This window comes from Oreochromis aureus, linkage group 20 (genome assembly GCF_013358895.1).
Source record: "Oreochromis aureus strain Israel breed Guangdong linkage group 20, ZZ_aureus, whole genome shotgun sequence".
Taxonomy (NCBI): domain Eukaryota; kingdom Metazoa; phylum Chordata; class Actinopteri; order Cichliformes; family Cichlidae; genus Oreochromis; species Oreochromis aureus.
In genome coordinates, this window is record NC_052961.1 from 37,566,729 (window position 1) to 37,800,777 (window position 234,049).

Genomic DNA, 234,049 nt, shown 5'->3' on the forward strand with positions numbered 1-234,049 from the left:
TTTGGCATCTAACTCCTTCAAAACTGCTCAACTTAGAAAAACCATTCAAACACCGTTAGATTCCTCTTCTTTTGGACATGACTGCTTCTACTTTTCTCATTTTTAACATTTATATTTTTAAAATTATTCAACTTTTTCAACAAAAATTTCCCATGTATTTCAATGGGAGACCCTTCAAATTCTCCTTCAACTTACTCCTCTTTAAACTGTATCTACTTCCACATACATTGACGTAGAGCCACCATTCAAACTTTAAAACGAAGCCAAGACATTCAAGTATTCAACTTGTATTTATCTTTTCAATATCTATTATACTTTTTCTTCAGTTCCAGTTTAAGTTTCATGATGTTTTTTCAGCCGTTTCAGAGTTTATAATGGGTGTGTATGGGACGGAATGTTGGGGCTAGAGTGAGACAGCTCAACTGCTAGAGTGAGAGGAGCAAAAAAATTAATCTGAAAATCTTTTTTAAAACTGCTGCTGTGTCCGCAGCATTTGCTCTACAGGTATGATTTTACCCTCAAAACGTAGCCATCGCTGTCCTCTTTCATCCAATGTGTTTATTATTGTACTAGGTGTTATGGTTCTTTCATAAATGTCACCAATGTGCAGCCTCCTCCGTCCAACTCCTCCATAGACTCTAATGTTAAATTGGCTCAGAAAGTTCCTTTGAGAATAAGAAGAGCATGCTGTCTTTACACTGTCACCATGTCCATATAATAAACTCCACAGACATGAAAACTGAGAATTTGGTAGACTGGACATTGCTGCCGCTCACGGTGAAAGAATTTTGTCAATAGGACCTATACTTTTCATTTGGGAAGGATTTGTTTCGGCCTAACTTTTCAGTTCATTTTAAGCAGCTAAAGTGAGGTGCATGTCTGTGTGCGTGTGTATGGAGCCATTGGGTGCAGTCACTATAGCAACCAGGCTCACACCTGCCTGCCTAACGAGCTCTGTCTCTCACTGTGCCAAGATTTATCTTAAACACTTCTCTTTCAACTGCTGCTGTGTCCACAGTGTTTGCTCTACAGCCATCATTTTACCCTCAAAACGTTGCCATCGTTCTTCTCTTTCCAAAACTGTGTGTTTCAAAGCTCAGAGATGTAAACTTTTTAAACTGTGTGGATCCAAGTGGAGGGATCACATTTTAGTCATTCAGTGATTCAAAGAATATGAACTTTTAATATTCATTCAGATGTTTTCTGACTCTAAATTTTCTTTTCTCATTACTTAGGTTTTTCTAATTTACATTTAAAACATTTTCAGCTATTTTCCAACTTCTTCTCTGTGCTTGTCAGCTTTTAGCAGTTCAGCACTTTTGTTTTCAGGTTAAAAATTCTGTATTTTTCATCTCATTCAACATTTTTAAATTAAATTCAGCAATTAATTCATTTCAGTGCATACATTCAAATTCAAGCATTCACACTGCAGTTTCTTCAGAAAATGCACTTTCTAGTTATTAGTGTGAATGCTTGTAAAAGCATTCACAGTATTGTTCTTCTAATCTTTATTATTGTATTTTATTCTTCCGTACGTTTTTTGTACTGTATCTCCTTCAAAACCGTTCAACTTAGAAAAACCATTCAAACACCATTAGATTCCTCTTCTTTTGGACATGACTGCTTGTATTTTTCTCATTTTTAACATTTATATTTTTAATTTTATTTAACTTTTTCAACAAAAATTCCCATGTATTTCAATGGGGAGACCCTTCAAATCCTCATTCAACTTACTCATTTTTAAACTGTATCTACTTCCACATACGTTGACATAGAGCCACCATTCAAACTTTAAAACGAAGACAAAACATTCAACTATTCAATTTGTATTTATCTTTTCAATATCTATTATACTTTTCTTCAGTTCCAGTTTAAGTTTCATGATGTTTTTCACCCATTTCAGAGTTTATAATGGGTGTGTATGGGACGGAATGTTGGGGCTAGAGTGAGACAGCTCAACTGCTAGAGTGAGAGGAGCAAAAAATTAATCTTAAAATCTTTTTAAAACTGCTGCTGTGTCCGCAGCGTTTGCTCTACAGGTATGATTTTACCCTCAAAACGTAGCCATCGCTGTCCTCTTTCATCCAATGTGTTTACTATTGTCCTAGGTGTTATGGTTCTGTCATAAATGTCACCAAAGCACAGCCTCCTCCCTCCAACTCTTCCATAGACTCTAATGTTAAAATGGCTCAGAAGGTTCGTTTGAAAATCAGAAGAACATGGTGTCTTTCCACTGTCACCACGTCCATATAATAAACTCCACAGGCATGAAAACTGAGAATTAGGTAGACTAGACATTGTTGCCGCTCACGGTGAAAGAATTTTGTCAATACGACCTATACTTTTCGTTTGGGAACGATTTGTTTCGGCCTGACTTTTCTGTTCATTTTAAGCAGCAAAAGTGAGGTGCATGTCTGTGAGCGTGTGTATGGAGCCATTGGGTGCAGTCACTATAGCAACCAGGCTCACACCTGCCTGCCTAACGAGTTCTGTCTCTCACTGTGCCAAGATTAATCTTAAACACTTCTCTTTCAACTGCTGCTGTGTCCACAGTGTTTGCTCTACAGCCATCATTTTACCCTCAAAACGTTGCCATCGTTGTTCTCTTTCCAGCACCGTGTCTTTCCAAGCTCAGAGATGTAAACCTTTCAAACTGTGTGGATCCAAGTGGAGGGATCACATTTTAGTCATTCAGTGATTCAAAGAATATGAACTTTTAATATTCATTCAAATGTTTTCTGGCTCTAAATAGACTTTTCTCATTTCTTAGGTTTTTCAAATTTACATTTAAAACATTTTCAGCTCTTTTCCAACTTCTTCTATGTAGTTGTAAGCTTTTAGCAGTTCAGCACTTTTGTTTTCAGGTGCAAATTTCTGTATTTTTCATCTCATTCAACATTTTTAACTTAAAATTCAGCAATTAATTCATTTCAGTGCATACATTCAGATTCAAGCATTCACACTGCAGTTTCTTCAGAAAATGCACTTTCTAGTTAGTGTGAATGCTTGTAAAAGCATTCACAGTATTGTTCTTCTAATCTTTATTCTATTTTATTATTATAGATTCCGTACGTTTTTTGTACTCTATCTCCTTCAAAACCGCTCAACTTAGAAAAACCATTCAAACACCGTTAGATTCCTCTTCTTTTGGACATGACTGCTTGTATTTTTCTCATTTATAACATTTATATTTTTAAAATTATTCAACTTTTTTCAACAAAAATTTCCCATGTATTTCAATGGGGAGACCCTTCAAATTTTCCTTCAACTTACTCCTCTTTAAACTGTATCTACTTCCACATACGTTGACATAGAGCCACCATTCAAACTTTAAAACGAAGACAAGACATTCAAGTATTCAACTTGTATTTATCTTTTCAATATCTATTATACTTTTCTTCAGTTCCAGTTTAAGTTTCATGATGATTTTCAGCCGTTTCAGAGTTTATAATGGGTGTGTATGGGACTGAATGTTGGGGCTAGAGTGAGACAGCTCAACTGCCAGAGTGAGAGGAGCGAAAAAATTAATCTTAAAATATTTTTTAAAACTGCTGCTGTGTCCGCAGCGTTTGCTCTACAGGTCTGATTTTACCCTCAAAACGTAGCCATCGCTGTCCTCTTTCATCCAATGTGTTTACTATTGTACTAGGTGTTATGGTTCTGTCATAAATGTCACCAAAGCACAGCCTCCTCCCTCCAACTCCTCCATAGACTCTAATGTTAAAATGGCTCAGAAGGTTCGTTTGAAAATCAGAAGAGCATGGTGTCTTTACACTGTCACCACGTCCATATAATAAACTCCACAGGCATGAAAACTGAGAATTAGGTAGACTGGACATTGCTGCCGCTCACGGTGAAAGAATTTCGTCAATAGGACCTGTACTTTTCATTTGGGAGCGATTTGTTTCGACCTGACTTTTCTGTTCATTTTAAGCAGCAAAAGTGAGGTGCATGTCTGTGTGCGTGTGTATGGAGCCCTTGGGTGCAGTCACTATAGCAACCAGGCTCACACCTGCCTGCCTAACGAGCTCTGTCTCTCACTGTGCCAAGATTCTTCTTAAACACTTCTCTTTCAACTTCTGCTGTGTCCACAGTGTTTGCTCTACAGCCATCATTTTACCCTCAAAACGTAGCCATTGTTCTTCTCTTTCCAACACCGTGTCTTTCAAAGCTCAGACATTTAAACTTTTTAAACTGTGTGGATCCAAGTGGAGGGATCACATTTTAGTCATTCAGTGATTCAAAGAATATGAACTTTTAATATTCATTCAGATGTTTTCTGACTCTAAATTTTCTTTTCTCATTTCTTAGGTTTTTCTAATTTACATTTAAAACTTTTTCAGCTATTTTCCAACTTCTTCTGTGTGGATGTCAGCTTTTAGCAGTTCAGCACTTTTTTCTTCAGGCGAAAACTTCTGTATTTTTCATTTCATTCAAAATTTTTTAACTTAAATTCAGCAATTAATTCATTTCAGTGCATACATTCAGATTCAAGCATTCACACTGCAGTTTCTTCAGAAAATGCACTTTCTAGTTAGTGTGAATGCTTGTAAAAGCATTCACAGTATTGTTCTTCTAATCTTTATTATTATTATATTTTATTATAGATTCCGACGCGTTTTTTTGTACTGTATCTCCTTCAAAACCGTTCAACTTAGAAAAACCATTCAAACACCGTTAGATTCCTCTTCTTTTGGACATGACTGCTTCTATTTTTCTCATTTTTAACATTTATATTTTTAATTTTATTCAACTTTTTTCAACAAAAATTTCCCATGTATTTCAATGGGGAGACCCTTCAAATCCTCATTCAACTTACTCCTCTTTAAACTGTATCTACTTCCACATACATTGACAAAGAGCCACCATTCAAACTTTAAAACGAAGACAAGACATTCAACTATTCAACTTGTATTTATCTTTTCAATATCTATTATACTTTTTCTTCAGTTCCAGTTTAAGTTTCATGATGTTTTTTCACTCGTTTCAGAGTTTATAATGGGTGTGTATGGGACCGAATGTTGGGGCTAGAGTGAGACAGCTCAACTGCTAGAGTGAGAGGAGCAAAAAAATAAATCTTAAAATATTTTTTAAAACTGCTGCTGTGTCCACGGTGTTTGGTCTACAGGTATGATTTTACCCTCAAAACGTAGCCATCGCTGTCCTCTTTCATCCAATGTGTTTACTATTGTCCTAGGTGTTATGGTTCTTTCATAAATGTCACCAATGCACAGCCTCCTCCCTCCAACTCTTCCATAGACTCTAATGTTAAAATGGCTCAGAAGGTTCGTTTGAAAATCAGAAGAGCATGATGTCTTTCCACTGTCACCACGTCCATATAATAAACTCCACAGGCATGAAAACTGAGAATTAGGTAGACTGGACATTGCTGGCGCTCACGGTGAAAGAATTTCGTCAATTGGACGTGTACTTTTCATTTGGGAACGATTTGTTTCGGCCTAACTTTTCTGTTCATTTTAAGCAGCTAAAGTGAGGTGCATGTCTGTGTCCGTGTGTATGGAGCCATTGGGTGCAGTCACTATAGCAACCTGGCTCACACCTGCCTGCCTAACGAGCTCTGTCTCTCACTGTGCCAAGATTCTTCTTAAACACTTCTCTTTCAACTGCTGCTGTGTCCACAGTGTTTGGTCTACAGCCATCATTTTACCCTCAAAATGTCACCATCGTTCTTCTCTTTCCAGCACCATGTCTTTCAAATCTCAGAGATGTAAACTTTTAAAATTGTGTGGATCCAAGTGGAGGGATCACATTTTAGTCATTCAGTGATTAAAGGAATATGAACTTTTAATATTCATTCATATGTTTTCTGACTCTAAATTTCCTTTTCTCATTTCTTAGGTTTTTCTAATTTACATTTAAAACATTTTCAGCTCTTTTCCAACTTCTGTGTGGATGTCAGCTTTTAGCAGTTCAGCTTTTTTGTTTTCAAGTGCAAATTTCTGTATTTTTCATCTCATTCAACATTTTTAACTTAAAATTCAGCAATTAATTCATTTCAGTGCATACATTCAGATTCAAGCATTCACACTGCAGTTTCTTCAGAAAATGCACTTTCTAGTTATTATTGTTATTATTTGGGGATATGTGTTTTTCTGCACTATGCTGTGTTATTCTGTGTTCCACTCATTATATGTATAGGCAGGGTGTGGGTGTGTACATGTGTGTCTGCCGGTGTGGCTGGAGGACAGCCACATGCAGGCCTGATGGGTGTGGCCCTGCAGGAGGACTCGCCACACCTGAAGTTCCTGCCACACACCTGTTGGTGATCAGGGCTCGTCGGGGGAGCTACTTAGGAGAGTGTTGGAGCTCCCACCAGCACGGGATCATTGAGTTATCATCCCAAGTTAGTGTGTGTGTGTGCGTGCGTGCGTGCGTGCGTGCGTGCGTGCGTGCGTGCGTGCGTGCGTGCGTGCGCATGCGCACGCGTCAGTTCGTGCATGCCGCGGGGGGTCAGTGTTGACGGCTGTCTCTGTGGTTTTCCTGCAGGAGGAGAAGTGGACCAGAAAGGCAGCACGCACGGGGTGTGCGGAAACACGACAGCGGGGAGCACGAGCACAGACGTCGGAGGGGAGCACACGCATGGGAGTCAAGGGAGCGACGGGGAGTTATTGTGTTTACAGCCTTCACTGTAAATAAAGTGCACTGTTTGCATCGCAGAACCATGCGTTTTGGGTCCTCATTCCCCCATATCCCCACGGTCTGCCTGCCGGACCGTGACAGCGATAGATCTTTCAGCCCAATTCTACTTTTTCTGCATAATCCATCATACAAAATGTAATCAAATGGAAAAGTCTCTTTTTAAAACTTGTTTTATTAGTTTTAATCTTTTAACTTTATGCATCAAGCAAAAATTAAAGTATATGCAACATTCTCTGACTGGAAGAAATTTGTTTAACATTTAAACCTATTTTCTGCACATTCCAGCACATAAAATAAAATATGTTTTTGTGTTTACACTCACTCTTTCAAATAGATGCAAGTAAAACACAGCAGAAAATAAATAAAATCAAAGACTAGCGGTCCTGTTGCTCTATTTTCACCTATAAAGCCGGAGTGGGTTAGGCGGAGGTTTACCCTGGTGCAGGTGTGCCGCAGCGGTCAGTGGAAGAATCCGCGAGTTTCTCTGTGAATTTCACATTACGTTGTAGCGCACTCGCTGCTTGCCTGGAAGTTTAGGGGTTTAAAAAGAAGTTTTCTTCCCACGCAGTGAACAGTGGACACTAATGTTTTTGTCACTTTTTATGGAATCAAACTCAAAGTAAGGTCAGTACTTCCACGCTTTAAACGCTGCACGCTCATACTCTCTCCCGCACTCGATATATTATCCATTGTTGATCTGCAGTCAGCTGTTGTCATGAACGTCACACTCGCTTACGTCACTGTCATGAGACATTCTCGCAAAAAAAAAATCACGGTTTTAGTAACGCAGCGTTCCTACGTGAAAGTAACGGTAATCTAATTACCGTTTTTGCAATAGTAATCCCTTACATTACTCGTTACTTGAAAAAAGTAATCAGATTACAGTAACGCGTTACACGTTACTGCCCATCTCTGGTGGCCTTTCTGTAAGCAACCAAAGCATAAACCTTTACTCTTAAGGAATGTCACCTTTTCTTTGTTGGCTTTTAGTTTGAATGAGTCACATTCGTCCAAAAAATGATTTTGGTTACAAAATAAGCACTGAGTGTGATCTAACCCTTTATCTTCATGGCTTATTTGAATCCATTCCAGTTTGTGTTTGTCATTGTTCTGTTCTGAAACTACAGCAACAGAAGTAGCAAAGCTACTGCTTTTAGTTTTAAATGGTGTCTTTGATGGTTTTGAAGCCATCTTTTCTTTTGTGTTTTGACTCTCTCCAAAAACAGGATCTAATGCCGCTCTTGTTTGCTTTTCCAGAAAATCAAGAAGATCTTTAAATCTTGCTCTGCGATTGCACTTTTCTGTTATATCAACAACTATTATTCGCCATTTATCGCGAAGTCTAAAAGGCGACTTTGAAACAAGAATCCTCATATTGTTTGAATTTTCCAGCTCATCAAGAAACCCGGCTTCATCCATTGTGTTGAAGCAGCTTCTTTAAAAGAATGTGTAAGCTTGTAATGCTGAAGCATCATCAGACTTTAAAACTGATCAGTTAAGAGCCTTGTCTATAAATGCAGATGTTATCTTTGCTCTGTTACCAAAGTTCCACTCAAGCTGCTTTTTTGCCTCAACATAAGCTGTCTGTGGACTCATGTGCATGCAACTTCTCACTAAAATTCTGGGCTGTCCTGTAGTAAACTGTTCTAAATAAAATAGCCTATCCTGCATGTTTTCAGTCTCCTTGCTCAAACGCCTTAAGAAAGGATCTAAAATGCAAAGGATCACCACCAAAAACAGGAATTTCTATAGCTGGAAGCAGTGACAACCTCTGTTGTTTTATAAGCATCTCAGTAATCTCATTTTGCTTTCTCATGATCTCTGTTAGGGCACTGCTGTGGACATCAACCTGAGAAGAGATTGGCCTTGGGCTTTCCCCTTCTGGTTTAACCTTAGCAGGTGCATGTGTCTCTAGGGGCATTGGCAAAGGTGAATGAACTAAAGGGGCTTTCTTTGTTCTTGGAGCCTTTTGAGCTGTAGCAGCAGGTATGAACTCAGTAGATGTTCCAGAAGGAGCTGTAATCCTGCCTTCTGATTCAACCTCAGCCCTGGAATCAAGGCTCTGCTGATCCTGAGCAGAGGTGAAAATTTGCATTTTTGCATCTGCCACAAACAACTTAGTTCTTAGAGCCAATGCTTCTTTTCTTGCTTTTAATTGAACTTCTTCCAGTTCGAGCACATGTTTTTCTTACAGTGCATCCACCTCCGCTTTCAAAGCGGCTCTTTCCAACTCAGCTTCCATCAGTGCCATTGAAGCCGCACGCGAGCTTTTACTCCTTAAACTTAAGGCTGCAGTAACATTACTGGGCGCTTTACTAGAGCCCTTGCTGACAGGTTTAGCAACTAGTTCAGAAATCATGTCGCTTGTTTCTTGCGCTACTTGTGAGACACTACCATGCGGCGCAATGTCACTGTCATAAGATGCTACTTTTGATTCAGCGTTAGAGGCTGCAACTTCATCCTTTTGTGGATCAGGGTCTGCATTTATCCAAGTGTCGATTTCATGCAGAAATTCTTTAAAACCGATCAGCTTAGGTTCATACCAATCGCTGTGATCTGTTTCCTTTTCATCATCGTTCAGCAATTTTTGAACTGAAGTCTGTAAGTCCATAAACTCTCCCAAATAATCATTAAATGTTTTCATGTGTTCATCTATGGAGGCTTTTGATTCTCCAGCATCAATGAGAGCATTAATGTCATTTCGGGTTTTTTGTCAGAACACCAAGTTTCGCTCTGCGTTTTTTAATCAAATTAAAAAGCTCTCTTTCTTGTTCCTCCATTTTAACCACAAAATTCATTTCACAAGGTCCAAAGATAATTGTTTAATACTAATGTTTCATGTTGCAGCTCAGCATCTCGGCTCATCCAAACAAAGTTTTGCGTTTACTCATGAACTTTGTGTCATTTTTTCAGTCCATTCTGCGAAGATCCAATCTTCCAAGTCCAATCTTGCAAGTTTTCCCAGCTTCCAAGTTGACATCCAAGCGAATCAAATGATTTTTTGATTTAAATGTCACGGCCTTTTATGTTCCAAACACCCAAAAAGTCCAAGAAAAGGCCATGGGTGGAGGTTTGTTTTAGAACGCACTTCTGACTCCATTGTTTAAAAATTATATGGCGTTTATTTCGTGGAAAATTATAAACAAAAATCAACCAAATAACTTCTTACAACTTAAAATTAAATGAAAGTTAACTTAATTTGCTTTAACAACTTCAAAAGTGGTCAAAAAAATCATTTTTAAACCCTCCCGTCCTCCCATCTGACATTTGGCAAACAAAAAAAAAAACATCTTTATCACACCCCTCCAGGGTGCTCTTAATCCCTTGATTAATGGGAGGGTCCATAAGCTAATAAACCTTCCAAAAACTTTTCCAAAAATAAAATTAATTACGAATTTCCATAACAAAACTAGGTCAGCATATTCTTACAACTTTAAAGAAAAAACAAAAATGAATACAAATTGCGATTTATAAACCTTCAACAAAAATGGCCACAACAAGTAGGTCCTCTTGACCCTGTCGATATGCCTAAATGCATTGAGTTACTGATTAGCAATGCATGTATATGAGCCTTTGGTATGCATAATGAACTGCCTACTGAGTGTATATGCACAGTGCAGCAGTGAGGAGCATCTTTCACAAAAAGCTGTCTACATATATTTCTGAGGTATATGTACAGTATTCTGAAGTACTCTAATACAACACCCTTGCACTGAGTATCTGTTACACGTTTAATGACTTACCATGGTCCAAAATTAAATCTTAGTGTCCTAATTGTCTTGGTTCCGATGTGTATTCATTGGGCCCGAGTTATCTGCTATTTGCAGACATATTTTAAGGCTCCAGCCTTTACTTTTTAATAACTGAAACCGTATTGAATTAATTGTAAAAGATTATTAATTCACCCTGAATTAAAGATTATTCTGTTCATATGAGCTCCATCACTACATGCGATCTTAACTCTGAAAATATCAGATAGTTTGCATGCAAAATGTGGTTAATTGCAGGATATGAAAGCGGAGGGCAGGGCTTGTTTTGTTGCATTCCTGCGGACGGTTTGACCTTTGACCTGGTTGTTGCATTCCAGAGAGGCTTGTCCTGCAGCAGCACAGTCATCCCTTTCGTCCACACGGCTTATACGCTAGAAAGACGATGTATGTCGAGCTAATTAAGACAGAGTAGCGATTCTGAGAGACTCGCAGACACCGCAGCGTTGAGCCGAGCTAAAAGGAAGCTCTTGACTGGCATCTGCACAGTTATCTAATAGCGTAGTTAGCATCTTTGCTAAACAACTAAACCGCCATCGTATTTTGAGGTTGCTTTGTAGACACACAGCGACTAGCCGCAAACACCAGCGCAGAGGAAATGAAGGACAAACAAAAGAGAAAGAAGGAGCGGACCTGGGCTGAGGCTGCTCGCATGGTAATCTATTTTTTTAATGTATTCAGCTACATGCGAAATATGTGTGGTTTAATGTGAATTGATGGGTCTAGATGTGTTGGTTTCGTTATTCTGCTCACGACTACAGCCTGGTTTCTGCTGTAGTAGCTAGCTATCGGCACTGTGGCGTTACCCTAACCTAACAACCTAAATACAGCCAGAAGTGTTGCATTTAATATATATGGAAGAACGTAGCTACATTTTCCATCTTTTCCCGTTTCTTTCTGCTATTGACACAAAAAGCTACGTGACGCAGTATGCTAACGCTGGCTAGCATGCTAACATGCACGTCTCCTGTTTTGAGCTCTTTGTTTGCTAGGGAGCTAGCTTGCTAGCTTTACGCTTATTACCATTCCAGCAACTTGAGTAAAAACTAAAATAAAATCAAATAAAGAAGAAGAAGAAAAGTTATGTAAACTCTAATGCAGGTTTACTGCCCGATGTACCTCCATATCACTGAATCTGTTAAACCCAAATGTGCACTTTAATGTAGTGCACATTTTGTTCAATGCCGTGAATGTTGTTGACGATAATGCACGCTAACGTTAGCAAAGCTAACAGCTAAGGTTATTCACTAACTCAGCTTTAATGGCAATCGGCGTTAGTGCTGAATGGTGTCTTGTGTAAAGACAAGCCGTCCGGTACAGCAGGCTAAACGCTACAACGCGCACCAACAACGTCGGGCAGAAATCAAATATTAGTCCCATTATATCACTACAAATGACACGTTAGGCACTAGCGGGATCGGGGTTGGGTTGGTTATGGTAGATGTAATAAGTGCACATGAAACCATGGAAATGCACAGCTGTGAAACTGGTCGCATGGCAGATAAGGCAGATTCATGACTGTAAATTTGGGGTGAAGCTCAGACCGGCTAAGGTAAATGGCTTCGCTAGCTGTGTTTTGGCAAACTAGGCCCTCTTCTTTACTCCTCAAAGCCGGAACATAACATGTGGTGGGCAAAACATCAGAAACAGCGCCCTCAATACTCATGTCCATTTCACCACTACTGGAAACTGAAATGTCAGGAACAGAACACTGTTAAAGGTGTGCCAACCTAAAGCAGTCTTTTTCAGAAGTTTAGATTGTGGGACTCAATCTAGCTGCATTAAAGTAGTTGGAAGTGTATGCAAAAACCTCACACTGTTGACTACATGTTTAAACATATTTTCTCAGGGAAAAGTATGAGAAATGTTCACAATCTTCATCAGGAAATAATCCTTTTCAGATAAGAAAACTGTGAAAATGGGCAGTTTGATCTTCCTCTGGGATATTTGCCTCTGTGCAGCAGCAAGCAAGTTGTTTAGTCTAGTATGCTAATCCTGAAGCCTTTGTTACTTAGTGTTTATAGCGTTTGGCATTTTAGTGTGTCTTTGTAGATATGCTGTCATACTGTACACTTTTACGGACATCTCAGTTGATGTTGGATCATTCAAAACCATTGCAGTGTTTTCTTGGCCATCATGCTTTAGTTATACTGCAGTTTGTGGAGAAACAATGTTGCATGAACTCTGATTCGTTCTTGGTTCACATAACTGCTGCTGAGGTGTTTCTAAACAACAGATCACTAGGCGCTCAGAAATGTGTTTTTTGTTTTGATGGTCTCTTATCTTTTTCATCTGTCCTTCAGGGTTCTTTGTCCAGACTAGTTGAGGAAACTTGAAGCTGTGCGGTGTGGCAGTGATTGACATGTGCACATTTTATGGATAGCTGGATTTCATTGGCTTCGTTTTCTTTCGGGGGGTACACGTTTTCATTGCTTGTCTCGCTTGTGTCTGATGAAGATCACACCCTGTGTTGCGCCACACAACCTTTGTGGCATGTCAGTTGGTCGTGCACCTCTTGATTTTTGTAACCTGGCGTGTTGCGCACGGCCATCGCTACTGGGTTGAAGACACGTGTACGATTGTGCCGCCATTTTAATGATAAACCTGCATAGAGGCTCAGCGACATGCTGACACACAGTGAGATGTTGCAGTTGTATGAAAACTTGAGTTTGTGCAAAGAATATTTCAAAAAAACAAAACACTTGACAAAGTCTTGGCGAGAGAAGTGACACCTATCATTTAGGAGACTACTGCAGTGGCTTCTTGTGCTTTAACAGCAAGTATAAATGACTGCACCTGTGTTTAGACGGCATGGCGTAGAGTGAAGCGACCACTGCGGAGGGCATATTGGCACCTCTAGAAGGCCATCACAGCTGTTTCTGTAACCTGCCGACTTTTGAACACCTGCAACAAGCGTTCAATAAAATGTGTGATTTTAAAATGTGACATTTGCACAAAATTTCTGTGAGTTCTCTTACTTTTTAAGCTTTTACCCATTATTTTTTTCGTTCGTTTCCCCGAGCCCTGTGATAACAATGAGGACCTATAAGCAGCTGATTGAGGATCTGAAACAAAGATTATACTGTTTTTTTTAGAAAAAACTTCAAAGTATTTCTAACTGTGGATTTCCAGTATCTGATATTTAGGACTTGCAAACTTCTGGCAAGTTTATCAGCCAAGTCAAGTTCTGGACAGCAAGAAGACTTTGAGATTAGAGACCAGTCGTGGTAGTGCCCCAAACTCAGCTTATTCACCTCCCCAAAGCAGTCAGCAGGAGAGGCAGTGTAGAATCATCGGAGCGATTCTCACTATCACTGTTAGCTTTGAAAGATAAAGATCCACCATTAAGTACTTACAGAACACTGAAGCCTGGCCTGAACATTGGTGAGGATCTGCCAGACAATCACAGATATTCTGCACACTCAGAATATCAGAATGGGATTTGCAGAAAATCTGCAATTTAAGAAACACTCTAAACAGATACTAAGTGTGTGTCAGCCGTTCCATTTCAATTCATCAGATTTACAAAGGGGAAAAATAAAGCTCTGAACTGACCATTGTATTATTAGAGGTTTGATGGGAAACATCTTTTTATTAGTCGAAATTATACAACTTTTTAGGGAACTTTAGTTTTCCAAAAAATATATATTTTTAGAGTGTCGTTTCATTTCCACTTCCTGGAAGCTGGAAACATGTTTTTAGTTCATGTAATAGACAGAAGCAAAACGTTCTGGGTACAGAAAGCCAAAAAAAACAAGGCTCAATTGTCACTATTTTGATTAATTACTCAACACATTAATCTTATGATTTCATTTTTGTTTTTTCCCTTTCTAAGAACCCAAAGACAGTGCAGCTGTCTAGTTGTGTCAGTGCATTTAAATTTAAAACCTTTATAAAAATTACATGTTACTGTTCTCTGTGATAATCTTTTTCATGTACAAAATGTTCACTACGTGCGTCATCTTGGTCAAATTTCTGAATTGATCACATTTTCAGAGTCAAATGAGGATTTGTCTAAGTTTCTGGAGGGCACAGGTGCTGTGTGTGGAGGCAGTCTAGACTTTTAAGTGATCGTTTGGAGCTCATCATCTATTCCCTTTTTCATGAATTTTTTTTCTCGCAAGCCTCACGGTTGGCTGCGATTTAATTGGTCTACTTAAATCTTTAGTTTTGAATAATTTTGAACGAATAACTACAAATTGACCAACATCCTAGCAACACGAAGGCTACATGACAGAATTGCATGCTCAATATAGGAAATCTCTTTCTCTAGTACAACATGACCACTTTCGTGTGCTATACTCCTTTAACACTAAAACATCTAGGAGTGTCCATTTTGTCAGAATCCACGCTGCTCCGCCTCAGTCTGCAGCTTCATCTACTCAGCTCTGCTGCTTAGACCTAAAAGTATTTGACTCTGGATTTCCTTCTTTATTTGCTTGAATTAGTTGTCCACACCCTGGACTCTTTCTCCTCAGTTCAGCTACGTTTAACCCATTATGTCAAAGCTAATTGCCTTACTTCTTAGGCAGTTGCTCTTGACTTCACTTAAATTAAAACTTGTGTAAACAGCTTTAGGTTCCTTGGCATCAGTATGGCAAAAAACCCTCAGTAGTCTTTTTGTACATTTGTACCCTGATCATTGAAAAGCTCAGAAATGAGCATACTTGATATAAAAAAACTTTAGGATGCTTTTCTTAACTTTACATACGTGTGTGTCTGTGTAATAAATAGTATTTATATGTAATGTAAATTGTGTCTGTGAAGGTTCTCAGTCATCCAGGTCATCGTAGTCAAAGGAATTTGCAAAGAAAAGCGTCTGGACTTCTTTGAGTTGCTTGAAGACGTTTCACCTCTCATCCGAGAAGGTGAAACGTGATCCTGGTGATCCTCTAATCACAGGATCACCAGGGGGTCCTTTGTCCCTCTTTGGGGGGATACTCCCACTGGGTTTAAATCTGGGACTCTCGGCCATTTGACCTTAGAACTGAAGAAGCTTCTCGGATGAGAGGTGAAACGTCTTCAAGCAACTCAAAGAAGTCCAGACGCTTTTCTTTGCAAATTCCTTTGACTGTAATGTAAATTGCACCCAAAATATCTTTTTGTGTTATTTTACCTGTTTTGTTTTGCAGCATGACGGAATAAATCTGAATTTCATTTTCTGGTGTTTAATGCACAAAATTATACAACATAAAATAATTTTATTTATATAATGGCAAATCACAACAACAGTCACCTCAAGACCTTTTATATTGTAAGCTGAAGTCCATATAATAATGCTAACCTTGTATTTAGGTATTTTATTAGTGGAGTGTTTGACAGTTTCATCCATCCATTCATCTTCATCTGCTTTATCCGAGGCCGGGTCGCGGGGGCAGCAGCCTAAGCAGAGAAGCCCAGACCTCCCTCTCCCCAGCCACCTCCTCCAGCTTATCCGGGGGAACACCAAGGCGTTCCCAGGCCAGCCGAGAGATATAATCTCTCCAGCGTGTCCTGGGTCTGCCCCGGGGCCTCCTCCCAGTGGGACATGCCTGGAACACCTCACCCAGGAGGCATCCTTGTCAGATGCCCGAACCACCTCAACTGGCTCCTTTCAATGTGGAGGAGCAGCGGCTCTACTCTGAGCCCTCCCGGATGGCCGAACTTCTCACCCTATCTCTAAGGGGAGGCCAGCCACCCTTCGGAGGAAGCTCATTTCTGCCGCTTGTATCCGCGATCTCGTTCTTTCGGTCACTACCCACAGCTCATGGCCATAGGTGAGGGTAGGGGCGTGAGATCGACCGGTAAATTGAGCTTCGCTTTTACACTCAGCTCCCTCTTCACCACGACGGACCGGTGCAGCGTCCGCATCGCTGCAGCCGCAGCACCAATCCGTCTGTCGATCTCCGGCTCCCTTCTCCCATCACTCGCGAATAAGACCCCGAGAAACTTGAACTCCTCCACTTAGGGCAGGAACTCATCCCCGACCCGGAGTGGGCACTCCACCCTTTTCCAGCTGAGAACCATGGCCTCAGATTTGGAGGTGCTGATCCTCATTCCCGCTGCTTCACACTCGGCTGCGAACCATTCCAGTGCGAGCTGGAGGCCCTCACCCGATGAAGCCAACAGAACCACATCATCCGCAAAAAGCAGAGATGAGATTCTGAGGCCACCGAAGTGAAAGCCCTCCGCCACTTGGCTGCGCCAAGAAATCCTGTCCATAAAAATTATGAACAGAACCGGTGACAAAGGGCAGCCCTGGCGGAGCCCATCACCCACCGGGAACGAGTCCGACTTATTGCCGGCAATGCGAACCAAACTCTTGCAACGGTTGTATAGGGATCAAATGGCCCGTAGCAATGGGCCAGACACCCCATACTCCCGCAACACCTCCCACAGGACACCCCGAGGGACACGGTCGAATGCCTTCTCCAAGTCCACAAAACACATGTAGACTGGTTGGGCAAACTCCCATGCACCCTCAAGTATCCTTGAGAGGATAAAGAGCTGGTCCAGTGTTCTGCGATCAGGACGAAAACCACATTGTTCCTCCTGTATCCAAGGTTCGACTAGCGGACGAACTCTCCTTTCCAGCACCCTGGCATAGACTTTCCCAGGGAGGCTGAGGAGTGTGATCCCCCTGTAGTTGAAACACACCCTCCGGTCTCCCTTCTTAAAGATGGGGACCACTACCCCGGTCTGCCAGTCCAGGGGTACTGCCCCTGATCTCCACGCAACATTGTAGAGGCGTGTCAACCAGGACAGCCCTACAACGTCCAGAGCCTTCAGGAACTCAGGGCCTATCTCATCAACACCAGGGGCTCTGCCACCAAGGAGTTGTTTAACTGCCTCAGTGACCTCGCCCCCGGAAATTGGCGGGTCATTCCCCTCATCCCCAGACTTTGCTTCCTCCTCGGAAGACGTGTCAGTGGGATTAAGGAGGTCCTCGAAGTATTCCTTCCACCGCCTGACAATTTTCTCAGTCAACGTCAGCAGCGCTCCGCCAGCACTATACACAGTGCAGGTAGAGCACCGCTTTCCCCTCCTGAGACGCCTGACGGTTTGCCAGAATCTCTTCGAGGCAGTCCGAAAGTCTTTTTCCATGGCCTCTCCGAACTCCTACCACACCCGAGTTTTTGCTTCAGCCACTGCCCGAGCCGCATTCCGCTTGGCCTGTCGATACCTGTCGGCTGCCTCTGGAGTCCCACAGGCTAACCAAGCCCGATAGGACTCCTTCTTCAGCCTGGTGGCTCCCTTCACCTCTGGTGTCCACCATTTGGTTCAGGGATTACCACCACGGCAGGCACCAACCACCTTGCAGCCGCAGCTCAATGCAGCAGCTTCGGCGATGGAGACGCTGAACATGGTCCATTCGGGCTCAATGTCCCCAGTCTCCCTCGGAATTCTGTTGAAGCTCTGCCGGAGGTGTGCGTTGAAGATCTCGCGGACTGGGCTCTCTGCTAGACGTTCCCAGCACACCCTCACTACGCATTTAGGTGCACCGGGTCTGTCCAGCGTCCTCCCCTGCCACCTGATCCAACTCACCACCAGGTGGAGATCAGTTGACAGCTCAGCCCCTCTCTTTACCCGAGTGTCCAGAACGTATGGTCGCAGGTCTGGTGATACGATTACAAAATCGATCATCGACCTGCAGCCTAGAGCGTCCTGGTGCCACGTGCACTTATGGACACTCTTATGTTCGAACAAGGTGTTCGTTATGGCCAAACTATGATTTGCACAGAAGTCCAATAACAAAACACCGCTCGGATTCAGATCAGGGAGGCCATTCCTCCCAATCACGCCCCTCCCGGTCTCGCTGTCGTTACCCACGTGAGCATTGAAGTCTCCCAGCAGGAGAACAGAGTCTCCAGGTGGGGCACCTTCCAGCACCCCCTCCCCAGGGACTCTAAGAAGGCTGGGTACTCTGAACTCCCACTCGGCGCATAAGCGCAGATGATAGTCAGGACCCGTTCCCCGACCCTGAGGCGCAGGGAACAAACCCTCTCATCCACCGGGAAAAACCCCAACGTACCGGCAGCAAGCCGAGGGGATATTAGAATACCCACCCCAGCCCGCCGCCTCTCACCAGGGGCAACTCCAGACTGAGACAGAGTCCAGCCCCTCTCCAGAAGACTGGTTCCAGAGCCCAAGCCATGCGTAGAGGTGAGCCCGACTATATCTAGCCGGTACCTCTCAACCTGACGCACTAACTCAGGCTCCTTCCCCACCAGAGAGGTGACATTCCATGTCCCTATTGCCAGTCTTGGCAGCCGGGGATCAGTCCGCCAGGGCCTCCGCTCCCGGCACACAATGCACCCGACCCCTATGGCGCCTCCTGTGGGTGGTGGGCCTGCGGGAGGATGGGCCCATGTCTCCTCTTCGGGCTGTGCCCACCAGACGCTCGCCCTCGGGCACCCTCCCCGGGCCTGGCTCCAGGGCGGGGCCCCGGTAACCTGATCCCGGGCAGGGTAAACTGTTCCCTCGATGTTCTCTTCATAAGGGTCTTCTGAATTGCTCTTTGTCTGGTCTCTCACCCAGGACCAATTTGCCATGGGAGACCCTACCAGGGGGAAAAAGCCCCCAGACAACATAGCCCCTGGGATACACAAACCCCTCCACCACGATAAGGTAGCGATTCACGGAGAGGTGTTTGACAGTTTGTTTTCTTAAAATCTTTTACAGGTTTTAGAGAACTTTTCAGATGCACCCATGACTCCCAAACAAATTCTGCATGTCATCCAGACCAAGGGACTGAAGGAGATGAGGTCAGAAACACGCACACTCATGCACGCACACAAGAATTTGCAAGCTGATAATAATAATAATAACAGGCTGCAAATAACAGATGAGGATCGATGATAAAGTGCATTGAGAGTGACAGTGACAACTATTTGTCCATTACTTATCCTGATTGAAAAAGCCATATTTATAAGTAGTAGTGTAATCTTAGATGAAGTACTGATTGATTGATGACGAACTATATGTGGTGCTGAAATTGTAGTAGTAGTTTTTTCTGAAACATTGTGGTTTACAAATTCACAGAATTTTAACTTTTTAGTTGGATGATGCATTTATATATTTTTATTTCTCTTATTCTGTTTTTAGCAGGAAATGAACTGATCACATATTAGCTGACGTGTCACTGTGTTTATAACTTAGTTTTTTTTCCCCCTCTTTACATGGACGATTTGGCCTGCTGCTGATCTAAACAGAAGGTATGTTGCTCAGTACATATTATTGTATATGTTACAGCAAATGGTCACAAATATTTGAGAATTCTAAAACCCTTTTTTTGTTTGGTACCAACATAATGTTCATGAACATCTTTTACACTTTGGACTACAGTTTCCAGACGGTTTATGTCAGGAACCTCAAGTTTGTCCAGGAAAGCTTTAAGGACAACTCCTTAACGCTTAACCGGTCACATTGCATACTGAGTTTTTGTCAGAGCGTGTGACCCTGGGAGCATTTCAATGTTTCGCCACGGAACACAAAATTGCTAAAACTCAATAAAATCTAGTACAGTTTCTCCCAAACTTCACAGGCATTGATGACAGTCATGTTCTGAACATGTTGATATGCCCATTTTTACAATTGGGTTTTTGTGAAACGGCTTGGTCATGGTGACACACCAAGTTTCGATCAATCGCCATGAAATATGAAGCTGCTGTAACTCGAAGACATCCAGATTAATCATTCCCAAACTTCTCCATCACCACCTAGCGGGCATAGTTGGCTCGACCATGTCACGGTTGAAGGCCCACCAGGGTGAAAGGGCACTCGCTTATGCTGTTTGGAGCTTTAATTATTAATATTAGTATTGTTATTATTATTAATATTACTCTTGTTATTATTATTTCTTCCACATTGACTGTATTAATTTTATTAATATATTTATAACAATATAGCCCCATTTTAAAACAATAGTTATCTAGTTAAAACCCTCCACTTATTTCCTGAGCAGAAACACCTGGCAACATAGTAACAAGTTCCAGGTGTTTAATAGCCGCATCAATGAACATGACTGTAAAGAAAAATACTAAGGGAGTAGATGCACCCAACTGTGGAATTCGTGTATAAAATGTTGGAGTGACATATCTAGCCACAGGAGCTATAAGTGTGTGTGTGTGTGTGTGTGTGTGTACGTGTACGTATGTGTACAGTGGTACAGCTCCTTTGGCCTGCCTGGTCACCATGCTGCATTCCCAAGTGAGAGGCGATCGAGTCAAGAACAGTATCTTCTTCAAGCTACCTGGACGAATGAGTCTTTTTACTCTCAAGGTACTGAATCAAAAATTCCCAAAATAACATTCTCCCAAATTCTGCTGCAACTCTCAGTTTGTGTTGGTTATATTCACAGTGTGGTGAGTCTTTGCTACAAAAGTACTTGGTCACTGACTTATTACTAAGTATTTGTACCAGTAGCTCCTGAAGAGCTCCACTTTTTTTCCTAAACAGTGACGTGATGTTTTGATTTTTTTAAAATCTTCTTTGCACTGTTGGATTTGACAGTGTACATTATGCCTGCAGACAATACTGTTTTTAAGAAGGGCATCGCCTACTCTGTACTCTTTTGCTCTGTAGAAAAACGCTCTCCAGTGGACAAAGGCAACCTCGGAGTCAGAGACACCATCAGAGCAGGCTGGGGGTACGACACCCCCAGCTTCCAGCAACAGCACCCCGGCAGCAGGCTCAGCCGTGGCCCCGGTTGGTCCCACTGAGGCCGCTGAACAGGAGAGCTGCGACTCCACTGAGACTACTGCTGCTGCCAGTGTGGACAATGATGGTAACATTAAGCCTTGTGCTGGTCACCTCTTAGTGTGCATACCACATCCCTTTGTCTTTTCCTTCATGATGCTATGCAGTCATTCTGTTAGTCTAGTTGTTTGCAGCTCCATCTCAGCAGTGGTGTTTTGCTAGTCGGAGAGCTAACACAGAAGGTAAACAGTAAATGATGGCAGGATAGTGTCCTGTGTACTAAACTGCATATCAGTAAGATGTACCAATTTTAGCACATTTATATTCTCGGATGTGTTCGTTACATTGAATTAATTAGGACGTCCGAGTCTGATGTGGCCTTGCAGATAAAGAGTGTCTGTCACTCCAGACCATGTAAATCGAGAAGATGACTTGATTCCTTGGCCCCTGTTATGCAGCTGTTGACAGAACTGTACAAAGAGGCTTTTACGTACTTTATTTATTTATTTTAAAGTAACAAATTTGCTAGACTGAAGGCAATAATGGTGTCATTAATACAGATTAAGGTCAAATTTGTAAATATTTGGTAGAAGCCACAAATAAGCTTGAGTTTGGGTAGAAGCCATTTCATGGTCTTGGTTAAGACATAAAAAATGTAAGTTCTTTGCTACTTGTGGCTGCATGCCCACCTTGTAAATGTCAAGTCTATCTCTGCTGTTTAGAAACATGTGGAATAGTGATTTTTTTTTTCTCTCTGGCTTGAAGCTTCGGTTGATGAGAGTTCATCCAGTGCCTCCTGCTCTGTGGAGCTACAGGCTCCCAGCAGCCAGCCTCAGACTCGCCTCAGCAGGTCAGCAGGACAGCAGGGTCGCACTGACACACAGCAGACCCAGCACGCACAGACCAGACTGAGCCGCTCAAGACAGGTAGAGCCCTGCATGACACTATTTGTGGCTCCATGTCTACAAGGAAATGTGATGTGTTTAGTAGTCAGACATTTTAAGCAGTCTGCAATGTCATGCTGTATGGTACTTATACTGTGCTGCTGCCTAATTGTGTGTAACATAGATATGCAACACTTAATTCATTCATTTCAGAATCATTTTTGATATAGCAGAATCAAAAGAAATGTATATAATTTAGCTCAAAAGGTAGACCAGTTGATCTGCTAATCAAAAGGCTGGTGGTTTGATTCCAGTCTGCATACCAAATCCCTTGAGCAACATACTAACCCCAAGGTACTATCAAGAGTGTAAATGTTGGCTAGAAAAAAATGTTGGTGTGAATGAAGCATGTTGTGTTAAGAGCGCTCAGCTAGAATAGAAAAGTTCTATATAGGAAATGCTCCATTTACTGTTTGGCTTATTTTGCTAAAAATGAAAAACATTTAAAACTGTTGAGCATAATTTTTCTGTATTAGTTGAGGTTAGTTTTATTTCTATAGTTCTAGTTCACAACAACATTTTTGTCAGCTCTTTTGGGGTGATGCAGTACTATGAGGGCTATGATCAAACCTGATCATTTAGTTTTTTGAGATGACAGATTATATTTATATCATCAGAGTTTGTATTTAATTCTGCATTTAGCAGGGAGCCGATAGAACTGATGTCATGTGCCAGAGCTAAAGTCCGCCTCACTGCTGCGACTGAATCTCTTGAAGGCTTTTCACTCAGCTTTTAGAACAGTCTGTCCTACATCAACGATTAACTATAAAATGACACATTTCAAGAATTCTCCATTTAGACGAGGAAACATACCAGTCAAAAGTTTGAACACATGTTCTCATTTAATGGTTTTTCTTTATTTTTACTTCACTTCTCCCGTCTACATTGAAGATGCATACTGATCATATCAAATACATGAAGCAAGATATATGGAGTTATTTAGCAAAGGTTCCTCAAAGTAGCCGCCCTTTGCTTTGTTGACAGCGCCGCAAACCCTCGGTCTTCTCTCAGTGAGCTTCATGATGTAGTCACCTGACATGGTTTCACTTCACAGGTGTGCCATGTCAGGGTTCATTTGTGGAATTTCTTGCACTCTTAATGGGGCTGGGACCATCAGTTGTGTTGTGCAAAAGTCAGGTTGGTACACAGCTGACAGCTCTATTTGACAACTGTTAGAATTCATGTTATGGCAAGAACCAATCAGCTAAGTAAAGAGAAAAGTCAGTCCATCATTACTTTAAGAACTGAAGGTCAGTCAGTCCAGAAAATTGCTAAGACCTTGAATGTGTCTCCAAGTGCAGTCGCAAAAACCATCAAGCATTATGATGAAACTTCATCCAAGTCACCAGCCTCAGAAATCACAAGTTAACAGCAGCTCAGATTAGAGCCCAGATAGATGCCCCACATAGTTCCAGTAGCAGATTGGAACGTCTTTTTTTGTTTACTACATAATTCCATATGTGTTCATTCATAGTTTTGATGCCTTCAGTGATAACATGCAGTGCGATGTGTAAAATTCTTACAACCGACAATTGTCAGTCCAGTAACTGAGGATAGGCGACATATTCACGCAGGTGACTTTTTGATGGGCAGAGCAATTAATTTTTTATCTGTTTGGTCGAGTGTATAAGACAGATAAGTACTGGAATGGCCTGTAAACATGGTTATAGTAAAAAAAAAAAAGAAGCCAGTTTCTTTTTCCCCCCCTCTCCACCATTGTGTGGGGTGTTTTTGTTTGTTTTGTTTTTTATTTAAATAAAATGTTTTTTGTTGTTGTTGTTGTCTCCCCGCTACTGCCTTTCTGTCTTTCTGTCTGTTATGAGTTTGAGTATTATTATTTATTTTTTCCGTTAACTGCTTTTCTTGGCTTCCACCAACATTATTAGCCAACTTACTCATGGGCAAATAAATAAACTGCATTTATTTATAAGTAGTCAGGTACAAGCGAACAGTTACATTATTCCCCTAGTAACAGCACTTCTGCATATGTCTGCCATTTGTTTTCTACAGTCAGGAAGGCAGAGGAAGAAAGCTGTTATGATGCCTCGCGTCGTCCTCACCCCTCTTAAGGTGAATGGAGAGCATGTCCCTTCAGGTAAGAGCCTCTCTTGAATTCTCTCACATAGAATCAAGAAGAACACCTGTTGCAAAAAAAATTGGAATACAGACTAGTGGCCATCCTGATCCAAGAGATATCAGTATTATTGAAATTCATACTCATTGTCAACAGAATCATGGAAAACATACTGAAAAAAAATCAAAGTTTGATTCACCAGCCATCATATGCTGGATTGTACCAGTGTACAGGTCATAAATTTATGCATGAAGAGTCACATTTTTAAACTTGTTGATTTGTTGTCATGCACCAGGGCTGGTACCTGGACACTCTTCTAGAAGCTCGTGCTCTGAACAGTGCATGACTTTGTTGCTTTGCAGCTGAACTACAGCATCTGTCTACATCATCTTGAGTTAAAGGTTTTCTCGGGGGTTTGTCATGAATAGGTCCCATGAAGCGGAGTCGGGGAGGGGTGGATGTAGACTTTGAAACGCCAGGCTCCATCCTAGTCAACACCAACATCAGAGCTCTCATCAATACGCGGACATTCTTAGCTTTCCCGGTACACTCACAACAGCAGTTGCTGCAGCTGCTGCCTGAGGTGGACCGACAAGTAAGCGGTCTTTCTATTCTTTATTCCAGTTTATGTTTACTGTAATATTGTATGTGCCAATATCTAGCACAGGGCAAACGAGAAACCAATAAAACTGATATTTTTAACACTTACTGCTGGGAGGAAGAAGAAAAAGAGAATTTTGAGCTTGTAGATATTTCTGTACAGCAGGAATTTCAGTAGTGCACAACAGTGTGCCGGCTCTGCTACGGACTTTTTGTATTCTTGGAATAATTCAATTTTAAATTCCTTATACAATAATTTTGGATGTGTACTAAAAAAAGGTTTTTAGTGTAGTGCTTAAAGCATCAAACACTCAACTGTGTACTCATCAATTGACTTGTTGTCTTATGTCACCTTGTCTCTGGTTGTAGATTGGACCTGATGGCATGGCCAGACTGAGCAGTTCAGCTCTTAACAATGAATTTTTTACCCACGCCTCCCAGAGCTGGAAAGAGAGGCTGGGTGATGGTAAGTTTCTGGTCAGTCATAGACAGACTGCCATGCTTTACTGAGACTTCATCACTGTTCCTCAGTAGGGTTTGACATAACCAATGGCCCAATGCCTCAGAGCCAGTAAAACAAGATTGTTAGGCAAGTTGTTTGGCCATCTCCTGTTTGCTCCAGTGGCCGTGTCCCACCTATTGCAATTCCACAACTTCCTGTCTAAAAGGAATCCTCACCCACAGTTAGTTTCTTCTTGTATTCAGTATGAAAGAAATAGAGATTTCTTAGTGACTGTGAAAACAGGATAAAAGATCTTCAATGAATTTATTTCAATATAGTTTTCGGACTGTAAAAATGTATTTAGGAAGGCATGCAAGACGTTTTTAACCCAATTAGCATCTATTTTTCTGAATGAAAAAAGTTGATAACAGAATAGCACTGAAGATGATGTTATCATAGTTGCAATTTATGGTGCAGCATCTCTTCTGACACAGCAAGCACAAAAACAACAGATCATGAACTTAGGTGGAATGAAAGAAGCATTTTTCTTTTTCAGTGGTGTTTAATACTGTAATTACAGTCATAATCGTACTTGTCAAAGCCAGCACAAGTCTTCTATCAAACCGCCTGAGCACATGTTCACTCTTCTAAATTTATTTGAAAGCTTTATTGACTGAATTTGTAAGTTTGCTCTCCTACAAAGGAATGAAAAGTTCTTAATGTATATAGTAGTTTCAATGTAATCGAGAGAGACACAATATGAACCAAAATCCAGAAAGAGAACATTATATATAAGTTAGAAATTGATTTGCATGTCACTGATTGAAAGAAGTATTTGACTACAATTTAACCTACAACCCAGCCAGAATTCTGGTTCACACAGATTGGGGGTGTGCTCAATTACAGATACTTCTGATCACAACTCATTATGTATATAAAACACATATGTCAACATAATACATTTCCTCCATTCCAAACTTCTCCACCACCATGGCCAAGACTAAAGAGCTATCAAAGGATGTCATGGACAAGATTGCAAACATTCACATGGCTGGAATGGACTATAAGATCATCAGCAGGCTTGGTGAGAAGGTGGCAACTGTTGCTGAGATTATTTGGAAATGGAAAAAGTATAAAATGGTCATCAGTTGCCCTAGGATGAGAATTGTACATGGATTGACTCTTTATATAATGCTTTTTTTTTTTTTTATTATACCGGAGCACTGAAATTGCTTTATACAACATACCTCATTCACCTGTTTATAAAACACTTTTTCTGTGCCTGAGCATTTTGGATCTTACATTCACACACTTACTTATTTAATCACTGAAGACATGCAAATCAATGTGGATTTGGTTCATATTCTGTCTCTCTCCATTGAAATGAAACTACCATAAAAATTAGAGAATTAGAAAGTTTAGATTTTCTGAAGCATTTCTATGACTACTAACACCTTTTTGACTAAAAATGCTAAATCCTTTACATGTGTTTGATCTGGTTAGGTGAGTTCACCCATGAGATGCAAGTGCGTTTCAGACAGGAAATGGAGAAAGAAAAGAAGGTAGAGGTGTGGAAGGAGAAGTTTTTTGAAGAGTATCATGGGCAAAAGTAAGAGCCAAATCATTTAATCTAAATTTAATGTATTGTTCACGTTTCAGTATTATTGCTAGACTTGTATGTATAAGATGAATCCTTTTAACTGAAAATGTTTATATTTCTGTCCATACTGTTACATGTATTTGAGACATCAGCCTACAATAGCCTACATGTCATGTTCACTCTGGTATTCACTGTGTGCTAAATTGTGTTGCTGTGTACTTGTAGGTCTGGGCTAACACAAGAAGAGTCACTAAAGCTTACCATGAGTGATGCCAGCGAAGTTGCAGCTAGTGTGCTAGACAGTGATGTGACTGTGGTGGCAACCGGTGCCCCCAAAAGACGCAGCGTAGGTCGGCGGAGGCGAGATGGTAGGATGAGGAGACGCACACGGGCTGACCTGCGCCGGAGGGCTCGCAGAACCATCTGCAAGACCACTCCATCCCTGCCGTCTGCAGAAGCAGCTGAGGCCAATGCAACTATGGATATTTCAGCGGTTTCTGTTGGCTCTCCCATGTCCGAAAACACAGTTGTTCAGGGAGAGGTAGTGCTGCAGACTGATTGTGGGGTGGAGCTCCCAGATGAGAGTGGTTTTACAGAACCAAAGCCTTCTCCCATTCCAGAGCCAGTCACATTGCCAGCCCCCACACCTGCTCCAACTCCCAGCCCCAGCCCAGCCTCAACCAGCGCAAATGAAGAGCATGAAGTCGCTGCTCGTTTGCTCCCCGAAGAGAGTGCACCTGTGTTGGCTTCCACCACTTCTCCATCCTCGTCCTCCTCCTCCTCCTCTTCATCTGCCTCTTCACCTGTTTCTTCACCATCTTCACCTTCTGATAGACAGGAGACATTTGTTGGAGTCCTGGACTCTTCTTCATCCTCCTCAGCCTCCTCGAGTGCTGCAGTTGCTGCAGATCCCCTGGATGATACAGCTTCTGTGATCACCTCCATCACAGGAGGAACTGCCACCAGCAGCCGTGAGAGCAGCCCATCTGTTAGTCCAGCTGCCACCCCTCTGCCCAGCACCCAGCTGAAAGAACAGAAGAGAAGGCCAGATGAGACTGAAGCCTTTTCTAGCTTCCCCGAAAAGAGGCCACGGCTTGACGACCGTCAGTCCTTTCGTACCACAATTGACAGTGTCTGTTCAGAAAAGCCGCAGCCGACAACAGAAGAACCCAAGGTGCCACCTATCCGGGTAAGTGTTAGTGAAATAATCCAGAAAGCTCCAGGATTACTTTCTGTTACACAAAGTTCTTGGTGCACAAAGACAAGTAATCTAAATAGATGAATGGATAGCTGCTTGTTATCAGATAAATTTTGACTTGCTGTCCCTGTGTTTGTTTCTTAGATTCAACTGTCCAGAATCAAACCTCCCTGGGTCAAAGGGCACCCCACCTACCAGATCTGTCCCCGGATCGTGCCGCCCGGCGAAGGCTCGCGCCGGTCGGGGACAGGGGGTGCGCGCACCTTGGCGGACATCAAAGCCCGTGCACAACAAGCCCGTGCCCAGCGCGAGGCCGCTGCTGCTGTTGCAGCCTCTGCCGACGGGACAAGCCCGGCCAGGGTCAGGCTGCGGCCTGGTGCTGGGCTACCGGATAGCAGCAATGGAAGACGATCGCGAGAGCATCCAGGACCTATCGAGCCCGGAGGAGGAGGAGGTGGAGAAGAAGAAAGTGAAAATGGAAATGAAACAAGGGGAAGTAGTGGGGTGGAACAGCAGGGATCGTCTTCAGGCACTAATTCGTCTGGAACACAACTACAGCTTCTTAATGTAGAGCCTACATCTGAGCCTTCCCCTTCATTGTCCACTACCTCAACCTCCATGTCCTTGGAGCCCCCACAGACGCCAAGTCCTCAGCAAGAGGAAGCAGTTGGGGGGACAGATGGAGAGTTAATTGAAGCAACCACAGCTAGTATCCAGAGCTCCTCCAACGGACTCACAGATGGGGCTGCCTCACTTTCTTCAGATCCTGATGTGTCTGAGTCACCAGCCATGCAGTCTGCCAGAGAAAGCCAGGTAGTTGAAACTGGTGCCAGTGCCCCCACAGAGAGCCCAACCGTTGGTTGTGAAAAACCTTCATTGGCACAAACCTCTATCCCAGATTCTCTTCCGAGGTTTGGGGCTCAGGGTGTAGATGTTATTCAGACGCTGGCCAGTTCTTGTCATGCCAAGGACCAGGAGCAAGGAAAGGAGGCTGGATTGGGTAGTGTTATCCAGCATGGTTCTCACCATGTTGACCCCCAGGAGGCATTCTCCCATACAGCCACTGAGAGACAGCGATCAGATGGATCTTCACCCCAACATGTGGATTCCTCTAGTGCTGAGAAAGATGAGGCTGGCACATATAGCGACTCAACAGATACCGCTTCAGACTGTGAGAATGAAAGCCAGGAGGAAGAGCAGCAGCAGCCTGGCCACGAATGGTGTCCTCAATTGAACACTCAGAGAAATGGCCAACTGGTGATTTGTAGCCCTCCTCAGAACCAACAACCGGTCATCCAGACCCACATGACTAGCCGCCACGGCCAGACGGTCATTCAGCCTTGCTTCCCCAGCAGCATGACTCAGCCACAACACAGCCGTATCCATTCACAAGACTCCAATGCTCTGTCTGCACCCCTGCCACAAGGGCTAAGGGACACAACTGTTGTTAAAACTGAATCTGGAGATGACTGTAGAGCCACCAGACTGAGCTCTGAAGAGGAGTGTCGTGGAGCTTTAAAGTCTTCTGTCACTCACTCAAATGCTGCAACTGCCTCCAAAAGACTGGCCAGTTCAGTCAGACTTGTGTCCAGTGTGGAGGCCAACAACCCTTTGGTCACACAGTTACTTCAGGGCAGCCTGCCTCTTGAAAAAGTTCTACCCTTACACTCTGCCAACAGACTGGAGATTAGCCGATTACCAGGAACCCTACCCAGGCCACCAGCAGCAAGAATCCCAGGGACTCGTAACAGGCCTGAGGTCTCAGCAAAATCTTCAAGCCCAGAGCTGAATACTCCAGTCCAGATCCATAAGTCTCCAACATCCCGCCCAATTTCCTGTCTGATCGAAGCCCCAGCTGTACCACAGTATCAGTCCCCCCAGGCCCCTGGAGCTGTTCCAGTCATCACCCCTCTGCCACCCTCCTCCACCGGTTCCTTGTCCTCCAGAAGTAAGCAAGACCTCATGTCTGGGTCTGCTGTGGAATCTGCAGTTATCAAAGAGTCTCATGGTCAGCAGCCTTCCCAGGGAGCCATTCCCGACAGACCTCAGTCAGCCCATAGGACCATGTGCAATGGACCCTCTCCTCCTCACGCAGACACCTGCCCAACAGAGGTGATACCTTCTATTAAGATTAACTGGCGTCCCCCACAATCTCAGCTTCCCCAGTCTCAGCAACAACCCCCGTCTCCTGCACCCACTGTAAAGAATGAAGTTGGTGCACGACCCTCTTGTCAAGCTATTGCCAAATCCTCACTCAGTGTACCCTTAAGTGTTACCAAAAAGGAACCTGGGAACTCTGTCGATGGCTATCTAAGCGGTGGGGCGATAGAGGGACTCATCAACATGGAGTTTACTTTGGCCAGGATGGCAAAGAAAGATCACAGCAAAGCTCCCTACTCCTCTGCGTCTCCCTCTTCCTCCTGTTCTCCCTCACCCTCCGCTCCCTCCCTTCCCTTCCATCTTTATGGGAAGCTCCCCAAGCAAGGTGGAGGTGTTGGAGGGGTAAGCTACACAGCCAATGTCTCAGTGATGGACAACAGCAGTTTTTCCCGGAGCATGGCAGACAGTGTGCTGCAGCTGCACCCCCGCTTGGGTCCCAGCCAGACTACCCTCAGCATTCAGGCCTTTACTGACAGTACAGCAGAGGAAGTGGCACTCAAGTGCTCGTGCCGCCTCAAGGCCATGATCATGTGCCAAGGCTGTGGTGCCTTCTGCCATGATGATTGCATTGGGCCCTCCAAACTCTGTGTGTCATGTCTGGTGGTCAGATAGTATGCTGAAGTTTCAGTGGACTGTAGAACTGCTGTTTGTATAGTGTGAGCAGCAGGGCCACAGCTTTCAAAGTGTTGCCAGAAACTTAAGTATGGTAGAGAACACAGGAGAAGCCTGATGGTCAACATTTGCCTTGTAAAATATGACTGGTCTGTATTGTTGCAGATTTCCTGTTTTTGTTTGAGCTGTACTGATGATTATTATTGTTGTTGTTGTTGTTGTTGTTGTTGTTATTATTAATTATTATTATTATTATTATTATTATCATTGTGCATTGGGGCATGATTGATTGTAAATTGTGCCTTTTTTTTTCTCCTCAAAAACATTTACCTCATCTTATCTTGCTCCACCTGTTATCATTTGGTGGCCATCATTTTTTTGATCCCGTTTGTCAGTCAATGGGGAATTACTGTTGTCTCTGCGCAAAGAAGTATTTTTTTAACCATTAAAATGAGTAAATGACATTGTATTACCAGTTTGTTTTTTTTGACTCATTTTATGATTCCGTTGAGCTCTAGTTTGTAGTTACAGGAATTAACAAAGTGAACATTATGTGCTGTTAAAATTTGATTCCTTGATAACTTTCAGAGTTTTTACCAGCAATGGGGATTGTGTTAAAATTCTGCACCTGCCACGTGGCAGGAGCAGCACAGGACTGGCTGGAAGAACACAATGATTTCAGGGTATCCACGGGATGTGCCGGAACAAGGCAGAGACCGGATGCGCCACCTCTTAACCAACTGCACCCTAAGGATCTGCTGCCAGCATGAAATGGGACCCTGTGTCCTGAAGTGTCAGAGCTGAATGGTGATATGAGACAGAATTTGTATTTATTTTTGTATTGTGGTTTTTTTTGTTTGTTTGTTTGTTTGTTTTTTCACATAAAAACATTGTAGGCACAGAAACTGATAAATGTCAGTCAGGCTGTACCAGTATAAATAGCTATACACACATTTCAGTAGCTAAAGGATAACCAAGGAGTCTGCTTCATACTCCAGAGTTGGTGATGGATTTCTACACCGTTCTGTGCTGGGATCTGTATAATGTACTTTCTACACTGTACATGGCCCCTAAGGTAGTGTTATTAGAAATGTTATGAGAGAACAGTGCATATGTTTTCTTTGCTCTGCACATTATCCACACTATTCAGGACACATGTTCAAGGCATGTTTCAAAGTCAAAGACCTGGAATCATTATGTCTAATGAAACAGACTATAGTATGTAGTTAAGGCTGCAACAGGTGACCTTGAATCCTCCTGTAGTTGTGCTGTGGCTGCTGGGGTTTCCCATCATGCACTGAGTGTTTTTTCTTCACTCACCATGTCTTTGTACACCACTCTGTATTGAATTATTAGTTATTATTAATCTCTGGTTCTCTTTCACTGTGTGTCTTTGTCCTGTCTTCGGTCCTGCACTCCCAACCAGTCACAGCAAAAGGTTGCCCCTCCCTGAGCCACATTCTCTAAAAGGTTTTTTTTCCTGTTTAAAGGGGAGTTTTTTTTCATCGCACTGTTGACAAGTGCTTTCTTACAGGGGGCCGTTTGATTGTTGTCTTCTCTAGTATTGTTATTGTAGGGTCTTTATCTTACAATATAAAGCACCGCGAGGCAACTGTTGTTGTGATTTGGTGCTATATAAAAAAAATTTATATGAGATGGATCTGTATGTTTGATTTGGATTTTATTCCAGATAGTGTTCCTGACGCAATTTACCTGAGGATTGGGACCAATAGGACACTAGCTTGTGATCCCATGGGGTCGGGTTTTTGTATCTAGAATAAAATTTAAAATTCTTCTTTTGTAGGATATGATGACACCTGATATCCTAAAGACCTTTTAGTACTGTATCACCCCAACAGAGCACTTGCTTTCTAAAAGCAGAATGTGAGGCAGAACCTTCAGCTATCAGGCTCCCAGTTTGGTGTTGGCTGAAACCATCTCTACTTTGAAAGTCACTTGGTTATGCTATACGCACAGGGACTGTGGTGGACTTTCCTTGTTGCGTTGAACATTTTTTCTCCTTTCATCTCTATTTAATCCTGATGGTTATGAATGTCGTCATTAATGTTTGTCTCCTCTCTCCCATTGTGTTTTGGTCTTGCATCTCTTTCATTTTGTTTTTCTCTTGACCCACCAAAGTAGTGAAAGGCTGCCCCTCTTTGAGTCTGGTTCTGCAGAAAGTCTGTTCTTGTTCAAATAAAACAACAATAAAAAACAGTTATTCCTTCCCATTGTTACAAAGTACTGCTCAGTTTTTCTGATTGTTGGGGTTTCTCTCTTATATTGTATATAGTATAAAGCACCTTGAGGTGACGGTTGTTGTGAAGTGATAATGTATGAATAAAAATAAACTGAACTGAATACAAGAGAATATTGGAAGTATACTAGAATTAGTCTAAGGAGCTTGGAAAGAAAAGCGTCTGGACTTTTTAGTTGCTTGAAGACGTTTCAGCTCTCATCCGAGAAGCTTCTTCAGTTCTAAGGTCAAATGTTGGAAAGTCCCAGATTTAAGCCCTATGGGAGTGTCCCCAAGAGGGTCGTGGACCCCCTATTGATCCTCTACTAATCACACGAGAGATAGATGGCAAACGGTGTCGTAAGCTGCCCCCTCTGTTCAAAGATGGTCGTTCACAGTGGACATAGATGGCTTCTTTCACACGAAATGTTTTCTCTGTCCAAAATATAGAATAGAATAGAATTAGAATAGAATTCAACTTTATTGTCATTGCACATGTCACAGGTACAGGGCAACGAAATGCAGTTTGCATCCATCCAGAAAGTGCTTTAGTCGTGATATAGATATATTACAATATAAATTAGCAATAATAGAGATGTGTAAGTATATTACAGAAATGGGTCTATTATGGTATGTTATAATGTACACAGTGTGAAGTATGTTATGAATATTCTATAACTATAAGTATGTACAGGCTGTAGTGAGTACAAGCTATGTACAGGATATGAACAGGATATAAATATGAAATAAAAACTATACAGAAATCTGAGATATACAGTTATACAGAATGTGAACTATGTAAGTTATAAACAATTGTGGGATTAAAAATTATCGTATGTACAGAATGATTATCTACACAGAACTATACAGTAGTGGTAAAGTGCTAGTGGTTGTGGGTGTGTGTATGTTCAGTCCATGAGTTTATGAACATTGGCGTCCTTGAAAGAGTGACCTTTGTCCTTTAGATGCAGATTGACCACCGAGTCTTGTCCCATCGAGGTGGCTCTTCTATGTTGTGTCAATTATGAAGTGGATGTTTGGTCTCTCCAAAGGCCCCCTTGGGAGTATCTTGGGGGATACTCCCATAGGGCTTAAATCTGGGACTCTCCACCATTTGACCTTAGAACTGAAGAAGCTTCTCAGATGAGAGCTGAAACGTCTTCAAGCAACTAAAAAGTCCAGACGCTTTTCTTTCTTCTTCTCCTAGACTACAATGACCTGGATGACTGAGAACCTTCACAGACATATACTAGAATTACACAAAACCTTGACCACACAGTTGGTTCTAACGCTGATTATGGTTTTCCAGAACCTTTAAGAGGTTTTAGCAGTAAAAGGCTGTTTTACTTAACATACTGAAGCGTATGCATTTATAATAATAATACTACTGAGTAATGGTTTGAATCAATGCACGTATACACTCAGTCCAGTCCATATTCATTTTGGGTTGACCTTTATTTCAAGAGCAAACATAAAGACTAATCCATACACAGCCATCGTTAACACATAGACAGTACAAAATAAATATTCACCATCACTTTGTTCGTCATTACCAGATAAATACTGAAATATGTGCAGCTCAATTTTCCCAGTGTATTGCAATGTACTCAAAATAGCTTGTGGAAAAAAAGAAAACTCATATAAACAGAAGCACAAAAGATTTTTTAGAAAATTATTAAAAAACTTTCTGTTACAAAATATTTGCACTTAAAAAGATCCCAGTGTTTTAAATAAATAATAAGATATATAAAACAATTCATAGTTGATATCTTAAAATATTTCCTCTTTGTTAAGCGGTACAGAGGAAATGACTCCTTTCTCTTAGTTTCCAGTTAAAATCTTCTCAGGTAGCACTTTGAAATAAAATCAAATCAATAATGAATAATAAATAGTCAACATAAAAATATTACCGCAGACATGAATAAATAAGTTATTAAACCAACATTTGCAGTCGACTTAAATAGATACACAGCAATAGTAACAATGAATCTACAAACTAGTCCTGGAAGTGCAACATCACTATGCTCATATAGAATACTATCAACATTATTGAGTGGAGATGAGAAATGTTCACTAACTAAGAATCTGCTCAGCTCAGGCGGGATACTGCACTCCTTTGTTCTGTACTCTCTGTGCCTTTCTGTGTATACCTTGAGGTGCCCTTGCTCATGGCAACAGTTTGCTTTCAGTGTGCCTCGACACGCTTTACATCCACACATCTGTTCACGCTCACACCTTTATAAAGCAACATGCAAACAGGAAACAAATGCAAAGAACAGAGGACAAAACTCCAATGAGAAGAACTCATGACACAGAGTATCTAAAGGGTTTGGAAAAAAAAGATTGGTGGCGTCACCATGATGCCCTGCCACCCGCCGTCATCCAGTTTCGCTTACACCTCGATGCCCTTTACTGCCTGATTGATGGACTCTAGCAGAGCCCGGTTCTCGGGGTTCTGGTAGCAGTCTTTGTTGGTAAACATGTGGGTCAGGGTGTCCACATAGCTGTCAAAGTTCTGCTCTGATAGTGGCTCCTGCTAAAGACATGCACGTCAAGAAAATGAAAAGGTTTAACACCCAAAACAGTGCTAGTACACAATACTACTCAGATGTGTTTTCTCTTAAATGTATGCTATCATTAGTTTTCTTTGAGAGAGACAGTTGCATGGGGTTTAAGTTATCAGCTGCTTTAGGCTGACTGTTCTGTTGTACTGTGAAGCTATGCTGTGAAAAACATCCATCGCACAGGGTTGCTTACTGACAAAAATGCTAATTTGGAAAAAATGAAAGAAAGGCTATTTGATCTTACTCTATAAATCTTTTCAGGCTAAAGTCTTCAATAGGTTGAACCCAAGTTGAATTTCAAGTGAAATGTTTAAAGCTGCTGAAATGAGGAAGATGCTGAGGTTTCTTTTCTTAAAAAGCAAACCAAAAAACTGTACGCTTACCATGGTAGGCAGGCTGATGTTGGCTAGGCTGCGGATCAAAGCCTGACTAAGGCCAGATAGCTCCAGGAACAAGGCCTCATTCCTTTCTTCTATCTGTTTATTCTCCTCCTCCATGCTCTTCAGGTTCTTCTCCATAGAAGAAATCTAAAGCAGAGTGGGACGCAACACATTCTTGAAGTAGCACCAACAGCTCGACAACTACAAACCCAATTCCAAAACTACTGGGATGCTTGTAAAATAGAAATAAAAACAGAATGCAATGACTGGCAGATCTCATAAACCCATATGTTATTCACAGCATATTCATAGCTTCTTTGTTGGTTGAACTGGAAATGTGTTTACAGACAGTGAAACTGGGTCCGCTGCCATAGACAGGCGAGCCTGGAAGTCACCCTCGCCAGCGCCTGTTTTGTGGGTGCCGGGAAAAGCGGCGTTCACTTTTCTGGTGCTCAGTGTGAGCTGTGATGGCGTTTAAAACAGAGTTTTCTTGAAATTATGCAGGGACCTCCCCATGGTTCTCTCATCCAGTTATTTTCAACTCCTGTCACCCAATCAAAGAAGTAGTGCAGACCACACAAATTCATCACCTGCTAAGTGACTGCTTATGTTTATCTGTTCTGTACCAATCCTTGTCACAGTTTTTACTTGTATACTAATCCCACTATGCATTTTGATGCCTTTAAAGCATAATCAAGCAAACAAACTGAACAGAATGCTTTGGAGACCTTAACTTTTATCAAAATACAGCTTTGCTCTATTTAAAGTGTATAATAACCCTCAATTTTAATAATATTTTAATAATATTATTAATGGCGCCTCAAGAATATTTTTGCCCTTTCAACATGCATGTGTAAAAACTAGAGATGGACCGATCCGATATTACGTATCGGTATCGGTCGGATACTAACCTAAATTACTGGATCGGATATGGGCGAAAAATAAAAAATGTAATCCGATCCATTAAGTATCAAAAAGCATCTCACAAAACTTGCAACACGGCGTAACTCGGCTCATAACCGTAGCACATCGGAGCAGTATGCCTCATGTGATAGAGAGGCTGTGTGTATTTGTAGCCAGCATTTCATCTCCGAGGAAGTTATCCCAGAGAGAAGTAAAGCAAGTGTGTAAGTTCATCTCTGAATGTTTGTAAAGCGTTCCCATGTTAAGCTTAACAACCGATATATGGAGCGACTGCCTCTCTCTCTCCCTCACCTTCCTGCTGCTACTTCAATCGTGAAACTGCTTAACGATCAGCTGATCGGCTTTTCTGTCGCGAGTCCGTCTCTCTTCTTTGTTTTTGGCCCACTTTGCACCAGAAAGAGGAAACCAGCGGCGGAACAACAGCAGCACCTTTAAGCTTGATAAGCTGTTGTTAGAATTTATTTAATATTACTTTCTACACCAGGATCCTTTTCTACGTAGCTGACGGCTGGTAACTGTGCAGGGGCGGATCTAGCAAAGTTTAGCCAGGGGGGCCGATAGGGCATGAACAGGGAAAAGGGGACACAAAGACATACTTTTCTTTCTTATTCTCATTTAAAATATGTAGCTTTTAATAAATAATTATCTGAATCTTACACCCAAAGTTTTAATCTGATGTAAAATGTATAGAAGTCCATTACTATATATAGTAACTCTTAAGTCTATATACCCTAGTAAGCTATAGTACTTTTTCCTTTGGGAAGGTACCGTCTGTGAATTCTGCAATTCTGTTGAAGAAAGATGTTGAATCTATTTAATTATTCTTGAAAAATAATTTGTTTCTGTGCATTTTTTTCCACCCTGCATCAAATTAAAGTTGATTACATCGATTAAGCATCATGAGGTGGAGGGTGGGTGGTTCCCTATTTTTTTTTTTTTTTTTTTGCTGGGAGTTTGCAACCCTATTAGTTAGGTTGCTTAATATTTCTGCTAAGTACTCTTTAAAATACCAGAATAGGGAGGATGGAGTAGGTTTAAGTTAGGTTTTAAGTTAGGTAAGGTTTATTAGATTGATCAGTGTTGCTGAACTATGAAATATTTTGGGTGCAGTGTATTTTTACATACAGGTATAACAGAATAGCTTTAGTGTTGTTGTTTATTTAAACTTGAGTATGAACTTATACAAATGCAGCAAGATATTAAAAAAACAGTTTTATTGATTAAAAACACAATATCGGATTCATATCGGTATCGGCAGATATCCAAATTTATGATATCGGTATCGGTATCGGACATAAAAAAGTGGTATCGTGCCATCTCTAGTAAAAACCTGATATGCAGTTTGGAATTAGACCTGTATGAGTAATATATGTACTGGCCTCTGGAGGGCACCCACATGTTAACTAAACAAAAGAGGTGTATTTTAGAGAGGTCATGTGTTTGTTTGGACGTTTTCCCAACTATGATGTCAATAAGTAATCTAAAGAACAGAAAATGCGGTGGCTGTAGCTCAGGAGGCAGAGCAGGTCATCTACTGATTGGAAAGTTGGTGTTTTGATCCCTGGCTCCCCCTAGTCTGCACGCCAAATATCCTTGGGCAAGACATTAACCCCAAGTTGCTCTAAATAAAATTGCATTCATCAGAGCAAGAATGTGTGTGAATGGTAGTTAGTAAGTATGCTTGTGTAAATGGGTGAATGTCATGTTGTATAAAGCGCTTTGAGTACTCTGGGAGAGTAGAAAAGCACTATGTAAGAATCAGTCCATGTAAAATTTACTATTAAATTGGAGATGTCCTTCTCAGTGTCATCAGAGTACTCTGGAAGTCTTACATGAATTTAGAACTTAACAGGGTGTGACTTCACAGCATTGTACGTCGTATAACTAGCAGACCTGTATTGACCTGAAGTTATAAAAAGGAATAATCCATGTATCTTGGTTATGGCTTCTTTCAGATAACTGTAGATACACATCGGCTACAGTGTGTATTATCTTGACAAAAGTATAACACACTCTAAGCTCTGATGTGATGTGGTGGAGGAGTACAAATACCTGGACACCCATACACACAACAGACTGAACTGTGGTATTCAGCTCATTCACCTACGTTACTCATAAACCAAAACAGGACAGAAGAAACAACGCAGGCTTTGGTAAATGTACCTCTTGGAAAAAGAATTCTTGATAAGGTAAGACATTCCATTGTTTTCTCAACAGTCATATAAGTGAATTTTGCATGGATTAATTAAAAAAAGGGGAAGGGGGGGCGCAGGGAGAGAATACGGTCCAGTGATTCGCCACATGGAAGTTTTTCCACTGGAGCAGTCCCGTGACGACACTCTCTGCTCAGCCTTTGACCAGGTGATAGTAATTGATGATTTTCCAGGTGGCTCATAATAACCCCATGGCAGGGCATATAGGATATGATAAAACGCTGGAACAAGAAATTAACCAGTTTTATCGTACCCTAGCGGATGTGCGCTGATGGTGCGCGTCCTGCCTGGAATGTCAGCTGGTTAACCAGCCGGCCATCCCAAAAGCGCCTTTGCGTCCACTGCCATTAATGGAGGTCCCGTTTGAGTCCGCTGGCATGGATTCGGCCATTTCACCGGAGTGTATGCAGTTATAACTTTGTCTTAGTTCTAGTGGTTTATGCAACGTGCTACCCAGAAGTAGCGCCACTGCGCACTGCAATGACAGTGTCGCAGGCGCTGTTTCAGGTCATCTCAGACTGTAAAATCCATGATTCCTAAGTTCATTCATGGAAATTAACATAGCTGGGATCGCTGGTTAGACCCTCTGTTGTTTGTAGTGTGGGAGGTGCCCCAGGCCTCCATGGAATTTTCTCCCTTTGAGTTACTGTTCGGCAGGAAGCTACAGGGCTGGTCAACCTAATTAAATAAAACTGGGAGGAAAGTCCGAGTCCTGCTAAAAATGAGATTCAGTATGTCCTGGACCTGTGAGCAAAGCTGCATACTTTAATATGATCATTTTGAGAGAATATGCACCAGGCCCAGGAGCGGCAGCAATGCCTGTACAACAGAGGGGCTAGACTTTGGCAAATTTTCACCTGGAGATAAAGTACTTGTTTTTACTTCCTTCTTCTCACTTGAAATTACTCGCCAAGTGGCAAGGACCCTTCATGGTCACACGGTGAGTAGGGGACGTTGACTATAAAGTGACACGGTCGAACAGGGGAGGCGCAACTCGTACTTATCACCTCAACCTCCTTAAAGCGTGGAGAGAGGCTGAAACTGATTCTCTGGTGAGCCTGGTAAAGGAGAGAGATGAGTTGGAGCTGGAGGTGCCAAATTCCACCATTCCCGCCTCCCTCCATTGTGATAACAATCTCACACAGTCCCAGAAAATGTTGCATCGCAACAGCGTTTTGCAAATTGTTCTCCCCGCTGCCTAGCTGTACGACTCTCATAGAGCACCATTTCGAAACGCAGCCTGGGGTGATGGTGCATTCACGGCCCTACAGGTTGCCTGAACATAAGCAACAAATTGTTCAGAAAGAATTGGCTGAAATGCTGAAAATGGGAATGATAGAACAGTTGCACAGTGCTTGGTGTAGTCCCATAGTTCTGGTTGTGAAGAAAGATGGGTCTATACGGTTCTGTGTCTACTACTGCAAGGGGAACGAAGTGTCCTGGCTTGATGCCTACCCCATGTCCTGGGTCGACGAGCTCCTGGATTGGTTAGGCAGGCCAGTGTAATTTTTCATGACACTGGATTTAACCAAGAGCTACTGGCAGATTCCCTTGTCTGCAGAATCCAAGGAAAAGACAGTATTGTCCACTCCGTACAGTTTGTACCAATTCATCACACTTCTGTTCGGCTTGTTCAGAGCTCCATACATAGTACTGTGGTGTTACTGTGATCATCCTCAGTAACACCTGGGCGAAGAATGTGCGATGGGTGGCCACGGTCCTGGAGTCCCTGAGGCAGGTGGGGCTCACGGTTCAGCTGGAGGTGGGGCAGTCTCAGGGAGTTTGAGGGCCAGGTGGAGGGAATTATACTAATGAACCCTTTTCCTTTAGTGACACCGGGGGACTGGCGGTAGAGAGTGGAGTGAAGCCAGCTGAATAGCTGGCCAAGGAGAGTTCAGAGGTGCAGAATGGAAAGCATTGTGTGTGCCATAAATGTTAAATAAAAACTAACCAAACAGTTACAGAACCCTGTGTGGATCCTAGTCTTTCACATATAGATGGTGACATATTCAAAGATTCGCAATTTTACACAGAGGAACATTATTCTGAAATTGTTCCATAATTGAAAACAGATTTTTGCAGAAGGTGATACTGTCTATCTAAGATGCTCTGACTACACCCAGTTATGTTACCAACCTGTTGCCAGTTATTCAAATTAAGTGCAAAATGTTCCTCCAACTGTCTTTTTTTTTTAGTAATAATTAATTTTCCAGCCTTTGCATAGTAAAATGTTTCAGCTTAAACATCTGATATATTTTCTGTGTTCAGGTCTGTGAAATTTGCAGATCTTTGCGTTTTTTTTAATGTTTTACACTGTGGCTCAACTTTTTAAGAACTTGGACTGTATAAATTATGATGTTTCCTTGATTGTTATGGAGTTGAATGTTTTACCAGTGTTTGTAGCTGCGTAGGAAGACTGACCAATACACCATACCTGGGTGTAATGTCACATGGCAATATCTGGAATAGAACATGGGGTCCTGCTGGCAGTGCAGTGACTGAAAAGCTGCACTCACCTGAGTGTGCAGGTTTATCATGTCGGCCTCCATCTCTGAGTTGGACTCATTCAGCTCGTTGATTTCCTTATTGAGCTGCTTGATATCTTCATCATTGTCCAGCACTGAGCAAGATCAGAAATTCACTATTAGCAAAATGAATGTGAAGACAACTAATAGTCCTGCTTTGGTAGGCTGTTATTTGGATTACACTCAGCATTTAAACTATCTGATTATAATCTGATTGTTGGGGTTTTCGCTCTATTATTGTAGTGTCTTTAGAATATAAACCTTGGGGCAACTGTTGTTTCACTTTGGTGCTATATAAATTACATTTAACTCTCACTGGGAAGTATAGGAGCAAAAATAAATGTAACACAGGCATAATTTTGAGCAGAGAGGAAACATCACTGTTTCTTACCATCACTGGCTCTGAACTTTGCAGTGATATACTCATCTCCAGGGAACTTGGTTCTTTTCTTGTTGGCTGATGCTCTGGGACAACCTGACAGACTGAGAGAAGCAGCTGATCAGGATCAAGAGCTCTTACATTATCACACAAGGCTGAAATAGTTGACAGATGGACGAGAAAGGACACACACACACACACACACACACACACACACACACACACACACACACACACACACACACACATCTTGAGCAACCCCTCATTTCTTCAGATTTTGCCAGGAAAATGGAAAATAGGTCTTTATGGAAATGTACAAACATACATGAAAATACAGCAAAAATAGAGTTTGTACATTTTGAACAAGCTTTATTGTAATATTTGGTATGGGCACCTTTATTATTTGTTAAAGAACAATTTAAAAAACCTCATGGAATGGAGTTCTTGGGGCTGGTTAACCTGAAATTGTGGCCCACCATTGGATCCAGCCCTGGGTCCATGGGGCCTGTTTGGGCACAGCACACAAAAATAACATAGTTTTGCCACCCTGTGGATCCACCACATATGGGTGCAGGCACTGTGGTTGGGTGCAATGTGTCTCTATAGACATTTCAATGCTCACATTGAAGTCTCATTGGAGTTACCTGGAGAGGGATGATTGAGAGCAACAGTTTGCTTGATCTAATCCAGTGGTGTTTTGTTATTGGAACTCTGTGTTAGGCATGGGTTGGTGAAAACAAATGCCATGTTCAAGCATAACATGCTACTTGTTACCAGAGCACCTTAGGTTAATGATGGACATTGTTATTAGATTATCTGGTATGAGGCCATATATCTTGTTCACTCGGCTGAAAAGGGGAACCGAGCTGTAAAATGTTCACCACATTGAGGTGAACTGGATCAGATGGTGGCCAAGGCCGCTGGACAGACCTGGAAAACCCAAACAACAGGTGATGATAAATGAGTGACTGGCAGAGCAAAGGATTTTTCTTGCATCCCAGGGGCGGATGGGGTAAATAAAGTCATAATGGGCCATGTTCAGGACCATTTGGAGGGATCCAGCTCTGTACCTGTCATGGCAGTGGGACCAGGGGTCTTCTGAAGCAGTAGAGAGGTATCAGAGCACCAAAAGGGCTGTGGCTTTGGCAATTGTGGAATCAAAAAGTTGGGTGTGAGCACCATGTTTGGATGAGATTCACCCTGAGATGGGGGAATCTCATCTCATCTTGACATTGACACTGACATTGTGGGGCTGTCAAATTTAACAAACAAATGTAATACATCTAAGCATGTTTTTAGCAGGTGTTGGATTCAACCCCTTGTTTCTAACGTTCTTGATTTACATCGGCAGGATCGCAAGGCATTCCCAGGTTGAGAAGGGTGTGGAAGAGAAGAGTGCAATCTTCAGGATGCACTGGCAGAGTTTGCAACTGAGTATGAAATGTCTGGGATGAGAGTCAGCACACCCAAGTCTGAGGCCATGGTTCTTTGCCGGAAAAAGAGTGGAATGGTCTCTCTGGGTCGGAGGTGAGAGGCTTCCTTAATCAAGGGAGTTCAAGTGTCTTGGCAGTAATGAGTAATGGAGCACAGGTTGGACTGGCAGATTGGTGTGGCATCAGCTCTAATGTGAGCATTGTACTGGATTATCATAGTGAAAAGGTAGCTGAGCTGAAAGGCAAAGGTTTCAATTTACCAGTCCCTCTACATCACAACGTTCACCTTTGGTAATGAAATCTGGGTAATGGCTGTTTGCGAGAGTTTCCTCTGTAGGATGGCTGGGTTCGGCTTTAGACGAAGGGAGCTCAGGCATCCAGAAAGATCTCAGAAGAAAGCTGCTTCTGCGTGTGAAAAAGAGCCTGGGCGCATCCTTTTGGAAATGTTCCAGGCATGCCTAACTTGGAAGAGACTAGATCTCCAACACTACTGGCTGAAATGTACCACCAAACCATGACAGAGCTCCAGTTTTTAAAAAACTAAAACTCCCTGTAAACAACTACTGTTATACCTTTCACCAGACCTTTTCTGAACATTTTTTTTTTACAATCTTGACCAAAAATTCCAAATTTGAACTCATTACTTCTTAAGACCTATTGCCACTGATTTTCAGTTCAATTCAATTTATATAGCGCCAAATCACAACAACAGCTGCCTCAAGGTGCTTTACAATACAACAATAATACAACAGAGAAAACCCCAACAATCATGTATGAGCAAGAGCTTTGGCCTAATCTTCAAAGTAGAGATAGTGTCTGTTTCCTGAATCCAAACTGGAAGTTGGTTCCACAGAAGAGGGGCCTGAAAAATGAAGGCTCTGCCTCCCATTCTACTTTTAAATACTCTAGGAACTACAAATAAGCCTGCAGTGTGAGAGTGAAGTGCTCTAATGGAGTGATATGGTACTACAAGGTCATTAAGATAAGATGGGGCCTGATTATTTAAGACCTTGTATGTGAGGAGCCAATATAGGAGAAATATGCTCTCTCTTTCTAGTCCCTGTCAGTACTCTTGCTGCAGAATTTTGGATTAACTGAAGGCTTTTCAGGGAGTTTTTAGGACATCCTGATAATAATGAATTACAGTAGTCCAGCCTGGAAGTAATAAATGCATGAACTAGTTTTTCAGCGTCACTCTGAGACAGGATATTTCTAACTTTAGAGATGTTGCACAAATGGAAGAAAGCAATCCTACATATTTGTTTATTATGTGCATTGAAGGAATGTGAAAATACATGCTATACCTTCTGATGATACTGCCTAAGGGAAGCAGGTATAATGTAATCAGAACCCTGTGGAACTCCATAATTAACCTTAGTGTGTGAAGAGGTCACGCAAACCATACCTACCAGTGGTCGCTCTAATGACCACTGGTAGTCATACAGCCTTGGATAAAGTAGAACTGGTACAGGGTAGGTACAGGCTGGGATGGTCCATTTGGTAAAGTAAATCCGTTGGGCATCTTTCTTCGCCTTTAGACAATAATTCTGATGGCAAAAGAACCAAACGGGACAGGTTTAAAAAAAAAAAAAAAAAAAAAAAAAAAAAAAAAAAAAAAAGAGATGTTGCACAAATGGAAGAAAGCAGTCCTACATATTTGTTTAATATGTGCATTGAAGGACATGTCTTGGTCAAAAATGACTCCAAGGTTCGTCACAGTGTTACTGGAGGCCAAGGTAATGCCATCCAGAGTAAGAATCTGGTTAGATACCATATTTCTAAGATTTTCAGGGCCGAGTACAATAACCTCAGTTTTATCTGAATTGAGAAACAGAAAATTAGAGGTCATCCGGGTCTTTATGTCTTTAAGATATTCCTGCAGTTTAACTAATTTGTGTGTGTTATGGACGGATAGATAAAGTTGGGTGTCATCTGCATAGCAGATGTATGTATTAATAGCTCTAACCTTAATCCTACTATTGATCTTGTTTTTAATGCATCTCTCTTACTTTTTGGATCTCACCGTGACTCCATCCTGGCCATAGATGTATTTGGCTGTGACTGACCTTCTTGCTTCTTCATCATGGTCCCCATTGGCCTGTGGGGTACCTATGTACTTGCAGCTGTGCTACACATATGCTATCGCACCTTCTGTGAACTTCACCCCTTTGGTTTGGAATACCTACAGTTAACTGATGTCCTGCTCACTTTTGGTGTATAGTTTCATGACATCCAGTAGCGGTTTTAGATACGGGCGACACGGGTGGTTGCCCGGGGCGGCATCGTGATGGGGGGCGGCATCACGGGCATTGGCAAAAAAAAAAAAAAAAAAAAAAAATGCTCGTACTCATGCTGCCCCGACGGCAGCCAGCGCATATTGGGAATGTCATAGGCACCGATCGGTTTTCTATCGCCCATTTGCTGGGAGTAAGGGCGCCCTCCGTTTGCGAGGTGCGCCTGCTGCTTGTGGCACAGGGAGGAGAGGGCGGGGTGGCCGGGGATTCTCTGGCTGGCTGGAGCAGCATCTAATAACCAACTCGCAAAATAAAACAAAATAAAAACAAAACAACAAACACGAAAACACCAGACATTATGATGCAGACTTATAATTTGCACCGATGTCTTTTCGAAATTCTATACACGAAAAGTGAGCGTGAGAGCCCTCGGTGCGCCTGCTCGCTGCTGAAGTCAAAGTAAACTTTATTGTCATCTCTGCTACATACAGTCCAGTATATAGAGAGACGAGATGACGAGGCTCCAATTACAGCAGTGCAAATAAACGAACAATAAATATAGTAGAGTAAGAAAATAAATATACGCTTTAGGACTCGGGGTAAAGGGATCAATAACAATTTAAAATTTATAATTTACAGTTTGAGGATTTAAAGTCTCACACATAACCCGTCGAAAGGGGAGGGAGACCTGCTGCTTCCAAATAGAGCACATTTCATTCATAATGTTGTAAATCCAAGCCCATTATGTATTCATGATTTGAATCCTGGGTTGTGTGAAATCTCAGAAATGCACCCTAGACAAAGTTAATCTGTGAACTAAGGTGTAGGTCTGTTAGGTTATGTTGTGGTGATCCTCTGGTTGAGGGATGGGTGTTCATACTGGAGTGCAAAATTAAAACCAATGGAAGATGGACAAGAAAAGTTCAAAACCATCAGGTGCTCAGTTTAGAAAAAAGAGAAAAGAAGAGGAGAAGAAACGAACAAATGATACAGGTAAGCAGATGTGTCATTGGATAATGGCAGGTCATCCTGAAACAGTCAGAATCAGAATACTTTATTAATCCCTGAGGAAATAATGTGGGTTACAGTTGCTCCAAGAAGAAATGGTAAAAATAGTAACAGTAACAGACTAAACTCCAAACAATACATTATGTTACAGATTTTAATATTAATTAGTCATTGTCAATTGTTGATTTGCCCTGTTCTCATTGTATGACGAATTATGATGGCTGTTTGGTAGCTGTTTGCTTACTATGCATACTCTCTCTCTCTTCATATGTGTGTGTGGACAACAGGTTTATGTTAATGTACAATCCTTAACATGTTTTGTGTGTGTGTGTGTGTGTGGGGGTGGGGTGGGGTGGGGTGGGGTGGGGTGGGGGGCAGAGGGAGTGTTCGCCCAGGGCGCCAAACAGGCTAGGACTGCCACTGATGACATCCATGTACAGGAATGGCTGAGGGTCACTTCACTCCTGAAACTATATCTGTATCCACTCTTAATGAACTGGCTTAGAAGGTTGAGGTCTATCCAGGCTACATCAACACATAGATGATTCCTTTTTTTTTTTTTTTTTTTAAACACAGCTTTTTCTATGCAACAGTGTTTTGGATCACTGAAAACTGAGATTTTTCAAATACTCCTGCCAGGGTGGAGATTTTTTGCGTTTACATGTGGACGAGGAAAACAGAGATTTAGTCACGCAACGTCAAAGGTGTGCACCACATTATTGTTTACATAAGATGAATTTCTACAATGGCTGCATGGATTTTGTTCATTGCTAAGTTGTGAGTCTACAGGGGCAGGGATAGCTCAGTAGGTAGAGTAGTGGCCCTCATGATCGGAAGGTCGGGGGTTCGAATCCACTGAACGGCTAACCTGAGGTACTCCTGAACAAGGTACAGTGGCTGCCCACCGCTTCACCGAGTGAATGGGTTAAATGCAGAGAGGAATTTCCCCATGGGGATCAATAAAGTATATGTTATTATTAATATTTCACAGTGCTGTTACTTATGATTATGAATCACTCAGGCTAATGTAAAATTTTCCTTATTGAATAAACTCAAAATTAGCTGTGTTTCCAGAAAACACAAAAACCTTTCAGAAGTACTTAAGGTTCTGTGAGGCAACAAAACCCTGTTTAGGCTTCTAGACTTCTGATTGGCCAACATTTCTACACGGTTAAGATTTGCCATGTTCTTGACAGCGTTTGACTTTGTATTTTGCATTTACATGTAGCCGGAGATATTTTTCAAAACTGCACATGAAAACGGGATTTAAAAAAAGAAAAGAAAAAGAAAATGGAAAATCTCTGTTTTCAAAAATGTGTGTGTAGGTGTGGACGTAGCCCCAGAAGAGCAGTGGGGACAGTACATCTTGGTATTTCCAATTGAATTAAATTTTAAATGTACAGTGCTAAACCACAACAACAGTTACCTCAAGATTCTTTGTATTATTGTATTCTTTACCTTACAATGTAGAGTAAAACAGGGAAAACCCAAACAATCAGAAGCCCATGATGAGCATGTACTTGGAAACAGTGGGAAGAAAAAACTCCTTTCTACAGGAAGAAACCTATAGCTCAGTTGTGGGTGATGGGAGGGAGTCGTAGGCTTTCTTGTAGTCAATGCAGGTGGTGCTCAGGTTAGTCTGCCTAGTCTTAGGGTCCTGGTGTACTGCTCTGGTGTTGTTTCCAGTGCCCAGGGTCATGTAATGATTCATGTGCTTGGTTGCTATGATACTTGAGAGGAGCTACCATGTTGTGAAAAAGCAGGTAGGTGGCCAGTAGTTCAACAGTGTTGTACCCTTGTGGAGCTCCTTCATGATTGCTATTGCTCTGCCCTGTATAAGTCAGTCCAGATGAGTACCTGTTTTTAGCAGCCTATTTAGTTGTGCCACCAGGCAATCACTGAATGAATGTCTTTAGCTTCTTCAGTCAGTAGGCATGGATCATGTTAGGAACCTGGTGCTCTCCAGCTCTTCTTTCTGGAGTTTTTGGACATCGGCCTTTGTGAAGGTGACTGATTCTTGTTCTGGGAGGTTCTGCTGTTAGTTCATGAGCCACTTGATATTGATATTGTGTGTCACCTTTCTTATGCATAATCCTCCAGTATTGCTCAGTCACAGCTCTGTGTGGGTCTGATCTTGTACTACTGTTTCTTTGCAATAGGAGTACACCTTTCCTGTGATGTATCTCTTCAGCCTAATGGGCAGAGCTGTCAGCCTTTGTTTGGTGGTTTCAAGAACTTTATTTATGGACATCTTGTTGTATTTCTTATTTGTCCAGGACCTGTCTCTTACGATGCCCTTGGCACCTCTGTTAGCTGAGTAACATCCTTCTACTCTTCCCTGAGTTTGGTTTCCAGTCTTCTTCTTCATGAGGGGCTTTTTCTAAATGCATTTTTAATCTTATATCCAAGTGTGGCAGTGGCATATATGAGCTTACTGGTGTCTGTGATGCTGGTATTAGAGATGGTGTTCTCTGTGAGGATCTCCTCTGATGAGACTTAGGGAGCCGGGAGAGTTGTGCTCTTGGTTGTGTGGCTACATTAAGTAGCCACAATCTTCATCCTCAGCTTACACTGCTCTCTGCCTGAGTTAGCTCATCATATTTATATGGGTAACTGTTGTTCCCATTGTACTGTAGCCTCGGGATCTCCAGCTTTGATGGTTTATTGATGTTCTTGCATTGAGCTACCACCTGACTATCTTCTGACTTTCATTCCCCTTCTCTCCAGAGCATACCTTCACCTTCTTCCTACTGTCACTACAGATCACATAAAATGTTATCTGCAAACAACCTGGTGCACAGAGACTCCTGCTTCAGCTCATCTGTCAGCCTGTCCAAGTACAGAAATCTGCTGTACTCATATCTCATCCTATATGACATAAGCGCACCACTTTACCACAGCCACCTCCATCCTTTTTGCAAAATCCATTATCATCTGTGCTTTTGTCTCTCTCTCTCTCTCTTTCATATACATATATACATATACATATATACATAGTATATACACATATACACACATATACATATATACACATACATATATGTGTATATATATGTATGTGTATGTATGTGTATATATGTATATGTATATATATGTGTATATATATATATATATATATATATATATATATACACATTGTTAAGGGATTTTATTAGGATTTTAGGATTTTTATTACGTTATGCTTAAAAGTACATTTCATTATCTAGATGTGTTTGCTCTTTTAGTATTCAGCTTAAATAGAGAAGTTACGCTCTGTTCAACAGGAAGCCTGCATGCAGCACAGTTCTATTTTATCTCTTCCTGTACATGCTACACAAATATGCTTGAAGTTAAATAAAGCCTGACAACTGTTCCAGGGTGTGAGTCTCCGTTGAGTCTCACCCGTGTACACGTTAACTGGTAGACCTGTCTGAGTGTCATTATTCTGACCTGAGTTGCATTACAGGAAAACTCCTGACATTTCTTGGTCCTTCGAGCCGGACTGGGACACAACACTTTTGTGTGATCCCACAGGAAAACCTCATTGAGTCCTGACGTCGTGAGAAGCCCGCGCTGAAGTCTGTCGACAGCTCCTCTCTAGGTAGAGGATAAAAGACCAGAGACGTGACATTCGGGTTCTGGCCAGCGTTTTTAAAAGTGGTCCACGGCGGTGGGGGTCGATGAGGCAGACCTGAGAGACCGGCAGTGAATCAGCAACCAGGTGAATATTAACACTCTGAGACACCTCGCGTAAAACGTATAGGCTCGCCCAGAGGGGCTGGTAGCATTTTAAAATAAAATAGAGCTCGTCTGGGAGTGGTAGCTCCCCTGTAGTGGGTAAAGTAGGCTCGCCCGAGAGGGGCTGGTAGCATTTTAAAATAAAATAGAGCTCGTCTGGGACTGGTAGCTCCCCCATAGTGGGTAAAGGTAGCGCGCGTATAAAGGTATTTATCGTTTTATTTTTGTTGGTGGAATAAGTTGATTTCACAGCACAATAAGGAGGCTGAACTATTCCACTAATTTGTTTGCTGTAGGCCACCCAAGTACTGGTGAAAAGAGAAAAAGGTCGTGTTTCATCACGTAAAGGTGACACCGCTTTCAAGAATAGCTTGAAAGTAGAAGGCCGTGTCAACTACCTCTCTCGATTCTCGTGCCAGAGAAGGTGCCGCAGTTGTGTAGTTGTAAAGGATTATAATGGGTAACGAGGCTTCAAAACTCACTGCTGACGAGCAGTGGTTAGAGAAAAAATGTCCAGGTGCCGGACAAATTAGTGCATGTAGATGGAGAAATCCTAAGAAAACAAAATGTCCCACTTGGGAAGGAAAATGTAGCCCATCAGCGTTAACACAACTGAGGGAAGTTCTTTTGAAAGAAATAGCAGAGACAAAAAACTTAAAAAAGAAAGGAAAACGCTCGCAAGAATTACAATATTTCAAGGCCTGGAAAGTAGAAGCAGCTAGGCGAGAGGAAAACAAAAAGAAAAGACAAGAGAAAAAAGATAAAAAGTCAGAAAAACAGAACATAACCGCCAGTTTAGTAAAACCGGAAGATGAGACACTGTGCGGTGCTCGCAACATGTGTATTAACCACCCACCACCATATGCACCGCCACCTCCCACTTCTGCAGCCACAGCTGCAGCATCACCCACATCTGCAGCCACAGCTGCAGCACCACCCGTTAAACACTCACCCATATCAGGAAGAACTAGGTCACACACACATCATCATCCTTATGTAAAAGCACAGACAATGCTAAACAAACTCTCACTCAAAAATAGCCCACAAGAAGAAATAGGTCGTGATCCCACTGGGACCGACCTCTGGGGAGACACAGTTGACCCGCCAGCCACTGGTATCTACCCATTGGTAGCAGTAGCTAACCCTAGATTTGGCCTAATAATAGGGCCAGAAGGACAAGAAGAGCAAGATGACCGCCCAAACATACATGTTTTTCGTCCGTGGTCACAAAAAGACAGACAAAATGTCCTGAAAGACGTTCCTCCACTGAATGAAGGTTTTATACCATGGAGGGATGCTGTAGAACTGATCAGAAGGCAATGGTATTTAAACGGTCATGAAATGCTTCAAGTAATGCAAGATTTATTAGGTTTAAAGATAGGAACAGTTAGAGGAGATTATACCGGCTCAAACGCCAGGGGTGTAGCATACGCACCAGGAAGCACCGACCTAATCAATGACCTAACAAATTTATATGAGAGAATTAGAGTACGGTTGGCCACAAGGGCTGACTATGGAAAAATAGGAGAGGTGAAAGAAAAAGAAGCCGAAACAGCTTCTGATTTTTTGGACCGGCTACGCCCGGTTTTTAGACCGCATTCAGGCCTAGATTATGAAGAAGCCCCAGAGAGACCATACCAACAGCAATTAAAGAACGCATTCTTAAACGGTCTCCTTCCCCCAGTTAGAGCCCATGTTGAAAAACACTGGGTAACAATGAACACCGGCAACCTAGCAGATGCTCTGCAGTATGCAGAACATGCAACCCGAGTGGTAAAAAAGAAAGAGAAAGGAGGTGTTTTCACTGTGGATCCTGAAACAGGATTCATAGCATTTGCTGGTGGATACAGGGGAAAGAAACAGGGACAGCAGAGGGACAGAGGAAGGAGAAGAGCAGGTTTCAGAGGAGATAGAGACAATCGCTGTTATAATTGCGGAAAAGAAGGACATTTTGCAAGGGACTGTAGGCACAAAAAGGATGACTCAGGAAAGGGTCAGAGTAAGTGACTAAAACAGGAAACAGAAGAAGAAACAGAAATTTTCAACATAGAACAGTTGCTCCTAGGTTCTGAACACAAACCCACAGTAACAATCCATGTGAATGGCCAACTCATGACCATGTTATGTGACACTGGAGCATGTAAAACCGTGCTAAATCAAAAGCCCAAAAATTTAAAATACTCAAGTGACACCCTGATAGTTAAATCTGCGTCAGGCCACACCAGTGTTAAATCACTAACAGAAGGACTGTTGCTAGTACACAAAGAGAGCGGCAGAAGTTGTAAAAACCAATGTATATATGACCCATCCTGCCCTATCAACCTGCTAGGGAGAGATGCTTTAGAAAAACTAAAGATCGGTGTAGTGCCAGGGCTAGAAGGCATGTACGCTAAACTAATGTTACATGAAGAGCAAAGTCCTGAGGCCCGTCAGCTTAATGTGTGTAAGGGACAGGGAGAACCCCACTATTATTGGACACTAGACCTGCCTCCATTAGAACCCTTGCAGCATATAGCAAATCGCTACTTGCCAGCCCATTCAAGAAAGCTAGACTTTGCTGATTACCACACCACCTTAAGGTTCAAACAAAGCCCAGGTCATGACCCCATATATGACCAACAAGTGCCCAGACTAGGACCGCAGAAACTCACACTGCAACACCTCTATGTTACCCAAAGCGGTAACGCAGTGTGCTCTGTAATACAGCCGGGAAAGGTACAAGAGCTAAACAGGATGCCAAAACCACATGTGTCAGTAGCACGCAATGACAACACGGACTGGAAAGACTTAGGCCACATCCTCACTCAGGTTGAAAGGGACAGATATGAGAAAACTGAAGAAACACATGAAGGGTGGCTTCAGGGCCGTAGAACAGGATGTATGAGGTACACATTAGGGTGGGTACACACAACACAGCCAGCAACCCACATGACTGACTGCGCAGATGCACACATGCATGAAGTTAGTGAGGGTTGATACACACTCTTTTTAGAGCAACATCCAGAACTAGAAGAACTACCTGCTAAGCTGTGGTCTACAGGACCAACAGACGTAGGACTAATTAAAGGAGCAGATCCTGTCGTAGTAAAAACCACCACAACTTACAGGCCAGTAAAGCCACAGTATCCCCTCACAACGGAAGCCAAAGCAGGAATAAAACCAGTAATTGCAGACATGGAAAAGGCAGGCATCTTGATAAAAACAACTGAAGTAACCTGTAACAGGCCCATTTTCCCAGTGAAAAAAGCAAATACGGGAAAGTACCGTCTAGTACATGACCTCAGGGCAATAAATGAAGTAACAGAACAAATCCCACCTGTGGTAGCAAATCCACATACAATTCTGAATCAAGTGACCCCCAAGGAACAGTGGTTTTCGGTTATAGATCTGTCTAATGCATTCTTTTCTGTACCACTCCACCCTGACTCGCAGCATCTGTTCGGGTTCACTTTTGAGGGTCAAAAGTACACATACACGAGGTTACCTCAGGGCTTCCAGAACAGCCCCACTCTGTACGCAGAGGCTCTAAAGAGGTCCATGTCACTGTGCATACTCCCCGCCCCGGGACAGTTTCTCCTGTATGTAGATGATATACTCATCACGGGGAACACACTAGCAGACTGTAAAGCAAACACAATGACAGTGTTACACCATTTAGCTGAGCAGGGCCATAAAGTCTCACAGCACAAACTACAACTGTGGAGCCCAAAGGTCACATACCTCGGACACACACTCACAGGGGAAGGGAAAACACTGTTAGACAGCAGAAAACTAGCAGTGCAAAACGCTCCAAAACCACTCACGAAACAACAAATGATGAGCTTCTTAGGACTTTGCAATTATTGTAGAAGCTGGATACCTGAATATGCTTCATTAGCTCAGCCTTTGCAGAATTTAATTTATGGTAAAAACCTGACACTGAAAGATAAAATAGAATGGACACCAGAAGCAGAAGAAGCGTTCAGTAATCTAAAACTTGCACTCCAAACTCATACAGTCTTAGCATTGCCAGATTATGACAAACCTTTCTGTTTGCATGTAGACGGAGGTGCAGGCTACATGAAGGCTGTGTTAACGCAGGCCTTCGGGGAAAAGCAACGTCCACTTGCGTTTTATTCGTGCAAATTAGACTCAGTTGCATCAGGTTTGCCTACGTGGGTGCAGGCCTGTGCAGCTGCAGCAGAGGCAGTTAAGAAGTCTGCTGATATCGTTCTTGGACACACATTAATTATCAAAGTCCCACATGCTGTAACCTCCATCTTGTTGCAAGCAAATTTGTCTTATCTCACACATGCCAGACAACTTTCTTATATTGGCATTTTGCTTTCACAGTCACACATCAGAATTGAGAAGTGTGGACAGTTAAACCCCAGCACACTTCTCCCTACTTCGCAAGATGGTGACGCACACTGCTGTATAAAGAGGCTAGATGAGGAAACAAAACCACGCGCTGACCTTCACAGCACCCCACAAGCTGGTTTCGTTAATATCTTTGTAGACGGTTCAGCGTCCAAAAATAGCCTTGGGCGGAACTGTGTAGGTTATGCGGTAACCACAGTAGACACAGTTTTAGAAGCAAAAGCACTAACTTCCTCACACTCTGCACAGAGTGCAGAACTCACAGCTGTCATACGTGCCTGTCAACTGCATGAAGGACAAGACATAAACATATACACTGACAGCCAGTATGTCTTTGCAGCTGTGCATCATTTTGCAAAAATTTGGCAGAATAGAGGGATGGTTACTTCTACTGGCAACCCAGTGCAACATGGAAATCTTTTAAAGGCACTGTTGGAAGTGATAATATTGCCAAAACAGTTAGCATTATGTAAATGTGCTGCACACCAGAAAGACAACTCAGAGGTCACTAAAGGCAATAACTTCGCAGATCAAGCCGCAAAAGCAGCAGCACAACAAACTATAGACACATTAATGTCTGACTCCTCAATACAAATACCACTTGATGTGCTTATAAACGAACAAAAAGCCGCACCAACTACAGAACAAAAGAAATGGTTAAAATGTGGAGCACAGCTAGAAAATGATTTGATGACTTGTAATGGCAAACCAATACTACCAAAATCCCTACACAAAAGAGCAGCATTAGTGACACACGGTTCTACCCACGTGTCGACAGGAGGGATGTTGGATATACTCTCTAAACATTTCTATACCCAAGATTTCGAAACTTCAGCAAAAGTATTTGTCAGAATATGCATGATTTGCCAAAAACATAATGCACAGGGAAACCTCAGACCAAGAAGAGGTAACTTTCCCACACCACCTCATCCTTTTCATACAATCCACATGGATTTTATCGAGCTAAATGAATGCCAAGGCTCAAAATACGCTCTAGTGATCATAGACGTATTCTCAAAATGGCCAGAAATCTATCCAGTAAAAAAAGCAGACGCCATCTCAGTAGCAAAATGTTTGTGCAACCATTTCATTCCAACATATAGCATCCCCACTCTGATAAGATCAGACAATGGGACACATTTTGTTAATGAAGTAATCAGTAAGGTCTCTGAAGCACTAGGATTTAGCATCAAACACCACTGTGCTTACCACCCTCAAAGTGCCGGACTAGTGGAAAGAACTAACGGCACAATAAAACAGAGACTGAGAAAATGCATGGAAGAAACAGGGAGACCATGGCCTGAGTGTATAGGCCTGGTAAAAATGTGGATGAGACCGACACAAAGTTCTCAGAAACTCACACCTTTTGAAATCATTCACGGTAGACCATTTCCACTACCAATCACAAGTGAGCCCATAGATAAGTCAATAAGAGAAACTACACTAGCCGAATGGATGACTAAATTACTTGAAAATAAAGAGATTGTTCTAAACAACCAACTGCCGAGTGACATCTCTCCAGTGTCTTGCAGGTTGAAACCAGGTGATTGGATCCTGATCAAAGTACTCCAAAGGAAAAATTGGAGTTCACCAAGGTGGGAAGGTCCTTATCAAGTGCTACTCACCACACCTACTGCCTGCAAAATAGTCATACCTTGTTTGAAGAACATGGTATCACAAATGGTAACTGCTTCAATTCATGCTTACATCACCCTATCACAGAATGAAGAAGATGATAATGAGACAGACACTTGGATATAACATACTCACGAAACCCACTATTTTATGATGTCTTGGCTAAAAATGTTTACAAGTGGCCATAGACTGATACGATGTTAGTGAGTTGCTATGTACATATATAGAAGGAAAGATCAAACAACAGGAGGGAATGTCAAGGGATTTTATTAGGATTTTAGGATTTTAGGATTTTTATTATGTTATGCTTAAAAGTACATTTCATTATCTAGATGTGCTTGCTCTTTTAGTATTCAGCTTAAATAGAGAAGTTACGCTCTGTTCAACAGGAAGCCTGCATGCAGCACAGTTCTATTTTATCTCTTCCTGTACATGCTACACGAATATGCTTGAAGTTAAATCAAGCCTGACAACTGTTCCAGGGTGTGAGTCTCCGTTGAGTCTCACCCGTGTACACGTTAACTGGTAAACCTGTCTGAGTGTCATTATTCTGACCTGAGTTGCATTACAGGAAAACTCCTGACACACACATATATATATATATATATATATATATATATATATATATATATATATATATATATATATATATATATATATATATATATATATATATATATATATACACATATATATATATATATATATATATACACATATATATATACCCTCAGAAGGTCTGCTAGATGATGTTAACGCAGCACCACGGATGATACCTACAACCACGATTACCGACACTAACAAGCTGATCTACACTACGGCAGCAGTGATCAGTGAGATGCTTGGCTACAAGTTGAACAGCCACAAGGGGCAATACCCTCCATGGAGAAGGAGGCTAGAGGGCAAGATCAAAGTAGCACGGAGGAGGTTAGCCAACTAACGGAGTTGCAGAAAGGTGTGACAAAGAAGGTGCATAAGAAATACAGCAAGCTGTCCATACCTGAGGCCTTGGAAACTGCCAAGCAAAGACTCACAGCCTTGGCCACCCGCTTGAGGAGGTACACCAGAGAGAGAGAAGGCAGGAGAATAAACCAGCTGTTCTTCACAGAACCAGCAAAGGTGTACTCTCAGTGGCAAGGAACAATAACAGAACAGCACCACCAAGGCTGGAGACGGAGCAATACTGGAAGAGCATATGGGAGAAGGACGCAACCCATAACGGCAATGCTCAGTGGCTAGTGGATCTGAGGGCAGACCATAGCGACCTCCTGAACAGGGTCCAGTAACCATCACAGTGGCAGATATCCAAGAAAGGGTCTCCAGTATGAAGAGTTGGACAGCACCAGGGCCCGACATGGTTCACGCCTACTGGCTGAAGAAGCTGACTGCACTCCACGAGCGTCTGGCAGCACAAATGAACCAGCTGCTAGTTAACGAGAGACACCGGAATGGCTAACCGAAGGTCGGACGGTCCTGATCCCCAAGGACCCCAAGAAGGGACCGGTCCCATCCAACTACCGACCAATAACCTGCCTCAGTACTACATGGAAGCTCCTGTCAGGCATCATATCGGCTAAGATGAACAGGCACATGGGTCAATACATGAGCGGGGCACAGAAAGGATTGGCAAGAATACCAGAGGCGCAAAACACCAGCTACTGGTAGACAGAACGGTCAGCCGAGACTGCAAGACCAGACTGACCAACCTGTGCACTGCCTGGATTGATTACAAGAAGGCCTATGACTCAATGCCCCACAGCTGGATACTGGAATGCCTAGAATTGTACAAGATCAACAGGACCCTAAGAGCCTTCATCAGGAACTCAATGGGGATGTGGCGTACAACACTAGAGGCCAACTCCAAGCCCATAGCACAAGTCACCATCAAGTGCGGGATCTACCAAGGAGATGCTCTGTCCCCACTGCTGTTCTGCATAGGCCTGAACCCCTCAGTGAGATCATTAACAAGACTGGCTACGGATACCGACTACGAAACGGAGCGGTTGTCAACCACCTCCTGTACATGGATGACATCAAGCTGTATGCCAAGAGTGAACGAGACATTGATTCACTGATACACACTACCAGGCTATACAGCAATGACATTGGAATGTCGTTCGGACTGGAGAAGTGTAGTCGGATGGTAACAAAAAAGAGGGAAGGTAGTCAGAACTGAGGGGATTGAACTACCAGAAGGCAACATTGCAGACATAGAGGACAGTTACAAGTACCTGGGGATCCCGCAAGCGAATGGGAACCATGAAGAGGGCGCTAGGAAAGCTGCAACCACCAAGTACCTGCAGAGGGTCAGGCAAGTCCTGAGGAGTCAGCTGAACGGTAAGAACAAGATCCGGGCCATCAACACCCACGCCCTGCCCGTGATCAGGTACCCTGCTGGGGTAATAGGCTGGCCAAAGGAGGAGATAGAAGCCACTGACATAAAGACAAGAAAGCTCCTTACCATGCATGGAGGGTTTCACCCCAAGTCCAGCACCCTGAGGCTGTATGCTAAGCGGAAGGAAGGGGCCGGGGACTGGTGAGTGTCAGCACCACAGTCCAGGATGAGACAAGAAACATCCACGAATACATCACGAAGATGGCCCCAACTGACAGCGTGCTCAGTGAATACCTCAGGCAGCAGAAACCCAAGAAAGAGGAGGAAGGCGAGGAACCATCATGGAAGGACAGGCCCCTGCACGGTATGTACCACCGGCAGATAGAGGAGGTGGCTGATATCCAGAAATCCTACCAGTGGCTGGACAAAGCTGGACTGAAAGACAGCACAGAGGCACTAATCATGGCAGCACAAGAACAAGCTCTGAGTACAAGATCCATAGAGGCTGGGGTCTATCACACCAGGCAAGACCCCAGGTGCAGGCTGTGTAAAGATGCCCCAGAGACAATCCAGCACATAACAGCAGGGTGCAAGATGCTAGCAGGCAAGGCATACATGGGCGCCATAACCAAGTGGCCGGCATAGTGTACAGGAACATCTGTGCCGAGCATAACCTGGAAGTCCCGAGGTCAAAATGGGAGATGCCCCCAAGGGTGGTGGAGAATGACCGAGCTAAGATCCTGTGGGACTTCCAGATGCAGACGGACAAAATGGTGGTGGCTAACCAACCGGACATAGTGGTGGTAGACAAACAGAAGAAGACGGCTGTAGTGATCGATGTAGCGGTTCGAATGACAGCAATATCAGGAAGAAGGAACACGAGAAGCTGGAGAAATACCAAGGGCTCAGAGAAGAGCTCGAGAGGATGTGGAGGGTGAAGGTGACGGTGGTCCCGTGGTAATCGGAGCACTAGGTGCGGTGACTCCCAAGCTAGGCGAGTGGCTCCAGCAGATCCCGGGAACAACATCGGAGATCTCTGTCCAGAAGAGCGCAGTCCTGGGAACAGCTAAGATACTGCAAGAGGACCCTCAAGCTCCCAGGCCTCTGGTAGAGGACCCGAGCTTGAAGGATAAACCGCCGCAGGGGCGTGCTGGGTGTTTTTTTTTTTATATATATATATATATATATATATATATATATATATATATATATATATATATATATATATGTGTGTGTGTGTGTGTGTGTGTGTGTGTGTATATATATCAACAAAAATAAAATAAATCAGAAGCTTGTTTAAAACCACTGTTAATGATGCACTGATATTCAGGGTACCTGCGATGTGTCAAGAAGCTGCCGTTAGCATGACCAGAACCGTCACAGCCTGGTGTTGGGCAAGATGGGCCCTCGGTCTTGAAGGCCTTCCAGGAGAAGGGTGTGCCATTTAGAAGACCTTCCTTCTGCCGACGGGCTGCTAGTGGACATCCATAAGCACTGCGATGAGTGGCGTACTTCCCACTGATGTGGCCCAGGCTATCACAGCCAGGAACAGGACATCTGTAGCCAGGAACAAAACACTGTCAGGCTAGTCTGTCTTAGGCTAACACAAGACATTTTAAATTTGGTACATGACTTTAGACAATGGCCTCTGAATGGGTTAAAACAGACAAATCTGTCTGCTTTATCCCATTTGTCCCATCATTAAAATGTTTTCCATTTTTCTACAGGAAAGAATAGAGGCATAGTTTTAAAATAAGCAAGATATTATCCTCTTCACAGGGTCAGGGTGCTGTCCTGTGACAGCCCTGAAGGTTTTGTAAGAACTAAAACTCCACCATTCATCTGAATCATCATAATTCATGTTACGGCCCTAGCAGGGCCTCCTCCTGAAGGTGATTGTGTGGGCGTGTCCTTCATTCTCTCCTGCCTTAGGTGCCACCTTTTTCTCCTTTACACAGCTGACTCTCGTCAGTAATTAAAGGGATTTAAGCCCAGGGAAAGGTGAGCTCTGGGCCAGAGTGCCATTAGTGTGGTTACAGCTTGTGAGTTGAGTGTTTGTTGTGTTTGCAGCTAGTGAGCTGTGTTTTTGGTGGTTTCCAGCTAGTGAGCTGTGTTTTTGGTGGTTTCCAGCTAGTGAGCTGCATGTCCGTGTTTGCAGCTAGTGAGCTGCTCTTTCTTTTTGGCTTACGTTTTACTTTATTGATCAACGCCTGAGTTTTGTTTGTTTTCTTAAATGGTGATAGCGGCTTGTCCGTCTCTTTTAGTTGAGCTACTTTAATAAAACTCTTTAATTTAACCCTTTGCCTCCTTGACTCCTTTTTCTGACCCGTACACCTTTTGTTACTTCCCCTCACCGCCTAGACCCCTCAGGGGAACGTAACATTCATCTTCTGATAATTAATATCTATAATACATTTCTTTTGAGCCAAAGTAAGCCAAATTATAATTTAACGAACACACACGGTGCTAATGAGCTATGGTTGCAAACCTGAGCAGCTCAGAATCTTCTTTGTCGTCCTTGGTAGGGGTTGATTTGACTCCACTTTTCTTGGCTCGGGGGCATCCAGACAAACTGGCACAGAGGAACAAATTCGACCACACAGAAAAGACAAAGCTTTGCTTAAACATAGGCTGATAAATAAAATTCTTTAAAAGAATGATTTAAAAAAGTAAAAAAGTCATTTGTATATTTTGACACATGTAGGCTAATATAGGTGAAGCTGATTCTGTTTGATGTGCATGTTAACAGTTTACAAGGACTCAGTACATTTACAGTGAGCTTACTTGAACATTATATTCTGTTAGCTCAATGCTTGTCGCTAAATGTCAGCTTCTGTCTTAGCGAGACTGGTGGACTGTGTAAACAGTAGAGACCAAGAAAACAAGTCTACATACAGACTTTTTTAAAAATTATTGCCAAAGTGTGACATACATACACTGAGTAAGTCTGTAGTCTTTACCGAACATGTAATTAGGAAGGCAAACTCTCACCTGCGGTGTGAAGCATAGTTTCCAGTGATGTGGCCTGATCCATCACAACCTGGAGTTGGACACCTGAGACAAACACACACACACGCACACGCACACACGGGCACTTATTCAATTTGCAAATGTAAATTATTAGCACATTGCTGGCAAAAATGATTTTTTCCACCAGATTATTTAAAATCAATGTTTTTTTGTTTCCAATTTTTGATATATTGCATTATATCAAAAATATTAGTATTTTATATTAGTTTAAAAAGGAGAGCAAGGACAGAGCTGTAGCTGTGGAGGTGAGAGACGGGAGAAAGCACACATACTTTAGTTCTGCTGTGTGGGCAGCCATGAGGGTCCGAAGTGATTTATCAGCAAGAGGACAGCCTGACAGACTGAAAGATAGGTTAGAGAGAGAATGTCAGAACACCAGACAGATCAGAATGTCTGAGTATGAGTGAAGGAAAGAGCCAGAACCTGAACTAGACTGCAGAGCCAGGACAGAATTGAGCAGGATACACAGCAAGGATAGAAATGGTATTATTTTAAATTCAAGTAATGTCATTGTTAGCTTCCCCTAAATATGTTCTTTGGCATAATCAGAGTCATCTACTCTGAATGGTGTAAGTTGTGAATGTAACAGTCTACTGTTTGCTGAAACATCTGAAAGGTCTCGTCAGTTCAAATGAAGAGAGAATGAAGGGAAATCCTTAAAAGTTTCACTGCTTATACACTACATACAGTAACCATGTATTAAGTGATTTAGGTGATATACCTTTATTAGTCCCACAAGGGGAAATTTCATAAGGCTGCCGACCTATTGCACGCAATGGCGGCGCCATCTTACCCTCCGACCATACATACATTACACAAAAACATCACATGGGGAAGACAGGTCAGAGAGGTATAACAATGGAAAAAGCACCACATGAGGAAAGATAAGGAAAAAAAAAATAAACTCCCCCCAGACTGAGCTCCAGTAGGGAGAAAAAAAACACCTCTGCACATAGCACATGAAAAAAACTCTTAATACACCAAAGAAACACATGACAAGCAACAGGGGTGGGTAAAGGGTGAGAGACAGCCAATTTAGACAGTACATCCGGGCCTGCAGCCTGTGCGCTGGTCTCCTTGATCCACCGTCAGCATCGGAAGGGAATAAGCGTTGAAGGCGTTTGGAGGGGGGAGGGGGGATGAGTGTATGTCTGCATGTGTATATATGATGTGTGTCCAGAGTTCAGCTGAGACAGTGTCCTTCGCCCTGCCAAGCTAAGTAAACAGTCTTCCAGCCAACCCAGGTGGCCTTGCATAGAATGGGAAGAACAGTCTAAACACAGTCGTTATCAGGGTGTTGTTGTTCAGCTCCAGCCTTGCAACCGCAGCTGGCACCGAAGGGGTATCCGCATGAGTGATGGTGCTTTTTACTTTAGTGCGAACAGCTCATATGAATTTCCAAGCAGTTCTACAGTCCAACACTGGTCTCTCAATCTCCCGTTGGAGAGCCGCGAGCTTCGCCATACTTGCGCTCTGTGATGTTGTCATTCTTGTGCCCAAAAAGCCGATTCTGAGAACTCACGACAGTGTGCCTCCCCGAGATGTCATCCAATTTACGCTCAGAGATGTTATTCCGAGCGAGCCCTTCTGAGATGTAATCCAGTCTGCACTCAGAGATCTTATTCTGAGTATTCACAGCAGCCGTAAGCCTTTCTAAGATCTTATCCGTGCTGCACTCAATGAGCCCATTTTGAGAAACTCACGCCTCTTCCCATTGTTTCAATCCCAGCGGGCAGCCTTGTGGGGGTTTGAACAACCGGTTCCGCTTCCTTAGTTCTCCGGTAAGTCAGGGCCAAGCCAGCTCCGATCAGCCAGAACCCTGTTACCATGGTTCCGAATAGGTAGATATCTTCAGCACTCAGGCTCACCCAAGCCCAAACTTCTTGTTGAGAAAGGGGTGTCAATTGCATTCAGAGACCAGTTGATCAAATCCATAATTCTCTTTTAGATTTTAGAGAACAGACTGTGAGAGAGTGTTCCAGGGAAAAGTAATACAAAAAACACGAGACTAGACAAGGACACAAGAGGCTAAGCAGGGAAGCTAAGGGAGAGGAGGAAGAGGAGAGGAGAAAACTGCAACCGCCTTCGTCAAGAGCAAGAGCAAAAGTGTTTGTTTCATTACATTAGGTCAGGTGTGAGAGGTTCCAGATATCTGTGCTAATGTGCTGAACAAACACTAAAGCAGTGAAGATACAAATTTTACACGAGCCATTTCACTAGAGCTGAAGAAACCTTTTCAATGCGTGTACAATGCTACCCCCCACCCCCGAGACCCCACCCACAAAATGGGAATCTATGTAAAACCTAAATAGATAAAGATAAAATTCCAAAGCTATAAACAATTTGAAGAATTTTCTTTAGCTGAGAGCTGTTAGAAAAACTAGTTTTAGTTATTTGCAAAATAAGGAGATAAGAAGTAGAAATCTCTTAAAAGTTACACTTAGTGACACTTTTTGTTTCACAATTCCAACACTTTCAGTGTGGTGCTAGATTGCAGGCAAGCATGTGGTTTAGTATTGTCTTGCTGACATAAACAAGGCTTTCCCTGAACCTAGCAAACATACCTGTGTGGGGTCACAGTGAGTAGATGTGGGTGAACTGCGAGACTGTGTTGGCTGGGCAAATCCACACTTACCCTGCCCACACAATTCTGACCTTTGGGTTCCCTTTATGGGTTTTAAAAAGACTGTGATGCTTGGCTAGGCTAGCCCAAGTGTGCCCCATAGTAAAATTTTGCCCTTTTGTGTCCCCCAGAAGGAATTCTGTGGACACTTCACTATGCACTGCCTAGGGAAATCCTGTGTGGGCACACCCCTTTGGATGTGTGATAAGTGTTGGTTTTGCCTGCTCACACAGTCCCTCGGTTCGTGGGCACATTTGCTGGTATATTATTTATAATACAAAAGTAAAGGTGTTTCATATCTTCTCTAAAACACATGAAAACATTATATGATAGAACATGTTTTATTACAATGTCAGAAATATAAGACTGAGAGAAGAGGACTGATTTAAAACCTCAGTAAAATTAAAGTTATACTTGCTCTAATTGATATATTGCAAAAGAGCTCAACAAGTAAAATATATCAGGCCAGTATCTGAGCATACTGTAGATCTGTTGCAGGTCTACAGTGGGACACACTGTGGGCCATTCTCTTGTTAGTGTGGGCACCTCACAGTCAGCCCACATTATGGGCTGTCCCACTGAGGCCCTGCACTGTTGGACCAAGATATGGCTTGCATAATACAGCACTTCTTTATCTGAGCACTCAAAGTGCTTTACACAACTTGCCTCAGTCACCCATGTACACAAGTACTTTTTTCTATGCAAGTGCTTTCTACCGACCACCCACAGGTTGCAACTGCATTACTTCAGGACAGTTTTGGAATAAGTGATTAGAGCATGTGATATAATATGTGATGCATGTGCCCTACACATTATCTTATGGCACTTGGAGAAATAGAGGAGGTAAGCCAGGATTCTGCTTATCATCTTCTCTTTAGTTTTTAGTGCAATCATCCCACAGCAGCTGGCAAATCTCTGACTGGATTGAACACCTTACTCTGTAATTGGATTTTGGACTTATTGTCATGATCCTGAGTCATTTGACCCAACATTTTGAATTTTCTAGTGTTTTGATATCATTTTGTATTCTAATTTATATTTAAGTCCACTTTGTTATTCTAAGGATTTAGTCTACAGTACCTAGGTTATTCTGTTTAGCTTTTTTTAGATTCCCCCTTGTGTCTTTGCCCTCAGTGTGGCTGTGTTTATCTTTGTTGTGAGTCTTTGTGTCTTGCTTCCCTCATGTTTCATTCTGCTCCCCCCTGCTTGTCATGTTATCCATGTTTCCCTAGCCATCTCTCTGTGTGTCTGTCTGCACCTCTGTGCGTGTGTTCCCGTTACTTCCCGTTTTACTTTGATAGTCTCCTGTCTGTTTGCACCATGTTTTGCTTTGCTTCTCTTACTTTAAAGCTACCTTGTCTCATGTGTTATGTTTAACTGTACATGGTCTGTCTCGTTGTGTGTAATTTGCCCCAGGTGTGTTCCCCATGAGTTTCCTGTTCCCTCGTAATTCCCTGTGTATTTAAGCCTTTTATTTTCTTCTTTGTCTTTGTGTGGCTCATTGTGTGTTAGTTTATAGATGTATCAGTATAGTTTTGTATTATTTCCCCTTTCAGCAAATAAAGCTGTCTTATCTTGTTCAAGCTGCACCACATTGGTGCAGCTTGTCAGCTCATTGGTATGTTTACTGGAATGTAACTGACAGCAAGGCTCTGCAACATTTGAATTGAGGATGGACGATAAGGATGGATGATAATGTCTTTCTGGAGACCATTTTCAAGGACACAGTAAGACGTACCCCTATCATTAAATGTTTAATCTAATAGGAGATTTTGCTCTATAAAATCAACACCACCCAGAATGTACAATAGCTTATTTCCACAGACAATAAGACTGCTAAACTCACTGTGATATGCAGAACACAAGCCACTTTTGAAAATAGGCATAGTAAAAATGCCAACATTTTATCACTATTTAATCAAAACACCCACAATGAATAACAAAATAATTGTTTTTCCAAAATACTTTATACAAAATGCAATTTCTGTTTTGTTTGAAGTAATTATTTTATCAGCAGTTTCTCAGTTCTTTTTTCCCCCCAAAACATAATCTCACTCATTATGTTTTGGATTTAAATAAGTGCATTAAAGTCAGGTTCAGTGTTTGAGGTGGAAATAGGAAGGACACTCACATCGACAGCAAGGTCCGCCTTCCCTTCTGCACCTGAGAGCTCAAGGATGTCCTTGCCTTCCTTTTCACAAAACTAGCACTGACTTACAACAACACCTCCCGGTATATAACACAATGCAAAAACACCAATTTCAGTTCTGGTTTGGACAGCCAATCATAAAACCTGCCAGTTTGTCCCATTTCAGCCCAGGCTTGCCTAAGCAGGCAGTCACTTCTATGAACAAATCACTATATTTGTGGTCCCTTTCACTGAGTGCATTGCTGCCAGCTCCTCTCTAATCTCAAACTCATTAATTGTTTTAGTGTACAAAGATGGAATATCTGGCCTATGTCATAGACATTGCAGCTTTAGTCCAGAGACAAGGAGGAAATGTTTAGCAAAGATTCAAATGTCTGTTCCCACTCTGCATCAGACAAATTGTTGTGCTTTTTCTTGTGTTTAGCCTTATAATGTTCATTCAAACTGGAATCCTTAAACACAGCTATCTGATCTCCATAAACTAAGCACATGGCTTTACCTGACGTCAGTAAATAAGTACTAAGAAGCCCATATTTACATTCTTCATAAATCTTTTTTTTTTTTTGTTATGTGAGCTGACAACTTTCAAGGCCAGCTTCTTTCATAAAACTCTGTTCCAATGGATTTAAAGTGAAGCTGCATTCGCTTGCACAGGAAAAACAAACAGTCGCCTTCAAAATAACAACAAAGTTGTATTGTGTGGTGGCTGGAATAGGACAAACTTTTTGAATCCTAATTTACCATTGATCTCATGTGGACTGGCCAGTGACAGCCAAAATGTTGGATGTGGCACAGATGCTGTACAATGTCCAGGTATGTTTCAAATCATTTCATTCTCACACCTTAATTTGCTTACTCAAAAAGTAGGTCCATATTATCCAAACACCAGTGACACAGGGTTCAAAACTGGTCTAACACATTCTAGGACAAGTGGCAGAAACATTATCTGTTTCCACGACAACTTCACAGAAGTGGACATCGGAGCAGCCAGCCTTAAGCAAGGAAATGTGATGCTTGTCAAGTAAAATCGATGCAAAAAAACCAACTGGCCTGTAGGTGTTATCACTTACTGTATCCTCCAATAAAGACAGAGGGCTCTGGAATGTGCAAGTCACCAGGAAAGAGGGACCAAAGCTATATGTCAGCTGTGGGAATGAGATGGCCTTGCACACTATTCTCCCAATGATTGAAATGTATTTTGACTTAAAACTTGTTATATTACTATGGGAAACCTTTTCTGTTACCACTTCATTGTATCCTTGATGAACATGTTCATTTGTTACTTAGACAAAGTTTACTTCTTTGAGTCCACCTTCTTGCATGAACTGGGATAAACATGTGCAAATTTGTCCCTCTTTAATAATGTCATCAGTGAGTCCGCAGTAAGAGTGTTGCTGTTGAGGGAAAGCAAACAATGTTCTTCATGATCGTTGCACCTTCTTCATCTTGAAATTGCCTTTCAAAGCACTGTTGGTGTGTAATCTAAAATATGAGTTTTGCTTTTGTCAATGAAGAGTAAAAACATTGGCACAGAGTTTAGTTAGGGGAAGCATTTGTAAAGAAAAAAAATGAGTGAGTATTTTCTATGTGTCTTGTGATTATTCAATTTAAAGCCAGGGGAATGGAGGCTAGAGTCTTTCCCAGCTGTCATAGGATGAGAAGGCAGGGTACACCCTTGTCATGACTTTATTGCAAGGCTCTCACAGCAATACAGACAACAATTCATGCTGACGTTTATAGATCTGGCCAATAGGAAGAACATGCCCACACAAGAAACCAGCAGGTGGATATTTCCTCAGTTTTGCCCGAGTTCACCTGGTCTAAGAATAGAGAGGGAACTTGAACCCTCCAGTCATTGTGGTTATTCTGAGGAGATGAAGAGTTTGGTCTGACTGTTGACTTCAGCCAGGTACTGGAGGTAGAAGGCATTATAAGTAAATACAGTATTTTGACAATGTGTGAGAAGCTTGAATGCTTTTCTTTTCCTGCAGTGAACACACCTATATACACACACTAGAAAGTCACAGGATTGGATGCCATAAAAGTAATGTGTCAGCAGAGATGGGCATTTATTACCTATTCAGGTTGTGTATCACGTTTTTAAAAAGTAACTAAGTAATAAAGTAAATAATTACTTTTTAAAATAAGTAATCAGTAAAGTAACAGGATTACTTTCTTGGAGAAGTAATTAGTAACTAATTACTATTTTCAAGTAACTTGACCAACACTGTGTGTCAGTAATGGTGAATAGTGTTCTGACTGCTGTGTGACAGACGTAGTAAAGACGCTAATGAGATTTTTCTTTCTTTCTTTTCTTTCCTTTTTTTTTTTTTTTACAGATAGCTTTAGGTAAAACTTACAAAAATGCCATCATTATTCCTGCCAAATTTATGCTGACAAGAATCAATGTCAGCAGTACAGGCCAAAATGAATGATTTTCTACTATAATCACACTTTGAAAACAGCAGAAGCAAACACTGGACATTACTTCTAAGCTAGACTTGAGGTCTTACCTCCGATGTGATGCGTAATTGCCAGTAATGTGTCCACTGCCATCACAGCCTGGAGTAGGACACCTAGGGTCAAGAACACATTCGCAGATCAGTGTAGTGCTTATGCAGACTTTTCAGAAAACAAAAGCTTTCTTGTGTGCACATCCTATGTCTTGCATTGTCTTTTGCTCCCATGTTTATATTAGTTAAGTAAATTTCTGTATTTTTTCCTCAAAATGCCAGTATTATTGTGAATTTCATTTAAATACTCTCCCCTTCTAAAAGAGAAACTCATAATTACATATGCAATAAAGCAAGCTACAAAAACACCTGTATAAATGGACTGATACTTAACTATAACACTTTTCTAATCTGAGTACTCAAAGTGCTTTTTACTACAAGCTTCATTCACCCAACCTCACGCAGGTTCAAACCTTGGCGCCGGCTCTAACATTCATGCAAACACTCCAGTTGTGAGTCATGAGCATTGCGAGGAACTTGGGTTCAGTACTTGAGGGTACTGACCCACCGACATACTGCTTGGTAGATGACCTGCTCTATGTCCTCAGCCACAACAGTCCATGTATAAATACCGTTCAGTCATATAACTGATGCTGTGGGTCTTTATTAAGTCCTGACAGTAGCTTTTTAGTGCTGAAAGAGCATTTTGCACTGGCACAGACAATAAATATTTTCCTGATTGTTTTAAGCTGCTGCCGTTGCTCTGGGCTGTCATCTTTCCCTCACTACCCCACTCCACAATGAGAAACCTCTTAGCAGCTGCAATTTTTTCACTGTTGTGGTAACAAGGGAATGGCAGCACTGCTAAAAATACGGTGCACTCAAGCCTCACTGATCCATATGTACTGCTCTTGTCCTAGTCATGATCAGTTCTGGACAGAGGTTTTACACACCCTGTCCAAGTTTCTCAATGTGACCCTAGCACCTAACCCCCACCTATTGGCTCTCTTTGGTGTCAGTGGGGATGAAGTGTCTCTGCTGGCCTTTAAAAGACAGCTGCTATCGTTTTATTTCCTGAAGGGCAATTTTAATGAGGGTGGAGGGACGCTGCCCCTCCCACTCATAAACTGTGGTTATTTGACCTCATGCCATGTTTAAAACTGGAAATTACCCCAAATATATGAATCATGAACCTTTTTTTCTTGTTTGTTTATATGTTTAAGGAAAACATTCTTATAAAAAGACATTAAAAAACAGATGCAAAAGTAACACCTAAAAGACAATCCTGTTGGTGAATCAGCGCTATTCCATATGACTGACATAAAAGAAGTAGACATAAAAGAGGCAATAAATTATTTTTAAATAAATACATATAAATACAATTTATGTCATTTATAGCACCTTACTCATTTTTCTGTCTGAAAAATGTCACCCAAGTGTTAAGCTGAGTGCATTCAATACAATGATCAACAGAAGTTGATTGTATGATACTATTTTATTAATATGACATTAATTAGCTTTAGATAGCAGTAGATAGCTACTATAAACCCATCTTGAGATTCTACTGCTTTAGATCATTACAGACCAATTTACAAACTGCCATTCATTAAAAAAACTGTTAGGTCTTAAATGGTTTTCATCACACAAGGTTTGTAAAAAATATTAAAGACTTACACAAGAAGCTCTTTTTTGCTGTCTTTGGGCTGAAACTTGACCTTGAAGCTGCTGGTGGTGACCTCACCGGGGTATTTCCTGTCCTCCAAGTTCTCTTGGTCCTCTTCCTCACCTTCAGATGAGGTATATGAGGGAGCTGTGTACTCCACCTAAAGCAAGGTAAGACATATGTTGCTTGTAGCAAGGACCCAGGCTGCCAGACAGTTTCTCCCAAATCTGAATGTTTTTTATTTGTGCAAACAATTTAGGAGACAGTCTGCTCCATGCTTTCGCAGCTTCCTGGGAATCCCGTTGAGGCCTGGGGCACCTCCTGCACTGCAAACAGCAGAGGGCTAGTTGGAGTGGCTAAAGAAGACTTTAAAATTCATGATTCGTACAGTTCTTTTAGTGTACAAAACATGAACAGAGTTCCCTGGTCAGTCAGTATCTCTTCTGTGATGCCGACTGAGGAGATGACCTGAAACAGTGCCTGCCCCACGCTCTTTGCAGAAATAGTGGGCGGTGACACTGCTTTGGGATATCGCAGTGCAGTAACAGATACAAAAAGTCTGTGAAGGTTCTCAGTCATCCAGGTCATCGTAGTCAAAGGAATTTGCAAAGAAATGGTTGAAAGATGGTTTGAAAGAGGAGTGAAAGAGGCCATCTATGTCCACTGTGAGCGACCATCTTTGAACAGAGGTGGTGGTTTACGACACCAACTGTCTGCCATCTATAATCCAGTTTTGAGTTCCCTCCCCAGACGCCTTAACGCCCACTCACATCCTGGGCCATCTGACCTCAGGAATTCACATGACAAGGTGGGGCCAGGTTTCACAATGAGCTCACCCGAAACCCTGGCTAATTAGGTCCCACACCCGCTTTCACACCTTGGCTCATGTGATTAGAGGATCACCAGGGGGTCCTTTGTCCCTCTTTGGGGGGGAAACTCCCACTGGGTTTAAATCTGGGACTCTTGGCCATTTGACCTTAGAACTGAAGAAGCTTCTCGGATGAGAGGTGAAACGTCTTCAAGCAACTCAAAGAAGTCCAGACGCTTTTCTTTGCAAATTCCTTTGACTAACAGATACAAAGGAGCTTTGGGGATGGCCGGCTGGTTAACCAACTGACACTCCGGGCAGGACACGTACCATCGGCGCACATCTGCCTGGATGCTCACCAAATAAAATCGGGCCATTGTTCGAGTTTTATCATATCCCATATGACCTGCCATTGGGTTATAATGGAAAATCATTTCCGGTGATTTTTAGGCACCAACAACTGTGCGTTCCTCTTTCATGCAAGTGTCATGACTCACTTGATAAAACCTGTCTTTGATCAATCCAGAATAAAGGTAGGTCAGCGCTGCTTCAGGGTATACTATGTGACCATATCACCATATTCTAATCACTTGGTCAAAGGCTGAGCATAGGGTGTCATGACAAGACTGTTATAATAGGAAATCTTTTGTGGAGTGAATTACTAGAGGCAGCGGGGCCTCAAGTGAAGTCCCTGCCATCTCCTCCTCCCCAGAGTCAGCATCAGATGATCCAGCATCACGATTGAGAGCAGCACAGACACTACATGCCTCTAAAGGTCGTAAATGCATCCCCACATACTGCCCCAAAAGGTTAATAAACCCTGGCCATTCTGTCCCCAGAATTAAGGGATGTGTCTGGTCTGAGCAAACTGCAGCCTTTTCTCTATGTGTTTTTCCCTTGTATTTCATTTGCTGGGGCAAAATGGGCTATTTGTGATGATCAGTGGTCATAGGTCAGTGATCAGAGTCAGCCCAAGCAACCAGACATTCTAGTACCCATCCCGCAGCTTATCTAGGAGATGGCGATGCACCACTGCCTGCTCCCGGTGCACAGCCACCAGGTCAGCCACCATCTGGGTTAGCACCTCCACTGGCTGAAAAGAAGTGACTGTAGCAAGGACCCAGGCCGGCAGGAAGTTCTTCCTGCGCGTGGTTTTTTCATTTGTATAAACAGCTTATAAGACAGTCCGCTGTCTAATTTCTACAGCCCACTCTCTCTGCAGCTCAGTGATCCTCTCTCATTAGGTCCTGGGATCCTACTGAAGTAGGGAGCCATGACCAGGTGATGGAGAACAGCTTTGTGGGCCACCTTCACCGCTCCCCTGCAGCTGAGCCACAAACCACGCCACAGTGCTTGAATTTATTAGACCACCACCCAATGTAAGGTGAACAGTGCTGGTAATTCCCTAAATCATTTTTTATGTTTCTGTAATGGTTAATCCACCACGTACATCTCTTTAATCAAACCAACAATTTAAAGCTAAAATATAAATATTTCTGTTATCTATAAACTTTCTAATGTATTGTTTTCCAAGAAAGGAGAAAAAGCAGTAAAGCACATTATTGTTTTTTGATTAAGATGCCAAATTGAAAATATTTACTGGTGTTCCAAATTAAATTATTACACTAATAATAATTTACGATTTCTCAGAGGAGTCAAGTCTGCTTGCTCAAAGACGTTTCTGACAGATTTCTAAAGTATTTGTGTTTTTTTTGTTTGTAGCTTACCAACAAATCAGCTCTGATTCACTTTCATTTTCTCTAGCTGTCCTCATTTACAGTAGGTCTGCACTTACCTCTTCGTGGTCTTCTTCTTTGACAACACCCACTTTGGTGAAGTCAAGTGGGCCTTCCCACTCTTGCTGAGTCTGGCCCTGAGATGCAGTGGCTCCCACATGTTGAGAGGAAGAAGATAAAGAAGATGAAGGCTCTGGAGACTGTACTCCGTCCCGCTTGGTCTTCTTCATGCTAAGGTCCAAGGTGCCATTCTCATCCACCTCAATATCCGCCTCCTAAATGAGGACACAGTGTGCAAATGAAGTGACTGAAAACTCAAAGAGCACAAGAGTCATACACTGTGTATTGTTAGACTATTTTAAACCGTAGTTTAAAAAAGAAGCATGCGTCTAAATGAAATCCACTGTGCATCACCTTGGTACAGGGCTCCCTGGTCTTGGTGCTGAGTGTCTCTGGTCTCTCCCAGCAGCGGGTGGACAGATTGAGGATAGCTGTTGCTGCCATGTGGGCTGCCTCTGCATCTTGGCTATAGTCATAACCGCTGGAGGACAAGGTGCTCATAGAAAAGCTTCCTGACATGCTGTGACTGGGGGATGATGCCTTGGGGAACAATTTAGCTGCGTACAAGTGGAACAAAAAAAATTCCTTGAGACATGAAATTAGGAGGAGATGCGTATTCTATGACTATATGAGTGCAACATAAGTACTAGTTCAGGTTTACTTTAAGTTATAGCAGAACCTCATACAATTTTATACAGAGGTTGGCAAGTGAAAAAAAACAAACAAACTTTTATTTATAAATTATTTAAAAAATAAAACATTTTGTACAAAAAATTCAAAGTTCTTAACATGAATTTATAGATGTTACTGACAAAAATAGTTTTTTTTGGTTTAATGTCATTTATTGATCAGAATCATTGTAGAATCACATATTCCATGGGGATATAACTCAGGTGGTTCTCTGCCCCTATAATCTCAGAACTGAGCCTTAAGTTGTTTCTGATACCGGTGTCATGCATGACAGCTCTGCCTCATTAGCATGTGAGTGTGAATGGGAAACATTAAAAACCCTTTGCAGAACCTAGCCATGTTTGAAAGGTGGTATATAAATGTGAAGAAGACCATTTCACACAGAATGGTTAGCACTGTCACCTCGCAGCAAAAAGACTCCTGGTCTAAACCAGGAACCAAATGGCGCCTTCTTATGTGGCCCCATTTTCCCTGTGCCTGGCGTCTTCCAGGTAGTTCGGCTTCCTTCCACAGTTCAACTAATAGGTTACCTTGTGCTTGATGGATGTGAGGAGGGTAAATGTATAACAGAATTAGAAATTTTCCCCATCTGTCTCTGTTCTCATGTTAGGTGTGTGTCTTCTTGTTTCTGTGTTTGGTGTCTTTTAATGGTTTTACTTTGTAGCTTAGTTTTCTTTTGTATCCTGTGTTACTTTTACTTATTCACTGTCACCTGTATGTCATTTCCCCCACTGTTTGTCATTTCCCAATCAGGCTCAGTGTATAACTACTCCCGTGTTCCTCTTTGTCAGAATATCACTGATCCTTGTGTGTAACACTGCTTTTTGTTTTCCTGCTTTGGATTTAGTCTCTGTGCTTTCTTGGCTTTTGACTGTTTTTGTTCCTTCTGTATCTTTGAATTCATTCACTGAGTTTCTTGCATTGTGATGGCTGCAGTTACAGCCACACAATGATCCACCAAACATCAGTGTTACAATAGAGGCTTACACATAACACTACATTTACATTTTTCTTCCTTTAGATATAGGATTTAATTTACAGGGTAATAAAGAATTGGTTTTGGTTTAGAATGAATTCATTTATACACTCACATAATACTGTATTTTAAAATAAGTGCGCACATTTTAGTTTACACTGTTATGTATGTATGATTTAATCTTTCTTCTGTTTTCTTTACCTCAGTGACAGCTGCTGCCAGTCCCTTGGTTGATGAGCTAAGAGGTGAAAAAGGGGCAGAGCAAGCTTGTATGGAGAGCTGCAAATTGGGTCATACCACAATTCTGGATAATAGGGGGGAAATGGAATTTATTATGTTAGTTTCAGTTGAGCTTTTGTGTGTTTTATCCCTTTTTCTGTTTTTGTGGGCTGATCAGCTGCTATTTAAGTTTCCCCTTGTCTCATTTAGGTAAATCGTTTGTTTCAGTAGTTGTTAGTGTTTGTGTACAGTTTTGTTACTTTGACCTCTTTTTTGGACCCAACATTTAGATTTTTCTGTATAATTTAACCGAGTTTGTTTTTGGGTTGAATAAAAAACCTTTTTTTGGACTTTAACCTGTGCCTGAGTTTCCTCACTGCTCGGTCCATCACATGCATCCTTAGTTCGGGTCTTCATTTCCAGCCTTAAGTACCTAATCTTTTTCTTTTTGTATTATTCTGTGTTTAAATTGTTTGGAGATTGCATGAGTGCTTGTTTCTAAAATATACGCAACAATAAGACAGTGAAAGAAAGTGCTTATTGCTTATCAGATTCACCAAGTTTTTTTCTTTGGTATCTCTAAAGGAGATAAATATTGCTTTTATATCTCATTTAATCCTTCATCTACTTGTAATACTGATGTACTATAACACTGCAATTGATCAGAAGATACCAAACAAATAACAATTTCCAAGCACAGAGGGAATGCGTTTTACAAACAGTGCCAGCTATAGAGAGTTTATGTTAAAACCATAACAATATAAAAAGCCTGTAAGTTGTTAAAAGATAAAAGCAAAGTGAAGTTGAGTCTTACTTTTGAAGGCTTTGGGTGATGTTTCAGCAGTGCTAGGTGTCTTTGGAATGAGCGTACGTTTTCCAAAAACCTGACCATCAAAGCTTGCATAGTCAAAAGACACCTTGGAGTATTTCTCCAGCTCCTTGGCCAGGTTTGCTCGAGGTGTAGTGGTCACCGTGTTGGGCCGGTAGCTGCCATACTGAGGGATCTCCAGCTGTTTGACAAAACACATGGGCCTAAAAAAAGAGCCCTGATTTAGGTACTGATACTTTAACATTGTATGAATCAATTAGTTGAAAACTTTGCTTGCATGTCTTACCTGAGCACTCTGTCAGAATTGGAAGAGGGTTCACTGGCTGAAGCCTGTAAATGAACCTGTTTGTCCTGGTTCTTGTTCAGCTTAGCAGCTGCGGCAATGGGGCAGCCGGACAGACTGATGGGGAGGCATGCCCACAATATTGCATTTAAAGAAATGAAATGCTCATCAATAGAAACTCACTGAATTGCTGGGAAAGCAGTGTAACCAGGTGTGAGCAGAATGAAATGTTATGCAGTATTATTTGGCAAATGTGTGTGTGTGCACTCAGATCTATGTTCTTTAACCCTAAACTATTAAAAAAACATCAGAATACAAGCCTCTTTTTACAAGTTCTTTTCTATGAAGCACACTGTAGTGACAGTCCATTTCTGTTTCATATACTGTTGTAAAAAGTGTTCAGAGTGTAACGAGTGCTTATTAACCTGCGATGTGTGTTGCGGTTGCTGTTAACATGGCCTTGGCCTGTGCAGCCAGGAGTAGGACACTTCAAGACGTTCTCATGCATGGCCAGGACTACAGACACACAGCAAGTGCAAACTCAGGTCAGTGCATTTATCTTGCATTAGGTGGTTTCACAGCAGTAATAGTAGTAATGATAGTACCTGTACACCTGTATAAGCTAGAAAAGGACAAGTAGCAAAGAGCCAAAGATACAGAATTTACAGCAGTAGTGGAAGTAAGAGTAATGGTAAAGCTGGTAGAGTTAATAATAATAATTACAACCTGATTTCCAAAAAAGTTAAAAGGGTATGTAATACCGTTGACTGAATATACTGAGGATGTGACGTCTAATGCTTTGGAACACCTCACAACTAATAAGCAAACATACAGGTCAGGAGCATATAAAAAAGCACCCCAAAAGTAAAGATAGGAATTCACCCATCTGTGAAAACCTATGATGATATTGTATTCAGAAATACCATTACTAAATTTAAAGTTGCAAGATGCTGCCTAGAATTTGGGGATTTTATTATCTAGTGACTTCATTGTTGGCCAGTTATATAGTGCCAATCACTGTAAGGCACATAATATCGCAAGGTAAACACCGTACAATATTAGGGACACTTTTTTAGAAACAGGTTTGTGTGTTAGCATTATTGGTCAGTATTTATTAATCATGGTGATAGTTCAAAGTGCACACATTTGGATGTTGGTCGATGGAGTTAATGATAAGCTATACTTACTCTCTGGAGGGATTCTGTCTTTGTGAGGACATCCAGACAGACTGCGATGGTGGGGATACAGCCCAGTCACATGACCCGTCCCATCACACCCTGGCGTTGGACACTTGACTTCCTTCTTTTCTGGAATTTTATTTAGATAGTGAACACCTACTTCCTATGCAAACACGTTCACATTTGACTTTGCTGTTTCTTACCTTTGCTGTAGTGAGTGGTGCGGCGGGCTACAGCAGCAGCCTCTGAGCTCTTGCTGGACGATGTGTATGGTTGGTAGTCCAGGGAGCTCTGGCTCTCCTGGCCTTCCTTCACTTCCTCCGCCTTCAGAGCAATAGCCTGCTCCAGCAGCCCCAGGTTCCCCCGAGTCATATCCCAGTTCTCCGAGTCGTCTGTAATTCCCGAGCCCTCTGAGATACGATCCTGCTCCTCTCCTTCCTCTTCTTCCTCCTCCTCCTCCTCCTCTTCCTCCTCTTCCTCTTCATCATCATCATCCTCCTCAGAGCGGACTTCTATAACCACTGTTGTTGGAGAGGCTTTACTGGAGTCTTGGTCCTCCTCTTCCTCCCCCAGGATCTCACTGTCTTCCTTCTCTTGTCTATGATCCTCCTCCTCTCTCTCCCCTTCCTGTTCTTCATCCTCTTCTTCCTCAGTCATGGGAGTACAGATCTTTTCTTCCCTGAGTGACAGCTCAGTTTCAGATCCCTGAGTGCGTGGACTCAAAGTGTAAGGAGTGTCAACCTCTTGGAGGACCTCCCTCTCTGTTCCATCCTCCTCTTCTTCTTCTTCCTCTTCTTCCACCTCTTCTTCATCAGCTTCCCTATCCTTATGCTGTTTTGACTCTTTGGCCAGATGGCTGTAATCACCACTTGAATACTGATGATCTGAGTTTTTCTGGCTTATCATTTGTCTTTCTATTACCCTCTCTTCTACAATATTCTCAGGACTTTTTTGTTGCCCATTTTCTTCCTGTTCTTCTTCTGCTTCTTCCGCCTCCTTTGTTTCTTTTAGATCAGGAATGCCTGTTAGCTCTGCAGGTTCCGCAGATAGCTGATTCTTTGTCATCAGAAAAGCATCCTTCACATCCTTTGTCTCTGTTTTCTCCTGCTGAAGGTCATCAGTGAGTGCCACAGGCTTTACTTCCTCACCAGCTTTCTCGCTCACAGTTTTGTTCTCAGCCTTTGCACTGTGTTTGTTCTTGTCAACGTCAGCTGAAGGACACACTGCTGTTACTTTTGTCACCTGTGAGGCCTCTGCTGTGGAGTTCAAAGTACAGATAAATATCATTGTCACAGATTGTTTTGTCTGTGTCATCTCTACACAAAGACAAGCATTGTGACTGATCTTGCAGTTGACTTGATGTGATATTTGTTTAGCAAGAGTGAAGTGAAGCCTGCAAACCAACCTGTAGACCAAAGCCAACTGTTCAGGAAGTTGGCTTTGGTCTATACTCATGCCAAAGTCTCTGCTATCTTGAAACTGTTCTGTTCGTCACAGTCACTGAAATACTGATGACGTTTTTTTAATGTCCTTGTTTTTATACAAAGCTCATTTCTGTGACACTGGATTACATATGCTTTAATGTGTCTATATGTCAACTACATAATGGAAACTCGGATCAGTTTCAGGTAGAAGTAAGGAATTACAACTACATGTACCTTTATCAATATTTTCCAAAGTCTACAATGTTACTCTTATGTAAGTATGCATTATGTTTTAAGATCTACTTCACCCACATCAGAGTAACATCAGAGTTGACAGTGACAGAAATTGTAATTTTTTTCTATGTAAACCACAAACGAGATTGATGTTAACAAAGGTCTTGCTCTATCTGTTAGGAACTTTTATGCACAGCCCCTTCATTTTCAGAGGCTTCACAGTTTATTATTCCTTAACAAATTACAGCAATAAAAGATCTGAAAGTGATTCCAAGTGTTGAACTTGTATTTGGTAGTTTTTAAAGGAACTCTCAATGTAAGGTCCAAAGACCAACATGTTTGAGCTTCAAGTCATCAGATCTTTGTCTTCTCCATGCACCCTGGAAGTAGGTGAAGTTGTGCCAGAAAAATTTGTTGCTACTTTGAGAAATCTAAAATCTAAGACATATTTAGACTTATTTATCAATTTCTTTCATTGCTGCATAATTCCATATATCTTGCTTCATATATTTGATGTCTTCATCAGTATGTATCTACAATGTAGACACAAATAAAGAAAAACCATTAAATGTGAAGGTTTTTCCAAACTTTTGACTAGGAAATAAGTATTTGATCCCCCATCAATCTATAAGATTTCTGGCTCCCATGTATATTTTATACAAGCTGATATTGGGAGCCTTCTCAACTCGTTACCTGTATAAAAGACAGCTGTCCATAGAAGCAATCAATCTGTCCAGATACCAAACTCTGCACCATGGCCAAGACCAAAGAGTTTTCCATGGATGTCAGGGACAAGATTGTGGACCTACACGAGGCTGGAATGGGCTACAAGACCATTGCCAAGCAGCTGGGTGAGAAGGTGACAACAGTTGTTGTGATTATTCGCAAATGGAAGAACCATAAAATAACTGCCAGTCTCCCTCTGCCTGGAGCTCCACACAGGATCTCACTTAGTGGAGTTTCAATGATAATAAGAACGGTGAGGAACCAGCTCAGAACTACTCGGAAGGAATTTGTCAGTGATCTTAAGGCAGCTGGGACCATAGTCACCAAGAAAACAGTGGGTAACACACTAAGCCATGAAGGACTGAATTCCTGCAGTGCTGACAAGGTCCCCATGCTCAAGAAAGCACATGTACAGGCCTGTTTGAAGTTTGTCACTGAACATCTCAATGATTCAAAGGGGGACTGGGTGAAGGTGTTGTAGTCAAAGCCCAAAATTGAGCTATTTGGCATCAACTCAACTTGCCATGTTTGGAGGAGGAAGAATGCTGCCAGTGACCCCAAGAACATCATCCCCGTCAAACATGGAGGTAGAAACCTGCTTTGGGGGTGTTTTTCTGCCAAAGGGTGGCTGTAGCTCAGGCGGTAGAGCAGGTCATCTACTGATCGGAAGGTTGGTGGTTTGATTCCTGGCTTCCCCTAGTCTGCATGCCAAATATCCTTGGGCAAGATATTAACCCCAAATTGCTCTCCGATGCATCCATCGAAGTGTGAATGTTACTTAGAAAGCACGTAGAACAATGTGCTTGTGCACATTGAATGCACAAGTTGTGTAAAGCGCTTTGAGTGCTCAGAAGAGTAGAAAAGCGCTATATAAGAACCAGTCCATTTACCATTTACCAAAGGGACAGGACAACTGCATCGCATCAAAGGGAGGATGGATGGGGCCATGTACCATAAAATCCTGGGTGAGAACCACCTTCCGTCAGCCAGGCTATTGAAAATGGGTCGTGGGTGAGTATTCCAGCATGACAATGATCCAAAACACACAGCCAGGGCAACAAAGGATTGGCTCAAGAAAAAGCATATTAAGGTCTTGGAGTGGCCTAGTCAGTCTCCAGACCTCAATCCCACAGAAAATCTGCAGAAGGAGCTGAAGGTTAGAACTGCCAAACATCAGCCATGAAACATTAATGACTTGAAGAGGATATGCAAAGAGGAGTGGGACAAAATCCCCCTTGAGATGCATGCAAAACTTGTGGCCAACTACAAGACACGTCTGACCTCTGTGATTACTAACAAAGGTTTTATTGTCCAAGTACTAAAGCATGTTTTGCAAAGGGATCAAATATTTATTTCCTTCATGAAGATGCAATTTAACTTGTAACTTTTTTGAAATGCATTTTTCTGGATTTTTTTGGTTATTGTTCTGTCTCTCACTGTTCAAATAAACCTGCCATTGAAATTATAGACTGATCATTTCTTTGTTAGTGGGCAAACTTACAAAATCAGCAGGGGTTCAAATAATTTTTTCCTGACTCTACATACTTAAAATAAATATGTATACAGGAGTCAGTTTAGATTAGCGGGTAAGGAGGCAACTGCTCTAGTTTGGATTTACTCACTTTTTATTGACTCTGGTCTGCTTTTTGTTTTGGCCTTCTTGTCCTTGTTTTCTTCATCCCCTTCATTCTCTTTCTGCTCCTCCTCTTCCTCTTCTGCTGTGTCACTGTCTGCAGTCAACCCTCCATCTGCTGCCTGTTTAGCAGACTGATTCTTTCTCTTGGGAGCGGACTGGTTCTCCCCGGCCTCAGCCTCCTCTAGCTTCCTTTTCTTCACAATTGGGCAACCAAGTATGCTGAAAAGAGAAGCATGGTTACTGATGTGTATAATATCTAACAGGTTAACAGAAGAAAAAGAAACCTAACAACTAGTTAGTGTTCTGTCCCATACTTGTATATCGAGGTGTGTGAGGAACACTGAGAGGAAGCCAGAGTACCTGAAGGAAAGCCACAAAAACTTTGCTGCTAGTAGTATCTAGACTCTTCATAGTCCAAAGTCATGCTTGCTAGATTAATTCGTAATTCTAACTTGGTTTTAATTGTGAATACAAGTTAGAGAAGGTGCTTAATCCCTAGCGCTTTATGTTTGATAGTGTGATATTTTTGAGCTAATGTTTGTTTATTCCATAGTTCCCAGGTCATTGACCCAGTGTTTTGTGTTTAGTGAACTTATTTGGGGGTTTGTTCTGTGAAGACTTTCTAATTTTGTTTATCATAATATTTCTAGTAATTCCATCATAGTCCTGTTTTTTTTATTTTTGTCTAAACTCTTAATTAAAAATTGTAGTTTTAGTTTTAGGTCAAGTATATTCAGTTTATGCTTTCAGTCCCTTGTATTTTTGCCTCCCTTTTCTCCTGTGTCTGCCCTTGTCTTGTCTGTGTTTAGTCCTCTGTCAATCAGTCTTGTTTCAGTATTTACCTTTCTGTTTCTATGTCAAATCTGTGTTTCTGTTGCCATGTCTAGTTTATATATGAATCTGTCGCCTGCTCAGTTAGTTCCTGTTTTATTTTTGATAGTGCCTTGTATCTTGTTGTGTTGGTACAGTGGTAAGGCTACACACACCTTTAGAGGGGGAATCGCAAGTTTGATTCCCACCTGGTATTCAGTAAGAGTCCTAGCTAGGCCCCCCATGCTAAAACCAAGCCCTGGAATGGTGTGGCCATGTCTGCTGCCTGTCCACGATTCGGACACAAGCATTTCACTGCATGTTGTACTGTGTATGTGACAAAAAAATTTGAATTGAAAGTACACGATGTACAGTTTTGCTTCCCCTGTCTCTTTAGTCAGATTCAGTTTCAGCTGTGCTCCTCAGGTGTCTCCACTTTGCCAATTTGCTCTTGTGTATTTAAGTGTATTTAAACCCTCTGTATTCCTTGTTGCCAATTTGCTCTTGTGTATTTAAACACTGTGTATTCCTTGTTGCATCATCCCTCATGCTTCTCCTGTGTAGTCCTCTGCTTGAAGTGTCCTGGTTCAGTTCTAACCTGGCTCTCTGTTTGTCTGTCTTCTTTGTAGGTTACAAGTAATAAAAGTTAAAGGCTTTCACATCCTGTCTCCTATATCTTGCACTTTGAGGCCAAAACCTGGCTTCAGCACAGCAACACCGACAGAATATTTGGCTGGACAGAGCTTGGGCTTTTTGTCACCCAGGGTACATTGCGAAAAAAGAAACACAATGGCCACGGGGCCTCAGACCCTGGGTTTGAGTTTCTCTGTGGGTTTGTGATTCTTTTTGCTTTGAGGATCATGTGTGTCTAAGTAAATCATGGGGCTTTTTTAAATCATTCCTCATCTTTTGAAGGCTATTTGTCACAAATTTGGTGAGTCTCCACTTTGCCCACTTTGGAGTTATTCTAAGATTTTTCCACAATTTGCATTTTTTTCCCTGAATGATGAACTTCGCTTATTTTTACTTCTGAGAAGCTCTGCCTCCCTAAGATGCTGTTTTCACACCAAGTAATGTTACTGACCTGTTGCCAAGTAACCTAATTGGTTTGAAAATGTTCCTCCAGCTGTTTCTTTTTTAGTACCACTTACTTTTCCAGCCTTTTGTTGTCCTCTTCCAATGTTTTTAAGATTCGTTGCTGACATGAAAATTCAAAATGAGGTTATATTTTTCATGAAATAGTAAAGTTTAAACATTTGTTTTCTATATTGTATTATGAATAAAATATGAATGTATGAGCTCTACAAATCATTGCCTTCTTTTTTTTCCCTCTTACACAGTGTGCCAGTGTTTTTAAATTGGAATTTTACTTGTACTTTTTCACCTTGCTCTTTGTCATTTTGTGGAAAATGCACATGAACCTGCTGACATCAGCTCTTCAACAGTTTGTAATACAGTTAGTGAAAAACAATAGTTTGTCAGTGTAGCAATATCATCAAATCTGTTTGGCAAGTTGAAGCAAAACAGTGGAGCTCAAAATAAGAAGGAAAGAATACTACAGCATGAGTTCCAAGGCTTGGTGACATGTAGTTTGTGTTTTTGTAAAGGACTGAAGCATTGTTATCATTTATGTATTGAATGTATGCATTCATAGTGTAATATGTGTGTGTAACATACCTAGAAGGGATTTCTAAAATGAGTGTGCTTGTTTGGTATGGAAACCCTGTCTAGTCAGTCTATGAGGACCTGTGGTCAGTGCATTTTCCTCATTTCTTCCATGGTTATAGACACTAGGGTACAGTTACATTAGCACGGCTAAACCTGGTTTAGGTTTGTGGTTGTCTAGTTGAAGAAGATGGCATGAGTTTATGGCATAAGCTTAAATAAATATGCCTGTTCCCCACAACCTCTGACTAGGGTTGCTGTCCATGGTGCTGATGAGAAGCTGGAATGACGCTATTGGTGCTTTGTATTATAACTATATGATTCTATTTATTCACTGTATTCATTATGTGTGTGTGTGTGTGTGTGTGTGTGTGTGTGTGTGTGTGTGTGTGTGTGTGTGTGTGTGTGTGTGTGTGTGTGTGTGTGTGAACGAGAGAGGGAGAGAGAAAGAGAGGGAGAGCTTGCAAGAACATGAGAGAGTTTTTTTTTGCTCGGTATGTCCCAGGGGTAAGGACCCAAAAAATGGCACCAGAGCCTGTTACTTCTTTGTTACACCTATGCTTTCATATACACACTATGTGCTAGGCAGCATGCAGTCTTTTATGATGACTGGCTGATTTCTTATATATATTTAACAATCTTACCTCCTGTGTCGCGAGTACCTTCCACTGACGTGGCCTTTACCATCACATCCAGGAGTGGGACAACTGCTACTGACACACATCAAGTCAAAAAATACACTTTTCATACACACACAATATATATATATTATAACTTTTTTATGCTGAGTTACAAACTCATTTACCTTAAGTCCTGCTTCATTTCTTGTGCCACCAGTTCTGATGAAACAGGAAGACATGTTAGATACAGATATAACAATAATTTGGCTTTAACTAAGGAGAAAACTCTGGGCCTATTGTCTTGTGAGCTTTGCTTATAGTCGACATGATTGTGCTCACTGTAAGAGATAGATGACATCTTCTCCATTACAACGTAAGCTGGAGAATTAGACGACATTTTGTCCCACAGAGTGACAAGATGTACTATTATTTTTTTACACATAGCATGACAACTTTTTGCTTCGGTGTAGATGTTTAAGATTAATGGTTTGCGGAGAGTTCTATCCTTCAGCATTCATGACACGGGAAAATTGGGAAAATGTGTGTTTGATAAGTCCTGAGAACTGCTCAGCGGATTGTGCCAAAGAAAAAGAGAGAAAAAAGATAATGATAAAAGAAAAAGAGATAAAAGTGACCATCTGCTTATTATCAGCACACAGTTCAATGCCAGCATCCATAGGAAGCCTACACCCTGTGAGTAGACCACAGGGTACGCGGTGGCTGTAGCTCAGGTGGTAGAGCTGATCATCTGCTGATTGGTAGGCTTTTGGTTCGATCCCTGGCTCCCCCAGTCTGCATGCTAAATATCCTTGGGCACGATACTAACCCCAAGCTGCTCTCTGATGCATTCACTGGAGAATGTATGTGCTAGTTAGCTTTTTTTTTTTTTTTTTTTCTTTTTTTTGCTAAAAAGCATAGATGGGTGAATCTATGGGTGAATGTGACATGTTGTATAAAGCGCTTTGAGTGCTCCAGGAGAGTAGAAAAGCGCTATGTAAGAATCAGTCCAATTACCATTTGGAACAACAGTAAAGATACGTCCAAGCAACACTCCAAAAACTAATTTCATAAACCAGCTACAACTGTCTTGACTACTGTTGTAAATAGGAAGGTCTGCTAAGCAGCATACTAAAGAAAAGTAGCAATAATAGTATGCTTTGATCTCTAAGTGGGCCGTTTTTAAAAAATGTAAGGGCGGTCAGATTTTTTTAGAACTCCCCTTTTTGGATTTTGTTAAGACTTGAAATTGGTGCTATGGCTAACTTGACTGACACGTGCTGAACCAGATCTGACAGCTGTGTTTGTGGAGGTGATGCATCTTTCAGTTATTGGACAAACAGTATGGATTCCTATAATTGAACATCTCTTTGCTGTATATTACCTAGCACCAAATATCAGGTATCAGTGTCTGAGCACGTTTACACTCTGTGGATGCAACAGTGTGTTAGTGTTTGCTCAGTACTCCACCCTCTTTGTCATGGCGGAAATGATAGGAGCTCTGTGCAAACTATAGCTTTCATTTCAACATTTTTTAATGTATTAGAAATTTTATTTGTGTGTGTGCGTGTGGGTGTGTATATACTGACCCCGGATGCCTTTGGAGCGAGTTCGTGTTCGTGTCTCTGTAGTGTCTTGACTCATCTGAGTAACAGAGGGACATGAGTAACATTCACAAGTGAGGAAGTGTAGCACAGACAGTCAGACAGACAGACAGGCAGGCAGACAGATAGGTACATTGTCACTGAGGCTTGTCCTCTCTGGTTGACTGGTTCTGTACTGGTCCACCGCTGGCTCAGAGTCTGACCTTTGAACTCATTTTTGCTGGATAAAACACACAAAACACACAACACCACCTTACAGTCAGCTAGTATTGTAGGACAATTATGTTATACATTATATTAAGCTGCTGCTTATATTATTACTAAAGATCTTTAATCTTTCTCTTGTGAATCCCACAATTTTATGAAGGCAGAAATGTGAAAACTCTACTTTTCTAGAAGAAAATCTTTCCAAAGGTACCAGAAAATGTGTATTTAGGAGAGATATGTGGGTGCACATGTATGCTGTACATGCTCAGACAGGGATGTAGCATGTCACTGAGAACATCAAACATTAGCTGTTGCTGTTGTGATGCAGTATGTTTATATAGTGAGCGAAATCCACATCCAAACAGATTTGACCAAAATCTGTATTTTGATTCCCATATCAGAAAACATTAAAATCAAATGCAGACAAATATATTTCTTACATAATGATTTACTGCTATCTATTTAGCTTTGGAAAGATGAACTTGAATTATTTCAACGGTCTTCTTGCAGATTGAGCCACTTTTCTTGGCTAAAGTTAAAAATCATTGTACGGCAAGAACAACACAAATATCCATTAGTTCAAAAGTATGACTAAATTATTTCGTGAGGGTGGGGGGGCTGTTTTCACACTGACAGTATCCAACGCTGACATGCTGTGTGGGCGTACAGTCTAACTATTCAAATATTCCATCAGTAAACAGATGGACTTTCTGATCCATGCCCGTGGTTTTGAAGCTCAAAGTAAAGCAGGCTACGTCCTAGAAGGCAGTCGACAGCAGTCATCTGTAGACGTGACAGATCGGGATTTCAGGATGACTAAAGTTTCAGGTGACCTCATCCTGCTGAAACCTTTATTTCACGTTGACATCATTTGATAAAAAGAGAAATGAGAACACAGAGTGAGCTACAGGCCGAGCGGCTGAGCACCACCAGGCCTGCGGCCGGCGGAGGACGGGCTGTTCCCGTTTCGGGCTCTCACTTCTGGGGGCCGCCAAAGAACCGCCGGAAACGCCGAGCGGCCCATAATAATAATCGGATGAAAAGGCCGATCTCTAATGATTCTCCGTGGAGGAAACGAGTGAAAAAGCGCCGACACAGAAACCTAAACACGGCCTCACTTCATCCGCACCGCTCGGCACCAGTCTGCAGCCGAGGCCTCACAACATCCACGCATACGCTGCTCTTTGTCACGCAGACACAGCTCGGCCTTACCTTACGCTCAGACTACTGCCCTTCCCTCCCCCTTCGCAGACACATCTCCGGGCAGACGGACGTTCCGGTAACGCTCCGACGACTACGAGCCCGAAAGAGGTTCGGAGCCAAGCCGGACACAGGGGACCGAGTCTGCGAGGCGGCAGCAGCAAACCGAGCCGTTCAGCACCCCGGACAGAGACGGTCGACTCTCCAGCACCACGGACAGAAACCCCGCTGCACTGCCTCCTGCAGGAGCCCAGGAGAGCTGCAGCCGGCCCACCGGGGCTGGGCTCCCTCCTCGGCCGGCCGCAAGTGCCGGAGGCAGCCAGTATTTAAAGAGCCAGTGCCAGCAGAGGGCCCGGGGGGTAGACGTCGCTCCTCTCAGTCCCCGCACAGCTGAGGCTGCAGCATTCCTCTGACAGAACTGCATTCTGCTGGACATTGTCACCTGCAAAGCTCAGCTCACAGACATCAGAGACAAAGATTTTGTTCTCCCTTAGTCTTGAAGCAGACCTCATTGCTTTATTCTTTGCTGAAGAAGTAGGTGCAAAGATCTATCATGACCTGGGAAAACAAAACAAGACAAACTGTTCGTTGGAACAGTTTCCACAGTTTCTACAGTTCCAACTAGCTTGAAATTTAGTGTTTGACCACCTTTAATCTTTACACAGGCTGAACTCTCTTTTAGGATCGCTTTCCTGTAACTTCTATAAATGTCTTCACAAATAGTACTCAAGGACTCTTGAACAACATTCAAAGCTCTTGTCTGGACCATATCTTTGCATAATGGAAACATGTTAAACAAAAATATCAAACTTTGATTCATCTCTATATAAGTCCTGTTGCCTCTGATTTTTAGTTCCTTTCCTCCATCTTTCTCAGTTCCCTTCTTAATAATGGCTTCTTGATACGGTACACTATACTTTATTGTCCCCTTAGGCAGATTTTACAGAAATTTGTAAAGTGCTGTCACAGAAGCTGCTTTTGCAAAGAGTCAATAAACATTAAAAGAAAAGACTAAAGAAATACCAAACAGAAGTGGCTCTTTAACGACAAACCAAGCAGCTTAAAAGCAACCAATACTCCACAGAAAACCCTTGTACTACACAAAACTCTGACGTAAAAGTTTGATTGGTGTGGGGACAAATGAAATGTAAACGATGTTCAGCCACATTTTAGGACTCTATTTTTTGCCCGAAGCCAAGAGCTCATACTTAGGTTGTGGAATAGAGCCCTGTGTGCCTGACTGAGTACCGACTGCTCATAAATGGATTGAAGGGAGAGGTCTTCGGCCCTTGGCACTCTGAACTTCAATTTTGCCTACACAGAGAAACTTCCATGATACTCCATGGTATACCATGTGTAACGGAGTTAAAAATACATCTGGAAAAACATTACTTACCTGGTCTTAGTTATTATTTTAAGTGTGAATTTTATCATCTTTGTTGTATTTTATTTTGAAAACCCAGAAACCGGATCTCACTCTGGCGTTTAGAAGCTTCTGAAGCTTCCGTTTCTCACAAGGCGCGTTTGCACTGTGAGGGAGGTACAATTGCTGTACCTGTCAGGACTCTGTGTGCGGGCAGGCAGAGGTGAGGATCCAAACGCAGGACTCTGAGACTGAGTTGAAACTGAAAACCTTAGCTTTATTGCTGGTGATACACAAAAACATGAACTGAACAATGATACTGACAACTGAAACACAGAGGCATAATTCTGAGGGTACAACACAACACTGGGTTGAGGAAAACACAGGGCTTAAATACACAGGGTAGTAATGAGGGAATGGGCAACAGAAGGGAGACACAGCTGGGAGAGATCAGGGCTAATGAGACGGGGGAACCAAGCTGCACACACTAACATAAGACAAAGACTTTCACAATAAAAAAGGAAACATGAATTACTAAACAAGCACGCAGACTTGACACTGAGAGACAGAAAATAACACATGGAACTCAAACAATACATGAAACCACAACTCCTTAAGCATGGATAAACGGAAACAAGAAACTAATAATAATCATCATCATCACTACGAGAATAAGAAAACAATCCATGAAGCAGAATTAAACCAAAATATAATAAACTCAAAATACTGGGTCCAACGGACCCAGAACCGTGACAGTACCATCAGAAGACACATGTTGAGTGTGTTTTATGTCTTCTGCAGAATAAACCGTGAAAAGCCAACCTTTCTGAGCGTCTGTGATTTATGAAGAGCTGGAAGCGTTACACATGCCTTGACAGCCAAGTTCCCTCTGAGACAATTTCTAATGAGTCTTCAGTGAACAGCAGATTGGCTGCATCTATCAGGTCCTGTGTCAGGGATCTTTGCTGGATTTTTTCCAGGTTTTGACTTTCAGATACTGTTCATCTGCTGTAGAGTTTTTAAAAACTCTAGCTTTCTCAGATGTTTTAGAGACTCCCTGCACACCGTGCTGAGATATGCCAAATGTTCAACAAAAAAAATGGTCAAGCTAAGCCCGTTGATACAATTATTAATTAATGCCTGTCATATTGTGTTATCTTTGGCATTTTTCATAGATTCAACTCAAGAAATGGGGACAAATTCCTTGTTTTCATGACAGGCTGCCCAAAACAAAGTGTCTGAAGATATCATTGAACATTGGTTCTTTGCTATGGTTTCTGTTATGTGTAGACAACACTCATTTACTCCTTTCCTGAATTTCCCATAATTTTCGGCCATAGTTTACGTCAGTGTGTGTATATGAGTGTGTATGTTGGGACATGTCGTGGGTAGGTATGGGTGTAGGTGTGTCTTTTGATGCTGGAATGATTGATAGGTCAGAATTAATGAGTGTACAAACAAACAAACAAAAGCATGTTGATTTTTTGATTTTTGAATATCTGGCTCCTTGAAAGCAAAATGGAAAGAAATGAGAGGTGACTCAAAACCTTTGCACAGTATTGTAATTGTGTGTATTACAGACAGATGAGCCAGTAACAGCTGCTGTTCACAATGAAGCAAGTATGGCGGTTTTATACTTGAATGTGGAATGGCAGGGTTACTTTATTGTATGATTTCATACGTCATATGAGATTAAAAACCCAAAAAGAAATATTTGGAACTATTTTGTCACAGCTGAATGAAATAGGTTTAACCAATAATGCAAACAGGGCAGCAGTTCAAAAATGAAGAAAGAATAAATATGGAGGCTTTGTGCTCCATTTTCATACATTTGTATTTCACTTCAACATTTACACAGATGTATGACTGTAGCTCTTATTTCTCTTGTTGTTTGCGTGGTCTGGGGAGACTGCTGCCGAGCCTCACGGCCGAGGCTTGGTTAAATGCCTGCTGCTTCCTCTGGTCACGTGTCTTCGACTGGAAGAGCCGCTGAGAGGAACGGAGGATACGCATTGAAAAAGCTGCCGTAAACACCAGCAGGGGGCAGTGAAGAGACGGTGAGGAAGACGGGAATGAGTAGAAAAGTGTGGAAGACGAAGAAGAGTAGCGGGGCTGTTTCCGTGCGCCAGCTGGTTGGACCTGGACCTGGACCTGGACCTGGGGTCTTTGGCTGTGCTTCAACAGTTCAGGTGAGCCCGCTCTCTGACCCTCCGAACCTGATTGTTGGGATTGATTTAGCAGAGCTAGCGCCACCTGCAGGCCACCTCAAATTACTGTTGCGCGTGGGAAAGGTTGGTGCAGCAGAGCTAACGAAGGTAAGTCAACATGAAAGCTAGTTTTTGCTGGCTGAGGTGTGCGGCTAGCTCCTGTAGGCCAGTTTCTTAGTGCAGTCTCCGTGGACCTTCGTATGATACAGTAATGAAACGGTCGATTTGGAGTTACTTTCGGCGAGGCTGCAGTGTGTGGGACCGATTGTGCTCACTGATCACATAAAGCTTCTTCGTGGATGATAAAGTCAGAACCATCGTGTCATTCTTAGCCATCAAACTCACTCCTTTTTCCTCACTCCAAGATGGTCTTAAATACATTTCCACGTGCAGATGGTCTCATGGCTCATTTTGATTGATTTCTTTGGAAAGATCTAAGAAGCTTAATGTGTGGAGACATTTCTGTATGCAGAGAAAGAAAGAAGCTCCCAACTAGTACGAAACCAGGACTGATTAATTCCTAAACCTGGCCTTTTAAATAATTGAAGGCCATTTACACTGTTAAACGCAGATTATCAAATTCTTGCCAGATCGATTGCTGCCAGATTAAAAAGAGCGCTCTCATCAATAAATCTGTGAATCAGTCAGGTTTGTTCAGAGGACGACATGCACAATTGATAATGGCATACGACTCTTTGGATCTGATCAGACAATCGATTGTCTGCAGTGATTTATTGAATGAAAGAGGATTTATTTTATTTTTTAGATGTTATCTATTTTCATTGCAAACAGCGAAATAGACGGGATTAATGTAACGGGAAGTCAGTTGGCTGATGATACTATTTAAAAAAAAGAAAACAAATCAAATTTCAACATCATTAAGAACTATAAACACTGTTTTAAAGCTTTAGGGTCACAGTTAAATATAGATAAATATGAAATCATAACTCTGTAGCCATTGTATAACGTAAAGGTTAAAAAGTAAGTGAAATATTTGGGGATATTTCTAAAGATAAAGCAGTGTCCGAGGAGAAGAATATTATGAATAATATAGAAAAATGCAAACAGTTGTAAAGAGACATTGCTGTTTTTGGTCGAATCTTACTAACTAAAATAGAAACTCTGTGTAGGCTTATCAAGCCGTTATTTTCCTTGCCCATGTCACCTCATGTTGTTAAAGCTTGGTTAGGGAAGATCTGCTGCAGTCAAACATTCTCCTGGTCTGAGACAGCTCCGCATTAAAAATATCAAATTTAGTGACAGAAAAATCTCTAACAAATTTATTAGACTAATCTTACAGAAAGAATGTTTTCCCAATCAGATTAAAAGTCATCATGTTTAAAAAAAACAAAAAAAAACAACCTACTTTTTCCTCCATCCATCCATTTTGTTAATGCGCATGTGCGGTTTTTGTGGAAAGCCTACAGAAACATTACAGACCAAGCACTGAAAACAGCACTCTGACTCTTTGGCTACGTTCACACTGCAGGCGAAAGCGCATCAAATCCGATTTTTTCGCCCTTATGCGACCCATATCCGATCTTGGTATGACAGTGTGAACGGCACAAATCCGATATTTTCAAATCCGATCTGGGTCACTTTCGTATGTGGTACTGAATCCGATACGTATCCGATGTTTTAGAAAGCGACTGCTGTGTGAACGGTCAAGTCGCATTAAATCCGTCTTTTACGTCACTGACACAAGACAGACGCCAATTATCAGCGCCGGAGAAGCGCCTGATAGGACATCGCGAACGATTTCCTACCATCCGGTGAAACTGTTGGGAAGACAACGTTGGAGAAATGTGAAAATTTTATTTTTACTGTATTTTCTGCAGATTCTGACAGAAATCTGCAACTATCCTTTGAAGCACCGCTCCTCTAAAACAGCAAAAAGGATCATTATTAGGTCATCTACATTATTATGTAAATAACAAAATAACTTAAAGCAAAAATCTGGAAACATAAAGTCCGAAGTCTTTATATTAAGGGCAATCAGTCAAACAATATTGTTTGCTCTGGGTCTAAACAGAGCGAGTTGTGTGTGACATCTTCTTTTGCGCATGCGGGCCGCTTTGAGCGTTCACACTGGCGAGCGTTTGATGTCGCATTTTATGTGTAGTGTGAACAAGCAGACAAAAAAAAATCGGATTTGGGGTTCCGGTAATGGCGGCTGGCTGAAAGGACGTGCCCACTCCTGCTCCGCTATCTTTCTGTAAAATCCTGAATAATACTCGTTTGTTAGACATTGAACGACACCTAGGACAGCTGTGATGCCTCTCTCGCAAAGGAAACCCGGGAAAAACATTAGTAGACCGACTCAATCGAAATTATCTAACTTTACTTCTAAGTTGAACTCTGAGGCTAGCTGTGAAGCTAGTGTTAGCCGTGAAGATAGCGAGACTGGTATCAATGCTAGTCGGGCGATGGAGGAAGGAAATGATGAGCCGACTGAGAGGGAAGAGACGGTCAAGGCTCAGACGTAATACTGGCGGCTATTGCAAGCTTGAAACCGACTTTTCCTCCAAACTTGATGGTATCTTGTCAGCAATAGAGGCGTGAGGAAGGATGTTAATGAGTGTGTCAAGCGGGTCAGCGAGGCGGAGGCCCGGATATCTGTAGCAGAAGATAGCATTACCACCTTGGAAAGCAAAGGTACGGACTCTTGAAAATAACAACAAAACCTCGAGGACAAAGTGCTGGATCTGGAGACCAGATCGCGACGATCTAACTTGAGACTTGTTAACCTGCCCGAGGACGCAGAAGGAGAAGACGCGTGCGCTTTCTTGGAAAACTGGCTACCAGAGGCTCTGAACTTGGCGCCGCTACGAACCGCTCTGACGCTGGAGAGAGCGCATCGGGTCGGCCAGAAAAATATGTCAAATACCGCTGCACCAAGGACTATGATCATGAAGTTTCTAAACTACAAGGATAAAATGACCGTGATAAGCGCTGCCAGGGCGAAGGGTCAGATTCTTTTCAAGAATCACCCGGTGAGATTTTATGAGGACCTAGCGACTGGAGTGCACAAAAGACAGAAAGAGTTTGACGCCGTGAGACAACAGCTTCGCTCCATGGGTATCCGGTACGGCATGATCCCTCCTGCGCGACTGATAGTGACGCACAACGGACAGTCCCGCATCTTCAACCTGCCAGGTGAAGCGGAGAACTTTGTGAAGGCTCTGAGGTCGGAAAGTGAACCGGGGTGAGATGATGTAATCATGGTCATACTACAGTGTGCTGGCATGGAGGGATGATTACTGAGCTTTAAGTTTAGAAAGAAGTGAGAGGGAGAGAGAGAAAGACCAGTTTGTTATACTTATTTGTTCATTGGTCCAGAGGCTCACAGCCACTATTAATACCCTGATTTTCTTATCGTATTCAATAACGAGTTTTTTGGTTGCATAGCGGGGTGGGGTAAGGGGACAGTGTTTAGGCACGGTCGGTTGATCCTCGCTTTTGGGTGGAACAACCTTAGCTGTTAGACAGGTGCCAATATGTATAGGGGGAGGGAAATGGGTGCCCTAGTTCAAGTTAAAGGGGCATACTCAGTATTCATTGTCATGGATGTAGTTTTTGACATTCAGGTATTATTTGTTTCTCTGTCCTTTGATATCTCAGATGTGTTGGGAAGCTCATTCAGTGTTATATGTTATGTCTGGTGGGATAAGAATTAAAATTTCTTCTTGGAACTGCAGAGGGCTACAAAAACTGGAGAAGGTAAAACAGGTAATGTCTAGACTGAACTCTATGCACTCTGATATCATGCTGCTGCAGGAAACGCACCTGTTGTCTAGTCAAGAGGCGAAGATTAGGAGGAGGTGGCAAGGCAGTATATATTCTGCGCCCTTCACTTCTCAGGCAAGAGGTGTTATGATCTTGATCCACAAATCTATACCATTTCAGGTGACAAAGGTTATTAAAGACAAGGCTGGGAGATATGTTATTTTACAGGGCACACTTATTACGGAAAAAATAATCCTGATAAATATCTATGCTCCAAACATTGACGACCCACAGTTTTTTCATAACCTTTTTCTTACAGTATCATGTCTGTCTGGTAGCCTCATTATGGCAGGGGACTTTAATTGTACGTTGAACCCAGAGTTGGATAGGAGCTCAGGTATTGATCTCTCTCACCCTAAAAGTAGGCAAACTATTCAATATTTTATGAAAGAACTCGATCTGAGGGATATTTGGAGGGATATGAACCCTAAGGTCTTAAAATACTCCTGCTATTCACATACACATAAATCATACTCGCGTATTGATTATTTTTTAGTTTCTGCCAATTTGAGCTATAAAATAAAGGACTGTCACTACGATAATATTTTAATATCTGACCACTCGCCAAACTCGTTAATATATGAAGATCTGAGACTGAAGAGAGATCCCCCTAGGTGGAGATTTAAACAAAAGTGGCTCCTAGACTCAGAATTTACATCTTTCATAGATAACCAAATAAACCTTTTTTTTGATACTAATAGGGATGAAACATCACCCTGCTCAAGATGGGAAGCTTTTAAGGCCTACATAAGGGGTCAGATTATTAGCTTCACAAGTTATAGAGCAAAGCAAACTTACCAGAAAACAAAAAAGTTGGAGGCAGAGATTGAGGTGCTTGAGGGAGAATATTTTCAAAGTTTTTGTCCAAGAGTCCATCAAAAGCTTCTGTTACTAAGAACACAGTATAATGAACTTTCTGCTTCTAAGGCAGCCTCACATCTTTTGCGTCTTAAACAGACATTCTATGATCAAGGGGAAAAGCCCGGGAAATTATTAGCCTGGCGCCTCCGCCAATTACAGAATGAGAAAAACATTGCCTCAGTTGAAAACAGTGATGGACAGGTTATTGTCGACCCTCTAGGAATTAATGAAACTTTTAAGGTTTTTTTTGAAAAATTATATAACTCAGACATAACACACATGGGACAAGAGCAAGATCTCTTCTTGGATACCCTTCAGTTGCCCAGTATTTCAGGACTAATGAGCGCAGATCTTGATACACCTATAACAAAGGAGGAGATATCTATAGCAATAGACCATTTGAAAGCAGGTAAAGCCCCAGGCCCAGATGGGCTGCCGATAGAAATTTATAGGGAATTTAAAACTAAACTGCTGTCCCTCTTTTTGACATGTTCTCGGATTCATTTGAAAAGGAATCCTTCCGGTTTCATTAAGAGGGGCCCTGATAACTTTATTGCCCAAACCTGGTAAACCATGCAATAAATGTGGTAACCTAAGACCAATAAGTCTTCTTAATGTGGATCTAAAGATACTTTGCAAAATTTTGGCTCAAGACTGAGAGATCTTTACCTGACCTAATTACCTGTGATCAGAATGGGTTTATTGCGGGCAGACAGGGATTTCATAATGTGAGGAGAGTGTTGGATATTCTTCATAGTCAGGAGGAAAACCGGACACTGCTCTACTATCATTAGATGCCGAAAAAGGCCTTTGATAGAGTTGAGTGGCCCTATCTATTTGAAATATTAAAAAGATTTGGCTGTGGGGATAATTTCTGTCGGTGGATTAGACTTTTATATAATGAGCCTTATGCTGAAATACTGACAAATGGAATTATATCTAAGCCGTTTGAAATTAAACGGGGCTGTAGGCAAGGGTGCCCTTTGTCTCCTTTATTGTTTATTTTAGCAATTGAACCGTTTGCCATTGCGGTGCGGTCCCATAAGAGCATAACTGGCCTATCGGTAAACCAACAGGAACACAGAATTGCTTTGTTTGCAGATGATGTTATTCTTTTCTTGGAAAAGCTGAAGGAGTCTATCCCAGCCTTGTTGGATCTACTACACATATTTGGACGGATATCGGGATATAAAGAGAACAAAGAAAAATCTTCACTAATGATACTTAATCCAGGAGAGAGAGAGGGTGCTGGAAATCCCTTCCAATTCAAAATGGTAGACTGTTTTACTTATCTGGGGATTAAGATAGTGCCATGTTTGAGAGATATTGTTGGGGTTAACTACACCCCTATGGTAGACTCAATCACCTCATCCCTAGATAGATGGAAGCCCTTGCCCTTGTCACTTATAGCGAGAATTAATGTTCTCAAATTAAACATAATGCCCAAACTTTTGTACCTGTTCCAGAACATCCCATTGTCACCCCTGCTAACCTATTTTTACATCTGAAGACATTTTTTATGCGTTTTTTTGTGGAATGATAGAGACGACCAAGGCTCCGTTTATCACTCTTGTACTTACCGTATGACAGAGGAGACCTCAAATGTCCCAATCCACTTTGGTACTATTGGGCAGCCCAATTGAGGACTATGATGTATTATTTTACAGATAAATCCCCCGCCTTGGACAAATATGGAAAACAGTTCAGTACCTCTTCCCTTCCCAGTATCTATACTCAGCGAAAGTCAAAATGTTGAAAAAAAGACAAAAATCCTATAGTCAGAAATATGATTATGGTCTGGTATCAGGTTAAAAAATACCTGGGTGAACTCACCTCCTCGCACGCTTTTAGCCCAATATGGGGTAATCAATTTTTCCCTCCAGGCAGAGCAGACCCTGGTTTTAGGAAGTGGGCTGACAAAGGCTTAAAGACAATAGGGGATCTCACGGGATCAGAGGGTGAGATTTTGATGTCATTTGAGGAGTTGATTTCCAAGTATGATATCCCATGCAAACATCGATTTAAATATCTACAAGTGAGAAACTTTATTAGATCATCTCAAAATCAGTGTTTGTCAATCCCTCCGTTTTCCATTTTGGAAACAGAAATGAAAAGAGATTGCTTTGAAAAGGAATAATCTCCAAATTATATAATATGTTAGTAGAGGGTTCCCTGAATCTTCTTTAGGAAAACTTAATGCTTGGAGGGAAGATTTACGGGAGGACTTACCCTCCAAGACTGGGAGACGGCATGTGCTGAAGCATAAACACAAACTACCAGTACTCGTCTCAAAGTATTACAATATAATTGGCTAATGAGGACGATGTGACTCCAGAAAAGCTTAATAAGTATAATGGTGATACCCCAGACCTGTGTTTCAGGTGCGGTGAGGAGAAAGGGACGTTTTTCACTGTGTCTGGGAATGCAATAAAGTACAACGGTTTTGGAAAGAGATTAAACAAGCTCTGGATATTATATTGGGTACACAACTAGCTCTTGACCCTAAACTTTTATTTTAGGGTTATATCCTGGTGGACATCTTATGTCTAGAAAGGTAATTACCGCCCTGGACCTATGTCTACTGCTGGCAAAAGAGTCATAGCACTCTCATGGAGGAAGACCAGTAAACCAAAATATATTAACTGGATTAAGGAATTGTCCACAACTTTGCCTATGGAAAAATTACTTACATTATTAAGGGAAACTACCACTTTTTCAAACATATGGGGTCCCTTTATGCAATATATGGGAAATATGGACCTTGGCAGTATGGTGGATGGGGCAGATGGGGTGTAAATGTTGGTGGTCCTCTGCAGTTTCCTAAATTAATCTCTTTTATACTTGATCTTTAATGCTGTGTGACTTATACATTTGAGTCTGTAACTTTGAACCATGCACAATAGTGTAACCGAGTTGGTGTTGAGCAACCCTTGAAAATAGAGAAGCTTATTATTATTATTATTGTTATTATTATATGTTTTTTTTTTTTTTCTTCTTCTTTTTTTGGGGGGGGGTTTGTGTTTTTTCTTTTTTTCTTTTTCCTTTGTTTGACTGAGTTATTATTTACGGGTTATATAGTTTGTACTTTGTACTTCCACTTAACTGTTGCCCTCTAACATCTTATAGGTGTCTGATTTGCAAGGGAAGGCGAGTGACTGTTGTACAATAACTTAGCTGCCCTGGATGTCTCCTTTGCTGTGGAAGTACTCCAATTTCTGTATGTAATTTTGAAATGCAATAAAGATATTGTTGGAAAAAAAAAAAAAAAAAAATCGGATTTGATCAAAAAATCGGAATTGAGCATTAAGACCTGCAGTGTGAACGTAGCCTTTGACCTTTGTGAACATGTTGTGATATTGCAGTGTTGTGTCTGTCTGTGTGTGCAGGATGGACATTCCCAGCAGGTTGGAAGTGTGGCAGGAGCTGGTTGAGAGTTGCGGTCTCATTACAGTCCACCAAGGCCTCCAGCAGGTGTGGGGGCTGCTGCTACTCTGCCTGCTCTGCAGACTCTGTTTCACACTGGGTGAGCTTCACTCGCTGCACAGGAGCACACGTCCCAGCTGCTGATCACAGTTATCGCGGGATGCAAATGGGTAGTCAGAGCTGCAGAACATCTTCTGCTCAGCCACCTGTGATTTGGCTGAAAATGTTATGGTTTAAAGTTTGGACATGTATGTTTCACATGTTCTCTGTAAAACGTTATCATCATATGACAAGTAGTTTTCTAAATATTCCAGCCTTTTTGACACACTGGGAGGCACAAAAACACAAGTGCCAATGTAAACATCTTCATCCATACAAGTAAATACAGTAAACCAGTTAAGGGTAATGACAGGGGAATAGTCACTTATTTCACACGTGTGTGTGTGTGTGCATATAAAAGTTTGGACACCCCTTCCTTTTTAATCGTTTTTCTTTATTTTCATGACTATTTACATTTTAGATTCTCACTGATGGCATCAAAACTATGAATGAACACGTGGAAATAACTCAAAACATGTTTTATATTTTAGATTCCTCAATATTAGTCACCCTTTGCTTTGATTACTACTTTGCACACTCTTAGCATTCTCTCCATGAGCTTCATGAGGTTGTCACCTGAAATGGTTTCCAACAGTCTTGAAGGAGTTCCCAGAGATGCTGAGCACTTGTTGGTCCTTTTGCCTTCACTCTGTGGTCCATCTCATCCCGAACCATCTCCATTGGGTTTAGGTCAGGTGATTACAGGCCAGGCCATCTGGTGCAGCACTCCATCACTCTCCTTCTTTTATCTGGGCTCTAATCTGAGCTGCTGTGAACTTGTGATTTCTGAGGCTGGTGACTCAGATGAATGTATCCTCAGCAGCAGAGGGGACTCTTGGTCTTCCTTTCCTGGGGCGTCCTCATGTGAGCCAGTTTTGTTGTAGTGATGTTTTTGCAACAGCACTCGGGGACACATTCAATGTATTCCAGACTGACTGACCTTCAGTTCTTACAGTAATGACGGCCTGTTGTTTCTCTTTACTTAGCTGATTGGTTCTTGCCATAATATGAATTCTAACAGTTGTCAAACATGGCTGGCAGCTGTGTACCAACCTGACTTCTGCACAACACACCTGATGGTCCCAGCCCCATTAAGAAGGCAAGAAATTCCACACATGAACCCTGACAGGCACACCTGTGAAGGGAAACCATGTCAGGTGATGACATCATGAGGCTCACTGAGAGAAGGCTGAGGGTTTGCAGCGCTGTCAACAAAGCAAAGGGCGGCTACTTTGAGGAATCTATGATATAAAACACATTTAGAGTTATTTATAATTTTTTTTTCTTTGCTACATAATTCCATATATCTTGCTTCGTATATTTGATGTCTTCAGTTTGTATCTACAATGTAGAAAGTAATAAAAATAAAGAAAAAACATTGAGTGAGATGAGACGTATATATTCAGCATTAGTCAGAAATAAGCTTATTGCTGTTTTGATTTGTTTAGAGCCTCAGACTAGCTAATAAAAATTATTTTAAAATATTAAAAATTAAAACCATGTGGACAAGGACTGTGTTTAACTTTATTATGCTCTGCAGTCTAAGTGACTGCAACAACAACAGGCTACTTGTGATTACATTTCTAAGTGTGTCCTGCTTTGCTTCCACAGGTGTGGTGTCTACTGTGAAACATGTAGTGTCAGCGCTGGCTGGGATGTTTGGCCTCTTCCTGTTCTTTGAGCAGCACATGCAGTGGATTCTGCTGCTCACTGCGCTCTGTTACTTCATTCTGCTGCTCTGCCGAAACTCCAGCAGCCACGGCCTCTTCGTCTCAGGTGTCGTCCTTATCTATATCCTAACAGGGTGAGAAACGCAGACAAAAACACTTTTGTACCAGCAAAATTGCTCCTCAGTGTCCTCTAAACATTTGTGCAGAGAAAAGGCTGGCAGTAGACAGTAGGGCACTCCTCTGGGCACTCGGTAACCTGTTGGCTGCTCCTTATTTTGAAAGCTTTTTTATAACAAAGAGTTTTGCTTACCTTCCAAACCAGTCTCACATACAATACCAGTCAAAAGTTTTAGAACACCCCAATTTTTCCTGGTTTTTTTATTAAAAATTATGCAGTTTAATGTCTCATTGCACTGTGAAATGAAAGCATAAATAAATAATTGAATCAATTTATAGACGAAAATGTATTATAAACTTTGACTCATCAGAGTAGCCTCCTTTGGCAGATGTAACAGCTGAACACAGCCGTGGCATTTTTCCTACAATAGAAATCAAATATTCTCCCATATCTGTAGCAGAAGTTCCCATAAATGTGGACCTTGTAGGTTGCTTTGCTTTCACTCTTCTGTCCAGTTCATCCCAAACCAGCTCGTTGGGGTTTAAATCTGGAGACTGTGCTGGACACTCCATGTTTTCAAGCTCATCATCTTGTTCCTCTGGTAGTTCTGGCACAGCTTGGACTTATGTTTTGAGTCATTATTTTGCTGTAGGATGAACCCCTGACCAACTAGGTGCATACCAGAGGGTGCTGCATGGAGCTGCAGAAAGCTGTGGTAGCTGTTTTGGTTCAGGGTGCCTCTCACTCTGTACGAGTCACCAACCCTGGATCAGCAAACAGCCCCAGACCGTCACACTTCCTCCTCCATGTTTGACAGTCGATGCCACACAGTGGAACCATCCTTTCACTAACTCGACGGTGTACAAAGATCCTGTGTGATGAACCGAAGATTTCAAATGTTATCCATCAGTCCATAATACCTTCATCCAGTCTTCAATAGTCTAATGTCGGTGTTTCATGGCCCAGACAAGCCTCTTTGTCTTATTCTGACGTCTGGCTTTCTTGCTGCAACTGTCAAACCTGCAGCTCAAAGTCTTCTCTTCACAGTAGAAACTGAGACTTTCTTACTACGACCCCTACTGAGCTGTGCTTGAAGCTGTTGTCCTGTGAGCCGCCGATCACACAAGCTGTTAACTCTCAGAAACTTGTCGTCTGATTCAGGTGTGTCTTTGGGTCTGCAGACCTCTTCCTGTCACAGTTTGTTTCTGAGCCTTTGGATGGTGAAGGAAACTTTACTCACTGACACTTTGACTTTCTTTGCAGTTTCTCTGTAGGACAGACCGACATTTATAAGTGTTATGATGGTCTGTCTCTCTTCCATTGTTAATTCAATTCAATTCAATTTTTTTTATATAGCGCCAAATCACAACAACAGTCGCCTCAAGGCGCTTTATATTGTACAGTAGATCGTACAATAATAGATACAGAGAAAAACCCAACAATCATATGACCCCCTATGAGCAAGCACTTTGGCGACAGTGGGAAGGAAGAAACCTCCGGCAGAACCAGGCACAGGGAGGGGCGGCCATCTGCTGCGACCATTCTTGTACCGTCACACTACCTTCTGCAGTACAATACTGTTCAACTGATGCTTACGAGGGTATGGTACCACAGTGTGTTCCAACGCTGCTTTTATGTAGACAGAGGGGGTTGGAAGTAATCAACAGAGTTCTCATAATTAGTATGAAAGCAGAAAGGGTTAAAACTTACATACAAATTGATAAATAAGATGGGGATTAAATTAAGTTGTCATCAGTTGATGCCAGTCAAGTGCCCTTAGCAAGTGGCACAGTCTTCCCAGGAGTGGACGTCCCAGCAAAATTCAGTTAGGCTCAGACCCGAAGTGCTCAGGAAGTGCAAACAGCCCCATAGCTACAGCTCATGCTCTGCAGGCTGCATGTTCAGGACTGCAGGATTTCACTGGGTTTTTTTTCATCACACTTGGTGTGTAAAGACCTTAACTATTAAAGTTCTTGACAGTACAATTAGAGAAATACTGAACAAGTGTGGCTTGTTTGGAAGGTTTGCCAGGAAACAAATCCTCTTCTCTCTAAAAAGAACATTGCGGCATGGATGAGGATTGTACAATTGCATCTGAACAAATCACAAGACTTCAGCGACATCTTTTGGGCCGATGAAACCAAAATGCAGACGTCTGGCCACAACGCACATTGTCACATTTAGAGAAAACCAAACATAACACATGAGCACTCAAGTATTCTAGAGTCATATGTGAGGCTGTCTGTCTGACAGCTGAAGTTGGACAATGATCTCAAAGTGATGCAGACCTCAACCTGACTGAACCGTCAACTTTGAAATGGGGCCCAAAGCTCTGTAAAAAAAAAATAAAATAAATAGCATCGGTAAGATGTCACTAATGAAGAAGATTATGTAACAATAGAAGAACTATGTGGTACAGCATGAAATGAGACATATTTTTTAGAAGGCAAGAAGACTGCAACTGTTATCTCACAGTGCTGGCTGAGCCTGCAATTACATTTACATGGAGCCTAATACAGCCATTTCAATCAAAATAAACAGGCCCAAGCTGTACAGAATTTCAGTCAGTTGCAGATGGTTTTTTCAACTTTTCCATGTAATAGTCTGAAAATAATCCAGGTGATTGTTTTCTTCCTGTGTTCTTCCTGCATGTCCTCTGACTTCACATAGTATAAGGGGACATATGTTATCAAGATGAACTGCTTTTAATCCATACTCTTAAACACTGAAAGAATATGTACAAAATAATGGCTACCCACTGTTATGTTACAAGATGGCTTTATCAGAGACCCAGGCAGAGTTAGATTTAATTAGATTTTTTAAAAGCCCGACTTTAATGCAAAAAGTCAAAAAAACAATTTTTGTTGTCATCTATGGTCCTCCTGGCCTGTACTCAGATTTCTTATAATTATTGTGGGCAATTTTTAGCATCCAGGTAGATGCTGAAAATGAAACTCAACACAGCATTTTACTTTTTTTTTTTTTTTTTTTTTTTTTTTTTTAATTAGAGTTGATTGGCTTCTCTCAAAGTGTAAATGATCCCACTGATTGTTTTAATCACACTCTGGATCTCATCCTGCTGATACTGACCAGGGATACTGTGCATCCCTGGGGCCCGTTCTTCGTACCTCGCTAAGTAAGTTAGCCGGATTTGAATGTTGACGATTTCGCGTGATCTTGGATCGTTCGGTTCTCCGAAGCTCATCTGGGACTTGCTGTCATAGCAACAGATCCGTAAGCGTAAACCTGCTCCCGAGCAGGTTTACTTTATGTAAACAGGATTAGATTGCGGCCACTCAGGTATGTCCGCTGCAGTTATATGAAAGCAAGAGCGATATTTCGCCACTGTTTGATCATAAATAAATATTATCAATGTAACTAAAGATAATGCAGCATTTGATTCTTTTATTGATTTCATACAGATACATACAGGTCATTTCCGAAAAAAAGGGAAATGTACTATTAACCATTCTATTACATGTAGTAGATCATGTCAGATGTAATTCATATTTTAGAGTAGTAATAGTAAATTACTACGTGCAATCAAGATGAGAGACCACGGCTATAAAAGTGAAGGTGGATTTGGGAAGTCTGTCGCAGCCATGTCCTGTCCGTTTGTACGTGAGCAAGGAAGGTGCAAGATTGATAAGGAGAGTTTACAGAATTTAGCGTATATTGCGGGATAGACAGGATCCTTTAGCTCAGCGCGACGGTGTGCTCATAGAGAGATATCGATTCTCCCGTGAGGGATCTATCTCTCTCTCTCTCTCTCTCTCTCTCTCTCTCTCTCTCTCTCGACTTACTGTGCATGCTTCAGTCACCCCTTGCATGGGAACAGGTAAAAGTGATGGAGTGTTATGTCAAACTACACACAAAAAAAACCCACAATGTCAATAAATGTCACAGTACAAAAAGGGGTGTGACGAGGGGGTGCAGGACCACCACCTGTCTTTATTTGCTCTGCCCTTTTCTTGGTTGCTGTTATAAACAAACAAACAGATTTTTTCAGGGTCTCTTTTCAAGAGACTAAAAGCAATATAAGTGATAAATATTACTATTCTGTAGAATATTCTTATATTTCACTTTTACTTTTTCCCATGTTCTAGTGGGTCCTGTTGTGGCTCTAATGTGAAAGAGGATATGATGTAATATAATATAATGTGGTATAATATAATATCACATGATATAATGTAATATCATGGATCACTTACGAGTTTAATTTGTCAGCAACTTTCTGCCAGCCCTCTCTCCTTGCTTTTGCAGCCTTTGCAGTGTTCCCTTGCGTTTTAATTAAACTCTGAAACTCCTGATATCCCTCAATCAAGAGTTCTTGGTCTGCTGCCGTGAAATACTGAGCGCGCTCCTTCGACATCTTTGCCGACCAATCACAGAGTTGCCGATCAATGTTTCTACTATCGATACGTAGCCCCTTTTCAGCCACCCAGTGATCTCAGATTACTTCATCCAGCTATACTAATCGTCAACAACAGGTGTGTTCGGAGAACCGGATTAGCGAGCTCAAAGTTAGCACGATGATTTGATCTTGGATGTGTCATTTGATCTTGGATGTAGTAAGCGAGGTACGAAGAACGGGCCCCTGGTCAGTATCAGCATTGGGCCTGTCCTGGCCTAAGGAATACAAAAGTCTGATCATCTGATGCATTAAAAATTGCAAAAATGCTTAACAAAACTCAATGGAGCCTCGCTATGTGCTGCCAAAGCAGCATTTCATCAGCAAAATGCCTGTCCTAGATACGTACAAGCAAGTATGCAAGTTCAGCTCCTTGAGGCAACTGTTGTTGTGATTTGACGCTGTATGAATAGAATAGAATAGAATAGCCCTTTATTGACATTTTACATAGAATTGAATTACATTGAATTGAACTGAATTACTCTCTAACTGGTTGGAGAGCATTCCCACTTTAAACGTAAGAACTGATATGTGGAGCTCAGTGTGTTCTTAAAAGTAATACAGTATGTTACTTAATTACTCGTCGGAGAAAGTAATTTGCTACACTACTTGTTACATTGTTTTCTCAATTCTCTGTAGAATGACCTGAAACACATGTCACATAATTACCCTTTAACTATATACACCTTGGGCTACAGACCCACACAAACACTAATTCCTGTCCTAATGAGGACACAGTATTTGGGTATGAACAGGAAGCCAACAGCACCAAAAGATTTTAAAGTGATCGCTACGGTGATGCTACTTTAGAAACATGAGCCGGTAGAAACAGAGATTGCAGCCTGACTGATCAGCAGTTTGTTACCTGGTGAAGTTCATGGCTGGCTGGACAGGGGTTGGCATTCACTCAGCTTTAACATGGTAAATGGTATAGCGCTTTACTAGTCCCTAAGGACCCCAAAGCACTTTACACATTCAGTCATCCACCCATTCACACACTGGTGATGGCAAGCTACATAGTAGCCACAGCCGCCCTGGGGCGCACTGACAGAGGCGAGACAGATCACTCTGGGTTCTTAGCTAGGTTGTGTTAGCATGATAAATGGACTGCTTTTCTACTCTACCTCTACACTTTATACAAGATGTTTCTACGCTTAAGTGCATTGGAGAGGATTAGTGTCCTATCTATTGGCATGCAGACTGCAGCAGGGATGGAACCACCAAACTTCCAATTAGTAGATCACCTACTCTATTCCTGAGCTACCCATGCTTCTGTGCAGATGCTTGCAAAGAGCTGAAGATTTTTTAGCAGCATAATGTGTTGTTTCTGTCCTGGGTGCACTTACACTTTACCACAGCACTCTTGTTCCTTGTATGCAATAAAAATAAAAATCAATGGTTAATTGAATAATTTGATTACAAAAAGTTCTCAACACAGATTCTTTCCTCTGTGTAATGCACGGCTCTGTAGTGCCGATGTCTTTAACAATGTAAACACGAGTGTTTCACCCTTATTTGCAACTAAAAATAGACCTGCAATGGAATTATATTTAGGAGCAGCATGTGAATAAAAAGTCTGACAACACTGAGCCCACAACGCCCGCAGTTTTCGACAAACAGACTGATAACACAACAGTAGCAGTGATGACGTTCCTTGCACAGTTAAACATGGAGCTGGAGTCTGTTTACACACCACGAAGAGCAAAGAGACGGAGCCGTTACTGAGACGCTGAGCTCAGGTTGAATGAAAGAAAACGTGTTTCTAGTCCAAAACAGCAGTGCTGTTCCTGTGATCACCATTAAAACCTTTACTGGGAAAACACTATCGGGAGTCCTTCATCCAAGCACCTGATTAGCAAACTCTGACGTGAAGAAAAACAAACCTTGTAGCTGCTCCATCCATTGCCGATTGTTCTGCAGTAAAGCTTTTAATAAAAGTGTTCTATTTAATACGTGAAATAATTACTTTTTTGAGTAACCTTTTTTTTGACCTACAGCTGTGCAATTAATTTGCATAAATGTCTTTTTTTAAATTGATGCTTCATAATGGTGGTTACTCTCAAAACGGTCAGTGAGAGTCGATAAGTGATCTTGATTATGGAACTGCTATTGCTAAATTGTTATCTATTTCCATCCCTATGCATTACTGAAAAATGGGATTACATCCAACACTTTTTATGAGAAACTGCCAGCAATATAACAAGTCAGTAGGAAAAGCTGTGAAACTTGTGAAAATATAGTTAAAAGTCAAAAATGTCTGCTTGTTTGTGGTGAGCAGCAGATCAACCAAGTTAAGAATTATAAATGCGCACATTCATTAGACACTTAGACACTGAGCCATGGCTCTGTGCTACATGCACACATTTCTGCAGACACTTTGTATATAGTTTATTTTATGTAATATTCAATACTGAACTGTGAATTTAGTCTTTTTCAAGGTAGCAATTTTTTATTTTGTTTTCATAAAAACCTTATTTTTATACATTATATTTATACATTTTATACATTTACTACTATTACTAGGTTTACACGAGGTTCAAGTCCTGGACAAGTTTGAAACTTTTTGTTCTTCATAATGGAAAATTGCTGAAAATAAAAGTGGGTATCACTTTAGCTAGCTCCTAATTTTATAAATTCTACACTCAGTTTTGCGGTTATCACTGAAATGCAGTTTCAGTGATAACCGCAGTTCTAGGGTCAAATGGTGGAGAGTCCCAGATTTAAACCCCATGGGAGTTTCCCCCCAAAGAGGGACAAAAGGACCCCCTGATGATCCTCTACCTAATCACATGAGCCAAGGTGTGAAAACGGGTGTGGGTCACAATCAGCCAGGGTTTCAGGTGAGCTCATTGTGAAATCTAGCCCCACCCTATCATGTGATTTCCTGAGGTCAGATGGCTCAGGGTGTGAGTGGGCGTTAAGGCGTTTGGGAAGGGATCTCCAAACTGGATTATAGATGGCAGACAGTTGGTGTTGTAAACCACCGCCTCTGTTCAAAGATGGTCGCTCACAGTGGACATAAATGGCTTCTTTCACTCCTCTTTCAAACCATCTGTCCTCTCTGTCCAAAATGTGAACGTTGGCATCCTCGAAAGAGTGACCTTTGTCCTTTAGATGCAGATGAACTGCTGAGTCTTGTCCTGTGGAGGTGGCTCTTCTATGTTGTGCCATGCGCTTGTGAAGTGGCTGTTTGGTCTCTTCAATGTAGAGGTCTGGGCATTCCTCACTACACTGTACAGCATACACCACGTTGTTAAGTTTGTGTTTTGGAGTTTTGTCTTTCGGGTGAACCAGTTTCTGTCTTGAGTGTGTTGCTGGGTCTGAAGTACACTGGGATGTCGTGCTTGGAGAAAACTCTCCTGAGTTTCACTGATACACCGGCTACATAGGGGATGACAATGTTGTTGCGTCTGTCTTTCTTATCCTCCCTCGCTGGTGTCTGATCTTCTTTTCTGTGCATCTTTGCTGACTTTATAAACGCCCAATTAGGATAACCGCATGTTTTAAGTGCTTCCTTTACATGTGTGTGTTCCTTCTTTTTCCCTTCAGGCTTAGAGGGAACATGTTCTGCCCGGTGTTGTAGCGTCCTAATTACTCCAAGTTTGTGTTCCAGAGGGTGATGGGAGTCAAAGAGGAGGTACTGGTCCGTGGGTGTGGGCTTCCGGTAAACTTCAGTGTTGAGGTTGCCATTCTCTTCAATGTGCACAGCGCAGTCCAGGAAAAGCTGGATCCAGATAAACGTCTTCAAGCAACTTTAAGAAGTCCAGACGCTTTTCTTTCCAAGCTCCTTAGACTACGATGACCTGGATGACTGAGAACCTTCACAGACCTAGAGACGAATAGAGCAGTTGTACATGTCTATCCTAGGAGCTGCAATTCCTTTAATAATTTAGTCATTCAATTCCTGTAGTGCTGCACTTTCCAGCTTCTAGAGCAGCACTGATAGCTTATCATGTTACTTTTCTGCCCCTTCTTTTTAGAGAGTTGCATTTAATTGACACGGTGACCTGGCACAAAATAAGAGGTAAATATTACATCAAATAATTTTTTTGTTTCTAGTTAATCTTCTATAATTTTTTGTGTAAATTCGTTCATTTCGTGTCTTGGAGAAACACTTAAAGGTTTATTTTATCCTTTTTACTGTTTATCTTTTGTTCTCTGTACGGCGACCTTGGGTTTTAGAAAGGCACTCCCAAATTAAATCTCTTCTTCTTCTTATTATTATTATTGTTATTTACACCCAGTCATCATTGACATGAATATCATTGTAATTTATGGCTTTTAATGATTTCTTTAAACTCCCTTTTCCAGGTTGGAATGACTGTATAGCATACATCTTTAATGACATAAAAAACAAGAATTTGGGGGATAAGTATGACTTCCTCTAGTCCACACAGGGTTTAAAATGGATACAGGCTGAAGTACTGTGAAAACATTTTACCCCATGTTTCGTATCATCAAACACATTTTTAATATTAGACAAAGCCTGAGTAAATGCAGAATGTCTGATTACGGCCACATCTGTTAAGTCAAGACATAACATAAATACAACTTGTCTGAAAACTTGAAGGAGGATAAAATATCTCAAAAAGCAATATTTCCTGCTATGATCTAATGAAACAGCTGACAAAACAAAGTCAGTATGGAAAGGGTTACAGGTCTAAAGCTTTAGGACTCCAGTGAGCCACAGTGAGAAATGAAGAAAACTTGGTGAGGTGCCTACCAAAATTACTCCAATACTGTATCGATGACTCTTACAGGAGATCACAAAAGAACCCAGAACAACATCTAAAGAACTGCAGACTTAACTGGCCTCACTTAAGGTTGGTGTTTATGATTTAGCAATGTGAACAGAAATGGGGAAAAAAATAGCATCTATGGTGAAAACCACTGCTGACTAAATTGGGTGGCTATGCTTAAAAGCAGGGTCCATGCCAGGAAATCAACCAGGTTAATGAACTCTACCAAGATCAGATATAAAGGTATATGGAAAGGCCAAGTATGGAGCCAGAATTATGCCAGAAGCTTGTTAATGGCTACCAAAAGCATCTGGCTGAGGTCCAAGTATTATTGCAGATGTATTAGTGCAGATGTATGTATACTTTCAACCTGGTGTAGATTAGAGAAAATCTTTATTAATTCATAATAAAACGTGTGCACCTAGTTGTTGTTTTTAAAGTGATTAAAGTTGTATGCTTTAGACTCTACCTTGGAAAAAGAACAGTTTGATAAATTACCATGGCATTTATGCCCCTAATACCTATACAGCAAATGAAAGCTCAGTCCAACATGTCAGAAAGACTTCACAGTACATATATGATGCAGCTCGTAGACTAAAAAAATGACCATTGTGAACTATAGTATATTGGTCATATATACATATTTAATGTATAAAAGTTGGGTCAATCCTCACAACAGAAATCTTTGAGATTTACTCTTATTAATATTATATTCAGACTATGTTAGATTATAATAGTAACTTCTAAGAGGAAGTGATTCCTCATAAAACGTGAATGTAATATCCTGTTATGGTATCAAATGACATTGTTTTTGTGTCTCTTTGAGGCTCTCAGATGGTGGTGGCCATGAAGGCCATTTCTGTGGCCTTTGACTTGGACAGAGGTGCACTGAGCAGCCTGCCCTCGCCAGCTGAGTTCCTGGGCTATATTTTCTTTGTGGGTACTGTCGTGTTTGGCCCTTGGATCAGCTTCTCCAGTTACAAGAATGCTATTGAAGGCAAACAACTTGTGAGTAACTGCCAGTTCTACCTTAATCTGCATGCGTTCTAGTCTTCTATGGCACTGTGATGGTAATGATGGATTTGGGTTTCAGAGCTGGTTGTGGCTGCGTACCTCCAGCGGCAGTCTAGTGAAGAGTCAGATCTGTTTGCTAATCTCCACCTGTATTGCTCCATACCTTTTCCCGTGGTTCATCCCGATCCATGGAAACTCTGTCACAAAGAAGTAAGAGATTTTAATTCAATTGTTGTTCTTTTCCACCCAGAGCACCCGTTCCACTACACTGCTTTGACACTATACTGTCTGTCTTTCTTTCTCTGCTTCCAAGATACATTTGAGAAAGGTAAGGCTTTGCCCCAAGTATTAACATTTTAAATCATTTATTTAGTCTTTAGTTTGCCATACTGGCAATTAACAGTTCAAATTCCCAAGTAAACAAACTATTTAGTCATATTCTGATAATGGTATCATAGTGTAGTGTCATACTTTGCTCACTTCTTATAATTGGCACTGTAGTCTTTGTCTTCTCACACACAGAACAGTATATCTTCAGTTTGTTATACAGAAGATTGGAAGCTAAACTGCATCTGCACTGGTTTTAATTAGTATGACTTTAGAGTCTTCCTTCTGGTGATTTCAGACAAAGAAATGAAGGCATGACACACGAGCATATCATACTCATATCAAATGTAATAGAAGTGTTTAACAGAGACAGATGAAATTTGACAGCTGTGAAAATAAAAAGTGAAAAAATGATTCACTGTTTCTTATATTAAACTCAATAGGGCCGATTTAATCAACAGAATGGTGCAAAGTAGGGATACTTTCCCAGGAAAACATCAAACAGAATGTGATGAGGAGCTCTGATGAGAAGACAGCCAGTTTAGTGTTTACTAAAGAGTCTAATCTTTGAAGGTTTAGATTATAAATGGGAGCAAATGTCACACAGTAAGTCACAATATCACAGCATCTTGGTCATGAGAACACTTCTGTGATTTTTGTAATTGTTATTTGATCCACGATGTATGACTTTTAACCCCATTTATGAACTAAACCTTAAAAGATTAGACTTTGGATTAAATAATTATGTTTTATTCTATTTTAATACTGTTTTTATTGTATTTGTGCTCCATTGTTAGCCTTTTTTTTTTTTTTACAGTTATGATCTGAATACACTGTTGTCCAGAAGATTTTAGCATATCTGTTTGTGCAGCTGGCTAATTCCAGTTTACCTTATCCCCATTCCTTTGATAAAGACCTCTTACATACAGTGACTCAGGTGTACGAGTTGTTTAGATTGTTTGCATGCTTGAAGAAAAAAAATGGTGCAGGTGTATCAATCATAGTGTCGTAAGAGGAGGCAATATGAGATCAGCAGATGAGTAGTCCAGTCAGAAATCAGTCCACCTCTGACGTTTTATGGAAATGAATAACTTGCTGGGTAAGAACTAGCACTTAAAGAAGTCTGATTGCTCAAGTTATTTGGCTTTAACGTGATCTGCTATAATTATTTGTCGTGTGCCAGCCAGAGATTATTTAATGATTATGTGTGTATGTGACTTGATTGTGGTGTGTTGCATAGGTGGCTGCATGCTTACGAGAATGCAGTGTCCTTCCACTTCAGTAACTACTTTGTGGGTCACCTGAGCGAAGGTACCAGCATGCTGGCCGGAGGAGGATTCACTGAAGAAAAAGACAACACAAGATGGTAAGATTAGCTGATCTGCTATCAGCTGCTCTCAGATGCTCTGCTCTCTTCATCCTGGAAATTGTTTAATCAACAGTCAAGTTTGTCAACCCTCTAGAATAATCTACTGTAAAACAAGGCAGAACTGAAGAGCATCATTGGGTGTAATGGCAGGCTTCCAGTCTAGCTTACTGTATGATAGCAATATTGTGCAACAGGCTCTGCACAGCAAAATACCCCAAATTGCTAGAATCAAATGTTGCTAAGACAATTCTAGCTGGAGCGGACAAACAAAGATTCCTGAGGAAGGGAAGAAAAGTCTTCCACAAAGCAGCTCAACTGGGAATAACTAGGCAGGCTAGTAGCAACACAAAGCATGACATGCTGCCGGAGACTGACTTGTGCCAGTCCAAGAAATACGCCTCAGAAGATTCACATTAGAAACCTGACATATGTGTGTGTGTGTGTGTGCGTGTTTTTGCTGTGCAGGGATATGAGAGTGGTGAAGCCTCTCAGTGTGGAAATCCCTCGCTCCATGGTGATGGTGGTTACGTCCTGGAACATCCCCATGTCTCGCTGGCTTAAAACCTGTAAGTCTCAATCTACTCTGTCTGTTAAACTTTCCAGAGTGTCGGATTTAAGGATGCCAAAATTTGTCGAACCGATAGAAGCAGAAGCAGACGGATTTGCAGCAATGAAAAAAACTGTAGAATGTGAACAATCTTTGGCGACTAGAGGCACCATAATCAAGTACAGACAGTATTGTCAATTGTAACATTTGTTTCTATATATAAAACCAATGTTTGTCTTTTCATTTCTTTGAAAGATGCTATATGTAATTAACAGCGCTGGCACGGCTGGCAGCCTTAACCCAATTTCCCTCGGGATGAATAAAGTATGATCAATCAATCAATCAATTTATTAAAAGGTGTAACTTGAACCTCCTTGCTGCTTACTGGAGTTGTTCACAGGCTCAGTGAACACAGGCTGCTTCTTACTGCAGGGACAACAACTAACACTGTTACTGAGTGATGGAGGGTTTAGAGGTTTTAGTAACAATATATTATTCTTAATATTTCTCTTTGGGTTTGTATTAACTCCTTGGCCTTACATTACAAATGTTATTTAAGACTCAGTAAAGCAATTAGGAAGGCTGGCTCTGTGACTGGCTACAAACTGAATTTATTTGAAGCTGTGGTGGAGAAGAGGTCACTGAACAAACTGTGGATCATTAAAGATGATCCTAACAACCTTTTCATGCCTAATGCAGTAACTCCCTCCAGTGTTATGCTTCTGAGAATCATCTGTTCTCTCTTGTTAAGGTTATTTCAAACCTGTATTATTGTTGTGTCGTTGCCTTACTATACAAGGTTTAAGAGGATTGAGACAGGCTCTGAGTGTTAGTGAAGAGTTACAGATGACTAGGAAAGTACAGCTGGAGTCCTGAGGGAAACTGCAGAGGAGGTATTTGATGGAACCTCTGGAAAGTAGACAAGGAGACTTTGTGCTGGAATGAGAAAGAAGAGTATTTAAGAAAAAAGTGACATGAATACAATAGACAGGAGTAGCGTACAGTAAAAAGAGGTGGAAAAAGTTTCTAGAGGGATGAATATGAGGCTCAACACTAAGGAAAGAGAAAAGAACCTGTGGATTGGTAGAGAGATCGAGCTCGAGAGCATGAAGACTGCAAAGGTGGTTGGTCCAGATTCAGTTCAGTTCAATTCAATTCACTTTACATAGCACCACTTACCTCAGCACACTGTATACTGTAAGGTAAAGACCCTACAGCAGGGGTCGGCAACCCGTGGCTCTTTAGTCTTTATTTTGTGGCTCCGGGTGGTTTGGGAAAATAAATTAGAAGTATTTAGCTGAAGTGTATTTTATTTGTGTTTAGTTCTTTTTTTTAACTTGTAGTTCTAAATTGGAAGGTTATTGTGATTTTGAAATGTAAAAATAAAATTATATCTTATTATTTTTTCATCGCTCAAAATAAGGGTCACACTCATGAAGCCGGTGTACCGCCAAACGCCGATGCATTTATCGAGACTTTCGACACCAGGTAGGCCAATTATGGATCTGGATCCACATTATGTCGGCAGCTGTTCTCCACCGTGAACTATGTTAAAAACAAACACCGCTCATGCCTCACAGATGACAGCTAATGCTGGGCTTACACTGTGCGATTTTTGGGTAACGAGAAGCGATTAACACCTCACGACCAGCTCCCGATCATCAATCGCTTGGTCGGGAGGATTTCAAACCTGTTTTGAAATCCTCCCGACCGTCGTGAGGGTGTCACCGCAGCCGCTCACACTGCGCACGCACAAACACATAAAGATTGGTGAAAAAGACGAAGTAGCACAGCAGTGCAGTGTGTGATCTGGACACAAGCGATGGAGGCACTTGTAGAACTTTGGAAAGCTCATCCGAGTCTTTTCGATGTGGCCTCACAAAATTATCACGACCACAACAACTGTGAAAATAGTTGGATTTACACTGCTGCTCAATCACAGCTGCCTGATCAATGTTTTTCATTAGCAATTTAGCAAAGTTGATGGTGGTGGTGTGCGTGTCTGTGTGAGTGAAAGACAGAGAGGGAGAGCGAGCGACAGAATTTCTGTTACAACCTTCATTTTATGGACGCACAGTGTGAGCACTCAGGTCGCATCAGGTCGTATAGTGTGAGACCCTGCATCGTGACCTGCGAACTTATAACCCCTGCGAGTCAATCGTGCAGTTTGAGCAGAAGCTGAATAACACGACTGAAAAAATCGCACAGTGTCTGCCCAGCATTACAGTCCTGCGTAAAGATGAAAGCCCCGATTTGCAGACGCTGTGCGCAGAGGTTCGGGACCATAAGTCTTATTGTAAACATATCACGACAGACTCGACGATGTTTCCATGAACATGCTTTTCAGCATCTCTTTATTGACCACTTTTCACACATGGTTGCTGTACGCATACAGCCGGCTGTAGCTTTTCAGCTCACAGCCCGACAACACAACAGCAGAGAGCGCACAGACTTTAAGGCAGCGAGGCGTGATTGCGGGTGCCGCTCAGGTGCGTCCGACTCCCATGCAGCGGCACTGCAGACCACGCCCCGCCGCACACATTAACCAGGTAAAACACATATTTAGGCAGAATTTTGCAAATATCTATTTTTTTTAGCAGCATAGTGCTTTTTTTCCCCATTTACTTTTTAAAAGTCAGGTCAAGGCTCCAAAAGCCCAAAGGCGATATAAGGGTGGCGGCTCACAACAGTTTTTGTTTGCTACATGGATCATTTTAGTTCAGCTGGGTGTCTTTGCTTTTGTTATATTTCTTTAAGAGTTTAAAATGTGTTATTTACTTAAATAAAATGTAATTTTCTCTTTAGCACTTCATGGATTTCATAAGCAACACACTTTAGTTGCTCTGTGGATTCTTTTAAAAAGCAGTTAAAAACTTTTCTGTTCAAACAAGCCTTTTGTTGATCTACGTATTTTATATTCTTTACATTATTTACATTTGATCTTTTACATGGTGTATAATGTCTATTGATTGCATTGTTTATTTTAATCTTTGTGTACAGCGCTTTGTGACTGCCTGTCTGTGAAAAGCGCTTAATAAATAAACTTTACTTACTTACTTTAGTTGTTCACACAAGGCATAAAGGTAAAAAAAACAATATATACAGTGTTATCTTCATTTTAGATTTCAAAAAGTATTTGCGGCTCCCAGTATTTTCTTTTGCGTGGAAACCGGGTCCAAGTGGCTCTTTGGGTGTTAAAGGTTGCAGACCCCTTCCCTACAGTAATACAGACGACATACCTGTGGAGGTATGGCGATGTCTTGGAGATAGTGGAGACTGTTAAACAAAATCTTTGAGAGTGAGAGGATACCTGAGAAATGTTCAAGAACATGAGTGATGTGCAGAGCTGCAGTATCTATAGAGGCATAAAGCTGAGAGTGTTGATGGGGAAGTACAGAGAACACAGATGATGGGGTACCAAAGGAGGCATTGTGGTATTGTAGAGGAAGTCAGGAGTGATAGAGAAGGATGTGAGGGTGGTTCTGGACATGTGTGGGTGTGCAGTAGTAGTGACAGATGGAGTCAAGGTGGTGCTGCAATTATGTCAGGGATCTGCTCTAAAACCCCTGCTTGTTTGCAGTGGTGATGGACAGGCTGACAGATGAGCCCAGGCAGGAGTCTGTGTGGATAATTTGCAGATAATACTGATCTGTAGTCAGAGTAGCGTGCAAGGGGAGGTATGTGCTGGAGAAAAGAGAGTCAACAGAAGCAAGAAAATACATGTGTGAATTAGAGAGAGAGAAATGGAAATTTGAACGTGCAAGTAGCAGAGATAGTGAAGGTGGAGGAGTTTAATTATCTGGGATCAACCATTCAAAGCGGAGGAGTGGATGAAGATGGCTTGTTTTGTGAACTGAAGATGGAAGTGCCCGTTCAGAGAGCGAGTGGATACGTTAAAGAAAGGATGATGATGATGATGGTGGTGGTGGTGGAGCTGCCAGGCAGAAGGAAAACAGGAAGACCTTAGAGAAGATTCATGGATCGTGTAGGAGGAGATGCAGAGGGCTGGTGTGACAGGGGATGATGAGGATAGAGTTCGATGGAAGCAGATGATCCGTTGTGATGAGCCGTAAAGGGAGCAGCAGGTGATCTCGTATGAGCACCATGTTGTCATAATGTTGTTTTCAGTGTGGTCATTGTGTTCTGTCCACCATCTTTTTCAGATGTCTTTAAAAACGCCATGAAATTGGGAACTTTTCCAGCTATCCTGGTGACATACACAGCCAGCGCCTTACTGCATGTTAGTAAGATGATGCACACTTCAACACTTGTATCCAGAGTCTGTACAGTGTACTAAATCCATGCTTAAATTTCACTGTTAATTCAATTCAGTCACAGCACCAAATCACAACAACAGTTGCTTCAAAGTGCTTTATATTGTAAGGCAGACCCTACAATAATACATACACCTTTACCCACTGTGTGTGACATTTCACTGAACAACCAGGTCACTAGACTTGGGCAGTGTCCACATTAGGACATTTTGCTGAGGTGTTTGGTATATGACAGTATTTATTTAAAATGATATCCTGAAAGTTGAATTACTGGTGATAGAAGTCTTTGTAGCTATTTCTAATCAAAAGTGGCTATTTAACTAGTTACAATTCTAATTTCCTTTTAATTAACTAGGCACTTGAGATCTAGGCACTCTGATATACATCAGAAAGGTGAACAGAGATGTACTTCTGTTAGGTCATCTTAACTACAACCATCTTGAGGCAAATAATCTTTACAACTATCCGTGCCAAGCAGCTTTCCTCATCAACAGCATTTAACTCCAAATGCACACTAAACATCACTAGTTGTACTTACTCTCCTGTTTGACCTAATTGTATCATCTTCTCCAGGGTCTCAGTTTCCACCTGGGAGCTGTTCTGCTTTCACTTGGATTCATCACATATGTTGAACACGGTATGGATAACTGAAAAGTTCTGCCTCCTCAATTATCTGTCACAGTCATTCTTAGATTTTAGTGACAAAAATGTTTTTATTGCACTGTCGTGCAAACTGAACACTGACTTTGATCTCTGTAAATTCAGTTGATCTCTTCAAAGAAAGATTTCATATTGAAATGTACCACAGAATTAAATGAACAGGGCACAGCTTTTCCCTTTAGACTGTGCTATGTTCCTGTTAATTACAGAAAAGTTCTTAGCATCAGTGCATTTCTTATACATAATCTAAAGTCTTGTCCCTAACCCTAACCCTACAGCTGTGGGTTCCATGTCTATCTGTACTACACAGGTGTTTCCACTTCGGAAAACTAACCACATGAGGGGATAACATGTCTTTTATCCAGTATGTTAACTAATCCTGCGCCTTCCGTACTCTGTCATTATTAGCCTTTGGCCAAACAGAATGCATTTCTGTTTTTAGTGTACCTTTGTTTGCTGGATGGATATGGACCTCTGAGTGAAGTTGAGCCTTCTTCTTCTTGGCCTTCATGCATTAGTTATACTGCAGTTTTTGCTGTGTTTTTAGGAGGTTCAATAAATTACAGAATGCTTTGCATAAGATTTGGTCTTGGTTAACATTGCTTTCTCAGTATGTCCAAACGACAGATAATGATCCACATTGAGGAACAAGCTCGTGTGAATTTAGTTGTTTATCTGTCTTTACTCGTCCAGAGTAGTCCGGGAATCTTCATGCTGCATGTTGCATGGGACAGCTGTGATTGGCACGTCTTCAAAGGCTGTTTGAGGGAATGCTTGATTTTTTGGGAGATTGTGCATCGGAATTTCAGGAGCGGGACCACGCCTCCAGACACGCTCCTTCCGGTTGTCATCTATATAGGTTCCCCCCAGTTGTGCAAATAGAGTCCATTCTCGGCGAATACCTTTAAACACAGCTCATCTCTCAGGAGTAACGTAATTTTACTCACCCTTTGCTACAATCGCCCTCTCGCCCGTCAGCGCATCAGACGAACAACTACTCAAGCTCTGCATCCATCGCTTTTCCTCCGGCAATCCCAGAAACACACCGAACGTCACGGCGGCGCTTCCAAAAAACCGAATGCTGGCGACCTCCTAGCAGTTTTCTCGCCACCCGACATACAGTCTGCTACGTCCATCCAGTCGGTTTATCTCCGCTAAATCCAGCCATGAAGTAACTCTGCCCGCCCGCCATTTCAGCAAAAACCAGCGGGGTCGCCCGCCAGCAGAACTCACAGATCCTCTCACGCTGCTCCGAAACTGGTCACAGGCCGGGCGACTTAGCCGTCAGCGCCGAACCCACGCTTCCAAACAAATCGCAGCTCCAACAGCAAAAGCTACAGCGTATTTCGTTGCTCCACCCACCCGCCAGGGCCAGGTAACACGGGGAAGCTCAGCTCTGTTCTCCTTCCTACTAACACCATTTAATGCAAGCTGGAAATCTGCCGCTAGCTCCATACTCTCTACTGTTCTCCATCGTTGTGATGTTTCCATCCATCCATCCATCCATCCATCCATCCATCCATCCTTTCGCTAAATGCTTATGCAAGTTGGCTCTGGGATGCCCAGTTCTTCCCTATCCGCCATTCGCAAACGCGGCAGCAAGCTCCCTACCACCTGTTTTGTGTGTCGTCTTTCCAGTTTCTCAGAAAGGACGACACACAAAATAAAACAAAACAAAAAAAAACTCCGCAGCAAACGTCGGCACCGAGTTGCCAGGTTCTCAGCCACCCATCCCTCCTTCGCAAAATTCTGCAGCACGGTGCCGAGGTTTGCTCATCTGCTAAACTCCGCAGCAAACGTTGGCACTGAGTTGCCAGGTTCTCTGCCACTCATCCCTCCTCTGCTAAACTTCGCGGCAAACATCGGCACTGGGTTGCCAGCCTCTCAGCCACCCATCCATCCTTCGCAAATTTCTGCAGCAAACCTTGGCACAGAGTTGCCAGGTTCCCAACCTCTCATCTGTTAAACTCTGCAGCAAACGTTGGCACTGAGTTGCCAGGTTCTCTGCCACTCATCCCTCCTTTGCTAAACTCCCAGCAAATGTTGGCACTGAGTTGCCAGGTTCTCTGCCACTCATCCCTCCTCTGCTAAACTTCGCAGCAAACCTTGGCACCAGGTTGCCAGGTTCTCAGCCACCCATCCATCCTTCGCAAATTTCTGCAGCAAACCTTGGCACCGAGTTTCCAGGTTCCCAGCCTCTCATCCGTCCTCGGCTAAACTCTACAGCAAACGTCGGCACCGGGTTGCCAGGCGCTCAGCCACTCATTTCCCCCCCCCCCCCCTCGCAAATTCTCCAGCTAACCTCGGCACCGGGTTGCCAGGTTCCTTTCTCCTTCATTCGCAAAAGCAGCAGCAAGCTTTTCGACCATCGGGCATCGGTTGCCAGTTTCTCAGCATAGTTAAGGGAAGAAAAAAAAAAGGTCACAGAGTTGTCAGTACTCCTTCCCTCCGGATGCAGTATGCTTCGGCACCAAATTGCCAGGTTCCCTGCCTCTTCCCTCCTTGGCTAAACTCTGCAGCAAACATCGGCACCGGGTTGCCAGGCTCTCACCCACTCATCCTTCCTTCGCAAATTTCTGCAGCAAACCTTGGCACAGAGTTGCCAGGTTCCCAACCTCTCATCTGTTAAACTCTGCAGCAAACGTTGGCACTGAGTTGCCAGGTTCTCTGCCACTCATCCCTCCTTTGCTAAACTCCCAGCAAATGTTGGCACTGAGTTGCCAGGTTCTCTGCCACTCATCCCTCCTCTGCTAAACTTCGCAGCAAACCTCGGCACCAGGTTGCCAGGTTCTCAGCCACCCATCCATCCTTCGCAAAATTCTGCAGCAAACCTCGGCACAGAGTTGCCAGGTTCCCAGCCTCCTCCCTCCTTGGCTAAACTCCGTAGCAAACATCGGCACCGGGTTGCTAGGTTCCTTTATCCCTCATCCACGAAAGCAGCAGCAGCAGCTTTTCTACCATCGGGTTGGCAGTTGTCTGCATAGACAAATAAATAAAAAAGGCACCGGGTTGCCAGGTTTTTCTTCATCCCCCATTTGCATGCAGCATCTAGCTTCCCTACTATCGAACTGGCAGTTTCTCCGCTTCTATCACTGCAAGCAGCAACAAACCCTTCTAGCACAGTGGTGTCAGGTTCTTGCTATATCTGCCATGTGCAAACCGCAGTGACAAGCTTCTTACCCCTGATTTGCCCGTTCCTGTCCATCCATCATGGCTAAAGCAGCAGAGAATCCTTCTAGCTGGTTCCTTCTATATCCATCATTTGTAATCACAGCAGCAATCTTCTTCCACCATGTTGCCACTTTCTTTGCATCCGTTATTGCAAAACAGTAGTAAACCCCTCTGGCACCGCGATGCCAGGTTCTCTTCCTCTCTCCCTCCTTTACGAATGCAGCATCAAGCTTGACACCAAGATGCCTGGTTCTTCTTTATCCCTCATTCGCAAACGCAGCAGCACGCTTTCTGATATAGAGTTGCCAGTTTCTGTGCTCACCACCGAGATGCCAGATTCGCTGCCATCTTTCCTGCCTTCGCAAAGCACCGGCGAACCTCGTGGCACTGAGATGCCAGGTTCTCTCTTTATCCCTCATTCGCAAATGCAGCAGAATGCTTCCGGCACCGAGATGCCAGTTTCGCTGCCATCTTTCCTGCCTTTGCAAAGCAAAGGTGAACCTTCATGGCACCGAGATGCCAGGTTCTGTCCTCTATCGCTCCTTTTAAGACATCCAAACTGCGTTGTGCGCATAATTCTTCATGGTGTCCCTTCACTTCTCATGTGCTTTCTCTAGCATCATTAGCCATCCACCCTCGACACAATCATTCGAGAGCGCTCTCTAAGTCGACTCACGGTTCTGACTGCGTCTGAACGGCTTATCATCTCCCACAAAGTCCAGTGGACTCGCACTCTGCTCTCAGACGATTTTTGGGGTTATTATTATAGAGATTATTTTCCTCTAATCAGTCTTTCAATTCATCAACTCTCCCCAAGCTGCTGCGGTCACTTCTGTTAATTCAGAAATCAGCCCAGTCGTTATTACTACCTTATCTGAAGTAATTAAACAGCTAAGCACACCCTCTCCATCTTCTACTCAAAGATAAGCTCACAAGCTTTTCAAGCCGCCAAGCCCTACCTCAAATCTCAAATCCAGCATTCTTCTCTGTCAGAGCTTCAGCTCAAAGTCGAACCCGATCGAGGGTTCCCCTCATTCATCCATTAATATTTCCATTTTTTGCAACTTCCTTTGATCTCTTCTCCTGCCATTCCTTCCAAATTCGCTCTTCATGCGCTCGTCTTTGTCCTCTTCTCCTTCTCTCTCCCCAACCGGTCGTGGCAGATGGCTGCCCCTCCCTGAGCCTGGCTCTGCCGGAGGTTCCTTCCTGTTAAAAGGGAGTTTTTCCTTTCCACTGTCGCCAAAGTGCTTGCTCATAGGGGGTCATATGATTGTTGGGTTTTCCTCTACATCATTGCAGGGTCTCGAGGCGTCTGTCACTGTGGCTCGGTGCTGTATAAATAAGTCGAATCAAAAATCAAATTATTCCGCTGACGTCTTCGACCTTCGTATCGCACTGTTATTACTGCTTCTAGGGGATGCCTTCTTTGGGGATCTGCCAGGCCCGGGAACCGTCGCCAGTCCCCTTCGAGGCCTTCCCCAAACCGCAGCTCAATTCATGTCCAAGCATTCACCTTTACCTACTAAAACGCTGTCACACCTAAAATGAGGACGTGGGCCCAGCTAGTGAACTTTTGCTTTGTGTTCTGTAATTGGAGCACTCATCGCGTAGCTCTGTCGTGTTCATATAATAGTACAAAGTCACATTTTTGAAACCCTCCTTCTTTCCTCTTTTACATTTTCATGTTTAAAGTTTTTAATGTAATGTAATTGATTATTTTTGTCATCCTCAGTTCTGAGAAAGAGGCTTGCTTCTATCTTCAGTGCCTGTATCCTGTCTAGGCCTTGTGCCTCTGACTGCAGCCATCAGCACAAAAAGGTACAGCTTCATCCCTACTCAGCTAGCAGATGGAGACAGTGAAAAACAAAACACAGACACACACAGAGACATAAACAGACAGACAGAGATGCAGAGCCAAAGTTTGGTTAACCTGTGTTGTGTTTAAATGTGCAGTATAAAAAAGGTGACTTCAAAGTGCTGCACAGCTAAACAACACAGAACAACAAAGACAAACAGAGCAATAAAGTAACTGAGTAATTCCAAATAATCCTTTTTCTTTTTTCTTTTTTTTGGTCATTAGGCCATTTAAAACTGACTTGTGAATCACTCAAGCATAAACAGACAACAAAATCAAGAGATCAACCACATAACAGACTACTCATTGTAAGTTGTATCTTGTATGTAAATTCTATGTCACTAGCAGCCTGTGTTGCACGTTCTTTTTCTCGAGGATAAAGAGAGATAAAGATAAGGAGAGCACCAGTCCAATTCAAATTCAATAGATTTATTGCCTCAAGCAGTTCAAAACGATTCATGTACATGGATCTCTTCGGTTGACAGTCTGCAAGCAGTTAGCTGTAGCCGACTTCTGGAAGAGTGCGCAAACCTAGCCGTACACAAACTTAAATATTAAAAAAATGTGCTATCTGATTGGTCAGAAAACCATTGGGGAGGGCCCTGGTCTAGACTTAGCTCTCCCTGGTTGGCACACAAGTTGATTCCAACCTCTTGGCGCTTTCCTCCTCCTGCATTTTGGGTGCAGCTTCACCTGCCTGTCTCAATATTTTCTTCTCACACACTAGCTGTTTCATTTCCTGTCATCTAGTTTCATATCCAGGCAGCCACTGTCTGTGAGAACTGTTATTTGACCTTGCCCTGGTTCACACCCACATTCCTGCACACAGCCCTCCACTAAGTCTGCATAAGCTACTCTCAATCATGTGAATCTAGAACTTTTCTACTTATATTATTTTGAGTCTTCAACCTTTCTAGTCCAAAGGCCTGTTTCAAAAAACTGTTAGCTGTTGTTAGCTGAAACTTTGAAAAATGTCAAAGGCAACATAAAAAAGGGTTTTTTTGCATCAGCATGGCGATTCCCAAAGAGCTATTGGACAAAAATTTGCCACGTCTCAGCATGACTTGCAGTGTGTCCATTCAGGACATGGTCCCAGTGAAACTGAGGCAGCCAGGGAAATGGGATGAAAAGCCGGTGGATTACAGTTACATAAGAACTAGACTGAAAATTAATGGTAACAGGGCTGATGAATGGATCAATCCAAATTTGACATTTTTGGTTCAAATAGTGATCAGTAGGGTGGAGGTCAGGAGAGCTCCAACAGTGAGAGTCTGCAGGCAGCTGTGAAACACGGTGGAGGCTCCGCCCCAAACCATGAACACAGAAAGGCACCATCACATTTTGATCCACCATTAAATACCTGAAAAACGTCTGATTTTCACCAGCTTTTTATCATGAGAACGATTCCATCCTGTCAATTTAATCAAAGCAAAGATACATAGAAAACCATAGAATAGAACACTAACAGTCATTGTTAGCAAGTTGTTATTTCTTAATATGGAGTAGATTGAGGGAGAGAATGCAACTTTTGTCTTTATTTTTTCTTTTGCCTTTTATTCTCTCCTCTGCGGTCTGTAGGATTATTGGGTAATATTGCTGAACCTGGTTTTCAGCTTGCTGGCCATCTTCCATCTCACTTACCTAGGCTCCATGTTTGACCCAGGAGTTGATGAACAGGAGGAGGTAAGAGCACCATGAGGGCGACCCCACCTGTATATGTAAAAGATATTATGACAGAGTGCAAATTTATACCCGGTCTCGGTTTGGAAATAAAGCAAGTGACAGCTTTCATACAATAATAACACTGAATATTCTCACTGAATATTTCTCATAATTTTTAACTGTTAGCAGAATGTTCATCATTTTCAATGGTCTGATTGCTTTAAACTGAATTCTGTGGTGAAACTTGCATGTTATAGGACAGCTGTAGGACAGCTCACCACCCCGGCAGAAAAACCACTGGTTGATTTGTATCCATAAACAATAATTTTATACTTTGCACTGTCGTTATTGTGTCTCAAATCAGCACATTTTTTAGAATATTTTTCATTCAACCAACTCTGATATTCCTAAAAACCTGTGGTTGAATGATTGAACATGATTGCAGTCAAGTTTTCATACATTATATTTAAAAAAAAAAAAAAAGTTTTTAAACCATGGTCTATCAAACCATTTTCAGGCTATTTTTTTCAGATTGAAAGCAGGGACAATTTTTGAACATGAAAATCTGCAAAACGTAAAGATAAAAGCGTGAAATTCTTACTGGTCTCAGAATCTGCAATTTGGGACACACCCATTAAAAAATGTCTGCGTATTGGCTGGTTAAAATATGGAAAAAATTAAAGCCAACTTAATACTCATAATAAACTTCACATTGAAAAAGACAACTATAGTGACAATTTCTGAATGGGTGAATGTAAAGTGATTTGATTGCTCAGAGTAGAAAAGCACTATATAAGAGCAAGTCCATTTACCATTTATTCGTTCAAACCAAGGATTTTTTTTATGCACATTGGAGAAAGTTGAGCAGCAGGGCCATGTTAATTTGAGATGGAATGACCCTTTGACCTTTTCTGGTTGTATGTGGACATTTAGCTGACAGGATGCAAATTCCTTATGCACATGTGTACCTTTAGTATGGATGATTCCCTGGGCTGTGCAGGGACTAACAGTGTCCATGTTTGTTATTGTTTTCAGGATTTCACAGCCATCCACACCATCCAAAGGTGGTCTGAACTGAACTGGGCCAGCCACTGGGTTGTGTTTGCTTCCTGGGTATTCTACTGTTTAATTAAATAATGTTGTCTGGGCCAATGAAAAGGCTGGCAGACACCTTTGTTTCAGTGTATACCAGACTGTTTTCTGATTAAGAAAGACAGAGACATGCTTAAGTGGGAAAGATGTTGGCACAGGGGGATGACGGTGTGTGTGCTGTGGTGATTCTCACAGATGTGAATGAGTTTCCAAACAAGTTTTCCGGCCTGTTTGAAAGAATAACTGGTCTCTAAAGGATTAGTAAAATGAAAAGTAGAAACTGGGCCATTCATATGAATGAACTTTGACATGTGCAGGTCCAAATGCATTTCAGCTTCTGATCATGTGAAGAAAATGAAATGTAGCTTCACAACTGTATTTGTTAAAATCTTTTGTCATGTTTTCTTTTCTTTCTTTCTTTTTTTTTTTACTGCTGTTGTTTTTGTGTGTTTTTTATACATTTTTAAATAAATGCTAAATACAATAATTTTCAAAAAGCCTATATTTATTTAACATATTTATAATTTGGATCTTGTCTCACTCATTTAACTGAAAACAAGGTTCTCTGCTACTAGAGGTTCAGATAATTATCTGAAAATGAGCTGCTGTACATGCACCTTTACCTGAAATTTTACCGTACCAATCAAAAGCAGGTCCACCTTATGGACATAACAAACAATTCAGGATCATTTCCAGTATATTTAAAAGATAACAGGACATTAAGTCCATTATCTTTTTCACCATTTCCATAATTTACCAGTAGGACAAATTAGAAAATTTGTGAAAGTCCAAAATTTGTAAATCCTGTAAGTTACCTCCAGTTACTTCAGCTTTCTCCCATACCCAGTAATTCTTGTTAGACTAGTTGGTCATTCTCAATTGGTTGTTGGTGTGGGGTGGACATAAAGAGCTTAAAATGGTGGAGAAAAAAGTGCTTCGTGAATCGTTTGTGGTCAGTAAGACCAAAGGTGTTACTATGAATCACCAGTAAGGCAGCAAACAGCAGGCAGCTGCTCCAAGGGTGTGGAAAGTCCTATGCATCCTGTTGGATACTGCTGACCACTCCTCGCATCTGCAGAAACGTATGTTTTCTCTTTCATTTGACACTTGCAAAAGCAGATGACAATAATTTTCAAAGTTTGTGGTCTCTTTTCAGGTGTAAGAAAAAACCTGGTTGATTTGTTTTTTGCATTATTATTCTAAAATGAAGAGTATAAATAAAACCTGTAATTATAGCTTTCATTTATTTCCTAGAGATTGTGCCCATGACAGATCCTAAGCAAAGGGTGAAAATAACATCCCCTTAGCATACAAAGTATATTCTACCCTTTAAAACTATCTAATGGTTAAGAATTGTTTCATTTAGTAGGGAGCTTTTATTGTGAAAGAAAGTGTTTTGATTGATGTTCCTGAGGTTGACCGGCCTGGATGATTATGAAAAGTGAGCTGGGGAGGCTTTGGGGTGAATGAAGGTAGCCGTTGCATCTATCTCCTTTGCCTTGGTAAACTGATTATTATTAATTATGCTCTGTTCAGTTGGTCTATCAGCTAATCACATTACTGTAATGTGAAGACTGAAGTAAAACCCACGGCTGATGTCACAAGGTAACATACAACTAAAACTTTCACTTTTTCCGTGTTTTTTGCTGGTAGCTTTGCCGCTGTTTTCTCAAGATGGTTTTTTGGAAACAAAATGCAGTTTTTAACAATTTGCCTAGGGTTAGTGAGGTTGATATTAGATGAAAAACAGCCCCAGTGGAGCTTCAGTTAAAATCTTTTCTATACCATATACACTCCCGATCAAAAGTTTAAGACCACTTAAAAAATGGCAAAAAATCATATTTTGCATGGTTGGATCTTAACAAGGTTCCAAGTAGAAATTCAGCATGCACCATGAAGAAATGGGAGTGAGACAAACATTTTTTTGATCATGCAATTTATTGAAAACAACGCTTAAACTGAAACAGGCTGTTTTACAGCTGATCAAAAGTTTAGGACCACACCTCCAAAAAACCCTTAAACCACCCAAAACAGAAATCAAAGTTCCAAACATGAACTCAGTCATGAGTAGCTCCACCGTTATTGTCGATCACTTCAAAAATTCATTGCGGCATGCTTGATGCAAGTGTTTCCATGAGGTGAGTGGGAGCATTTCTCCAAGTGGTGAAGAAGGCCGCACGAAGGACAACTACTGTCTGGAACTGTTTTCCGTTTTTGTAAACTGCCCTTGCCATTCATCCCCAAATGTTCTCAATTGGATCTCTCCCATTTGATCCTACAATCCAACTGCTATAGACAGAATGTGGACTTACTCACTGAACATAATGTGCCTCCACATGTTCAGCTTCCAGTGCACATGTTGCTGATAGCAGTGCAAACAGGCCTGACTGTGAAAGGCAGTCATGACAGACAATCTCTGGTCTCACCTTCCGGTGAAACCAGAGATTGTCTGTGAGGAGAGCCGTCAGCCATATCGTCTTTCAAATCAGTAGGAAACTGCTTATGGTTCTTGATGCTGACAGGGGGAGGAAACGGTTTTCCTGGCATGTCTTCCTCGCTTTGCAGCCCATGCCTAACATCCCCCGCTATATGGGACATTGCTTTTAATTTGGTGATGGTACTAGGGCTCACTCCAGATTATACTGCAACTTGGGTTTTGCGGAACACAAGAGTCAAGAGTTCTGACAAGAATCAATCGCAGTATAAGCTGTTTGGCATTGCACTTCCTGAGAGTCCTCAGGAAGTGCAAGCTGAACTCCAACCTGCTGCTGACCTTCTACCGCTCGTCCATTGAGAGCCTGCTAACCTACTGCATCACGGTATGGTACGGCAGCTGCACCAAGGCAGATAGTGTGAGGCTTCAGAGTGTGGTCAAGACAGCACAAAAGATCATCGGCTGCCCTCTCCCCTCCCTGTTGGACATTTATTCCTCCCGCTGCCTCAGCAGAGCAGCAAACATCATCAAGGACAGCTCCCACCCTGGCTTCAACATGTTCAGCCTGCTTCCCTCAGGGAAGCGCTACAGGTGCATCAACACAAAAACCCACAGACTCAAAAACAGTTTCTTCCCCAAAGCCATAACCACCCTGAACTCACACATGCACCGATAACACAGCCCCCCACTTCCCACTTCCTCTATGGACCACCACTATTTATACCAATTCTATGTGCAATAACTATATATACATATCACTATTTATACCAATTCCATGTGCAATAACTCAACTGTACATACATAACACTATTTATTACATATTACTTTACGGCTTGTAAATTGTACATTTTATATATATATACACATCTTCTTCCATATGTTAATACTGTCCATATGTATATAGCGCTGCAGAACTGTACCCCAGCATGTTTACACTGAGTAGGAGATGCTCTGTATCTCATTGTACAACTGTATAGTGACAATAAAGGCATTCTATTCTATTCTATTCTATACAGCAAGTTTTTAATGGGCACATCCCACATACTCAACTCTGCTTCTCAACCCACAAATGCACTTTCTTAAAAATGTGGTACATTGTTACAACAGTGACATAATTGACCAAATACAAATTTCCCTACTTTTTAAACAAACTTTATATATAACTACTAGATAAAACACTTTTCAATGTGAATTATTTACATTAAGTCCATATTCTGGGACGTCATTTAAACAAGTTTTGATAAAAGTCTGCCAGATGCAGTTATTTCTCCTGGTCCCACAGATTTTACTGTGGGGCCAAGCTTTTTTGACTATGTGATTATTGTATGCTGTTTTTATTTCAGGGGTCGAGGTACTAGCTTTATCACTGCATGAGATATCCTTCAAATTGGGCCAGAATATTTAGGCTAAAAGTGACAAAAGTAGTCATATTTCACATTTAGCCACATGTTTATGAAAAATGTTGATTATTAAGAACTATTTGTTCTTAAGTGGAGAATAAACCTAACCTGGGTGTCTGTTGTCTTGTGTAGTCTGGAGATGATTGAATGTTGGGGTGGGTATAGTTTCCTCTGCGGTGGGGTGGGGTGGGCTTCCCCAGGTCCTGTGGGGCTTAGCGGTGCTGCTGCCGTAGGCCCCGATCGGGATGGGCCTGGGCTCCCTTGCCTTGGTGGGTACTAGAGGACGGGGTGCCTACTGGGGTCAGCAGGGAGCTGGCCCTAAGGAGGCATCTTGCCCCTCCCTTCTTTCCTCCCCCATCCCCGGCTGCCTCCCTCTTCCCGCTCCACCACACCCACCCACACAGGTAGGGCCTTGGGGTGCGGGTGTGTCACCAGGGTGCAGGGAGGCATTCCCCCCTCTGTCCCCTTCTGGCCACCTGTGCCTCAATTTTATTTCACAACTTAGACATCCACATTATTCACACTCTCATAACACACACACACACACATATGTGTATGTATGTATATATATATATATATATATATATATATATATATATATATATATATATATATATATATATATATATATATATATATATATATATATATATATATATATATATATATATATATGTATGTATATATATATATATATATATATATATATATATATATATATATATATATATATATATATATATATATATATATATATATATATATATATATATATATATATATATATATATGGCCTTGAGGGTGACTGACGTTAACGGCGCCCAGAGGACGGTCTGTGTATTCAACCCTACCTCTGGCGCGGTGCCCACCTCTCAATTTTAAATCCATGTAGACATTGAGGGTTCTCGGGAGGGGCCGTGCTAACACCTGCTGCTCTCTGGCAGCAGCACCATGCCCTCCCTTGTTTTAAATGCACTTTAGAACAACACGCAGCAACACTACACATGAGCGGGAGGAGGGAGGTATGGGGTCTTCACACACCCCGTTCTCTACTAGCCATCGGGCGGGGGCTGGGAGGAGGTGTTGGCTGTCCGATTGGCCTCCCCCTGCTGCTGCGGAGCCTGGGCGGTCTGCTTGCCTCCACCCCGAGGGAAAGGGTCACATCTCTTGGGTCTGGTGCCATTTCCCCTCTGGGGGCGGGGTACCTGGACCCAAGGCATAGAGTATGTTTGGGGAGTATGATTGTGTGTACATGTCTATGTATGTCTATCCCTACGTTGGGTGAGTGCTGAGTGTTTGTATATGTGTGCATGAGGGTGGGAAAGCATGTTTATGTCTGTGTGTGCCTGTTTGTCTGTGTCTATATGTCAGGTCGGGTCTTAGACTCCACCTCCTGGTACTCCCAGGCCCTCCAAGTGTGGAGGCCTATCTCCCCTCACCACACTCCCCTGCTGGTAACTGATGCCCTCAGGGGTTGGTGCATTGGTGGTTCTTGGTGTCCGGGCTGGGCGCTCAGGTATGCACCAGCTCACTCCCGGTGGCTACTTGGCGGGCCCGGTGCCTGTCGCCGGTCAGGCCTCTTCCGGGCAAAGGGGGCCTCGGGCCTCCGGCCTCGGGCCTGCAACTCGGTTCACTCTGGCACAGCTGGCTGCCGGCAGAGCGGGCGGGCACGCCCGGTGCAGCCCCTCTGGCTTCTGCCCGTGGCTACTGGGTGACCCCTCGTCTGGGGATCCCCTCAGCCCTTCCCAGGAAGGTGGCACGGATGCCCCCCCCGGTGGTACTCCTTGGGCTCTCGCACTCTGGGGCCTCTGGATGTCTGGAGCCTGGATCTCCTCCATGCCTGCTTCATGCCCTGGGGACGGGGCTATGGGCCTCCACACCCTCTAGCAGACCGTTACATGGGGAAACCTTTTGTATACAAGCGCGTTGATCCACACAGGTGTGCACACGGGTGTTCACTGTTCGTGAGACATAAACTACACCTTTCTTAGCTGCTACTTCAAAGCACATTGTGCGCTGTCTGTCCTGCGTGCTGCACAACAACTTTCAATATTTAGTATTTACTGCTGTTCACACTTAGCTAGATTAACGTGATGGTGTTGTGTTTAGTATGTTGCTTTGTTTTTGTTTGGTTTTTTTTGCTTGTCTTTTCTTCTTTTTCTCTCAACAGGTGATCCAGGAGATTTTTGATTTTTGATTTTTTCTTTCTCTTTGTCTTTGTAAGTGCCCTTTCTCACTGTCCCTTTTCCCTTCTGTTTTTCTTTTTCTTCCTCTCTTTCTTTCTCCCTTTCCTATCCCCCCGTCATGTCTGTCCCATCTGTAACAACTGAAAATAAAATAAATAATAACAACAAAGTTTGATCAAATGGACCAATACGGCAATGCCATGATGATCCATTTGGCAAAATAAATCCATTTGGTATCCTTGTTGGTCTTCAGACAACAATTCTGACGGCTTAAGAACCAAATGGGACAGACAAAAAGAAAAAAAAAAAAAAAAAGAACTATTTGTTCTTCTCACATAAACTGTTGGCTGCTCAAGATGAACTTGGATCCCACACCTGTCCCCTACCTGTATCTATCAATGATTAACATCTTTAGTCAGACAGGAAGTGTTCGGGTCAACACGGAAAGGATAGGAGAGGCCTGGAAGTCTTTCTACATAAAACTACAGCTTCTGGAAGGTAAAGGTTTGTTGCTGTGATATTTGGTTGGCTATGGATTAAAAGAAGTAGCTGACTGGTGTAAATTATGCTATTTCCTATGTATTTGTTCTGGATGCGTGGTGAGTAGGATTATATAGAGAATGAGAAGTAGGGCCAACTGCAGCTGGATTGGGCCTGAGATCCCTCTGTCATCACAAATTTTTACTGGTAAGTACAATTGTCTACTTCCGCTGTAGCAGAATATTAAGGATTGCATTTATTATCACTCCTTGTTAATGCCCATTAAGTGAGATGGAGTGATAAACTATCTCAGTTTCAACTCTTTTTGGCATGAGTCGTAGCATTTTAGTTTAATATTTTAGTTATAATGCTCAAAAAAAGTTTAATGTGTATTCTTTTCTGATGTGTATACAGAGAAAAAATAGACTTTAATAAATATTATAAGAACTTTGTTGTTGCTTGTTAGAATTATTCGGCATTTTTAGCCATTGATAGATAGTTACAGAAATCTGTTAAAGAAATCGGCAACTGAGACGATGTACATTTTCATATTTTATGTACGTCTCCGTACTCAATGGTCGAAATGTTACATTACAAACATTCATTTTCTAAAAATGCGGAAAATTCTAGAAGACTGACAGAATGCATCCTGAATATTTTGCACAGCTGTAAGAGGGAAAAATATTCTCGCAGGACTTAATTATCATAAACTACGAATGATTGACTAGAGAGAATTCAAAGAACTAGATGTATAAGAAACGTCTAGTCTCAAAATGGAAGCTTGCAGTGTTGATTTCTCACCAGTTTCTGGCAGCGTTGTGTACTTTTTTTGTAAAAATTCTCTTGTGCCTTTGTGTGGTACTGTGTTTTTTTCTCAGCCATTAAAAATGAGCTGTGGCTCTTCCTCATCCCAGCCGGCCTGGCTGTCATTTTACTTTGTTTGTTTCTGGAAGAGGTTGGCTTCTTCTTGCGCAATATTTCCTCATTCAGACGTCGATATCTCTACCTTTGGATATTAGGAATGTATCCGGTAACTGCAGTCTTGTCTCACACACACACAAACACAGAGCTCCTTTTATGAACTGAGCTGAAATTGTATGCTGATTTGTCCCAGTCCAGCGTGCACTACAACTGAGTCTTACTGCTGTTTTCTGTTTCCTTTAGGTGTTTGCCTTCATGTCTCTGATAGCACTGTATGTGCCCCGTTCCTCCTCTCTTTGTAACTTCATTGCTTCTCTGTAAGTTACCAAGAATGGACTGTAAAGATGCGCTGTGCTCACAGGTTGGTTGTATATATCCTGTCCAAATGTGTGTATTTGGTACAGGTATCACTCTATCACCTTGTTGAAATTCATGGGACTGATCACAGACTTCTTTGGAGGGAAAGTGCGTATGCTGGCTACGTTGTCTGGACAGCAGGTAACTCCAGATCCTTTTCCCTGCTGCTGCTGCTGCTGCCTCCCAATGGTGACCATCAACAGGTACACAGCGACAGCCACAAATCTGAGTAAAACACTGCCACTGCACGTAGAGTAAAATGATTAAGGTTTTATTAGGCACCGGGTATCATCTCGTGGACATTGTAGAGGTGGCATCTCAACAGATCATGTGTCACTAATGTCTGTAATGGCTTTTAGTACCTGTGTATGTTACCTGGATGGCAAATTGCACATATATTGTAAAGAACTGCACACACCTCCTGCATGTATGTCCTTTGTGTTGGTCTGGCTGGGTTGTGTAAAATGTGGTCGATACAATAGCAGACTGACATGTGAAAGTCTTGTCCCTTCTCTTGTGTGCAGCGGCAGCCGGGCCTGGATGATGGCTGCTGTCCTGCAGCTCTCTGTGGTCCGCAGCATCTTGTTCTTTGTGACTTTGGTGCTGTGGACAGATGAACAGTATGACTATGGTGATGTGAGTTGTTTATAATAATTTTGATCTATGCTTATTTTGCTAGTGAGGATAATTTCATGAAGCTCAAGCCAGCTGGTGTTCCTTTAATATAAGATATACCTTATTTATCCCAAAGCTGGGAAATTTGTTACAGCAATTGGGTTTAACACAACAAAGAAACAAAAGTAGCAATGATTTGTGGCTCAAATAAAATCAAATTAGACCAAGTAAATATTTTAATAAGGTACAAACTAATCTGGAATCCAAATAAATATAACAAAGATAAATCATTTTTATTCTTGTGTGAAGCATTTACTAACTCCTCCAGCAGTATTTCTATATTGTTTAAAAACACTGTCAGAGTTGTGTCCGTTCCCAATCTTGTGCAAGTATTTTTTTCTGAAAGTAACTTGTTTCAAGCTAGGTTCATATATACTAGAACAATCTTACCCATTATGGTTGTAGATGGTTACTGACTGTATCAAATGATTTGCAAATGTTTGCAAAAAGGCTTCTAAACTACACAGGCAGAAGGTCTTGGAGAACCTCATATGATCCACATTTCTGCAGAACCACTGCACATTTTATGCACTGATTGTTCATTTTTATAAAGGTGGTTTGAACACTATGAAGCTCTCTCTTTGCATCACACCCCAAATAGCTTTAAGTAGAGACTGTCTATGCAGTTATACTATGTTTAACATTTGAAGTACAATGAGTAGCCCTGCTAGTGGTCTTCCAGTCTTACATGTTCAGTCTATTTCAGATAACAAATCCTGAAATCATCTCATCTGAACTGAAGAGCACTGGATAGACTGAAGAATAAAGAGTGTAACTATCGTCTTATTTTTTCCAGGTGGATTCAGTTGACCCCAACTTGTATGTGAACAGCATCATAGGTGTGTCAACTTTCGTGTCCTTTTATGGCCACCTATTGTTTTACAAAGCAACAAAGAGTGCGTTACATGGCTATGGACTGAGAGCCAAGTTCATCTGTATCATCCTGGTGCTGGTCCTGTGTGGCCTGCAGAGTGGCATCTTAGAGACTATGGGGGCTCTGGAGGTTATCCCCTGCACACCACCTTTCTCTGTCTTGGCCCGGTCTCAGTGTAAGTGACAGCACATCTGGACTCCTCCAGTCTTTTGCCTCCCAATCTGGTTTTCCTAAAATAATTCTGCGGTTATTCTTGAAATGATCGGTCACAACATTTTTCAAAAAAATCTATCTTGAAAAGTATTAGATTTTATTTTCGCAGGGTACACCCTGGACAGATCACCAGCATGCAGAACAAGTCTTACACTAACTTGATGTGTCCTTGGCTGAGACAGAATTCTAGTGCAACTGTGCTTTGAGTTCTCATTAATACTAGATAAGCGCTCAATAATCTGATGTGAGCAAATAATAAGATTTAAGACTATAAACCGGAAATCCTTTCATCACTTTGCTAGAACTAAAGTTAGATTTCTTTGAGTTTGGTTATATTATTACATCGGCTATAGTTTTGAATGAAAACACACTGCCTCACAAAGATGGAAGTACTGTTGTTTCACCCAAAGCACTCTACACTGCCTGTTAAAATCAGTCCTGTATTGTGCGTTTCTTTTCCAATCTTAGTGATCTACCACTACAGTGTGATTGTGGAGATGTTTTGCATTGGCCTGTATGCCCGCCACACATTCCGTAAGGTGGAGCCGAGTGAAATGGAGACGGAGGAGCTGCTTGATGTATGGAGAATGGAAAAGGCTGTCCAAACGGAAGAAATTCAGGCGATGCATCACAAAGCCAGCGTGCTATCAGAGGAGGCTCGGCCTGGTGGATGTCTCATCAACGCCTCCTATAGTCCCAGTTACAACAGTGACAGCGAAGACAGCCTGTGCAGGATAGAGCATGCACCTCTGGATGGTTTCCACTTTCCTCAGGCGAACGGTCAGCACTCAAGGAGTTCAGAGACAGTGGAGCCCAGGTGTGTGGATGAGCCCGGCGTAGCTCTGACACACATTACTGTCAGGGCTGATGTAAATGACCAGGAGTCGAAAGATGTCACTGTGGTTTGACCAGTGGGATAGAAAACTTCATAAGATTAAGCTTGACTGCTGAAGATGCTAAAACTAGCCAGGAAAGGGCACTTTGAGCAAAATATACTGCTAAACACTTCAATTATACATCAGATCCTGATGAGCAAAATATTCAATTTAAATTTTGCTGAAGAATGTAACAAGTGACATAACATCAGTCAGTGGAAACCGAAATCATTAAGCCCTTGAGGGCTGGATTCAAGATCAGGTGAAAAATAAAAAAAATATTTCCTTAATTTGATGATATTTTGCAACATATTATTGGATATTCACAGCAAATATTCCGACTATTCTTTAAACATTGCGCCTCACCCCAAACTGCTCTCAAATGGTTATGAAGTGCTAGTTTTACCTTACGCACACTTTGCACTGCCCTTCCTTTTGTTCTACACATAACATTTTGATCATTTTAGTCATTTTTGGCTTTGCATGCTTATTCTGTTTCTGCAGTACTGTCTAAGCATGATACCAAGTAGTTGGCAGCTTTTTCCAATTTGTTGAATAATGGTTACTGGCAAACAGTTCGTAGGTACATTACCACCACACTGCATTACTAATGCATAACATCCTACCAGCCTAAACAGCCACATCAACTATTTACTTGAAGTTCATGACTACTGGAAAGTGATGACCATCCCTAGTACTGGCTTGGGTGTTTGTGGGATTGACCAATAAGACAAAAAGTTACACATATAATTATCTCATTTAGGATAATTAGGAGACTGTGCAGAGATACTCATCTCATTTTAAATGTGGTCCAGAAACTTCTTATTCATGTGTTTTAGGTTTGGACTAACCAGGCTGGCTTTTAAAGGTCGCCAAAGATTATGTGCTTCTAAAAATCTTTAATATATATATTTTGTTCTCTCTATTGTTCTTATTATTACTACATATTATTACACTGTTGTACTTATTAATCCCATGCGTACTAATTGTTGTGACCTGAGGAAAATGAATGAAATAAATATAATGTTACAACATAATTGAAGCATTTTAAAGCACTTCAAACCCGTGCTCTTTAGAACTGTGTTTATATGTAGAGATTTGTTGCTTTTGTTTTTTATCTTTAATAAACTGAGTCTCTGAGTCTATAATTAAATGTGACATGTAGGATGATATACGTATAAATGTATGATATAGATAACCACAATAAAGCCCTGTCTAAATTCAATTCAAACTATCAACAAATTTAATATTTTTCTGTGGAAATAATTTGGTACATCAGGAGCTAGTAATGTACCAGTAAGTAGATGCACATTCTTGGAGGTGTGTATAGCTGTTCACCAGCTCGGGTACTTCTGTTTTCCTAACTTCAACTTGACCTCTAGAACCATCTTTAGCAGGAATAATTGGAAGTAATGGTTTTCTGTGCAACGTCATCAGTCTCTCACGTAATTGTGGAGGATCCTTGATTCACTCTTATTTATAGTGTTCCTTCAGTTAATTGAGGTTTGCAGCACTCTTTTATGCATAGCTCTCTGAACACCCCAGTGCACTCCAGTCAGGCTAAGGCCTGGACTTTGACTGGGCCGGCGCAAGACCAATTCTTTGCTGCTGTGCTCGGGATGATTGGGCTTCATCCACCCACAAATCTGTGTGTAAACAAGTGTGCACAAATACACCTCAGTTGTGTGATTCACCAGTTTTCTTAGCTGTCCTTGTTGATACTATATGAACAAATTTTCAGTTGTTGTGGACCATAATTATGAACACTGTTTGTGGGCTAGCTAAAGGTCCTGCTGCTGAATTTCACAGGGAGAGAAAAGAAAGAGAGCTAACTTGACTCAGAGATGGAGAAAGATGAGAAAGACAGGACAGGAGAGGAAGAGAAGAAGTAAGATTTGAAGGCAAGGACTGTTTAGTGGTGTTTGATATACTGTAAATGTAAGTCCTTGTGTTTTTAAATCAGATTGGGTCTCTACGTTGGGTCTTATTATGGATTTTCATAATGTAAAATGTGCTGCAAAACAAACTAGGGTAGATTAACTGTGTTATCTAAAGGCTGATTAAAAATACTGAGTTAGGTTACATAAAAGCTAGCAGAGGTGAATTTAAAGTTAAACTGAGGATACGCATTCACTGAATTCCACCAACTGTATATTGTCTAGTATGAAAAGAGCATAAACAGAATACTGTCAGTGTTGAATAAGGAAGTCAGCCAGGGCAACTCATGAAACATCTGCTGACATCTGGTTGAATTCAGCTGTTTACATCCACAAAGAGCAGCAGGACAATTGATCACAGCCTTTACACTAAGAACATCTACTGGACATCTCCATAGAAATTTTTGTTAGTTAGGATTCTTTTCTTTCTCAATTTATTTTCATTCTTTTTCTCTGCTCATATTCTACTTAACTGATTCAAGCTGAGTGCATTTATTAGAAATAAAATTTAGACTGAAATAAAGTTATATTCCCATCTACTGATATGATTACATTATTACATTAATATAGCACAGGGTTCAGCTTTGCATAAAAATTGGTGGTAGAAACGTTTTCCAAGGATCTACTTTTACTTTCTTACTTAAAGTACATTTCAGAGCATGTACTTTTTCGTTTTTACTTGAATAAATAAGTTGAATCGGTACTTCAACTTTCACTGGAGTATTTTTCAACACTTAAGTACAGAATGTCTGGACCGGAGAGGAGAAAAAGGACATCAGCTGGCAGACTCACTCAAATGGGAATCCATTGTACTGGCTGTATCTGTTGTCTTCCGGCCTGCCCGCCGGACTACTTCTCTAAGCCAATCAGAACGCTCACAGAGGGCGCTCATCCAATTAGCTTCCGCTACGATCTCTGTGTCGTAAGGCCTTTCGGACCAATGTAGCTCATCCTATTTTGGCGGCTGTGTGGAAAACATGGCGGAAAATTTGAAAGGTAATACATAAGGACTGTTATTTCATTTAATTTTACACTATCTAGTTAATATGTGCGGTTACCTGGTTGTGTCTATATCATTTAAATAGCTCGAATATGCACATTTCTCTTCCTTCGCATTCACGCAGTTTTAACTTAAGCGCGGCGCTTTTACATCGCTGTTATTCTGTGAAGCTTATAGTTCGAAGTACGTCTGCAGTTTAATAAAAGCGGTCTTTTTGTCCAAATAGTTGACTCGAGAACTCAGTAACTTGGATTAAGCTCTTGGTGGAGCTTTCTGTGTATTCCAGGTAGCAGACCTTAGCCGCTGTGTTGAAGTGAGCGGAGGAGTTAGCGGGCACGGTGCTCGGTAGCGCTGAGCTTGAGGCGCCATGTAGCGCTTCGGGAATGTTTAAATGGCACATTGTGCGTCTTTGGACGAACGTGGATGCAACTCTTTAAAAGGGTTCTAGTTTCGGACCCCTGTACCGGCATGACGTTTGATCTAAAACCAACGCTCACACAGCCTTGGCTGTCCATTTGCACGAATGCACAAAGCCTAGCAGTAAACTGTGTGTGCTGTCGTCAGATTAAAAATGAATTTTTCCTTACTTTCCACTGTCAGAAAAAGAGTCAAAAGTAACGAAAATGAGTCCAGAAAGAGCAGCGTGATCCGGCTGGGCACTGTCAGTTAAAGGTGTGTGGTGTGTTAGATTGCAGCGTGCCCTGCAAGATGTCCTGGGATGAGCTGGAAGCCATGTGTCGAATGGAGAAACTCCAGTGTCAAGAGCTTGGAGTTAGCAGAGCCAACGTCAATGAATACGAGGTTGAATTCCTATGTGACTACAAGAAGACTAAGGTATGATATCGACTAAGGTATGACGTGGATTGTTGGCAACTGAGACTCTTGTTAGTGTGAAGTTAGGGAAGGTTCATTGGTTTCTTTTCAAAGAAAATAAATTCCTAGTAAATATTTTGGCTGTATTTTTAATTAAATCAGCTGGACAGGGCATGCATTCACTGTTAGACATCACACAGACATGTTTGAAATGAGTTTTATTACAAGTGCTAAAAATACAAAATATTTTTCATTCGTCTACTTTATAGTGAAACATTCTGCTAGTGTGTATTCATTGTACTGTGGGATGGATAATAGTCCTTTTTCCTCTTTGCTCCACTTTGAAGGCAAACGGTCTAACCTGACATTAGAGGAAAGAAGATGTTATAATGCAGCAAGTGCTGCATAACAAACATTGTTCCTAACAGTACAAGCTAGATACTGTGAGACAGTGTAACTTTGGACTGCAACAAACCATGTACTATGGTGGAAATTCCTTAAATAATTTATCTATAATTTATAAGTAATCATGTTATTATTTAGTTTGTATTTAATGTGCTCATATACACTATCTTGCATATGTACAATATTACTTATGTTTCTCACTTCCTATCCATATTTGTTAAGTATGCACGCATATGCGTCTGTACGAGCTGGATCTTACATTCCTGACTCAGAACAGATTACGGTGTTTCTAGAAGAAAACCTTTCAGTATATGTGGTGGAAGTTTTGCACAGGCACAACTGGATTTGAGGTGGCACTCATTTAGTCTTCTCCAAATAGTTAGAATCAATGTAATCTCAGCTAAAACATTCAACTCGATATGCTCATGGTTTCATTGTGCCTTACCTGACTTTTTAATGTTGTTTCGTCTTGGATTTTTTTTCTGTAAAGCATTTTATGATTCCTGATTGTGAAAAGCACTATATAAATAGAGTACTGTGCAAAAACTCTGGAGCCACCCCTCATTTTCGTATATTTTGGGAGGAAAATGGGAAATGTGTGTAGTTATTTATTAAAATGTGTTCTAACATATGAGATTGAATGATGAGACTGAAATTCAACATTTGGTATGACCACCTTTATTATTTAACACAGCCTGAACTCTCTGAGGCAGCTGTCTGTAATGTCTTTAAGTATTTTCAGGAATAGTGCTCCAGTCTTTTTGAAGTACATTCAAGGCTCTTCTTTCGATGTTCCTGCCTTTTGTTCTGTTATTTGTCAAAATGATCTCACAGTGCTCCAATAATTCTAAGGTCAACCCATGACCTATAGTTCAATTTTCTAACCAGGTATGCTGTTACTGTGTTGGCAGTGTGTTTGGGATCATCCTCAGGTGGTATTGCATAGTGAGTTAAAATCTAAAGTACTCTCACTGTTGGAGCTCTCCTCACCTCTGAACCAAAAATGTCACATTTCCTGTCATCACACTGTCAGTCTGTAATTTGGTATACCTCGGCCTCTTCTCCCTTATTCTTTTTATTTATTTATTTTTAAAGCACATGCCTTTCACATAATGAAAAACTATCTACTATAGATAGTTTTTTTTTTTTTAGGGCTGATACTTCCTGTTTAATCTCCTTGTGTCCAGTTTCCTCAAACAAGGATGCTGCACATCATGCTGAGAGTTGCCAGGTTTTCAGCTAATAGCTCTTTGACCTTGTTGCTAATAGCTATTAAATTGTCTAATGCCTGTCAAACTGTGTTACCTTTGGGATTTTTCCATAGAATCAACTCAAGAAATGGAAAATGCCTTTCTGTAACAGGGTGCCTCTGAAGGGAATATTTGGGTATAAGGACTGAAAATGAATGAAAAGTCAGCCGTGTCCACAGAAAGACAAACACCTTCAGAAAACTGGAGAGCTACTGCTCAAGAGCACTTTAAAAAAAATTACAAAAAACTCTGGCTGGTTGGGAGAAAAATGAAAAAGAAATATGAGGGGTGCTTCCAGACTTTTGGACATGATGTAAATATTGTGCGTTTGCTGTGTGGAGATTGAGAACATCTGTTGCCCTTGGTAGGCATGGTAACAGAATAAATGAAGTTTAGGCTGAACCACTATTTGCCCCCCAAAACTGACATTATTGTGTGTGTTTCAGGAAGAGGAGTTGTACCTTGTAAAATGGAAAGGCTTTCCAGAATCAGATAACACTTGGGAACCCAAGAGGAACCTAAAATGTCCCAAACTGATGAAGCAGTTCCATCTCGACTTGGATCAGGAGCTGAGGCGCCACAAGCGACGTTGCATCCCAAAAAAGCTAGATAAAGAAGTTTCCTCATTTCTGCTCCAAAAAGCCAAACTCCGCCAGAGTCTGCAGCGCTGGGAAGACCATCTGAATCATACTCGCAATCATCCAGGGCGCATTTTTGTCATGAACGAAGTGGACCTAGAGGGTCCTCCGAAAAACTTTACCTATATCAACAACTATAAAGTAGGTCAGGGCATTGTGTTAGATGAGATGGCAGTGGGTTGTGAGTGCAAAAACTGTTTAGAGGAGCCAGTGAATGGCTGTTGCCCTGGGGCTTCCCTCCAACGCATGGCCTACAACGACAGAGGACAGGTCCGGATTCGGCCTGGACAGCCAATATATGAGTGCAACTCCCGCTGCAGCTGTGGGCCTGACTGTCCCAACAGAGTTGTGCAGAATGGAATCCAGTTCGATCTGTGTATCTTTAAAACGGAGAATGGCCGGGGATGGGGAGTCCGCACACTGCAGCACATCAAGAGGAACACATTTGTCATGGAGTACATTGGGGAGGTGAGACCTGTTCAGTCATTTTTTTTTTTAAGTGCCGTATCATGCTTCACTGTGAAGTGTAGAGCATGACAAAAGCAGCCAGCAGCTGCTTGATGATTTCACAGATGTGATACATTAATTGAATCGGTTTAAAGTTTAATGATACACGTGACAGCACTTTTGTCTGGTAACTTACAGCTAGAAAGCAAATGAAAAGAAAGGTGTGGTGCACTAATATAGAATTTGAACACTACTAGTATCTTTTCATACTAAGAAAATGCCCAAAGGGTTATGCTTACAAATGTGAAATTGTGTATGTGCACACACACATACATACACAGAGTTCATGTCCTTGTGGGGACATCTAAGGCTACGTTCACACTGCAGGTCTTAATGCTCAATTCCGATTTTTTTGATCAAATCCGATTTTTTTGTCTGCTTGTTCACACTATAAATAAAATGTGACAGCAAACGCGCTCTAGTGTGAACCCTCAAAGCGGCCCGCATGCGCAAAAGAAGACGTCACACACAACGCGCTCTGTTTAGACCCAGAGCAAACAATATTGTTTGACTGATGGCCCTTAATATAAAGACTTCGGACTTTACGTTTCCCAATTTTTGCTTTAAGTTATTTTGTTATTTACATAATAATGTAGATAACCTAATAATTATCCTTATTGCTGTTTTAGAGAGGAGCGGTGCTTCAACGGATAGTTGCAGATTTCGGTCACAATCTGCAGATTATACAGTACAAATCAATCAATCAATCAATCAATCAATCAATCTTTATTTATAAAGCACTTTTCATACAAAAAATGTAGCACAAAGTGCTTTACATGGTTAAAAGCAGCCCACCCCACCCTCCCACTCACTCCCCACACTCTCATTAACATAAACGATCATGAATACACACATCCCCCCAAACACACACACACACGCACACTTAAAGAGTAAAATTGGGCTGGGTACGCATTAGCCAAGTGAGGAAACACTATCACAGGGAGCCGTCTGCACCGGGAGCCGGTCACAGACCGCAGCCTCCAGGCTGGGCACACAGCAGGAGGGAGGCAAAGAAGCCCCCCAGCCAGGCTGAGAGGACCCACAGAGCCCCAGCAGCCATGGTCGATCACAGCCCCGGTGCAGAGAGCCCCCTCCGTGGAAACACTGGAGATATGACCTAATAAGAATATATACAGGATAAAGAGATAAAATAAATAAGAATGGGATACAATATAAATATAAATAGAGTAAGAAGATAAAAAATGAATAAGAATAAAATCAATAAATATTAGGTAAAACCTAAATTAATAATATAAATAGAATAACAGGGTAGAATAAATAAGCATAAAATAAATAAACGTTAGGTGAAAGCTAAATTAAAAAGGTGGGTCTTGAGCCTGTTCTTAAAAACATGTACGTTCTCTGCGGCCCTGAGCTCCTCCGGCAGGCTGTTCCACAGACGAGGACCATACCACTGAAAAGCTGCCTCTCCGTGAGTATGTGTCCTGACTTTAGGGACAATCAAAAAGCCAGTACCAGAGAACCTCAAGGTCCGCGGTTCATATGGTAAAAGCAGATCTGAAAAATAAGAAGGCCCAAGACCAATAAGACATTTAAAAACCAATAAAAAAAACTTTAAAATCGATCCTGAAACACACGGGGAGCCAATGCAGCGATTCTAAAACCGGTGTAATGTGGGCCCGCCCTCTGGTCTTCGTCAGCACATGAGCTGCAGAGTTTTGTAAAAGTTGTAAGGGTGAAATATTATTTTTGGGGAGACCAGAGAGCAGGGCATTACAGTAATCAATGCGACTGGTAATAAAAGCATGCATCAACATCTCTGTGTTGGCCCGAGAGAGAATAGGGCGGACTCTGGCTATATTTTTTAGATGATAAAATCCAATTTTGGTTACATGTTTAATATGTGAGATAAAACCAAGCTCAGAGTCAAAAATAACACCCAGGTTTTTCACTTGTAGTGAAGGGCATAGTGAAAATGCCTGTAATTTAGACAAGAGTTTCTCTCTCTGAGCCTCAGGACCGATGATTACAACTTCAGTTTTGTCCTGGTTAAGCTGTAAAAAGTTTTCTGCCATCCAAGATTTTATATCTAGAATACAGTTAAAAAGGGCATCCATTGGTCTGGTGTCATCAGGAGACACGGAGATGTACAGCTGAGTGTCATCAGCGTAACTGTGGAAGTTCACTCCATGCCTCAGCTTCAAAAAATCCATAAAGCAGGGCTCTAGACTAACTTTTTGCCATGGTTGCACTGGTGCGCCTAAATTTTATTTTTAGGCGCACCAGCACAAAAGTTAGGCGTACCCAAATTTTTTAACTGCATTGCTTAACACCGCAGTTTTACATGTTCACGTTTTTTTGATTTGTAAATATTGATTTGTAAATGATTAACTAACAACCTTTCAACACAAAGCTCTTTATTTGTAGCAAAGTTCTACAAGAAAGATTACTTAAACATGCTTGTGCTTAAAGTGCTTCACTGAGCTGAAATTTCAACATTAACGAAATTTAAAACATCTCAAGATATATTAAATAAAAAAAACATCTAAATTAAAAAGTTACTCAAAGTGTCAAAGGCTTCAATCTGAACATTTCAATATCCGAACAACTTGTTATCTTATGGACTGTCCTCCATTGCAGTCACATGCCCCTCAGATGGCCAGCTCCTGTAATTTGGTCTTCTTGATCTTTCACCTTGGGTGAACCAGCTTGCCACACTCTCTCTAGCATCAAAATCTTCCAGACTTGGCCCCTCCACACTGATTCTTATCAGGTCATCCACTGTCTCTGAATGAAGGGATGCTCTTGTGTCTGATTTAATTCTCTTCTGTGCAGAGAACCCTCTTTCACATACCGCAGCTGAGACAGGTAGGACCAGCATAATGTGTACAAGATGCAGGATGTTCTGAGAGAAAATACATTCAAGAGATTTATTGAACCAATGTGTGTTAGATAGCAAAACTCACACAATCTTAGGAAAGAACATCAACCAAAACTGACCTTGTACTCTGAGCAGTACGGCTCTCTGGTCAACATGAGCTCCCAAAGGCTGAGGTAGGTCTTGTCTTTGAACATCTTGGCAATTAACAGCTTCAAACTTACAAACTCTTCTTTTGCAAGCTCTGCATTTACACTATTTCTGAAAATGATGTGGTTTACACAGCTAATCAGTGTTCACATAAACAACATATCTACGAGCAGCACACATGATATCGTAGCAATCCACCAGCTACCTTCTCAGGACTGTGGAGAAGTGATCCAAGAGAAAAGCAAGGTCATCAGCACCATGGTCCACTAAATCCTCTTTGTTCTCTGGCCAGCTATCATGAGTGAAAATGTTGAAGCATTTGACAGCTTTGGTTGTGGCTGACTCAGAAGCACTCTCCTCTGTTGTTAGAACAAATACATTTTAATAAATGAAAATAAAAATATAACAATGCTGTTAACAATAATAAAAATATTTCTTATCTACATGTATTTAATACACTTGCCTAGGAGACTACTGAATCTTGCTTTCAGATTTTTCACAGTGGATTTGATTGTTGCATCCATTACTTTTTTAAGTTTAGTGGCAGCAACACCATCTTCAGCCAGATTTGATGCCTCTCCTTTGAGTGTTATTGTCTGTGTATTGCATAAATGATAAATAGAGATTGTGATATTGATATTAGAAAGATTTGTGCAAATGTAAATAAGAAATAATCATAAAATAATAAATAGTGTTCTCTGTTTAAATACGAGACACAGCTATATGTAGGCCTACCTGGAATTTGTAGACTGCCATTTCACCCTCTTTATCCTGCTTTAGCCTCCTCTGCAGCCTCATATCAGTCAGGAACTCTGACAGTCTTCCATGAGGCTTGGGTCTTGCAACCATTACCTCTGTGGTCACCAGCAGTTGTTCCAGGCTGCAAATGACCTGTTTGAGTATAACAGTGCTGTATTTTTAAAAAAGTTGAAGATGACCACAAACACAATTCAAATATACACATCCCACTTCATCTCACTTACCTGTGGTAGGATGACATCATTTCTTTGAAGTAGGAGGCTAAACTTACTAATGCCACTGAACACATCTGTAATAAAATGGCAAAAGGCCAAAAAAGTGGCATCTTCCATTGATTTCTTAACCTGTATGATACAACAATAAAAATTAGTCACCTAGAACACTGATGAACTACATTCTTAAAAAATATAAAGTCAATAATAATTGCGTAATTTGCTGAAATAAAAAGAATATTCAGAAATAATGCACTGACCTTTGTAGCTCGGCCTGCAATGTCTGCATTGGCAGAGGAACCTGCCAAATAGTCCATGTGGCGGTACACAGTAGTGAACTGGCCTGGTTTCAGAAAGGTCTCCAGGGCCCTTGAAACATGTGGGAGCCACCTTGTTCCCTTCACCCCACTGGGCACCAGCACATTTACTCCCAAGTCAGCCCCAATGACCCTGAGCTCTCTCATTGATTTTGGGCTGAAATGATACGTCTTCCAAATTAAATGGAGAAGGTCATACAACTGCCTGATCATTGGAATGTCCCTCTGAACTGACAACATTGCCAATTCCAATCTGAAAAGATAGTAAACTTTAAAATGTAGATATATCTTCTCTATAAAAGAAATTAACCCACAGTGACTTTAGAGTGTCAGGCATTTCTTGTCTTCTAGTCTTACCTGTGAGGCATACAGTGGAATGGCACAATGTGGTCACCTGCCTCCTGCTGCAGAAGGGCTATGACACCCCCTTTGCTGCCCAAGTTAACAGCAGCACCATCAGCCCCCATAGCAATGATTTTCTCCAACCAGTTACTGCACTGGTCCCCAAGAGCAGCAAATGCTTTCTTTGAGGCAGCATAAACACCTAAACTAATAAAAAAAAATACCATTTACTTATCAGATCAAGAGTTTACAATGCAGTCTTTTTCAGTTTCAGTTTCTATATTCATGTATTATTGCTATGTTTGATTTTCAATTATAAGAATATGCTACATATGGTTAATGCAGTAAAAAGACGTAATTATGTGTGCCTATGCCAAGAGGCACACATATTACTATTCGTCGGATTTATTATTCTTATTATTATGTGTGCCTATGCCAAGAGGCACACATATTACTATTCCTCGGATTTGTTATTATTATTATGTGTGCCTATGCCAAGAGGCACACATATTACTATTCGTCGGATTTATTATTCTTATTATTATGTGTGCCTATGCCAAGAGGCACACATATTACTATTCGTCGGATTTATTCTTCTTCTTCTTCTTATTATTATTATTGTGTGGATGCTGGAGGCATCCACACTATTGAGTTCCTGTTTCTCTTTATTGTGTGGATGCTGGAGGCATCCACACTATTGAGTTCCTGTTTCTCTTTATTCTTTATTCTACTTTATTATTATTATTCTAGTTGCCACTTTTGCACTTTTTTTGGCACTTAACTACTTCAACAATTTTCAGCCGATTTTCACCGTTCAAATTTTAAACTATTCTGCTATTTCTGCTAATGTGCGCTATGACTTTTGGTATTTTTTGCTATTATACTTTTTAAAATATTAAGCTTTTTTCCTTTAATTTGTCCCATTGAAATGAATGGGAAACTTCCACAATTCTGCTAAAACTTGCTTGTTTTTGAAACTTAACTACTTTATCATACTTTCACGTAGAACAACCATTCAAATTTTAAAATGTTCACAAATTATTGGGCTATTCATGAATGATTCAGCTTTTTCATATCTGTTACCGTTTTCATCTTATCCCTCTTTAAGTTTTGAGTTTCATCTTTGTGATTTTTCACAAAATACATGCGTTGTTATGGTTGCTATGCAGTTGGTTCTAAGTGAGCCACTGTACCTTTGGCAATTTTCTCTTCATGTCCGAACAACTTCTTGCTACTCGCTCAATTTTCACTCAACCCACACAAATTATACATCAAAACGTAGGTATTTTTGCTGGCTTTCAGAAAATGTCACTATCATTGTTGTGAGATTTATAGAATTTTGGCAAATCTCCTCAGACCAACACAAAGTCAGAAAACTCTCCATAGAAAGTCAATGGAGTTTGTTCAAAATCACCGCTTAATTTCTGTAATGAGAGGCATATTCGAATCGTCATATCTCCTTAACGAAGCGAAGTTAAAACATGAGGCTTGTCCCAGTATATCTTCAGACACTCCTGACGCTCACAATTCAAGAATTTTTTTCTCAACTATTACCGTTCTCAGATGAGTTACACTTGTTTGAGGGTAGGAAATTCGTCCTTCGCTCAGATTTCTTCAGCTTTCAAACTCTGGAAATGAACCACTTTTTTCTCTCGTCATATCTTTTTGATAGATTTCCACAAAGACCTGAAAATTTCCATGACTGTTCACCAAAGCCTGCTGTCTCTTACGGTGAAAGAATTATATCGATACTCCAAATAGATTTAGAGTTAGAAAGCGTTGTTTGAGGGCAGGTCAAGGCAGTTTTTGCTTCGCCTCTACTCAGTTATGGTGCATTACAAGTCAAATATCTTTAATAATTCATATTTTAATGATAAATTGTTAACACCTTAAGATTCCCCCATCTCTTCTGAACAAAACGGTGTAAGAATGACCATTCTAGCCCCTACGGTTAGGAAATTATGGCCATTTGTTTGAGAGGAATCCTCACTATGAGAAATACACTGCAGAAATCCTGTCTCTCTCTGTGCTGAGTGTGTAAAAACGGCTGCACCTGTTTTGGCGGGAAAAAGTACACAGCCTCTCTGATTGGTGGATTCAAATTTAGCAGCTCCCAGGCTGCTTGACTGACCTAGAAACTTGCTTGTCTCTCCCTATGTGTGTGTGTGTGTGAGACAGAGAGAGAGAGAAAGGGAGGGCGAGAGAGAGTTTTTATGGGAGCATCTTATTATATGATTTAAATTCAATATATTTAGACTGGTTGACTGAATTTGATCCTGTGTGTGTCTCTCTGTGCATGTGTGTTTCCATATGTGTCCATATTTGTGATTGTGTGACTGTTATACTTTTTTTTTGCTGATTTTTTCATTTAACAATTACATTTGAGGGACCCTTAGCATGTTCAGGATTCTTTCAGCTGTCCATTTTGCTTTTCCAATTTTTCTATTTAAGTTATTACTATTGTGTTGAGTCATAGCATTTCTGCTGCTTTTCAGTATTTGTGCTAAATACAGCATTTCTGCAAAATCATACTCTTTCTGCTATTTTATAAGATTTGTGCTAAATATAGTGTTTCTGCTATTTCTGCCAAATTTAGTATTTTTGATTAATTAGGGTTTTTCTACCAAATCATAGTACAGTTTTACTGCTTTTATAGGATTTTTAGAGGATATTTATATTGCTTAATATAGTATTTCTGCTTTTTATAGGATTTGTGCTTAATATAGTTTTTCTAAAAAATGTAGTATTTATGCTTAATCATACTATTTCTATATATTTCTGCCAGGTCCCCAGGCAGCTAATCCTCTGTGAGGACTGATACATACAAATACATATCAGGGCCTGCACGGCTTCCCAGCCAGCCAATCATATCTGGGGTCTGCCCTTTCTTCTCTCATCATATCTCAGCGACAGATGTACAAAGAGCAATGCAAATCACAGTCAAAGTACACCAAAGCACGCTGATTCACCCAGTATAAGAATTATGCTTCTAGTCCACCTAGTTTTTGAGTTACACGACGTTTTGTAACTGCAAAAACAGCGTTTTTCGCCTCACCGCAATCTGATTCTGACTGCTCATCACCCTGTTTTCCAGGCGCCGCTCTCTTTCCCAGTGGCGCAGTTGGTAATGACACAGGTCTGCAACCCAAAGGTCATGGGTTCAATTACACCTTGGGCAACATGTGTTTTTTTCCTACAAATTAATACACTATCACAGACCACTAATTCATATTCATCATTTATTACAATTCTGCAACCTTTATGATTTTAGCAGCTTTTGTAATATGGACCTCAGATTCTTGTTAACACTCCATGGCACAAATACTGTTCCCTTTAGGCTCTGTGTGTGTGTGTGTGTGTGTGTGTGTGTGTGTGTGTGTGTGTGTGTGTGTGTGTGTGTGTGTGTGTGTGTGTGTGTGTGTGTGTGAGAGAGAGAGAGAGAGAGCCTTTGATGGGAGCATCTTATTATATCACTTAAATTCAATATATTTAGACTGGTTGACTGAATTTGATCCTGTGTGTGTCTCTCTGTGCATGTGTGTTTCCATATGTGCCCATATTTGTGATTGTGTGACTGTTATACTTTTTTTGCTGATTTTTTTTTTTTTTTCCAATTAACAATTAGATTTGAGGGACCCTTAGCATGTTCAGGATTTTTCCAGCTGTCCATTTTGCTTTTCCAATTTTTCTATAAGTTATTACTGTTGTGCTAAGTCATAGCATTTCTGCTGCTTTTCAGTATTTGTGCTAAATACAGCATTTCTGCTAAATCATACTATTTCTGCTATTTTATGAGATTTGTGCCAAATACAGCATTTCTGCTAAATCATATTATTTCTGCTATTTCATAAGATTTGTACTAAATATAGTGTTTCTGCCAAATATAGTATTTCTGCTTAATTATAGCATTTCTGCCATTTTATAGTATTTGTGCTAAAACATAGTATTTCTACTAAATGTAGTATTTATGCTTAATCATACTATTTGTATATATTTCTGCCAGGTCCCCAGGCAGCTAATCCTCTGTGAGGACTGATACATATAAAATTTACATATCAGGGCCTGCACGGCTTCCCAGCCAGCCAATCATATCTGAGGTCTGCCCTTTCTTCTCTCGTCATATCTCAGCGACAGATGTACAAAGAGCAATGCAAATCACAGTCAAAGTACACCAAAGTACGCTGATTCACCCAGTATAAGAATTATGCTTCTAGTCCACCTAGTTTTTGAGTTACACGACGTTTTGTAACTCCAAAACAGCGCCGCCCTCACCGCAATCTAATTCTGACTGCTCATCACCCTGTTTTCCAGGCGCCGCTCTCTTTCCCAGTGGCGCAGTTGGTAATGACACGGGTCTGCAACCCAAAGGTCATGGGTTCAATTACACCTTGGGCAACATGTTTTTTTTCCCTACAAATTAATACACTATCACAGACCACTAATTCATATTCATCATTTATTACAATTCTGCAAACTTTTATGATTTTAGCAGCTTTTGTAATATGGACCTCAGATTCTTGTTAACACTCCATGGCACAAATACTGTTCCCTTTAGGCTCTGTGTATGTGTGTGTGTATCAATATTTCTCCCATTTTAAAGTATTACTCCTCCATAATTGTATTTCTGTTAAATCAAAATGCTAAATATAGCATTTCTGCTATATAATTGTATTACTGCTATGTTATAATATTTGTGCTAAACCAGAGTATTTCTGCTGAAACATAGTATGTCTGCCAAATGATAGTATTTCTGTCAAATTACAGTATTTGTGCTAAAACATAGTATTTTTTTTTTTTAAATTTCAATATTAATAGTATATTACAGTGTCTCTGGTAAATCGCAGCATTTCTGCTATGTTGTACTGTTTTTCTAAATCATAGTATTTCTGTAATGTTTAAGAATGTTTGGCTAAATATATTCTTTCTGTTATCTTATACTATTTCTCCTAAATTCTTGTATTTTTGAGAAGTTATCGTGTTTCTGGTAAGTTACAGTATTTCTGCTAAGTTCTGCTATGCTATTGTATTTCTGCCAAGTATTATGTTTCCTCTAAGATATTACAGTTCTGCTAAGTTATTACATTTTAGCAAAGTTCCTTTGCTTCTGCAAAGTTTTTACAATTTCTGCAGCTTTTCAGCTTTTTCTGCTAGTTTCAGCAGACAGCTTCAGCATTACAGCATCCACACTGCATTTTCGCAGGAAATGCAAATTTTTCTAGTTCTTTATTATTCTACTTTATTATTATTCTAGTTGCAACTTTTTGCACTTTTTTTGGCACTTTTCCACTTCCACAATTTTCAGCCGATTTTCACCGTTCAAATTTTAAACTATTCTGCTATTTCTGCTAATGTGCGCTATGACTTTTGGTATTTTTAACTATTATACTTTTTAAAATATTAAGCTTTTTATGCTTTTTTTTGTCCCATTGAAATGAATGGAAAACTTCCAAAATTCTGCTAAAACTTGCTAGATTTTGAAACTTAACTACTTTCTCATACTTTCGCCTAGAACAACCATTCAAATTTTAAAATGTTCACAAATTATTGGGCTATTCATGAATGATTCAGCTTTTTCATATCTGTTACCGTTTTAATCTTATCCTCTTTAAGTTTTGAGTTTCATTTTGTGATTTTTCAGAAAATACATGCGTTGTTATGGTTGTTATGCACTTGGCTTTCAGTGTGCCACTGAAAGTTTTGCAGTCTTCTCTTCATGTCTGAACAACTTCTTGCTACTTGCTCAGTCTTCACTCCACTTCCACAATTTATACATCAAAACGTAGGTATTTTTGCTGGCTTTCAGAAAATGTTACTATCATTGTTGTGGGATTTATAGAATTTTGGCAAATCTCCTCAGACCAACATTAAAAGTCTGGAAACTCTCCATAGAAAGTCTATGGAGAGTTTGTTCAAAATCACCGCTGGAGTTCTGTAATGAGAGGCATATTCGAATCGTCATATCTCCCTAACAAAGCGACGTTAAGACATGAGGCTTGTGCCAATATATCTTCAGACACTCCTGACGCTCACAGTGTACGATTTTTTCTCACCTATTACCATTTGGCCATGAATTACGCCTGTTTGAGGGTAGGAAATTTGTCCCTCACTCAGATTTCTTCAGCTTTCAAACTCTGGAAATGAACCACTTTTTTCTCTCGTCATATCTTTTTGATACATTTCCACACAGACCTGAAAATTTCCATGACTGTTCACCAAAGCCTGCTGTCTCTTACGGTGAAAGAATTATATCGATACTCCAAATAGATTTAGAGTTAGAAAGCGTTGTTTGAGGGCAGGTCAAGGCAGTTTTTGCTTCGCCTCTACTCAGTTATGGTGCATTACAAGTCAAATATCTTTAATAATTCATATTTTAATGATAAATTGTTAACACCTGAAGATTCCCCCATCTCTTCTGAACAAAACGGTGTAAGAATGACCGTTCTAGCCCCTACGGTTAGGAAATTATGGCCATTTGTTTGAGAGGAATCCTCACTATGAGAAATACACTGCAGAAATCCTGTCTCTCTCTGTGCTGAGTGTGTGTAAAAACGGCTGCACCTGTTTTGGCGGGAAAAAGTGCACAGGCTCTCTGATTGGTGGATTCAAATTCAGCAGCTCCCAGGCTGCTTGACTGAGCTAGAAACTTACACACACACAGGGAGAGAGAAGTGTGTGTGTGTGTGTGTGTGTGTGTGTGTGTGTGTGTGTGTGACAGAGAGAGAGAGAGAGCGAGAGAGAGCCTTTTTATGGGATGATCTCATTGTAAGATTTAAATTCAATATATTTAGACTGGCTGACTGAATTGGATCTTGTGTGTGTGTGTGTGTGTGTGTGTGTGTGTGTGTGTGTGTGTGTGTGTGTGTGAGAGACGATCTCATTGTAAGATTTAAATTCAATATATTTAGACTGGTTGACTGAATTGGATCTTGTGTGTGTGTGAGTGTGTGTGTGTGACAGAGAGAGAGAGAGAGAGAGAGAGCCTTTTTATGGGATGATCTCTGATTGTAAGATTTAAATTCAATATATTTAGACTGGTTGACTGAATTGGATCTTGTGTGTGTGTGTGTGTGTGACAGAGAGAGAGAGAGAGAGAGAGAGAGAAAGCCTTTTTATGGGATGATCTCATTGTAAGATTCAAATTCAATATATTTAGACTGGTTGACTGAATTGGATCTTGTGTGTGTGTGTGTGTGTGTGTGACAGAGAGAGAGAGAGAGAGAGAGCCTTTTATGGGATGATCTCATTGTAAGATTTAAATTCAATATATTTAGACTGGTTGACTGAATTGGATCTTGTGTGTGTGTGTGTGTGTGTGTGTGTGTGTGAGACAGAGAGATGGAGAGAGAGAGAGAGAGAGAGAGCCTTTTATGGGATGATCTCATTGTAAGATTCAAATTCAATATATTTAGACTGGTTGACTGAATTGGATCTGTGTGTGTGTGTGTGTGTGTGTGTGTGTGTGACAGAGAGAGAGAGAGAGAGCCTTTTATGGGATGATCTCATTGTAAGATTTAAATTCAATATATTTAGACTGGTTGACTGAATTGCATCTTGTGTGTGTGTGTGTGTGTGTGTGTGTGTGTGTGTGTGTGTGTGTGTGACAGAGAGAGAGAGAGAGAGAGAAAGACTTTTATGGGATGATCTCTGATTGTAAGATTTAAATTCAATATATTTAGACTGGTTGACTGAATTGGATCGTGTGTGTGTGTGTGTGTGTGTGTGTGTGTGTGTGTGTGTGTGTGTGAGACGATCTCATTGTAAGATTTAAATTCAATATATTTAGACTGGTTGACTGAATTGGATCTTGTGTGTGAGTGTGTGTGTGTGTGTGTGTGTGTGTGTGTGTGAGAGAGAGAGAGAGCCTTTTCATGGGATGATCTCATTGTAAAATTTAAATTCAATATATTTAGACTGGTTGACTGAATTGGATCGTGTGTGTGTGTGTGTGTGTGTGTGTTTCCATATGTGTCCATATTTGTGATTGTGTGGCTGTTATATATTTTTTTGCCGATTTTTTTTCATTTAACAAGTATATTTGAAGGACCCTTAGCATGTTCAGCATTTTTTCAGCTGTCCATTTTGCTTTTCCAATTTTTCTGTTTAAGTTATTACTATTGTGCTAAATCATATTATTTCTGCTTTTTTATAAGATTTTTGCTAAATTTAGTATTTCTGATTAATTATAGTTTTTCTACCAAATCATAGTACAGTATTTTTGCTTTTTATAGGATTTTTATAGGATATTTATATTGCTTAATATAGTATTTCTGCTTATTATAGGATTTGTGCTTAATATAGTATTTCTGCTAAATGTAGTATTTATGCTTAATCATAGTATTTCTATATATTTCTGCCAGGTCCCCAGGCAGCCAATCCTCTGTGAGGACTGAGGCATTCAAATTTACATATCAGGGCCTCCACGGCTTCTCACCCAGTCAATTATATCTTAGGGATGCAACATTCAAATTTACAAATCAGGGCCTGCACGGCTTCCCAGCCAGCCAATCATATCTGAGGTCTGCCCTTTCTTCTCTCGTCATATCTCAGCGACAGATGTACAAAGAGCAATGCAAATCACAGTCAAAGTACACGAAAGTCCGCTGATTCACCCAGTACAAGAATTATGCTTCTAGTCCACCTAGTTTTTGAGTTACACGACGTTTTATAACTCCAAAAACAGCGTTGCCGCCTCTCACCGCAATCTAATTCTGACTGCGCATCACCCTGTTTTCCAGGCGCCGCTCTCCTTTCCCAATTCTGCAAACATTTATGATTTTAGCAGCTTTTCTAATATGGACTTCAGATTCTTGTTAACACTCCATGGCACAAATACTGTTCCCTTTAGGCTCTGTGTATGTGTGTGTATCAATATTTCTCCCATTTTAAAGTATTACTCCTCCATAATTGTATTTCTGTTAAATCAAAGTACTTTTACTACATCTTAGTACTTCTGCTCAATCATAGTATTTCTGCTAAATCATAGTATTTTGCCAAATTATGGTTTTTGTGCCAAATCATAACATTTGTTTTATGTTATAGTATTACTACTAAGTGGAGGAATTTCTGTCATGTTACAGTATATGTGCTGATTACAGTATTTCTGCTAAATCATAGTATTTCTACTATATTATATTTTTCTTTCTAAATATAGCATTTCTGCTATATAATTTTATTTCTGCTATGTTATAATATTTGTGCTAAACCAGAGTATTTCTGCTGAAACATAGTATTTCTGCCAAATGATAGTATTTCTGTCAAATTACAGTATTTGTGCTAAAACATAGTATGTTTTTTTTAAATTTCAATATTAATAGTATTTTACAGTGTCTCTGGTAAATCGCAGCATTTCTGCTATGTTGTACTGTTTTTCTAAATCATAGTATTTCTGTAATGTTTAAGAATGTTTGGCTAAATATATTCTTTCTGTTATCTTATACTATTTCTCCTAAATTCTTGTATTTTTGAGAAGTTATCGTGTTTCTGGTAAGTTACAATATTTCTGCTAAGTTCTGCTATGCTATTGTATTTCTGCCAAGTATTATGTTTCCTCTAAGATATTACAGTTTTGCTAAGTTACTACATTTTAGCAAAGTTCCTTTGCTTCTGCAAAGCTTTTACAAATTCTGCAACTTTTCAGCTTTTTCTGCTAGTTTCAGCAGACAGCTTCAGCATTACAGCATCCACACTGCATTTTCGCAGGAAATGCAAATTTTTCTAGTTATTATTATTCTCCATCTTCCGCCTAAATTTCGGCACGTATCACGCCCCGCAGTTTTGAGAAAAGCTTCATATATGTTACCTCATTTTGTGCGGCTGGATCTGGAATGGTGTGCTATGACTTTTGGTGTTTATGACTATTATAGTTTTTGAAATATTTAGATTTTAGTGCAAATTTAGGCCAATTTCTAGGCTCCTGAGAAAGATTCTGCTTTTGGCACCATAGAAACAGACTTCATTTGTGGTGTGTTGGCTCTCTCTAGTGGTATACCGGGAGTAGTACGGCCTAAAGGGTGCCATGCTTGGTGAAAACTACATATCCCACAATTCATAGCATGCCTCACCGAGTCAAACAATGGCTAACACCACTCGCTTTTATATGTCTTTTATTCGTGTTTCTAGGTCACAAAATACACTTTTAAGATATTTTCAGGCGAGAATGTAGGTGTGTAAACTTCAAATATCTGCTCGTTTTATCAAGACATCCCATATTAGCGACAATTCTCTTAAGTGTTGCTGATAGTCGGTTAGTTAGCTAGCGCCGCTTAGCTTAGCTAGCTAGCGCCTTCGTGAAAAACCACCCAGGCTTGGCTGATAGTGAGGTGGCTAAAATTTGTTTCATCGCCCGATCGCTCGGCAAGGGTCTGTGTCTTAGCTGGACTTATTTTTCGTTTATATGGGCCGATGATGCTGGTCGATGTGGAAAAAATAACTGAGTTGTTTGGTGGTGGAGCTACAACAGAGGGCAGCTATCCACCGTGTGTGACAGAAAGGACATGCCGCGAACGAGACATACAAGGCGGTGAGGCTACCGCCGATCGTCCGGTGTTTGCTAACGCGGAGGTCAATCGTGGATCAGGAAAGCGAAGGCAGGAGCGTGAGGTGAACTGAATTTCAGGTAAGAAGTTATGACCTGCACTCTATTTGGGTCAGATATAAACCGAGTTTAGGTGTAGTTTATTTAGCAACAGTTCTCTTACGTGTTGCTGATAGTCGGCTGGTTAGCTAGCTAGCGCCGCTAGCTTAGCTAGCTAGCGCGGCTAGCGACCCTTCGTGAAAAACCACCCAGGCTTGGCTGATAGTGAGGTGGCTAAAATTTGTTTAATCGCCCGATCGCCGGCAAGGGTCTGTGTCTTAGCTGGACTTATTTTTCGCTTATATGGGCCGATGATGCTGGTCGATGTGGAAAAATAACTGAGTTGTTTGGTGGTGGAGCTACAACAGAGGGCAGCTATCCACCGGTGTGTGACAGAAAGGACATACCGCGAATGAGACATACAAGGCGGTGAGGCTACCGCCGATCGACCGGTGTTTGCTAACGCGGTGGATCAGGGAAAGCGAAGGCAGGAGCGTGAGGTGAACTGAATTTCAGGTAAGAAGTTATGACCTGCACTCTATTTGGGTCAGATATAAACCGAGTTTAGGTGTAGTTTATTTTCACAGCTGACTTTTTCAATCACTTACAATAACTCGTACTGCGTGCTAGCTAGCACTACGGAGTTTGTATACAGCTGTGTGCGCACTAAGTTACCGATGTTACCGATGTTGAACTTTATGCTAGCCTCCCCTGTCATTCTCTCGCCTGTTGAAACTTCAGTCATGAAACTGATCAATGATCGGCTTTTCTCTCTTGTTTGTTTATCGCGCTAAACAACAGCAGCACGTTTAAGCTTGATCAGCTGTTGTTAGAATTCTTTTGATTTTAATTTCTAGTATCAGCTGATGTTTGCTGGAGCATGAAGACGAAATCAGGAGATGTCCTTACTGAATCATCAGAGCTGAACTGGTGATGGAGAAACAGGTTTACCCTTAGGTGACATGAATGAGTTGAAGGGAAGTTATGAACTGTTTCTGACAGACAAATATACACCAAGCTCCTTTATTTGTGTAGCTGACAGCTGGTAACTGTGCAGGGGCGGATCTAGCAAAGCTTTTGCCAGGGGGCCAGGTAGGGCATTAACAGAGAAAGGTGGACACAAAGATATACTTTTCTTTCTTACTCTCATATAAAATATTTAGCTTTTATTAAATAGTTATCTGAATCTTACAACCAAAGTTTGTATAATAATACACAAGATTGGCTGTAGACCATTGTTCATCATTCAGAACACTGTGTAAAAATAACAAAAACAAAAAGTGAATGCAAAAGTGTATAAATATTTATTTTACGTGTTTGATGTGTGTGTGGCGGGCGTGGTCTGCAGTGCCGCTGCAGGGAGGTGGACCCACCTGAGCGGCACCTGCAATCACGCCTCGGGCGTAGTCTGTGCTCTCGGCTGTTTTTGGGTGTGTGTCGGGCTGTGAGTTGAAAAGCTACAGCCGGCTGTTTGGGTACACCAACCATGTGTGAAAAGTGGTCCATAACGTAATGCTTCAAAGCGTGTTCATGCAAACATTGTCGGATCTGCCGTGGTACAATGGGACTTCTGCTCATGAACCTGTGTGCACAGCGCCTGCAAATCGGCGCTGTAATGAAGTAACTTCATCTTTACACAAAACTGTAAGCTGTTATCTGTGAAGCGTGAGCGGTGTTTGTTTTTACCATAGTTCATGGTGGAGAATGGGTGCTCTTCTGAGTTTTGCTCTCTGTAGCTATATGAATGGCAAACTACACTGAATAGCAGCGGCATAGGCACACATAAAATTTCTTCTGAAATTTTCGCTTAGTTGTGTGGATGCCCTTAAAGGGCTTCCACACTATTGAGTTCCTGTTTTCTTTATTGTGTGGATGCCCTAAAAGGGCTTCCACACTATTGAGTTCCTGTTTCTCTTTATTTTTATTGTGTGGATGCCCTAAAGGGCTTCCACACTATTGAGATCCTGTTTCTCTTCTTCTTTATTATTATTCTTCAAGTTGCTTCCGACGCTTTTTTTGCCGCTTAACTACTGCCTCAGTTTTCAGCCGATTTTCTCCGCTCAAACTCTATACTGTTCTGCTCTTTCTGCTAATGTTTGCTATGACTTTTGGTGTTTATTACTGTTATACTTTTTAAAATATTACACTTTTTTCCTTTAATTTGTCCCATTGAAATGAATGGAAATCTTCAGAAATTCTGCTAAAACTTGCTTGTTTTTGAAACTTAACTACTTTGTCATACTTTCACCTAGAAACTCCATTCAAACTTTAAAATGTTCTCAGACTATTGGGCTATTGCTGTGTGATTCAGCTTTTTCAGATCTTCTACCATTTTAATTTTATACCTCTTTAAGTTTTCAGTTGCAAAATTGGGATTTTTCAGAAAATACATGCGTTGTTATGGTTGCTATGCAATTAACTCAGAGTGTGCACTCGTCCTTTCTGAATTTTTTCTTCATCTCTGAACGACTTCTTGCTACTCGCTCAATTTCCACTCAACCCCACAAATTATACATCAAAACGTAGGTATTTTTGCTGGCTTTCAGAAAATGTCACCATCATTGTTGTGGGACTTATAGATTTTTGCAAATCTCCTCAGAGTAACATAAAGTATCAAAACTCTCCATAGAAACTCAATGGAGAGTTTCTTCAAAATCAGCGCTGGAATTCTCTAATGAGAGGCATTTTCAAATCGTCATATCTCCTTAACGAAACAAAGTTGAGACATGAGGCTTGTGCCCATATATCTTCAGACATCCCTGATGCTCACAATTCAAGAATTTTTTTCCCACCTATTACCGCTTTTGAGATGAGTTACACTTGTTTGAGGGTAGGAAATTCGTGCCTTGCTCAGATCTCTTCAGATTTCAAACTCTGGAAATGAGGCACTTTTTTTCTCTCGTCATATCTTTTTGATGGATTTCAACAGAGACCTGAAAATTTCCATGACTGTTCACCAAAGCCTGCTGTTTTCACGGTGAAAGAATGATTTTGATGCTCCATATAGATTTAGAGTTACAAAACGTTGTTTGAGGGCAAGTCAAGGCAGTTTTGCTTTGCCTCTACTCAGTTACAGTGTGTTACAAGTCATATATCTTCAATAATTTATATTTTATCTCTGAATTATGAAGACCTGCAGATTCCCCATCTCTTCTGAACAAAACGGTGTCAGAATGACCGTTCTAGCTCTTTACGGTTAGGAAATTATGGCCATTTGTTCGAGGGGAATCCTGAATGTGAGAAATACACTGCAGAAAACTTATACCTCTCTCTGTGTCTGTGTGTGTAAGTGCTGATTACAGCAGGTGCAGCCAATTTAGCTGACCTAGATATACCAAGCACAGACTCTTAACAGCCACCGTGACACTTTGCTCTCTGTGTATGTGTGTGTGAGTATCAATATTTCTCCCATGTTAAAGTATTACTCCTCCATAATAGTATTTGTGCTAAATCAAAGTACTTCTACTACATCTTAGTACTTCTGCTCAATCATAGTATTTCTGCTAAATCAAGTATTTTTGAAAATCATGGTATTTGTGCCAAATCATGGTTTTGGGGCAGAACCATAATATTTATTTTATGTTATGAGATTACTACTAAGTGGAGGAATGTCTGTTATGTTATAGTATATTTGCTGAATATAGTATATCTGCTAAATCATAGTATTTATCCCAAATCATAGTGTTTATGCAAAATTACAGTATTTCTGCTAAAAAGCAGAAATAGTACCTTTTAGCAGAAATTTCTGTCAAAAGATATTATTTATGTTAAAACATAGTATTTCTGCTAAGTCATAGTATTTCTGCCAAATCATAGTATTTGTACTTATTCATAGTACTTGTGCCAAATCATAGTATTTGTACCCAATTATAGTATTTCTGCCATATCATCGTATTTGTGCCAAATCATGGTATCTTTTGCCAAATCATGGTTTTGGGGCAAATCATGTTATTTGTGTCCAGTTAAAATTTCTGTTATATTATAGTGTTACTACTAAGTCGTAGAATTTCTGTTATGTTATAGTATATCTGCTGATTATAGTATATGTGCCAAATCATAGTATTTATAGCAAATCATAGTATTACTGCCCAAACATAGTATTTCTGCCAAATTGTAGTATTTGTGCAAAACATAGAATTTCTGCAAAATCATAGTATATCTGTTATGTTATAGTATTACTACTAAGGCATAGTATTCCTATCAAATCATAGTATTCCAAATCATAGTATTACTGCAATTCCATAGTATTTGAGCGAAATCGTAGTATTTGTGCAAAAACATACTATGTCTGCAGAATCACATTATATCTGCTATGTTATAGTATTACTACTAAGGCATAGTATTTCTACCAAATCATAGTATTCCTTCAAAATCATAGTATCACTGCAATTTCATAGTATTTGAGCGAAACTGTAGTATTTGTACTAAATCATGGTACTTGTGCCAAATCATAGTATTTTTGCAAATCATATTATTTGAACCAAAACATTGTATTTGTAATGAAGTCATAGTATTTCTTCTAAATCATGGTATTTCACCCAAATCTCAGTAGTTGTGCTAAAACCCAGTATTATTGCCAAATCGTAGTATTTGTACTGAAACATAGTATTTGTGCCAATAAGAGTATTTGTACTAAATCATAGTACTTGTGCCAAATCATAGTATTTCTGCCATATTGTGCTAGTTGTGCAAAAACATAGACTGTCTGCAAAATCATAGTATATCTGTTATGTTATAGTATTACTACTAAGTCACAGTATTTCTGCCAATTGTAGTATTTGTACTAAATCATACTACTCGTGCCAAATCATAGTATTGAAATCAAAATATAGTATTTGTACCAAAGCATTGTATTTGTAATGAAGTACAGTATTTCTGCCAAATCATAGAATTACTGCAATTTCATAGTATTTTGAGGAATCCCTTTGTTATAGTATTACTTCTAAGTCATAGTATTTCTGCTTTGTCATAGTATTTGTACTGAAACATAGTATTTCTGCCAAATCATAGTATTACTGCTATTTCATAGTATTTGAGTGAAATTACAGTGTTTCTGCAAAAACATTGGTTGGTATTGGTTTTAGTTACCTTTAGCGTATGTGCTAGTTAGCAATAGCTATGGCAGCCCAGTTATTTTATTGTTTTGGGCTTGTTCCTGCTTTGTTTTTTTCCCCTGCAAATTTATGTGAATTTGTACACTGTAATATCGCTGTATTACGTAATGGCTAAGTAGGAGGCTGACTGTTACTAAGTGCATCAGTGTACATAGGTCATCTCTTGTGTTGGAGTGCCCTCTTGTGGCGCCTTTTGGGTAGTGCCTTAGTAAACGTGAACACTGCAAAGAAGTGGTATCAGACTGGTTTGTAGTGGAGGAATTTGTTGCCAGTTTCTTTCATCTTTAATCCGTATTCATGTTGTAATGTAGTAGTACCACAATATGGCAGAAACACTATGTTTTGGCACAAATACTTTGATTTGGTATACTTTAGCTTCTTCACCCCTGTAGGCAAAATTTTCATTTTTTTCACCCCTTTTCAGCACAAATTCCAGCTTTTTGGCTGTTTTCAGAAAAACAAAACTCTTTTGAGCAGAAACTCTGCTGATTCATCTCTTTTCAGCGCAACTTATTGCTTCTTTAGCTCTTTTCTGCAGAAATTCTGCTGATTCACCTCTTTTCTGCAAAATGTTCAGCCTTTTCACCTCTTATCAGCACAAATCTCAGCTGTTTTCAGAAAAAAAAAACTCTTTTGAGCAGAAATTCTGCTGATTCATCTCTTTTCAGCGCAACTTATTGCTTCTTTACCTCTTTTCTGCAGAAATTCTGCTGATTCACCTCTTTTCTGCAAAATTTTCAGCCTTTTCACTTCTTCTCAGCACAGTTCTCAGCAGCTTCTGCTCATTTAGCAAAATTGTCAGTTGCTCCATGTCTTGCTTTTGTGGGAATGAGTTTGGTTCAGTGAGATGAGCAGCTTCCTTGAGACCAGAAGGGCCAGGTTCAAATCCCGGTCATGGCAAAAGCTGTTTTCAGTTTTCTTTTGTTCTGCCTCTTTTCTGCAGAAGTTCTGCTCATTCACCTCATCTCTGTGTTGGAGTGCCCTCTTGTGGCGCCTTTTGGGTAGTGCCTTAGTAAACGTGAACACTGCAAAGAAGTGGTATCAGACTGGTTTGTAGTGGAGGAATTTGTTGCCAGTTTCTTTCATCTTTAATCCGTATTCATGTTGTAATGTAGTAACTTTTGTGGCACAAATACCACAATATGGCAGAAACACTATGTTTTGGCACAAATACTTTGGTATACTTTAGCTTCTTCACCCCTTTTCAGCAAAATTTTTATTTTTTCACCCCTTTTCAGCACAAATTCCATTTTTGGGGCTGTTTTCAGAAAAAAAACTCTTTTCAGCAGAAACTCTGCTGATTCATCTCTTTTCAGCGCAAGTTTCTGCTCCTTTGCCTCTTTTCTGCAGAAATTCTGCTGATTCACCTCTTTTCTGCAAAATTTTCAGCCTTTTCACCTCTTATCAGCACAATTCTCAGCAGCTTCTGCTAATTTCAGCAGAGTAAGTAATGACACGCCTCTGCAGTTCAAAGGTCGTATGCTCAATCCCACCTTGGTCAACATTTTTTTCCCTACAAATTTATACACTATCACAGACCTCTAATTTATATTGCTAATTTTTTCACTACAAATGAGTAGTGCAAAACATACTATGTCTGTCTGCAACATCACAGTATATCTGTTATGTTATAGTATTACTACTAAATCACAGTATTTCTGCCAATTCAAGGAGGCTGACTGTTACTAAGTGCATCAGTGTACATAGGTCATCTGTTGTGTTGGAGTGCCCTCTTGTGGCGCCTTTTGGGTAGTGCCTTAGTAAACGTGAACACTGCAAAGAAGTGGTATCAGACTGGTTTGTAGTGGAGGAATTTGTTGCCAGTTTCTTTCATCTTTAATCCGTATTCATGTTGTAATGTAGTAGTACCACAATATGGCAGAAACACTATGTTTTGGCACAAATACTTTGATTTGGTATACTTTAGCTTCTTCACCCCTTTTCAGCAAAATTTTCATTTTTTCACCCTTTTCAGCACAAATTCCAGCTTTTTGGCTGTTTTCAGAAAAAAAAACTCTTTTCAGCAGAAACTCTGCTGATTCATCTCTTTTCAGCGCAAGTTTCTGCTTTTTGCTCTTTTCTGCAGAAATTCTGCTGATCCACCTCTTTTCTGCAAAACTTTCAGCCTTTTCACCTGTTATCAGCACAATTCTCAGCAGCTTCTGCTCATTTCAGCAGAATTGTCCGTCTCTCCACAACAACTTTTTGCAACTTTTCATCTTTTTCAGCTTTTCAGCAGACAGCTTCAGCGTCAAGGCATCCACACAGCATTTTCGCAGGAAATGCAAATTTTTCTAGTTATTCTTCAAGTTGCTTCCAGACGCTTTTTTTTGCCGCTCATCTACTGCCTCAGTTTTCAGCCGATTTTCTCCGCTCAAACTCTATACTGTTCTGCTCTTTCTGCTAATGTTTGCTATGACTTTTGGTGTTTATTACTCTTATACTTTTTAAAATATTACACTTTTTCCTTTAATTTGTCCCATAGAAATGAATGGAAAACTTCCACAATTCTGCTAAAACTTGCTTGTTTTTGAAACTTAACTACTTTGTCATACTTTCACCTAGAAACTCCATTCAAACTTTAAAATGTTCTCAGATTATTGGGCTATTCCTGAATGATTCAGCTTTTTCAGATCTTCTACCGCTTTTAATTTTATACCTCTTTAAGTTTTCAGTTGCAAAATTGTGATTTTTCAGAAAATACATGCGTTGTTATGGTTGCTATGCAATTAACTCAGAGTGTGCACTCGTCCTTTCTGAATTTTCTCTTCATGTCTGAACAACTTCTTGCTACTCGCTCAATTTCCACTCAAGCCCCACAAATTATACATCAAAACGTAGGTATTTTTGCTGGCTTTCAGAAAATGTCACTATCATTGTTGTGGGACTTATAGATTTTTTGCAAATCTCCTCAGAGTAACATAAAGTCTCAAAACTCTCCATAGAAACTCAATGGAGAGTTTCTTCAAAATCAGCGCTGGAATTTCTAATGAGAGGTATTTTCAAATCGTCATATCTCCTTAACGAAACAAAGTTGAGACATGACGCTTGTGCCAATATATCTTCAGACATCCCTGATGCTCACAATTCAAGAATTCTTTTCCTCACCTATTACCGCTTGGCCATGAATTACACTTGTTTGAGGGTAGGAAATTTGTCCCTCGCTCAGATTTCTTCAGATTTCAAACTCTGGAAATGAGGCACTTTTTCTCTCGTCATATCTTTTTGATTGATTTCCACAGAGACCTGAAAATTTCCATGACTGTTCACCAAAGCCTGCTGTTTCTTACGGTGAAAGAATGATTTTGATGCTCCATATAGATTAAGAGTTACAAAACGTTGTTTGAGGGCAAGTCAAGGCAGTTTTGCTTCGCCTACTCAGTTACAGTGTATTACAAGTCATATATCTTCAATAATTTATATTTTATCTCTGAATTATGAAGGCCTGAAGTTTTCCCCATCTCTTCTGAACAAATCGGTGTCAGAATGAGCGTTCTAGCCCCTACGGTTAGGAAATTATGGCCATTTGTTCGAGGAGAGTCCTGAATGTGAGAAATACACTGCAGAAAACTCATAGCTGTCTCTGTGTCTGTGTGTGTAAGTGCTGATTACAGCAGGTGCAGCCAATTTAGCTGACCTAGATATACCAAGCACAGACTCTTAACAGCCTCTGAACACTTTGCTCTATGTGTATGTGTGTGTGTATATCAATATTTCTCCCATGTTAAAGTATTACTCCTCCATAATAGTATTTGTGCTAAATCAAAGTACTTCTACTACATCTTAGTACTTCTGCTCAATCATAGTATTTCTGCTAAATCATAGTATTTTTGAAAAATCATGGTATTTGTCCCAAATCATGGTTTTGGGGCAGAACCATAATATTTATTTTATGTTATGAGATTACTACTAAGTGGAGGAATGTCTGTTATGTTATAGTTTATGTGCTGAATATAGTATATCTGCCAAATCATAGTATTTATCCCAAATCATAGTATTTATGCAAAATTACAGTATTTCTGCTAAAAAGCAGAAATAGTACCTTTAGCAGAAATTTCTTTGAAAAGATATTATTTATGTTAAAACAGTATTTCTGCTAAATCATAGTATTTCTGCCAAATCATAGTATTTGTACTTATTCATAGTACTTGTGCCAAATCATAGTATTTGTACCCAATCATAGTATTTCTGCAATATGATCGTATTTGTGCCAAATCATGGTATCTTTTGCCAAATCATGGTATTTGTGCCAAATCATGTTATTTGTGCCCAGTTAAAATTTCTGTTATATTATAGTGTTACTACTAAGTCGTAGAATTTCTGTTATGTTATCGTATATCTGCTGATTATAGTATATGTGCCAAATAATAGTATTTATAGCAAATAATAGTATTACTGCCCAAACATAGTATTTCTTGTAGTATTTGTAGTAGTAGTTGTAGTATTTGTGCAAAAACATAGAATTTCTGCAAAATCATAGTATATCTGTTATGTTATAGTATTACTACTAAGGCATAGTATTCCTACCAAATCATAGTATTACTGCAATTCCATAGTATTTGAGCGAAATCGTAGTATTTGTGCAAAACATACTATGTCTGCAAAATCACATTATATCTGCTATGTTATAGTATTACTACTAAGGCATAGTATTTCTACCAAATCATAGTATTCCTTCAAAATCATAGTATCACTGCAATTTCATAGTATTTGACCGAAATTGTATTATTTGTACTAAATCATGGTACTTGTACCAAATGATAGTATTTTTGGAAATCATATTATTTGAACCAAAACATTGTATTTGTAATGAAGTCATAGTATTTCTTCTAAATCATAGTATTTCACCCAAATCTCAGTAGTTGTGCTAAAACCCAGTATTATTGCCAAATCGTAGTATTTGTACTGAAACATAGTATTTGTGCCAAATCATAGTATTTCTGCCATATTGTGCTAGTTGTGCAAAAACATAGACTGTCTGCAAAATCATAGTATATCTGTTATGTTATAGTATTACTACTAGGTCACAGTATTTCTGCCAATTCGTAGTATTTGTACTAAATCATACTACTCGTACAAATCATAGTATTTAAATCAAAATATAGTATTTGTACCAAAGCATTGTATTTGTAACTAAGTACAGTATTTCTGCCAAATCATAGAATTACTGCAATTTCATAGTATTTTGAGGAATCCCTTTGTTATAGTATTACTTCTAAGTCATAGTATTTCTGCTTTGTCATAGTATTTGTACTGAAACATAGTATTTCTGCCAAATCATAGTATTACTGCTATTTCATAGTATTTGAGTGAAATTACAGTGTTTCTGCAAAACATTGTATTTCTGCAAAATCATAGTATTTTTCTCATCTTAAAGTACTCAATTATAGTATTTGTGCTAAAGTTTAGTATTTCTGCCAAATGATATTATCTCTGCTAAATCATAGTGTCTGCCAAATCATAGTATTTGTGCCAAATTATGGATTTTGCCAAAACATGGTACTTGTGCCAAATTATAGTATTTGTGCCCAATTAATATTTCTGTTATGTTATAGTATTACTACTAAGTCATAGAATTTCTGTTATGTTCTGCCAAATCATAGTATTACGGCTATTTCAAAGTATTTGAGTGAAATTACAGTGTTTCTGCAAAAACATTTTATTTCTGCTAAATCATAGTATTTCTGTTATCTTAAAGTACTTGCACTGAATTATAGTATTTGTGCCAAAGTTTAGTATTTCTGCCAAATCATATTATCTCTGCTAAATCATCGTGTTCGCTAAATCATAATATTTGTGCCTAAGCACAGCATTTGTACCAAAACATACTATTTCTGCCAAATCATAGTATTTGTCCTAAAGCATAGTATTTCAACAAAATCACAGTATTTCTGCTATGTTATAGTATTTGTGCTTGTAGAAAAACCTGTGTTAGTGTGAGCTACATTACCCAGCAGCCTCTGAGCAGTGAGGGAATTCATGGGACTTCTGAGCTAGATGGTCTTCCTTCGCTCCTGTGGTTACGATTGAGGAGAGAGCTGCTGGGAAGGGGAGCAAATAGCCCATCCTGTATTTGTTAGATGGTGTGTGTCACATAAACGTGAGTTAATGTTCCATGCTTAAGATGTTTACCCTGCTACTTGTGTGTATTGGTTTTAGTTACCTTTAGTGTATGTGCTAGTTAGTGATAGCTATGGCAGCACAGTTATTTGATTGTTTTGGGCTTGTTCCTGCTTTGTTTGTTCCCCTGCAAATTTATGTGAATTTGTACACTGTAATATCGCTGTATTACGAGTGGCTAAGTAGGAGGCTGACTGTTACTAAGTGCATCAGTGTACATAGGTCATCTCTTGTGTTGGAGTGCCCTCTTGTGGCACCTTTTGGGTAGTCCCTTAGTAAACACTGCAAAGAAGTGGTATCAGACTGGTTTGTAGTGGAGGAATTTGTTGCCAGTTTCTTTCATCTTTAATCCGTATTCATGTTGTAATGTAGTAACTTTTGTGGCACAAATACCACAATATGGCAGAAATACCATGTTTTGGCACAAATACTTTGATTTGGTATACTTTAGCTTCTTCACCCCTTTTCAGCAAAATTTTCATTTTTTCACCCCTTTTCAGCACAAATTCCAGCTTTTTGGCGGTTTTCAGAAAAAAACCTCTTTTCAGCAGAAACTCTGCTGATTCACCTCTTTTCAGCGCAAGGTTCTGCTTTTTGCCTCTTTTCTGCAGAAATTCTGCTGATTCACCTCTTTTCTGCAAAATTTTCATCCTTTTGCCTCTTATCAGCACAATTCTCAGCAGCTTCTGCTCATTTCAGCAGAATTGTCCGTCTGTCCACCTCTTCTCTGTGAGAATGTGTTTGGGTCAGTGAGATGAGTAACTGCTTTGAGCCTGGTAGGGCCAGGTTCGAATCTTGCTCAGGGCAATATTTTGTTTTCACCACCATACAACTTTTTGCAGTACCTCTGATTGGTGAAAATGAGCAGAACCAGGTTGTTCTTTCATTTCATTTCTTTATTTATTTCACACATGGTTCAACAGTGTTTCTTTTTCTACATACAGAACCTTCTGCCTCTTTTCAGCAGAAATTCTGCTCATTCACCTCATCTCTTGTGTTGGAGTGCCCTCTTGTGGCGCCTTTTGGGTAGTGCCTTAGTAAACGTGAACACTGCAAAGAAGTGGTATCAGACTAGTTTGTAGTGGAGGAATTTGTTGCCAGTTTCTTTCATCTTTAATCCGTATTCATGTTGTAATGTAGTAACTTTTGTGGCACAAATACCACAATATGGCAGAAACACTATGTTTTGGCACAAATACTTTGATTTGGTATATTTTACCTTCTTCACCCCTTTTCAGCAAAATTTTCATTTTTTTCACCCCTTTTCAGCACAAATTCCATTTTTGGGGGCTGTTTTCAGAAAAAATCTTTTTCAGCAGAAACTCTGCTGATTCATCTCTTTTCAGCGCACGCTTTCTGCTCCTTTGCCTCTTTTCTGCAGAAATTCTTCTGATTCACCTCTTTTCTGCAAAATTTTAAGTCTTTTCACCTCTTATCAGCACAATTCTCAGCAGCTTCTGCTCATTTCAGCAGAATTGTCAGTCTGTCCACCTCTTCTCTGTGAGAATGTGTTTGGGTCAGTGAGATGAGTAGCTTCTTTGAGTCTGGTAGGGCCAGGTTTGAATCCTGCTCAGGGCAAAACCTGTTTTTAGTTTTCTCTTTTGTTCTGCCTCTTTTCTGCAGAAATTCTGCTGATTTACCTCTTTTCTGCAAAATTTTCAGCCTTTTCAACTAGGGATGCAACGATACCAATTTTTTCAAACCGATCCGATACCGATACTTGGATCTGAGTACTTGCCGATACCGAGTACAAAATCCGATACTTCTACCACACACGTTAAACTTAACCAGTAGTAAAGAAACGACCCCAGACAACTCTTTAACACAAACGAAACGTTTACTGAACGTAAGGGCAGAGACAAATACTGTACAACACATCCCTTTTTTAAACTCAAATGATATTCCAATTCCTTAACCAAATGAAATACACTGTATAAATGACATAATTCCCTTTCAAATTATATTAAACAACCCAACTTATGTTATCACCTTTTGGTAAGTGACTCACTAATATACACTCCAAAACACGTTATATAAATCCACTAAACATACAATATTCACACATGGGCTCCACACACTCACATTCACACTTGTTGCAGGCCTGTTTGTTGCTCACGCCGGACGATGGAGTTAAACTCTTCTCCCCAGTAAGAGCACAAAAGTCTGACTTACAGTTCAGCTGATCGGTAGGTCGCCGCTCACCAGTCCCACACTAAATCCACTCCCCTGCGGACCCGATGCTGTCTCTGCTACAGCGCGTTAGCGAGTCACTGTCCAGCTCTCCAACAGTCCATAGCGGCTGCCTCCTTGGCGGCCAAGCAGTCCGGCTAGCCTTTAGCCTCGGCGGTCGTAGCTGGAAACACAGTTTTCCACTGTGGGGCGACTGTTGAAACAAAAAGTCACTTCACCCACACTCTGTTGTGAAGCTCTCACACGGTCAGCTTTCTAGTCACACACTCTTTTGTGCTGGTTAACCTCAGTAAAACTAGCCGAGTCTCTCACTTTGGTTCAGCTAACCTCGTGCATCTCCCCATGCAAGGTCCCTGCTTTTATGCTACCTTCACAGGCCTCCAGAAAATTAGAACTCTGAACAATATTTTAACTCCTTCAGAGTTACATACCATAAAATAATACTTTTATGATTAACATAACAGTTTGATTGCTCTAATTACCTGTATTTACCTTGCGACATATTACAGGGCAAATTATATTCAGGGTAGAGTTACATCACATAACATCAACTGTGAACGCCTTTATGTTACCGTGGCGTTTAAGTCCATGGGAATTATGAGTATCCACTTCCAAATTCCTTCCGGCTACATTAGTATCGGTTCATGGTATCGTTAACTTTTACGAGTACGAGCACGCACACATTTTACAGTATCGGCCCCGATACCCGATACCAGTATCGGTATCGGTGCATCCCTATTTTCAACTCTTCTCAGCACAATTCTCAGCAGCTTCTGCTGCTTTTGTTTTTTTTTTCACCACCATACAACTTTTTGCAACTTTTCAGCTTTTTCAGCTTTTCAGCAGACAGCTTCAGCGTTATAGCATCCACACAGCATTTTCAAGAGGAAATGCAATTTTTTTTAGTTGTGTGGATGCCCTTAAAGGGCTTCCACACTATTGAGTTCCTGTTTTTTTTATTGTGTGGATGCTGGAGGCATCCACACTATTGAGTTCCTGTTTCTCTTTATTCTTTATTATTATTATTATTCTTAGGACTTCAGACACTTTTCGCCGTGGATCTACTTCCACAATTTTCAGCCGATTTTCACCGCTCAAATTTTAAACTATTCTGCTATTTCTGCTAATGATGGCTATATCTTTTGGTATTTTATACTCTTATACTTTTTAAAATATTACGTTTTTTTTCCTTTAATTTGTCCCATTGAAATGAATGGGAAACTTCCGCAATTCTGCTAAAACTTGCTTGTTTTTGAAACTTAACTACTTTTTCCTACTTTCACGTAGAACAACCATTCAAACTTTAAAATGTTCTCAAATTATTGGGCTATTCAGGAATAAATCAGCTTTTTCAAATCTTTTACCGTTTTACTTTTATGCCTCTTAAAGTTTTGAGTTGCAAAATTGTGATTTTTCACAAAATACATGCGTTGTTATGGTTGCTATGCACTTGGCTTCCAGTGTGCCACTGAAGGTTTTGCAGTCTTCTTCATGTCCGAACAACTTCTTGCTACTTGCTCAATTTTCACTCAACTTCCACAAATTATACATCAAAACGTAGGTATTTTTGCTGGCTTTCAGAAAATGTCACTATCATGGTTGTGGGATTTATAGAATTTTGTCAAATCTTCTCAGACCAACACAAAGTCTCAAAATCCCCATAGAAAGTCAATGGAGAGCTTGTTCAAAATCACAGCTTGATTTCTGTAATGAGAGGCATATTCGAATCGCCATATCTCCTTAACGAAGCAAAGTTAAGACATAAGGCTTGTCCCAGTATATCTTCAGACACCCTGACGCTCACAATTCAAGAATTTCTTTCTCACCTATTACCGTTCTGAAATGAGTTAGACTTGTTTGAGGGTAGGAAATTCATCGTCGCTTCAGATTTCTTCAGATTTCAAACTCTGAAATGAACCACTTTTTTTCTCTCGTCATATCTTTTTAATGGATATCAACAGAGACCTGAAAATTTCCATGACTGTTCACCAAAGCCTGCTGTCTCTTACAGTGAAAGAATGATATTGATACTCCAAATAGATTTAGAGTTAGAAAGCGTTGTTTGAGGGCAGGTCAAGGCAGTTTTTTGCTTCGCCTCTACTCAGTTATGGTGCATTACAAGTCAAATATCTTTAAAATCCATATTTTAATGATAAATTGTCAACACTGTAAGATTCCCTCATCTCTTCTGAACAAAACGGTGTAAGAATGACCGCTCTAGCCCCTACGGTTAGGAAATTATGGCCATTTGTTTGAGAGGAATCCTCACTATGAGAAATTCACTGCAGAAATCCTGTCTCTGTGCTCTGTGTGTGTAAAACGGCTGCACCTGTTTTAAGGGAAAAAGTGCACAGGCTCTCTGATTGGTGGATTCAAATTTAGCAGCTCCCAGGCTGCTTGACTGACCTAGAAACTTGATTTTCTCTCCTGTGTGTGTGTGTGTGTGTGTGTGTGTGTGTGTGTGTGTGTGTGTGTGTGTGAGAGAGAGAGAGAGAGAGAGAGGCTTAGAGAGAGTTTTTATGGGAGCATCTTATTGTATGATTTAAATTCAATATATTTAGACTGGTTGACTGAATTTGATCCTGTGTGTGTCTCTCTGTGCTTTTGGGACTTTTGCAGCTGTCCATTTTGCTTTTCCAATTTTTCTATTTAAGTTATTACTATTGTGCTAAGTCATAGCATTTGTGCTGCTTTTCAGTATTTGTGCTAAATACAGCATTTCTGCTAAATCATACTATTTCTGCTATTTTATAAGACTTGTGCTAAATACAGCATTTGTGCTAAATCATACTATTTCTGCTATTTTTTAGGATTTGTACTTAATATAATATTTATGCTTAATTATAGTATTTCTGCCATTTTATAGTATTTGTGCTAAAACATAGTATTTCTACTAAATGCAGTATTTCTGGGTAATCATTGTATTTCTATATATTTCTGCCAGGTCCCCAGGGAGTCAGTCCTAATATTCAAATTTACATATCAGGACCTGGACGGCTTCCCAGCCAGCCAATCATATCTCAGTCCTGGCACATTCAAATTTGCATATTGGGACCTTCATGGCTTCTCAGCCAGCCAATCATATCTGAGTCCTGGCACATTTAAATTTGCATATTGGGGCATTCATGGCTTCCCAGCCAGCCAATCATATCTGAGTCCTGGCACATTCAAATTTGCATATTGTTGCCTTCATGGCTTCCCAGCCAGCCAATCATATCTGAGTCCTGGCACATTCAAATTTGCATATTGGGACCTTCATGGCTTCTCAGCCAGCCAATCATATCTGAGTCCTGGCACATTCAAATTTGCATATTGTTGCCTTCATGGCTTCTCAGCCAGCCAATCATATCTGAGTCCTGGCACATTCAAATTTGCATATTGGGACCTTCATGGCTTCCCAGCCAGCCAATCATATCTGAGTCCTGGCACATTCAGATTTGCATATTGGGACCTTCATGGCTTCTAAGCCAACCAATTCTCTATGTCATATATCTCTAATATTTCATATTTTTATTTTCAGTGGTCAGCATTTCAAGATTCTCCCATGTCTTCTGAATAAAATGGTCTAAGAATGACTGTTTTAGCCCCTACGGTTAGAAATTCATGGCTGTTTGTTTGAGGGGAATTCTCACTATGAGAAATAGACTGCAAAATCCTGTCTCTCTCTGTGCTGCATGTGTAAAAGCCTGCACTTGGTGCACCAGTTTTGGCGGGAAAAGCACACAGCCCCTCTGATTGGTGGATTCAAATTTAGCAGCTCCCAGGCTTGCAAGACTGACCTAGAAACATGCTGTTAACAGCCCCTGTTCACTTCTCTGCTGCTGCTGCTGCTGTGTGTGTGTGTGTGTGTGTGTGTGTGTGTGTGTGTGTGTGTGTGTGTGTGTGTGTGTGTGTGTGTGTGTGAGAGAGAGAGAGAGACAGAGAAAGGCTTTTATGGGATGATCTCATTGTAAGATTTAAATTCAATATATTTAGACTGGTTGACTGAATTGGATCTTGTGTGTGTGTGTGTGTGTGTGTGTGTGTGAGAGAGAGAGAGAGAGAGAGAGAGAGAGAGAGAGCCTTTTTATGGGATGATCTCATTGTAAGATTCAAAATCAATATATTTAGACTGGTTGACTGAATTGGATCTTGTGTGTGTGTGTGTGTGTGTGTGTGTGTGTGAGAGAGAGAGAGAGAGAGAGAGAGAGAAAGCCTCTTTATGGGATGATCTCATTGTAAGATTCAAATTCAATATATTTAGACTGGATGACTGAATTGATGTGTGTGTGTGTGTGTGTGTGTGTGTGTGTGTGTGTGTGTGTGTGTGTGTGTGTGTGAGAGAGAGAGAGAGAGAGAGAGACAGAGACAGAGAAAGGCTTTTTATGGGATGATCTCATTGTAAGATTCAAATTCAATATATTTAGACTGGTTGACTGAATTGGATCTTGTGTGTGTGTCTGTGTGTGTGTGTGTGTGTGTGTGTGAGACAGAGAGAGAGAGAGAGAGAGAGAGAGAGCCTTTTATGGGATGATCTCATTGTAAGATTTAAATTCAATATATTTAGACTGGTTGACTGAATTGATCTGTGTGTGTGTGTGTGTGTGTGTGTGTGTGTGTGTGTGATTTAAATTCAATATATTTAGACTGGTTGACTGAATTTGATCCTTGTGTGTCTGTCTGTGCATGTGTGTTAACATATGTGTACATATTTGTGGTTGTGTGACTGTTACACTTTTTTTTTGCTGAGTTTTTTTTTCATTTAACAAGTACATTTGAAGGACCCTTAGCATGTTCAGCATTTTTCAGCTGTCCATTTTGCTTTTCCAATTTTTCTGTTTAAGTTGTTACTATTGTGCTGATTCATACTATTTCTGCTATTTTATAAGATTTGTGCTAAATATAGTATTTCTGCCCAATATAGTATTTCTGATTAATTATAGTTTTTCTACCAAATCATATTACAGTATTTCTGCTTTTTATACCATTTGTGCTTAATATAGTACTTCTGCTTTTATAGGATTTGTGCTTAATACAGTATTTCTGCTAAATGTAGTATTTATGCTTAATCACACTATTACTATATATTTCTGCCAGCTTCCTAGCCAGCCAATCATATCTGAGGTCTGCCGCTTTTTTCTCTCGTCATATCTCAGCGACGGATGTACAAAGAGCAATGAAAATCGCAGTCAAAGCACACCAAAGTCCGCTGATTCACCCAGTACAAGAATTATGCTTCTAGTCCACCTAGTTTTTGAGTTACACGACATTTTGTAACTCCAAAAACGGCGCTCTTTGCCTCACACCGCGATCTAATTCTGACTGCTCATCACCCTGTTTCCCAAAAGCTCACTGTCTTTCCCAGTGGCGCAGCTGGTAATGACAAAGGTCTGCAACACAGAGGTTGCAGGTTCAACTCCACCTTGGACAACATGTTTTTGCCCTACAAATTAATACACTATCACAGACAAGTAATTCATATTCATCATTTATTACAATTCTCAAAACTTTTTACCAGCTTTTCTAATATGGACCTCACATTCTTCTTAACACTCCATGGCACAAATACTCTTCCCTTTAGGCTCTGTGAATGTGTGTGTGTATCAATATTTCTCCCATTTTAAAGTATTACTCCTCCATAATTGATTTCTCTTAAATCAAAGTACTTTTACTACATCTTAGTACTTCTGCTCAATCATAGTATTTCTGCTAAATCATAGTAATTTTGCCAAATCATGGTTTTTGTGCCAAATCATCAGAATCGTGTTTATTGGCCAAGTATATGTGCAGACAAATACAAGGAATTTGGTTCCGTAGATGGTGGCTCTCGAGCACAGCAATGTAAATCTCACACACACACACACACACACACACACGCACCCACACACACACGTATCTATATATACATTGCACATGCATACACATACATACACAAAGCTGTGTAAACCAACTATAAATAACTAATCTAAACGTATATACATAAAAGACAGAAATGAAATGAGGTGGAATGAATACTGCAGAATGTACATAAGGTGCAGTTGCAGTCTGGCAGTGGGAGCAGTGTGACAGTTCAACTGTTTAGAAGGGAGATGGCGAGGGAAAGAAACTGTTCCTGTGTCGGGTGGTCCTGGTCTGCAGGCTTTGCACCGCCTGCCAGAGGGCAGCAGATCAAAAGTCTGTGTCCAGGGTGTGAGGGGTTCAGATGATTTTCCCTGCCCGCTTCCTGGTTCTTGAGAGGTACAGATCCTGGATGGAGGGCAGGGGGCGCCGATGATCCTTTCTGCTGCCCGTACAGTCTGCTGCAGTCTGCACCTGTCCTGTTTAGTGGCTGCACCATACCGACTGTGATGGAGGAGCACAGGACAGACTCAATGACTGCAGTGTAGAACTGGATCAGCAGCTCCTGTGGAAGACTGTACTTCCCCAGTTGTCTCAGGAAGTACATCCTCTGCTGGGTCTTTTGAGGATGGAGTTGATGTTGGTCTCCCAATTCAGGTCCTGGGAGATGGTGGTACCCAGCAACTTGAAGATCTCCACAGTCGACACAGGGCTGTCTGATATGATGAGGGGGGCAGAGTTGAGGGATGTCTCCTGAAGTCCACTGTCATCTCTACAGTTTTAAGAGTGTTCAGCTCCAGATTGTGCTGACTGCACCAGAGTACCAGCCGCTTTCAACTCATCATAACATTTGTGTTATGTTATAGTATTACTACTAAGTGGAGGAATTTCTGTCATGTTACAGTATATGTACTGATTACAGTATTTCTGCCAAATATAGTATTTCTGATTAATTATAGTTTTTCTACCAAATCACAGTACAGTATTTTTGCTTTTTATAGGATTTTATAGGATATTTATATTGCTTAATATAGTATTTTTGCTTTTTATACGATTTGTGCTTTATACAGTATTTCTGCTAAATATAGTATTTATGCTTAATCATACTATTTCTATATATTTTTGCCAGGTCCTCTGTGAAGACTGAGACATTCAAATGTACATATCAGGGCTCGCGCGGCTTCCAAGCCGCCAATCATATCTGAGGTCTGCGCTTTCTTCTCTCGTTATATCTCAGCGACGGATGTACAAAGAGCAATGAAAATCGCAGTCAAAGTACACCAAAGTCCGCTGATTCACCCAGTACAAGAATTATGCTTCTAGTCCACCTAGTTTTTGAGTTACACGACGCTTTGTAACTCCAAAAACGGCGCTCTTTGCCTCTCACTGCGATCTAATTCTGACTGCTCATCACCCTGTTTTCCAGGTGCTCACTCTCTTTCCCAGTGGCACAGTTTGTAATGACACAGGTCTGCAGCCCAAAGGTCGTGGGTTCAATTCCACCTTGGTCAACATGTTTTTTACCTACAATTTACTACACTATCACAGACCACTAATTCATATTGATCATTTATTACAATTCTGCAAACTTTTATGATTTTAGCAGCTTTTGTAATATGGACCTCAGATTCTTCTTAACACTCTATGGCACAAATACTGTTCCCTTTAGGCTCTGTGTATGTGTGTGTGTATCAATATTTCTCCCATTTTAAAGTATTACTCCTCCATAATTGTATTTTCTTAAATCAAAGTACTTTTACTACATCTTAGTACTTCTGCTCAATCATAGTATTTCTGCTAAATCATAGTATTTTGCCAAATTATGGTTTTTGTGCCAAATCATAACATTTGTTTTATGTTATAGTATTACTACTAAGTCGAGGAATTTCTGTCATGTTACACTATATGTGCTGATTACAGTATTTCTGCTAAATCATAGTATTTCTACTATATTATATTTTTCTTTCTAAATATAGCATTTCTGCTATATAATTGTATTACTGCTATGTTATAATATTTGTGCTAAACCAGAGTATTTCTGCTGAAACATAGTATTTCTGTCAAATTACAGTATTTGTGCTAAAACATAGTATTTTTAAAAAAAATTTCAATATTAATAGTAAATTACAGTGTCTGTGGTAAATCGCAGCATTTCTGCTATGTTGTACTGTTTTTCTAAATCATAGTATTTCTGTAATGTTTAAAAATGTTTGGCTAAATATATTCTTTTTGTTATCTTATACTATTTCTCCTAAATTCTTGTATTTTTGAGAAGTTATCGTGTTTCTGGTAAGTTACAATATTTCTACTAAGTTCTGCTATGCTACTGTATTTCTGCCAAGTATTATGTTTCCTCTAAGATATTGCAGTTCTGTTAAGTTACTACATTTTAGCAAAGTTCCTTTGCTTCTGCAAAGTTTTTACAATTTCTGCAACTTTTCAGCTTTTTCAGCTAGTTTCAGCAGACAGCTCCAGCTTTAAAGCATCCACACTGCATTTTCGCAGGAAATGCAAATTTTTCTAGTTCTTTATTATTATTCTTAGGACTTCCGTGACGCTTTTTTGTCCGCTCATCTACTGCCTCAGTTTTCAGCCGATTTTCTCCGCTCAAACTCTATACTGTTCTGCTCTTTCTGCTAATGTGTGCTATGACTTTTGGTGTTTATTACTCTTATACTTTTTAAAATATTACACTTTTTTCCTTTAATTTGTCCCATTGAAATGAATGGAAAACTTCCACAATTCTGCTAAAACTTGCTTGTTTTTGAAACTTAACTACTTTGTCATACTTTCACCTAGAAACTCCATTCAAACTTTAAAATGTTCTCAGACTATTGGGCTATTCCTGAATGATTCAGCTTTTTCAGATCTTCTACCATTTTAATTTTATACCTCTTTAAGTTTTCAGTTGCAAAATTGTGATTTTTCAGAAAATACATGCGTTGTTATGGTTGCTATGCAATTAACTCAGAGTGTGCACTCGTCCTTTCTGAATTTTTTCTTCATGTCTGAACAACTTCTTGCTACTCGCTCAATTTCCACTCAACCCACACAAATTATAAATCAAAACGTAGGTATTTTTTTTGCTGGCTTTCAGAAAATGTCACTATCATTGTTGTGGGACTTATAGAGTTTTTGCAAATCTCCTCAGAGTAACATAAAGTCTCAAAACTCTCCATAGAAACTCAATGGAGAGTTTCTTCAAAATCAGCGCTGGAATTCTCTAATGAGAGGTATTTTCAAATCGTCATATCTCCTTAACGAAACAAAGTTGAGACATGACGCTTGTGCCAATATATCTTCAGACATCCCTGATGCTCACAATTCAAGAATTTTTTTCCTCACCTATTACCGCTTGGCCATGAATTACACTTGTTTGAGGGTAGGAAATTTTTCCCTCGCTCAGATTTCTTCAGATTTCAAACTCTGGAAATGAGGCACTTTTTTTCTCTCGTCATATCTTTTTGATTGATTTCAACAGAGACCTGAAAATTTCCATGACTGTTCACCAAAGCCTGCTGTTTTTTACGGTGAAAGAATGATTTTGATGCTCCATATAGATTTAGAGTTACAAAACGTTGTTTGAGGGCAAGTCAAGGCAGTTTTGCTTCGCTCTACTCAGTTACAGTGTATTACAAGTCATATATCTTCAATAATTTATATTTTATCTCTGAATTATGAAGGCCTGAAGTTTTCCCATCTCTTCTGAACAAATCGGTGTCAGAATGAGCGCTCTAGCCCCTACGGTTAGGAAATTATGGCCATTTGTTCGAGGGGAATCCTGAATGTGAGAAATACACTGCAGAAAACTCATAGCTGTCTCTGTGTCTGTGTGTGTAAGTGTTGATTACAGCAGGTGCAGCCAATTTAGCTGACCTAGATATACCAAGCCCAGACTCTTAACAGCCCCTGTACACTTTGCTCTGTGTATGCGTGTGTGAGTATCAATATTTCTCCCATGTTAAAGTATTACTCCTCCATAATAGTATTTGTGCTAAATCAAAGTACTTCTACTACATCTTAGTACTTCTGCTCAATCATAGTATTTCTGCTAAATCATAGTATTTTTGAAAATCATGGTATTTGTGCCAAATCATGGTTTGGGGCAGAACCATAATATTAACCTGCTGCCGCCTGGCAAGAGGTTCAGGCTGCTGAGGTCCCGAACAAACAGACTCAGGGACAGCTTTTACAACAGGGCAATAGCCCTAATCAATGCAAATAGCTGACCTGATTGGCTACCTGCCTGGACTTTTTTAGGGGAGGTAACAATGTTTAAAACAATAACAATAATAATATTTATATTTATAACAAGGTGCAATAATAATTAATGTGCAATAATAACAGTGTGCAATACACATAACACTTATTCTTCTTTTTATTTCTAAGTTAATATACTGTGTTGTGTTGTTTGTGTTATGCCAGATGTGTCATATCGTGTCGTGTTGTGTTATATGTAGTAATCGACGAGGACAGTTTTTCCAATTTCATTGTACTACTGTACTATGTATGACTGTGCAATGACAATAAAGAATTATCTTATCTTATCTTATCTTATCTTATCTTATCTTATTAATTTTATGTTATGAGATTACTACTAAGTGCAGGAATGTCTGTTATGTTATAGTTTATGTGCTGAATATAGTATATCTGCCAAATCATAGTATTTATCCCAAATCATAGTATTTATGCAAAATTACAGTATTTCTGCTAAAAAGCAGAAATAGTACCTTTAGCAGAAATTTCTGTGAAAAGATATTATTTATGTTAAAACATAGTATTTCTGCTAAATCATAGTATTTCTGCCAAATCATAGTATTTGTACTTATTCATAGTACTTGTGCCAAATCATAGTATTTGTACCCAATCATAGTATTTCTGCAATATGATCGTATTTGTGCCAAATCATGGTATCTTTTTGCCAAATCATGGTATTTGTGCCAAATCATGTTATTTGTAGCCAGTTAAAATTTCTGTTATATTAGTGTTACTACTAAGTCATAGAATTTCTGTTATGTTATAGTATATCTGTTGATTATGGTATATGTGCCAAATAATAGTATTTATAGCAAATAATAGTATTACTGCCCAAACATAGTATTTCTTGTAGTATTTGTAGTAGTAGTTGTTGTAGTATTTGTGCAAAAACATAGAATTTCTGCAAAATCATAGTATATCTGTTATGTTATAGTATTACTACTAAGGCATAGTATTTCTACCAAATCATAGTATTCCTTCAAAATCATAGTATTACTGCAATTCCATAGTATTTGAGCTTAAATTGTAGTATTTGTACTAAATCATGGTACTTGTACCAAATCATAGTATTTTTGCAAATCATATTATTTGAACCAAAACATTGTATTTGTAACGAAGTCATAGTATTTCTTCTAAATCATAGTATTTCACCCAAATCTCAGTAGTTGTGCTAAAACCCAGTATTATTGCCAAATCGTAGTATTTGTACTGAAACATAGTATTTGTGCCAATAAGAGTATTTGTACTAAATCATAGTACTTGTGCCAAATCATAGTATTTCTGCCATATTGTGCTAGTTGTGCAAAACATAGACTGTCTGCAAAATCATAGTATATCTATTATGTTATAGCATTACTACTAAGTCGTAGACTTTATGTTTTGTTATAGTATATCTGCTGAATATAGTATATGTGCCAAATCATAGTATTTATAGCAAATCATAGTATTTGTGCTAAAACATAGTATACTGCCACATTATAGTATTTGTGTAAAACCAGAATGTCTGCAAAATCATCATATAGCTGTGATGTTATAGTATTACTACTAATGCATAGTATTTCTGCAAAATCATAGTATTTTTGTAGAAACCTTGTACTTCTGGTAAATCATAGTATTTCTACTAAATAATAGTATTTCTGCCAAATCATAGTATTTGTGCCAAAACATTGTATTTGTACAAAGTCATAATATTTCTTCTAAATCATAGTATTTCAATCAAATCTCAGGAGTTGTGCTAAACGCAGTATTATTGCCAAATCATAGTATTTGTACTCAAACATATCAGTTCAACTTATTTAACTCTTCTCAACAGCCTAACACCTCTTCTTCACCCCGCTTCAGCAGAATTGTGAGTGTTTTCACCCCTTTCAGCACAAATCCCAGCTTTTTCAGGTGTTTTCAACAGAAATCTCTTTTTAGCAGACATTCTGCTGATTCACCTGTTTTCAGTGCAACGTTTCTACTTCTTTACCTCTTTTCAGTAGAAATTCTGCTGATTCACCTATTTTATGCAGAATTTTCAGCCTTTCACCTCTTATCAATACAAATCTCAGTATCTTCTGCTCATTTCAGAGGAAACCTTTTCACCTCTTTTCAGTACAAATTTGAACTTGTACCCCTTTGAAACAGAATCTTTGCCTTTTCACCTCTTTTTCAGCAAAAGTTTCTGTTTTTTCACTTGTTTTCAGCATAATTTTTCAGTTTCTTTACTGCCATACAATTTTTGCAACTTTTCATCTTTTTCAGTCATTTTCAGCAGGCAACTTCAGCGTTATAGCATCCACACAGCATTTTCAAGAGGAAATGCAAATTTTTTCTAGTTATTATTATTATTCTCCAGTTTCCGCCTGAAATTTTGCAGTAGCTTAATCTCGCCCGCAGTTTTGAGACAAGCTTCATATATGTTACCTCATTTTGTGCGGCCGGATCTGGAATGGTGTGCTATGACTTTTGGTGTTTATGAATTTTATAGTTTTTAAACATTAATATTTTAGTGAAAATTTTCCCGCCGCCTCCTCTGCCGAACAGTTTTGACATTAGGTTACATATGTTAGATCATTTTGTGCGGCTGGAGCTGGACTATTATGTTATGACTTTTGGTGTTTATGACTTTTATAGTTTTTAAATATTAATATTTTAGTGCAAATTTAGGCCAATTCATCTTTTGGCGCCAAATAAACAGACTTCATTTGTGGTGTGTTGGCGCCATCTTTTGGTCCCATTGAAACAAATTTCAAACTTCATTTGTGGTGTGTTGGCTCTCTCTAGTGGTATGCCGGGAGTGGTACAGCCTGTTCACCCTTATTTGGATACCGTAATGATGACAATATCAATGGCGCACACAGCCTCGCTGCTTTCAGGAACCATTGAGGTTTTAAGGTTGCGCGAACCATTGAATAGTTACGGTAAACACAATGGCTTCTATGCTTGGTGGAAAACTCCATATCCCACAATTCATAGCACACCTCTGCCGAGTTAAACAATGGCGCCACCACTTCGCTTTATATGTCTTTTATTAGTGTTTCTAGGTCACAAAATAAACTTTTAAGATATTTTCAGGCGAGAATGTAGGTGTGTAAACTTCAAATATCTGCTTGTTTTATCAAGACATCCCATATTAGCGACAATGCTCTGACGACTCGGTCCTGCCTGACAGCTAGCCGGCTACCTAGCTAGCTGCCGTGACTTGGCTGCAAATGGACAGCGAGGACTCTCTCTCTCCTTTCACCTCCCCGGTCTCGCAAATGCTCGCACAGAATCGGAGTTACAGCTGGATGTGGAAAAATAACTGAGTTGTTTGGTGGTGCTATAATGCGGAGCTACAACAGTGGGCAGCTATCCACCGTGTATGACAGAAAGGACATGTCACACCGCCGATCGACCGTGTTTGCTAACGCGGAGGTCAATCGTGGATCAGGAAAGCGAAGGCAGGAGCGTGAGGTGAACTGAATTTCAGGTAAGAAGTTATGACCTGCACTCTATTTGGGTCAGATATAAACCGAGTTTAGGTGTAGTTTATTTAGCAGCAGTTCTCTTATGTGTTGCTGATAGTCGGTTAGCTAGCTAGCGCCGCTTAGCATAGTTAGCTAGCGCCGCTAGCGACCCTTCGTGAAAAAGCACCCAGGCTTGGCTTATATTGAGGCGGTGAAACTCGTGTCAGCACCCGGTCGCCGCCGACAGTATGTGTTTTAGCTGGACTTATTTTTCGCTTATATGGGCCGATGATGCTGGAAACCCAAGGCAGGAGCGTGAGGTGAACTGAATTTCAGGTAAGAAGTTATGAACTGCACTCTATTTGGGTCAGATATAAACCGAGTTTAGGTGTAATTTATTTTCGTTGACCTTTTACAATCGTACTGCCACGGGAGTTTATATACAGCTGTGTGTGCACTAAGTTACTGACGTTGGACTTTATTTTATTCATTAGGGTTAGTTCATAGAGTTGCCGTGCCGCATAAACGGAATCGCCCCACATTCAGAGAAAACATTATGATTTATTCTGTCGTTACGAAGCCTCCCCTGTCATTCTCTCGCGTGTTGAAACGTCAATCATGAAACTGATCAATGATCAGCTGTTCGCCTTATTTATCGCGCTAAACAACAGCAGCACGCGTTTAAGCTTGATCAGCTGTTGTTAGAATTCTTTTTGATTTTAATTTCTAGTATCAGCTGATGTTTGCTGGAGCATGAAGATGAAATCAGGAGATGTCCTTACTGAATCATCAGAGCTGAACTGGTGATGGAGAAACAGGTTTATACTTTAGGTGACATGAATGAGTTGAAGGGAAGTTATGAGTTGTTTCTGAGAGACAAAGACCAAGCTCCTTTTTTTGTGTAGCTGACAGCTGGTAACTGTGCAGGGGCGGATCTAGCAAAGCTTTTACCGGGGGCAGCTAGGCATTAACAGAGAAAGGTGGACACAAAGATATACTTTTCTTTCTTACTCTCATATACAATATTTAGCTTTTATTAAATAGTTATCTGAATCTCACAACCAAAGTTTGTATAATAATACACAAGATTGGCTGTAGACCATTGTTCATAATTCAGAACACTGTGTAAAAATAACAAAAACAAAAAGTGAATGCATGTGTGAAAAGTGGTCCATAATGTAATGCTTCAAAGTGTGTTCATGCAAACATTGTCGGGTCTGCCGTGGTACAATGGGACTTCTGCTCATGAACCTGTGTGCACAGCGCCTGCAAATCGGCGCTGTAATTAAGTAACTTCATCTTTACACAAAACTGTAAGCTGTCGCTCTGTGAAGCGTGAGCGGTGTTTGTTTTTACCATAGTTCATGGTGGAGAATGGCTGCTCTTCTGAGTTTTGCTCTCTGTAGCCGTATGAATGGCAACTACAGTGATTAGCAGCGCATAGGCACACATAAAATTTCTTCTGAAATTTTCGCTTTCTAGTTATTATTATTATTATTCTCCATCTTCCACCTAAATTTCGCACGTATCACGCCCGCAGTTTTGAGAAAAGCTTCATATATGTTACCTCATTTTGTGCGGCTGGATCTGGAATGGTGTGCTATGACTTTTGGTGTTTATGACTATTATAGTTTTTAAATATTAATATTTTAGTGAAAATTTTCCCGCGCTCCTCTGCCAAACAGTTTTGACAATAGGGTTACATATGTTACATCATTTTGTGCGGCTGGAGCTGGGCTAGTATGGTACGACTTTTGGTGTTTATGACTTTTATAGTTTTTGAAATATTTAGATTTTAGTGCAAATTTGGGCCAATTTCTAGGCTCCTGAGAAAGATTCTACTTTTGGCCCCATAGAAACAGACTTCATTTGTGGTGTGTTGGCTCTCTCTAGTGGTATACCCGGAGTAGTACAGCCAGAAAAGTTTATGCTTGGGCGGAAACTCCATATCCCACAATTCATAGCACGCCTGCAGAGTAAACAATGGCGGCCACCTCTTCGCTTTTATATGTCTTTTATTAGTATTTCCAGGTCACAAAATAAACTTTTAAGATATTTTCAGGCGAGAATGTAGGTGTGTAAACTTCAAATATCTGCTCGCTTTATCAAGACATCCCATATTAGCGACAATTCTTTACGTGTTGTTGATAGTCGGTTAGCTAGCTAGCGACCCTTCGTGAAAAACCACCCAGGCTTGGCTGATAGTGAGGTGGCTAAAATTTGTTTCATCGCCCGATCGCCGGCAAGGGTCTGTGTCTTAGCTGGACTTATTTTTCGCTTATATGGGCCGATGATGCTGGTCGATGTGGAAAAAATAACTGAGTTGTTTGGTGGTGGAGCTACAACAGAGGGCAGCTATCTACCGTGTGTGACAGAAAGGACATGCCGCGAACGAGACATACAAGGCGGTGAGGCTACCGCCGATCGACCGTGTTTGCTAACGCGGAGGTCAATCGTGGATCAGGGAAAGCGAAGGCAGGAGCGTGAGGTGAACTGAATTTCAGGTAAGAAGTTATGACCTGCACTCTATTTGGGTCAGATATAAACCGAAGTTTAGGTGTAGTTTATTTAGCAACAGTTCTCTTACCTGTTGCTGATAGTCGGTTAGCTAGCTAGCGCCGCTAGCTTAGCTAGCTAGCGCCGCTAGCGACCCGCCACAAAAACCACCCAGGCTTGGCTGATAGTGAGGTGGCTAAATTTGTTTCATCGCCCGATCGCCGGCAAGGGTCTGTGTCTTAGCTGGACTTATTTTTCGCTTATATGGGCCGATGATGCTGGTCGATGTGGAAAAATAACTGAGTTGTTTGGTGGTGGAGCTACAACAGAGGGCAGCTATCCACCGTGTGTGACAGAAAGGACATGCCGCGAACGAGACATACAAGGCGGTGAGGCTACCGCCGATCGACCGTGTTTGCTAACGCTGGAGGTCAATCGTGGATCAGGGAAAGCGAAGGCAGGAGCATGAGGTGAACTGAATTTCAGGTAAGAAGTTATGACCTGCACTCTATTTGGGTCAGATATAAACCGAGTTTAGGTGTAGTTTATTTTCACAGTTGACTTTTTCAATCACTTACAATAACTCGTATTCGCGTGCTAGCTAGCTAGCACGACGGAGTTTCTATACAGCTGTGTGCGCGCTAAGTTACCGATGTTACCGATGTTGAACTTTATGACAGCCTCCCCTGTCATTCTCTCGCCTGTTGAAACTTCAGTCATGAAACTGATCAATGATCGGCTTTTCTCTCGTTTGTTTATCGCGCTAAACAACAGCAGCACGCTTAAGCTTGATCAGCTGTTGTTAGAATTCATTTGCTTTTAATTTCTAGTATCAGCTGATGTTTGCTGCAGCCACAGCTGTAAAAACGGCTGTTCCAAACCAGATGTCCTTACTGAATCATCAGAGCTGAACTGGTGATGGAGAAACAGGTTTACCCTTAGGTGACATGAATGAGTTGAAGGGAAGTTCTGAACTGTTTCTGACAGACAAATATACACCAAGCTCCTTTTTTTGTGTAGCTGACAGCTGGTAACTGTGCAGGGGCGGATCTAGCAAAGCTTTTGCCAGGGGCCAGGTAGGGCATTAACAGAGAAAGGTGGACACAAAGATATACTTTTCTTTCTTACTCTCATATAAAATATTTAGCTTTTATTAAATAGTTATCTGAATCTTACAACCAAAGTTTGTATAATAATACACAAGATTGGCTGTAGACCATTGTTCATCATTCAGAACACTGTGTAAAAATAACAAAAACAAAAAGTGAATGCAAAAGTGCATAAATATTTATTTTACGTGTTTGATGTGTGTGGCGGGCGTGGTCTGCAGTGCCGCTGCAGGGGAGGTGGACCCACCTGAGCGGCACTCTGCAATCACGCCTCGGCATAGTCTGTGCTCTCTCGGCTGTTTTTTGGTGTGTGTCGGGCTGTGAGTTGAAAAGCTACAGCCGGCTGTTTGGGTACACCAACCATGTGTGAAAAGTGGTCCATAACGTAATGCTTCAAAGCGTGTTCATGCAAACATTGTCGGATCTGCCGTGGTACAATGGGACTTCTGCTCATGAACCTGTGTGCACAGCGCCTGCAAATCGGCGCTGTACCTAAGTAACTTCATCTTTACACAAAACTGTAAGCTGTTATCTGTGAAGCGTGAGCTGTGTTTGTTTTTACCATAGTTCATGGTGGAGAATGGCTGCTCTTCTGAGTTTTGCTCTCTGTAGCTGTATGAATGGCAACCACACTGAATAGCAGCGCATAGGCACACATAAAATTTCTTCTGAAATTTTCGCTTTCTAGTTGTGTGGATGCCCTAAAAGGGCTTCCACACTATTGAGTTCCTGTTTCTCTTTATTCTTTATTATTGTGTGGATGCCCTCAAAGGGCTTCCACACTATTGAGTTCCTGTTTCTCTTTATTCTTTATCTTTTCTTCATCTTCAAGTTGCTTCCAGACGTTTTTCGGCACTGAACTACTTCCGCAGTTTTTATCCGATTTTCTCCGTTCAAACTCTAAACTGTTCTGCTCTTTCTGCTTATTGCAGCTATGACTTTTAGTGTTTATTACTGTTATACTTTTTAAAATATTACACTTTTTTCCTTTAATTTGTCCCATTGAAATGAATGGAAAACTTCCACAATTCTGCTAAAACTTGCTTGTTTTTGAAACTTAACTACTTCCTTATACTTTCACCTAGAAACTCCATTCAAACTTTAAAATGTTCTCAGATTATTGGGCTATTCCTGAGTAATTCAGCTTTTTCAGATCTTCTACCATTTTAATTTTATGCCTTTTTAAGTTTTCAGTTGCAAAATTGTGATTTTTCAGAAAATACATGCGTTGCTATGGTTGCCATGCAATTAACTCAGAGTGAGGGCTGGTCTGTTCTGAATTTTTCTTCATGTCTGAACAACTTCTTGCTACTCGCTCAATTTCCACTCAACCCCACTAATTATACATCAAAACGTAGGTATTTTTGCTGGCTTTCAGAAAATGTCACTATCATTCTTGTGGGATTTACACATTTCTTGCAAATCTCCTCAGAGCAACATAAGGTCTGAAAACTCTCCATAGAAAGTCAATGGAGAGCTTGTTCAAAATCACCGCTGAATTTTTCTAATGAGAGGCATTTTTCAAATTGTCATATCTCCTTAACGAAACAAAGTTGAGACATGACGCTTGTGCCAATATATCTTCAGACCTCCTGATGCTCACAATTCAAGAGTGTTTTCCTCACCTATTACCGCTTGGCCATGAATTACAGTTGTTTGAGGATAGGAAATTTGTCCCTCGCTCAGATCTGTTCAGATTTCAAACTCTGGAAATGAGGCACTTTTTTCTCTCGTCAGATCTTTTTGATGGATTTCAACAGAGCCCTGAAAATTTCCATGACTGTTCACCAAAGCCTGCTGTTTCTTACGGTGAAAGAATGATTTTGATGCTCCATATAGATTTAGAGTTACAAAATGTTGTTTGAGGGCAAGTCAAGGCAGTTTTGCTTTGCCTCTACTCAGTTACAGTGTATTACAAGTCATATATCTTCAATAATTTATATTTTATCTCTGAATTATGAAGACCTGCAGATTCCCCATCTCTTCTGAACAAAACGGTGTCAGAATGACCGCTCTAGCTCCTACGGTTAGGAAATTATGGCCATTTGTTCGAGGGGAATCCTGAATGTGAGAAATACACTGAAGGAAACCCATAGCTCTCTCTGTGTCTGTGTGTGTAAGTGTTGATTACAGCAGCTGCAGCCAATTTAGCTGACCTAGATATACCAAGCCCAGACTCTTAACAGCCCCTGTACACTTTGCTCTCTGTGTATGTGTGTGTGTATCAATATCTCTCCCATGTTAAAGTATTACTCCTCCATAATAGTATTTGTGCTAAATCAAAGTACTTTTACTACATCTTAGTACTTCTGCTCAATCATAGTATTTCTGCTAAATCATAGTATTTTTGAAAAATCATGGTATTTGTGCCAAATCATGGTTTTGGGGCAGAACCATAATATTTATTTTATGTTATGACATTACTACTAAGTGGAGGAATGTCTGTTATGTTATAGTATATTTGCTGAATATAGTATATCTGCCAAATCATAGTATTTATCCCAAATCATAGTGTTTATGCAAAATTACAGTATTTATGCTAAAAATCAGAAATATTACCTTTAGCAGAAATTTCTGTCAAAAGATATTATTTATGTTAAAACATAGTATTTCTGCTAAATCATAGTATTTCTGCCAAATCATAGTATTTGTACTTATTCATAGTACTTGTGCCAAATCATAGTATTTGTACCCAATCATAGTATTTCTGCAATATGATCGTATTTGTGCCAAATCATGGTATTTTTTTTGCCAAATCATGGTTTTGGGGCAAATCATGTTATTTGTTTCAGTTAAAATTTCTGTTATATTATAGTGTTACTACTAAGTCGTAGAATTTCTGTTATGTTATAGTATATCTGCTGATTATAGTATATGTGCCAAATCATAGTATTTATAGCAAATCATAGTATTACTGCCCAAACATAGTATTTCTGCCAAATTGTAGTATTTGTGCAAAAACATAGAATTTCTGCAAAATCATAGTATATCTGTTATGTTATAGTATTACTACTAAGGCATAGTATTCCTACCAAATCATAGTATTCCAAATCATAGTATTACTGCAATTCCATAGTATTTGAGCTTAAATCGTAGTATTTGTACAAAAACATACTATGTCTGCAAAATCACATTATATCTGCTATGTTATAGTATTACTACTAAGGCATAGTATTTCTACCAAATCATAGTATTCCTTCAAAATCATAGTATCACTGCAATTTCATAGTATTTGAGCGAAATTGTAGTATTTGTACTAAATCATGGTACTTGTGCCAAATCATAGTATTTTTGCAAATCATATTATTTGAACCAAAACATTGTATTTGGACTAAGTCATAGTATTTCTTCTAAATCATAGTATTTCACCCAAATCTCAGTAGTTGTGCTAAACCCAGTATTATTGCCAAATCGTAGTATTTGTACTGAAACATAGTATTTGTGCCAATAAGAGTATTTGTACTAAATCATAGTACTTGTGCCAAATCATAGTATTTCTGCCATATTGTGCTAGTTGTGCAAAAACATAGACTGTCTGCAAAATCATAGTATATCTGTTATGTTATAGTATTACTACTAAGTCACAGTATTTCTGCCAATTCGTAGTATTTGTACTAAATCATACTACTCGTGCCAAATCATAGTATTCAAATCAAAATATAGTATTTGTACCAAAGCATTGTATTTGTAATGAAGTACAGTATTTCTGCCAAATCATAGAATTACTGCAATTTCATAGTATTTTGAGGAATCCCTTTGTTATAGTATTACTTCTAAGTCATAGTATTTCTGCTTTGTCATAGTATTTGTACTGAAACATAGTATTTCTGCCAAATCATAGTATTACTGTTATTTTATATTATTTGAGTGAAATTACAGTGTTTCTGCAAAGACATTGTATTTCTGCAAAATCATAGTATTTCTCTCATCTTAAAGTACTCAATTGTAGTATTTGTGCCAAAGTTTAGTATTTCTGCCAAATCATATTATCTCTGCTAAATCATAGTGTCTGCCAAATCATAGTATTTGTGCCAAATTATGGGATTTTGCCAAAACATGGTACTTGTGCCAAATTATAGTATTTGTGCCCAATTAATATTTCTGTTATGTTATAGTATTACTACTAAGTCGTAGAATTTCTGTTATGTTCTGCCAAATCATAGTATTACGGCTATTTCAAAGTATTTGAGTGAAATTACAGTGTTTCTGCAAAGACATTGTATTTCTGCTAAATCATAGTATTTCTGTTATCTTAAAGTACTTGCACTCAATTATAGTGTTTGTACCAAAGTTTAGTATTTCTGCCAAATCATATTATCTCTGCTAAATCATAGTGTCTGCCAAATCATAATATTTGTGCCTAAGCACAGCATTTGTACCAAAACATAGTATTGCTGCTATATCATAGTATTTGAGCCAAATCATAGTATATGTCTAAAACATAGTATTTCTGCCAAATCATAGTATTTGTCCTAAAGCATAGTATTTCAACAAAATCACAGTATTTCTGCTATGTTATAGTATTTGTGCTTGTAGAAAAAGCTGTGTTAGTGTGAGCTACATTACCCAGCAGCCTCTGAGCAGTGAGGGGATTCATGGGACTTCTGAGCTAGATGGTCTTCCTTCGCTCCTGGGCTAACGATTGAGGAGAGAGCTGCTGGGAAGGGGAGCAAATAGCCCATCCTGTATTTGTTAGATGGTGTGTGTCACATAAACGTGAGTTAATGTTCCATGCTTAAGATGTTTACCCTGCTACTTGTGTGTATTGTTTTTAGTTACCTTTAGTGTATGTGCTAGTTAGCGATAGCTATGGCAGCACAGTTATTTGATTGTTTTGGGCTTGTTCCTGCTTTGTTTGTTCCCCTGCAAATTTATGTGAATTTGTACACTGTAATATCGCTGTATTACGAGTGGCTAAGTAGAAGGCTGACTGTTACTAAGTGCATCAGTGTACATAGGTCATCTCTTGTGTTGGAGTGCCCTCTTGTGGCGCCTTTTGGGTAGTGCCTTAGTAAACGTGAACACTGCAAAGAAGTGGTATCAGACTGGTTTGTAGTGGAGGAATTTGTTGCCAGTTTCTTTCATCTTTAATCCGTATTCATGTTGTAATGTAGTAACTTTTGTGGCACAAATACCACAATATTGCAGAAATACCATGTTTTGGCACAAACACTTTGATTTGGTATACTTTAGCTTCTTCACCCCTTTTCAGCAAAATTTTCATTTTTTCACCCCTTTTCAGCACAAATTCCAGCTTTTTGGCGGTTTTCAGAAAAAAAGAACTCTTTTCAGCAGAAACTCTGCTGATTCACCCTTTTCTGCAAAATTTTCATCCTTTTTGCCTCTTATCAGCACAGTTCTCAGCAGCTTCTGATAATTTCAGCACAATTGTCAGTCGATCTACCTCTTCTTTGTGAGAATGAGTTTGGCTCAGTGAGATGAGTAGCTGCCTTGAGACCAGGAGGTTCGAGGGGAATCCTGAATGTGAATGTGAGAAATACACTGCAGAAAACTTATACCTCTCTCTGTGTCTGTGTGTGTAAGGGCTGATTACAGCAGGTGCAGCTAATTTAACTGACCTAGATATACCAAGTCCAGACTCTTAACAGCCACTATTCCCTTTAGGCTCTGTGTATGTGTATGTTTGTGTGTCTGTATCAATATTTCTCCCATGTTAAAGTATTACTCCTCCATAATAGTATTTCTGTTAAATCAAAGTACTTCTACTACATCTTAGTATTTCTGCTAAATCATAGTATTTTGGCCAAATCATGGTATTTGTGCCAAAGCATAGTATTTCCACAAAATAACAGTATTTCTGCTATGTTATATTATTACTGCTCATAGTATTTCTGCCAAATCTTGGTATTTGTTCCAAAGCATAGTATTTCTGCCAAATCACAATATAACTGCAAAATAAAGGGTTTTTTTAGACAAATCATAGTGTTTGTGCTAAATCCTAGTAATTCTGCTCAATCATAGAATTTCTGCTATGCTGAAGTGCTTTTGCTAGATTACAGAATTTCTGCTAAGTCAAAGTATTTCATGTAAATCATAGTATTTATACCAAGTCCCAGTGTTTCTGCCAAATCATAAATCATAAATAATGTGGCGGTTGGGGAACAGCTAGTTCTCTCCCATCATGCCTTGGGACATGTGCTGCATTTTAGATGTTCTTGTTTCATTGTTTATGTTTACGTTACTTTTTAACTGTTGTCTTGAATGTTGTGTTTATACTACGGTACAAAGTCACTGACAGTTATTGTTTTATAGGAAGAATGCAGTACCATAAGTGAGTTCTGTTATGCTGTTATTGACCCTTGAAGCACATTGTGGCACAAGCAAGTATGTTCAATAAAAATCTCCCCCTACCAGCTTGGGGTGGAAATACAGGCTCAATCTCTCTCTGTGAGCTTCTTTGCAAGATTCATCTGCATGCCACAATAATTTTAATAAAGCAAAGTTAAGACGAGAGGCTTGTGCCAATTCATCTTCAGACACTGCTGACACTCATGGTTGGAGCAGTTTTTACTGTCATCTTACTGTTGAGCCATAAATTACATTTGTTTTCAAACTCTTGAGCCATAAATTACGTTTGTTTTCAAACTCTTAAAATGAAGCCATTTCTTCTCTCGTCATATCTCCGCGACGGAGGTACAAAGAGCTATCGCAGTCAAAGTTCATGAAATTCTGCTGATTCACCCAGTAAAGGAATTGTGCTTCTATCCCACCTAGTTTTGAGTTACACGACATTTTGTAACTCCAGAAAACGGCGCTTTACGCCTCTCACCGCGATCTATTTCTGATTGCTGATGTCTTTGTTTTTCAGCCGCCCACCCTCTTTCCAGGTGGCGTAATCAGTAATGACACGGCTCTGCAGCTCAAAGGTCGTGGGTTCAATCCCAACTTGGTCAACATTTTTTCACTACAAATTTATACACTATCACAGACCTGTAATTTATATTGCTAATTTTTTTCACTACAAATGAGTAGTGCAAAAACATACTATGTCTGCAACATCACAGTATATCTGTTATGTTATAGTATTACTACTAAATCACAGTATTCCTGCCAATTCAAGGAGGCTGACTGTTACTAAGTGCATCAGTGTACGTAGGTCATTTGTTGTGTTGGAGTGCCCTCTTGTGGCGCCTTTTGGGTAGTGCCTTAGTAAACGTGAACACTGCAAAGAAGTGGTATCAGACTGGTTTGTAGTGGAGGAATTTGTTGCCAGTTTCTTTCATCTTTAATCCGTATTCATGTTGTAATGTAGTAGTACCACAATATGGCAGAAACACTATGTTTTGGCACAAATACTTTGATTTGGTATACTTTACCTTCTTCACCCCTTTTCAGCAAAATTTTCATTTTTTTTCACCCCTTTTCAGCACAAATTCCAGCTTTTTTGGCTGTTTTCAGAAAAAAAAAAACTTTTCAGCAGAAACTCTGCTGATTCACCTCTTTTCTGCAAAATTTTCATCCTTTTTGCCTCTTATCAGCACAGTTCTCAGCAGCTTCTGATAATTTCAGCACAATTGTCAGTCTATCTACCTCTTTTTTGTGAGAATGAGTTTGGCTCAGTGAGATGAGTAGCTGCCTTGAGACCAGGAGGTTCGAGGGGAATCCTGAATGTGAATGTAAGAAGTACACTGCAGAAAACTTATACCTCTCTCTGTGTCTGTGTGTGTAAGGGCTGATCACAGCAGGTGCAGCTAATTTAACTGACCTAGATATACCAAGTCCAGACTCTTAACAGCCACTATTCCCTTTAGGCTCTGTGTATGTGTATGTTTGTGTGTCTGTATCAATATTTCTCCCATGTTAAAGTATTACCTCCATAATAGTATTTCTGTTAAATCAAAGTACTTCTACTACATCTTAGTATTTCTGCTAAATCATAGTATTTTGGCCAAATCATGGTATTTGTGCCAAAGCATAGTATTTCCACAAAATAACAGTATTTCTGCTATGTTATATTATTACTGCTCATAGTATTTCTGCCAAATCTTGGTATTTGTTCCAAAGCATAGTATTTCTGCCATAATCACAATATAACTGCAAAATAAAGGGTTTTTTTTAGACAAATCATAGTGTTTGTGCTAAATCCTAGTAATTCTGCTCAATCATAGAATTTCTCTACGCTGAAGTGCTTTGTGCTAGATTACAGAATTTCTGCTAAGTCAAAGTATTTCATGTAAATCATAGTATTTATACCAAGTCCCAGTGTTTCTGCCAAATCATAAATCATAAATAATGTGGCGTGTTGGGGAACAGCTAGTTCTTCCCATCATGCCTTGGGACATGTGCTGCATTTTAGATGTTCTTGTTTCATTGTTTATGGTTACGTTACTTTTTAACTGTTGTCTTGAATGTTGTGTTTATACTACGGTACAAAGTCACTGACAGTTATTGTTTTATAGGAAGAATGCAGTACCATAAGTGAGTTCTGTTATGCTGTTATTGACCCTTGAAGCACATTGTGGCACAAGCAAGTATGTTCAATAAAAATCTCCCCTACCAGCTTGGGGTGGAAATACAGGCTCAATCTCTCTCTGTGAGCTTCTTTGCAAGATTCATCTGCATGCCACAATAATTTTAATAAAGCAAAGTTAAGATGAGAGGCTTGTGCTAATTCATCTTCAGACACTGCTGACACTCACGGTTGGAGCAGTTTTTACTGTCATCTTACTGTTGAGCCATAAATTACGTTTGTTTTCAAACTCTTGAGCCATAAATTACGCTTTGTTTTCAAACTCTTAAAATGAAGCCATTTTCTCTCGTCATATCTCCGCTGACGGAGGTACAAAGAGCTATCGCAGTCAAAGTTCATGAAATTCTGCTGATTCACCCAGTAAAGGAATTGTGCTTCTATCCCACCTAGTTTTTGAGTTACACGACATTTTGTAACTCCAGAAAACGGGCGCCACGCCCTCACCGCGATCTAATTCTGACTGCTCATCTCCTGTTTTCCAGGCACTGGCTCTCTTTGCCGGTGGCGCATTTGGTAATGACACGGGTCTGCAGCCCAAAGGTCGTGGGTTCAATTCCACCTTGGTCCACATGGTTTTTTTTCACTACAAATTTATACACTATCACAGACCTATAATTTATATTGCTAATTTATTACAATTCTGCAAAGTTTTATGATGTTAGCAGTTTGTCTAATACGGACCTCAGATTCTTGTTAACGCTCCATGGCAGAAATACATACAAGTACACAGCCTGATGAAGCAGACAGAAGCAGTACCTCTGATTGCAGAAAGTATTACTACTCCATAATAGTATTTCTGTTAAATCAAAGTACTTCTACTACATCTTAGTACTTCTGCTCAATCATAGTATTTCTGCTAAATCATAGTGCTTGTGCCTATTCATACTATTTGTACCCAATCATAGTATTTCTGCCATATCATCGTATTTGTGTCAAATTAGAGTATTTGTGCCCAATTAAAATTTCTGTTATGTTATAGTATTACTACTAAGCCATAGCATTTCTACCAAATCATAGCATTTCTTCAAAATCATAGTATTATTGCAATTTCATAGTATTTGAGTTTAAATCGTAGTATTTGTGAAAAACATACTATGTCTGCAAAATCACAGTATATCTGTTATGTTATAGTATTACTACTAAGGCATAGTATTTCTGCCAATAAGAATATTTGTATTAAATCATAGTAGTTGTGCCAAATCACAGTATTTCAGCCACATTGTGCTAGTTGTGCAAAAACATAGACTGTCTGCAAAATCATAGTATATCTATTATGTTATACTATTACTACTAAGTTGTAGACTTTCTGTTTTGTTATAGTATCTCTGCTGAATATAGTATATGTGCCAAATCATAGTATTTATAGCAAATCATAGTATTTGTGCTAACACATAGTATACTGCCACATTATAGTATTTGTGTAAAACCAGAATGTCTGCAAAATCATCATATATCTGTTATGTTATAGTATTACTACTAATGCATAGTATTTCTAACAAATCATAGAATTCCTTCAAAATCATAGTATTACTGCAATTTCATAGTATTTGAGCAAAATCGTAGTATTTGTGCAAAACAATTCTATGTCTGCAAAATCACAGTATATCTGTTATGTTATAGTATTACTACTAAGGCATAGTATTTCTAACAAATCATAGTATTCCTTCAAAATCAAAGTATTACTGCAATTTCATAGTATTTGAGCAAAATCGCAGTATTTGTGCAAAACATACTATGTCTGCTAAACCACAGTATATCTGTTATGTTATAGTATTACTACTAAGGCATAGTATTTCTACCAAACCATAGTATTCCTTCAAAATAATAGTATTACTGCAATTTCATAGTATTTGAGCAAAATCCTAGCATTTGTGCAAAAAATTCTATGTCTGCAAAATCACAGTATATCTGTTATGTTAAAGTATTACTACTAAGTCACAGTATTTCTGCCAATTGTAGTATTTGTACTAAATCATGGTACTTGTGCAAATCGTACTATTTTTTTTGCAAATCATAGTATTCGAACCAAAAACATAGTATTTGTAACGAAATCATAGTATTTCTTTTAAATCATAGTATTTCAATCAAATCTCAGTAGCTGTGCTGAAACGCAGTATTATTGCCAAATCATAGTATTCGTACTGAAACATAGTATTTGTGCCAAAAGAGTATTTCTACTAAATCATAGTACTTGGGCCAAATCATAGTATTTCTGCCATATTGTGCTAGTTGTGCAAAAACATAGACTGTCTGCAAAATCATAGTATATCTATTATGTTATAGTATTATTACTAAGTCGTAGACTCTCTATTTTGTTATAGTATATCTGCTGAATACAGTATATGTGCCAAATCATAGTATTTATAGCAAATCATAGTATTTGTGCTAAAACACAGTATTTCTGCCACATTATAGTATTTGTGTAAAACCAGAATGTCTGCAAAATCATCATATATCTGTTATGTTATAGTATTACTACTAAGGCATAGTATTTCTGGAAAATCATAGTATTTCAACTATCAGAATAATAGTATTTCTCCCTAAATCATAGTATTTGTTTCAAATCATAGCATCTGAACCAAATCATATTATTTGTGCCAAAACATTGTATTCGTACAAAGTCATAATATCTTTTCTAAATCATAGTATTTCAATCAAATCTCAGTAGTTGTGCTAAAACGCAGTATTATGGCCAAGTCATACTATTTCTGCCAAATCATAGTATTTGTACTAAATCATAGTACTTGTGCCAAATTATAGTATTTGTACCCAATCATAGTATTTGTGCCATATCATCGCATTTGTCAGTTCAACTTATTTAACTCTTCTCAACAGCCAAACACCTCTTCTTCACCCCGTTTCAGCAGAATTGTAAGTTTTTTCACCCCTTTTCAGCACAAATCCCAGATTTTTCAGGTGTTTTCAACAGAAATCTCTTTTTCAGCAGACATTCTGCTGATTCACCTTTTTCAGTGCAACTACTTTTTACCTCTTTTCAGTAGAAATTCTGCTGATTCACCTACTTTAAGCAGAATTTTCAGCCTTTCACCTCTTATCAGTACAAATCTCAGTATCTTCTGCTCATTTCAGAAGAAACCTTTTCACCTCTCCTTTTTCAGTACAAATTTGAACTTCTTTACACCTTTTAAGCAGAATCATTGCCTTTCCACCTCTTTTCAGCAAAAGTTTCTGTTTTTTCACGTGTATTTAGCAGAATTTTTCAGTTTCTTTACTGCCATACAATTTTTGCAGCTTTTCATCTTTTTCAGTCATTTTCAGCAGACAGCTTAAGCTGCCCGGCATCCACACAGCATTTTCAAGAGGAAATGCAAATTTTTCTAGTTCCTCTAGTTGCTTCCAGACACTTTTTGGCACTTAACTACTTTCTCAGTTTTCAGCCGATTTTCTCAGTTCAAACTCTATACTGTTCTGCTCTTTCTGCTAATGATGGCTATGACTTTTGGTGTTTATTACTGTTATACTTTTTAAAATTACACTTTTTTCCTTTAATTTGTCCCATTGAAATGAATGGGAAACTTCCACAATTCTGCTAAAACTTGCTTGTCTTTGAAACTTAACTACTTTGTCATACTTTCACCTAGAAACTCCATTCAAACTTTAAAATGTTCTCAGATTATTGGGCTATTCCTGTCTGATTCAGCTTTTTCAGATCTTTCACCGCTTTTAATCTTTATCTCTTTAAGTTTTCAGTTGCAAAATTGTGATTTTTTTCAGAAAATACATGCGTTGCTATGGTTGCTATGCAATTAAGTCAGAGTGAGTGCTGGTCCGTTCTGAATTTTCTCTTCATGTCTAAACAACTTCTTGCTACTCACTCAATTTCCACTCAATCCCCACTAATTATACATCAAAACGTAGGTATTTTTGCTGGCTTTCAGACAATGTCACTATCTTTATTGTGAGGTTTACCGCTTTTTTCGCATTTGCCTCGGAGTGACACAAGGTCTGACAAGTCCCCATTCAAAGTCTATGGGGAGGTTTTGAAATTCAGAGCTGAAATTCTGTAACGGGAGGCATTTTCAAATTGCCATATCTCTTTAACAAAGCAAAGTTAGGACATGAGGCTTGTGCCAATATATCTTCAGACACTGCTGACACTCACAGTGCAAGCAGTTTTACAATTATCTTACCGTTGAGCAATTAATTACGTTTGTTTGAGGGTGGAAATCTGTCCTCCTCTCAGTCTTCAAACTCTGGAAATGAAGCCGCTTTTTTCTCTCACAAATCTCCGCGATGGAGGCACAAAGAGCTATGAAAATCGCAGTGAAAGTACACCAAAGTCCGCTGATTCACCCAGTACAAGAATTATGCTGCTAGCCCTCCTAGTTTTTGAGTTACACGATGTTTTGTAACTCCAAAAACGGCGTTTTTCGCCTCACCGCGATCTATTTTCTGACTGCCCAAGTATCTGTTCAGACCGCCGCCCCTTTCCAGGTGGCGCAATCAGTAATGACACGGCTCTGCAGCTCAAAGGTCGTGGGTTCAATCCCACCTTGGTCCACTATGTTTTTTTTTTTTTTTCACTACAAATTTATACACTATCACAGACCTGTAATTTATATTGCTAATTTATTACAATTCTGCAAAGTTTTATGATTTTAGCAGCTTTTCTAATATGGACCTCAGATTCTTGTTAACACTCCATGGCACAAATACTGTTCCCTTTAGGCTCTGTGTATGTGTGTGTGTATCAATATTTCTCCCATTTTAAAGTATTACTCCTCCATAATAGTATTTGTGCTAAATCAAAGTACTTCTACTACATCTTAGTACTTCTGCTCAATCATAGTATTTCTGCTAAATCATAGTATTTTTGAAAATCATGGTATTTGTGCCAAATCATGGTTTTGGGGCAGAACCATAATATTTATTTTATGTTATGAGATTACTACTAAGTGGAGGAATGTCTGTTATGTTATAGTTTATGTGCTGAATATAGTATATCTGCCAAATCATAGTATTTATCCTAAATCATAGTATTTATGCAAAATTACAGTATTTGCTAAAAAAAGCAGAAATAGTACCTTTTAGCAGAAATTTCTGTGAAAAGATATTATTTATGTTAAAACATAGTATTTCTGCCAAATCATAGTATTTGTACTTATTCATAGTACTTGTGCCAAATCATAGTATTTGTACCCAATCATAGTATTTCTGCAATATGATCGTATTTGTGCCAAATCATGGTATCTTTTGCCAAATCATGGTATTTGTGCCAAATCATGTTATTTGTGCCCAGTTAAAATTTCTGTTATATTATAGTGTTACTACTAAGTTGTAGAATTTCTGTTATGTTATCGTGTATCTGCTGATTATAGTATATGTGCCAAATTATAGTATTTATAGCAAATAATAGTATTACTGCCCAAACATAGTATTTCTTGTAGTATTTGTAGTAGTAGTTGTTGTAGTATTTGTGCAAAAACATAGAATTTCTGCAAAATCATAGTATATCTGTTATGTTATAGTATTACTACTAAGGCATAGTATTCCTACCAAATCATAGTATTCCAAATCATAGTATTACTGCAATTCCATAGTATTTGAGCTTAAATCGTAGTATTTGTGCAAAAACATACTATGTCTGCAAAATCACATTATATCTGCTATGTTATAGTATTACTACTAAGGCATAGTATTTCTACCAAATCATAGTATTCCTTCAAAATCATAGTATCACTGCAATTTCATAGTATTTGAGCGAAATTGTAGTATTTGGACTAAATCATGGTACTGTACAAATCATAGTATTGAAATCAAAGTATAGTATTTCTACCAAAGCATTGTATTTGTACGAAGTACAGTATTTCTGCCAAATCATAGAATTACTGCAATTTCATAGTATTTTGAGGAATCCCTTTTGTTATAGTATTAATTCTAAGTCATAGTATTTCTGCTTTGTCATAGTATTTGTACTGAAACATAGTATTTCTGCTAAATCATAGTGTCTGCCAAATCATAATATTTGTGCCTAAGCGCAGCATTTGTACCAAAACATAGTATTGCTGCTATATCATAGTATTTGAGCCAAATCATAGTATATGTCCTAAAACATAGTATTTCTGCCAAATCATAGTATTTGTCCTAAAGCATAGTATTTCAACAAAATCACAGTATTTCTGCTATGTTATAGTATTTGTGCTTGTAGAAAAGCTGTGTTAGTGTGAGCTACATTACCCAGCAGCCTCTGAGCAGTGAGGGAATTCATGGGACTTCTGAGCTAGATGGTCTTCCTTCGCTCCTGGGCTAACGATTGAGGAGAGAGCTGCTGGGAAGGGGAGCAAATAGCCCATCCTGTATTTGTTAGATGGTGTGTGTCACATAAACGTGAGTTAATGTTCCATGCTTAAGATGTTTACCCTGCTACTTGTGTGTATTGGTTTTAGTTACCTTTAGCGATGTGCTAGTTAGCGATAGCTATGGCAGCACAGTTATTTGATTGTTTTGGGCTTGTTCCTGCTTTGTTTGTTCCCCTGCAAATTTATGTGAATTTGTACACTGTAATATCGCTGTATTACGAGTGGCTAAGTAGGAGGCTGACTGTTACTAAGTGCATCAGTGTACATAGGTCATCTCTTGTGTTGGAGTGCCTCTTGTGGCGCCTTTTGGGTAGTGCCTTAGTAAACGTGAACACTGCAAAGAAGTGGTATCAGACTGGTTTGTAGTGGAGGAATTTGTTGCCAGTTTCTTTCATCTTTAATCCAGATTCATGTTGTAATGTAGTAACTTTTGTATGCAAATACCACAATATAGCAGAAATACCATGTTTTGGCACAAATACTTTGATTTGGTATACTTTAGCTTCTTCACCCCTTTTCAGCAAAATTTTCATTTTTTTCACCCCTTTTCAGCACAAATTCCAGCTTTTTGGCGGTTTTCAGAAAAAACTCTTTTCAGCAGGAACTCTGCTGATTCACCTCTTTTCAGCGCAACGTTCTGCTTCTTTGCCTCTTTTCTGCAGAAATTCTGCTGATTCACCTCTTTTCTGCAAAATTTTCATCCTTTTGCTCTTATCAGCACAGTTCTCAGCAGCTTCTGATAATTTCAGCACAATTGTCAGTCTATCTACCTCTTTTTGTGAGAATGAGTTTGGCTCAGTGAGATGAGTAGCTGCCTTGAGACCAGGAGGTTCGAGGGGAATCCTGAATGTGAATGTAAGAAATACACTGCAGAAAACTTATACCTCTCTCTGTGTCTGTGTGTGTAAGGGCTGATTACAGCAGGTGCAGCTAATTTAACTGACCTAGATATACCAAGCCCAGACTGTTAACAGCCACTGTTCCCTTTAGGCTCTGTGTATGTGTATGTTTGTGTGTCTGTATCAATATTTCTCCCATGTTAAAGTATTACTCCTCCATAATAGTATTTCTGTTAAATCAAAGTACTTCTACTACATCTTAGTACTTCTGCTCAATCATAGTATTTCTGCTAAATCATAGTATTTTTGCCAAATCATGGTTTTTGTGCCAAAACATAACATTTCTGTTAAGCTATAGTATTACTAATAAGTGGAGGAATTTCTGTCATGTTATAGTATATGTGCTGATTACAGTATATCTGCCAAATCATAGTATTTATCCCGAATCATAGTATTTTACAGTATTTCTGCTAAAAAGCAGAACTAGTACCTTTTAGCAGAAATTTCTGTCAAAAGATATTAGTTATGTTAAAACATAGTATTTCTGCTAAATCATAGTGCTTGTGCCTATTCATAGTATTTGTACCCAATCATAGTATTTCTGCCATATCATCGTATTTGTGCCAAATCATGGTATATTTTTGCCAAATCATGGTATTTGTGCCAAATTAGAGTATTTGTGCCCAATTAAAATTTCTGTTATGTTATAGTATTACTACTAAGGCATAGTATTTCTGCAAATAAGAGTATTTGTATTAAATCATAGTAGTTGTGCCAAATCACAGTATTTCAGCCACATTGTGCTAGTTGTGCAAAAACATAGACTGTCTGCAAAATCATAGTATATCTATTATGTTATAGTATTACTACTAAGTCGTAGACTTTCTGTTTTGTTATAGTATCTCTGCTGAATATAGTATATGTGCCAAATCATAGTATTTATAGCAAATCATAGTATTTGTGCTAACACATAGTATACTGCCACATTATAGTATTTGTGTAAAACCAGAATGTCTGCAAAATCATCATATATGTGTTATGTTATAGTATTACTACTACTGCATAGTCAACGGAATTTGCAAAGAAAAGCGTCTGGTCTTCTTTGAGTTGCTTGAAGACGTTTCACCTCTCATCCGAGAAGCTTCTTCAGTTCTAAGGTCAAATGGCCGAGAGTCCCAGATTTAAACCCAGTGGGAGTATCCCCCCCAAAGAGGGACAAAGGACCCCCTGGTGATCCTCTAATCACATGAGCCAAGGTGTGAGAAAGCGGGTGTGGTACCTAATCAGCCAGGGTTTCGGGTGAGCTCATTGTGAGGGTATTTGTATTAAATCATAGTAGTTGTTTCAGTTAACAGTTAAACTTTTTTAACTCAATTTCAGCTTTTTCACCCCTTTTCAGCAAAATTTTCAGTTTTTTCATCACTTTTCAGCACAAATCCCAGCTTTTTCAGCTATTTTCAGCAAAAACATCTTTTCAGCAGAATTCTGAAAAGAGTTCTGCAGAACTCTTTTCAGCAGAAATTCTGCTGATTGAACTCTTTTCAGCAGAATTTTCACCTCTTTTAAGGCCAAATTCTGCTTATTCACCACTTCTGCAAAATTTTCAGCCTTTTCACCTCTTATTAGCACAAATCTCAGCTGTTTTCAGAAAACTCTTTTGAGCAAAAATTCTGCTGATTCATGTCTTTTCAGCGTAACTTTCTGCTTCTTTCCTCTTTTCAGCAGAAATTCTGCTGATTCACCTCTTTTCTGCAAAATTTTCAGCCTTTTCACCTCTTATCAGCACAATTCTCAGCAGCTTCTGCTCATTTCAGCAAAATTGTCAGTCTCTCCAGCTATTATTTGTCAGAATGAGTTTGGCTCAGTGAGATGAGTTGCTGCCTTGAGACCAGGAGGGCCAGGTTCGAATCCTGCTCAGGGTGACATTTTTTTTTCACCACCATACAACTTTTTGCAACTTTTCATCTTTTTCAGCTTTTCAGCAGACAGCTTCAGCGTTATAGCATCCACACAGCATTTTCGCAGGAAATGCAAATTTTTCTAGTTGTTATTATTCTCCATCTTCCGCCTAAATTTCGCACGATCACGCCCGCAGTTTTGAGACAAGCTTCATATATGTTACCTCATTTTGTGCAGCCGGATCTGGAATGGTGTGCTATGACTTCTGGTGTTTATGAATTTTATAGTTTTTAAATATTAATATTTTAGTGAAAATTTTCCCGGCCCTCTGCCGTACACCAGTTTTGACATTAGGGTTACATATGTTAGACCATTTTTCAGCGGCTGCAGCTGGACTATTATGTTATGACTTTTGGTGTTTATGACTTTTATAGTTTTTAAATATTAATATTTTAGTGCAAATTTAGGCCAATTCATCTTTTGGCGCCAAATAAACAGACTTCATTTGTGGTGTGTTGGCTCCATCTTTTGGTCCCATTGAAACAAATTTCAAACTTCATTTGTGGTGTGTTGGCTCTCTAGTGGTATGCCGGGAGTGGTACAGCCTGTCTACCCTTATTTTGATACCGTAATGACGACAATATCAATGGCGCCGACAGCCTCGCTGCTTTCAGGAACCATTGAGGTTTTAAGGTTGCGCGAACCATTGAATAGTTACGGTAAACACAATGGCTTCTATGATTGGTGGAAAACCCATATCCCACAATTCATAGCACACCTCTGCCGAAAGTTAAACAATGGCGGACACGCCTTCGCTTTTAAATGTCTTTTATTAGTGTTTCTAGGTCACAAAATAAACTTTTAAGATATTTTCAGGCTTAGAATGTAGGTGTGTAAACTTCAAATATCTGCTTGTCTTATCAAGACATCCCATATTAGCGACAGTGCTTTTTTTTTTTTTTTTTTTTCTGACGACGCCGGTCCTGCCTGACAGCTAGTCGGTTACCTAGCTAGCTGCCGCGACTTGGCTGCAAATGGACAGCGAGGGACACTCTCTTCGCTTCACCTCCCGGTCTCTCGCAAATGCTCGCACAGAATCGGAGTTACAGCTGGATGTGGAAAAATAACTGAGTTGTTTGGTGGTGCTATAACGCCGGAGCTACAACAGAGGGCAGCTATCCACCGTGTATGACAGAAAGGACATGCCGCGAACGAGACATACGAGGCGGGCAGGCGATCGCCGATCGACCGCCGCTAGCGACCCTTCATGAAAAAGCACCCAGGCTTAGCTTACAGCGAGGCGCTGACTGTCATTTCATCACCCGATCGCCGACACGGGTCTGTGTTTTAGCTGGACTTATTTTTCGCTCATATGGGCCGATGATGCTGGTCGATGTGGAAAAATAACCGAGTTGTTTGGTGGTGGCTAGCCGGAGCTACAACAGAGGGCAGCTATCCACCGTGTGTGTGACAGAAAGGACATGCCGCCACACGAGGTCGTGCAGGCGCATCACCGATCGACCGGTGGTTGCTAATGCGGTGGTCAATCGTGGATCAGGGAAAGCGAAGGCAGGAGCGTGAGGTGAACTGAATTTCAGGTAAGAAGTTATGACCTGCACTCTATTTGGGTCAGATATAAACCGAGTTTAGGTGTAGTTTATTTTCGCACAGCTGACTTTTTCAATCACTTACAATAACTTGTACCGCGTTCTAGCTAGCATGACGGAGTTTCTATACAGCTGTGTGCGCATGTTGAACTTTATGATAGCCTCCCTGTCATTCTCTCGCCTGTTGAAACTTCAGTCATGAAACTGATCAGTGATCGGCGTTTTTCTCTTGTTTGTTTATCGCGCAAAACAACAGCAGCACGTTTAAGCTTGATCAGCTGTTGTTAGAATTCATTTGCTTTTAATTTCTGGTATCAGCTGATGTTTGCTGGAGCCACAGCTGTAAAAACGGCAGATGTCCTTACTGAATCATCAGAGCTGAACTGGTGATGGAGAAACAGGTTTACCCTTTAGGTGACATGAATGAGTTGAAGGGAAGTTATGAACTGTTTCTGAGACAAATACAGGGAGTGCAGAATTATTAGGCAAGTTGTATTTTTGAGGAATAATTTTATTATTGAACAACAACCATGTTCTCAATGAACCCAAAAACTCATTAATATCAAAGCTGAATGTTTTTGGAAGTAGTTTTAGTTTTAGCTATTTTAGGGGATATCTGTGTGTGCAGGTGACTATTACTGTGCATAATTATTAGGCAACTTAACAAAAACAAATATATACCCATTTCAATTATTTATTTTACCAGTGAAACCAATATAACATCTCCACATTCACAAATATACATTTCTGACATTCAAAAACAAAACAAAAACAAATCAGCGACCAATATAGCCACCTTTCTTTGCAAGGACACTCAAAAGCCTGCCATCCATGGATTCTGTCAGTGTTTTGATCTGTTCACCATCAACATTGCGTGCAGCAGCAACCACAGCCTCCCAGACACTGTTCAGAGAGGTGTACTGTTTTCCTCCTTGTAAATCTCACATTTGATGATGGACCACAGGTTCTCAATGGGGTTCAGATCAGGTGAACAAGGAGGCCATGTCATTAGTTTTTCTTCTTTTAAACCCTTTCTTGCCAGCCACGCTGTGGAGTACTTGGACGCTGCGGTGATGGAGCATTGTCCTGCATGAAAATCATGTTTTTCTTGAAGGATGCAGACTTCTTCCTGTACCACTGCTTGAAGAAGGTGTCTTCCAGAAACTGGCAGTAGGACTGGGAGTTGAGCTTGACTCCATCCTCAACCCGAAAAAAGGCCCCACAAGCTCATCTTTGATGATACCAGCCCAAACCAGTACTCCACCTCCACCTTGCTGGCGCCTGAGTCGGACTGGAGCTCTCTGCCCTTACCAATCCAGCCACGGGCCCATCCATCTGGCCCATCAAGACTCACTCTCATTTCATCAGTCCATAAAACCTTAGAAAATCAGTCTTGAGATATTTCTTGGCTCAGTCTTGACGTTTCAGCTTGTGTATCTTGTTCAGTGGTGGTCGCTCTTTCAGCCTTTCTTATCTTGGCCATGTCTCTGAGTATTGCACACCTTGTGCTTTTGGGCACCCAGTGATGTTGCAGCTCTGAAATGTGGCCAAACTGGTGGCAAGTGGCATCTTGGCAGCTGCACGCTTGACTTTTCTCAGTTCATGGGCAGTTATTTTGCACCTTGGTTTTTCCACACGCTTCTTGCGACCCTGTTGACTATTTTGAATGAAACGCTTGATTGTTCGATGATCACGCTTCAGAAGCTTTGCAATTTTAAGACTGCTGCATCCTCTGCAAGATATCTCACTATTTTTGACTTTTCTGAGCCTGTCAAGTCCTTCTTTTGACCCATTTTGCCAAAGGAAAGGAGGTTGCCTAATAATTATGCACACCTGATATAGGGTGTTGATGTCATTAGACCACACCCTTCTCATTACAGAGATGCACATCACCTAATATGCTTAATTGGTAGTAGGCTTTCGAGCCTATACAGCCTGGAGTAAGACAACATGCATGAAGAGGATGATGTGGACAAAATACTCATTTGCCTAATAATTCTGCACTCCTGTAAACACCAAGCTCCTTTTTGTGTAGCTGACAGCTGGTAACTGTGCAGGGGCGGATCTAGCAAAGCTTTTGCCAGGGGCCAGGTAGGGCATTAACAGAGAAAGGTGGACATAAAGATATACTTTTCTTTCTTACTCTCATATAAAATATTTAGCTTTTATTAAATAGTTATCTGAATCTTACAACCAAAGTTTGTATAATAATACACAAGATTGGCTGTAGACCATTGTTCATCATTCAGAACACTGTGTAAAAATAACAAAAAACAAAAGATGAATGCGAAAGTGCATAAATATTTATTTTATGTGTTTGATGTGTGTGTCGGGCGTGGTCTGCAGTGCCGCTGCAGGGGAGGTGGACCCACGGTGTAAAGTGTGTGCTCTTGGCTGTTTTTGGGTGTGTGTTGGGCTATGAGTTGAAAAGCTACAGCTGCCTGTGTGGGTAAACCAACCATGTGTGAAAAGTGGTCCATAATGTAATGCTTCAAAGCATGTTCATGCAAACATTGTCGGGGTCTGCCGTGATACAATGGGACTTCTGCTCATGAACCTCTGTGCACAGCGTCTGCAAATCGGGGCTGTACGAAGTCACCTCATCTTTACCCAAAACTGTAAGCTGTCATCTGTGAGGCGCGAGCGGTGTTTGTTTTTATCATAATTCATGGTGGAGAATGGCTGCTCTGCTGAGTTTTGCTCTCTGTAGCCGTATGAATGGCAAACTACACTGATTAGCAGCGGCATAGGCACACTTAAAATCTCTTCTGAAATTTTCGCTTTCTAGTATTAATTATATTATTTACATAGGCTACGTGACATGACATGACATGACATGGCTTACCTTTGGCATGGGCATGCTCGACCTCAATGTGTCCAATCAGTATATTCACTGGTCTTCCTTTTTGCAAGATACGAGCGTACACAATGACGCATTCTTTTGTGGCGATGTCTGTGTCTCCATCGATCAGGAATGCCATGTATGCACTGTTCGCAATTTCCACTGACGTCTTTTTTTTCAGTGTGTCAGCGATGACGCCTATAAACTGGGCGCACGCAACATCATTGCTGTATGTGGGGTTTATGTCCAAGCCATTTTTCTTGTGAAGAGTTATTTCTGACTTGAACTTAGTAAACGGAACTTCTTCTTTTGCAATATTGTAGGCGATGTTAAACTTAATGATCATCTCGGCCTCCTCCGATGACCTGTTTACTCCTGCCTGCCGCTGAAAGGCAGTGGGAAGAGGGGACATTTGGGCAGTGCATTTATCGCGGCATATAATGTGTCTTCTCGATACTGTATGCTTTTTCAGCGTTTCAAGTCGAAACGTATTAGCACCAGTGACAAATGCAGTGTTGCCGGCCATGGTCTTTCCACACTCACGACAATAAATGCAGTGCATCATATTGTCAGCTTGGCTGTATCTTAGCCAGGAAACTGGTCAAGCCACCGATTCGAAATTTATACATTTTTTCACTTTTACTTTCACTGGGCTCCGGCTGAGTCGATCAGATGTGGCTCATTTTTGATGCCGCCTCCGGACCAGTGTTTGACAAAACTGAGAGGTTGATGGCTCCGTGTCAGAGCGCTGGCTCAGAATTTTGGACTGATCAGGCCTTAACTTAACGAAAAAGTTATCAATTGTTCTTTTCATATTTTCTCAATACCAACTTCATACACTTCTATCGGACCTGGCTACTCACCCTTCTCTATCTGCCCGCACTTTCAAACGTAAACATACGAGGCCTGCAGGAATATCTGGACCACGGCCAATCACAGAGGTCCCCGCCTTTGACTATCTCTGATTGGTTTAGAACACGACATGGGCACAATGTGTGTCTGTTGTTGAACACACGGAGAGTTTCAGAGTTGCGGAAACTTTTTATTGTGATTTCTCCCGAGAAAATACGGTGTGACCAAGTATTCTTTTACTTGGTCGCACCGGTGCGACCAAGTATTTTTTTTTAGTCGCACTATTGAGAAATTTGGTCGCATTTGCGACCAAATTGGTCGCACTCTAGAGCCCTGTAAAGTGTTTTAAAAAGTAAAGAGGGGATTGGATCTAAAAGACATGTGGTGGGTCTCACTGTGGAGAAAACATTCTTAAGGTTTTCAGCATTAACCAGGACAAAGCTATCCAGTGTCTCTTCAGGTACAATCGAGCCCTCAGATGTGTTTAAAATCATATCACGAGAAGATAAAATATCACATCTGATGGCGCTGATTTTTCCCCTGAAGTGGTCTGCAAACTGCTCACAGAGTGAGTCTGTGGGGGTTCTTTGGGAGCTGTTAAAATCAGGGTTAAATAAATGATCTATGGTGGAGAAAATAAAATGTTCACGTTTCTCCAACGTTGTCTTCCCAACAGTTTCACTAATATCTACACTGGATGGCCAGGAAGCGTTCGCGATGTCTTCTCGGGCGCTTCTCTGGCGCTGATAATTGGCGTCTGTCTTGTGTCAGTGACGTAAAAGATGGATTTAATGCGACATAACCGTTCAAACAGCAGTCGCTTTCTAAAACATCGGATATGTATTGGATTCAGTACCACATACGAAAGTGACCCAGATCGGATTTGAAAATATCGGATTTGTGCTGTTCACACTGTCATACCGTGATCGGATATGGGTCGCATAGGGTAAAAAAAAATCGGATTTGATGTGCTTTCGCCTGCAGTGTGAACATAGCCAAATTGACATAACGCTTTTTCTAGCCGCCTACTCTAACCATCAAAAATAAATGCTTAACCCTGACCATAACCTAATTGTAACCCTGACACTAAAACCACATTTTGAGTCTCAAAATTGGCTTCAAACTCCTGGGGACAGGGATTGTGTCCCAATAAGGGCTGTTGGTCCCCACAAGTATAGTAAGCTTCCAATTTTGGTCCTCACAAAACATGTAAACATGGTACACACACAATTTCGCATTTGTAAGCATACCCCTTTGAGCATTTTCTATCCATATCTATCTACCTGTAGAGATATATAGATCTATATGCCTATATATATTTACTTAGCTGATTGGTTCTTGCCATATATAAATTCTAACAGTTATCAAATAGGCCTGTCAGCTGTGTACCAACCTGACTTCTGCACAACACACCTGATGTTCTCAACCCCATTAAGAGTGCAAGAAATTCCACAAATGAACCCTGACAAGGCACACCTGTGAAGTGAAACCATTTCAGGTGACTACATCATGAAGCTCACTGAGAGAAGGCCAAGGGTTTGCAGCGCTGTCAACAAAGCAAAGGGCGGCTACTTTGAGGAATCTATAAGATATAAATGGTTTATGTTGTCAGGTCGGATTTCTCAGCCTGTCTTTTTGCCATCATATGAAAGAGTAGAAACATATGCATTATTCCAGGTGTTTTTCCTATTCCTTAATAGATTTAACAGGAAAGGCAGATGGAGAAAACCTTACAGAAGCCACTGATATCAAAACTGTGCTTGTGTATTCTGAGCAGAGCTGAACAAAGCTTTTCAGAGATGGTCCTTAAGCATTGGGAACAAATGAGCTGCACATCCGAATAGAGGTTAAAATACTACATTTACTAAGAATATTACATTGATGAGACTGCCATGGCTACATTGTAGGACTTTTTTTAAAGGGATTTCATTGATTTTAATATTGTAGTGGACCGAAACTCTTGGACTCCATGGTTTAAGAAGGGTGCACACACTTTTTAGGAGTGAAGATATATTATTTTACTAATTGAGTATTCTGTTGATTATTCTATTGATTAATTACATAATCAGATAGGAAATACTTTTTCCTTCTTAAGAACGAGTAATAGTAAATAGGGATGGGAGTCAAGAGCTGGTTCATGTAGAGAACCAGTTTAGTAGTTCAGTTCAGTAGTTCAAGTCCTTGGAATTGTTAGTCAATCATCAGTTCTGCTTATTGGTTAGATTGCACTCACGCGCAGACAGTATTCTAACAAAAACCTAGCCAAGAACCCAGAGTGATGTTAAAGCTGAGTGAATGCCAACCCCAGTCCAGCAGCCAGAGCTTGAACTTCAACAGGTAACAAACTGATGATCAGTGAGGCTGCAGTCTCTGTTTCTACAGTTTCACAGTAGAATCGCCATGGTGATCACTTTAAAGTCTTTTTATCTTTGCTTTGTGCTGTTGGTCCACATTACGATAGGGATTTATGTTGGTGTGTGGATCTGTAACCTAAGGTTTATATTATGACTTAATTTAATGCATGGCTCTGTAGTGGGCTGATGTGGTAAACCAGTGGTGTCAAACTCATTTTACATCGCGAGCCACATACAGCCCACTTTGACCTTAAGTGGGCAGGATCAGTGAAACTCCCCTTTCTGTCAGCGTAAGGAAGTTACGTATTTAACTGTTTTACTACATGATAAAGAAAACGCTGCTGTGATAAAGAAAGAAATCTGTCAGCACGACTCTTTGGACTTAAATTGGAAGAAATAAATGTGTAAAATTACAGGAAAAGTTTTGGTAGCTTATTCCCCAAGTTGTCCAGTTTGTTTGGTTTTTTTTGTTTGTTTTTTTTCTATAGTCATATAAAAGAAATTTCTATAGTAGAAAGTGGAAAAACAGAAACTTTTTCTCATTTAATTGTTTGCTGTTTACCTTATGGCCATTTATACTTTGTTGTATAAATGGCCATAAGGGAGGTTTTTATCAGTAGAAAATTCAATCTCATTATCAATTTTGACAAGATTCCCAAACAAGCTTGTGCTTGTTTGATCCTGGATTTATGATCTGTAGTGAGAGCCTGGAGAGGTGGAGGTATGCTCTGGAGCGGAGAGGAATGAAAGTCAGTTGAAACAAGACAGAATATGTGTGTGAATAAGAGGGAGACCGGTGGAAAGGTGAACATTCAAGGAGCAGAGGTAGTGAAGGTGGAGGAGTTTTAATTACCTGGGATCAGCGATATGACGAAAATCTCATATTATTATTATTTTTGGCTGTATCACAATATGTTTAAATAACCTTCAAGAAGAAATGTTATTGTCAACAATATGGTGCCTAAAATTGCACTCACTGCGCTCATTCAAATCGACCATTCCATATTTTCTTTTCTACTTTGAATACAAAAAATCAGAGTGAATTGATAATTTTTAGAAAACCTGTGCCTTAGACCTGCAGAGGGCAATCAGACAGTCATAGTTGTGGTCCTATAGAAGTATATGGGAAAGCAGCTTTCTTTAGACCTCTGTAAACACTTTCCCCGAGTTTATAGGCTCAGTCACTCAGTCTGGTATTATAAGGTCACTAAGATAAGATGGAGCTTGTATGTGAGGAGCAGGATTTTGAATTCTGGATTTAACAGGGAGCCAGTGAAGGGAAGCCAATACAGGAGAAATCTGCTCTCTCTTTCTAGTCCCTGTCAGGACTCCTGCTGCAGCATTTTGGATTAACTGAAGGCTTTTCAGGGAGTTTTTAGGACATCCTGATAATTCCAGTCCAGTCTAGAAGTAATAAATGCATGAACTAGTTTTTCAGCGTCACTCTGAGACAGGATATTTCTCCAGCCACACCCAGACCTGATTACTGCCACATCTGTTCTCAATCAAGAAATCACTTTAATAGGACCTGCCTGACAAAGTGGAGTAGGCCAGAAGGTCCTCAAAAGCCAGACGTCGTGCTGTGATTCAAGGAAATTTAGGAACAAATGAGAAACAAATTGAGATCTCTCAGTCTAGAAAAGTTTATAAAGCATTTCTAAAGCTGTGGGACTCCAGCGAACCACACTCAGAGCCATTATCCACAAGTGGCAAAAACATGGAACAATGGCAAACCTTCCCAGGAGTGGCTGGCTGACCAAAATTACCCCAAGAGCGCAGTGGCGACTCATCCAAGAAGCCACAAAAGGTCTCAGAACAACATCCAAACAACTGCAGGCCTCACTTCACTCAGTTAAGACCAGTGTGCATGACTCCCATCATAAGAAAGAGACTGGGCAAAAATAGCCTGCATGGCAGAGTTCCAAGACAAAAACCACTACTGACTGGACATCTGTTTGTGACCTCAAGCTGAACCTCTGTTTGCAGAACCCAAGCACTTGGGTTCATTTGATGGACATGGTGTTTTCAGAATCAGAATACTTTATTAATCTCTAATCTCTAATTATCTGGGTTAGAGTTGCTCCAAGACAGTAACAGTAACAGACGAAACTATTTAAACAATACAATATGTTACAGATTTACAAATGTAAGAAATAGCACTAATATTTACAAATCGCTCAATTAGAGGTGATAATAAATATCAAGAATCTTATCAGAATTATTTTTAGCGCGGATGCATCAACCAGGCATGCAGCTTGTTACTGTTGCTCCTGCCTTTTCTTTTCTTACTTATTTCTTTGTTTTGCTTCCACCAGATTATCACCACAGACGAAGCAGAGAGAAGAGGTCATATATATGACCGCCAGGGCTCTACGTACCTCTTTGACCTGGACTATGTCGAGGACGTGTACACAGTGGATGCAGCTCACCTAGGAAACATTTCTCACTTTGTCAACCACAGCGTGAGTGCCTATGAACTTGTCTGTCTTTGTCTGTTCTCAACCATTTGTAAATGACCACGGTTTCTCCACTATGTTCCATTCAAAACAAAAGCTTTTAATATTGATGTATATTGACCAGCATGCATAGCAACACATGTACTACCAGACTGCAATTTTTCAAATATGAAAGCAGAGTGAGTGTGAACGAAACGCTCCTGAAAAACCTTCTGTTCCCTTTGCAGTGTAACCCTAACCTGCAGGTATACAACGTGTTCATTGACAACATCGATGAGAGGCTTCCGAGAATTGCGTTATTTTCAACACGTGCTATCCGAGCTGGAGAGGAGCTCACCTTTGACTACAAAATGCAAAGTAAGGAAATTGACTGAGCAAATTTGAGTCATATCTATTTTGGCACAAAAACTGGCCTTAACCAGACTTTAGGGTGCACTCAGAAGACTACAGAACTAAATAAATCAAGTTCTGTCACCCATATATTTAAGCTCACTAACCTCTCCTGGAATTAACATAAGAACTCATAGAGTGTGAGTTGTTGTGCCTGGAGGCCAAACATTTTAATCCTGTAGGTTTTAGGGTGGGGGCTGTATGGATCAGATTGAGGATTCATGATATGGAAGTCTCTGAAGTCTGGTCAGCCTCTCATACTAATTTGGTTTTTTTGCACCGTTCTTTAGTTTTTGTGGCATGGAGTGGCTGCCACCAGGGGAAACTAATGTGTGCTTAATCTGCAGTAGTTTTTGGGTTCATTCAGAAATAGGGTCCAAGCTTCCCCAAATGTTAATCACATTGATCTCATTGTTCTGAGATCCGTGTGATCAACTTATATGCTGCTGCTGGCTCACAGCAGAGTATCAGTGTTTCTGAGGCATGTTTTTTTTTTTTTTTTTTTTTTTTTTTTTTTACTTGTTGTTTTTCATGTAAATGAATATGGTGTGGTAAATGTGAATAAAGCTATCATTTCTTTGTGTGTGTTTGTTTTACTTTTTCCTTTGTGCAGCACTTTGGTCAACCTGTGTTGTTTTTAACTGTGCTTATATATAAACGGATTAATTTCACATGGGTGTTAACCAGCCTGAATTTTGTGTCTTTCTAGTTGATCCAGTTGATACAGAAAGCACCAAAATGGATTCCAGTTTCAGTCTAGCTGGGCTTCCTGGCTCTCCAAAGAAGAGAGTTCGAGTGGAGTGTCGGTGTGGATCAGACTCATGTCGAAAATATCTGTTCTGACAAGGACCTGTGGGAAAAATGTACAGTTTTGGGTTTTTTTGTTTTTTTTTTTATTATGAAAGATTAAATCCCAACATCACTTTTACATTTATGAACAAGGCAGACTCTTAAGATGGAAACCACAGTCCAGCTTCAAGTCTGTGAAGTGTGTGTGTATTACAAGTGCTTAATTACTGCGTAGATATTTTTCTTGTCCTCTTTAACTCCAAAATAGATTTGAAACAAAAAAGTGATTTAGCTTGTATTCTAGGCTTTATAAAGTGCAGTTCATGAATGTACACGTTCCTCTGTGACTGTCTGCAACAGGTTTATTACTGCTTGGCGCTGGCCAAGCCTGGTGGGCAGAAAGAGCAGCAGTCAGTCTATTATTTTTTAAATCTGGATCATTCTTTTGTCTTTTTTTCTTTGAGTCAAAATTATTTATAGGAACAAATAGGCTTTATAGGCTCCCGCTGGTATTCTTTACGATGGTCTTCACACTTCGTGTGCTGGTAATCAAAACATTGGCTCCAGTGCTTTAGGATATTCCATTTATTTATTCTGCGTTCTTAGTTCTGTTTGACTAAAGAGGTATGCAATCAGGACAGGTTTCAGACAATAGTCACCACAGTGAAATATAATAATTGAGCAGGAATGCAACTATAGCCAAAACTGGGTTTGGTTTGGCTGTACTGCAGTTTGTCCTGAGCCATGTCCGTGTTCCCTCACGCTTTCTCTTAATATGCATGTTGTTTTTTCAGTCATGGTGTTTGATACTCCAGATGTTGGCCAAGTCAACAGTGTACAGTGTATAAGGCTTGATCCTACTGTGTTTGCACTGCTGCTAGGCCAAGACTTCCTATAATGGCCCACCAACATGGAATAGCATACAGCTGGTAGATGGGTTTTCAGTAAGCTAGAACAACAGATGCACGCAATGTGTTGTCAAAGTGTCTGTGGCTGTTCTAAATGTGTGCACTAGAAGCTGTGGAGGTATATGTGCAGTTCTGCTTGCAACTGCTTTATCTTAAGTCTCCCTTGATGAACCATTTATGGTTTAATCGGATAAAAGGACACAAGTTTGTAAAGAGAGCATGATGCTGTGCTTTCTCTATCAGTCTCACCACTGTGCACAGGCTGACATGGTGGCTTTCAGCACAGCATGCCGTGCACATCTTCCCATTAACAAGGTAAGTTAAATCTGCACCTGTGCACAGAACTAGAAGCTCCGTGCTTCTTTTACTAACAGCTACACAGGTGGATGAAGGTTGGGACAATACAACGGCCTGTTTTCTGGATATGGTTTATTATTTTATGTCTGGTTATTTTTATTGTAAAGAATCTTTGTATGGTTTTACACATGTCAACACAAAACAAAAATTCTCTACTTTCTTTCTGCCAAAGAAACTGATTCCCTGGAAACTGGCGTATAGATGTTATTTTGAATAAAGTACTCATGTACTGGGGATACATGAGAGCATTTTAGTGAACTGCTCTTCTGGCGGCCCAGGGTATTGTAATTTTTTTTTTTGTAATAAATGGTCAGTAGCTGATTATTTTACAGTTTTGATATTTAAGCGTTTTAGTTATCAATACTTGTTTTTATCAATGTGACTTTCTGATAGATGGAGAACAAAAACCGTGCTAATAAATGGTGCATTTGTATCCGATGGGAGTGGTTTGTTCTAGGATATTAATATTTTGATGAGACTATAAATTATGTCCTAAAGAAATCATGTGGTTATAGTTGGTCCAAGGCAATAAGAACAGTAACAAACTGAACTAAATTAAATAATGTAATATTATTACAAAGTTACAAAATATAAGAAATAGCTCTAGTTTATACAAATGGCTCAATTATAAATATCCAGAATATTGCAGATATATAATATGAAGCTAAAAGAAGCCAGCCAAACACGAGATATCAATGGAATGCCCAGGATGTCCTTTATGTTTTTTTCCAGGACTCAGTAGGGCAGCTCACATAAGTCAAAAGATATAGACCAAAAACAAATGTCCATTAGACAGAGGACATAAATAAATAGGCTGGTTCTCAGGAGGATTAGCCATCACTTCTATCACCCACTAAAATAATCAAAACATCCTGGGATTACTGCCGGTTCTGCCCCTTCTGGTCAAATGACACAAATTCTAAAGACCATTTCTGCTATGGCACAGGCAGCGCTTTCATTAAAATCCTGTAACACAACAAATAAAAAAAAAAAAAATTAAAGAATGATTTTTCATTAATGCATACCATTTAAGGCAGGCAATTTAATAAGGTATCATTTGAAACTAAGAGGAAAAGTGCTACATGCATTTTCTGAGTGACTAAGTTGTAAAAGCCTTGTTTTTTGAAATGCATGAGAAAATCCCATTAACTTAAACTAGGTGAAACTGCATGATTCAATTCTGTGTGCACCTTGACCAGTTTCTGTGGATCTTAATTGATCCAGAGAAAGCGGTGAAGGTGCACACAGAATTGGATGATGCCATACTTTACAGTATACAACTCAATTTTTCTTTTTTAAATTTAGGGCACAGGGTGAAATTTAAATAAAATAAGAATACATTGATTTACAAATTTCATAAACCCATATTTTGTTTATAAATAAACACAAATGACATCAAATGTTGTGAGTGAGAAAATTTACCATTATAAGAAAAATATTAGCTCATTTTGAATTTGATGAACTGGCCTGCCTGTGGTCCATACCTTTCACTAATTGATAACAATTGATTCAATACAATATGAAAAATACAACAAAGACAAACCAGGACTTTTGAGCAACTAGAATTCTCCATCAGACAAAACTTTATCAGCTGCTCTCCTTAGTTCATGGACATTTCCAGATGGGATGCTACACAATAGGAAACTTTGTCCCTTTTTTTAAAAAAAATGTTTTTCTTAAAATAATAATTTAAACAACAGTATGTTTTCTGGGTTCTATAGTGAATAAAACATGGTTTTATCTTACAGTCCTGTGTTTGAACCCACCCTCTGGCTGGGACCTTTCTGTTTGGGGTTTTCATTTTCTCCCCGTGAATGCGTGGGTTCCTTCTGCGTACTCTGACACGCCCATTATTTCTGTTCAAACATCTACAACGATAAGCAAGTTTCCAAAACAATCCAAAGTCCTTTGGAACAGGTCTTTACTGCTAAACATGCACCAGCAAATCCATCCAACACAGTTTTATTTGTGAACAGGATAATTGTGCAATGAAGTTATTTTGAAAGCTAGCTTTTTAAAGGTCAGATAATGTTGCCTGTGTGTCAGACTGAAACACATTTATTACCAATTTGATAACTTACTTTATTAGTCTTCAAAAGAGAAAATGACCATCCAAAAATTCACATAAACACATACAAAATCGCCAAAATCCAAGCAGCCCGAAATTTTTTATTCCATACCAGTCTCCTGCCACAAGAACAGGGGAAGGGTGATCACTGCACATGTTTACACCCAGGCAGCTGCTTTTCTTCTTCTTCTTGACAGATTACTCTCTGCATTACTTCTCTTCTGGTGGAATTGTTTCCTTCATTGTTTCTATTATTTTCACCATGCAGTTAACAGTCACTCAATAAAAGTTAGTAAAAAGCATATTCTTTCTGCTCAAGTAAAGTGTCGAGAAAGTTGGAATTGAAAGAGATTGAAGTCCGCCCAACTTACCTCTCATTACACCGGATAGTGGGTAAAAGGTCCAGCCTTTTATGTTAAAAGTGATACAGTGGGCTAAAAAGAGTATTTTATCTGTATATGTTAATAGTAAAGCGTCTTTTATTCTTAATCAATAATATAATAAAAGTATAAATCTAATTAATATGATTGATGAGAAATGTAGTTTGAGCAATCAAAAGTATTCTAGTGTCTGGATTTTGTGTGTGTAGACATGATCACACATGATCACATGATCAACCCTGGCTGATTAGTGTCTCTGTGTGTGAGATAAGACGTGTCTCCAGCATATCATGATAAATGATTTTCATATGATGTGATTTTGCTGATAGTTAATTATGCTTAGTAGTGATCAGAAAACAATCAAGTGTAAGTTTTACCAACATAACAAATAGGAAAATATAATGTATGAAATGATAACAGGCCTCTCACTGAGTTTCTGTGTGGAGTGGCCTGGGTGGGATAGAAGATGACCTTGGAGGCTGTGTGTGTGAGAGAAGAATAGGAGGAGGGGGAGTGAGTGAGACACTGAGGGGCCACTAATGTAAAATAATCTCTGACTTTAACATGTATGATTTAATGAAAGAAGTAATATTGATTATATTGTGATTGACAAACAGAGTTTTTGAAGAGAAAACGCAAGAAAAAGTATTCCTATGTAATTTACTTCAAAAGAAATAATTTTGAAATGGATATTCAAGCTAGTGATAAATCCTGCTGAAATAAAATAGCATAAACTGAATGACACATAAAGGATTCATTTCTGAAGGAATTAATGATAAATCATGTTAAAATACAACATAGTGTCAATCTGCTGGCCCCACGACCTCTATACATTAAGTATAGTTTGGCTTTCGGTTAAAAAAAAAGTCCTAATCTCTGATCACAGCAGGCAAATGCAGAGTTCAGATGCAGCCGATGTGGGCGAGAGGACTCTCCCAGCCCAAACTACTTCGAAATCGTCCAGGTGTCTTCCCCTACTTACACTGATAAGATAAACAAAAGCCTGAGTAGACTTGCAGGTCAAATCCTATCAGTCCCACCAGTTAACGGAAGCTCCCTATTAATCGGTGCCCTTGTTATTTCTGGGTTGATTTTAGAGAACTGGACAGTAGCCCTCGAGGGAACGTTACAATTAAAGGGCAAGAGTAACATGTAACACCTATTTGCACTAATAAAGAACAATACTCAGACTTCTACCTTTACTGTTTCACAAAGGTTAAAAAGTGAACGTCCACAATTTAGACTTTGCAGGAAATTTTAGTAAAGCAATTAGCAGGAGCAAAGCAGAAGAAAAATCAAATTGTAATAATCACAGAACAATAATCGAATCACCTGAACTATACGTCTCTAATTACCTACTCTGGGCTAAAGCGGATTTTCTTATCTCTGGAGGAGAGAGGTTGGACAGAGGATGCGCATAACCATATTCGAAGATGCACTTCTCCGTATGTTGCAAGGTGATGATAATCACCCATCAGTAAAGCAGAAGACTCTGGGTATTCAGGGTATGCTGTAACCCAAAGTCCTTCTGAATTAACAATGTAACAAGCTGAAAATGAGCAGAGAGAAAAGGCAAAAATATGCAAAACCAATTTGCAGGTTCACAGTTTGGGCAGTGGTTAATCCCTGTGACGTTGGACTCTTCATCTGTGAAGATCTTAGATCCAATCTTCTGAACTCATCTTGCAGAAGACAAAAAGATTGAACCCTGTACTGTTCTTAACTTGATTTTTTTTAACCAACTTGATTGGTTTGTCTCCTGTGAGAAGATGGATCCAGTAGTTCACAGATGGAAATTCCAGCAGAGAAACCAAAGGGATCAACCACTGCCTGAACTGTGGGCGTACAATTTGCCAATTTTTTCACTGAAAAGATTACAAATTCAAGAGGGTTTTGGATTTCCATAGTTTCCTACTGAATTACAGCATCCAAGAACTCAGCTCCTCTCCTGTTGGGTTATACTTGTTCTCTCGTCTGTATCTCCTCCCTAAGATCAGAACAAAATCAGCATTAGCTCAGATTAAATAATTAAAGTGATTTAATTATTATTATTTAATTTGGCTTTTTCTTTGCTCCTTCTTGATTACTGTAATAAAATATCCTTCATTGAAAAAGTCTAAATTGTGGACATTTTCTTTTTAACCCATTTGTTAAACAGCAAAAGTAAAAATCTGATTACTTGGAGTTAGTGATGGTAAATTTGATTCTTTTTACTGAATCGAGTTTTAATGAGTCACTCACCAAAGTTAATCGGGTTTTTTGAGTCATTTGATTCACTGAGTCAGTTGACCAGAGAGTGCAAAAAATGTACATTTTCACTCAAACTTAATTTGTTTCTCTTGTCATGTATAGCCTACTGCTAAGATGAGTGATTCTAAAAGAAAACAACTATTTTATAGAGCAAAAAAATTCTAAAGGGAACATTTATTTTGTTTATTTTTATTTTATTAGTATTTTCCTTAAATGTGTCAAATATATATTTTCTCATCTAAATGTCCACTGAGCTGTGAGCCGGGGGGGGATAATGCACCTTAACATTGGTTGCCAACCAAGAAGAAGAAGAAGCTGTGAGCCAGGAGAGAGGGGGTGAGTGAGTGAGTGAGTGAGTGAGTGATTCGTTCGCGCTATGATTCAACACAGGAAGGGAGGGGGTGAGTGAGTCCTGAGTGATTCGTTCGTGCTATGATTCAGCACAGGAGGGAGGGGGTGAGCGAGTCCTGAGTAATTCGCTCGCTCTATGATTCAGCACAGGAGGGAGGGGGTTAGTGAGTCTTGAGCAGTGTTGGGACTAACGCGTTATTAAGTAACGCGTTACAGTAACTACGTTATTATTGTGGTAACGAGCACGGTAACTAGTTATTATGCCAAAACCAGGAACGCGTTACTCGTTACTGGGATTTAGATAGGCTCGTTACTTGTTACTTCGTGTGGTGGATATCGCGGAGCTTCCACAGATTCAATAACATTAGCAAGTGGTGGAGGCCAGCAGGTGGATGAAGGAAAAGGAGGCAAGAGGAGAGACCAAGCGCCGCCGGTCCGCGTGTCAGGTGAACTGAACTTCAGGTAAGAAGTTATGACCTGCAGTCTATCGGAGTCAGATATAAACCAAGTTTAGGTGGAGTTTATTTTCGGTATGTTGACATTTTCGCATCTGCGCACTAGCTAGCATGACGGAGTTTCTATACAGCTGGGTGGGTGCTATGTTACTGATGTTGAACTTTATTTTATTCATACGGTTAATTATTAGAGTTGCCAACCGTCCCGTAAAAACAGAATCGCCTGGTATTCAGAGAAAATATTACGCGTTTGCACTGAGGTGAAAAGGAACACAGTTTGTCCCGGACTTCAGCTACAATGAAAAGACACAAAGCTGAAGCTGCACAGCTGCCTCTTCTTCTCTCATTCTCTCCTCTCCTGTTTCTACTTCAATCATGAAACTGATCAATGATCAGCTGATCGGCTTTTCTCTCTTGTTTATTTATCGCCCACTTTGCGCCAGAAAGAGGAAACCAGCGGATGTCGCGTTAAACAACAGCAGCACGTTTAAGCTTGATCAGCTGTTGTTAGAATTTATTTAATATTAATTTCTAGTATCAGCTGATGTTTGCTGGAGCCACAGCTGTAAAGCTGCTGGTCATGATATCGGTTTGGTTATCTGGTGAGAGGGAAACATGCAGATGAAACCAGGAGATGTCCTTACTGAATCATCAGAGCTGAACAGGTGATGGAGAAACAGGTTTACCTTTTAGGTGACACGGATGAGTTGAAGTTATGAACCGTTTCTGAGAGACAAATAACACCAGGATCCTTTTCTAAGTAGCTGACAGCTGGTAACTGTGCAGGGGCGGGTCTAGCAAAGTGTTGCCAGGGGGCCAGGTAGGGCATTAACAGGGAAAGGGGGACACAAGGAAATACTTTTCTTTATTATTCTCATTTAAAATGTCTAGCTTTTAAAAAAATAATTATCTGAGTCTTACAACAAACGATTGATAGATTGATACATATATACCATCAGAACAGTGTACATCACTGTCACAACAGTGTTTGTTTTCATTCAAAGGCTTTATGATTTTTCCTATAATGGTGGGCTGGTCTCTAGTCAAAATGCCCGGGACGATTTTTTTGTCCCAGTCCAGCTCTGTATGCAGCTCATCTGCAGTCTGGTGTTAGCTACATCTTCCTATTCAGAAGGCAGAATTTCCAAGTTCTGAGTACAATCAAAAGCACCACGACTGCAGTTTTTGTGTTGGATGTAAAAGCAGGCTAGAATCATGGCGGCAGTCAACGACGGTGCAGGCGTGATTTTCTCGTGGAAATGTGCACATTATTTTTTCCTTTCTGTTGGTAGGTGGCACAATGCAATTGTGGCAAGTAAGCAAGCTAGAAGACTGGCAGTCTTGCTGGGTATCCAGTTACGGAAGCAACACATTAACAAGAGAATTTGAGTAAAACCAAAGTTACTTTCCTAGTAACTAGTTACTCTGAAAGTAACGAGTAACTTGAAGTAACTGAGTTACTTTTTTAGAGAAGTAACTAGTAATGTAACTAAGTTACTAATTTAAAGTAACTTACCCAACACTGGTCTTGAGTGATTCGCTTACGCTACGATTCAGCACAGGAAGGGAGGGGGTGAGTAGCTCAAATGTTCAGTTAGCATGTTAGCAGAGCGATGCTACTGTGAACCGAGGCGCTATTGTCTTGATGTGAGCTTCTACTCAGGGTTTTTTCTTCCAGTTCAGAGCAGAAATTTTTTGTTAAGATACTGGATGTTGTGTTTTTCTCCACAATTTTAATTATAAGCTAGATATATTTCTACTAATGAAATTAGTTTGCTAACAGCAACAGGGATGAGTCAGTGAGTCAGTTGGGCTTGTGAATCATGATTCATGAGTCAGTAAAGTGATTCTCGAGTATTGAACGATTCGTTCATGATTCACGCATCACTACTTGTAGTCCAGTAGGGGGCGTGTTATGGAGTAGACGCGCAAACCACGAGGTCCCATTTATCTGTTAAATTACTTTATGGTTCACTTATTGTGGTCCAATTCAGAGATTCCTTAAGCTCTATTAAGAAAGTCAGCATTGTTTTAGCGGTTGTTCTTTCTGTCTTTTTGGCTTATCTCAAAGTGAAATGCCTCCTAAGCAGTCTGCTAAAGGAGCACAGGCTAGCTGCTCAGAGACCGCTAGCAAAACTACCGTTGATCCGGCGACACTGCTAGCTTTCCGCGACATTGTCAAAGAGGAAAATGACAACCTATGGGACGAAATTAAACGAGCCATTTCGCCCATCCAAACCGCTCTTGACGAATGTACTGAGAAGTTGGGCGAACACGAAGAAGGCCTGAATAATCTGGATAAGCAGCTAGAAGTTATGGAGACATGTTTCGCAGATCTGAGTAACCAATACAAGAAGTTACTGCTGAAAACGGACGACTTGGAGAATCGGGGAAGACGATGTAACTTGCGTATATTAGGAGTGCCTGAGTGCCGAACAAGGGAATCCCACTAAATTTGTTGCTGATCTGTTGCACGTTGTACTGGGTGGTCTCGGCGGTTTGGAGAAGGCTCCGATCCAGGACAGAGTTCACCGGGCGGCAGTTGCGCTGCCCACGGAGGGAGGGCGACTGCGGCCGTTCATTGTCCGCATCCATTACTACCAGGAGAAGGAGCGGATACAGCGCTTAGCCAGACAGAAACGCCAGCTGGAGTTTCAAGGGAAGCAGATCTTCATCTTTCCTGACTACAGCGCCAACCTGGCCAGACGCCGGGCTGCTTTCAGCGAGGTAAAGGGACTACTACGGAAAAAAGACGGAGTTCGCTACGGTCTTCTTTATCCTGTCCGGCTTCAGATCTCATTTAATGGAGAAACACAGATATTTGACTCTCCTAAAGCAGTGAAAGATTTCATCGACTCCAAGTTTGAGTCATCTCCCGAATGACATTTCATAAGAACCACCGGGACTTTCATACCATCGTGACTATATTTTTGTCAATCAATAAACGGATGATCTCTGGTTTAGCTTAGTTTCATGTTCAAGGTTCATTTAGAAATCTCAGATGTTGGTGAGTTTGCCCTTGTTTCCTGGGAGGTTAACTATATTCCAGTACTTGTCACTTAAAAGGGACTCCGGGGTCAGCTTTGATGAGAAGTGAAACAGGTCCGTTTTTCGGTTACAGGTAAATTTGACGTGGGAGTTTTTCTCTTTCCTTCTCTTAATTATTTTACTCTATTATGTTGGACTTTGTGACTTTCTAACTTGAATATATTTTGGACTACATGTGTGATTCATAGTTCAGATGCTTCTGCTTATGTGGGGCTGTGGTTATGAATAAGGTGAATGGGACTCTTAATAGAAGCAGGGGAGCTTTGGGAAATTGGTGTGTTGTTTGGGGACAACACTGAACACGGGGAGGTGGGTGGGAGGGATTTATCTATTTTTTCTTTTTTTTTTTTTTTCATTTTTGTTGTATGTTATTTGCTCAGATTATTGTTAACAACAACATTTCAGTGTACACCCATGATAGAATTGGTATTTGCGTTTGGAACCGCCTTTTTCATCATGTACTTATATGGTGATGACTTCTGTTGATGACACTTCAACTGCTGTGAGTACTGGCTGCCATATTAACTTTATTAGTTGGAATGTGAAGGGATTGAACCACCCAGTGAAACGAAATAAGGTACTCTCTCATCTTTATCTTAAAGTACATGTAGCGTTTCTTCAAGAAACACACCTTAAGAATACAGATCACGCCAGATTAAGACAAAATTGGGTTGGACAAATTTTTCATTCCAAATTCAATGGTAAAGTCAGAGGCGCAGCAATTTTGATCAATAAGAATACTCCATTATTACGCCTGGCATGGCCTACAGTACGGTTTGGGAAAGCTTAAAAGCATTCTTACAGGGCCATATTATATCATACTGTTCATATACTAGAAAACAGAAACAGAAACGTCTTTCTGAATTGATACACCTTATTTTGCAATTGGATGAGCAACACTCTACAACCCCCTCTCCAGAACTGTATAAACAAAGACTAACGTTACAAACTGAATTTAATTTAATCTCAACCCGGCAGTCAGAGTCTATGATTCTCAAATCTAGAGGAAGATGGTATGAACACGGAGAAAAAGCATCTAAAATTTTAGCATATCAGCTTTGTAAATCAGAAGCAACTCATATAATCCCTGAAATTAGGACTAAATCTGGACATGTCACCACTACACCACAAAAAATAAATGAGAATTTCAGAATATTCTATTCCAGTCTCTATGATTCTGAATCTTTAAACACACCTGAACTGTTTGAGGCTTTTTTTGATGGAATGACAGTTCCGACTTCAATCTCGGCATTCAGAGACCAATTGGAGGAGTAAATTACAGTGGAAGAAATTAAATTGGCGATTAGCTCAATGCAGAATGGCAAATCCCTGGGTCTGGATGGGTATCCGGTTGAATTTTTCAAGACCTTTAAAGCCAGTCACCTTTATTACGAGACATGTTCATTGTTTCAAAATGTCTTCCCCTAATGCCTTGACAAGCAACCATCTCACTCCTACTGAAGCCAAATAAGGATCCATTAGAGTCTTCATCATATCGTCCTATATCACTCTTAAATGTAGATTTAAAAATACCGTCAAAAACACTTGCTCTCAGGCTAGAGCAATATCTACCATTGTTAATTTCTCCAGATCAAACAGGTTTCGTGAAGGGTAGGCATGGTTTTTTCAACCTGCGCAGGTTTTTAAACATATTACACACCAAGTCAACTACAGCGCCTGAAATTGCCTTATTACTCGATGCTGAGAAGGCATTTGACCGGGTGGAGTGGGATTATCTGTTTTATACTCTAAATAAATTTGGATTTGGCCCTAATTTCATTTCATGGATTCAGTTACTTTACTCCTCACCTATGGCACGTGTTAGAATGAATTCGTTATTCTCCTTATTTCCCACTTCTCCGTGGTACGAGACAAGGATGTCCCCTATCCCCTCTTCTTTTTGCATTATCAATTGAACCATTGGCGATTAAACTGCGAGCTGACAATTGCATTAAGGGCATCTTCAGAGGTGACCAGGAGCACAAAATATCCTTATATGCTGACGATCTCCTGCTGTATGTCAGAGCCTTTATGCTCTCTTCCCCGTGCTCTTGCCATTTTTGAATGTTTTGGTAATATTTCAGGTTACAAGTTGAACCTGCATAAAAGTGAACTTCTCTGTGTCAACTCTATAGCCAGGAAGATTTCATTTTCAGATTTTCAGTTTAAAGTTAAATCAGGGTATGTGACTTATCTGGGGGTTAAGGTTACCCACTCATACAAAGGTCTTTATGAAAGAAACTTTGTCCCGCTGCTTAAGAATACTGAAACAGATCTTCAGAGATGGAACAATTTACCACTGTCATTAATTGGCCGCATCAATTCTATCAAAATGAACATACTATCCAAGTTCCTTTATTTATTTCAATGTATTCCACGCTACTTACCCAATAAGTATTTTATAACACTGAATAAGCATATCTCTGCTTTTATTTGGAATGGCAAAAGTCCACGAATTCGTAAAGATTTCATGCAGAGAACTAGGCCAATGGGTGGATTAGCCTTGCCAAACTTTCAGTCTTATTATTGGGCAGCAAATATTCGAAATATGCTGTACTGGATGACTAGTTTTACTACAGAGACTCCAGCTTGGCTCCAAATTGAGTCATCCAATTGTGGCAAAACGTGCCTATCAGCTTTGTTGAGTTCAGCTCTCCCATTAGAACTATACACCTATAAACGTAACCCTTTGTTGTATGACTCGCTCAGAATCTGGGTGCAATGTAGGAGAAGGTTTGGGTTACACTTAATGTCAATTAAAGCACCTATCTGCTCAAATCATATGTTCCCACCCTCCATGATGGATTCTGCTTTTAAAATATGGGAAAGTAATGGACTTAGAAATATCAAGGACCTTTTTGTAGATGGAATTTTTGCCTAATTAACGCAGCTCCTGAAGCTGTTTAATGTTCCGTGGCAACATTTTTTCCGCTATTTACAAATTCGCCACTTTGTAAAGAGTCGATTTCCTTCATTTCCGGAACTACCTGAGGAAACTTCTTTGGATAAAATTATTAGTGTGAATGCTTGAAAAGCTTCCTCTTCTTTTGGACATGACTGCTTCTACTTTTCTCATTTTTAACATTTATATTTTTAATTTTATTCAACTTTTTTCAACAAAAATTTCCCATGTATTTCAATGGAGAGACCCTTCAAATTCTCCTTCAACTCACTCATTTTTAAACTCTTACTACTTCCACATACATTAACGTAGAGCCTCCATTCAAACTTTAAAACGAAGACAAGACATTCAGCTATGCAACTTGTATTTATCTTTTCAATATCTATTATACTTTTTCTTCAGTTCCAGTTTAAGTTTCATGATGTTTTTTCACCCGCTTCAGAGTTTATAATGGGTGTGTATGGGACGGAATGTTGGGGCTAGAGTGAGACAGCTCAACTGCTAGAGTGAGAGGAGCAAAAAAATTAAGCTTAAAATCTTTTTAAAAACTGCTGCTGTGTCCGCGGCGTTTGGTCTACAGGTATGATTTTACCCTCTAAACATAGCCATCGCTGTCCTCTTTCATCCAATGTGTTTACTATTGTACTAGGTGTTATGGTTCTTTCATAAATGTCACCAATGCACAGCCTCCACCCTCCAACTCCTCCATAGACTCTAATGTTAAAATGGCTGAAAAGGTTCGTTTGAAAATCAGAAGAGCAGGGTGTCTTTACACTGTCACCACGTCCATATAATAAACTCCACAGGCATGAAAACTGAGGATTAGGTAGACTGGACATTGCTGGCGCTCACAGTGAAAGAATTTTGTCAATACGACCTGTACTTTTCATTTGGGAACGATTTGTTTGGGGCTGACTTTTCTGTTCATTTTAAGCAGCAAAAGTGAGGTGCATGTCTGTGTGCGTGTGTATGGAGCCATTGGGTGCAGTCACTATAACAACCAGGCTCACACCTGCCTGTCTAACGAGCTCTGTCTCTCACTCTGCCAAGATTCATCTTAAACACTTCTCTTTCAACTGCTGCTGTGTCCACAGTGTTTGCTCTACAGCCATCGTTTTACCCTCAAAACGTGGCCATCGTTCTTATCTTTCTAACACCGTGTCGTTCAAAGCTCAGAGATGTAAACTTTTTAAACTGTGTGGATTCAAGTGGAGCGATCACATTTTAGTCATTCAGTGATTCAAAGAATATGAACTTTAAATATTCATTCAGATGTTTTCTGACTCTAAGTTGTGTTTCCTCATTTCTAATTTACATTTAAAACATTTTCAGCTCTTTTCCAACTTCTTCTATGTGTATGTTAGCTTTTAGCAGTTCAGCACTTTTGTTTTCAGGTGCAAATTCTGTTTTCTTTTATCTCATTCAAAATTTTTAACTCAAAATTCAGCAATTAATTCATTTCAGTGCATACATTCAGATTCAAGCATTCACACTGCAGTTTCTTCAGAAAATGCACTTTCTAGTTAGTGTGAATGCTTGTAAAAGCATTCACAGTATTGTTGTTGTAATCTTTATTATTAGTGTGAATGCTTGAAAAGCATTCACAGTATTGTTGTTGTAATCTTTATTATTATTAGTGTGAATGCTTGTAAAAGCATTCACAGTATAGTTGTTGTAATCTTTATTATTACTGTGAATGCTTGTAAAAGCATTCACAGTATAGTTGTTGTAATCTTTATTATTAGTGTGAATGCTTGTAAAAGCATTCACAGTATAGTTGTTGTAATCTTTATTATTAGTGTGAATGCTTGTAAAAGCATTCACAGTATTGTTGTTGTAATCTTTATTATTATTATTATATATTCCGTACGTTTTTTGGCATCTAATTCCTTCAAAGTCGTTCAACTTAGAAAACCCATTCAAACACCGTTAGATTCCTCTTCTTTTGGACACGACTGCTTCTATTTTTCTCATTTTTAACATTTATATTTTTATTTTTATTCAACTTTTTTCAACAAAAATTTCCCATGTATTTCAATGGGGAGACCCTTCAAATCCTCATTCAACTTACTCATTTTCAAACCATATCTACTTCCACATACGTTGACATAGAGCCACCATTCAAACTTTAAAATGAAGACAAGACATTCCACTATTCAACTTGTATTTATCTTTTCAATATCTATTATACTTTTTCTTCAGTTCCAGTTTAAGTTTCATGATGTTTTTTCACCCGTTTCAGAGTTTATAATGGGTGTGTATGGGACGGAATGTTGGGGCTAGAATGAGACAGCTCAACTGCTAGAGTGAGAGGAGCAAAAAAAATAATCTTAAAATCTTTTTTAAAACTGCTGCTGTGTCTGCAGCGTTTGGTCTACAGGTATGATTTTACCCTCAAAACGTAGCACTCGCTGTCCTCTTTCATCCAATGTGTTTACTATTGTACTAGGTGTTATGGTTCTTTCATAAATGTCACCAAAGCACAGCCTCCTCCCTCCAACTCTTCCATAGACTCTAATGTTAAAATGGCTCAGAAGGTTTGTTTGAAAATCAGAAGAGCATGGTGTCTTTACACTGTCACCACGTCCATATAATAAACTCCACAGGCATGAAAACTGAGAATTAGGTAGACCAGACATTGCTGGCACTCACGGTGTAAGAATTTTGTCAATAGGCCTTGTACTTTTCATTTGGGAGCGATTTGTTTCGGCCTGACTTTTCTGTTCATTTTAAGCAGCAAAAGTGAGGTTCATGTCTGTGTGCGTGTGTATGGAGCCATTGGGTGCAGTCACTATAGCAACCAGGCTCACACCTGCCTGCTTAATGAGCTCTGTCTCTCACTCTGCCAAGATTCATCTTAAACACTTCTCTTTCAACTGCTGCTGTGTCCACAGTGTTTGCTCTACAGCCATCATTTTACCCTCAAAACGTCGCCATCGTTCTTCTCTTTCTAACACCGTGTCTTTCAAAGCTCATAGATACAAACTTTTTACACTGTGTGGATCCAAGTGGAGGGATCACATTTTAGTCATTCAGTGATTCAAAGAATATGAACTTTTAATATTCATTCAGAGGTTTTTTGACTCTAAATTTTCTTTTCTCATTACTTAGGTTTTTCTAATTTACATTTAAAACATTTTCAGCTCTTTTCCAACTTCTTCTGTGTGGATGTTAGCTTTTAGCAGTTCAGCACTTTTGTTTTCAGTTGAAAATTTCTGTATTTTTCATATCATTCAACATTTTTCACTTAAAATTCAGCAATTAATTCATTTCAGTGCATACATTCAGAGTCAAGCATTCACACTGCAGTTTCTTCAGAAAATGCACTTTCTAGTTATTATTATTAGTGTGAATGCTTGTAAAAGCATTCACAGTATTGTTGTTGTAATCTTTATTATTAGTGTGAATGCTTGTAAAAGCATTCACAGTATTGTTGTTGTAATCTTTATTATTATATATTCCATACGTTTTTGGCATCTAACTCCTTCAAAACCGTTCAACTTAGAAAAACCATTCAAACACCGTTAGATTCTCTTTTTTAGACATGACTGCTTCTACTTTTCTCATTTATAACATTTATATTTTTAATTTTATTCAACTTTTTTCAACAAAAATTTCCCATGTATTTCAAGGGAGAGACCCTTCAAATTCTC

At 40.3% G+C, this 234,049-nt stretch overlaps 6 protein-coding genes across 15 annotated transcripts; 4 read left to right on the forward strand and 2 right to left on the reverse strand.

Moving 5' to 3' along the window:
• Nucleotides 1-10,699: 10,699 nt before the first annotated feature.
• Nucleotides 10,700-31,209, forward strand: asxl1 (ASXL transcriptional regulator 1). The gene is made up of 12 exons (XM_031745994.2): nucleotides 10,700-11,082; nucleotides 19,089-19,171; nucleotides 19,619-19,621; nucleotides 20,570-20,687; nucleotides 20,991-21,192; nucleotides 21,870-22,030; nucleotides 24,059-24,143; nucleotides 24,551-24,717; nucleotides 25,092-25,188; nucleotides 26,668-26,773; nucleotides 26,990-27,953; nucleotides 28,107-31,209. The coding sequence occupies exons 1-12, from the start codon at nucleotides 11,026-11,028 to the stop codon at nucleotides 30,732-30,734; spliced, it is 4,671 nt and encodes a 1,556-aa protein (XP_031601854.1). The 5' UTR covers nucleotides 10,700-11,025; the 3' UTR covers nucleotides 30,735-31,209.
• A 3,213-nt stretch (nucleotides 31,210-34,422) lies between these two features.
• Nucleotides 34,423-87,696, reverse strand: myt1a (myelin transcription factor 1a). Of its 3 annotated transcripts, none has more exons than XM_039604002.1 (23): nucleotides 87,509-87,696; nucleotides 86,075-86,129; nucleotides 84,674-84,707; nucleotides 84,513-84,578; nucleotides 81,380-81,612; nucleotides 77,577-78,629; nucleotides 77,383-77,502; nucleotides 76,621-76,711; nucleotides 76,199-76,312; nucleotides 75,898-76,115; nucleotides 73,553-73,755; nucleotides 73,198-73,413; nucleotides 70,606-70,754; nucleotides 68,992-69,054; nucleotides 61,979-62,047; nucleotides 61,668-61,730; nucleotides 61,165-61,248; nucleotides 60,012-60,233; nucleotides 42,383-42,460; nucleotides 41,968-42,059; nucleotides 41,568-41,671; nucleotides 35,918-36,061; nucleotides 34,423-35,506 (listed from the first exon to the last, which is right to left on the reverse strand). In XM_039604002.1, exons 2-23 carry the CDS (start codon nucleotides 86,127-86,129, stop codon nucleotides 35,363-35,365), a joined length of 3,615 nt encoding a protein of 1,204 aa, XP_039459936.1. In that variant the 5' UTR covers nucleotides 87,509-87,696; the 3' UTR covers nucleotides 34,423-35,362. The 3 variants fall into 3 exon arrangements, with proteins under 3 accessions (XP_039459936.1, XP_039459938.1, XP_039459937.1); XM_039604004.1 differs by lacking the exon at nucleotides 42,383-42,460 and adding an exon at nucleotides 86,223-86,309 and having other exon boundaries at nucleotides 34,423-35,503; nucleotides 84,513-84,581; XM_039604003.1 differs by lacking the exon at nucleotides 42,383-42,460 and adding an exon at nucleotides 86,223-86,309 and having other exon boundaries at nucleotides 84,513-84,581.
• Nucleotides 87,697-90,926: 3,230 nt separating this feature from the next.
• LOC116311432 (protein-serine O-palmitoleoyltransferase porcupine-like) lies at nucleotides 90,927-126,625 on the forward strand. 5 transcript variants are annotated; one of them, XR_005609564.1, is made up of 14 exons: nucleotides 93,769-94,271; nucleotides 99,100-99,236; nucleotides 100,847-101,039; nucleotides 109,415-109,458; nucleotides 111,000-111,181; nucleotides 111,267-111,397; nucleotides 112,755-112,880; nucleotides 113,349-113,449; nucleotides 117,594-117,670; nucleotides 118,278-118,341; nucleotides 123,268-123,353; nucleotides 123,616-123,698; nucleotides 124,969-125,073; nucleotides 126,088-126,106. XR_005609564.1 is itself a non-coding variant. In XM_031728549.2 (13 exons), the coding sequence occupies exons 2-13, from the start codon at nucleotides 99,101-99,103 to the stop codon at nucleotides 126,187-126,189; spliced, it is 1,347 nt and encodes a 448-aa protein (XP_031584409.1). In that variant the 5' UTR covers nucleotides 90,927-91,048; nucleotide 99,100; the 3' UTR covers nucleotides 126,190-126,623. The 5 variants fall into 5 exon arrangements, 4 of the variants coding, with proteins under 4 accessions (XP_031584409.1, XP_039460138.1, XP_039460136.1 ...); XM_031728549.2 differs by lacking the exons at nucleotides 93,769-94,271; nucleotides 123,616-123,698 and adding an exon at nucleotides 90,927-91,048 and having other exon boundaries at nucleotides 126,088-126,623; XM_039604204.1 differs by lacking the exons at nucleotides 93,769-94,271; nucleotides 123,616-123,698 and adding an exon at nucleotides 91,154-91,174 and having other exon boundaries at nucleotides 126,088-126,623.
• Nucleotides 126,626-132,400: 5,775 nt separating this feature from the next.
• si:dkey-16n15.6 (organic solute transporter subunit alpha) lies at nucleotides 132,401-137,765 on the forward strand. 4 transcript variants are annotated; one of them, XM_039604793.1, is made up of 8 exons: nucleotides 132,401-132,662; nucleotides 132,772-132,851; nucleotides 133,523-133,674; nucleotides 133,809-133,882; nucleotides 133,970-134,125; nucleotides 134,447-134,558; nucleotides 135,394-135,646; nucleotides 136,153-137,765. In XM_039604793.1, exons 2-8 carry the CDS (start codon nucleotides 132,785-132,787, stop codon nucleotides 136,590-136,592), a joined length of 1,254 nt encoding a protein of 417 aa, XP_039460727.1. In that variant the 5' UTR covers nucleotides 132,401-132,662; nucleotides 132,772-132,784; the 3' UTR covers nucleotides 136,593-137,765. The 4 variants fall into 4 exon arrangements, with proteins under 4 accessions (XP_039460727.1, XP_039460729.1, XP_039460726.1 ...); XM_039604795.1 differs by lacking the exon at nucleotides 133,523-133,674; XM_039604792.1 differs by lacking the exon at nucleotides 132,772-132,851.
• Nucleotides 137,766-139,403: 1,638 nt separating this feature from the next.
• Nucleotides 139,404-217,907, forward strand: LOC116311434 (histone-lysine N-methyltransferase SUV39H1-like). The gene is made up of 6 exons (XM_039604796.1): nucleotides 139,404-139,492; nucleotides 140,185-140,330; nucleotides 142,411-143,070; nucleotides 216,358-216,504; nucleotides 216,726-216,855; nucleotides 217,598-217,907. The coding sequence occupies exons 1-6, from the start codon at nucleotides 139,474-139,476 to the stop codon at nucleotides 217,729-217,731; spliced, it is 1,236 nt and encodes a 411-aa protein (XP_039460730.1). The 5' UTR covers nucleotides 139,404-139,473; the 3' UTR covers nucleotides 217,732-217,907.
• On the reverse strand, nucleotides 145,471-211,365 carry LOC120435353 (zinc finger protein 862-like). The gene is made up of 9 exons (XM_039604791.1): nucleotides 210,840-211,365; nucleotides 147,744-147,930; nucleotides 147,330-147,639; nucleotides 147,082-147,201; nucleotides 146,834-146,989; nucleotides 146,562-146,694; nucleotides 146,304-146,457; nucleotides 146,071-146,209; nucleotides 145,471-145,975 (listed from the first exon to the last, which is right to left on the reverse strand). Exons 1-9 carry the CDS (start codon nucleotides 211,360-211,362, stop codon nucleotides 145,688-145,690), a joined length of 2,010 nt encoding a protein of 669 aa, XP_039460725.1. The 5' UTR covers nucleotides 211,363-211,365; the 3' UTR covers nucleotides 145,471-145,687.
• Nucleotides 217,908-234,049: the final 16,142 nt, after the last annotated feature.

Bases quoted from the DNA above. Each gene is read 5' to 3' on its own strand.
- LOC116311432 (XM_039604202.1), top strand. From the start codon at position 93,943: ATGTCAAATACCGCTGCACCAAGGACTATGATCATGAAGTTTCTAAAC. The intron at 111,182-111,266 runs GTGAGTAACTGC...TTTGGGTTTCAG, and splicing joins CTATTGAAGGCAAACAACTT to AGCTGGTTGTGGCTGCGTAC. The intron at 113,450-117,593 runs GTAAGTCTCAAT...CATCTTTTTCAG, and splicing joins GTCTCGCTGGCTTAAAACCT to ATGTCTTTAAAAACGCCATG.
- LOC120435353 (XM_039604791.1), bottom strand. From the start codon at position 211,362: ATGGCCGGCAACACTGCATTTGTCACTGGTGCTAATACGTTTCGACTT. The intron at 147,640-147,743 runs GTAAGACTAGAA...CTATCTTTTCAG, and splicing joins TTCCACTGTATGCCTCACAG to ATTGGAATTGGCAATGTTGT. The intron at 146,990-147,081 runs GTAAGTGAGATG...ATACTCAAACAG, and splicing joins ATGATGTCATCCTACCACAG to GTCATTTGCAGCCTGGAACA.
- si:dkey-16n15.6 (XM_039604792.1), top strand. From the start codon at position 132,446: ATGGGACAGACAAAAAGAAAAAAAAAAAAAAAAAGAACTATTTGTTCT. The intron at 133,883-133,969 runs GTAAGTTACCAA...TATTTGGTACAG, and splicing joins TGTAACTTCATTGCTTCTCT to GTATCACTCTATCACCTTGT. The intron at 134,126-134,446 runs GTACACAGCGAC...TCTTGTGTGCAG, and splicing joins CCAATGGTGACCATCAACAG to CGGCAGCCGGGCCTGGATGA.
- asxl1 (XM_031745994.2), top strand. From the start codon at position 11,026: ATGAAGGACAAACAAAAGAGAAAGAAGGAGCGGACCTGGGCTGAGGCT. The intron at 11,083-19,088 runs GTAATCTATTTT...AATCTTTTACAG, and splicing joins GGGCTGAGGCTGCTCGCATG to GTTTTAGAGAACTTTTCAGA. The intron at 27,954-28,106 runs GTAAGTGTTAGT...TTTGTTTCTTAG, and splicing joins CCAAGGTGCCACCTATCCGG to ATTCAACTGTCCAGAATCAA.
- LOC116311434 (XM_039604796.1), top strand. The intron at 140,331-142,410 runs GTATGATATCGA...TGTGTGTTTCAG, and splicing joins GTGACTACAAGAAGACTAAG to GAAGAGGAGTTGTACCTTGT. The intron at 216,505-216,725 runs GTGAGTGCCTAT...TTCCCTTTGCAG, and splicing joins CTCACTTTGTCAACCACAGC to TGTAACCCTAACCTGCAGGT.
- myt1a (XM_039604002.1), bottom strand. From the start codon at position 86,129: ATGAGTCAAGACACTACAGAGACACGAACACGAACTCGCTCCAAAGGC. The intron at 70,755-73,197 runs GTAAGTGCAGAC...ACCTTGCTTTAG, and splicing joins AAGAAGAAGACCACGAAGAG to GTGGAGTACACAGCTCCCTC. The intron at 69,055-70,605 runs GTAAGTCTTTAA...TCTTGACCCTAG, and splicing joins AGCAAAAAAGAGCTTCTTGT to GTGTCCTACTCCAGGCTGTG.